Consider the following 286,555-nt stretch of genomic DNA (forward strand, 5'->3'; position numbering starts at 1 on the left):
CATTTCAAGACCCAAAAAAAGGGATTTCATGGCGCAAGATTATTTCTGTCATCTCTCAACCTCAGGGAGCAGCTACATTTTCTGAATGGTGCAATATGCCTCAAACCTTTGGATTTTTTCCAAGGATGAGGAGTGATCCATTTAATTTCATGGTAGTAAGTTAAGGCAACCATTTGTGGGAGAGCTTCAGATTGGGCTGCAGTAAAATCTGACAAGAGTAGCCTAAGTGGGGGAGGGTGGATTCCAAAATTCAAGATGCTTAAAAAAAAGGAACTGGGAATTTTTTTTATTTTGAATCAGCATCAATAATGTAAAAAGTTCTGTCTAAGTATTAGAACTGGAACTTTGCCCTGTCCTCATATGTAACACGTGTGCCACTGATTGTACAGTACAGATGTTGTTTGCAAGTTGGCTTGACCTTAGATGTAGGGGGCTATATACTGGTAAGTTGCAGCTGCTTTTGTCTTTTATTAAAGAAAAATGTCCTTGAAGCCTGTGCCCAGAATTGATAATGGGCATTTAAGAACCACTCATATATACACACAATGCATGCACCATGTTTTTGAAATAGGAGATATAAAAACATTCCCATCACACCAACCATCTATTTCAAAAATCCTTTTTAAAAAGTGTAATTTTTAGCAGTTAAGATTAAAATACGTGTAAAGAAATACTCCTTAAACCCATATGGTTGCATTAGCTTTCTTTTTTCCTCATCAATTGTTTTTGTTCTAATTCTTTTCTTTCTCCCAAGTGTTATTTCTGCTCAAAGCTGGAAGGGGGCGATAGGTTAGTCAATATAATGAATTAGGGCAGTAGATGTGTTGATTGGAACTGATGTGGGGTCTAAGGAGACAATTTAAGTAGGAGTGTTCCAGTCAAATACACTCAGGATCTAATCCAACGTGTCTAATTCAATTTATCAGAAAGCCACCAGGTTGTGTGTCTGGCATAATATTTCTATTCAAAGATGCATGCTTAGCTCTGTTTGGAAATTTTGCTAGGCTTTCCATATATTCTAATCTGCTGCTTGACCTGATCCAAGATAGTTTACAGATAAATATATTTATATTCTCAAACTCTTGGACACAAGGATAAGCTGGTGTAGAAGTTAGGCAACTATCAAGAAATGAGGGCTGGATGTCTTTAACTCTAGTGATCCAAAGATAGTTTAGGCATCTTCAGAAAATCAAGTTGATTTTTCTTTTTAGTTGAAGTCAATGCATTAATTTATCTTATGGCTGGTTCTGAATTTCAGAAAACAAACACCTGAAAATGCAAACCTTTTAGCTTTTAAGTCCAGAATGTTTCCCGTGTGGGAAGAACAATCTTATTTGATACCTCAAAAATAATACTTATGACATTCTTTGTTCATATGTCATCATTATATATTATATATTAAATGCACACTCTATGGAAGTAACATGCAATAGCTGTGATACTAATAGAACATATCAATTGAAAAAAAGTCAGCTCAGTTTTTATATCAACTACAAATCACAGACCATTTCTTCAGTAATCATTTATACTGTCCTTCAGTATAATTCAACCCTTATTCTGCCAATGTGAGAGGGGTACAGGCAGGTGTTATATTGTCTCAGTGATGATTAGGTGATGCTAGAATGTGCTATAAATGATTTATGGAAAACAAGCATACTATAACTTTAGTCCAGCCAATCATTCTAATTTCAGCTCTAACTCCACTTCCCTAGACAACATGAAGTTAAGATCAAAAGGTTTACATTTTGCAAATCAGCATTAGTGCGAGCACTAACTTTCTGCAGTGCTGTATAAAAACAATGTGGATTGTTATATGTAGCGAGCACTCAGTAGAGAACAGTGGCAACGTGTATCTTTCAAAGCTGTGTGCATACACTCAGAGCAGTACTTTGTATGCCAGGGGTTCCAGCAAAAGCTGAGAAAGCCCCCTGCTCAAAATGGGGAAGGGCTTCTGCAAATTCTGGTGTCAGGATCTGACAAAACGCTGCTTAGGAGGCGGCTTGCTTGTTACCCCTATCACAACCCACTTGCTATCTCCACCAGAAAGAGTAGCTCATTGTAAAAAACCTTGCCATGTCTGAAGCATTGCAGAAATGCAGGTGTGTGCCACATGTTAAACAAAGCAGATGGCATTTCAATGGCTTTGAAGTTCTTATTGGCACTTTTCTTCTTCCCGCCTGTCCTCATTCAAAAGCTCAACATTTTCTACTTGTGTAATGGCCAACACAACCGTTCCTTGAATAAGAAAAATAAACCACAGTCAACAGTAACATAGTAGCTCAGCCCCCAGATCTTAATTGCAGGGGGAAACTTTGGTTTGGAACCTCTGAGGGTCCTTCAAACATAATGGGGCTCCAAATTGAAGGAGCTGCATCACCAGAGCTCTTGCCGACTCAAGAACCTGCCAGTTAAACAACAACAGCCACAACTCCAAGAAGCTTTAGCCCAGGTAAAATGTTGGGGGCATGGGCTATTCTTTTCCAGAATGAAGCCCCCCAAGTGCTAGGGGAGTGAGAGTATCCTTCCCCAGAGTCATGCCCTTGTCCTGCAGAGTTGAGGCTCCTCTGCAGAGAACTTTCCCTTCCCTGGGACATGCAGACCTGCACACAAGCCAGGCGCCTATCTTGCAGCATCGCACCGAGTGCCTCTGCTGCAGGCTACACAACTGAGGGCATGTACCTCTAAACGCCACCTTGGCTATCCTGTCCGCTTTGCCTCTCAGGTTGGTGACCCTCTTCAAGCGCACGATCAAGGCCATGGTGGGCTGGTGACGGGGAGTGCCCTCCGCTGTTGTTGCTACAACCTGACAAGGAGAGGCAATGGGCACAACGTTTGGAGCAGAGGTGGGGAATCCAGCCGGGCTGCCTTCAGAGCTGTGTCACCCTCCTCTTCTCTTTGCCTGCTAAGCCTCGGTGCAGCTCTTCAGCTGGAGAGCGACCTCCTCTCATCCCGGTCCAGATCAGGAGCTGGTAAACCGGAGCTGCTGTGCCAATTGGGCTGCCTGGGGAGCAGCAAAGTGACTGCTGGCTCTCAATTATTCAGGAGCTGTCGCTGGAAAGTCCCGCTCGGCGCTCTCTACACCCTGCCCCGGGCTGGTGCCTTGTTCCAGGCAGGGCTCTCCCCATCCTTCCACCGAGGAGAAAGAGGACGCTAAACCTGGGATCGCTTCACGACGCCTCTCCTGCCCAAAGCAACGTGACTTTTGCCTGGTGGGGGGGCAGGAGAACGGAGGAGCATCCCTTCACCAGGCTGGCTCCGGGGCTGAAGCTACGGCTGGCGTGCCTTAACTGCTTCACTGCTGAGTCGTGTGCCCTCCCCCCCCCTCACAGGAGTGCGTGATCCTGGGTGGGACTGAAGGTAGATCGGTTGGGGAGAGGGTCTCAGCTTCCGTCCTCAGGCTGCCCCCCACCCCCCAGTCGATTTCTACATCGGAAGGGCAGGCGAGCAGTCCAAGCTCCTAAACCGAACCTCTTTCGCTATCGATCAGTCCACACGTTAAAATACTCAAACCGCGAAGATTCCCTTTGCACGCCCTGTGTGTGGAGAGCAAAGAGCTAGGTTAGTGGGGTTTTTTTTAATCGTGGGGGTCTTAGGACGACCGCCGTTCTGCTTTTGCGTTTGGGGTCCAACCCAGGACCTCCGGGGAAATTCACGAAGAGGGAGAAGAACTGCCCCCCCCTTACCTGTTCTCAGCATGCAAACTCAGAGAAAGACCAGAGAAAGTGTCCCTTAATTATCTCGATTAAATCTCGAAATCTAGAATAGAATAGAATAGAATAGAATAGAATAGAATAGAATACTGTATTGCCCACGTGTGATTGGACACACAAGGAATTTGTCTTTGGTGCATGTGCTCTCAGTGTACATAAAAAGACATAAAACCATTTAAATGTCGAGAGTTTCCCAAATAGCACATTACTACGTGGAAGAAAAGAATGGAAGAAACAAGGTGTAAGTTTGTCCATTCGTATCTCCTTCTATTTTACAACTGAGAGGCACTTGAGAGTGATGCCTAGTTTAAAGTAATAGCAATAGCAGTAGACTTATATACCGCTTCATAGGCCTTTCAGGCCTCTCTAAGCGGTTTACAGAGAGTCAGCATATTGCCCCCAACAATCTGGGTCCTCATTTTACCCACCTCAGAAGGATGGAAGGCTGAGTCAACCCTGAGCCGGTGAGATTTGAACCGCTGACCTGCTGATCTAGCAGTAGCCTGCAGTGCTGCATTTAACCACTGCGCCACCTTGGCTCTTAAAGTGTTAGTCTGGTGCTAGGGAAGGTCAGATTTCTCTCTTCTCTTGGCTAGGAGAGGTTAATTTTGGGCTAGCTATTCCTTCTTTCACAAGCTCTTTCTCTTCTCTCGTTCTCAGCATGACCCACCTTACAAGGTTGTTGGGGGGAAAGTTAGAGAAAAGAGCACTGTACAGTGCTATATGAATGCTTGTGGCAATATTTTTTGGCTATATTTGGAGACTTTTTAATGCAGGTTAGGATAATTTGTGGAGTGTGAACTTGAATGTCCCAGAACAAAGGCAGAGTATGGATCTGAAGTGTAATGTATAAATGATCAACATAATTAAACATTACAACTAAGTGATTAAAAAAACACAACTAGATGAATTTGTGTACTTTGATGAGATGAAGTGATTTTAGGAGATGGAAATACTGATAGAAAGATAGGTATATTTGATTGCCATAAGCAGTGAAAATGGCTTCTTGCCTGTCTATGGAGCTTCTCAGTCATCCAGGTCATGATTGTCTCAGAGGTGCTTTTCCAAAAGGCAACTAGACTTTGTATTTCTTCGAAGACGTTTCATTTCTCATCCAAGAAGCTTCTTCAGCTCTTCTTCCAAAACACCTTCAAAGAAAAACAAAGAAAGTCCAGTTGCTTTTTGGAAAAAAAAAAAAACAGCTTTGGCTTCTTCTGCCTGCTTTATTGTATTGGAACACCTTGAATCAATGGGAAGGGTAGACATATGAGTAGCAAGAGAAGAGATGGGATCTAAAAAGTTCAAGTTCTGAATAGACCTAGATTGAATACAAACCAAACCAGTAATTAATTCTAGCTTTTCCTACAAAAGAATATCACGGTAGAGGCAGAAACATTTTGGGAAAGTAGTGCAGAGTAAAAATGCGAAAGAATTACATTAAGGTGGTTTGGTTGTATATTATGTAGAATAAATGAAGATTTATTTATTTATGGATTTATAAAACAAGACTGAATAAGTCAAGTGGAAGGGAAAGACTGGGTAGTGGTGGCTGGGTGAAGTTAATGAGATACTCAAAAACTGACAGAGGTGGCATTAAAGTCTCCTGGTGTCACCTTGTATACATTTGTTTAATAAATAAATAAAATGCTAAGGCAGTGCATGGAAATGGCAGAACCAAATGCACTGACTGGAGAATTCTGGGAACTGAAGTCCAGGGGTGGGTTCCTGCCAGTTCTAACCACTTCAATAGAAGAGGTTCCACAAATCTACAGTGCCGTTTAGAACCGGTTCCAGCTCCCTCCCCCCGCCCGTCCACACATCATCAAGATGAAGAGCGAGAGGAGGAATTCTGGGAGTTGAAGTCCACAAGTCTTAAAGCTGTCAAGTTTGAACACCCCTGGGGTTTTTTTTCTAAAGGGTTAGGGGTGCAAGGCTCTTGTAACTTGACAGCTTTAAGACTTGCACACTTCAATGCCAGAGTTTCTGAGCCAACATTTTGGTTGCTAAGCAAGAGCGTTGTTAAGTGAGTTTCACCACATTTACAAGTTGGCCACGCCTACTCAGTCACATGGCTGGCAAGCTACTCCCATCCAATCACATGGTCAGCAAGCCACTCCCACCCGGTCACATGGCCGGCAAGCCACTCCCACACAGCAGGCCACACCTACAGAAGAGGTTCTAAATTTTTTTGAAACCCACGCCTGCTGAAGTCCAACTGAAGTTAAAGTTGCTAAGGTACAGAAACATTATCCTTGACTGGAGAAATTGTCTTTCTCAGAGCATCTGATTCCTACGGCTTCAAGTCCATGACATGCAACCATTTGTTTAGTGACCACTCCAAGTTATAATGGCACTGAAAAAAGTGACTTATGACCAGTTCTCACACTTAGCACCATTGCAGCATCCCCATGGTCATGCGGTCAAAATTCAAATGCTTGGCAATTGACATGTATTTATGTTGGTTGCACTGTCCCAAGGTTACGTGATCACATTTGCAGCCTTCTCAGCTGGCTTCTGACAAGCAAAGTCAATGTGGGATTTAATTAATGACCACATGATTCACTTAACAGCTGCTGTGATTCTCTCAACTCCGGTGGCGAAAAGGTCTAAAATAGGGTGTGACTCACTTAACTGTCTGGCTTATCAAGGGAAACGTTGAGCTCAATTGTGGCCATAAGTCAAGGACTACCTATTCTGAAAAAAAAAATGAACCGTATTTTTCGGACTATAAGATGCACTGGTGTATAAGATGCACCAAGATTTCGAAGAGGTAAGTATGGAAAAAAAAGTGTTTGCCTTCCCCCAGGCCCCAGGACCACTCTGCAGGCTTCAGCAGAGCTGAGGGAAGGCAAAAATGCTCCTGTTTTTGTGAAAAACGGGAAGAAAATGGGCCATTTTCCGCAAAAAACGGAGATGTTTTTGCCTTCCCCCAGCCCTGCTGAAGCCTGCAGAGTGCTTCTGGGGTCTGGAGGAAGGCAAAAACGCCTCAATTTTTGCGAAAAATGCCCCATTTTTGTCTGTTTTTCACAAAAATAGAATGCTGGGGCAGGGCTTCCGGAAGCCAAAAATGGCTGTATTTGGTTTATAAGATGCACCAACATTTCCATGCTCTTTTAGGGGGGGGGGGGAAGGTGCACCTTATACTCCAAAAAATATGGTAGTTTGCAGGGTACCACCAAACATCCATAGACAATTGCGTAGATAACCACCCCCACAACTCAGCTGTTCACTCCCCAATCCTCCCTGGGAAGAGCTTATCTGTTGCTGCTAAACTGTTCACAACTGTTGCACTGTTCTGCAGACATATGGAAGTGCAACACTGAAAAAGAGTGTTGATTATGTTCTTCCTTGCTTCTGGGCCCTCTCTTTTTAATTGTTTTGCATGTGCAGCCACATTCATTGTGAGAAGTTTAGCTAATGGTAGCACCGAGGCTTTGGAACTCTAAAGAGGTTGAATTATTTTTCTGCTGCTTATCACAAGTTGCTTTGAGCCAACAGATCTGTAAGAGTTGTTGCATACTTACAGAAGAGGTCCAGGGTCTTGTTCTTGGTGCGAACCCAGCCAGAATCAGTAAGTGATGAGAACAGCAACAACCAGGCTGAAAACCAGTTCCTAAGCTAACAGGGTGTTCCTGGCCCAGCAAAACTGATTCTGCAGATTCTGTTTTTTCTTGAATTGTGAATAAAAGGAAATGTTTTATAGTTGGGAGAAGCCAACTGGATATGCTCACAGACGTAGAAGCTCGTCTTTTCTTTTTAACCCCATCTGTCCAGCATCTTTAGCGAATACCCACAAGTTATTGTGCAAGGCAGTAAACTGTCCATAGGGTCTCCTGCTTGGGTGGGTGGGGGTGGACTAGATGACCTACAAGATGACACCAGGCTGGCAGGAATAGCCAACACTCCAGAAGATAGGCTAAAGATACACAAGGATCTTGACAAACTTGAACATTGGGCACTATCTAACAAAATGGAATTCAATGGTAAAAAAAGTAAGGTTCTACATTTAGGCAATAAAAGCAAAATGCACAATATAGGTGGTACCTTGCTCAATAGTAGTAACTGTGAGAGGGATCTTGGAGTCCTATGGACAACCATTTAAATATGAGCCAGCAGTGTGCAGCAGCTGCCAAAAAAGCCAACACAGTTCTAGGCTGCATTAACAGAGGGATAGAATCAAGATCACGTGAAGTGTTAATACCACTTTATAATGCCTTGGTAAGGCCACACTTGGAATACTGCATTCAGTTCTGGTCGCCACGATGTAGAAAAGATGTGGAGTCTCTAGAAAGAGTGCAGAGAAGAGCAACAAAGATGATTAGGGGACTGGAGACTAAAACATATGAGGAATGGTTGCAGGAACTGGGTATGTCTAGTGTAATGAAAATAAGGACTAGGGGAGACATGATAGCAGTGTTCCAATATCTCAGGGGTTGCCACAAGGAAGAGGGAGTCAAACTATTCTCCAGGGCACCTGAGGGTAGAACAAGAAGCAATGGGTGGAAACTAATCAAGGAAAGAAGCCACTTAGAACTGAGGAAAAATTTCCTGACAGTTAATCAGTGGAACAGCTTGCCTCCAGAAGTTGTGAATGCCCCAATACTGGAAGTCTTTAAGAATACGTTGGATAGCCATCTGTCTGAAATGGTATAGAGTTTCCTGCCTAGGCAGCGGGTTGGACTAGAGACCTCCAAGATCCTTTCCAACTCTGCTATTGTATTGCATTGCATTGTTAATCTGTTAATCTGTCCTTGATACACAATACACCCTTTCCCAGCCAGATGCCTCCAAGAGCACTTATCTTCACCCACATCACCTGAAAATTGTAATCCAACAGATTTGGAAGATGTCCAATGGGGAAAGACTTGTAAAGACACAATCGTTTCTGCACAGCGAGGGAAGAAATGACCATGGATGCTAATAAGTTTCTCATTCCATTTATGAAACAAGGAAAACCTGGATGATTAGGCTTCCAATACTTAGGAAAGAATTCCTTGGATGGGAAATTTTGGATGATTGCTAGTCATTTTTAGTTAATTTTCAGTACTTGTGAATAATCCTGGCTAGGTATTCTGCCACACATTATATTTTTCCTAGTTTATTTACAATAAGAAGAATACTTTATTGTCATTGTATGTATATACACAGTATACCCATACAACAAAATTCACATAACACCCAGAGACCAAGCCCAACACACATGACAATCCCTCCACATACACACACCAAAAATTCCCTGCCCCTAAACCACCCAAGCATCCACACAACAGATCAAGTAGTGCTGTTCCATAGCTCACTGATAATGGCCCTTTAGTTCATTGTTGAGTGCAATTATAGCTCTGGGATAAAAACTATTCAGAAGACGTGTGGTCCGAGTTTTAATTGTTCTGTATCTTCTGCCAGAAGGCAACAATCCAAAAAGATTGTAAGCCGGATGGGAGGAGTCTCTGAGAATGTTGTACAACTTCCTCAAACAGAGAGATGCGAAGATGTCATCCAGGCCTGATAGCTGGAGCCCAGTGATATTCTGGGGAGTTTTAATGATTCTCTGTAAAGCTTTTTTGTCTGCTGCAGAGATGCTCCCATACCATTCAAGAATGCCGTATGTCAGGACACTCTCAATGGTACTGAGCTAGTAGGACAGAAGTAGATGCTGAGATAGATTTATCTTCATGAGCATTCTCAGGAAGTACAGCCTCTTCTGTGCCTTCTTCGCAAGCATGTTAGAATTCATGGTCCATGAGAGGTCCTCTGAGATATAAATGCCCAGAAATTTAAAACTACCAACCCTCTCCACCGCCTTGCCATTTATGTACAATGGTAAATATAAATCTCTCTTCCTCCTGAAGTCAATTATAAATTATTTAGTTTTTTTGGTGTTAAGTATAAGATTATTTTCTTTACACCACAATGCCAGCCCTTGTACTTTTTCTTTTTTTTAAAAAAAAATAAATTTTTTATTTTCATTTTCATACACTCACATGTATACTGTACATAGCCAACACCATACAACATTAAACAATAATTGCATCAATTCCTCTTTTCAACAAGGCATTGGTGTTAAGTATAAGATTATTTTCTTTACACCACAATGCCAGCCCTTGTACTTCCTTTCTATAAGCAGATTCATTGCTCTTATTTAACAGCTTGGAGTGTCTAAGCAAAGGAAAGATGTTGCATTCACATTAATTCTCAAATGTTTCCCACCTCCACCAGACCGGCTGGTGAAGTTATACAAGGCATACCGTGTGCAAAGATAATTTAGAAAATAAAACATTAGCCATGGTTCCTGCAGTAGCTGATCTGGACATCACCTCCCCTGCATTTGGCTCCTGAAGGAGAGCTATTCTCATAAATCTGAACATAGCCAGTGTTCTCTGCAACTGCTTATAGAAGCTGTGTCTTCCTCTCCCCTTCTCTTTTAGCCGGTTTTCTACATTCAAAGTTGACTCAATATCTTTTGCTGTAAAGCAAACCACTTTCCATTTCAATTAGAATTCTATTGTCAGCCTGCAGCCCTTGGAGACCAAATCCTCCTTTGTAAAAAGGGCAACGATGTGCAGCATTTTCACAATCAAAATAAGGCTTTAGGAGGAGGCATTAATTCTTTCCAAACCCTAAAAGGGTTAATGGAACTTCCTGAAGGTCACTATATTATCATCACAACAAAGTAGTGGACATTAAGCCACACATGTCGGAGGATTAAATGTTAATTTGGGGCTGTTCCTCACAGGAACTGCTAACTGCAGTTTGTAGATGCCTCAGCAGCAGTATTGGGAGGACATGAATGGATGACATCATCTTCAAGTCACTCCTGAACTTCTAAGAGGGGTTTGTGAACTTTTCTTTCTCTAGTTTTAAAGCCCTGCAGTGTGGTCCATCTGTGGTGCCTAATATTGCAAATAGGTTAAGGGGCAGGTGCTTTTCTTGGTCACTTGCATTGCTGTGGATATGCTTGCCACTGCCCCCTGGTCTCCTGATATTCACCTCATGGTAGTGAGACAGTCAAGGCCCTCTCCCAGTGGGTCTAAAAGTCACCTCCTATCTCCGTGAATGCGAACCTGTGGGCACGCATGCCGGTGTCAGCTGCTCTTCTGGTTTCTGGCCAACTGGTCTTCAAGGGTGCTGGAGCACTAGAAAATGGCCTGGAAATAGCCTGAAAAACAGCCAAATAACAGGCCATTTGGGGGGCATTTTTGGGCTGTTTTCAAGCCATTTTCAGGCTACTTTAGGCTGTTTTTCAGGCCGTTTTCAGGCTGTTTTTCAGGCCGTTTTCAGGCTGTTTTTCAGACCGTTTTTCAGGCTGTTTTTCAGACCGTTTTTCAGGCTGTTTTTCAGACCGTTTTTCAGGCCGTTTTCAGGCTGTTTTTCAGGCTGTTTTTCAGGCCATTCTTCAGGCTGTTTTTCAGGCCGTTTTCAGGCTGTTTTTTCAGGCCGTTTTCAGGCTGTTTTTCAGGCCGTTTTTCAGGCTGTTTTTCAGGCTGTTTTCAGGCTGTTTTTCAGGCCGTTTTTCAGGCTGTTTTTCAGGCCATTTTCAGGCTGGTTTTCAGGCTGCTTTCAGGCTGTTTTTTGGTCCATTTGTGGAAAAATGGCCAAAAAACAGGCATGCATGTACCGGGCAGCTGGTCTTTGGGTTTCCGATGCTCCAGTGTGCACAAAGACCAGATGGCAGGCACACAGCTGCATGTGCCGGAAACCCAAAGACCAGCTGGCTGGTGCGCGCATGCACAACGGACAGCTGGTCTTCGGGTTTCCAGTGCTTCAGTGCGCGCGCACATGCACATGCACGCCTGTTCCGGTTTGGGCAGTCGATGCTGAAAAGTTTCGCCAACACTGTCCTATCTTCTCTGGCCAACTCTGACAGATCTGGCAGCAGATCCCCAAGTGAGAGGGGAGAGAATCATTCTTCAACAGGCAGTTTACTTATCTAGTAAACATATTTGTGTCGGGGGAAGGGAGGGCTAATCAGCAAGTAAAATGGGTGGAGTTTTGACATCTTCGATCATAGTGCATAATCTATGGATGGGGAATGTTGGCACAAACACAAAAAAATTCACTCTACCTGTGAATTAAGCACCATGATGTCTCATCTGATGAGGGTGGGAGGAGGGCAGCTTTGAAGGAAGCGAGAAAGCAGGAGAAGAAAATATTCTGTTGCCCATTGTTTGATCCCACACAAAAATTACCTGGTGAGATAGGAGAACTGGCAGCAGTTGAGTTGTTCTGACCCACGTTCTCTCCTCCTCTATTGACCGGGGGAGGGGGGAGGCAGGAGAGAGGGGAGATAAGGCTAATTGGGTCTTTTTGATAGCCACTGCATTGGTATTAAATGTTCACCCCCATGGAAGAGTGGGCTGCTACAGGTTCACCCCAGTTCAGGAGAACCTGTAGTTAATATTATGGTCAGTTCAGAGAACCTCCAAATCCCACCCCTATTTGGCCCTGCCCCTCCCCTCCCCTCCCAAAAGTCTCCACGTGGCCCATTTGGGATGTGAGATAAGTGCACTGTCCGCGTGAAGGCTCAGGGAGGGGGGAAAATGGCCCTCCTGAAAGTTCCAGAACCTCTGGAGCCCGAGGGAGGCTCGAAGAAAGCCTCCAGAGCCTGGGAAAAGCAAAAACGTCCCCCCCTACCCTGCCCTGGTGCAGGAGGCCAACTAGGCCATGCCCACCATGGCCATGCCCACCAATCAACCGGGCAGAGAACCTGCTACTGAAATTTTTGAAGCCCACCCCTGCCCATGGAGTGACTGAAGCTTCCTGCTGAGTGAGGGAAGCAGAAAAGCTGAGTCACTAACTAGCTTACTGCTGCTCCTATGTGTGTAGGGAACACACATTTAGGGAGGGGGGGTGGCTCAAGTGCTTTGCTCAAAGTCCCAATTTCCTCCCCCCCTTTTTTTCTCTTATCAGAATGGCCCTGTTAGAAGAAACATCCAGTTCCAGTTCCAAGCTGGGAATAAAATAAAGGCTGATTGGAAAGAAAGATTCTGTTTATTGGTGAACAGAATCGACCCACAAACAGTGGGCAGTTCTGGGACAGCTGAGCAACCGACTGGGTGAGTGGAAGGGTTCTTATATGGTTCTGTAACTCTGAACTTTGGGATTTGTGCAATATGAGATTTGTATTCTGAAAAGGTGTTGGGTAATTCTTATTGTAACTAATGGTTATGTCCTGTGTTAGATTTTTGGGTGAGGGGCTGCTAGCTCTAATCCTATCACTCTGCTTTTGTTAGCTGTTGAAATTCCTGTAAGGGTTTTCGAAATACTCTGTCTTGAATGGACTTCTGCTGGCAGCATTTGCTATGCTTATGAATGGGGCCATCTAAATAGTTAGCTTCCACTTGCAATAAGCTCATTATCTCCTTAAGTGCTGGCATCTGCAATGTTCGCTAATCAAGCAATGAATTAGCGAACACCTAGAAGCAAACAAAGTAATAGCCAAAAGCCAACATGGATTTGTCAAAAACAGATCATGCCAGACTAATCTTATTGCATTCTTTGATAATGTGACAAAATTAGTGGACCAGAGGAATGCCATCGATATAGTTTACCTGGACTTCAGTAAGGCATTTGATAAGGTAGACCATAACCTACTACTAGATAAAGTAGAAGAATGTAGGTTAGACAGCATCACCACCAGATGGATTCGTAACAGGCTGACCAACCACACTCAACGTGTAGTCCTCAATGGAACTGCATCTACATGGAGGGAAGTATGCAGTGGAGTATCCCAAGGTTCTGTTTTGGGGCCAGTACTCTTCAACATCTTCATCAATGATTTGGATGAGGGAACAAATGGGGAACTCATCAAATTTGCAGATGACACCCATTAGCCAACACTCCAGAAGATAGGCTAAAGATACAAAAGGATCTTGACAAACTTGAACATTGGGCACTATCTAATAAAATGAAATTCAATGGTGAAAAGAGTAAGGTTCTACATTTAGGCAACAAAAACGAAATGCACAGGTACATTATAGGTGGTACCTTGCTCAACAGTAGTAACTGTGAAAGGAATCTTGGAGCCCTAGTGAAATACCATTTAAATATGAGCCAGCAGTGTGCAGCAGCTGCCAAAAAAGCCAACACAGTTCTAGGCTGCACACTTGTAATATTGCATTCAGTTTTGGTCGCCACAATGTAGAAAAGATGTAGAGACTCTAGAAAGAGTGCAGAGAAGAGCAACAAAGATGATTAGGGGACTGGAGACTAAAACATATGAAGAACGGTTGCAGGAACTGAGTATATGTAGTTTAATAGAAAGAAGGACTAGGGGAGACATGATAGCAGTGTTCCAATATCTCAGAGGTTGCCACAAAGAAGAGAGAGTCAAACTATTTTTCAAGGCACCTGAGGGTAGAACAAGAAGCAATGGGTGGAAACTAATCAAGGAGAGAAGCAACTTAAAACTGAGGAGAAATTTCCTGACAGTTAGAACAATTAATCAGTGGAACAGCTTGCCTCCAGAAGTTGTGAATGCCCCAACACTGGAAGTTTTTAAGAAGATGTTGGATAGCCATTTGTCTGAAACGGTATAGGGTTTCCTGCATAGGCAGGGGGTTGGACTAGAAGACCTCCAAGGTCCCTTCCAACTCTGCTATTGTACAGTGTTGTACAGTATTGCAGGTTGACTCCACAATGGGGATCAGTATACTATATATGCCACATAGTTTCTGCTGGCTCCCAAAGCAGATGGCAGCACTTTCATATTGCCCGTGTGGAAAAGCCTTTAGTGGGACTAAAATTGGAACTATGTGCAAGGTAAAAAGTCATCCACGGAGTGATGGATTGCAGTTCCTAGGATCCCTCACCATTGGCCATGCTTAATAGGATTGCTGGGAGTTGCACTCTGTCATCATTTACATTCCAAAACTAGGGTGAAAGTATAAGAAATTCAAAATAACCATTGGTTGGAATTGATATTTCTTAGATTTTACTAAGCCAATTTTATCATAAACTAAAAGATCTAATTCTAAACACTGCAGTTTAATGCAGGCTTAAATATGAGCATTGAATATAAGCACGTTTCTCTGAAATCAGTAGGACATTCAAATGTGAACAGAGTCGGGATGTAATGCAAAATGGCAAAGGGCCAATGTTATAGCAGCAAGACAGAGGTGTAGTAGAGGCAGCAGCAAATCATGATGGGTTTTTGACAGTGAGGACAATCAACCAATGGAACAGCTTGCCTTGTGGGAGGCTCACTGGAGGCTTTCAAGAAGAAACTGGACTGCCATTTATCAGAAATACTTGGACGGTGGGGTTGGGCAAGATGACCTATAACAGTGATGGCGAACCTTTTGTGGCTCGCGTGCCAAAAGTGGGGGGGGGAGCGCAGGGGGGGCCGTGCACGGGGATGCCACACCCATAATGCTATGCGCATGACCACAGCATGCATGTGCGCACGACCAGTGCTCCCCCCCCCATTTTTGGTGTGCTTTTTTCGCCCTCCCCTTTATAGGAGCCTGGGGAAGGCGAAAACAGGCTCTACTGCCCCCCTGGAGGCCCTCCAGAGGTTTCAGGAGGTTTCCTAAAGCCTCCGGAGGGCGAAAAACGAGTCCTATGGGCAAAGCGGAAGTTCGGGAACAGACTTTCGGTTTGTCCATAGGCAGTTTTTCATCCTCCAGAGCCTTCATGGCCCTTCTGGAGTCTTCCCTGAAGGCTCCGGAGGGCGAAAAATGACTCTACGAGCAACCAGGATGTGACTTCCAGTTTGCTCGTAGGGTCGTTTTTGCCCTCCAGAGCCTTCAGGGAAGCTTCTTGAAGCCTCCGGAGGGTGAAAAATGGCCTCAAAGGAAGGCCAAAGTCATCTGGCCAATGCGCACATCCCAGGGCAATGCCTCATGTGGCATGCGTGCCGTAGGTTTGCCATCATGGACCTATAAGATCCCTTCCAACTCTGTTAATCTGTTAATCTGAATACCATTTAGGGCAGAGTGGTGATCAGAGTAACTCAGATCACCTTCTAGAAGGGCTTGTGATTTTGACACTGCAGTGGGCACACTGTCCTTCAAAGTTGAGATGTCTATGAATTAATTAATTACCAGCTCGCAGTGGAGCCTGGTGGAGCTATTTGATGTTGACTGACTCTTTTGTCCATTGAAGAGAGATGCGCTTGACTCTAAAGTACAAACTGCCACCCAGTAAATTGGGTAATGTTTAATCATGGTTTATTGAGAGTGTTAGGTAAGCTCCCAGTTGGGAGATCGTGTGCGTTCAGAGAAGCATTGTGAGAGTTGTGTTGGAGAACACACAAACCAGCACACAGAGACATTGCAGTTTAAATATTTTACTTTTGTGGAAATAGAGATATCAGAGTCTATCAAATAGTCCAGGTCATACAGGGATAAGACAGTCAGTCATCAATGTCTTTCAATTAAGAGATAATCCAAATAACATAGTCCATAATAATACAAACAGTCCAGTACTCAAAGTTTGCTAGCAGTTGCAAAACTTACAATAGCTCATGGCACTTTCTAACAGCCAGCTTCCAAAACACTCAGATCAGATCAGCCCAGCATCTAATAAACAGAGAGCTAACAGTCATTCTGGCTCCCCCTTATGGCCGATTGAGGAAAACAGCAACCTATCACATTTTACAGTATGATTTAAAGAAATAGGTACAGCATTTATATATTGCCAACCCAACCTTAGATTATACTCCTAACAGAGAGGCTGAGCCCTTTCCATACATAATGCTTAACTAGATCAGATCAAAACCTAGAGGCAGTGGGGAGCAGCACAGCATGCTTTTCTGCCACCTCTAGGACTGGGGGATAACATTTTAATATGGCTGCCTGAACCCTTTCATTTCTGTCAACCCATAAACAGTTTCATTTAATTTAACTTGTGTGCTTCATTAAACAGATGCTAGTTTGCTCCCTCGGCAGTTCTTCTATCATACTGTAAGTGAAATTTACAGGGAAGAAGTACTCAAGAGACTGATTTCATAATATGCTTTAATTTGTTTTCTGAATTAACCCGAGGTCTGGACGGGGCTAAAACAATTAATCAAATGGGCAGAACTTGCGGAAGTCTAAAATATTATGAAACCTGCATTCTAAAACATCATTAAATTGGGATCTAGAGAATGCCCATCAATTCTTGGGAAAAATGAGTCAGTGGAATATTTTCTACTCCACTGGCAATTCTGCCCTGATTCCTGGTTTAGATTAATAATCCAGATCATTTAGACATATATGACACCTAGTTGCTTTGGGAGACAGAGACTCTCTAAGGTCACACTTTACTTGCCAAATCCAGTCTCTTAGCAACAAGGATTTGCTGTGTGACTATAATTCCATAGCATTAATTTGAGCAAAATATCTCAAGCGAGGGTTGGAATGTGTAAATATTGATATTGATAAATGTATTATACTGGTATTACTCAATATTTTGTTGTTTTAACCTTAGATTTTTATTTTAGGTGTTTTGACCGCATTCTGACAAGACTTTAATTTTAATTTATGTTATCATGAGGATCTGTTGTCATGCAATGGATTTGCATTAAACCATATTAAGCCACCTTTTGCATATATAGGTAGTCCCCGACTTACGACAGTTCGTTTAGTGACCATTCAAATTTACAATGGCATTGAAAAATGTGACTTATGACCATTTTTCAGTTTGCTCCATGATCATGAGATCAAAATTCAGACGCTTGGCAACTGGTTCATATTTATGACCGTTGCTGTGTCCCAAGGTTTTGTGATCACCTTTTTCGCGACCTTCTGACAAGCAAAGTCAAGGGGGAAGCCAGTTTCACTTAACAATTGGTTACTAACTTATCAGCTGCAGTGATTCACTTAACAACCATGGCAGCAAATGTTGTAAAATGGGGCAAAACTCACTTAACAAACAAACTCACCTAACAAGAGAAATCTTGGACTCTATTGTGGTTGTAAATTGAGGACTACCAATAAAGTTCAGCTAGACAATAACTATGTTAGTATAATAAAGCAAGCTTTCAATCTAGACTACATCTTAAAAGAAACACTATTGATGTAGTCTAGATTGGAAACTTGCTTTACTGCATTCATGTGTCAAAGTCATGGAGTTCCAGAGCCCCGTCTTTGAAACTTTCTACTTGTAGAAAGTATCTCTTTTCTGATGCTAGAAGCAGCAATTCTGGCCCGGAAATGCTTCCTCTGCTCACATTTTAAACACTAGAAACACTAGAAAATGTCACATCTTGGAAAAAAGATAGCAGCTGACATGATGATGGGCTTATTTGATTGCCTAATCTGCTGCAGATTTTTGAGATGTGCAAAATACACACACACACACAATATCAGAGTTGGAAGGGACTTTGGAGGTCTTCTAGTCCAACCTCCTGCCTAAGCAGGAAACCCTATACCGTTTCAGACAAATGGCTATCCAACATATTCTTAAAGACTTCCAGTGTTGGGGCATTCACAACTTCTGGAGGCAAGCTGTTCCACTGATTAATTGTTCTAACTGTCAGGAAATTTCTCCTCAGTTCTAAACTGCTTCTCTCTTGATTAGTTTCCACCCATTGCTTCTTGTTCTACCCTCAGGTCTCTTGGAGAATAGTTTGACTCTCTCTTCTTTGTGGCAGCCCCTGAGATATTGGAACACTGCTATCATGCCTCCTCTAGTCCTTCTTTTCATTAAACTAGACATACCCAGTTCCTGCAACCGTTCTTCATATGTTTTAGTCTTCTGTCCTCTAATCATCTTTGTTGCTCTTCTCCACACTCTTTCTAGAGTCTCCACATCTTTTCTACATCGTGGTGACCAAAACTGAATGCAGTATTCCAAGTGTGGCCTTACCAAGGCCTTATAAAGTGGTATTAACACTTCACGTAATCTTGATTCTATCCTTGTTTATGTAGCCTAGAACTGTGTTGGCTTTTTTGGCAGCTGCTGCACACTGCTGGCTCATATTTAAATGGTTGTCCATTAGGACTCCAAGATCCTTCTCATAGTTACTGTTATTGAGCAAGGTACCACCTATACTGTACCTGTGTGTGTGTGTGTGTGTGTGTGTGTGTGTGTGTATGTATGTATGTATGTATGTATATGTGTATGTGTATGTGTATGTGTATGTGTATGTGTATGTGTATGTGTATGTGTATGTATATGTATATGCGGTGGCTCAATGGCTAAGACGCTGAGCTTATCGATCAGAAAAGTCGGCAGTTTGGTGGTTTGAAGTGAGTTCCCAGCTTCTGCCAACCTAGAAGTTTGAAAGCATCTAAAAATGCAAGTAGAAAAACAGGGACCACTTTTAGTGGGAAGGTAACAGTGTTTCTTGCCCCTTCGGCATTTAGTCATGCCGGCCACATGACCACAGAGACGTCTTTGGGCAGCGCTGGCTCTTTGGCTTTGGAACGGAGATGCGCACCGCCCCCTATTGTCAAGAACGACTAGCACATATGTGTGAGGGAAACCTTTACCTTTACACACACACACACACACACACACAAACACACACACACACACACACACAAATTTAAGATGAGAGAACTGGAATGGAAATCCAAAGGGGCTCCACTGGAAGAAGAGCCAGGTCTTAAAGCCCTTTTGAAACACCAGTAGGATGGGGGCTGTTCAGATCTCTTGGAACCTCATTCCAGAGGGCAGGCACTGTTACAGTGGAGACGAGCTTCCAGGGTTCAAATAGATGGCATTATTTAACTGAAGGAACCCAAAGCTCCAAATGTGCCACATCAAATCAGCCAAGCATATATTATGCAAGTTAGATAGGCCACTGAAGTAACTAGGTCCTATGCCATAGCTACTTAGGTAGGTAGATAGGCAGGCAGGCAGGCAGGCAAATATTTCCACACATTTATATATCTATTTGGATGCTTTATATTGCTTGCAAATAGAAATTTGATTACAGTAACTTGAACTGTAAAACCTAAAAGAATAACCAAATTCTTCTGGTATAAGTAGAAAGGTGGTATCCAATTCATCTAGAAAGCAACAAGTTGGGGAAGGCTATCATCTCTTCCAGCTATGACAAAAGTCAACTTTTAAAAACATTCAAACAAAATGAATTGGCTGATTCTGCTTGGAAAACCAATGCTAACTAGGAACTTTCTCACTTATGCCTAACATAGTATAATCGTGTTTTGGCAACATTTTCCCCCTGCTGTGTCCTCATGATGTTGCCTTTGCTTTCTACCCAATCTGTGAGTGAACTCATTTTCAGTTTGTCCTTAGATGTACTGATGTTAAAGTTGAGTTTTTATTTTTTGTTTAATTAACTTTCTCAATCACTGAAATAACTCTAGACAGGTTACACAATATTGATGTTAAAATAACAGCCTATAAATAATAAGAAAAGGACAACAACCATACAGCAATAATAAATGCAGTCTATTGTGGGGAAAAAACTCATCTGACCGCAACCATAGACCAAAATACACTATTGGGGAGTAGATAACCTCCTCCTAATCCAAACTTTATTGAAAGTGCTTTATTTTGAGTTTTGTGAACACATCATAAGATCAGGGCCATGTAGAACTCAAGAACAATATTATGATAGGTATAACCAAGAAAAGGCACACTTATTATTTTATTATTGTTTTTCTTTGAATTGATCATATTCCATCAGATGCATACATAAGTATCACCACAGTAGTCCCTTTTGAGATAAGCAATGCTGTGCAAAAAAAGTCCAATCAAGACATGTGAAAAGAATAAAGAAAAAAAATCAATCAAGCTAACCGTTACCAATTTAATGCAAGGCTCAACTACATAATAAGGGAATCAATGGACAATCCCTCATACCCCTTTACCTCCCGATGAATACATGACAAATCAGTATACAATATAAAAAAATCAGGAAAAGAGAAAATGCCATTTAAATAAGGACCAAAGTGCAGAGATAGATGCAGCCAATTACCTCCCTGCGACCAATAAGATCACATAGATTAGGCCTCCTCCGTATTCCATCGGCCAGCCAATGCCGGCTGGCAACTACAAGGAGGAGGGCCTTCTCAGTAGTAGCCCCGACCCTTTGGAACGAGCTCCCCGTGGAGATTCGTACCCTCTCCACCGTCCAGGCCTTCCGCACAGCCCTTAAGAACTGGCTAGCCCGTCAGGCCTGGGGACAAGGATAGCCGCCCCTCCCGAATGATGAATGTATGTTGTTTACTATTTTATTATATGTTCTATGTCAATGTCTGTATTCCCCCTCCCTGATTTTATGTGAGCCGCCCTGAGTCCCCTCAGGGAAAAGGGCGGCCTACAAATATTAATAAAATCTCAAAAAAAAAAAAAAATCTCAAAATAGCTTTTATCAGCATGCACATTGCCATTACAGAGATCATTAGGTCCCTTTTCAAAAGCATGTGAAAGGCGGCTGAATATTATGGGTTATAAATCCTCAGAAGTGTTATACAGGAATGATAAAGAAAGCAGTGTTAACAAGATGTATATATTTCTGATACATTTATACAACTTGGAACTAAGGAGAAATTTCCTGAAGAATTAATCAGTGGAACAACTTGCCTCCAGAAGTTGTAAATGCTCCAACACTGGGAGTTTTTAAGAAGAGATTGTGTAACCATTTGTCTGAAGTGGTGTAGGGTATCCTGCTTGAGCAGAGGGTTGGACTAGAAGACCTCCAAGGTCCCTTCCAACTCTGTTATTCTATTCTATTCTATTCTATTCTATTTCTTCTACTCTTTTTATTCTTACATCTTTTTTAGTATGTAGCAATTTTTAGTTGTAAAAATAATCTTTAATAAAATTACTATTTAAAAAAAGTTTCTGCCTGGGTATCAATCCATTCTTCAGTTTGATAATGTTCATCAGGCATTCTGTCTAGATGCAGGCTATCACAGCACCCAATTGGTTTGATTCCCCATGCTGATTCCTGCCATTCAGATTTGGAAAAGAAGCATCTCTTCTCACTTTCCTTTCCATGGGTGTCTTTGAGGACATATGAATGAAACTTTTTTATAAGAGTTCTCCACATATTCAGCACATCCACTGGTGGACCAGTTTTATGTCTTTTTTTTTTAAATGCCAAAAGAGAAACCTGTTAATTTCACATAGTTTTAAAAAATAGAAGAAAATCCAGTCTTTCTATAGCTCAATCAGTGAGGGAGGGAAAAGAAAAAAATCCAGAGCTATCATTAGCCTTATTGGTGTGTGTGTGTGTGTGTGTGTGTGTGTGTATTAAATTGATAGGCTCCTCCATCTTCGTTGGTTTTATTGAGTACACTGGTTTCACCTGGAGAGAAACTACAAAACCAGTTCTTCATGCCATCTAGAACAGAACCCACTTAATGCCTGACATCCAACTCACAAAACATGTGCGGTTCAAGACTTATGTGGGCTTGTTTTTATCAGTCAATGCAAACTTTCCAAAAATGGCCATTGAATGAACACAGGGAAGGGTTTGTGCTGGCAACTCTATACAGTACAGTATCCAAAAGGAATGTAGATGATGCCTGTATCAGAAAGTGAAGGGCAAACAAGAAAATATGATGGCAGGTCGTTGTCCTACCAGGACAAGGGGAAGCTGAGAGTAACATATTCCGTTCAAGACTTCTTTGTGCGATTGTGAAGCATCAGCTTGGTGAATGTCTTGAAGGCCTTCCCACCAAATTATCCAATCCTTATTTTAACTGCCTCCTTTTACTGAAATATTATATTTTATATGTTTTTAAATGCATACTGTCCAGATAATTTATGTATCTATAGCAAGAGCCCTGGTGGCACAGTGGTTAGAATACAATATTTCTGGCAAACTCTGCTCACAGCCTGGAGTTTGATCCCAACAGGGCTCAAGGTTGCCTCAGCTATTCATCTTTCCGAGATTGGCAAAACAAGGAGCCAAATTGTTGAGGGTAATATGCAAATAATATTGACATTGTAAACTGCCCAGAGAGTGATGTAAAGACCTACGGTATGATATAGAAGTCTAAATACTATTGCTATATGTATTTGTGTGCGTGTATGCATACACAGAGACAGAGACAGACACACATACATACATACATACATATACACCATATTTTTCGGAGTACAAGATGCACCTCCCCCCCCCCAAAAAAGAGGGTGAAAATCTGGGTGCGTCTTATACATTGAATACAGCATTTTTGGCCTCCCGAAACCCGCCTCCTTTGCAAAAATGGATGTGCAGTGGGTTTGTGAAGCCTGCAAAGTGCTCCTGGGGGCTGGGTAGGGCACAAATGAATGAAAAATGAGCTATTTTGCTCGTTTTTGCTCCCCTAGCTCCCAGGAGCACTCTACAAGCCTCCTAAAGGCTATGCATGCCTTTTTGGGGGGCAAAAAAATGGGCCCATTTTCGCAAAAACTTTGTTAAGTGAGCTGTGCCCCATTTCACCACTTTTCTTGCTACATTTATTAAGTCAATCACTGTTGTTGTTAAGTTAGTAATACAGTTGTTAAGTGAATCTGGCTTCCTCATTGACTTTGCTTGTCAAAGGGTTGCAAAAGGGAATCACAAGATCCCAGAACACTGCAGCTGTCATAAATATGATCAAATGTACATCACATGTACATCACAAAAGGGTTGCTGCAATGGTCATAAGTGTGAAAAATGGTCGTCACTTTTTTCAGTACCGTTGCAACTTTGTATGGTCACTAAACAAACTGATTTAACCTGTAATGTAAAAAGATTCCATTCTAACTAATCGTAGGCATTTTGATCATCCAACTTTCCTTCTCAAAGCAAAAATTTCCACCAATATCCATCCATGTAGCCATTTTTAACTGTGCAGAAGTAGAGTAGATAGGCTCTTTAAAGTGGATTAAATTTAAAAAAGATAATGCTCATTTGCCTAATTATATTAGTTTTATTTTGCCTATAGCAATAGCGCTTAGACTTATACACCACTGTATAGTGTTTTACAGCATTCTCTGAACAGTTCACAGAGTCAGTATATTGCCCCCAACAATCTAGGTCCTCATTTTACCAACCTCAGAAGGATGGGAGGCTGAGTCAACTTTGAACTCATCAGGTTTGAACTCCAGGCTGTGGGAGTTCTAACCACTGCGCCAGTACAGCTCCTGTACCACCATGGCTTATTTCCAAGGAAGGATTCTGTAAATCTGAGTATGACATAGTGCCTCAGTTAGTAATACTGAATCAGTTGCAAAGGCTGTAACCTTGAAACTGTTAACTGAATTGAATTAAGCTGTTATTGATCCACAAGATGTCCAATACAAAAAGAAATGTGTGTGTTATAAACGGCCATAAAATGCTTTGTTGCTTTCCCCCCACTTCAGCTACCTAAAGCTTCCAGATCACTTTTTTTTTAAAAAAAATGTCAATTTATTAAATGTATGAATCATCTTCTTACTCAGCAAAAAGATGTACAATAAAAACCTTTCATAGAACAAAGGAACATAGAAGCAAAACTCACACAATAAAATCTCTTTGAAGAAGGTACTACGCAACCTAATAATCTAAGACTTTATGAGTCTCAGGATGCCACAACGTGGGTGCATATGCTAAATGCCAACAGGAAAGTTAAAATACCAGTTGGGCCATACTGTATAATTTAAGCCACTATTTCCCAACTTTAGCAACTTTAAGATAAGTTGGATTGCAACTCTCAAAATTCTCCAGCCTGCCATGAAGTCCAGTACTTAAAATTGCTAAGGTTGAGAGGCACTGACCTAAACTTTGGGTTTCCCCAAAATACCTTTAAATAAGTAGGATTTTATCCACTATGCATAACATCGACCCCTTTTCAAGGACAGAGACCTCAGAGCGTATCCTATCAAATAACAAAGCCTTTGTTCTGGCCTGGCTTTGGGAATTAAGACCAGAACAGAATAACAGAGTTGGAAGGGACCTTGGAGGTCTTCTAGTCCAACCCTCTGCTCAAGCAGGAAACCATTTTAAACAACATTTGTAAGAGAGGGCGCTTCCAGGAATTAATTGTGTCTTCAATGAATCTGTTTTAAATTTTGCAAGGTACGCAATAATTCTAATGTAGGGATTTTTTTAAAAAAAAGGTCGAATAAAATGACCCGGGACATATTCTGGGTCTGGAGCAATTTCCTCCCGTTGCAATTCTTCGTTTAAGACACTCCATTGCTCCTTGCCGCCCCGTGGGAGCCACATTCCCGCTTTTTCCTGGTGAGAGGAGGAGCGCCGGGAGGAGGACGGGCACCGGGTGAAGGAGGCGAAGGGAGCGGCCTTGTGCCGGCAGAGCAGCGGAGCCGGGGCCTCTCGGCTGCCATGGCGACTGGTTTGTGACTGCTTTGGCCTTCAGTAGGTCGGCCCCCACCTTAAGGCCCTCAATCCCTCGGCTGCGCTAGTTGGCGGTGTCCGTCGCTGGATCCGTCCCTCGTCGCTGACAGGACCGTCGCTATGGCCTCGCGCAGCGCTGGGACCCTCCTGACTCAAAACAACGCGGTCTATGTGCCGCCGGCGCTCATGCCTGGGTGGGTGGCCCGCAAATGACTTTAGTTGAGGTGGGACGGCGGGGGATTTTAGCCGCCAGGTAGAGGTTGGGGCGCTGGGAACATATAAGAATTGGAAGGATGTGTGACCGAACTCTCCCGTCAGCAAAAAAGGCGGCGGCGTTCCATAATCTATACCTTTTCAGAAGACCTACGTTATTAAATGGGATTTTATTTGTAAAAAGCTGCTTTTTGTCCGGAAAAAAAAGTTATTGCAATGTGTTATAAAGCATTTAAACTAAAAGGGGATAAACTATAATAGAACTGTTGGTATACAGTAAAAAAAAAGAGAGAGCAAAATATTGATAATTCCCTATGATGATGCCTCACTTCTGATCCCCCTCCCCCATATAGTGCATATTTAACAGTAATCAGTAACAGAGTTGGAAGGGACCTTGGAGGTCATCTAGTCCAACCAACCTCCTCACTCAAGAGACCTGTACTAGAGATTCGGACTGCCAACCTTTCTGATCAACAAGCTTGGTGTCTTAGCCACTGAACCACCTAGTCATGATAATGTTTAGTTATCACTAGTTATAGTTATGATAATGCCCAGTCTGATAATTATATCCCCATCCTTTATTTATCTACACCTTTGTATATTACAAATGAATTTCCCAGTTCTTAATCTTGTTATTTTCAAATGTTTTTTGTGACACAATTTTAAAGTGTTCCTGTTTTATTGCTGAGGAACTCATTCTTCTAAGGAGAGCTTCTTGTGATGATTACCATCCAGGAAAATAGGAACTCAAAATAGCATTGATATGTCTTTCAAATGCAAATTGTATGCTGTATGATGCTGAGAAATCTTTATTTGAAAGAAGGAATATGACAAGTTTCAGGTAATTAGGAATACTGTAGAAGAGATTATGGTTATTCCCTTTATAACTCTTCTACCATCACTCACCTACTGTTTAAGTGATATAAGTGCTGATCTCATTATTATATTAATATAGTGATGGTTAGATGGTTCAAGAAGATGTTCTAAATCAGTAGTGGAGATCTTGCTTATATATAGCTTATAAAAAGAACGCTATAAATTTGAGCGTTATATCTATAATTCATTTCCTCTTTGAAAAATTGCTCAAAAAAATCACATAATTAACTTATTAAATGCACTGTTGAGTTGGAGGTAATTTTCTAGAAAGCATCAATATGAGAAAACATGCAAACTGGTCATTAATAATGTGTTGCATAGCAACAGCCATTTAGGAATAATGTTAAATTAGATTGTTTTCCCTTGTTTTCACAGGCTTCGTGAGGGTTGTGAATTGGGCAGAATAGCTTCCTTATATCTTTTTAATATGGAATTTATGAAGTGCTTGTTGAAAAACTCAGACACTGAATATTGAAAGGGGTGGGAAGAAGAAAGTTAGAAGGACTGGAATTTTAAAATACGTTTTGCATAATAATTTCTGATTAGGAATGTTTTACTTAAGCGATTAGAATTTAGTTTTTCAGTAGTGGTTCAAATAAAATATATGGGTTCCCAGGAAAAGGTCTACATAGAGGCATAGAAATAACATGTGACCCTAGTCTAAGCTAGCCAAGAAACCATCAGCTGCTTTCATTGCATCAAAATTGATGTAATAATAATTGTTTGTTTTTGTGAAGATTATAATGTTTGCAAAAATGCTGCAAATATTGAGTGTTATCAGGGTGAATAAATTAATGAGTGTAATTTGATTTTCTCTTTTTCTCTAGATACCGCGGCCATGTCCCTAATGTAGCTTTTTCCTTTGGTGACACCTATGGAAATACCACCATGAAATATTTTCAAGACTTCCGAAATGCTGCAATGGAAACCAGCCACAGTCCCTACAGCAAAGGGGGGCAATTCCCAACTCTTTTCTCCCGTGACCCATCTCTCGTGCTTGGGGAAAGGGAAAGAGGCTGGGATCGATGGCTACATACTCCTAATTACTCTCGGTACAATTTGGATATGAACCGCTCAGAAGAATTGCAAGAGTTCTACAAGGTAAAGCTGCTTTTCAAGACATATCCTCTCCCTCATGGTCAATTATGCATAATTTGAAATTGTCTGTGAATTCAAAATGTCATAATAGATAATATGTATTAAATTAATTAGGGATATTTCATTATTGTCTAAGAGTAAACACTTGGTTTAAGAGTGGGAAAGGAATGCTTGTTAAAACAATAGGATGTGTAATTCATGTATATGATGACATTTATGCTTTTTATGTGTGTGTATAAAATGATAAATGGTATCTTGCACACTTGTATGCATAGAAACATTCTTCAGATAATTTGTCAGTTACATCCAAAATCTGCAAAACTAAAGTCAGTTAAATGAAGGATTTACTAAACCAGTTTAGGCAATCGGCAGAACCAGGTACTAACTTTATTCTAGCTAGTATAATTTCTTTTTATTTGAGGTAGGTATCCTATGTATGAGCCCAGGCTAATATATTATTCATATATGAATGTTTTCCATTTTTAAAATACCGCCCCCACAAATTGGTGATACTTACTTATATTAATCCTAGATGTAACTTGAATGCTCTCAGTGTTTTAATAGTCTTTTACAGTTCAATCTATGCCTGTTCTTCTTCAACATTTTAACATTGATAGAAAAGGATCTACTAGGATAGAAATAGCCTTTAGGTTTTCCTTCTAGGACTGTTGGAATAAAGAAAGATTAGTTCCTTTATATTTTGAAAGTAGAAAATTAAATTCACATAATAAAAAATGGAATTGTCCAGCCCCCCCTCCCCCCCCCTTTGACAAGCAGATCTTTTTAAGAGGACAGTTTCAGTGAAAGAACATGGGCAAATGATATATTCTGCAGCTGGAGACATGCAGGCAGGGACAAATTGTACCACATGTTCATGTGGATTGTGTTCATTAGTCCTGGGACAATTAGCTAAAGGAAAACAAGGTTTAATAAGTGCAGAAGATAGGGTGAGTTGGGATAATAGAAGATATAGAAAAAATGATTCAGATGGATAGACAAGAGTGATTGTTTATTGCCTGATTTCTTACAGCAGGCTATTAGTTCAGAAGTTACCAAATGTTCTCCCTTCAGCCTTCTGCACTATCGAGGCTGCTACACACTGCTGCAGTCTGCCATGAGAACTCCTGTGCTATTTCAGCTATTTTTGGGACTGCGGTGGCTCAGTGGATAAGATGATGTGCTTGTTGATCAGAAAGTCGGCAGTTCAGCGGTTTGAATCCCTAGTGCCACATACTTGTCCCAGCTTTTGAAAACATGTTATAATGCAAATAGAAAAATAGGCACCACCTTTGGTGGGAAGGTAACAGTGTTCTGTGTGCCTTGGGCATTTAGTCATGCTGGCCACATGACAATGGAGATGTCTTCAGACAGCGCTGGCTCTTCGGTTTTGAAACGGAGATGAGCACCACCCCTTAGAATCGGGAACGACTAGCACATATGTGTGAGGGGAACCTTTACCTATGGAGCAAGAACCTGGTCTTTTGTATTCTCTTCTTCATCAATCACAAGAAAGCTTATATTTATTGAGAAAACTCAACAGAATCTTAGTCAACTTGCCAGCAATCAATGTTCTTAACAGTCTTCATCTGGGTCATCCCACTAGCTGAATCAATTGTTTGCCTGGCATTCTGTTTTTCAGATTGCTACTGAGCAGGACATTTCCATTCTAACTTTATGATCTTTTTATTATAAGACCGTGCCCTGTGATTCCAGTTTCCATTCTTTGTTATCTTTTTTAATATGCTTTATTAAGTTTCTCCAAAAAATAAAATATAAAAAAACCGAAAGAAATTTTTAAAAAAAGTTAAAAAGGGAAAAAATAAGATACCAATCTTGAGCACAGTTGTGAGTGCAAAGCTGTGTGGGAAAAGTAGAGGGGTTGCACATAAATAGCTTTGTCTGGTCATAGGTGTTGATAACTGCCTTTTTGAATACAGAAAGGTATGCTAATGTAGATTTATTTTATTATTTATAATCAAATTATATAGCCGTTCATTTCACAAAAAACAAGCAGCATACACAGATACTGCTACATTGAATTTAGTTCAATTTTTCTTCATAAGCCTGGAAATAATGGGGATTTCTTCTTAATATTGATAGCCTGTGAATCCACAGCAGTTAAACAATCTATAAATAATTAAGAGTGGGATTTCAAAATTAATGGGCTGAAAAGAAGCACTATTTGTTCAGATTTTTTTCTTTTATTTCTCATTGATTTTATAAAGTAATGATATTAAAACTTAAAATTTTTTAAAAGTCCTTTCTAGTTACATATTCTCCCCCCCTTCTCTCTCTCACACACACACACAAACACACACACACACACACACACACACGGAAAGGGGGAGGGAGAGAGAAGAAAAAGAAAAAAGTTGCTTCAGGTAAAAATGCAGGACTATTGTGAAAGTCATTGTTTATCCTACTCAATAATTTGAACCGCTCAGCTTTAGGAGCAAACTATAAATATTTTCGTTTTCATAACAAACAAATGGATCAGGTTACAGTGGCAATGGGTAATTTATAATTTAGCATATTATGGGCGTTTACTTTTATTATTTATTTATTTGTTTGTTTATTTGATTTGTGTGCTATCCATCTCATCTAGATGTTAGCATGTTGCATGAATGAGAGTGTTATGTTAAACCATAATCTGACTTGTTTGGCAGGTATGAACATGGCAATTGGTTTTTGTTAACTCAGATTTAGAATTCAGTATGCTGTTTGAACCTATCACTGCATGAAAATGGCAACAATGAACCATTGGATATTAGTAATAAAGAAAAACCTCTGGGATTTTGAGTGGAAAAATAACAAAATGGGGAGACGAAGCTCTTTCGCTGCAAGCCTTTCCTCCTTTTTCTTACAAATCATGGCTTCCAAACTTGCTGCTTTCCCTTGTGAGAACATTCACAGGAGTGGCAAATGGTGAAGTAGCATTGCACCAACCTGATGCAAACTCCACCCTTTTTCAATAATATGTACTGTGATGTTTTGGCAAAGAGGTGGATCCTGTGACTGCTTTTGTTTATTCGTATGAAAAGATACATTTGTAGAAAGTAGACATGACCAAAAAGGTCATTCATTTTCAGGTATTTTTAAGGTTAACAGAATTTTATAGATAATTTTTCTCTTATGTACATTTCTGCACATATCCTTTTCACATACAGACCACATTCTCAGATAATGCTAAGCCAGGATTTTTTAATGATTTCTTGATCTTCTGATTCACACATACTGCAAAACCATACAGAGGTATAGGGAGATAATTCGTACATTAAATTAAAATCAAATTAAAAAGTATGCATAAAGACATGCATATTGATGGAAAATTGGCATAAAATAATGTTATAAGGAAAAAAATATGGTAATGGAAAGTAGTGCATTGGGAAAAGTGCATAAGGAAGAACAGTTTGTACAGAAATGGGCAACTCTGGCAAATGCACATAGATTTTTGTGTGGATTTGGAGGGGGAAAACATCCATGAATGCGGACATTGTGCAAACAGAAACCAATGCAAATACATCTGGAAAAACGAGAAACTGAATTGACCACAATTAGCAGATTCACCCATCCTTGTTAAGTTTCAGCCTCACAGCAATCATGTAAAGAGAATAATTCAGTTCTTTATTAAAGTGATAGGCATCATGGATGAACAGAGTTTTAAACGTTGGATTCCCTAGTTCAGCACATGAACCCTTATATAACAGTAATGTGGATGATTTGGAAATCAAGTAAACACATGAAGTAAATATTCTCAGAAGAACTCAGGTCTAGATATTGATGCTCCTGACCCAATTTATTTTTAATTTGTAGCTTACTCAGATGCATCGTGAACATTACAGGGATAAGACAGGGACATTGCACCTGGTTCCATACTTTGTTCTGCCTACGAAGGAAAGAGACAAGTACCCTCATCCTCTTGATCTGTGAGTCTAGTGGGGGGGGAAAGTGGCGTGGGGGGAAATCAGGTAATATATTGAGACTATTTTATGAAAGTGTTATAGAAACTCATCAATGTCCTTATTATAGAAGATTTATGAAGAGATTGGACAACCACAACATGGTATGTAGGTTGGTCTGCTTGAGCAAGGCGTTGGACTAGACGCAGTGTTTTTCAACCTTGGCAGCTTGAAGATGTCTGGACTTCAACTCCCAGAATTCCCCAGCCAGCGAATGCTGGCTGGGGAATTCTGGGAGTTGAAGTCCAGACATCTTCAAGTTGCCAAGGTTGAAAAACACTGGACTAGAGGACCTCCAAGGTCCCTTCCAATACTGTTATTCTGTTACAGGCTTGCAGCACTCCACTTATGACTGCAGTTGGGACCAAATTTTCTTTTGCTAAGCACATTGATTGTTAAGTGAGCTATGGCATCAAAAATGCATGCCCATTGCCAAGCACCCAGATTATGATCACATGGCCGTGGGAATGCTGCGAAAGTTGTAAATATGAGGACTGATTGTAAACCATTTTTTTCAGTGCCATTGTAACTTCGAATGAATGGTTCTACATCAAAGACTGCCTGGAACAATTCTGAGTCTAAAATAATCTGAGGTGACATGGATCATGTCAGTAAATCCCTTCTAAGACCCTCATGGTCATCTAAAATCCATCTGAAGTTCTGAGATTCATTAACAAAAGCAACAGTTTCTTTGCATTTAGGCAGTGGGTTTATGCACAAAGTAAACAGCACTTTACATTTTTCCTGCTATTTTTGTTCTGCCACCCATCATGGAAAGAAACACATCAAAGAGTTAGTAGAGTACCTAAAGATGTTACTATCATTCCAACATTTTGGGTATTTTTTAGTCTTTGTTCAGACAAATTGTACATTTCTTTTTTCTTTATTATCCCATTCTTCTTAGTTCTTTAAAAAGAATGTATTAATTCAACCCTGTAAGTTTCTCTGTTTCCAGAAAAGATTCTCTTATCTCCTGTCCTGCTCTTCAGACTGTTTAGAAAAAGTCAGAAAATAGTGTACATCTTAATTGTAGTCTAAATCTCCCTGAAGGAGAAAAAGCTGTTATTGGCAATGATGCACAAAATTATTGTGACAGAAAACACTGCAGTCCTATCCCAAAGGTGCTTTTTCAGGAGGCAACTGCACTTGCTTGTTTTTTCTTTTGAAGACGTTTCCCTTCTCATCCAAGAAGCTTCTTCAGCTCTGACAGGGCAGTGGGGAATGGAAGGATTTATATTCCTATATTCCTATTATATTCCTGTAATTTGCAAATTACCAGCTGTCTGCAAGGAATACAAATCCTTCCATAGTTACTGTAGCTCTGATTGGCAATGTTCTCCAAAACCTAAAGGGGAGAAATATATTTTCCAGGTTTGTTATTTAAGTTCTGATTGAACCTGGGACCTTCATTATATAAAGCACATATTGAACTATGATTTTGACCTTAGTATCCATACATGTTAATTTTCTGCTTTTTATCATTTTGGCTCACTGACCTGTATTCTGTATTCCTAGTCACTGAAGAACCATAGTAATAAACAAGAGAACAGATGTTAGAGGAGGAAGGAAATCCAGCATTTTACCAGATATTAAAGAGATATTAGTAGAAATCTACCCATCTGATTTTGAAAACATTAGTCTCTTTTGCTTGGAAGAGAGCTTGTCAACTATTCCAAGTCAACTCAATAGACCATTTTATCCTTTGTTACTCCTATTATCATAAGTGGATCAGTCATATGATGGGAGGGGATTGAAGAGAGAAATTATCACAATTTGAGGATGCAAAACATTTACAGGGAAGAGCAGAAGAATTCAGAAACTTGCCCATCTGCTATTTTCCTTTGCAAATGTTACTTCCTTCTAACAACTAGGTGGCTTATTATCCTCATAATCTGTTGATTTGCCCTCAAATCTCAAGGAAGAGTTGGAGGGATGGGAGGGAATTGGCTGTCTATTGATATGCAGTGTATTATCTAATAAAAATAAGCTATAAAGCACCATAAAGATAGTCCTCAACTTTCAACCATTCGTTTAACGACTATTCAAAGTTACAACCCCACTGAAAAAAGTGACTCACAGACTGAGCCTCACACTTATGACTGTCACAGTATCCCCATGTCACATGATTAAAATTTGGGCGCATGGCAATGGGCATATATTTACAACTGGCAGCACCCCAGGGTCATGTGATCACCACTTGCAACCTTCCCAGATGCCTTCTGACAGCAAAATTAATGGAGGAAGAGCGATTTGTTTAATGACCATGTGATTCACTTAATCCCAGGGATTTCCTTAACAATCATGGCAAAAAAGATCACAAAAGTGGGCAAAACTCTACAACCATCTTGCTTAGCAACAGAAATTCTATTAAGTCGAGGGCCACCTGTACTTGCTTTGATCCCATACATATATTGGGAATATATTTTCTTCAATGAATGCCCTACTATACTCGCTTAAAGGCATTTATTGGATCTATTTTCTAGTATTTGCAAAATGCCCACCACCCACCTCTTAAAAACAAGTTTGTCTTAAAATATGCAATAACTATTGTTGGGAAATGCGATTACATATTGAACCCTGTACATATATGCATATGTATTGCTTGTAAATTCTGTATTTTAATTGGATTGTTTAAATTTACTGGGAATGTATCCTACTGATTTGTTCTGTTTACCTCTCTGCAATCTGTTTTGAGTGTTTGTTGGGGCTATGAGTACTAAGCTCAGATGAATAAAGATTTTTGGCCTGTGAGATGCACAGCATATTAACCGTATGTTTTATGGCATGAGTCCTGGGTGGTACCCAAGGAATTGCTTAACATTGATGGGACTAACCCTCCCACACCCCATTTCAGGGGAAAGGGTCTTGTTGGCCAAGGAACTTTGGCCTGCATGATCCAGATGAAGAGCCTTTTCTGCTGTGGCCCCTGCCCTCTGGAATATTCTTCCCTCAGACCTGACGTCAGCCTCTATACTCTTGTCCTTCCAGAAGAGCCTAAAAACCTGGCTCTGCTGCTTGGCCTGGGGCCCTGATAGGGACCTGTTGGAGGTAGAAGATTCTGCCCATCATCTTTGTTCTTTTAATATTTTGATTCCAATTTTGCTTCTTAGAAGTTTTTAACTTTTTATTATAGTGTAACCTGTTTTAGAAAGATGGGCAGCAGAGAAAATAAATAAATAAATAAAAATGAATAAATGCGGGAGAGGGGTTTTTAAAAAAATTGATAAGTAAACAAACATTTTTAATTAGAAAATTGTATTCTGACCATATCATAGTGTTCAAATGATTTTACAACTCTTCTAGTTCAGTTATGTTATAATTATAAGTAGTTCTCATATAGTGACCGCCTTATTGAGTGACCATTCACAGTTGTGAAAAAGTAATTTATGATGAATCCTCACATTTAAAACCTTTGCAAGTCAGGAAAGCTGAAGTATGATTATAAGCTTCTCACTTAATGACCTGCATATTCTGGGATTAAAATGTAACCTGGATTGTAGTCACATGAAATTATGCTTTATTACCACATTGCTTGATGACTAGCAAACTCCCAGTGCCAATTGTCACTGTAACCTAAGGACTACCTGTAATGAAATTATCTGTTTTTATAATTGAACATACAATACTGTGTAATTGATCTCCAAGTCTAAAAATATAAATATTCCTTGAGTTAATGTCCATGGTTTCCCAATCTGTATGGTATTAGGCTACACTGTGTTGCTTTAATTAAGGTCCTTAATCATAGCTGAATTCTTACTTTCATTTGTCAGTGTTGCTTTGTGACAAATTGTTTTATGATATTATGTTTTGAAAAATCATGTAACTAAAGTTGTATATAACCTGAAAACTGATTCATGTCATTTAAAAGAATTATAAAAGTGTTTGTAAATTATCTTTGTTCTCTTTCTATTGTTTGTTTCTTCAAATTACCTTGAATAAAATGTATCAAGCTTTATCTGTTACATCTCAATTTCCAATATATAATTTTCTAAGAAAGTTACCTGGAAATGTAGGTATGTATCACTTATGAGGTGTCCTATCTCCTGCATAAACGGCAAAGCCTTCTAAATTCAGTGTTCATCACCAGTGTTCCTCCCAAATAGTACCTACATTTGAAGGTTGAGTGAACATGTGTTAAATGGATAGTGTGTTAACCCTTGCCTTCCAACTATATATAGTAGAATATTATTTAATTTGACTTGATTTGATATGATGCCATTTATGCAATGTAAAGAATGAATTTCAAGAGCAGATTCTAGCGATGCATAATGCCACCTGAATATTACAAAAAATTCCTTAAGTTTTTAAAAGTAAACGTCTGCTGTGAACTCTAGTCTTCAACTTTATTTATCGTCTATTCTTTTTAATTGTCTTTGGGATTTTGTAAGCTACCCAGAGTCTAAGGGAACGAGTGGCTATAACAAATCTAATGAATTAAATTAATCAAATTAATACCTGTTCCCATAATCCACTTAACGGGTCAAAGAGGGGACTAATGTACTGCAGAAACATGAAATGAGTCAGTTGACCACTTTCATATATCTTGTCCTGGAAAGAAAAGTTCTGGAAAGAAAAAGCAAATCAATTACATTACAAAATTGTCAAGCACAAAATGACAGCACAAAATGTGTCTCCCAAACACTTGATTAGCTGCATGCCTACTGATGTCTGGCTGTCCAATAAGCGGTAATTGTAATCAGAAAGCCTTGCTAGGACTGCAGTATACACGACAGATCTTGGAGAGAGTTAGAATCATTATTAAGGTTGGTTAAGCGTGTCGTAGGTCATTTCTTATGTTCCAACTTCTTCATGTGTCTCAAGCATCTGCTGGGCTGTATTACTAAGTGCCTGATTTGCATTTGCTACAGTATTGAATTTTTTATATGTTAGGTGAAAAAAGGAGTACTCTGCTGAGAGATTAATTATTTATATAGGCTATAGATGGCAGCTAAGAGAGGAAGACAACATGAACATAAACTCTTTAATAGCAATACCGATAGCACCTAGACTTATATACCACTTCATAGTGCTTTACGGTACGCTTCAAACAGTTTACAAAGTCAGCATATTGCCCCCAACAATCTGGATCCTCATTTTACTAATCTTGGAAAGTTGGAAGGCTGAATCAACCTTGAGCCAGTCAGGATCAAACTCCTGGCAGAGGGCAGAGTCAACCTGCAATACTGTACAACACTGTACAATAGCAGAGTTGGAAGGGACCTTGGAGGTCTTCTAGTCCAACCCCCTGCCTAGGCAGGAAACCCTATACCGTTTCAGACAAATGGTTATCCAACATCTTAAAGGCTTGCAGTGTTGGGGCATTCACAACTTCTGGAGGCAAGCTGTTCCATTGATTAATTGTTGTAACTGTCAGGAAACTTCTCCTCAGTTCTAAGTTGCTTCTCTCCTTGATTAGTTTCCACCCATTGCTTCTTGTTCTACCCTCAGGTGCCTTGGAGAATAGTTTGACTCCCTCCTCTTTGTGGCAACCCCTGAGATATTGGAACACTGCTATCATGTCTCCCCTAATCCTTCTTTCTCTTAAACTAGACATACCCAGTTCCTGCAACCGTTCTTCATATGTTTTAGTCTCCAGTCCCTTAATCATCTTTGTTGCTCTTCTCTGCACTCTTTCCAGAGTCTCCACATCTTTTCTACATCATGGCGACCAAAACTGAATGCAGTATTACAAGTGTGGCCTTACCAAGGCATTATAAAGTGGTATTAACACTTCACGTGATCTTGATTCTATCCCTCTATTTATGCAGCCTAGAACTGTGTTGGCTTTTTTGGCAGCTGCTGCACACTCCTGGCTCATATTTAAATGGTTGTCCACTAAGACTCCAAGTTCCCTCTCACAGTTACTACTATTGAGCAAGGTACCACCGATACTGTACCTGTGCATTTCGCTTTTGTTGCCTAAATGTAGAACCTTACTCTTTTCACCATTGAATTTCATTTTATTAGATAGTGCCCAATGTTCAAGTTTGTCAAGATCCTTCTGTATCTTGAGCCTATCTTCTGGAATGTTGGCTATTCCTGTCAGCTTGGTGTCATCTGCAAATTTGATGAGTTCCCCATTTAGTCCTTCATCCAAATCATTGATGAAGATGTTGAAGAGTACTGGGCCCAAAACAGAGCCTTGGGCTACTCCACTGCATACTTCCCTCCATGTAGATGCAGTTCCATTGAGGACTACACGTTCAGTACGATTGGTCAGCCAGTTACGAATCCATCTGGTGATGAAGCTGTCTAACCCACATCCTTCTACTTTATCTAGTAGTAGGTCATGGTCTACCTTATCAAATGCCTTACTGAAGTCCAAATAAACTATATTGACGGCATTCCTCTGGTCGATTAATTTTGTCACATCATCAAAGAATGCAATAAGATTAGTCTTGCATGATCTGTTTTTGACAAACCCATGTTGGCTTTTGGCTATTACTTTGTTTTCTTCTAGGTGTTCGCTAATTCATTGCTTGATTATTTTTTCCAGAATCTTTCCTGGTATTGAGGTCAGGCTGATAGGTCTATAGTTTCCTGGATCTATTTTGTTTCCTTTTTTGAAGATGGGAACCACACCAGCTCTTTTCCAGTCCTCTGGCAGTTCCAAGGTGCTCCAGGATCTCTGACAGATATAGTTCAGTGGTTCTGAGATCTCGTCTGCCAGCTTCTTCAGAACCCTGGGGTGTAATCCGTCCAGTCCTGGTGATTTGAACTCGTCTAGGGTAGACAGGTGCTCACTTACCATTTTCTTCCCTATTTCAATTTGTGTTCCTAATCTGATTTTTGTGGTGCTGTTTTTGATAGGTTGGACTGTTTTATCCCTTTGTGGAAAGACAGATGCAAAACATGAGTTAAATAGTTCTGCTTTCTCCCTGTTGCTTGTCACCTTGCCACTTTCTCCCAGCAATGGACCCAACAATACTGCATTCTAACCACTGCTCCACTGCTCCTTTAATACATTCTAGTGGTCATCCAGAATTTTGAAGTCCAGATCTCATAGCCCTAAGGTCTCAGCTGGGTATTTGCAGTTTTATAATGGCAAGAGTATCTTAAACCGATAATACATATAAATAGGAAATTCAGCAAACTTAATATTTCTATAATTTTGTTGTGGCCCACCAGCAGCCAGCAGAGCTGGTAGCAGATTCGGATAGTGAGTGTCACGCCCCACTCCATTCCAGGAGGTTCGGGGGGAACATGGGCCAGTCCTGGAGTCTGGGGAAGGCTCTGATGAAGGCTCTGTGTCAGAGGCAGAGAGGGGGGGCAGAGTCGTATGTCAGTTATCAGCTGCCTTCAGAGGCAGACATTAGTGAGGCAGACAAACAGCTGGAGCCTGTTCCCAGTATGTGCATGCGCACAGTTGCCAAACGAAAGGAACAGCTAAAGAACGAGTCAACTTGGGAGTAAGACCACAGGTGGACGATGAATGACCCTTCTCAGAGGAAATAAAAGAGGAGCGAAAGGGAAGTGGAGTTTGCAGGAGACAATTATTCTGCCTTAATTTGGTGCGTAACTCTCTGAGACTCCTTGCCAAGTTCTGCAGATATCGGCTTGTCAGCTCTCCAAGCCAGATAAGGTCTGTGACTGTAAATCCTCCCTTGAAAGACTTTACTGGATGTGAATGAGCAGAATTCACAGTAAATTAAGAATAGGGTTTTTTGTTGGGACCAGGAGTTTGCTTCATGCTCTTGGGAAGCCTAGGTGAGAACAGATTTAATCTTAATGTTTTATCATACTGCTATAAAAATCAGAAACTTGCTGGAAAAAAAAACATTAGTGACTCTTCTCTGGATTTTCACTGCTGAAACAAGCATCATGGTGTGTGTATAGGAAAACTTCATCCACTTCAGCTGACCTATTTCTGCTTTTAATACACCTCCCTATCTTTCTAAATAATGAATCCAGCATAGCCTGTTGGGCTGTCATTCCAAAGCAATCTGTTTTGTTATTCCTCTCCAAGGCACACAAGCATTAATCAGGATTGATCAATCCCCTGGAGCACTTTTCTTGGGCATTGTTGCTCTGCCACAGATTGTCCTTACTTTTATGGCTTTGTGTATTGGCAGGAAATAAGATGTATTTTTGTCCCCCATGCTTTACAGAGGGTAGCATTTCTGTTCCTGCTGTAACTAATACTTGTTGTGGTGAGACTGTAGTTCTGGTGCTTTGGGGTGATAGGATGGTGAAACAAGATTGCAGACCAGATGTTGGAAACCTTCAGAAGCCCTACACAACAGGCGAGGATAATTCAGTTACTGAATTAAAGTAACTGGGTGGGTAGAAAAATAGAATTAAATTGTTTACCTTAAAATGTTGGATTGCTCAGTGCGATCTGTGAGTAGTAGGCAGAAAATTCATTAGTTCACTCCATTTTTAATACATGTATTTGCTGTTACAGAGTGTAATGGCTTGAATACTTTAACGAGGCAATAAACAAATTATGGTGAGGAGAAGGTTCTATTACAATTCTTCACCCTGATAACTTTAAGCCAGTAGTTACAGATCTGTGGTTTGTGATGCCTGAAGCAAGTAGCACAAGGTTTTTGGTACAAAATTTTCTTTTAAAGAATTGCTAAATTCTGCGAAAGTTGTAATAATCTTGTTGAAAATATCAGGGAATTTTGAGTTACCCGTGCCAATTTTATTTTTTATTTCATTTTGCTTACTTTTAGGATTTTATATGTGCCACCTGGGATAGGCACTTATGCTATGATACCAGCAGGTTCCACATTGTTATGTAGGAAGTCAGCACCCACCCCTCTCCTAGAAAAATGAAATATTTTAGGAAATATTAAAAGGGCAGAATCTTTCCCCTAAAGAGGAAGCCGAAACTCACCTATCCCCCACCTTTGTCAATGATGATTTAGCCTGAGACAGTCTATTCTACATAACAAAGATCTACCCCTTTCACCTCCAGGGTGATGGGATTAAGACATGACCCTCAGGACATGATAGGATTAGCCCTCTACCCATCTAGCAATAGATCTTATCAAATGGCACCTGAAGAGATTGTATCACTCCAGCCTGGGACACAGATAGCCTACAAAGTTAGCTAAGACACCCCCCCCTCCCTGTGCCGTGGGAATCTGACAGCCAATGGGATACATTTCTTGTACAGGAACAGGAAACTCTACAGTGGGGCCTTTTTTTCGTCAAGATCTTCAAGGCATGTGATCCCCCTTTCTCCCAGGACCTCAAACCATCTGGTCCTGTCCACCATTAAAAACCATCTTTCCAAACAGCCACCATGTTTCCAGTGCTTTTCCCCCCACTTGGAACTGAACCCAGATGAACATTTCTTCCAATGGGCCATCAAAATTTGCAATTAAGATGTAATGAAAAGGTTGAGTCTTCTGTTCTAGTCATCATCAAGTTTCAGACTTTACATGCTACACTGACCACCAATAAGTGAAGCATTGCCCCTGCTGCTTGGAAGTTTCTCCGAGTCCTCTTCGAAGGGCCACTGAAGAAAATAGATACCTTGCTGATTTAGTAAAACTTTTCTTATAAACCCAGGGACAATGAATGGAGTCAGAGCTGGTAGGATGTTGAATTTTGCACATGAGTCTAGAAAACAGATTTTACCCTGATTTGGACAATTTTGGCAGTTGTCCTTAAGGTGCTTTTTCAAGAGGCAGCTGGACTTTCTGGTTTTCCTTTGAAGGCGATTTCGCTTCTCATCCAAGAAGCTTCTTTACTCTGCAGAGCTGAAGAAGCTTCTTGGATGAGAAGTAAAGTGTCTTCAAAGAAAAAACAGAAAGTCCAGTTGCTTCTTGAAAAAAATATAAGCATCTTTGGGACAACCATAACCTAGATCTGTGGTCTCCAATCTTGGCAACTTTAAGACCTGTGGACTTCAACTCTCAGAGTTCCTCAGCCAGCTTTGCTGGCTGAGGAACTCTGGGAGTTGAAGTCCACAAGTCTTAAAGTTGCCAAGGTTGGAGACCACTGACCTAGATGAATGAGAATCTCCATAGACACAACTGGCAGTTATATACCTTATCTATTCATCTATGGAGATTCTCAAGGTATGATTGTCCCAAAGATGCTTTTCCAAAAGGCAATCAGACTTTCTTGATTTTTTTTCCTTGAAAATGTTTCGCTTCTGATCCGAGAAGCCTCTTCAGTTCTCAGTTCTTCAGTTCAGAACTGAAGAAGCTTCTTGGATGAGAAGTGAAACATTTTCAAGGAATAAACAAAGTACAGTTTTGGAAAAGCACTTTTGGGACCTTATCTATTCTTAACCCTGCTGGCTGACATCAGGCCACCTGAGAAAGGTGCTTTACCACTGAGATGTCTACCCCAAACCTTTCCTGAGCTGTTGCATGATCCCCCAGGTCTGCCCAGTTTAACTTTCCTTGATATTACTTGCAACTCACCAGTTTGCTCACCATTATCCAAGCTGGGACTCTCTTACTTTCCTTTTTCTTCTAGAGTGCTTTCTGAATTCATTTGTATAAATCTTCTACAGCTACTTGACTAGGCTTTTGCATAGAGGCATAACTGAGAATCATGCTGTTCTTCATTTTACATATTTATAATGTATTTTTTGATACACTTGAAGAAATAGAAAGTGAGCATAAATCAAACTGTTCACTTTCTCAAAGTTCACGAGTGCCCTCTGCTGGTACAATGTGGTAGTTTCTATTATCCAGCTGGAAAAACGAAATCTGATTGACCAGCTTTGAGGTAAGTGAAAAAAGACATCAATGCACACTAACATGTCCCTAATGGACTGGTATTCTGTATTAGAATGAATTGTAACCTAAGGGTAAGAAGCTTTGAGTTACATATATAGATGGCATATGGAATAAGCAAAGGATAAACAACTGTATCCTTAAGATTGTTAACATTTAGAAACATAATTAAGTGGTAGGCCATAAACTTTAATGACAGTGTTCTTAGTTTTATTCAGGTATATCCAATTAGTATTTATTAGTAGGTGATGGCAAGTGAGTATGCTCTCCAAATATGTGTCATAGTCGGTGTTGTCAAAATTTAAATAACTTTTACCAGAAGATAATTGGTAAGAACCATTTACTAGAAGGTTATGGCAAGGATGTTCCCTGCCATGCTTCATTTTCCTGGAAAATACTCTCCTACGCATTTAGTTTATCTTCCTCTTCTTCGTCTTCTTTTTTGCTCAGGAGTATACCTGATCTGGGCTATAACACATGTCATCTTTATTTTCTAAGAATACTGATGGAACCCAGTACAATTCCAGGAAATTAAAAATCATGCTGCAAGCTAGCATTTTATAGCAGGTTTATTAATTTTTTTAAATGAAACAATTCTCCATAGTCTGACCTTGTGTGATTCATGCACAGTTGGAGTCAGTTGGGGGAATTCAGGTAATTGAAAAATGAAAAGAAAGAACAACGCACCAAATTGCACTTCTAATTACATTTAAATGAAGTTACATTTAATGTGCTTTGACTACCTCTAATGCCAAAAATCGGAGGATTCATGTCTCTTTATATAAAGTATTGTTGGCACTTCTGTAAATCGTAAGATGTGATAGAGAAACTTGAAAATTTATGTTCACTTGCACTGAAATACATCATTAAACATGCACGTGATAGCAGAATAGAACCCAAACAAGTTTCCTAATGGTAATAAAAAAGTTTATCATGTATAATCAATGAAGAAATGTGATCTTTATATTTCTTATTAAGAACAACTACATTAATGCTAGTGGATTTCCTATCTCCAAAAATATTACTGAAGAATGGAATAAAGGTATCTTGCTAACTCTGTTTCATAGGCACCTATTCAGTTGATGATAGGAAGATATGATTGATAGATGGTTTAAAGTGTAACCCTCAGACGTATTTTAAAACATACTGTATCTTATCTTGTTATTTTGAGTATTTCATCCACTTAGAAATGTGATTGTGTTTCTTATTTTATAATTATTATAAAACTTAAATAAAATAATATATTTTTTTCTATTTTATATTCACAGTATCTAATTTAAAAACTTCAGACAGTTGTTTATATTTGTTGTTTTTCCTTTCACATATGCCTGCATCTTCTTCTTCATTTTCATTTTTTTTCCTTTTCATAATTTCTCTGTTAACCTGGGATATTCATATAGGGAACAGATGAGATACATTTGAAATTTTGAAAGGGAAAATGAGGAATGTGTATAATATAATTCTTTTTCCTTTCAAAATTTATCTCTGAATCATGATTACTCATCTCTGAAGTTAAGTTCATAAAAATGTATTTATGTCTCACATGATCAGTAGAATATCCTGTGAGAGTTTAATACAATCTAAAAGAAGGAATAGAAGCATTAGATGGGTGTAGGGGAATATAAAAGGTGGAAGTCTGTATCAAGTTACAAGGCATTCTAATATGACAGGCTGGATAGTCATTAAATCTAGTTTATAAAGTTGAGCCACAAGGTCAGATAATTAACTGATGAATTGTAAATACTGCTGAAGAATAGAATAGAATAGAATTCTTTATTGGCCAAGTGTGATTGGACACACAAAGAATTTGTTTTTGGTGCATATGCTCTCAGTGTACAGGGCGGGGCATAACCTTTTCCTAGGGGGTCACAGCAAGATCGACAGCAGTTTACAACTTCCGCGACACCTCATTTTAAAGCCCATAAAAAACTGAATTGAATGAGCTATTAAATGTTAAATTTGCTTTAAGAATGGCTGGAAAATTCGATTCGGACAAATCGTTCGCAATCCGACTTGCATCGGGATTTTCGTCATTTTCACAGCCAAGAAACTGCATTGGGTTTTGAAGGATAAAGGGGAATCCTGGGATGGCAGTTATTTCCGTGAGAAAATTTTATTGGAGAATGTCATTCCATTTCTCAGTGATCCAGACAATGTCTTGGTGGTGGTGAGGCTGTCTTTCTTCATGACAAAGCTCCTTGCATGCGTGCAAATGCGACTCAGCAATTGTTAAAGGAAAACAATGTCGAATTTTGGGGCAATGACGTCTGGCCGGGAAATTCGCCAGATCTCAATCCGGCAGAGAACATTGGGGCCATAATTAAGGATGAAGTGGAAGCTCTGATGATTCAGGAGCAAGGTCAAAATCGATATTCGGTTGAAACTTTGAGAATGAATTTGGAAACTGTGTTGAAAAATCTGGAAAATCGAACGGAACTGTTTGAAGATTTGTTGTGTTCTTATCCACCTCGTTTGAATGCTGTTCGAAGGGCTAATGGTGGTCATACTGACTATTAAATCGTGTCAATAAACTCAGTTTTTGATGGGCTTTCGAATGGTGTATGAATTATTTGTGTTGTTATTACAAGTGTTGCTGTGACCCCCTAGGAAAAGGTTATGCCCCGCCCTGTACATAAAAGAAAATATATATTCATCACGAATCATAAGGTACAACACTTAATGATAGTCATATGGTACAAATAAGCAGTCAAATCATATTAAGAAACAATCACTATAAATCATAAGGATATAAGCAACAAAGTTACAGTCATAAGAAGGAGGAGATGGGTGATAGGAACGATGAGAAGATTAATAATAATAGTAATGTGGCTGTGTCTTTAAGTATGAATGATTTGAAATAAAAGCATGTTCAAATAATTGTAGTCAAATGAAAATTGTGGTACATTGATAGTAAGATATACAAAGATTTTTGACTTAAAGTGTATAATCTAATATGAACTATAAGTAATGACTTTGGAAGAAATTCACAAAAGTTATCTGTAACCAATCGACATGCTTTCTACAAAATGTAATGAAGGATGATTCTTTTTTTGTGTTTTTGTTCAATTAAAATTAAAAAAATAGTAATAGTAATGCAAATAGTGTAACTTACTATAACTTACAATAGTGTAAGTTGTAGCAGGATTGGTATTTGAAAACAATAGGTTAGTCTAAAGTTGTCCTGTGTGCCCTGACCATTTATGTAGTAATGGTGAGATGGGGCTAGTACAACTTTCTTAGTAGTGCAGGCATTGGAGAAGCACATGCTCTGTTGTTTCTCTGTGTCCAGAGTCACAGGACATTGTCTCTCCAAGTAAGGAATCTTCTGGTATTGGCCTCCTAGGACAGCTGAGGGAAGGTCATCACATTGTGGCAGAATTTCTTTGTGTAGGTACTTTGACTATACTCCTGCAGTACACTGCTTCACCAGCAGAGAGGGAAGCGTGAAAGTAACAGGTTTTCATCAACTCTTGTGACCCATAAATAAATCCATTGAAAAATAATTAAATAAGTCAAACTGGACCAATTAAATGGATCAAATTGTTCCATCTTTTCTTCAGCCTAATAGACCAATTATAAATAACATGTTGACCACGTTCACCTTAGGGAATTGTTGTCTAGTAGAAACCCACATGCACAAAAAAGAGTTGACCAACCGCAGGAGATTAGTTCCAAAGAGGCTCAGCTTTGCAAAAATTAAAGTAATTTATCCAAACATGCATGTTGTAGTAACATCTAAACCAGGGCTGTCAAACTCGGGGCTCGCCAGCCAGATGCATCACACACTGGCCATGTCCAGGCCCGGTTTAACGAAGAGGGGGATAGGTCACAATATGTCATGTGATGCCGCTGTGGCAATCCAAGTTTGACATCCCGATCTAAACCAAAGCAATTGAACCATTTTGCACACCTAGTTATCTAAGAAAAACATCTGGAGAGAAAGCACTGCTGAAAATCTATGTTGTACCAAAGCCATTGTATGGAACACATTTCCTGACTACTGAACACCATGTGTATTTTATTGTTGATCAGTGTGGAAAGAGACATTTTGAAGATGATAGATAGATGGGTGGGTGAGTGGGTGGATGGATAATTATACACACAGAGAGAGAAAAATAGCAAAGTAGAAGGTGCAGAAAAAAAGGAAACCTTGCACTTTCCTTGCAAGGAACAGCTGTCTGGAACACTTATGGGTGATCTCAAGACCTCTTGACTGGAGAGAGATTATAGAAGTGCTCTGCTCACTGGTTCTCCTTCATTCTGCAATGGGTGTCAGCCCACTCTTTTGTGGAACCATCTTCAGTCTGCTATTTCTTCCTCCGGAAGTGTGGAAGAAACTATTTCTTGAGGCCTTGCCAATATACTTACGGTGTCAGAGTCTCACTAGATACTGATACTTCCTAGACTAAGGAGCTGGGGACTTTTTATTCACACACACAAGCAATATTTAACCAATTCAGATTATTATGTGTGCTGCTGGAATGCCTAGTGAGATTTGGGGTTAAGAGTGCTCTCAGAATAAATAAATATTTTCAGTTCAGGTGAACTCCAACCAGAATCCCCTTTCAGACGGGGAGCTTCATTTCCTCCAGGATTCCCCCCCACCCCCCCAAACAAACATCATCTAGGATTCTATTACATTCATGCTGCATTTTCTGAGGTCAGTAACTAGTGATATAACCATATCTCACTTGTGTGCTTGTTCTTCTCACCCCCTTTCCTTTAGCCCACCACTGAGTGCCAAAGCAATGTGGCACCTCCATCGCATCTCGCCAGAGAATCTACGGACATATCAGACTTTCCCCTCAGGAAAGAGAGTGAGTGCACAGGAGAGAGCAGTCCGAGACAGCTTTTTTGAGTTCAGAGCCTGAGTGAAGAAGGCTGCCGTTCCTGTATACCCTTTGAGAGGAAAGTCAGAGCTTGGGAGTAAAAAAAGTTTGAAGAATAGGAAATCATAAAGTTGATATTCTTGACCATGCATTGTTGCCTAGGAATACGTGTTATACAATCTTCTTTTATATATATAAAAATGGCTGTGTGTGTGTACGTTCCAGCATCACTCTGGAACGGCTTGAACAATTTCAACCAAACTTGGTACACAGATGACTTACTCTCTGGGGAACAAATAATGTGGGGGTAAGACACCCCTAACACCCCTCGGGGTGTGTGTTCTGTTAAGATACAGCCTGTTGTGCCTTAAAATGGATTCTACTGTACAGCACAGTGGAGTTGCCATGGTAATGGCTTCACAGTATTCCATAAAGGGGGGCTCTCTGGTAAAGGGGAAAATCCAACATTAGAAATCCTGTCTAATAAGGAATAGGATAAATAAATGCCTAGGGAACGCCGGGTTATCAGCTAGTATTCCATAAAAACTGACGTACTGGAGATGATCAGCTGTTAACCCCTATCACCTATCATTCATTCATGCTGGCTTCTATTTCATGCTTGTTTTTTCTGTATAAACAAGGTAAAACTAGCTTACACCTCCTTCCCTGAGATGAATTTTTGACACTTGGAAATAATGACTTTGTCAAAGTTAATAATCTAATATGAATCAATTTGGCGTAGGACACTGGGAGACCTTGAGTTCTAGTCTTGTCTTAGCCACAAATTAGCTGAGTGATCTCAGGCCAATCACTTTTACTCAGCCCTAGGATGGAGGCAATGGCAAAACTGCAGGGATGTGTCTAGGTAGTTGCCAGGAATCAAGATTAACTTGAAGGCCTGAAGGTACATACATACTCAAAAAACTCAAAAAAAATGAATAAGCAGATGGTATTCAGGGTGTGCTATCTCTGAACATAGAGTTTTCATTTTGCTATTGTGCCTATGTTCCATGTAACTGAAAATATCAAGCAGTGTTCCCAGCATTTTAGTAAATACTCACATTGATCAACAAACATAAAACTCATCATCCTGTATCTCAACTCTTTTAACGATAAGCAAATCCAGTACACAATGTCATTTCCAGTCAGATATCAGCAAATCCAGAAAGATTCCTAAAGTAACAAAAGATCCCATTTGATCCCTGATCAAATAAACCTTAATATTCCATCTTTTTATATAAAACAATCTTGTTTTTAATCTATCCGAATGATTATTCTGTCTTGAATTTCTTCAAATGTCAACAAACGTCTTTCATAAGTCCAGCAGGTAAAAAAAAAACACATATTACAGTGCACCCCCATCCTCTGGAGACCTTCCCCCCCCCTTATATTTCTTCATCTATAATAACAACTAAAAGATAATACAATATATTCCAATTGTGCCTTTACCCCCTCCAAAACAACGTTTATTCTGGAGTGGATTTATTCCCTTTGCCTTCCACCAACAGTGATTTCATAAAATTCACCCATATTTCATTATAATTATTTGCTTTAATCAGCCCTTTTTAAAATTTAATTTCTGTTGTTAATTTATCATTTTTGCCATACTCCAAATTTCATTATACCACTCATTTCTTTGAATATTCCAATTTTGTCCCCAATATTTAGCCATCACTAATCTAACTACCATTATCAAATTTACAATCAATTCCTTTTTTGTTTCATTTATATCCCATTTTTCCACCAGCAACAGTAATGCAATCCTCAGTGACATATCTAAATTTACATTCAACAGTGCTCTAATTTCTCTAAACACCATGTTCCATAGTTTTTGTGCACTATCACAATCTCACCACATATGTTTATATGTTCCAACCTCTTTCTTGCACTTCCAACAAATATTTGTATATTTACCATCTATTTGATTTAATTTACGTGGTGTTAGGTACCACCTCCATATCACTTTATATCCATTTTCCTTAACTCTAACTGACATATTCTTATATATTCTTCTATTTCAAGTATTTTTCCAATCATTATCATTCATTTCTCCCAAATCTGATTCCCAAATTAATTTTAAACCTCTTCTAATTCAGTTAATATTCTATATAGTTTCCCAGTTCTTCCTTTCCCTATATCATCTCACATTCCTTTATAATCATTTCAAATTTTATTACTTCAACTTTTCTCCTTGAATCTTTCTTCCACTTTTATCCATTTCTCTAATTGTATTAAATTCAACCAATTTAATTTAATATCTGCTAAAACGTTTTTCAGTTGTGTTGTAGTCTTTATCTTGTTCTTCCAGTCTTCCCATTTCACAACTTAAAACTGTGATGTTGTAACAGCTCCATTATAGTTACACAGCATGGACTACCCTAATTTCTCTGTCCTCTTGGTTATTTCATCTCTGCTTACTTAATTGTGCCTATTTATATTCAAAGTTTAAAGGGCACTTTTTCTTAACTGATACGGTATTTGCACTGAGAGCTTTTATGGTTAAGTATTGGTTAGAAAACCTCTAAATAAAGCAGTAATAAATGAATATTTTCTATTTAGTAAGGAGGAATCTTTTATAAAGAAAGTTAAGTGCATTGTATAGTCAAATGCTCCTTCTCGTACAAACATTGCTTATCACTGCTATGAAAGTGGCTAAGACGCAGAGCTTGTTGTTCAGAAAGGTCAGCAGTTCGGCAGTTTGAATCCCTAGGGCAGTGATAGGCAACCTTTTTGGCGCGGTGTGTCAAAAATCGGCAAAAAATCGAGCATCTCGCGTTGTGTGTCACTTCGACAAAAACATAATTTTGCGCAATTTATAGTTTAAACTACAAAAATGTATAATTGTAATATATAATTGTATTTAATAAACCAAAAACAAATTATTTAACATACCTGCTTAGTAACTTCTTTGTTCATCAGTCGATTTCGTATGTTGCCCTTGATATTATTGAACTTGTTTGGGGTGCCGTGAACCAGGGCTGTGGAGTCGCCTGCTTCCAGCTCCACGTCCTCATCAACATGCCGCTCCAGCCCGCCCCAAGAGAACTCAGATATTCTCTTAATAATTGCATGTTTATTCTGCATATCGTGAACTAGAACTGGCGCACATCTTAGGAGAGTTTCTTTAATAAATTCTCCCTCATTAAGCGCTTTTGCATGCTGAGCTATGGAGTGAGCAATGCTCAAACTTGCAGAGTTTAAATTTGTAGAGCCTTTCATAAATAAACAGCGCACTGTTCCCGCGCTCCTCTCCTGCGGGTCCTCCCTCACCGCGCTGATGACGTGTGTGCGCACGGCATGCACGCCTTACCAGCAGCCCCTGCGCTCAGAAAGGGGCGGCGGCGATACAGTAAGTGAGTGTGGGCGGGGGAGATCACACGTTCCCCCCCCCCGTTCCTCCAGCACAGATTCTTTCATCCTCGGTGGCCGTGCAGGAGCCGAGGATGAATTGCATGAAATCCTGTGCGTGTCACCCCAAATGGCTACGCGTGTCAGCACTGACATGCGTGTCATAGGTTCGCCATCACTGCCCTAGTGCCACGTAATGGAGTGAGCTCCCGTTACTTGTCCCAGCTTCTGCCAACCTAGCAGTTCGAAAGCACTTAAAAATGCAAGTAGAAAAATAGGAATCACATTTGGTGGGAAAATAACAGCATTCCGTGCGCCTTTGGCCTTTAGTCATGCCAGCCACATGACCACGGAGACATCTTCGGACAGCGCTGGCTCTTCAGTTTTGAAATGGAAGTGAGCACTGCACCCTAGAATTCGGAACAACTGGTACATATGTGCGAGAGACACCTTTACCTTTATAACTACTCTGGATGGAAGAAAAGACAAAATTAGATGAATGACTTTTTTTTCTTCCTGTTCTCAGAATCATTGTTTATTTGCATATTCTTTGCAAAAATACATGGACTGGTTTATTATCTGATCTTTCATGGCAGTCTTTAGTGTTACGTTTATTGTCTTGTGCAAGTCCAGTTACAAGGTCCTGAACCTCCCATGTTGTCACATTCTTGTCTCTCAGAAGTAGATCTTGAAGGATCTGGAAAGAACATTAATTAGTTTTCTGCACTAGGACTCACTTGACAAATTAGTTTTGTCTTCCTTAGTTTGTTCCTGGAAAGCTTACTAAACTCAAGTATAACCAGATCTACCTTGTATAGCAACGCTGCTTCCTGTACCCACAATTCCCCCCAGGAAATGCCTAACTTTTTGTTGACAGTTTGGAATGCAACAAAGCTTAAGGTCTAACCAAAGATAACACCAAATATATGGGTCAATTCTGGCGCATTACTGTATAATACATTTATGAGTATATTTTGAACAGTTACTCTGGAAATCCTGCCATTAAGGTATTCTCAATGGGATGCCACTGAGCTGACATTTTATCCAGTAAATCATTAAGAAATTCAAACAGTCACCTTCATTTACTGCAAAATCAGATTAGAGACAAATAGTTCATATTCTCTAAACATAATAGCAATAGCAATAGCTGTTCTGACTCAGGTTTCCTTAGAAAGCAAGTAGCAAAGTCTTGGTCCCTGCAAGAGCTCTTTTATTTACATGACTGTGCCTTTCATTCACAGTCAGCAAGGCTTTGTAAACAGTCTTTCAGAGGAATGTTTATCCACACGCACCTTATCTCATTTGGAACGCTGCCAGATAACTAGTTTCCAAACGCAGGGCAAGGCAAACTTGGCACAGAGTCTCTTAAAGTCACAACCTGAACTTTCCACTCTTGAACCAACCGAATGAACAAATTGTTTCCTGCAAAAGCCCCCTCCCCATTCGTTCCTCTTTTGTTTCCTATGGAAGGGACCAATCACCTGCAGGGTGTGGCTCAGTGGTGGGTTGTAGGCAGTACGCCCTGGTACGGAGCGTATTCGGAGCACCAGATACCGTTCCACTACGGTGATCCGGAGGGCACACCCGAGCTCCTTACCAGTCTTTTAAGTCTTCAGTGCTTCCGTACACGCGCACGGTGCGTTCAGCCGCTGGGCCCATTCCAACCATACCGGTTGGAACGGGATCTGGAACCCATCACTGGTGAGGCTTTACTCTTAAGTTGACCCTGCTTTCTTAGTTGTTCTTGTCTTCTGGAAGCTCTGTGCATGCACACACTGGGAACAGGCTCCAGCTATTCTTCTGCCTCACTGCTGTCTAACTCCCTCTCTGCCTCCAACGCAGAGCCCTTGTCTGAGCTTTCTTCAACCCCCAAGACTGGCCCATGTTCCTCCCCAATGTCCTCACTGTCCGACTCTGCTGCCAGCTCCACTGGCTGCTGGTGGGCCACAACAATAGCACTTACCCTTGTATACCACTCCATAGTGCTTTACAACAGAGGTTGCTTTAAATCACTCTGATTTACAAATGCCAGTATATTTCCTTCAGCAATCTGGGTCTTCATTTTACTGACCTCAGAAGAGGTTGACTCAACCTTGAGCGAATCAGGATCGAACTCCAGACTCTGGGCAGAGTTAGCTGCAATACTGCATTCTAACCACTGTGCCACCAGGGCTCCTATATTCAATATCAAGCAAACCATAAGCTAGTAAAACAAGCTGGGAGAACCAAAGAAGGGGCAAATTCTGAAGCCCCTTGTGGGTTTTCAGAAATATAGTGGAACCAAGGGAAATCCATTTAAGTCTCCAGAAAATAGAGGGGTAATAAAGAAATGGTGTCAAGAAAGTAGTTAATCTCAGGCTCCTGCTCCATTTCTGAAAAAGCCCAAGTATAAAAGACATCTGTGGTTGGGGAATGTAATGACAAGTCATTTTTCCTAAGGTCACAATTTGGTTGAGCTTTTTTGAGCCAATCTGAATTCCCAGGATTCATCACTTAAAAATACCTCAGTTCTTGCTGCAGTAAAGTTATGATTTAATCACATATAGGTGTAAATGCATCAATATGCTGATGTGAAGTTTGCCTTCTGATTGCTTTTAATCCTTCTGCATAGTCAGGAGAAGCCTGGATGAAACTTCTTCTAATTGTAATAATAATAATTGTTTTGGGAAGGGGTAGAAAATTTTCCAAGCTAGAAAAATGCTGAGCTTGAGTATGCAGAACAATGTAAATGGGATATTTAGTAGTCCCTTATTTGTTGAAGGTTCTAACATGGACAACATTTGAAACAAATCTAATTCCTTCTTCTTTTTATCTTTGGGATAAAAATGGGGTGGTCGTCCATTTTTACTATATATACCAGGAGTGCCAAACCCACGGCATCATGGCGGCATCATGTGACGTATCGCAACTTTCCCCCCTTCACTAAATCAGTTGTGCGCATGGCTAGTGCATGATGCATCGGACCTGATACATACACACACACACACACACACACAAATAAATAAAGGGAGACTAGTATAGATCTATTTCAAGCTATTTAGCTCTCATCAGCTAGCCATACCCTTACTGGGATTCGAACCTGGGCTGGGTATGGCTAGCTGATGAGAGCTAAATAGCTTGAAATAGATCTATACTAGTCTCCCTTTATTTATTTATCAGCACAAATACAACACAAATGTAACAAAGGCAACAGTAAAAATATTGGGTTTCTGTCTGGATGGTCTCTTGTGACGAGCCGATAGACAGAGAAAGGAAGCAGTAAGCTTCGTCCCATATTTGGGCATACCAGGGGTTGCGACACTAAATACATATACATACATACATACATATATGTATATGTATATGTATACGTATACGTATACGTATACGTATACATACATACATACATACATACATACACACACACGCACACACACAAACACACAGACCATCCAATTTACAGGGAAAAAATTCCATCTTGCAGCCTGACGTTTAGAGTAGTCTCCAGTATTATTATTATTTTTTCTTATATTCCCTTCCCCATGTTAGAAATCTGTCAAAATTGCTTTGGCCAGGCTTTCTGTAGCATTATATCTGATATAGCCTGGCAGATTTTGGGGGTAGGGGAAATTACATGAAATATTATAGAAGGAGAGATTTCAGAGATGGATTTGAATCATGTGAGCGCAAAGAAGCGCAACTACATTGTGGATGTGGGTGGGGATTGTTCTTACTGTAGGAAGTCTGGAGACTTTATCATAGCATATTCAAATTCTGCTTGAGAGAGCATTCTGTCATTATCCAAGTCAGCTTCCTCCAATATCTGTTTCAAACACAAAGTATATATTATAAAGAAATAATATTTCTGTTGTTTCATATGAGTCAACATTTTTGTGCTCCAAAATGGATTTCTTTTTCCAGTCTCATTCTCAGAATATGCTTGGACTACAACTCACAGATGTTCCAGGTAGCCATTGCCTTCCCAGCACAGCTGGAAAGTACTAGGTCAGTGATGGTAAACCTATGGCACGCATGCCAGAAGTGGCATGCAGAGCTATTTCTCCAGGCACACGAGCAATCTCCTGTTGCTCTTCCATGTTCCAGCATGCCAGCCAGCTAGGCTTCACATACGTGGGAGCGCTGGAAAGCAGAAGAACAGCCGCCTGGTGTTCATGCACGCTCTGGGCTGCTGCTCTTCCATTTTCCAGTGCATGGATGCACACCGAACAGCTGGTCTTTGTGCACGCATGCGCTCCAGAAACCAGAAGACCAAGTGACCAGTGCACATGGGCACCTCCAAAACCGGGAGATCATCTTCCCGGTATGTGCATGCAAACCAGGCAGCTGCTCTTCCGGTTTCTGGCACTTGCACTCACGTTTCGGCACCCGGTGCTGAAAAGATCCGCCAACATTGTACTAGGATGAAGATGGCCATTAGACGACAGAAGAGTTTTGTCTCATGCCCAGGTTCTACTGAAAAGATATTTAAACCATCTAAAACAATTTTATGCTAAGGCCTCCGCCAGGTGGTCTCAAGGTGGTAAAGGAAGGAATTACCTACATGGTTCGCCAGAGACACAATTTCTTCCTCGCTGAGGTTATTCTTACTGATTAATCTGCGGATGACATTTTGGAGATCTTCCTCATCAATAAAACCATCGTTGTTGAAATCTGGGAAATTAAAATATTGTGAAAAACAAAAATAAGGTGGTACTTGGAAGATTTACAGACTAATATGCAGTCTAGTGCTAAATGTTTAAGAATTACACAAAAAATAATGCTATTTTTACTCGTAAAACTGCCACAGAAAGTCAGTCCATCCAGCCCAGCAGTGTTTAATGATCAAACCTATAAGTTTTCTGTCTCCATCTGCCCGATTTCTTTGCAGCAGAATATGCCAAGAACTGACCTTGGGATGTGCTGTATAAGCAGTCCCAATTCTGACAATCTGATTCCTTTTATCCTTTTTTCCATTGACTTCCACACTGAACCTGAATATGGCCTGAAGCTGCTTTGGCATAACATGTACACAAGTTATGGAAAGAGCGTGCGATGGGGAGGCAGCATCATTACAGGAATCACCTATGTGCTGAACCACAGTTTAATCATGATTTGATGAGCAAGCCATTCACTAGAATTAATCCACCAAAAGAGTGGCAAGGGTAAAGGTAAAGGTTCCCCTCGCTCATATCTGCTAGTCGTTCCCGACTCTAGGGAGCAGTGCTCATCTCCGTTTCAAAGCCAAACAGCCAGCGCTGTCTGAAGACGTCTCCGTGGTCATGTGACTGGTATGACTAAACACCGAAGGCACACAGAACACTGTTACCTTCCCACCAAAGGTGGTCCCTATTTTTCTACTTGCATTTTTACGTGCTTTCGAACTGCTAGGTTGGCAGAAGCTGGGACAAGTAACAGAAACTCACTCCGTTATGCTGTGCTAGGGATTTGAACTGCCAAACTGCCAACCTTTCTGATCAACAAGCTCAGCGTCTTAAGCCACTGAGCCACTGCGTAGGGCTATTTATTTATTTATTCATCAGATTTCCAGGCCACCCAATTCCAAAACAATTCTTGGTGGCTTCATAAAGTTAAAAGACTGCAACATTATACACAAATTATTTCAGAGGTATACATAACAACAGGTATATGAGGAAATAACATGCAACACCATCACTCCCAACTAAAAGAAGCCACCCAAAACATCCTGAGCAAGGCTTGGAGTGGGGGGGGGGCAACATATTTTGTGATGTGTTTCTTTGACAGGAATGTATTCTAAAAAGTCGATGCAGTGACACAGAAGGTAATTTATTCAACATTGGGAATACCGCATTACTCTGGATTTATAGATATATGCTTTCTGTTTATAAATTGACAGTGCAATGGAATATCACTGCAATGAGAAAACTGATTCACATAATTTCATCTCATTTCAAGTTTTAACGAGTAAATTGAAAATTCAGCAGAATTTATTTTTTTGTATGTTGTGTGATTTTTTTAAAAAAAATTCTCTCTTTTCCCTTCCTCCCCCCCTCCCCATTTTTTAAAGTAAAAAACCAAATTGGTCATATTATGTCTTGAATCAAACAACTGTTTTTTCTTGGGCCAGGTCTGCAGGTAAGTTTCTATTCCCTCTTTGAAAAATAAAAGGTTTCCAATCTCACCTGGGCTTCCAATTCCTGATCTCATCCTCAAAGTGCCTCCAGACCTGAAGATCAATGGTGGGATTCATTTTTTTTTCACGACTGGTTCTGTGGGCATGGCTTGGTGGGCATGGCAGGGGAAGGATACTGCAAAAGGCCCATTCCCTCCTGATCAGCTGGGATTCAGGAGGCAGAGACTAGATGGAGGTGGGGCCAGTCAGAAGTGGGACCGTATTTTTTTGGAGTATAAGACGCACCAAGATTTTGAAAAGGTAATTTTTTAAAACAAGTTTTTGCACTTTGCAGGCCTCCCAAACCCTCTGCATGCCTCATTTTTTGTGAAAAAAATAAAAAAATAATAATAAACAACTACAAAACCAGAAAATGATTAAAAGATAGAAATACGAAATAGACTGTAGCAAATAAATAATAGGAAATTGATACAAAATGACTCAAATGTAATAAAGGTTGTTCTACATAGAATATATAGATAGTTATATATAGAATGAAGAAAAAAGATGTATGAATATAAATGCACACACACATACACACACACACACGCACACATATAAAGTTATAGTTATAAAAGACGTATATGTACAGATTTTACAACAGATTTATAAAAGAAGTGTAATGTGTTGCAAAGATGTGAAGTTTGCATAAGCAAAATAAAAAGTTTTTTTTTTAAAAAAAGAGAGAGAGGCTTGCAAAGTGCTCCTGCGGGGTGGGGGGGGTGGGGGGTGGGGGGCAAAAATGAGCAAAAAACGGCCAGCTTTTTTTGCAAAAAACAGGGCATGCATAGGCTTTAGGAGGCTTGTAGAGTGCCTCCTGGGGACTGGGGGGCAAAAATGAGTAAACAAAAAGCCCATTTTTCACTCATTTTTGCCCTCCCCAGCCCCCAGGAGCACTTTGCAGGCCTCCCAAAGATTCTGCACATCCATTTTTGCGAAGGGGGCGGTGTTTTTGGGGGTAAAAATGCTGTATTCAGTGTATAAAATGCAACCAGATTTTCTCCCTTTGGGGGGGGGGGAAGGTGCGTCTTATACTTCGAAAAATATGGTAGTTACCAGTTCTCCGAACTACTCAAAATTTCCGCTACTGATTCTCCAGAACTGGTTAGAAGCTGCTGAATACCACCTCTGCTGAGGATATTTGCTTTTTTCTTACACTGAAACTGTTATGGGGATATTACAGTGGGGAATAACATACCGTAAATCCGAAAAGCATATTCAATCTTAAGGGTGGGACATGCTAGGTAACTGAAGACAGATGCCATCCCAAGGATGTCCTCAAATGTAAAGTAGCCATCTGTGGAGAAGACCTTGCAGATCCTGTCCCTGAATGGATTCATCTGGGTGAAAACAGAAGAACTTGAGTATCATTAGCCACGTTATTCTTAGTAGAGCCTTTCCAGCATATGTAAGGGCAACTATATAAATTGAAATAATAATAATAATAATAATAATAATAATAATAATAATAATAATAATAATAATAATAATAATAATAATAATAATAATGGCACAAACCAGCAGTGGTAATTCCAGTGGTAATTGGCACACTGGGTGCTATTCCAAAAGCACTGGAATTACATTTAAAACAGTTAAAAATTGACAAAAAGCACCATCAGTCAAATGCAAAAAGCCGCACTGCTTGGATCTGCACGCATATTACAAAAATACATTATGACGTCCTAGGCCCCTGGGTGGGCCTAGTAGTAACCAATGCCAAATCTGGCGAAACAACTGGCCGCTGTGATACAATTCTGTTGTTGATAATAATAATAAATGTACACAATGTGGCTTTACAGAATCTTTATTTGATACTATATTGTATCTAAAACCATAAACAGACTGCACTGAAATACTTTCATGCTGTGAATATCCTCATACACAAGAAGAATATTCCTTTGATTAAATTGAAATAAAGATGTTTGCCCCCACCTCACATTTCCTGCCTTCCTGCTTCAAGCCATCTGCAATTTTTCTTGTTCACCACTAAGTGGCAGTAGATCATTACTTCAAAGAAAGCACTTGTCCACTCTATCTGCACCTGCCTCTTTACTCTAAGTAGCAGAATAGAGGAAATATCTACAGTTCCACTATCTGTAATAAAGCTCTGGAAGATGCAACCATACACAATGGCTGGATTATATGTACATGTAAAATGCTAAAGCTGTGTTACGATAACTGCATTCACGTAACATGTTATGCTCTGCAATGGGGGAGATTCAATTTTTTTTGAATCTTGAATTCAAAAATCTTGAAATTTGAGATTTGAAACCAGTTCTGTGAGCATGGCATGGCTTGGTGGGCATGGCAGGGGAAGGATACTGTAAAATCTCCATTCCCACTCTACTCCAGGAGAAAGTTACTGCAAAATCCCCATTCCCTCCCAATCAGCTGGGACTCGGGAGTCCGAGAATAGATGGGGGCAAGACCAATCAGAGGTAGTATTTACCGGTTCTCCGAACTACTCAAAATTTCTGCTACCGGTTCTTCAAAACTGATCAGAATCTGCTGAATACCACCTCTGATGCTCTGCCAATCATATTAGAGCTTAACCCTAGCTCATACAACTTCCTAAAACACTATAACTCAATCCAATTTTAGACTAATCTAGTACTTTGTATGACCCCCATCCAATATAGAATATCATCCACCATCATCTCCTCTACCATTAGATGACAGCCTTGCAAATCATCCAAGGTGTCACATAATGGTGATATACCGTATTTTTTGGAGTATAAGACGGACCTTTTCCCCTCAAAAAAGCGGCTGAAAATCTGGGTGTCAAAAAGATTGGTGATGTGCTAACGTTATTCCTATTTTTTTTAAAAGGTAAAGAATTTCAAGCTCCATGTCAAGAAATGTAGATTGTGCACTGAGGTAGCTCAGTTGCACCGTTGTAAGAAGAATCTGGATATGTCTATGGAGATTCTCAATCATTCAGGTCATGTTTGTCCCAAAGATGCTTTTTCAAGAGGAAACTGGACTTTCGGGGTGGGGGGGGTTGAAGACCCTTTCACTTCTCATCCAAGAAGCTTCTTCAGCTCTGACTGGATGGTTGAGAATGGAAGGGTTTATACTGCTTGCAGACAGCAGGTCATTTGCATTCTTTTAACAAGTTATTAAGGCTACCTGGAGGTTTATCTGTGTCATCAGGGCCACCAGAATAGTCGAAATGGCTGTGGAGCCTTTTTTAAACGGTTGAAAGGACTGTATTGTAAACTGGAGATAGATAATGCCATATCCCTCTCCCTTTGGATCTGGATATCTATGTACAGAATAGGACCTATGTATAGGATCTGGATATCTACCGTATTTTTCAGAGTATAAAACGGACCATGATTTTGAAGAGGGTAATTTAAAAAAAAAGTTTTTGCACTCTGCAGGACTCCCAAACCCTCTGCACACCTCGTTTATTGCAAAAAAAGGGGGGGGGCATGCAGAGCTTTGGGAGGCTTGTAGAGTGCTCCTGGGGGTTGGGGGGGGGAGAAATGAGCAAAAACGGCCCGGCAAAAGGCCCGTATTTTACTCCAAAAAATACGGTATGTAAACCACTGATTAAGCATGTGTTAGTTACATTCTGCAGCTACCAAAAGAGAGGAAATGAAGTCTTGATCTACATCAACAGAGGTGTAATTGTTCTGCACAGCATTGTACTGGTAAGACTGCTTTTAAAATACCGTATCCAGGTTTACGAAGGATGCCAAGGAATTGGAAAGATTACAAAGAAGAGCAACAAAGGTGTTGATGAGCTTGGACACGAAATCTATGAAAAATGGCTAAATTTAGTATATGTCACCCTAAATAAGAGAAGTCTAAGGGCAAATCAAATTGGTACTCTTCTAATAGTTGAACGATTGTCACAGAGAAGAGAGTGTGGATTTATTTTCCATAGTTCATAGTTCATGAGGTTAAGCAATGGGTTTAAAATTTACAAAGAGATCCAAACTCAAAACAAAAAATAATAATGTCCTGCTTGTCAAGATTGATGCTGTTCATGAGAGCTATTAAGTCATGGAATAATCTATCTTCTAGAGTTGTGGGTGCTTCATCACTGGAGATTTTCAAACAAAGATTGGACAGCCATTTTTCTGAGGATTTTTGCCCAGACATAAGTTTGGATTGAAGATATCTAGGGGCTCTTAATCCTATGCCAAAGATAGTGGTTGAAATTTGCACATCACACTAATCCCTAATGCAGTGTATTTGTTTGTTTTTATCTTAGTTTAGTATGTGGCCTGAGCCAGTTACAGTCTATTCAACAAATCATGAATAAACCATGGGATAGTGCAATAAACTCACCTGTCTGAAAACAAAATGTTCAAACGTGATTGATTATTAGCTATAGTGGACTTAAAATGAAATATTTTATAAAAAGCCATGAAGCAGAGAGACTGTATTATGGGTGCATAAAACATCCAGATTTAGGGGTGCTGATGAGATATCACTGTTACGAAGCAATACTGGAAAAGGTCAGAAGCATCTAGCGGATTATTTTGGAAATTTGAAATGATCTAGCAGAGATCTTGTTAAAGGTAAAGGTTCCCATCACACATATGCATTAGTCATCCCCAACTCTAGAGGGTGGTGCACATCTCCATTTCAAAACCGAAGAGCCAGCGCTGTCTGAAGATGTCTTCATGGTCATGTGGCCGACATGACTAAATGCCAAAGGGGCACAGAATGCTGTTACTTTCCCACCAAAGATGGTTCCTATTTTTCCACTTGCATTTTTACATGCTTTCAAACTGCTGGGTTGGTAGAAGTTGGGACAAGTAACGGGAGCTCACTCTGTTAGGGATTCGAACCACTGAACTGCTGACCTTCCTGATCGACAAGTTCAGTGTCTTAGTCACTGAGCCACTGTGTCCCTCGAGATCTGATTCTGTCCATCCATTTGTTAGTGTGCATATGCCCACAAATACCCACCCCTTTCTTTCTACAGTCCTAAATTTTGTGGCTTAGTTTCTCTACTAAATGTTCAAAGAATCCTTTCAATCCTTACATTGTTTTACTCATATGTCTAATTATACAGCTCGGCAAAACAAGTTCTTGGGTTCTTTCTGTTTTAAGATTAAGGTTCACAGACAACCCTGGTTGAAGGATTTGCAATTGGAGGCGGATATTTCTAGCCTTTTCTCTAAAATAGATTCTGTCTCACTCTTGGCCAGGAACACTAATGAAAAACAAATCAGAAAAGAGAGAGAGAGAGAAAGAAATCTTCATTCTCTATTGTTCCTTGTGAAAGGAAAATAAGTGCTTTCTGAAATAGTCTTGAAAATGTGCACCATGTATGTTGCTTTCTCCGAAAACTATTATTGTGCCCCAAATAAGGGAGATTTTTTTTCACCCTAATTTTTTTATTGAAACAAAGAGACTTAAGCTTCAATGGGAATCTGAGGTCATCCAGATCCTGTTAAAATCATCCTGCAGCTGATGCTGTGGATCTCATAGGCTCCTTCCCACAAATGTCTTTTTGTCCCACATCAAGACAAAACTAGGCTTCAATAGTGCTAGCAATAGCGCTTAGACTTATATACCACTTCACAGTGCTTTACAGCCATCTCTAAGCGGTTTACAGAGTCAGCATATTGCCTCCAACAATCTGGGTCCTCATTTTACCCACCTTGGAAGGATGGAAAGCCAAGTCAACCTTGAGCCTGGTGGGATTTGAACTGCCAAATTGCAGGCAGCTGGTAGTCATCAAAAGTAGCCTGCAGTACTGCACTCTAACCACTGTGCCACTGAGGCTCAAGCATATTGTTAGATGTTATGTTGCATTTTAAAACACAGATTTGCCCCATTAGAAAACCATGAGTGGAAAAGCTTTCATAGTTGTGTAACACCCATTTCTAAATTATCTTTGAAGGAAAACTTTATTCTCTTCCGAGGGATATTTTGGCAGAAACTTATAAGGACTATGTGCTTATAATTTTGTGTTTGTGGCTTAGCTACATGAATATGATTTATGGTGCTCATATTTTGATAACATTTGAAACTGTATGATACCCTTTGCATGGCATGATTTGAAACTTCCTAGTTTATGGTTCTTTTGTGAGAGGAAAATAGAGTGGGATGAATACATGACAACTCGAGAATAAGATTTCAAAAGTACTAAAAAAAATTATGTCAGGTTACTGAAGAACAATGATGGTTTAAACATGGTTGTTTGGGTTGTTTGGAACAGCCCAGATTCAATATGCCCGCACATGTGCGTACAGAAAGACAGACAGACAGAGTTTACTATGGGGACTTAGTCTGTTTATCATCTAAATATCTTGAACACCACAGAATCTATTGCAAATATAAAAATGCAGGTTATTCTGAGCTTAAAGAAAATGGGGATATAAATACTGTACAAAGAATGAAATTATATCTTTCTATCCACCTACTCATCATCCATCCATCCACCCATCCATCCATCCATCTGCCCATCCATTTCTCTAGCCAGCTTGCTCACATCTCTATCTACATTTTTGTGTATCTGTATGTATATGTGTGTGTGTATGTGTGTGTGTGTAGGTATATATGCATATATAACCATTGTTAAAATCTATTATCTAATTCAGTGGTTCCCAAACTTGGCAACTTTAAGACTTGTGGACTTCAACTCCCAGAATTCTCCAGTCAGCTCTGCAGAGCTGGCTGGAGAATTCTGGGAATTGAAGTCCACAAGTCTTAAAGTTGCCAAGTTTGGGAACCACTGATCTAATTGGATAGATAGTCCATAATTTAAAAACTATGGCCTGCACGTTCTTTAAAATGAAACAGGTTTTCTGCAGTCACAACATAAAGCCTAAGATTGAAAATCAGGCTTGTCAGATGCTACATCTTTTCCATCCTGCTCTGTGGTCTGGAGAGTTGGACTCTGACAGAAAGCCGCTTTAAGAGACTAGAAGCATTTGAAACGTGGATTTACAGGCGGCTGTTACGTATAAGTTGGGTTGACAAAATCAGAAAAGAGGAGGTGATAAGCTTCCTGGGAAAGCCAAGGGAAACAATCAAAACCATAAAAAAGAGAAAGTTAGAATATTTTGGAAATGTGATGCGACACCCAGAAAAATACGGCATACTTCACTTAATCTTCCAAGGAAAGATTGAAGGCAAATGAGGTCCAGGCAGAAGAAGAACATCATGGCTTCAAAACCTAAAGGACTGGTTTGGACAAATCTCAGCCACACTTTTTTGTGTGGCTGTTAATAAAAATAGGATTGCCAGCATGATTGCCAACGCCTGATGACAGATATGGCACAAGAAGAAGAACAAAGCCTAATGGATTGACTATACACAAAACAAATATGGGACTAACAAATTCCAGATAGCTTATGCTTAAGATTAGGAATAAGTTAAATTGCTTAAAGTTTGGGTAACAGCAAGAAGCTGAGTTCAACGTAGAGATCTTATTGACTCTCTTTTTTCCCCTTTAATCTCCTTTGTTTTAACAAATTTTAGACTGTGTTTGTTAAAAAGCTATACCGTGTACGGGCTCTGGGAAGTCGGGGGGAGGGAAGGGAAGTGGGGTCTTAGGGGGGAGGGGGGAGGGGGAAAATATAGTATGTGTTAGATTTTAAAGTAACACGATTGCACTTGTATACTGTTGCTCTTTAATTCTAGTGTAAAAATAGGACAAGCTGAATATATTGATAGATAGTAGAAATACACCGAAGGGAGGAGTAGAGGGAAAGAAGAAAGAGGGGTAGAGAGGGTGGGAGAGAGGATTGGAGGGAGGGTGAGAAGGAAGGGAGGGAGTGTATTGGGAGAGAGGAGTGATAGAGGGGGAGGGGAAGTAGGGTAGAGGGGAATGTTGGAGGGAAGAACGAAAGTTGGAGGGGGGCGAAAGAAAGGGTGTATGGTGGGTCGAAGTGGTATATTGGGTTTGTATTTTGGGAGGTATTGTTGACAAGAGGGAGGGCTGTGTTTATTGTTCAATGTTATATGCCCCGGTTATGCACAGTATATATGTGACTGTACGAAATGAAATGAAAATAAAACATATTTACACTAAAAGAAGAAGAAAGCCTGTACACAAAGAGGTGCAATGCGTTAGCTTCCCTGAAGATGGCGGAGGTCCATCACCGAAGAGTTTTTCTCTGCCCCCACAGACTGTACATCAAATCTTTAGAAAACAGAATTCAAAGAATCTAGATATGGCCCAGATCAAGGCCCAGTCTCCCCCTCACGATTTTCCATTTACTGAACACTCTTTTCCCCCTCCCACAGCTGTTATTTAAAATGAAGGGAGGGAGGAAGAAAGCAAACCCAGAGTACATTATGTCTCTGTCTGCATAAATGGAAAAAAAAGTTGGTCTTTTGAGTAGTTTGTAAACTGATACTGGATGCTGGCCAACATCCAGAAAACATCAAGCGTTAGAGCCACATAGATGGCACGGTAGTCCGTTATTTTCTTTTCCAATACCCCTCCCTCCCTAAAAAAAAAACCACTCTTCAGAGATTGGGGTAAGAGGCTACAGGAAAAGAAAAGGTCCGTTTCATGTTAAACCCTAAATTTAATGACACTTACTGGATCCTGGCCAGGAACCTTCATATATCATCAAACAACAGGGATCAGCAACTCAGTATCTAGCCAAGCCAATTGGCACCTGGCCCTGTCCACAAGCAATAAAACTTTTATTTTAGTAGCTATTCCTCCCATTTAAGTGCACATACAAATATCGTCCAAGTTGGGGGTTTTTTTTTGTCTCAACTGTAAGGGGTGGGGAGACGGGACAAATTTCTTGTGGAGTTTGCCTTGCATTATTTTATTTAAGTTAGAAAATCAGCACACCTGGACTGTGTTTCGTGCTAAGGGAATGAACTCTGTGCCTAACATTGGTTGGAAAATACTGCTGAAAGCTAAGTTGAGAGCAGAGGTGGGTATTCAGCAGGTTCTAACCAGTTCTGGAGAACCGGTAGTGGAAATTTTGAGTAGTTTGGAGAACCGGTAAATACCACCTCTGACTGGCCCCGCCCCCATCTATTCTCTGCCTCCCGAGTCTCAGCTGATTGGGAGGGAATGGGGATTTTACAGTATCTATCCCCTGCCACGCCCACCATGCCATACCCACCAAGCCACACCACACCCACAGAACTGGTAGTAATTTTTTTTTTAATCCCACCATTGTTTGACAGCCCTGGTTTATATAGAGTGCACCCTCAAATGAACCATGCTCAGGTGTGGGGAATTCATGAGCCAGCTTCCTACTGATCCATATCTCATTCTGTAATTCCCCTTATCCTGAGAGTCATTTCTTTAAGATCTGAAAACTTATGAGGCTTTAAGGCCCTGATTCTTCAGAGGGATCCAATGGATCAGAAGATAGCAATTAGACTTAGATACTGGTTTGCAGCATTCCACAGCCCTCTCTAATATGTTGTCCCATTGGAATATGTCACCAGAAAAATTGTCCAGAATGTAAATTGCATATTAATGTTGCCAATGTGAACGACATGTTTGGTGGTCATTTAAAAAAGGCTAGAAAATTTTGGATTCAAATACACACATCTACAGTAGATCTAGACTGCTGACTAGATTCAGCAGTCCATCTGCATTTAAAAGACAAGGGCCACTCTTTAGAAGGTTCACATTTTGGACAGAAAGGACCACTGGTTTGAAAGAGGGGTCAAAAAGGCCATCTGTGTTAAAATTGAGCATCCCTCTCTCAACAGAGAGGGAGGGATATGACATCATCTGTCTCCAGTCTACAACAAGTCAATTCAGCAATTCCAAGAAAGCTCCACACCCATTTGCACTATTTTGGTGATTCTGAGGAAACAGATAAATCTCCAGGTGGCCTCAATGACTTGCTAAAAGAATGCAAATAGCCAACTGTTCCGGAGAGTTTAAAGATTATTATGCAATTGAAATCAGATGTTTTTTTTTCTTTTGGGATAGTGGGATAAACAGTTGGGAGAATATCACGGAACTTCGTTTTTGTATACTGTAGCTGCAATATGCATAAAGATGGAAAGACTCAGCATTACCCACAATGGAAAAATGTTGGTGAAGACCATGGAACTTGCTGAGATGGCAAAATCTCCGATTTCTTTGATCAGAGAAAAGACAACATCTATGTTTATTATTGATTGGAAACCCCTAATAGATGTTTTGCATGAAATAGAAAACAATGAACTTTTGATTTATGGCTTTGGTTATTAGACAAGATAGATAATACAAACAAGAGAGTTATGCTGTAACAGGGTAAGAGGTAAATTTATTATTGTAGTTGTAATTGCTGTAAAGAAGTTGTTTTCTTATCTTCTTTCCTCTTTTTTACTTTCCCCCCTTTCTTGCACCTTTAGTTTTCACTTTTCTTTTTCTTAATCTGTATTGGTTTCCTTTTTGAAAAATCTTTGATAAAAATTAGAATCATATCATAGAGTTGGAAGGGGCATTTAAGATATTGAATTTAATCCTCTTTTTTATTATAAAGGATTCCATATTAAAACATTCATAATTGATATCTATTGTCCAAGTAAAGCATCCACAACTAATGTCTATCTTCCACTTGAACTTATCCAGTAAAAAGGGACCCAATGCTTCCGAGTAATGCTTCACTGTCATACTGCTATTACTCTTAGGATTTTTTTCTCTAACATTCAACTGTAATCTGCTTTCCTATGACTTACTTCTTAGATTTACTACATCTTACTTACTGATGTGGCGCAGTGGTAAGAGTGCAGTACTGCAGGCTACTTCAGCTGACTGCTAGCTGCAGTTCAGCAGTTCATATCTTATGGGCTCAAGGTTGACTCAGCCAGCCAACCTTCCGAGGTCTGTAAAATGAGGACCCAGATTGTTGTGGGCAATAGGCTGACTCTGTAAACCACTTAGAGAAGGCTGTGAAACCACTGTGAAGCTGTATATAAGTCTAAGTGCTATTGCTATTATTCCATGTCCATAAATGACTAATTACAACTCTTCATCTTCCTCTATATTACAGTATTTCAGGTGTTTGGAGAGAATTACCATTGATTAATATTAAAGGTACACATAAACCACCAATGCAAACACATCATGAAAATCTTTTACTTGTTTTGAATTAAATTAAGCAATACACGGATACCTTGAAAAAGAATAGCTTCCCTGTTCTGATAGCAAAAAAATGCAAATGATCTGCAAGCTCTTGTGATAAAAATGAAGAAGCACAGTGGAAAAAAAGGGGGACAAAATTAAATATAAAGAAGACCTAACTAATGGCAAGAGGTAGAATAATCAGCCTTAGAACTGACACTGAAGTGGGGGGGGGGGTAGATTTTGCCTTTTAGAATCAACCATCAACAGTAAAGGGATAAACAGTCAAAACAATAATAAATCACAGACTAGCACTTGGTATAGCAACCATGAAGGTCTTGCAAAAGATATTCAAGGGTTGCTATGTGTTTATACCTGCAACAGTCAGAATCATGCAAGACCATAAGCAAAAAAGAATTAAAGGTAAATTAACTAAGGTGAATAAAGATAGTAGGCCAGCTGATACGTATCAATAATGGAAGGCGAAATGATTATGCCGGATTACAAATAAGAAAAATATTAGTTGGGAAAGTTATCAGAAGGGGGGGGGGGAATGGAGGAAAAATGTGGAAATACATCTAATAATGTATAGTTAAAATTACAAGGTGAAATGAAATAGGAGCGCTTAATGATGCAAAAATATGTAACAGCACGATGAAGATAGCGGGAAGTTTGAATCCGTCTTGCACTGCGTCCAAAAAAGAGGTTGTTATGGGGGGTGGGAGGAGAGGAAACAATTGGAATTTGTATAAAGGTATACATTTAAAAGAAAATTAGCAATATGGAAAACATTTTGTCTCTTCTTTTGTTGGGAATATAATTATCAATTCCATTGATATTAAATGGGGTTTGCTAAAAAGTGGAAATACACCACATAAAATAGAGAATGGAAGGGAAATAAAGAGAGGGAAAGAGGGAGAAAGGAGGCAGGCGAGAGGGAAGTAGAAGGGAGGGAAAGAGCAGGAGAGAGGGAAGGTGTGGAAAGGGAGGAGAGGAGAGGGAGAGAGCAAGGGAAAGTAGAGAAGAGAGAGAGGGTAGAGGGAAGAAGAAGGTAGGGAGGAGGAGAGGAGGAGAGCTGAACATGAAAGAGGCTATAATATGGTGCATGGAAAGCCGAAGAGCAAATAAAAATTGAAGAGGCTTAATGGCAAAAAGAATTGATATACTATTGAATATTCAAAAAAATGTTTGTTAAGATCTATAGGTATGCTTTGGATTATATTATATGTATGTTAAAATAAAAAATAAAAGAACTTTTCTCAAAAAAAAAAAAAGAATCATGCAAGCCATGGTAATCACTGAGACATTTCAGAGTTGGACTCTGAAGAGGAACGACAGGAACAGTAATGATGCTTTTGAACTTTGGTGGTGGAGACGACTCTTGAGAATACTGTGGCAGCCAAGAAAGCAAACCAATGGATCATCCATCTGCTCAGAGTTTCCCTATGAGCACAAAGACCAAACTCAAACTTTCCTACTTCAGACACATTATGTGAACACCTAACTCTTTTAGGAAGGGGATGATCCTGGAAAGAGAAGAAGAAAACAGCCGGCAGCAGTGTAAATAGATTCAGACATAATAGTAAGGCATCCTTTCTATTTATCCATTGATTATCAAGAATCAAATCCATCTGGAATGAGCTCGAGGTTCGAGGTTCGAGGTTCATTTTATTTATATGCTGCCCTATTCCCAGCGGGACTCAGGGCGGCACACAAACCCAAAGGAGGGGAAGGGAAACACAAGAACTACAACAAAAAATACAGGGCATTTAAAACAACCAACAGCCACATGATTCGAGAGGGGAAGGGAACTCATCGGTATCTTGCAGCTCAAATCTGCAAGATACCGCCAGCCTCCACAAACCTTTAGTTGCCTGGGATACTATATATGTTGACTTGAGGGGATGAAAGGATAGATGGTGGACTTATTAAATTTGCTGTCAGGAATAGCCAACACTCCAGAAGATAGCCTTAAGATTCAGAAGGATCTTGACAGACTTGAACAATGGGCGCTAGCTAACAAGATGAAATTCAATGGTGAAAAAAGTAAAGTTCTAAATTTGCCAAACAATTTTGGGCTGCATTTACAGAGGGGTAGAATCAAAATCATGTGAAGGGTTAATATCATTTTATAATGCCTTGGTAAGGCCACGCTTGGAATACTGCATCTAGTTTTGGTCACCACGGTGTAAAAAAGATGTTGAGACTCTAGAAATTGTGCAGAGGAGCAACAAAGATGATTAGGGGACTGGAGACTAAAACATGAGGAACGGTTGCAGGAACTGGGTATGTCTAGTTTAATAGAAAGAAGAACTAGGAGAGACATGATAGCAGTGTTCCAATATCTCAGGGGTTGCCACAAAGCAGTGGGAGTCAACTCCAAAGTTGAAGACAAGACAAGAAACCAGGGGTGGAAACTAATCAAGGAGAGAAGCAACCTAGAACTAAGAAGAAATTTCCCGACAGTTAGAACAATTAACCAGTGGAACAAGTTGCCTCCAGAAGTTGTGAATTCTCCAGCACTGGAAGTCTTTAAGAAGAGATTGGATAACCATTTGTCTGAAATAGTATAGGGTTTCCTGCCTAAGCAGGGGGTTAGAATAGAAGACCTCCAAGGTCCCTTCCAACTCTGTTATTCTATTCTTAGATGACTTGGTGGCATAGCATCACAGGACTCTGGGCCTACTTTATTCTATTCCACAATTAGTTATTCATCAGATCTGATTTGATATCATCCTTCTAGACAATATTCAGCATAAAATAGCAGCAAGAGTTTTGGAGCAGCATTTTTTAAAATTCTTTGACTCCAAACTTGCTTTGCTAAGTGAGTTTTGATTGACATAAAGTTCTTAACAATCCTTGAAGTGAAATGCAAGCACAGAATCTTTTGATCAATCCGCTCATTTAAATTCTACTGGAAAATTACAGGAAATTCTTAGTTTTAATTTCAAAATCAAGGTCTTAGGTCTTAGCAATTTGTCAACTTCAGAGCAAGAGAGTTTAGGTGGGAGAGAGTGAGAACAGCAGAATCTTCTATTGTTTCTAAAGTAGTAGGAAAAAGGGAGTGCTGGAAAGGAAGAACATTGAAACCTTTCTGTTGTTAGGGAAGTTTTAAGAATTACCTTTTTAAAAGGATAAATACTTCCTATTCCTAATTCAATTGTCCCCGAGTTAAGCTTGAGACTTCTGAGTTCTCCATAGTGGTGGAGGTAGCATCCAGTTTGACATCATCTGCTCACTGATAGCATTGAGTCTGATGAAACTGTTAATCCATGCCCCTGTCGCTAGGCAGACCCAGCTTTCGGTGAAGGAATTCTGTCAGACTCAATGTGTCATCCTCCGAGATAGTTGTGTAGGTGTCCAGCATCCATGTCCGATGTAGTGCTCCTGATGGGAAACCCACTGTAGTGTCTAATGATAAAGTCAGTTAATAAGAGCAGTCATAAGTGTGAGGAACAGCCTTCCTTGAGAGGGGCTGGATGCTACCTCCACCCTATGAGAATAGGTATCTCAGGTAAGAACCAACACCCTTTTTGATATTCAAAGGTTGCAGACCCTGAGTCCAATCTCAGCAAAAATGGACATATAGGGGTATGAAAGTTCATTGTGTAAATACAGGATGCAGGGAGTTCATGGAAAGAAGATGGGACACAAGATTCCAAGCCAGAGGATTGCCTGAGTTATCAATCATTCACAAAATTGGCAGAACTTTGTTTGTTTGTTTGCCTCAGTTTGCACTGTCCTGGATAATTTGCTTTGCTAAAGTTAAAAGCCAGGAACAAATCTGTAATCCATTTTATTTCTCTTGCTTAGTAAGTTGATCGGTATGCTTTGAATGGATGGATACTATTTGGCCTAGAAAGCAAGACTCATGTTCTCAGTAACATAATCTTCAGCACTTTGGATAGTTCCTTGAGGAGACAGATGTTGCTTTAACACCAGCCATAATCCAAATAATTAGATTCAAATACATGCTTACTGTATTAACCTGTTTTCACTCAATATATTTAATTAAAAACAAATGAAATGAGTTTAGTTTTCATATGTTAAACTAGCAAAAGTAAAGCAACAAAATTAGAAGATTACAGAATTGTAACCACTAGATCATTCATTGCTTGGTTAAGCATATTATATTTCTAATTAGATGCACTGACCCCTGACCTATGACAAAAATTGCTAGTAATATAAGTGGGCAGAGGCCTGGGTTAGAGTTTTAGTTTATTTATTAGTGGGTAGCCTGTTTCTTCAGAGAAGGTGTTTGGGGAGCTCATAGTTTGACTGAGAAGCCACATGAGCCACAATTGAGTGTCATTCACTTTTCAAGATGGTTTATCAGGGGTGTCAAACAGGGGTGTTTATCACATTGTCACGGTGACATCATGGGACGTATCGGGACTATTTTCCCCTTTGCTAAACCGGGCATGGGCATGGCCAGCCGTGATGAATCCGGCCCGTGGGCCAGGAGTTTGACAGCAGAGGTGGTATTCAGCAGGTTCTGATCAGTTTTGGAGAACCGGTAGTGGAAATTTTGAGTAGTTCGGAGAACCAGTAAATACCACCTCTGACTGGCCTCACCCCCATCTATTCTTTGCCTCCCGAGTCCCAGCTGATCGGGAGGGAATGGGGATTTTACAGTATCCATCCCCTGCCATGCCCACCATGCCATACCCACCAAGCCACACCACGCCCACAGAACTGGTAGTAAAAAAATTTGAATTCCACCACTGTTTGACAGCCCTGGTTTATATAGAGTGCACCCTCAAATGAACCTTGCTCAGGTATGGGGAATTCATGAGTCAGCTTCCTACTGATCCATATCTCATTACTGTAATTCCCCTTATCCTGAGAGTCATATCTGTAAGATCTGAAAACTGGATCATATGTCAACTTGACATATGGTCTCTGGTAACTATTCTGAAATCATCAAAAGGCAAAACATAAAATGATTCGATCCCAATTTTATTTAGAATACTATTTTTTGCTACTGGTTAGAATACTATTTTTATTTAGACTACTGTTTAGAATACTATTTTTTCCTACTTCCTTCAATTCTAGGCTAATATTTTAAGGTAACATTTTAAAGCCAAATGCCACTCATGTATTTGTGTGTTCACATAGCTCATGAATGTCAAAAGGCAATTCTGAAGAGATCCCTCTTCAACAAGACAGGGTAATTAGAGAAGAAGCTATACAAAAGCAAGGAAGATGCTTTCTAAAAGTATGGTCTCTGTATTTTAATAAAGTTATTCATTTGTTCAGTTTTCACGAGAAAAATACTACTTTAACTTTCCCCAATTAATTGAGTGACTCCTTTTTTTGTCATTAAAAGGAGATTCCTTTAGACCTCCTATTTCCAAGTTCTGCATTTGCTGATTTTTAAAAAGAAAAATCAGGTCTGCAATGGTTTGATCATTGTTAAGAAACAGTCCTCTCTGTGAGAAAATTATGTTGCAACGAGATACTGAAGATGATTAATTTCATTCTACAAAAGTTGCCTTGTAAAGAACTCTGAGTATGCTCTCAGGGGGGATATTCAATATTACTCCATTTGGAAATGTACAACCTTGTCAAGAAACCTAAGTTGCGTTATCAGAAATGTTAGTGTGTTTGATCAGATGTACAGGTCTTCTGGGGGTTATTTAACAACTGTTAAATTTTATCCCTCTCATTATTGCCTTCATCACCTTAATGTTTATGACAATTTTCAATAGTATGTAGAGAAAACTAATTTGTTAGAGAAACTAATATATTAATGCCCTGATTTGGTGGCACAGCTCCTGTTTGCTTTGCTAAAAGTGTCATCCAGTGTTGCAACCTATTGCACAACCCAGTCCTGATTGCTGCTTCAGATGGCTGGCTGGCTGGCTGGCTGGCTGGCTGGCTGGCTGGCTGGCTGGCTGAATGGATAGAGTCTTGGACAACATCATCCTTATGCAGTCTGTCTTTGTGAACTGCTCCTGGGTTACACATTGTATCTCTGAGGAACTCTACAGATAGTCCTCACTTACCAATTGCTTTATTCAGAAACTTTTGAAATTATGATACTCAAAAAATGACTCTATGACCAACGTCCACATTTATAAATTTTGCAATGCCCTCAGTCATATGGTTGCCAGTTTTGGTCAGTATGTCTTGTCCTGTGCCTGACTTGTTGTTATGCTTTTCTTTCCTTTTTTGTCCACTTGCAGAATGGAGAGATCGGAGCGGAAGGGATTACAAGAGAGAAATCAGGCACACAACAGGAATACTCCTTCAAGGAATATGGTAAGACTGACAGCCTTGAATGTGCTAAACAAGCATCCTGGTGTATTTGCAACATGTGCCTGATTACTCTCTTGTAATCCCTTCCTCTCCAATGAATGTTAATATAAAGATTAATTCCCTTCTTGTTAATTATCTGAGTACTTGGGTAAAGATTTCAAATGTGGAGGAAGGAGAAAAGGAAAACACGGTCATTGTCATGCCATTTATCCTTTAGTGGCCAATGTCTATGGAGATTCTCAGTCATCCAGGTCATGGTTGCCCCAAAGGTGCTTTTTCAAAAAGCAACTACACTTTCTTTGTTTTACTTGAAAATGTTTCTCTTTCCATCCAAGAAGCTTCTTCAGTTCTGACTAAATGGTGGAGAATAGAAGGATTTCTATTCCTTGTAGTCATCTAGTTGTTAGCACTCTTTGTGAGTATCATTGAGGCTATTTCAAGGTTTATCTGTGCCAGTGGTGGGATTCAAATAATTTAACAACTGGTTCTCTGCCCTAATGACCAGCTGGGTAAGCGTGGACCAGTGGTCATGTGACCGTGTGGGCATAGCCAACTCAAAGTCACTCACATCAATGGGCGCTTTGCTTTAGCTGTTACAATGTAATAAGGGTTAACCAGAGAGGCAGTTTCTGTAAGCAGGGCAATAAAGATTAGGCTCGAAACAACACAAGAATGTTTCCTTCCTGCCTTCCTTACAGGATAAGCCCTGTAAAGTGAGAAAAACCAAAAGGGGATTTCTTCCAACAACCGGTTCTCCAAACTGCTTAGAAAGTTAACAACCGGTTCTCCTGAATAGATGCGAGCTGGCTGAATCCCACCACTGATCTGTGCCCTATTCAGGGTCACCTGAATAGTGCAAATGAATATAGAACCTTCTTGGAACTGCTAAAAGCGAGGGTGGGATTCAGCCGGTTCAGACCAGTTTGGGTGAATGGATGCTAATTTTATTTATTTTATCTGATTTACCGAACCGTTAGTTGCAAGGACTGGTTGGCCCCCGCCCACCCCGCCCCTCTCAGGAGTCTCCACGTGGCCGGTTTTGTACGCCATGTAAGTGCAGGGCCTGTGTGGAGGCCCCGGGAGGGTGAAAAATGGGCCTCCTGAAACTTCCGGAAGTCTGGAAATGGGCCCGTTTCTGGCCTCTGGAGCCCGGGGGAGGTTATTTTCACCCTCCTGGAGGCTCAAAAAAAGCCCCAGGAGCCTGGGTAGGGTGAAAACACCCCCCTTCACCATGGTGCAGGAGGCCGAGTAGGCCACGCACACCCAGCATCCAGTTGAATGGTTGAATCCCACCCCTGGCTAAAAGGACTGTATTGTAAACAGGACATAGATGGTGTCATATTCCTCCCACTCTTTTGAGAAAGGCTGTTCAGTTTTAAGGTAGGAGGCATCTTTCTCCCCTCTTGCAAACTTGTTGTGAGGTGGGGAGCAATATATATATATATATATGTGACTAATAAACAAACAAACTCGCAGTCTTTATATCATCAGTGCCAGTGGTGAAATTCAATTTTTTTAAAACTACCAGTTCTGTGGGCGTGGCTTGGTGGGTATGGCAGGGGAAGGATACTGCAAAATCTCCATTCCATCCCCACTCCAGGGGAAGAATACTACAAAATCTCCATTCCCACCCCACTCTGGGGCCAGCCAGAGGTGGCATTTGCCGGTTCTCTGAACTAGTCAAAATTTCCGCTACCAGTTCTCCAGAACCTGTCAGAACCTGATGGATTTCACCCCTGATCAGTGCCTATATTTACCTGTGGAACTATCAACTGTACAGACTTTTTGAAGACTTGACAGTTGGTGCCATTCCTGAATCTAGCAATAGCAATAGCAGTTAGATTTATATACCGCTTCATAGGGCTTTCAGCCCTCTCTAAGTGGTTTACAGAGTCAGCATATCGCCCTCACAGTCTGGGTCCTCATTTCACCGATCTCGGAAGGAGGGAAGGCTGAGTCAACCTTGAGCCGGTAAGATTAGAACCGCTGAACTGCAGATAACAGTCAGCTGAAGTTGCCTCCAGTACTGCACCCTAACCACTGCGCCACCTGGGCTCCTAAATTACAGGACACTCCAAAAGTGAGGGCCACCACTGAGAAAAGTGTCTCATTGGGCTCATCCACTCACTCTTGATTTCTTACAGGATAGGGAGTCACGACACACATTTTCTCAATGATCACATAGGGTAAAAAGGCTATCCTTCAGGTACCTAGGTGCTGAACGGTCTGAATTTAACTAATAAGGAAACTGGATGCAATACAAGAATAAGAGATACACTTTCTTGTAAGAAAGAAGGTCATAAATGTAATAAATAAAAATAAACCTAGGAATTAAAGAATGATAAGGATATCAAGCTATCCAGCTTTTTCTTGTAGTAAACTTGGATTTTGGGATTGGTAATGTAGAGTAATAGTTATTTTGAGGGAGGCAATGCCTCTTACCCTTTGAGTGGCTATTTTTTTGGCTCAAAATATTATATGTACAATTAAGGAAGCTCTTGTATAAGCAATGTTGAGCTGGACGGACCAAAAGTTTGATTTCATAGAAGTCAGCAATTTCAGTGACTTCATTTAATTATCAAGCTAGGTTTAATGCTCTTCCTAGGATGTATAAAGCCCTGAACAACTTGGGACCAGGGTCTTTTTCTATTTATACATCATATTACTTGCTGAGATTATCAGAAGTCTTGCTGTATGTGCCAAGAACCGCAGTGTGCCATCTTGCAGTTGTTCACTTTCTCAGTGGTGGTGTGAAGGCTCTGTTAATTGCAAGAAGGTTTCAGCTTTACTTGTGAGAATTGCCTAGATAGGAGGCCTGGAGTGCAGAGAATGTAGTCATGCAACCATCTCCAAAGATGGAACAAAGGGCAACAAGAAAAAGAAATCCAATTTAGAATAGAATAAATTAAGAGAGTTGGAAGGGACCTTGGAGGTCTTCTAGTCCAACCCTCTGCTTAGGCAGGAAACCCTATACCGTTTCAGACAAATGGCTATCCAACATCTTCTTAAAAACTTCCAGTGTTGGGGCATTCACAACTTCTGGAGGCAAGTTGTTCCACTGATTAATTGTTCTAACTGTCAGGAAATTTCTCCTCAGTTCTAAGTTGCTTCTCTCCTTGATTAGTTTCCACCCATTGCTTATTATTCTACCCTCAGGTGCCTTGGAGAATAGTTTGACTCCCTCTTTTTTGTGGCAACCCCTGAGATATTGGAACACTGCTATCAGGTCTCCCATAGTCCTTCTTTCTCTTAAACTAGACATACCCAGTTCCTGCAACTGTTCTTCATATGTTTTAGTCTCCAGTCCCCTAATCATCTTTGTTGCTCTTCTCTGCACTCTTTCTAGAGTCTCCACATCTTTTCTACATCGTGGTGACCAAAACTGGATGCAGTATTTCAAGTATGGTCTTACCAAGGCATTATAAAGTGGTATTAACACTTCATGTGATCTTGATTCAATCTTGAATTTATGCATCCTACAACTGTGTTGGCTTTTTTGGCAGCTGCTGCACACTGCTTTCTCTTCATAATGGGCAATATTTTTAAAGGATGCAAAGGTTCTGGGATGGGACTGCATATATATTTTGCAATATCTCTTCCACCTTTCCAGAGATTCTTGATGAAATGATATGCCTGTTGTGTCCTACATACAATAAACAAATATTCCCTACCTAAGTACCGTAGCCCTTGTCTCTGGAACAATTTTGACACTCTGCAATGCTCACCCCTGAAATTCATGGGTCAACTATCATTCTAGGCACCTGTTAAATCTGTATTTCTTCACATGTTTTCTCTACTAATGTGGGTGATTTTTCTTTCTTTCTGCTTTTCTTCTTTCCTATCTTTTTTCCTTTTTATTGAATTTGTCTTTAATATGAGAGAAGAGGAGAGAGAGAGAGAGAGAGAGAGAGAGAGAGAGAGAGAGAGAGAGAGAGAGAGAGAGAGAGAGAGAGGGAGGGAGGGAGGTTGTATTTCATACAATTTCCAGTTTCTGTTTTCCTCCTGCAATGAGTTGATCACATAAATGCCAAATGTTGGCCTACACATCATGTAAAAAATGTAAACATACTCACTGTAATCCAAACTGACAGTGTGGCTAACTATATTTATTCTTGGATTTTAATTAAACCCTGCAGTGGTTGAATCTTTAAATATGATTTGCACATGCTCATTCTATATTCTCACAGAAACAGCTTCTCCATCACTTCAATTAACGCTATCTGCTTCACTTGCATGCTGTACAACTAATTCTTCCATCGCAACAAGCAATATGGCATTAAACGAGATGGTGCCCTATCTAAATATTTTCAGACTATATGAATGACCTTGAGTCTAGAAATAGGCATCACCTTGATTTTTTATTTAGGAATTAAAGGCTTCTTTGTCAAACATAACTTTCCATATATTAAACTAGCTTCTAAATTCTGTACAAACTGAAGTCTTTAGCCTACATACAAAGGCAGCCTCATAAAGATTACAGTATTTCAATCTGGAACATATAAGTATATACTGTATATATCCTGTCATTGGTGCCTGCTAAGCAACTCTCATGTATTTTCTTTACATTCAGAACTATATCAAGCTTGTAGAAAGTCAGTGCCTACTCCTTCTAGAAGAATGAAATATTTTGGGAAATACTAAAAAAGGCAGAATATTACTGTCTTTTTCGGACTATAAGCTGCACCGGTGTATAAGACGCACCGAGATTTCAAACAGGTAAGTAAGAAAAAAAGTTTTTGCCTTCCCTGAGCCCCCAGCAACACTATAAAGGCTTCAGCAGGGCTGGTGCAAGACAAAAATGCCCCCATTTCAGCACTGCTGAAGCCTGCAGACTGCTGCTGGGTGCTCAGGGAAGTCTAAAAAGCCTCCATTTTTGTGAAAAACAGCCCATTTTTCACCCATTTTCCGCAAAAACAGGGGCATTTTTGCCTTACTCCAGCCCTGCTGAAGCCTGCCGAGGGCTGCTGGGGGCTGAGGGAAGGCAAAAAAGCCTCTGTTTTTGCAACAAAAAAAGGCCCATTTTTTGCAAAAATGGGATGCAGGAGCTTAGGGAAGCAAAAAATGGCTGTATTCGATGTATAAGATGCACCAACATTTCCACACTCTTTTTTTGGGGGGGGGAGAGGTGTGTCTTATACTCCGAAAAATACGGTATATTTTCCCAAAGGGAGAAATGGAGAAACATTTTTTTTGAGGCAGAAGCAGCCCCTCGCACTCAAGATCCAAAACAGAACGAAAGCCATTAAGCCACAATAGGAATTGCACAACACCGTTTCAGAACACAAGCCCCTTCATTGCATCGTCCCAGAGCTGTCCAAACTTCACCTGGGAGCTCAGAAAAACAATAAACCAGAGGTAAACCAGATTAGCTCAGAGAAGGATCTAGGATTCGCATTTCCTTTTTTGCCTATAGAGCCAATTATGACCCCTACATAACCGCTACATGACCCAATAGAAATCTGACAACAGCCAATAGAATACCTGTTCTTGCACAGGAACAGGAACCTCAAATGCAAAGCTCAAAGAAGGTATAAGACCTACCCCCCACTCTCAAATCCATTTTGGCAGCTGTTCAGGACCCCAAACCCGTGTGGTTCTGCTTCATCAATAAACCATAATTTCAATCAGCCTCCATGTTTCCAGTGTCCTTCTCCCATTTCTTCCCACAAGCTAGTGCAACTCTTCTAATAAATGCATCATACTAATTAAAAACAGCCATTTTCGGTTACATAAATTCTTTGGTGAAGTATTTGGCAAAAATCTTTTCAGGGCCCCATATCTCCATGCCTATTGCCCCCTTTTGCTGTTGCTTTTAGATCTCACAGATTGGGCCTCCTCCGAATTCCATCTGCCAGCCAGTGCCGGCTGGCAACTACAAGGAGGAGAGCCTTTTCAGTAGTAGCTCCGACCCTTTGGAACGATCTCCCCGTGGAGATTCGTACTCTCACCACCGTCCAGGCCTTCCGCATAGCCCTTAAGACCTGGCTAGCCCGTCAGGCCTGGGGACAAAGATAATTGCCCCTCCCGAATGATGAATGAATGTTGCTCACTATTTTATTTTATGTTTGTCTACGTTATTGTTTGTATTTCCCTCCCCTGATTTTATGTAAACCGCCCTGAGTCCCCTCAGGGAAAAGGGCGGCCTATAAATGTTAATAAACCTAAACCTAAACCTAAACCTTTTCTTCCTTTAGGCTGACCAGAATAACTTCTGCAGGAGAAGACAAGCTAGATGAAAATCATCACCTGCTCTCCACACTTTTCTCATTCTTGGCTACTGCTCTGGAAAGCATTAAAAAGAAAAAAGTGGAATATTGATGTAGCAGCAGGTTCAAAAAGACCACGGACTGATATTGAGTCTTGATGGAACTAGATTGTTAATATATTTAGATGAGATTGGATTAGATTAGATTAAATTACAGGTAGTCCTCAATTTACGATCACAATTGAGCCCTAAATTTCTGTTGTTAAGTGAGACATTTATTAATTGAGTTTTGCCCCATTTTCTGACCTTTCTTGCCTCAGTTGTTAAGTGAGTCACTGCAGTTGATAAATTAGTAACCCAGTTGTTAAGTGAATCTGGTTTCCCCATTAACGTTGCTTGTTAGAAGGTTGTAAAAGGTGATCAAATGACCTTGGGACACAGCAACGGTCATCTGTATGAACCGGTTCTCAAACTTCTGACTTTTGATCACATGATCATGGGAATGCTGCAAAGGTCATAACTGTGAAAAATGTTCACTTTTTTCAGTGCTCTTGTAACTTTGAACAGTCACTAAATGAAGTGTTGTAAATCAAGGACTACCTGTACCTATTTCTGAGTTTGATCCTGGGATTTTATTCAATGCTATGGCTGGGTTTGCATAGCATAGTCAATAAGACAACAACAGGAATGTGTTAGGTAAAGGTAAAGATTCCCCTCGCACATATGTGCTAGTTTTTCCCAACTCTAGGGGGTGGTGTTTAACTCTGTTCCAAAGCCGAAGAGCCAGTGCTGTCTGAAGACGTCTCTGTGGTCATGTGGCCTGCATGATTAAATGCCAAAGGCGCACGGAACCCTTCTACCTTCCCACCAAAGGTGGTTCCTATTTTTCTACTTGCATTTTTACATGCTTTCGAACTGCTAGGTTGGCAGAAGCTGGGACAAGTAATGGGAGCTCACTCCGTTACACGGTGCTAGGGATTCGGATTGCCGAACTGCTGACCTTTCTGATCCACAAGCTCAGCGCCTTAGCCACTGAGCCACCGCATCCCTCCAGGATTCTGTTATGTGTTATGAAAAACCCAACCATTGCTTTAGCATGTTTTATGAACCAGACCATCACACCATGATCTAAAAGGATCTATTACCACTTGAAAAAATTCTGCTGCTAAGGGCTATATACTTTTCTCCACCAAGTTTGTGTGCAATTTTCTGTAAATGAATTCTTCAGGGAAAGAAAGTTTTCCAATGTCTAATCAAGGGCAGAACTTGCATGGATCATAGCACTATAAATGCTCCTTGGGATGAATTTGCTTGGGAATAAACTGACATGTTCCACACCAAGGAGATTAAAAGTCACCATAGATAGGATTTTAAAATGAAAGACTGGTATTCAATGTTCCCTCTAATTTTTTTTCCGTGTGTGCGGAAAAGTATAGTGTTCGGGCAGCACATTTTCATGCCTGAGCACCTGAATTTTTTTTTAGCCATAATTGCCATCAGAGCAGATGTTGGGAGGGGGGCAAGAAGGAAAAGGGTCCCCTCCCTCTCCCTCAGACCCCCAGGAAGGAAGGGAGGGGAGTGGGAGGGAAAGGAAAGAAAATGGGAAACAAGAAAAGGAAAGGAAAAAGGAAAGGAAATAGAAAAGAAGGAAAGGAAAAAGGAAAGGAAATGGGAAAGAAGGAAAGGGAAAAGGAAAGGAAAAGAGAAAGGAAATAGAAAAGAAGGAAAGGAAAAAGGAAAGGAAATGGGAAAGAAGAAAGGAAAGGAAAAGAGAAAGGAAAAGAGAAAGGAAAGGAAATGGAAAAGAAGGAAAGGAAAAAGGAAAGGAAAGGAAAGGAGATGAAATAAATACATAGGCACCACAATTTCTCTGCAAGCAATGGCTGCTAAAGTAGAGGAAATGCGGCTTCCAGTTGAAGTAGAGTAAGCATCAAGATGAACTAAAACCTTACTTAGATTTCAGTCTGAAACAATTTACTAATGAATATTTGAACCTGCTTGTACAAATTTCTAGCCTGAGTTCCATCTACAGTAAATCATCTGGAATTTGAATCTTCCCCTGCCAGAAACTAGATCTGAGTTTGATGTGCTTCCCAGACCCTTTTCTGGATCCTGCTGGGAACTTCCATCTCATGGAGATCACCACTAGACCAAAACATCTTCCATTCAGCTGTCTTATGAATTGTATAACCAGAAAACCAGGGTATGCATTAAATAAATAGCAGTAGCACTTAGACTTAGATACCACTTAATAGTGCTTTGCAGCCCCCTCTAAGTGGTTTACAGAGTCAGCATATTGCCCCCAACAATCTTGGTCCTCATTTTACCCACCTCAGAAGGATGGAAGGATGACTCAACCTTGAGCTGGTCAGGATTGAACTCCTGGCAGCGGGCAGAGTCAGCCTGCAACATTGCATTCTAACCACTGCATCAAGATAGCAAGATAAATAAAACCCAATGACTTCTTAATAAATAAAATCCAACTACTGCTTGTAGACTATAGGAATGATCTCAACATAAAGTTCAAATTCATATTCACTCCTATTAGGATTTGGGGTAGCATTTCTTATGCAGTCTAATTTAGATCGCAATTTATGGAGAAATTGGAACGCTCATAAAAAAACAAATTCTCTCCCCACCATCCAAAGTGTCCTCTAGCAGTGTTCTATATATGAAGAAGGTAATTAAATAAACATTAAACTGCAGTCCTTTTTTTAAACTTATTTTTGTGTTTCTCCTAGATGGATGGTTGCTTTGAGTTAATTGAAAGTGATGAGTTTTCAGTAGAGAATGGCATGAATAAAACTTGAATAGGAGGCAATAAAAAAGACGTTTGAAGAACTATTATAGTTTCATAGGGGGTTATTAGGTTAAAAACCCAGATTTATTCTTTCCTCTTTTCATTTTTAGAGTTTCCAACATAAATTATTCCCAATGCACATTTTGAAATATTTGCCAAGATTTGAGCAGACATCAGGATTTGATTGTTGCACAATCTTAGTTTTCCTTTAAATATAGGAAAATAGATAATCCACTCACTATTTTCTTTTTGAATGTACATCAGAAGACCTGTAGCAAATAAAAGGGTAATAAACTGTAATTGAATTTATGTGGTTGCCTACTGTACATTGCCCTCTTCAACCTTCCTAGATATATTAGACAACAGTAGTTTTGCTTATTGATGATATTAGGAAACTATAACAACTCATTGGGACAGCTGGGTCTATGATTAGATTTCTGTTCAATCTGATTTAGCATTGGGACCAGATTTTACAGCCAAAGGTGGCAGTGGTAGTGGAATGATATCCAGAATGGGTAGGTTTTTCATTTTCATTCATTCATTCATTCATTCATTCATTCATTCATTCATTCATTCATCTTATGCCTGGAGGCAACCCTAAATGGCTCACAATCATTAAAAGCCAATAAAAACATTAAAATATACAAACAATAAGTAAACATGAAATGAGTTTAAAATTGAGAAAGATGGGGATGAAGAGAGCACAATGCACACCTCCACATATAGGGTCACACATGACTCTTAGCTATACATCCTAGTTAACTAACCACAATGATTGAATTCCCACAGCAAATGAAGTTGTAGTCAAACAAATAATTATTACAACTTAGTCTAACTCTAAAATTGTTCCATCAGTCAATTCAGCGGTCTCACTTACACGAGCACAAATTACCCAGCTCAAACTATCCTATTTAGAACATGATGTGAGAAGATCTAACTCCCTGGAGAAAGTTCTAACACTGGGAAAAGTAGAAAGAAAAACTGGACGACCAAAGGCAAAGTGGATGGAGTCATTTACAGCGGCAAAGAGAACTACAAGACCAGATTAGAAACAGATCGTCATGGAGAAAAGCTATGTGATTGCTAAAAATCAATAACAATTATATGACAATCAATCAATCAATCAATCAATCAATCAATGTTCCATTACAGCCTACTTTTTTGAAGCTGTTCTTATAGCCAGTAGAGCTTATAGGCTGTTAAAGATGCAAGTATCTGAGGAATGAGCCATCTCTCTCTAACACTTTACCAATGAAAGTATGACAAGCTTATAGTCTCATATTCAGTCTATCTCCAATATACATCTCCATTTGCACTGCTGAAGGTTTTTATCAGGGATTAGACAGCCATTTGTTAAGATTATCAAGCTTTAGATTTCCCCCATTAAATAGGCGGTATGATCCGAATCTGTATTTCAGTTGCGTTAGTTGCTGCTGTATTCCTTTGCTATGCAAGCTTTCTATCCGTGCTTTAAAAAGCCAACAAAATTAATGCTCTTTGGTGAAAAAAAAAATCTGCTGCAAAAATATAAATGTTCTACAATGTGTTATCAAGTTCAAAATATCCCTCAGCATCTGCGATGTGTGAAATGGCAAAGGTGTGAACAATGCATAGAACTTTTTGGTGTTCACATGGACTCATTAAGCTGTATGTGTGCACTGGTGACACAATGCAGTCACAAAGTAATCAGAAATGTAATTCCAAAAGCACCCCAAACAACTTTTCATTAAAAAAAAAATCCAGGACTGTCCCTGCTAAAATTGGAGTGCAAGCTGCAAAGGTTGAGATTGCAATATTGTCAGGAGGACACGGCATCAAATGACAAAACAATCTAGGTTTGGACTTTAGTTAAACCCATAATGGTGGAGGAAGTGTTGTATTAATGGGCCTTTTATCTGAAACATGGCACAAGATATTCTTCCTGCACATAGGTTTGTGGGGATGGAATATATGTAGTTTGGAACTTGGGGAAGTACCATTTTAATTTTTGCAGTTGTGTTGAAGGAAAAGGAGCAGATGTTCTGATAGGAACAAACTAGAGCTGAATGTAGTTTTGTAAATGGAATTAATATTCACATGCTTTGCCATGGGGAATTAAGTTCAGTATTGAACCACTATGGCCAGTTCATTCCTATAGCTGTATTTCAGATGAAGTTATCTATCATCTAAGGCAGGGGTCTCCAACCTTGGCAACTTTAAGACTTGTGGACTTCAACTCCCAGAGTTCCTCAGCCAGCTTTACTGGTCCAAAATTCATAAAGTTGCCAAGGTTGGAGACCCCTGTTCAAGAGGTTAATCAACTCTTCAGATGTAATATAAATTATACAGAGTATAATAGATAGTCTCCTCCTCCAGTTTTACATTCTCCTTACTTCGCCATCTCAATGATGCTTTCAATACACATTCTGCTTTGCTGGCTGAGGAATTCTAGGAGTTGAAGTCCACAAGTCTTAAAGTTGCCTGATCTAAGGAGTTCATAAAATGATAAAAAAAGAAGAGAGAAAGAAGAATCCCTTCCCAATCTGTGAATACAGCTAGCCCTTGATTTGACAACTGTTAACTCAGCAATTGCTGAACAAAAGGCGCTTATGACCCCTGCCAGAAGTTCTGACCTTTGCAATATTTCTGTGGTCATGTGATCAAAATTTGGGTGTTTGGTTGCACACCTACCTTAATAACTGTAGAAGCAGTTGCAACTCTTTCCCCACCCTAACATGGCCTTGTCCCTCCATTGCCTCCCCACCAATTCCAAGTGGTCTGAGCCTCCTCTGTGCCCCACTGCATCTAAGTCCATTTACTCTTCTCTTTCCCTGCAGTTGCTAACAGCACACTGGCTCCATGTGAGAGAGGATAAGATAGGATAGGATAAAATAGAATTCTTTATTGGCCAAGTGTGATTGGACACATAAGGAATTTGACTTTGGTGCATATGCTCTTAGTGTACATAAAAGAAAAGATACACTTGTCATGAATCATAAGGTACAACACTTAATGATAGCCATAGGGTACAAATAAGCTATCAAATCATACCAGGAAACAATCAATATAAATTGTAAGGATACAAGCAACAAAGTTACAGTCATAAGTGGGAGGAGATGGGTGATATGAATGATGAGAGGATTAATAGTAATAGTAATGCAGATTTAGTAAATAGTTTGACAGAACTGGAACTCTGCTGGATGACTTCCTTGTTCCTGAATAGCTTTGAGAAAGACTGTTTCTCTAGGCTTGAGGAAAATTGCCTTCAGTGGCTTCCTGGGCAGGAAAGAACATAGGCAATCTTCTTCAAGGCTACCTTCTCACTTGATGAACAAAACTTCCAACCAAAATTCTGGATTCAGTTGTGGTCATTAGTTACCAGTAGCATAAACTGGATTGCTGAATAGAGTGTCTTCGTTCTTCTTGTACTATAAATCTGATTGGTTAATTTTGATAGGTTAATTTTGGACTGCAAGTCCTATCATCTGTCATTACACAGCCCAGGCTTATTACAGTTAATAGATCATCAGGATGACCATGCACAGTGTCCTTCTGGATTATTGTGCGATATATAGTATATGCCTCCATAATGCTAAACTGGGCTTCTTTTCATTTTGCAGTGAAAAGGTATCCAAGGATAGCATGTACAGTAACAAATGCTAGCATGCAGGAAGAATATACAACGATGTTCCTCTTTCATAAATTGATTCCATGAACTGTACAGTTCAGTAAATTGCAAAAGCAATGGCATTATACTGCTTCATAGTGATTTACAGCATATCCTGAGAAGTTTACAGAATCAGCATATTGCTCCCCCAACAATCTGGGTCCTCATTTTACTGATTTCAGAAAGATGGAAAGTTGAGTCAATCTTTTGCTAGTCAGAATTGAACTTCTGGTTGTGGGTAGAATTTGCCTGCAATTCTGCATTCTAACCATTGCGCCACCACGGCTTGGTGGTGAAAGGAAATACTTCTGTTAGAAAAAGGGGGTTGACTGGCAGAAGTGATCTAGGCAACAGAAGGAAAAGAACAATTTAGCAAAACATCTGGTTGGTAGGACTCTACCTTCCTGGGCAGCAGGAAAAGTTCCCTATTATATCTCTCCTTCACCCTTTAGGTAAAGGTTCCCCTTGCACATATGTGCTAGTTGTTCCCAACTCTGGGGGGCGGTGATCATTTCCATTTCAAAGCCGAAAAGCCAGCGCTGTCTGAAGATGTCTTCTTGGTCATGTGGCCGGCATGACTAAACGCCGAAGGCACATGGACCACTGTTACCTTCCCACCAAAGGTGGTTCCTATTTTTCTACTTGCATTTTTACATGCTTTTGAACTGCTAAGTTGGCAGAAGCTGGAACAAGTAATGGGAGCTCACTCCGTTACACTGCGCTAGAGATTCGAACTGCTGAACTGCTAACCTTTCTGATCGACAAGCTCTGCGTCCTAACCACTGAGCCATCAAGTCCCTCCTTCGACCTACACTGAGAAACAATTAAACTTTTCATTCAGAGAATACTGTTCATAAACTCTTCTTTTTTTGCTAGCAAGTGTTCAGGCTTACCTTCAGCTGTGGCCAGCTACACACCTGCTCCGCTGTGAGTTTTTCTTTCCTGTAATCTTTTCCTTGGGGGCATGAACTACAAAAAGTTTCATGGATCCTGCAAATGGAAAAAAGCAATGGGTGGGCTGATACAGACCTTAGCTGTCAAGGCTGCCATAAACCCTATTTTGCATGTTGATTTTAAATTCTCAACTCCTTTCACAAGGCTTTATAAAGCCCACTCCCCCCCACTTAAGAAAACATCAAACTAAAACAGCAATTACATGAATATTTAACATATTAAAATTCACCACATTACCTAACAATTTGAAGCCATCAAAACTCAATAAAGCAACAGGACTAAATCAGAGTCAACCATCCAGACATTCATTCATGCCCATTATGTAATTCTTTTGACAGTAAACAGTTACACACAGGACGAAAAGAAGAAGAAGAAACTGTGAACCAAAGAAATTGAAGGTATGGCTTAAGTAAAGAAAATATTTTTCAAACCCCTACCTTCGCCTTCTAGTTGTGTTTGTGTGTACGTGCCATGTAATGCTTTGCCTCATTGTGTTTCTTTTCTGTATTTCATCTGATCTTTCTCATTAGGCTAGTTTGGTCTCAATGGTATTCAGTGAGCCTTCCTGGTTTGCTACCCTCAGTGCATCTTTTTCACTGTTCTTCAGATATTCTTCCAATGCCCTTTTTTCTTCTTTTAACTGGTTGGGATACTTGCAACATTCCACACCTATTATGTTCCTTGGTAAATAGAAACTGTCAGCATCACTGGCTGGATGAAGGGTATGATTCATTGCCATTAATTTTCTGGCCAAACTATCTAGGGTTTCCAATCCACTACTATATTATGATCCTCTGATAGGACCTGTCCAGTATGACTGAACCTTGGCATAGCGCTCATCCTGAAGCACACAGGTCCTCCATCACATCAAGGTAGTGCCTCACTGGGGATCTATTGTTTAATAACTGTATAGTCATCCAGGGATGCAGTGGCTAAGACTTAAGCTTGTTGATCAGAAAGGTCAGCAGTTCAGTGGTTCGAATCCCTAGCCCAGCATAACGGAGTGAGCTCCTGTTACTTGTCCCAGCTTCTGCCAACCTAGCAGTTCGAAAGCATGTAAAAAATGCAAGTAGAAAAATAGGAATCACCTTTGGTGGGAAGCAGTGGTGGGTTTCTAATTTTTTTCCTACTGGTTCGCTTCTGTATATGCTCGCACGCTCGTGGCAGTTGTGTGCATGTGCAGAAGCGTCGAGGCGGATGGGCAGAGCCTCCCGCTGCCGTTACTACCAATTCACCCAATCTGGGCTGAACCAGGAGCAACCCACCTTCAGTGTTTAATCATGCCGACTTCATGACTACAGATATGTCTTCAGACAGAGCTGGCTCTTTGGCTTTGAAACAGAGATGAGCACCACCACCCTCGAGTTGGGAATGACTAGCATATATGTGCGAGGGGAACCTTTACCTATAGTCATCCAAATATTTATACTAGATTTGGCCTTTTTATCCAATTACACAGTCTTTTCTAAGGAACTGGAATAGGCAGGTTTCATGGTGTTAAAGAAATCATTGCAGGATGTAAGTTGTTTCCAGTAAAGCTGCCTTTTGCAATTGACTGGTGATGATTTTATCTATGCTACTAGTGTTAATAAAGGGAAGTTCCAGATACTTTGGGGATTGCATCCAAGACGCCTATCACTATTGGTATTATTTTTATGTCCTATTTGCAGATCTTTGCATTTTGTGATTTCCCACCCCCCAAGTGATTTCTCTTCCATTCTGTTGTCTCCACATACTGCCATGTCCACTATACAAACATTTTTGTCTGTCTTATTGACAATTGTTAAGTCTGGGGTGTTATGTGGCAAAGTGCTTGTCCCAAAGCACTTCATTTTTTTTATTACTCTGTATATTTTGTATTCCCACCAATCCTTCTTTATAGGCAAGTGGTATTTCTTGTAGCTATTCCAATGCACTATTGTTATTACTTTGTCATGCTGTTGCTTGTAACCAGTGTGTGTGATCTTCTTACAACCGCTAACTAGGTAGGCCACTTCGGCTTCTTTGTGGAGATGACCTCTACTGTCTTCTAAATGCTATCTTTGTGTGCATTTGTTCTTGAGGTTTGGTCTTGTGCAACCACAGTTAGACCCTCTGTCTCTTTCTTCAACTTTCCTGCTCTTAACCATTGCCAGGACTTGTTATCTGCTTGCCTTCTATTAATGTGTTTGTGTCTACTGGCTATGTAGTACTTTGCCTTGTGATGCTTAACCGAAGTACTTATTGGATTCATGTGGCCATTTTTATATATGTCTGCTTAATGCTCCTTTTGAAAGAGCTCTACCCCTTTTTTTAAAAAAGGAAGGTTTTCTCCCTCTCTATTACCCCACCCGATAACATTAATTCTGGATGGGATAGGTTGTTGATACACATACACACACACGCACACATGCACAAAAATAAATAAGTTCTGCTAGCTGTGTGCTGCTGGTTCTGTCACTAATGAAGAATACTTTTTATGCTGCTTCTGCTAATAAGAGCATTGGTATACTGTTTTTATTAATGTGTAGCAACTAAATTTTGACTACTGCTACAACATTTTGCGTAATCCATTGATTACCTTCAGATCTAGAGAAGTGTGTTCCCTTCCTGGGGCACACATTCAAGATGTAATAGAAAAGCTCAAAGATTATTTAAGCCCTTTGACAAATATCTACACCTCCACCTGGGAACAAATAACATAAATGGTCACAGATTCAAAGATGCTGCAAGATACTATAAAGAACAAGCCAGGAGGTTGAAAGAGCTGGGAGAATAATTAGTGTTTTATTCACTTCTTTCTAGTGAAGGATCTGGGAAAAGCAGGAAGAATATCAAAAGCAAACAACTGATTGCAAAGATTGTTCTTACAAGTACTATTTTGATTCTGTAACAACCTTAACTTTAGCAAAGAATTTAATGAAGTCTCTTTTAAGATCCATGCAAAGAGGATCAGATAATGTGAGCTGGATTATTCTACCACTAAATATACAGAATTGGTTTAACAAACATACCCAGTGAGTGTTTATCAAGGACTCTGCATCAAGATAAAAGGAAGTGGCAAGTGACATACTGTGGGACTCCATTTTAGCACTTATAATGTTCACCTTATTTATCAGCCACTTGGATAAAGTGTTACAAAAACTGGCTATTAATTTATCAAACCTCTTAAACAACAATATCAAGAGTTAGAATGCTCTTGAACAGTAGTGGGTTTTGACTCCCGTTGCAACCGGTACGCTGCAACGGGAGCCGGGCGTGCACCACGGGAACACACGTTGCGCACCCACCACCTGCGATGCTTCAGCTGCTCGGCAGAGCATCGCGTGGGCACCTTACGCTGTGCATGCATGCGCAGATGGCCCGTTTCCTTCAAATACAGGTAAGGAATGAGGGTAGGCGGGCACTCCAAAGCACCATTCCCCTATTATCATATATGGTGGACCTGCCAAAAGGTTAAGGCATTCTGGATAAAAATATGGTGGATTATGCAAAATATCTTTAAAAGAAGGATAAAGTTTACTCCTCAGTTATTCTTACTAGGTATATGTACTGACTTTACAGTGGTAGAGACTAACTTGATTCTGCATCTAATAACGGCAGCAAGACTGTTGGTGGCGCAATACTGGAAGAAGGAAGACGTGCCTACAACTCAAGAATGGACATTGAAAGTTACAAATTTAGCCGAGATGGCTAAAATATTGGCATATCTTAAAGATCACTCAAATGAGAGATATAAACGAGACTGGAAAAAATGGATTGACTATATACAAAATAAATACGGGACCAAGAAATTCCAGCTAGCCTATGCTTAAGATCAGAAATGATTTAAATTGTTTAAAGATAGTTCAGCAAGAAGCAGCTAAGGTCAATGTAGAATGTCATTAATTTCTTTATTTCTTTTTTCTCAATAGATTTTAGACTGTGTTTGTTAAAAATCCATACCGTGTACGGGTTCTGGGAAGTCGGGGGGAAGGAGGAGGGGGTTGGGGGGGAGGGGGGAGGGAGGGGTATAGATTAGGCTAGACAAGAATTTGGTGGTAAACTAGAATTATTTTGACACACAAAAATTGTACTTCGATGTCTTACGGATTGAGGAATGATGAAATTTTTGTGTTAAAAGAAAAAGAAATAAAACTTTTGAACCAAAGCACCATTCCCGTACGGTGGCTGCTGCTTCCGGCAGGCACCAGTGTGTGCGTACCGGGACGTACTGCCTGCAACCCATCACTGATCTTGAACACTTAAAAGAATGGGCAAAGGCCAACAACAGGGATTTCAGAAGGACAAATACAAGTACCATCTTGTATTTAATTAGTAGGACTAATTAAAAGCATGAAATGAAGGAGACCAATGTGGGATAACAGCACATTTGTGAAAAGGATCTAAGTGTCTTGGTGAAACATGACGAAGTACAACCAATACCTGAAGCAAGACATGAAAAGTACCAAATCCTCTGAACTCAAATAAGTTTCTCTCACAGTTTGCTCAAGCATTTACTGACGCTAACTCATGAATATTTCAAAACATATTCAAAAAATATTTTCTCTTTTATATTTTTAGAAGGGAAAATAGGAAGTAAACAGTAACCAGAAAAGCTGGTTCTTGCAAACCTCCACTTTATTAACTGAATAATTTCATTGCAACCATAAAACTCAACACATGCCATCAAATTAACATATTTTGGGCCACGTGTTCTCTCAGTTTTAGGAAGAAGGCAATGGTGAATACTTTGTAAGTAGTACGCAAGAACATTGCTTGGAAAACTTAATAGATTTGTATATATTGTCACCAAGCATCCAAATTAATTCAAAGACAAATAGGCTCCCAATAAAATAAGAAACTCTGCTTTCATACTTTTAAGAAACAGTGTCTTCTAATATCACTGTTTTTCTCTGTAATAAGCCTGTCCTGACTTCATTTGATGAATTTCCATCAAGTGCTTTTTTGTTTTTGATAGACTTAATTCTGAACTCAGAAAAATTTGCCAAGGTCCTAATTTACTGGATCAGTCTACTTGTTATAAAGCTCTTTGCTGACACCATAACAGAGGTAGGGTGCTCCCGGATCGGCCCGGATCAGGCAGTGGTTGGAGGCTCTGCCCACCCGCCCGGACGCTTCTGTGCATGGTCAGAAGCATTGTGTGCGGGCACGCACGAGCGAACCGGTAGTAAAAAAATGGAAGCCCACCACTGCATCATAACCCTAACAGTGACGTGCAGTGAGGGATACCGTTGGTGAGGCAAGAGCGCAGTAGTGGCGAGAAGCAATGTCCCCGCCGCTGTGTCCGACAGGTGTCTCTCGTTTATGATGGACATAAACGCGAGATGCCTGTTGGACACAGCGGCAGGGGTGTTGCTTCTTGCCGCTGCCGCGCTCTGCCGCCTCGCCCCCTGCCTCCTCCGTCCCCGCTGACATTCTTGGGAGCAGGTCGGGTGGCTGGCTGGCTGGGAGGAGAAGAGCGGTGAGTCTTTGTGCCAGCTGGCCGGCCAGGCAGGGAGCAGGTCGGGTGGGGGTGAGTGGCTGGCTGGCTGGGAGAAGAGCGGTGAGTCCCTCCCCAGCCAGCCACAAGGGCTCACTGCTCTTCTCCTCCTCCTCCTCCTCCTCCTCCTCCTCCTCCTCCCTGCTCGGTGCTGGGCTGGCTGCAGAAGAAATGGCGGCTGGTGAAAGAAAAACCTCTCCAGAATCACCCTTGCACTTGTGCAGTCGCTCAAGTGCAAGACATGATTCGCTGCTCCCAGATCAGGAGGCGGGAGAATCAGTGCCTCTTTTGCATATTAAATCTTTTGCTTTTTAACTCCGCCTTAAAAGGCGAAAAATTCCTTAAGCAAAAGAGGCCCCGAGTTCTCTGGCCTCCTCCTAGTTAACACTGAGAGCAGACACCAAGCCACTGTGACTTGAAATCTGGTAGCAACTATCCTGGCTTTAATTCATTAAAAAAAATATTTAAAACTCTTTCCTTTCTCTCAGGAGACTGGGGAGGCTCCGCCTCCCTTGCCTCTAGTGCAGTGATGGGCAACCTTTTTGGCGTGGTGTGTCAAAAATCGGCAAAAAATCGAGCATAACTCGCGTTGTGTGTCACTTCGACAAAAACATAATTTTGCGCAATTTATAGTTTAAACTACAAAAATGTATAATTGCAATATATAATTGTATTTAATAAACCAAAAACAAATTATTTAACATACCTGCTTAGTAACTTCTTTCATCCTCACTTTTTTCCAAGAGCTGGGAATGATTAGTTTCAAAATGTCTATTTATATTCCACGTTCTGCTTACTACCGTTTCAGTACATAGAACGCAAAATGATCTGCCATTTTTTTCTATAATGCCATACATTTCGCTCCATGTCTCTTGAAAGGGTCGGCCACTGCCACTACCACTCCCTTTACTTAACCTTTGTTTTTTATTTTTTTGGTGCTCCATCAGTGGGCCAGTGACAGCAGATAGAATTATAGATAGCCAATTAGGGGTTAACTAGCCTAACAAGCTAACACAACCTCCCCCTCACTTATCTCAGTTATTGTGGGCAATTACAAGTCCATGGCACCCCAATAGTTGCTGCTAATGGCGCTCACAGTTCCCGTTGGCACTCCGCTGTTCCCTGCTGTGGTGCGGTCGTAACCGACAGTCCCAGGAGTAGACTCTCTGTGCCGGCCTGACTGGAGAGAGGCACGCACTGTTCCCGCGCTCCTCTCCTGCGGGTCCTCCCTCGCCGCGCTGATGACGTGTGCGCGCACGGCATGCACGCCTTACCAGCAGCCCCTGCACTCAGAAAGGGGCGGCGGCGATACAGTAAGTGAGTGTGGGCAGGGGAGATCACACGTCCCGCCCCCCCCGTTCCTCCAGCACAGATTCTTTCATCCTCGGCGGCCGTGCAGGAGCCGAGGATGAATCGCATGAAATCCTGTGCGTGTCACCCCAAATGGCTACGCGTGTCAGCACTGACACGCGTGTCATAGGTTCGCCATCACTGCTCTAGTGACTGCACGTCCCTGAACCCTAAAGTATATCACAGATTAATTCAAGCTGGGTGAATCCTCTGCCTGAGAACTAAACTTGTGTGCTAACTAGTATATGGCTTCAAATTGAGCTCCCTGCTTTCATCAATAGAACCTTTAAGAATGTAAATAACGCTTGGATGGTTAATGGATTAGTTCTTCACAGCTAACTATGAAAGGCAATTATAGCTCCAAAAATTCAAGCAACTTACACCATGCAAGAAGTATGATAGATGTATTTGCCTACCTCCTCACTCCCTCGGGATGTAGCCAAAATATCAATATTGTGTGTTTTCAGCACTTGAAGGTCAAAATTAATGACTAGTCTTGCAATGGTTTAAGGGATTGATTTCACACTTTGAAAGCCCACCTCAAAAGAAACCACAAAAGACCAAACATTTCACACACATAGTCCTCTAGTAATATCATTCCTAATTGGCTGCAATTTTTGCAACCCCTTGGCTAACCAGAAAAGCAAAGCATGATTCCAGCTCCTACTGTGAGAACAAGAGTTTCTTATTTCTCATTAAACCATATAACTTTACACATTGATGACTCAAATCACTAACCTGGGGCAAAACTGCTTTGACTTTAAATATGTCCTTAACATCTCTGACTTCCCCATTTTTAAAAAAACCCTAGGACAAAAACTGGTCATCCAATTTAGATTAGAATATTAATGTCAGCTTCTTGCGCCCACAACGGCTCTGATCTGGATTGGCCTTCTTTACTTATAGCAAAACTCAGACTATGTGAAATAAAATTAAAGATCAACTTACCGAAGTATTTCTCCTTTGGTGAGAAATGTCAACACCTGCAGGAAATGACAAAGATGTCATACTACAAAATGAGCCATCCTTATTTCTGTTTCCAGTGTGATGGGATAGAAGGATAGAGATAACTTATCTGCTTCTTTTAAAACACACACAGACAGAAAAAACAAATGTAAATGCAACCATACATTTGGCCTATCAAGTCAGCGTTGGCACAAATCGTCTGGTTTTCAACATAGGAATACATAAAATAAATGTGAGAAGCCTCCCTTTGCCTTTATTTGTGATATCCTAAGAAAGTTAAAATAATGTTTTTATAAAATGTGTGGAATTTATCAGAGAGGTAAGAGAACAGTCATGTGGCTTTAGGAGACTCTTACCTCTCGGTGTCAAGAGAAACAAAACAAGCATCCTGCTATGAAGATGCAGGGCCTGAACATGAGCTCTTGGTTCTGGATAGAGCCATCTCAACAGATTTAAGATGGATTAATAAAAAGCCTACCTATTGCAGCATCCAATTTCATTATCTGGGAATATCTGGGAAGCCCAGGAGCATAGCATTATAGCAATATTCTTCTTATCCTGTTGCTCCTCAGCTATTCATATTCAGAGTCATGTGATCTCCTTATAAAGCCCTTCATGGTATTGGACCTGGGTACTTGAGAGACCGCCTGCTGCCAATTACCTCCACTAGACCGATTAGATCCCACAGATTAGGCCTCCTCCGAATTCCATCCGCCGGCCAGTGTCGACTGGCGACCACTCGGAGGAGAGCCTGCTCTGTGGCTGCTCCGACCCTCTGGAACGAACTCCCCGTGGAGATTCGGACCCTCACCACCCTCCAGGCCTTCTGCACAGCCCTTAAAACCTGGCTGTTCCGACAGGCCTGGGGCTAAAGAGCTGTTGCCCCCGTCTTGAATGGTATGACTGTTGTGTGTTTTAAATTATGTATTGTTATGCTTTTTTTTAAAAAAAAAATTTTTTTTTTGTCTGTATTCCCCTTCCCTGGTTTGAGTTGTGAGCCGCCCTGAGTTCCCTTCAGGTGAAAAGGGCGGCATATAAATGTAATAAATTGAATTGAATTGAATTGAATTGAAAAGGAGGTATAGGATCCTCTTCAGCAGGCTGCATGAAAGATTTGTGTATCCCTAACTGAAGGAGTCACTGGAGAAGAGCCTAATGCTGGGAAAGACCGAGGCCAAAAGAAGAAGGGGATGACAGAGAATAAGATGGCTGGATGGAGTCACTGAAGCAGTGAGCCTAAATGGACTCCAGGTAATAGTAGAGGACAAAAAGGCCTGGAGGAATGTTGTCCAAGGGGTCGCGATGGGTCAGCCACCCCTTTGCAACTAACAACAACGGAAGGATGGGCAACTTGCAAACAATGGATTGCGTATGTTCTTTCATTGCCCAGTCTTTCCAGAAACTGGGCTGCTGAACTTATGGGGCAAACCAGTAAAAACAAAGATATATTTTCCTTGTGGTTGAAAATAAAGCATTTGATAAGGCCCAAAACATGATATTCTGTGACTTGTCTAGCTTGATGAATCTACTGAATCAATGGCCCTTTGACCTTCTGCTTTCCAAAACCTTGACGTGAGAAGAAAAAGGGAACATAGTTCTGGACCAACCCATTGTCCATCTCTGCCTTAATTTGTCTGGGCCTCATTTTTGTTTATTCTGGAGAAATCTTAATTCAATCAACCTATCTATATACTATAGTTGGACATACAAGGGAGGCAGCCATTTCAATCACATCATAGCTAGTTGTGGCTTCTTAACTGGTTGGATATGAAATGGGTTCTGGGTTTTTGTCAAGATGACATGATGCCACTTACCTGAATATGCTTTTGTATTCTACATCAAGGGTGCCCAACCCCTGGGCCTCAGACTGGTACCAGTCAATGGTCTGTCACGAACTGGATGGCACAAGCTAACAAAGCTTCATCTGTGCATATGCGGGATCTAAGTAGTGCATGAAACCATGCCTTCCTGGTCCATGGACGTTTTCCCCCCTGCAGAACTAGTCCTTGGTACCCAAACATTTGGAAGGTAACTGTTCTACATGCCTGCCTTTGACAAGGCATGAATAATGATGAGAACCAATGGATGCCTCTTACCTGGTATTCTTCCAACTCTCCTTTCTTCATGGAGTGACTTGTGCATTGGCCCATTCTCCTGCTTGGAATTTCAATGGCCAGAAGCCTCTTGTAGCCCTTGGCAACCAAATATACATCACTAATAAACACAGCTCCATCTCTTTCAAGTGTATGGGGGCACAATAACCTGTGACATGGGAGCACTGATGATGTTATCTAGTTTGGGTAACCAAACATCTGAAAGAAAACAACCAAGCTCAGAGAGCATCAAGGATCCCTCATTTCAACCCCAAGCTACAAATATTTTCCTTTATCAATACAATAACTTTTTCAATAGAGTTTCTTTAGATCAGGGACACAACATTGGACTTGGCCTTTGGCATCAGGCAGGTCAAATAGTCAAGATGTGAAAAAGAGGTAAGTCTTTTGTGTGGTGGGGCTTCCATTTTGATTACTTTGATCCCACTGCAGACACCCTGAGTGGAGAATGCAGGACAATGTGCTCTAAGAAGTGGAAATGTTAAGCCAAAAAAGTGGTGGAATATGAACAAAGATTACATTACATTTAAAAACAAACCTAATTGCAATTTAGAGGGATTAAGTACTGCAAAAAATGTGTCATTTTCCTATTGTTTTGCGTTAAAAATACAACCTGATGATACTTTTAGTCTCTTGAGTGTCAAGGATTTGGTGGAACCCACTTGGCTCTAGGGTTGCAGGTTAGGTTTCATCATTCTTTTTGCCTATAGCTGGATTGAATACACTCCATATTTTGGAGCCCAGCTTTGTTTTTTCAAAGTCCAGAAAGCAAAAAGTGGTATTAACATTTCATGTGATCTGGATTCCATCTCTCTGTTAATACAGTTTAGAACTGTATCGGTGTTTTTGGCAGCTGCAGCACACTGCTGGCTCATATTTAACTGATTGTCTACTGGGACTCCAGGATCACAGTTACTATTCTTGAGCCAGTTGTCTCCTGTACTACACCTGTGCATTTGGTTTTTCTTGCCTAAATGTAGAACCTTACATTTTTCACCACCGAGTTTCATTTTGTTACATAGTGCCCCGTAGTTCTTTCAAGTTGGAATTTACTTTTAGATAGATCTGACTCTGCTTAGCTTTCTAAGGTCAGCTAAGATCAGCTAAATGCTGCCATTAGAGGGATTGTGCTGTGCTTTAATAAATTAAGAATAGTGTATCTGGTGGAATTGAAATTGCTTCTCAGTTTGAGTTCAGAATGATTTTTAACTTAATTTGCATCAAACATAATTCACTTACTGAATGAATTCATTTTCTGGGTCCATATCATGCACTGAGTTATGAACTAATCAAACCTACCACCTTATTTTCTTTCATGTTTTTCTTCATTTCAGTAATTCAAGAAAAGAAAAGATGCAGAGATTTTGGATATCAGTAGTCTGTAACTAAATCCTCACCTCAGCCTTTTGTTTATATTGTGCTACTTTAAGCAAGCTATTTTTCCTACTTCATTGAATTCATTGGGTATAATTACCGTGACCTGAAAAAGGGGTAAAGCTGAAAGAGTTTCATAAGGATAGAAAATGTTTATGCTTACAACTTTGCTTTTAAAAGGAAAATTCAGGAGGAAAACTCGGAAGAACTTTACAGAACTGCATATTGTAATAAAATGTGTGAAATCTATCAGTATATGTAATTTTATTAAAAAAAGAAAATCCCATCTCCATTTTTTTTTCATATGAACATGAATGACTGCACACTAACTGGTGGCCTTTGTATGAATGAAGGACAAAAGTGTGTTTTTCTTACTGGGCATAAAAAAAAAACATATGCTCTAGAATAATGTGGAATAATGCTTCTCTAAATATTGTTACGATGTCCTGCCACCCCAGCTGGTATGGCTGTGACACAGTTGAACCATGCTGGATGTTGAAGTTCATTTAGATCTAGTGGGTCATATTCCTTGATTTCAATATGCTGTACCTTCTATAGTTATTTCTCCAATCTAATTGCAATTGGTACCCAAGCCTATCAAGTGGTTTGAATCATCACCAACTCTCTGAGATTGTGTAGGTGGTCTAATCTAAATCTATTCTGTGATGTACGAAAGAGGAGAAGAAGATAGGGAAGTCTCCACAGAATCAGCCTTCTGTTTCATTTTCTGTGTTTAATCACTTCACAGTTTTTATGGATTTATGATTTTTATTTATTTATTGGTTTTATTGTTTTGTGAGCCGCTCAGAGTTACTTAAAATGAACAGCCATGTAAATCTATTAAAATGAATGAATGAATGAATGAATGAATGAATGAATGAATGAATGAATTCCATTACTGTGAATTATGCTGAAGGCAGCGACTAACTCACAGACTGGGAAGCTCTCACCAGTTTTGTTAGTAAACCTTCTCCAGTCAATTTTTGACACCTCCAAACCTCATAACTGCTGATACCAGGTCTGTCTTCAGGGTATGGTTAAAAAAAGTCAAGATGGCTTCTGCGGCAGTGCAATTTAAGTGCTGTCCTTCACCTGGTCCGAGAACAAGAGAAAGCTCCAAGCACATTATTACAATCACCATTTGGATTTTTTAGAATCATATTCTGCAAAAAGCTCTGTTTGATATTAAGCTATGAAACAGAATTCCCAGACACCAAAACATTATTGGTAACATAATTTAATGTGAAGATCAACAAAGGGATATATAAATGTTGGACTCAATTCTTGGAACTGTTTGGTAGTTCATCTAGGTTGACCAGTGGTTAGTATAGGAAATGACCAGGCTGAGCCCAAGAATGGGGTCAAATGTATCATCTGTCTGGAGTCCCTATACACACACACCCAAAAAAGTCCTAAGACTAGTTCCCCTTGAAGTCCATTCTTATAGGGTGTCATTGTCTGTTTAACCATTAGTAGATCAGATTCTTGTGTATAGATTGCATGGAATAAACTCTCAGTGCTTTTGAATGCTATCCTGGCTCCTTGTTTCTTTTGTTTGATAGTGGGGTATTGTAGGACTGGAATTACTGGAACAATAATACCACATGCACTGATTGTACCACTTAGCATAGGTAAATATAGAAACTGTTTTTGGCTGGAGTTTTTAAAGTTTCCAAAAAGATGTTTGTTTTATAAACTATATACTTGATTGATGCCATATTGTACACTATTGTCACTTTAGCTTCAAAAGAGAGAAAGTGGTTAGAAGCAAGTTCAGAATGGGCTTAGAGTCATTGGATTTGCCACCTCCCCAATGTGCAAGAGCGGGAAGTGGGAGAATCTATTGAATCTATTTTGATTCCTATAGACTGACCATATGGACAAATGATCTGGATCTCTGTTGGTATCCAGTAATAACTCATAACTCTCCCAAGGACACAAAATCCTCTTTTGTTTCCACCTCTTCCACTTTTTTCCTTTCCATTCTATCTTTATCAATTTGTGAATGTGTAAATTGCCATGTATGATTGAATAATGCATTATTTATTTCTCTAGACTAAAAAAAACCCTCCTAATGAAAACTTTAAATTAAAAGGGCATTATATTGGAACAAATGAAGTTTTGTGAGAATTCCTGGCTTGAAGTCAGTCAGATATGCTGCAAAGGGCAAAGAATTGAAAGCAAATTTCTGCTTCTAAATATCTGAAAGTGAAGGATAATTCTATCCACTAGATGAACAGAGTTGGTCACCACAGATACCCACTCCAGATAGAAAGATAGATAGATAGATAGATAGATAGATAGATAGATAGATAGATAGATAGATAGATAGATAGATAGATAGATAGATAGATGATAGGTAGGTAGGTAGGCAGGCAGATCGATAGATACCTGTAGATGATAGATAGATAGATAGATAGATAGATAGATAGATAGATAGATAGATAGATAGATAGATAGATACAGAGATAGATACGGAGATAGATACAGAGATATAGATAGATAGATGATAGATTCATAGATAGATGATAGATTCATAGATAGATGATAGATTCAGATAGATAGATAGATAGATAGATAGATAGATAGATAGATAATTAGATAGATACCTGTAAGATAGATAGATAGATAGATAGATAGATAGATAGATAGATAGACAGACAGACAGATAAAGATAGATAGATAGATAGACAGACAGACAGACAGACAGATATAGATAGGCAGGCAGGCAGGCAGAAAGAAAGAAAGAAAGAAAGAAAGAAAAGGAAAGGAAAGAGAAAGAAAAAGAAAGAAAAAGAAAGAAAAAGAAAGAAAGAAACTGACAAACAAATAATGATTCTTATTCAAGATTTTTTTTCATAGCATAAAAGCAATAGAGATTTTAAGTAAAAGAAAAATGGAGAAAAGTAATAGAAGAGTGAAAAAGAAAAGTGATAGAAAAATGAAAACAAGAAAAAAGAAGCAATAAAGTGACTTTCCATCTTCTTAATAGCAATAAGTACATTTATATTTTACCCTCTCTCACTCTAAAGTTACATCAAAGTTTCTTTCTTTCCATAATCTCTTTCACTTGTACATCCTCTATTTCAAATTTCAGCAAAAGTTTCTACATTCTGGCATATGTTCAATATTTATACATACCGTAATTCAGCTTCAAATTCTGCTATTTCTTTCCTCTAAAATGCTTCTTGTGCTAGGAAGCATAAAGGCATTTGGGTGCATAATCTGAGTTTATTATTTGATATTTTCAATATGGTATTTTGTGTCAAAATGATTTTTAAAAACCTACATTAACCTTACCTTGATTGTATGATAGAAAATAATGTCATCCAAACCTCAGGTCGTACTCTTCTAATTTAAAAATCTTCTATTTCTCAGCAGCACCCACTCTTTCATCCCAAAGAAACAGCTGGCTGCAAAGTAGTTTGCAATCCCAATCCTCCTCATTTCTTAACTTCTTTGAATTCTTAGTCCCCCCACCCTGCTATACAAATCTAGTGACTCTATGTGCCACTGACAAAAGGGTGAATAAAGGATGCCAGCAACCCCTGGAGTCTCACCCACTTTCACTGCACATAGTAGGTTGTATGTCAGTCATCTTTCTTGTTGTCAGTCAAGCTGGGACCGCAATGAGGCAACTCACCACAGCCAATTTGCCAGGGCCAACTCACCACAGCAGGATAACTCGCCATGGCCAACACCAGTGGTGGGTCGCTAATTATTTTATTGCCAGTAGGGGTGCGCTCCCACGCATGTGTGACACTTTTGCTCATGCAGAGAAGCTTCCGGGCTGGTGGGCGAAGCCTGCCGCTGCTACTACCGGTTTGGCTGATTCAGGCTGAACCGTGAGCAACCCACCTCTGGCCAACACCCTATGGCCAACTCGCTGAGGGACAACTCACCACAGCCAACTTGCCACAGGACAATTTACTGCAAGACAAGAGTTACACTAATATCAAAGAAATGGTGGGAAAGAATAATTAAAGAATGGATGCCAGATGAGGGACAGAATGAAATGTGAATGATAAAAAAATATTTTAAAAAATATTTTAAATATTTAAATAGAATTGTTAAATTGTCCCGTCTCGAACGGTATAGGGTTTCCTGCCTAGGCAGAAGTGGTGGGATTCAAATAATTTAACAACCAGTTCTCTGCCTTAATGACCGGCTGGGTAGGCGGGCTCAGTGATCATGTGACTGGGTGGATGTGGCCAATTCATCATCACTTATGTCGATGGGCGCTTCGCCTTAGCTGTTACAATGTAATAAGTGTTAACCAGAGAAACAGTTTCTGTAAGCAGGACAATAAAGATTAGGCTAGAAACAACACCAGAATGTTTCCTTCCTGCCTTCCTTATAGGATTAGCCCTTTAAAGTGGAAAAAAACAAAGGGAAATTTCTTCCAACAACCAGTTCTCTGGACTGCTTAGAAAGTTAACAACCGGTTCTCCCGAATAGGTGCGAACTGGCTGAATCCCACCACTGCTAGGCAGGGTCTTGGACTACAAGATCTCCAAGGACCCTTCCAACTCTGCTATTGTATTGTATTGTATTGAATGGTTACTAAATGAATGGATGTAAGTCAAGGACTTACCTGTTGTCAGCCCTGGAGGCCATCTGTCTCTTTGGATCTTCAGGGCTGCCACATTTAGTGCATAGGCCTGCTGTGGGAAACTGGGAAGGGGTTGGATGGAGTGGGTAGATAGATAGCCCAAATAACATTATTTTCTCTGGGAGTCAAGGACGTTCAGCCTGCACCTGAAGAGACGTGACTGGGAAACATCTCCAGTTGGGACGGTGGATTGATTGGACCATGTGATGGATATGTGGGTGCAGGGGAAGAAACTTTGACTTTCCTTTGGGTGGGGAAAACTCAGGGTGCTTTCAGATTTGGGTTTTCCCAGATGTGCCAATATGATGTCTCTAATAAAATGGAACTTTGAGGAACTCCTGGTGTCTTATTCAGTTTGGGGGTGTTACTTGGAACCCCGACACCTGTATTTGTGACTTTGCAAAATGAAAAGCCCTGGTTTTTTCTTTAGCGATGCAAGGCTAACTATGTAAGCGGCATTTAGCTTAAGTAGATACACAGATTTCCTTCCCCTTTCTCCTGCAGTGATTATGCTACCTGAGACTTCTCAGGAAACAACAACTGGATGAAAAACTGCTGTTGATCTTCTACCGCTGCACCATAGAGAGTATTCTAAATTACTGCATCTGTGTATGATTTGCACAGTGGCAGATAGGACAGTATCCCAGAGGGTCAACGTCATTGCCCAGAGGATGATTGCAGTGGTGGGTTCCTACCTGTTCAGACTGGTTTGGCCGAACAGGTAGTGGTTTGGTGGCCTGTGTCCCTGGTCGTGCCTCCTCCACCACCATCTTGTTTTTCAGTTCTGTGCATGCACAGAACTATTCCACACATAAAGTGCATGTATGTGCAAAGCACACACACGAGTGAACCAGCAGTAGTGCTGCCCGGAACCCACCCCTGGATCATTGGTTGGCCTTTTCCCTCCTTGGAGGAGCTTTATAGCTCCCGCTGCCTTAAGAAAGTTCAAAACATTCTTAAAGATCCATCTCATCCTGGGCACCTTTTTTTTTTTTTGAACTATTACCATTTGGCAGGCGGTACAGGATACTAAAAACAAGGACAAAAAGGCTGAAAATCAGCTTCTATCCCAGGGCAGTAACCATACTGGATTCTATGGTATAGTGCAATATCGGGTTTTCAATTTCAATTATATAGAACGTAAAGGATGTATGTTTGTGTTTTTATTTTTATACTTACAATGTACACTGAAGATGGCATTTAATTTCATTGTACCATGTACAATAAACTAGCTAACTAACTGAACAGACATAACAAGGCTGGAATGCAGTAAAAAGCAATACATCGTTTTATGGTTTACCTTAATTGATTGACCATTTCCCTGCCTTCAAAGTAATTCTTCTTCTAAGATCAATGTGTTTGTTTTGGAATATAGCTAAATACATAACTACTGGTGAAGTCTCCCTCACCCCTTAATAATCAATTATTAATAACACAGCTGGAAATTTCTCTTTGCTAGAAATATGCTCATCACCTTTTTGAATCTTCTACAAAATTTTTTTCTTCCTATCTGGTTAGGTGGACACAGCATCCCAAAGCACAGTCCTTCTTTTTAACCTGATCTATTGAATGGCCTTCAGTCCATTCTGGAACATGTGATTTTTTTAGCAGCTGAGACTGCTTAAATCCAGTATGCTTTCCATCTTCTTCATCTCAGTCTCCCAAACATCAGCTCCAAGTCCCTCTCTGCCAGATCTCAGCACATTTCCACTGCCTCAGATCATGACAAAACAGTGAGCGTAAAATCCTTACCTATTTTAGTCCTGATATTTTTCCAGATAAACTCAAAATACAGCTTGCGTGTATGGGACATCATGCGACAGAGGGAGAGTGCTTAGCTGCTTTTTTCAGTCACAATCCTTATCCGTGGGTATTGTTTTAATCCAAATGTCTTGCCCTCTCCATGTTGATTGAACCTCTGAAGAAATAATCTTCTCCAGATTTGTATCGGTTTGACTCCTCTGTGTATATTTCCTGAATTCTTTATCTGCTTTTGGACATTTTTGCCCCGAGGTTGTTCCCTCCACGTTTGGGACATTTCTGCCATAGGCTGAACATTGTTTGTTAGCATGTTTCATACGGCATCAGCTGTATTGTTTGCATACACCTCACCCTGTTTCCAAGGCATTTTGCCTGCTCCTAATTCCCTTCTTAGGAATTCTTAGGCTTCTGGTGACACTGCTGGTTTGTTTCCTTTCCAGAAATGTTTATCACAGTTGATGGCCAAATTCAAAGTATAATTGTTGCAATGCCGCATAAGCCGAGGTGGCGCAGTGGGTAGAGTGCAGTACTGCAGGCCACTTCAGCTGACTGCTAGTTCAGCAGTTCAGCGGTTCAAATCTCACCGGCTCAAGGTTGACTCAGCCTTCCATCCTTCCGAGGTGGGTGAAATGAGGACCCAGACTGTGGGGGCAATATGCTGACTCTGTAAACCGCTTAGAGAGGGCTGAAAGCCCTATGAAGCGGTATATAAGTCTAAATGCTTTTGCTATTGCTAACTGCTATTTCAGTTGTGAGTGAGCAACTGCTGCTGCTTGGCATAGTTCAACAGTGCTTCCAAAGGACAAATAATGTCTCAGAATGTCCCTGCACTATTTTGTTTCTTATGTCCAGAACAAGTTGATCTTTGATCAAAGATTCTGTCAAACTACCAGTCACAAAACTCATTCTTTGGTTTCAGATCTGTTCTACGTTCAGTTCTCCAACCTTCTTTTGTAGGTATGATATACACCTATGATGGCAAACCTATGGCACACATCCACAGGTGGCACTTGGAGCCATATCTGTCTGCACATGAGCTGTGAGCTGATTTTCGGCATTCCAGAAGTCCGGGAGAGGCCATTTTCACCCTCCCCAGGCTTCAGGAAAGCCTCCAGAGCCTGGGGAGGCTGAAAACAGCATCCCCAGGGCTCCTGGAGGACCTCCGCAAGCCAGACATGGATTGTTTCTGAACTTCCAGTAGGCTGCTTTTTACCTTCCCCAGGATCCGGAGGCTTTCCTGGAGCCTGTGGAGGGTGAAAGCAGCCTCCCCCCATCCTCTGAAGGAAATACCAAGCTCATCTTGGAGGCAAGCAGTGTGGCGCGTGTGGGAGGGCAGCATGGGAAGGATTTTGTGCATGCATGCGCATGTGGGGGGCACGCTTTGCATTATTGGTGCCGGCACACATGCACGCTATTGTGCGCCCGCACTCACATTTTTGGCACCCAACAACAAAAAGGTTAGCCATCACTGATATATACTATATTTTTGGGGTATGCAAGAGGCTCACTTTTCTGCACTAAGACCTTAAAATTATTTATTTATCCAATAATGTAAAGGTGTTATACAAATCAGAGGCCTCTTCTCTGATATCTCTTAGGAAGTGTGATATTTCTTGCAGGATCTAACCTGGGCCAGTCACCGGGGCCAGAGATTTAGTCTTCTGAGCTATGGTACCAGGAGTAATATTCACTTACCTTCCCTACCATTTTGCAAATGTGAGCACACACATCTGTGCATGCACTCAGCCTTCAGCGCATGCACTTTGGCTAGAGAAAGTGCCTAAATGGAATGCCATAGAGCAGGGGTGGGTGTGTGGGGTCATCCGCGATTTCTGCTACCAATTGGGGGAACCAATTTTCATCCTGTCCCAATGTCACCCTGCTGTTCTACTGTGCTTGAATCTGTAGACCAGTGTTTTTCAGTCTCAATAATTTTAAGGTGTGTGGACTTCAATTCCCAGAATTTTGTGACTATGCTGGCTCCCAGGGGTGGGCTGCTGGGGATTCACAGAGGTTTGGGAGAACCTCTAGCTAAGATTCTCTGCAGTTTGGAGAACCCCCAAAATCCCACTCCTGGCTGGTTCCTCCCACCTCTCTTCTCCCCTCCCATCCCAAGAGTCCCCACCTGGCCTGTTTTGGATGTAAGTAAGTTCAGGGCGCATGTAGAGGCTTGGGGATAGTGAAAAATGGGCCTACCAGAGTTTCAGAACCTGTTTCCATCCTCCAGAGGGCCTCCAGAGCTTGGGGAGGCCGTTTTCACCATCCCGGAGGCTCGAGAAAAGCCTCTGGAGCTCGGGGAGGGCAAAAACGTTCTGGTGCAGGAAGCTGACTAGGCCATGCCCACCATGACCACACACACCCAGCAACTGGGCAGAGAACCCCTTGCTAAATGTTTTGAAGCCCACCCCTGTCCTCACCCATCTCACTTACTAAGTGGCACTGAGCTGTTTACAAGTAAAAAAAACACTCATAAAATTCATACAAAAATAAAACAAATAAAAAGACAGAGCAAGCACTTCAAGGCACCTGCCACTCCCAAGATTGCCTGCCATTCTTGAATCCCCATGCTAGTAGATAGAGCTGGGTCTTAATGCTCTTCTGGGATGCCAGAAGCATCAATCTTGCCTCAGGGGGCAAGATGCTGAAGTTGAACTAAAGTCTTCAGATCTTAAGCTGAAGTTGAGAAACATTATTGAAGAGGGAAAATAACAAACTAATGTTAGTGGTTTCCTTCATAAATATAGGCATCTTCTGAACATTGAGCATTGAGGATGTAGAAGGATTGGGACCAAGAGTTGCACTGGACAGCTACTTGATAGCTTCTTGTTCTATAATTCCCAGCTCTTTTAATGACCTGAAAAAAGCCATCCATCTCTTTGTAGCATGTAACTTTTTTTTCTTATGAATCAGCCTTACTGTCAGGGTTCCAAGTAACATACCCACAGCAAACAAAACTCTGAGCAAAGAATAGTTTTATTTGATATGTCATATTGGCAAAGGCCGATTGAAAACCGATTGAAAACTGACTTTGACGTTTCCTGTGGTTTTCACCTAATTAAGAGTAAAAGTTTTTCCCCTCCCCAAACAATCAATCACATGGTCTAATCAAGGCATTGCCTGGTTGCCTGGTGACATCACTCCTCCTTCCCCTGGCCAGGTGTGAGAATGTCCTTGGTTCTCAAGAGAAATTATTTTATTTTGGCTACAAAACCAGAACTATCTCTAATCCCCACCTCCCTATCCCTCAGCTTCAGTGTGGCAACAGTGAAGCTTCAATGTGACTTAAGTCAGGTTAGCTTCAGGGTAGACACTTACCTTCTATTATACTGACCTCATTATGATGCAGCATCAGTAGTGTAATCACTGTGTTGGAACACAAAACAGATGTCCCCTTGAATAGTGAGATATACAAACCTGGGAACTATCTCAAATATTTGCCATGGATAGCAAGTGAACCAGCATCTCTTACAAGAGGCTGCCTTATTGACCAAATGCTAACTGAGGTCAAGGAAATGGTGAAACACCCATTCCAACCTTTCTCCCAGGTCTACTTCCAGGGAATTTGAGAATAGGTAGGTTATTGGCACTCCTTTCTATAAAAAAAATCTGAATCACGCCAGTGAGGAATCTAATTAAACGAATAGCAATGTGCAAGAGCTTAGAAGCATCTCATCACAGGCCTAGTCAAGTGCATCCATTCACCTAGCATTTTATCCAAGCATGAACTCTGGAATCTGCTCTTGGTACCCACAGAACATGATATCTGCTGTTCCACAAAAGGAAAATGTCTCTTTTCGGATTCTCAAATATCTGGAAGATTACAGATCAACTTGGGAATAAGGGACTACTGCTGTATCTCTGAACAGGCATAATCTTCCTGGAGGTATTTCACTGACCGCTGTAAAAAAAAATGCTGGGATTTTTAGACAGGGAAAGAAAATGAGGAAGGATGAGGAATTGTTTTTTTTTTTTAAACTCTAATGGTATAGCTAAGAAAGCAAAATAAAAACAAAAACAGTGGAGTTATTTTTTTTTTACAAATTGGAATGAAATTGAAGGAGAAGAAACAACAATGTAGTTCTTAATATCATAAGTATTTCTTTATTGGCCAAATCTAATGAGAAAAGACATTTTTATAAATGTTCAAATCAAATATACCCATTTCTTTACCTTTTGCACTGAGTGACTTGTGGCACTATTTTGGATAGTGCCATTAGAGTTGGAGGACAGGAGGTTGGGGAATACCGATCCAAACTTAAATCGAAGTTGTTTTCTTAGCACCAGACCTTGGAAAAAGTTAATATTATAAATCTAACACACAAACAAACTTTTAGGCTTAGGGAGAGTCTTCATTTGGGACCCTGATCCATTTTATTTCCACTCCATCCTACAACATCTGACAAATTTTGTTCTTCCCGCCTGCATTTCTTCACTGAAATAAGTGTATTGCAAATGAGAATATGGGAGGAAACACCAAGAACAGAATACTTTGGAACACTTTAGATGGAAACATATGATATTTCAAAATGGGATTGTGATTTGGGTGTCAGGGTTCCAAATAACACCCCCAACGAAAGAAGACTCTGAGGCTTGAAGTTCCTCCAAGTTCCATTCTATTCGAGATGTCATATTGGCACATCTGAGAAAATCCGAATCTGAAAGCTCCCAGGTTTTGCTTACTCCAATGAAAGTCCAAGCCCCTGCCCAGCACCTACATGTCCGTCACATGGTCCAATCAGGCACCATCGAAAACTGGAGATACCTCCCAGTCACACCATCACAGCAGCAGGTCAGAATGTCCTTGACTCTCTGAGAAAGGAATGTTATTATGACTGTATATCTCCCATACTCCATATAACCCCCCCCATTTCCCCACAACATTAAATGTGGCAATGAAGGCCCAATGCAAAAGATTCCAGGCCTGACATTGGGTTTGACTCCCTTGAATAAAAGAGAATTGGTTTAGCTGATTATTTAATATTGTACCATATTTTGGATGAGGAGGAGGTCCCTCCATGTATGGAACCCAAGGCAATTGTGTCCCTCTCCCACTTAAAAAAAACCCCCTTACTTACCCACACATACACATTTGGTGTCAATCTACCTTACCTTTCAGTCAACCTCCTGTTCCAGCAGCTTCAATAAATAGATGACCGAAGACTGAAGTTTGCAGAATTGAGGAGAAGTAGAATGATACAGAAAGGCTTGCCTCTTTCCATGAGAATTGTTTGCCAGAGGGAGAGTGCAACATACTCTTCTCATTAGCAACTCTTCATATTTCACAAAAGGAAAAATAAATATAGTTACCAAATTCATCAGGGACTTGAAGCCATGGCACGAGAGAGTCCCAAAGGTTACAACCCAGCCCTGGCTTTTCTTTGTGATAACTCAGAGGTCTGCAGGCTTCCTTCTCTGTTCTCAGGACCTCTTGGCCTCCATCTCCCCACCCATCTCTTGGCCCCTCAGGAACCAGGCAAACTGCTTCAAACAAATTCCAGCAAGAAACTGTTCCCAGTTTCTCTGTTAAGGGAGGTTAATAAGTTGTAACCTCCAACATCCCATAATATGGAATTATTTCCAAGATAATCAACCATTGGTAGCACAGTCACAATTTTGGATTGATGAAAATATTAATAACTGCATCTACCGTCTTTCCCCCAAAATAAGACAGGGTCTTATTTTCTTTTGACCTCCGAAATTAGCCCGAAATTGGCCTTATTTTCATGGAGGTCTTATTATTTTTGAGGTGCAGGAGGTGGCGAGCGTGGTCACCTCATGGCTGCTGCTGTGTTCCAATGTTTTCAGATAGGGCTTATTTTAGCGCATGTGCTCAAAAGCCTGATTGAACTTATTATCCAGGGAGGTCTTATTTTGGGGGAAACAGGATAGTCCTCAAAATTCTAAACTTGTGTCCAATTTGCCACTTTTGTTCACAGAACAGAGAAAGACCCCATTATATTAAAGGCAGGGCCCAGTTAGGAGTGCAACTTGGTTTTCCTCAACCTTGTCTTCCATTTCACCTGCCTTTGTGCAACCTTCTTAGCTGAATAACAGAATTCCTATGAGGTGACATGACAGTCTGACATGACTGAACCATAACCTAAACCAAACATGAACCACTCTCAGAAACGAACAAACAAAAAAAAACCTAACCAAGATTAAAATTAATCTGACTTAATAAACTATGCTGATGCAGCTGTTAGGTCTTTGAGTAATTATGTTGTGTAAGACACATCTACAGCTGTAGTTAATGGGAAATTCCAAGAACGTGTTTTGTTATATCAAATATAAATGGAAGTTTGTGAAATCCTATACTGGTGTATTAAGTTATTTTAAATAGAAGAATTAAGGCTAAGCATAGTAGGATCATGGACACCACTATAATTAGGATTTTTAGACGTCATTATAAAAACTGGTTTGGAGCCAGAATGAAGTTCTCTGTAGGGAGCAAACCTTGAGTGAAATTTAAATTAGGACACTTCAGCCAACATGAGAAGGAAATGACCTTTGAAAAGGACCACCTTGTTCAACCCTCAGGACCATCATCTATACCAGGGGTCTCCAACCTTGGCAACTTTAAGACTTGTGGATTTCAACTCCCAGAGTTCCTCAGCCAGCTTTGTTCTATACAAAGCCCTGTTCCAGATAATTTCAGAGTCTCTCCAACCTCCCAGAGAAAATTTGGGGTGGAAGACCTATGAATAAATTGACATTCTTAAACCATCTTTAGAAAGGGATATTTTAGTTGGATAAGCTTTTGTTTAAAAGACAACAATTGAATCAGTTCTATAATTTAGCCCAAAGAATTTGAGTCCACTACAGAACAGTTTGCTCCATCAGAGCAAGGGAAAACTTGGATCCAAGCAATCTCTGGTTACTGGTGTAAGCATGTATGAGAAATATTATTCGTGGTATGGTAAATAGGACTATTGTTTCTCAGTGGTTTGGGGGCATGATTTAATTTTATCTTTTTAAATTAAATTGTGCACTGAGCATTTCTGATAACAAATAACACTTGCGAATACTGGTCCAAATATTGATGCCAAATTTCAGACATTTGCTAAAAAGTATTCGTTATGAGAAACAAATTCCCTTCAAAATTGGCATAGGAAACGCTTGACTGCCAATGGGATTTATGGAATGGTCTTCTGTTTCAAATACAACTTCAGAAACCAGCCACAAATGACAACTATGTCTTTCCAGAATGAATTTTTCAGCAATAATCCATTAAACCCAAATGACACTTCTGTATTATTTTTTTGTTTTCTTTCTTTGTTGTATTCAGTCCATAAAAGCAAAATAAAAATATGATAATGCTTAAAACTCTAAGTTAGTGTTTTCTGACTGGGGAGTTGAAGTCCACATATCTTAAAATTACCAGGTTTGAAAAAAAACACAGTTCTAAATGGTGTTACTTGTAAGATAACAACAGGGGTGGGCTGCTATGGGTTTGTCCAGGTTTCAGGAGAACCTGTAGCTAACATTATGGCTGGTTCAGAGAACCTCCAAATCCCACCCCTGGCTGATCCCGCCCACCTTGCCCCATCACTCCTGTCCCTCCCCTCCCCTCCCAGAAGTCTCCACATGGCCTGTTTGGGATGTGATGTAAGTGCAGTGCCCGCGTGGAGGCTCAGAGAGGGGGGGGGGGAAACGGGCTTCCCGGAAGTTTCAGAAGGGTGGAAATGGGTCTGTTTCGGGCCTCCAGATGGTCTCTGGGGCCTGGGGGAAGCAGTTTTCACCCTCTCAGAGGATTGAGGAAAGCCTCTGGAGCCTGGCCAAGGTGAAAACGCCCTCCGGTCGTGATGCAGTAGGCCTACTAGGCCACGCCCACCCAGCAACCAGGCAGAGAACCCGTTGCTGAAATTTTTGAAGCCCACCCCTGGATAACAATCAAAAGAGATAGAAGAAAGAAAGAGAATGAGAGGTTGAATCCAGACTTTATTTTGTTTCTAAAATGAAAATAAAAGAGCAGTACAAATATGCTTTGGCATGAGAAAGAGAAGACTTGTCTAGGAGTGTTTTATTCAATTCCCCCCTACTTCCTCCCCCATTTCTTATTTTTCTAAGAGTGAAAAAAAGCAACCACTCAACTAAGAATAAAATTCTCCCAAATCATTCAAAAGCAAGACATCCCCAATGCATTTTGCAAACAGTATGTCTATATTTATAAAGATATGGCGCATTATAGCATCATTTATATTAAATAGCTCTCCTTGAAAATCCCATATCTAACATTTATATACATGTCAAGTATTAGAAATAGATGTTTTTTAGAGTCACTGTTAAAAAATAGCAAAACACAAGTTCTGCTTTGTAACTTCCTAAGCAAAAGTACAATGTTGTTGGTTCCCCGCACCCACCCATTTTTTCCAGTGCCTATTTAATTCACTACAAATAAATAGAATAGATGGCTAGAAAATAAATAGGAAGAAAACACTGTCCATGGTACAAGGGTTCTTCATTCGCAGAGTTGCAGCAGCTACCCCTCCTGGCGTTCCAGATTGTGTTGCCTTTATTGCAAACTGTTGCACCTTACACTTTCGAGGAGAGAAAAAAACAAAACAGAAGACTTCTCTCCAGCAATGTTCTGCCTTTAGACTAAAGTTCAATGACAGAAAGAAGAAAAGCAGAGCAGCTCTTTGGCAAATGATAGGCAGAGTAAACAGGTGGTGCTGCAGGGTCCCAATCTGAGGCTGTGAGCCCGAAACTTAACCAGGGAAGCTTCCACTGGCTCAGATTTGCCCTCAGGGGAAATTTCAAAAGCCAAGATGGCGGCTGCAACTGCACAACAGATGCCTCTCCCCCTTTTTTTACATGCATTGTAATAGATATAGAAAGGGATGGGCCTTCCATTGCAAGGGTGAGGCTGCCATTTTGACTGTTGTTTTGATGCCCCTCCCTCCACAGATTCTCCCGCTTCTGTTTTTTTCCCCCCATCTATTAATTAACTTTGTTCCCTGCCCTGCAGCATCTTATTTATTCTGATGCAAAGCCAACAACTTTTGTGAGTTGTTTGTAATTTTTGGTTTTCGATTTACCACAAACCATCAATACAAACTGGTTTGCTCTTTGGGGTGTTCTGAAAACAGGTTTTCTATCAGAGCAACAGAGTCTTAATTTTTTTTTCTCTTTCTCTGAACCATTTTTCACCTCTTGTGACTTCAATTTGTCCCCTCATGTCCACCTCCAACAGTGTCCTAGCTGGAAAAACTATACAACTGTCATTATTAGGGGAGGGAAGTGTCAGAGAAGCATTTAATACAATTGACTTTGTATCGAGTACTCCAATTGTCACATACCACTGTTGTTCATATTTGGGGTACTTTATTTCATTTTTTTCCCACCCTGATTTTATCTTTGTCTTCCCTGACAGTAATGTCCTGAGAAAGTTCTTAGCAGGCAAGAGCAGAAACAAATACCCCCTCTTTCAAGATAGGAACAGAAATATTATAAAATGCTAAAATCATGTGAGTATTCTTATACATAAAAGGACTACCGTTTGTCATATTTATTACACAGAATCACTTGTGTTGAATGGTTGGTTGGGAAATGAATCCGGGCCCATTTACATAATCCTTCAGAGATATCACAATTTTGACTGCTTTCTAATTATTTGTTTGTCCGTAGGATTCATCCAAATGATTCATTGAATGTGTGAGAGAATCATTGATGGGTTTTGATTTAACAAAGTCACTGGATAACTAGTTCTTCTTTTGATTTTATTTCATCTTGTAGCATGGGACAAAAATATGTCTGTTATCTTTAAAATACAGAAGCTGGTGGAATTTAATATTCCCTGGACACAAGCTTCAACTTGAAAAAGACCCTGAATTATGCATAAAGAAGTATGTTGAAAATACCCTGATTCCTTACCACAGCATTATCTGATAAGAGCTGCCAGCAGAACATGCCTTGGAAACTCAAAATAAAACCCTAATTCATATCATTTTATTGTGTGAACGTACACCCTACCAATAATAACAGGATTTAAAAACAGCTGTCACCTATTACGTAGTTTGAACAAGACTTAGATGTGACTCTCTAGAATGGAGTTGATTGAAAAAGACATCATGAACTTCACTGAAAATAGCTTATATCATATTGTTTCCTTGCATGGATTTTGGCAGCATTCACAAGGACAGAAGGAAAACTTTCTGGACCATATCAGTCTGCAGAGGAACATATTCAATAGCCTTAGGACTGCAGATCCTTCTCAAATTGTTGTTGAACTGTAAATGTTAATGAAATGTGGAGGTAAGATTATTCGACATAAGGCTAGCAAACAACCACAAGAACTACATTAAATTGAATTGCATTAAAATAAAACCAAACAAATGTTAGATGTTGCATTGCTCCTCTTCCGATTCCACATACCTCATATAGAAATATCACATTAAGCTGCTGTAGCTAAAAAGATGTTTCCAGGAATCTGACATGGAGGCTGCACCTAAAGGTCAGCTGAATGGAGCTGACTGTTTACTGGCCGGATGCCCTTCCTGTCGCCAATGCGGAGTTCCTAGCAGATATATTCTCATTATGCCCAGAGAGATAAATATCTGCTTCTACCTATCATTGAATGCACAACCTCCTGATTGTGAGGCGAGAGCTCCCCCTCTAGGCCACTGCACCACTCAAACCAGCAAGGGGAATTGATTTAAATAAACCTTTAATGACAAGAAGGGCTGTGTTTAGAAGGGCTCCTTACAACGAGGCATGTGTGTCCCCTCTTTCCCGGTGTGGTGGGAAATATTGTGTGGTTGGAGACATAGCTTGCAGCAAAGGCACAAGATATGGGAGGGAATTATAGTAGTGGGATAATGCAGCCATAGATGGAACAACTACACTAGCAATGGAAAATACAGATAAATTTAATTTCCATTGTCGTGTACTTGTGACAAATCTTCCCAAGAAATGCTGGCCATGCCATAGTCAGTCTGCACACAATATAAGATGCTCAGATGCCACATGCTATCTGGAAAGCAGAGAAGAAGGTGGGGGGGGGAACATGGGCCTGTGATGAATGTTGTCTTGGATCTCCAGGTCTTAACTAGTGTTTTCCCAATAATTTGAAAGTCCTGCAATTTCCCGGCTGGGACAATAAGATTTGTAGATTCTCGAAACATTGCGGCACATTTCCATGCAATTAAATGGACTATACAAATTCATCTCTGGGGATATTTTAGTTTGTTTCTGTATTGATTTATTTATTTTGCAGAAAAGCAAAAGAAATAAAAAAAATAAGTCATGCAGCAATGGGGAAAAGGAAGAGGCATTTTCATAATCTGGAAATGGGATTTAGTACATGCAGGCACAGCAGGGAATACTGACAAGAATCTTTTCTGACAGGAATTTTCTCTCGGTCAGAACCTTTGGCATATTATGCAGTGTGTAGAGGAGATAAACTACTTGCTGTTCCCACTGCTGAGGGAGATCGTATCCTTCAGACAAAACAGCTGATGAAATTAAGTGAAAGATTCATATTCTAGAGTTTTTTTTGGACCAGCTTCTGGAGAACACAACCTGCTTCCTGTACTCTGACCAATGTTAAGGCAAAACCTGCCACATCGTTCCTATGCATTACTATATAGACTAATGAACAGAAGTCCCCTTCCTTACTGGTCACCTATCTTGTTCAGAAGTCTTACTGAAAATTCATTGTAAAACTCAGGTTCCAATAAAAGCTACTTTGCTAGCAGGTTCACATAGAACCTGGCTTTTCTTTGATGGATGTACGTGCATGATTCATATGTTTTACCGATATCTATAGAGAATATGCCATATTTCTGTATAATATTTAGGTGTACACCACAACATTAGTTTTGGAAAGTACCTTAAACGGTAATGTGTGCTACCAGCTTTATGATGGGTAGCAGACAGTCCCCTCCCTCCACAATGAGGGAGAACACCAGCATGGACTGAACTGAACACAACCTTTTTTGGCATGGAATAAATTAGGTTCTGTAAACAAAGAATGTGTCTCTAAAAGCAGCAGTCGGAAGAATGAAATATCAGATGTTCAAGAGTAATATATTGCTTACCAATAGTGAGTAGTAATGACTCCATCTTTGAGTTTGTTTGAGAAGAAATAGAAATAGCTAACAAGCTGCTAATGGGTACTTCTGTGCCTAGGTTGATCTCCCTTAGCATCCAATTTAATATTTTCTTAAAAGCTTAAGAAATATTAAACATTTCAATGTGAAAAGTAACATACTGTGAAGCCTCTGTTACTTCTCTTTATAAAATGTTGGGCATCATGTAGGCCCCATAAAATAAAATTTTCAAGTTAAGTTTCATCCCTGTGGATGCAGAGAGACCTCTAAATCATTTTCTCATAGAAGGGGTTTTCAGTTTCCTGTTTAACCTTCAATAGTGGGATGCTTCAGGGATTCTCCTATCCAAATACTAACCATGTCTGACTCTGCTTAATTTGTCTTAGCTCAACCAATGAATATGTGATAGAAATGTAAACATTTAAAAAAGGACAACTCTCTGAGATATGAATTGGCAAAACCCTTCTGTCTAGTATTTGAGATGAAAAAGAAGACACCTCAAGGGCTGAGAATTAAGCGATCGAGAAATTAATGATCAGAAATGTGGAGTCCTTGGTGCTTTCTGAGTTAGGTTGTTTGAAAATCTATATCATTACCCATCTAGGTAACAAATTGTTATCTAGTTGGACAATGAAATGTCTGCAAGCAAGCCATCCAGCTCAGAGAGCATCAAGGACTTTACAGCTCAAGCCTGAGCTACAGATATTCTCTTCTATTGTAACTTCAGAAATGATTCTTCTTCTTTTTAGAGATGTTAACCTCTCTTTCTTCTCAGCAGTCTACCATTGATGGCTAATTGGAGAATCATTGGTAGCAAACTATGATAGTGTGATCCCACACTTAAGCTTCATTTCATGTTTTCTATTCTGGTTTCATTTCGAAGCACTCTCAAGGTGCATGGGTCAGAGAGTTTTATTCAAAAAAACAAGAATATACTGAACCCAAATATATTAGTACATGTTCTCCTAGCTCAAGAACCTTCAGAACTTTTCCTAATCTTGAGTACCTCTTATACTCTTCTCAACCAGCCTCAACTCCTAAGGAGACACTCTGGAAGCCTCAACTGCCAGTCAGCCCTCCAGCCAGCTCTGGCTTCACACTTTTGTCAATGTGATGCTGTGCCAGTTGCTTCTAATACTAAAGTCACGTGAGCAGGAATGACAATAATAAAAAAGCTTTAGCCTAAGACCAGCTTAGCCTAATTTGCTCACTGATGCAAGTGCCCATTTGAGCCAGAAAGCCTAGTTGCTTTGTGAGCCTCTCGGCAGAATCTGTCCCAGGAAGGAAGAGAACGGAGACAGCACTGGGTGTGACTTTTAGCTGAAATCACACATCTTTGTTTATCTCTTGCTGATGCAGCCAAATGAACATAACTTAAGGGTTAATGTAGCTTTCCCTTTTTAACTGTCTGCTAAGAGAAGACAGGTTGTTGCATTCATGGATCAGATGCTAGATGTTTGCTTTTCATTCTGCCACCTTTACTAGAATCAAACTCGATCATATTTATATATTTTAAGGATGGTCCTGAATGTAAGAATTCCCCTCCAAAGAGGGAATAATAAATACAAAGATTTCCCAGGAAATCTAGAATTATGCTTCTATTTAAAGATAAATTATTTGGGGGTGGGGGTGGGAATGCCTTTAACTAACTTTATATCTCTCTCCTCCAAATTCTCTTTGCATGGGTCTCTTTAATATCCTACCTCATGCCTAGTTATTGTCATGCAGAATTTTAAATGATCAATGTTTAAAGATAAACAACATACTGTATATACATTATTATGGGGGCAGTATCCTTGCTTTGAGGATCCTATTATATATTCTTGCTCTGCTGGAAAGATTTCAATTAATACAAATATTTAGTTATGGCTCCCATTAGAGTATATTTTTGAGCCCACCTCCAATCACTGTAACCATCCTCAGAGCTGTTTTAGAGTGGAGAACCTAGCACTTGAAGAAATATGAGAGGAAACACAGAACGTGTCCCCTATCATAGAGAAAATAGCCAGCTCATGAGAGTAGCAAAATTCATTCACTAGTTTTGGATCTTGACATCTCTGCTTAAGCAATTTCCCCAGGTTATGAACTAACAATTGCATCAGGAGGCGAAAAGCATATTGGATTTCTTTAATGAATCCCACTAGCTTTCCTTATCCCGATGCCCTCAAGACACAAAGTAACAAACTGAGATGGGGACAAGGGGGGAACGAGGCTGGATTACGTGTTTCAATTGGCCATTGAAGTATTCTTCTAATGGGGTCAAACGCTAGAAAGAGAGCACTGGAGAAGAATCTAAACCTCATCTTTCCCACAATAATCTTACTCTGTGCATTGTTTCATTATGGATTCAAAGATGCAATTGCATGCTAGGCTGAAGAAGTCCAGTGAACAATTTCATCATATCATCATATGTTTTGCCTCGTACAATCAATGACAGAAATACTGGCCTAGCCTATGAGCAAACATGTGGATTATTCTTAAAGTCGTAAGGAATTATCCAAGGCTGAATGGTTGGTTTCCAATTAAATCAACTCTGCCGGGTTAGCTGTAAAACCTCCAGGTTAGCAAACTGGCTTTATCCCCCTTCGGTGCAGTGAGGCCCATGATACACACCCCTAATCTGACTTGTAGAAATGCAGTAACTTTTAGAGGACATTGCACATCCTAGGAGAATAGAGATTTGGGTTACAGAGAAATGATGAGATTTGAGTAGGCTCTGCCTTCACATCGCATCAGACTCTTGCTGCACCATAGCGTAAAGATGTCTAAGCCAAGACAGTGCTGGAGCTGCAACCTTGTCAAGAAGTTAAATATTTCACATACTCAAAGATGGTGGATTTGAGGGGGGAAGTATACTGTGGCGGCGTTCCTCTCTGGGAACCTATGAGAATGGGGGAAAGGTCTACAAAGGGGAAAATATAGAAGACATTTTTTGAAATCTATTCAATGGGATTTAGGGATAATAAGAAAAGGGAAGTTGGGCAAGGTTTTGAGAGTGGATTTGCACGTGTGAAAGCTTTGCAAAAGAGCATACGGGCTTTGTTGTGTACACATGAGCATGGAAATACACATGGGATACTGCTTTTGCACAGTGTTGTACTCTGGAGGGTGGTAGAGTCATAAATGTCACTTGTGGATGGGATGCAATGAATAAGAAGCTGCTTTTGCTGGTATTTGGCCCAAACCATGTAGCAAAAGCCACTGGGTGTACATACTCATGCCATTTGTAACTGATGTCTTTTGTGTATTAACTAATCAGGAACAGGTTCTTCATTCCTCTATAAGATTTCTAACTTCTCCTACCTAAAGGTTTTCCCCTTTAGGGATGGCCCTTCAATGGCAAGCAAGCAAGGAAACCCCTTCTTTCCCTTTGAAATGGATGGAATAAAATAAACAAGGGGGGGGGGAACCTGTACTTAACATCATTTCCTCTCCTTTCACCCCACTTTATTGGACTGGCCTGGGGGTGGGATTTAAGGTCGTTCCATCAGTCCTTGGCACAAATTAATTGTACGCTCCATCTGAGAGCCACCTGACCCTGTTCTACACACTTTTACAAGGGTGCAAAGCCTTATTTTTAAGTTTCACATTTTGTGTAGTTGCTGCAAAACACGTTTAAGATTTCCACCAGCAACAGGAGCGCTGAGCCTCCTTCTCGGGGGAGAAGAGACAACTTAGTGTTGCCAGACCTTTGGAAGGACAACTTGGATTTCTCCCTTCTTGATCATCAAAAGAACTTAACAGAATCCACTACTAGATCTTGATCAGTTCAGTTTCCCTAGGAGATTGCCCCTCATAACCAACCCGCTGCTTGATCCATCAATTTATTGTGCACTCCCTAAGGAGCATGCTCTTCCTCCCTTCTTATGGTTAAATTATTTTTTATAAATTCTAAGTTGTATCTCCACCTGGGTTTTCATGCCCGCTTCTTTTTTTTTCAGTAGTGAAGGAGAGTTTGTAAAAGGGCTCCTAGTCTTTACACAGAACTTCGCCGCTTCATAAGTCCTTGGAAGGCTGAGAGGCTATGAAGTCCTGTGGAAACAGAGCTGATGGCTGAACGCTGAGTGTTGCAGAAGCATCTGTTGGATGGAGTCTCTGGGTAATGCCCAGGGGAGGAGTGGCTCTGTTCCATGCAGGTATCAGAGGTGGAGAGGTCTCTGGGGATTATCATGGGGATAGAGTACTGCAGCTTCTCCCGACTCTTATACCAGAGGCAGGAGCACATGGACTGGAAGTGGAGAACTTCAGCATAAACATTTCGGAGTCCTCCTCTACCGCTGCTGCTTCCACCACCCCCTATGCCCCCTAACGCAGCAGCGGTCGAGGATGTAGTAGTGTCTGTAATATGTACACTGCTGGCCTGTCCATTACGGGTGAGTAGCGCCCGGTGTTCCGCATCCCGCTTTTCATCCTCAGCATTCATGGTCATGAACCGGAGCACCACCAAGTTGAGAAAGGCCCCAATGACTGTCAGCCCAGTTAAAATGTAGATAAAGCTGAAGGCCACATATTGGGGCTTGGTCTGGAGGGCATGTTCTTTCTGAAGGGCCACATAATCTCCAAAACCAATGGTGGTGAGGGTGATAAAGCAGTAGTAGTAGGCCTGGAAGAAGGTCCAATTCTCATAGTAGGAGAATGCGGCAGCCCCAATGCAAAGGGTGCTGATGCAGGAGAAGAATCCAATGGTGACCATATTGGCCATCGATACTTCTGGCCGTTTCATGCCAAGGCACTTCTTGATGCGGTGCAGGAGGTACCTCACAAAGGTGTTGATCCTCTCACCCAGACTCTGAAACATGACCAGGGTGAGTGGGATTCCCAGCAGCGCATAGAACATACAAAAGACTTTCCCACCATCAGTGCTAGGGGCTGCATGTCCATAGCCTGTGGAACAAAAAAAAAACAAAGCAAAGGCAAGCTGGTCAGTAGCTCCTCATAGATTTCGAAAACCATTTTCATGGGAGAACAGAGGAAGAGTTTTCATTCTGGCTTGATAGGTGATAGGTGTGCCACTTCCTCATTCAAAGTGTTGATTGAAACAAGGGAGGAATCGCAGCTGGATGGGGTGCTGCTCTGGCCTGCAAACTCAGTGGTGTAGCAATTTGTACCAAAGTCCTCCTCTTCTGGTCCATGTGCGCCTGCTTTTGGTTCAAGAGCCAGGAGAAGCTACAATAATCCATCACCGCATTGCACCCACAACCCTCTATCCTCACAACCTCAGCACACAAAGCCACACCACCAAAGTTTGCAGGCTGAAGCTGCCTCCATTCAAAGCAAGGTGCACACACACACACACACACACACACACACACACACACACACACCAGTGGTGGGTTCCGGGTGATATGCCCCGGTATGACATACCGGTGGCTTCTGGGAGCACCATACTAGAGCGGTGCTTTGGAGGCCCCACCTGCCCACCCTCATTCCTTACCTGTATTTAAGCCCAACCAGGCCATTTGTGCACGTGCGTGCAGTGTACAGCGCCTGTGCAATGCTCCGCCGAACAGTTGGAGCATCGCAGGGTGGTGGGTGAGCACGTGTGCACAGTGTGCATGCTCTTGGTAGACACCCGGCCCTGTCGCAGTGTACCGGTTGCGATGGGATCCGGAACCCAACACTGACACACACACTAAAGGGAAGGGTGGTGATAGTAAAAGGGTGGTACAGGGAAGAACAACGATTAAGGGATTTCAACCGAGTTAACCATACAAGGATCTGAGAGTTGATCAGAATGTGTATTGAAAGTATCATTGAGATGTCCAAGTAAGGAGAATGTAAAACTGGAGGAGGAAACTATTATACTCAGTATAATTTATCAACTGAAGAGTTGATTAACCTCTTGATAGGGGTCTCCAACCTTGGAAACTTTAAGAATTGTGGACTTCAACTCCCAGAATTCCTCAGCCAACTCTGGGAGTTGAAGTCCACAATTCTTAAAGTTTCCAAGGTTGGAGACCCCTGCTCATGGACACATTCAAATACCAAGTTGGACAACCAATGGCCCTGCAATGCGTTCAATGCCTTTTTTTTTTCATTCCTCAAAGGCTCCTTGAAATATGATTACCAAAATGTGACAACAGAATTTCAACCTTATGAGGAGGGAGGTTTCAACTTGGAAGTTAGAAAATAAGAATAAATGCAGTTATTATTCTTCACAGCTAGCGGATCAGCAAAAGAATAGCACTCACATGATCTTTACTATGTGGATGTCAACCAATGCAGAGAAATAGCTCACTATTATTTCCAAGAATAATAACAACAAGAACAACAACCCCAAGAGATTGCTGTGAGTTGGGTGACATATACATAAATACCACCACCACCACCACCACCACCACCACCACCATCATCATCATCATCATCATCATCATCATCATCATCATCATCATCATCATATCATCCAGACAAAATCTGTGGTTACAATAGATTAGTAGAATATGAATTAATACATTCTTGATCCAACCCAGATATAACTTGTTAGAGGTTCAAAACATTTCCCAAACACCTTGAAAATAGTTAATGTTTCCATTTATTTGACGAATTCAATACTAATTCAGACTTTTCTGGGCCAGTAGCTACCTGTTTTTTCGGGAAGGAGGGATCTTTATTTGTACAAGATCATAGGAAGAAATTATTCCCTCTCTTTCCAAATCTGAAACTATATCCTTTTAGCATTAAAAAAAATCACCCACGTCATAAGATAATAAAAAAAAAAGTTCCGTTTACCATACCTGCATTAAACAACCTATATTTGATAAATATACAAACATCAGGCCAACAGGTCTTAGTGTGATTGGATGGGGATTATAAGAACTGTAGCCCAACACATCAATTTCTTTCATAGCAGAATTGGTAAGTAATTAGCATTTTATTAGATAGACCAATAATGGACAAATCCTTAAAGGTATAGAAGCTGTTTTTCAGCTTCTATTCCTATAAGGATGCTTAGGAATAACAGCCAATCTTGCCAGAATACTACTATATTAGCAATGTTGTGATGGCAGTTATACAAAGCAGCATCTGGTTGAACAGAATGTAGTTTTCCTTGAGGACTGAGGACCAGAACTAGTTTTATGAAATATGTCTGTTCTGAGAAAACCTAGTCAAAATTTGACAGAAAAATAGATGGGAGCTCCCAGATGTGTTGGAAATTGCTAAGGAACCTGGCAGTGAATTTTGGTCTACTAGTAAAACTACAGTAAAACTTTGATTTTATGGAGATTTCAGGTGCACTAGGGGAAAAAATAAGTATGGACTTCACATAAACAGATAGGCTATTCTTTCTGAGACAGTCTGGACAATTAACATAATGCATGTCATTTGCCTCAGTTTAAAGTGTTTGCAGTTACATGATGATGCAAATTATGTAGGATATCAATTACATGATTCAAATTAAGTAGGATATTAATTATATAATGATGCAAAAAACATTAACGCAAGTAGCATCAATGATGGCAATTATCTAAATTTGGATTTAACAGACATTCAGCTTTAATGAAGGAAGATATCCCTTCTTTCACTAATCTAAAAAAATGGAGGCACTGCTTTCTGTTTCCCCCAAGGCTGCCTTTGGATAATATAGAGCACTGTTTTTCAAACGTGGAAACTTCCAGATGTTTGGACTTCAAATCCTCAAATTTCCCCAGATGCTGGCTGGAGAATTCTTGGAGTTGAAGTTGACACATCTTAAAGTTGGCATATTTGAAAAGCAAGGATATAGAGCAGGGGTATCAAACTCAAGGCCTGCAGGCCTAATGTGGCCCACAAGTTGCTTAGATCTGCCCTGGAAACAGCAAAGTACCAGCCCCTGATATAGAGGATTACCACACATGCAGCCTTTCCTTCCTCCCAGTTTGGTCCACCAGGGCTAAAGCTATTCTAGAGTAAAAGGATTCAAGAAAACATAAACTCTGGTGGTGTCAGCCTCTGTTTTTCGGCTGCCATTGAAACGGGGAGGCAGGGCATGGTATTTGGGTAAGGGAAATAATCTGTACAGGACTGTTAATTGGGAGTTGTTCTCACCATCGTTTGCGCATGTGGAACGGAGGGGAGTTTCCCACCAAGGCCAACTGTCCGGCATACCAACCTGATGATGATTTTTGAAGATGTCTCCCACCTGACAGCTGTGGAGATATTGGATTGGACTATGGACTGGGGTTACCAAGGGGAGGAGAATGGGTCATGTATGGATATCTAATGCTTTCGTGCGCTTTTGCTCAGTTCCAGCTTTGCTTAGCTTCTATTTACTTATAATCAGTAAAAGTACTCTTAATTCTGCAAAATGGAGTTGAGTGGTTTCTTTCTTGGTTATTAAATGAAGCAGCAATTGACAGGTGGATTCAAATGACTATTAAGGGGGCAACGAAGAATGAAAAAACATATCCCCAAGCCAAACTGCTTCTTTTTGGGTCAGGTCTGATTCTCACGGGAACCAGTTGCTGGTTAAGAGTGTAAGAAAAATGAATCTTTAAAATATGAGCAACATCCACTATAGAACTCTATTAAGCTCCTGCAATTTTTGTACTACAAAATGTCAACGCCTATTAGCAATGGTTTGGGAGAAGCAATATTTCAACAAATGAACAAAACCGTGGATATTAATAAGAAGTTAATAGTGCAAATCAAAACAGTCATGACTTCTCTGCTTTCAGAAGCCAGAACCTGCGTTATCTGCAGCAGTTTCATAAAATATAAAAATATAATTAGATTTGAATTATACCGAATTTGCTTGTTTAATGGAACAAAGCCTTTGAAGTAGAGGCTAACAGCATCTGTTTATTTAAATACTTAGTGGATTTTTTTTTAATGAAGCATGTTGACTCATATTCTCTAGTTCCTCCTTTCTCTAGTGCAGAGAGCAGAAAACCAGGTACGATGGAGTGAATTTATGGAAGAAAGTATTTCCATTGCCTGAAATGGTTTCTTATGTTTTGTCTTTGTTCTGATCCACATCACACCACACTACATAAGCAGATTGTAGGTCTTCTTTTCTGCATTATATGCGAAGGAAAGCCGCTTATTCAATTTTCTTATTTTTAAAAGATTGCTAATGTGCAAAATGAAGAGGACGCCAATGGGAGTTACCTTTCTGCAGAGTACTTTGTTCTTCAACATGCAAAAGTACTAAACGAAGTCAACAGGTGTAGATTTAAAATGTAACATACCAAGCATACCGAATGCAAGTTTTCTGAAGAAAGGAAATAAATATGAAAATAATTGAATTGGAATGCAACTGAATTCATAGATCACCACTGATCTCCTCATCCGTAGATATGAACGTGTGGACGTAGTGATTCTCTTCACTGTCCTCTTGGACAAATATATGGAATTCAGATGGAGATCAGAGTATTCAACTCCTTGTTTCTATAAATCTACTTATTCACATTCACAAATATGGGGGTTTTTTTGTTGCAAAACCTGCCTTCTGAAACACCTTGTTGCATCCCCTAGGATTAGATTGGTCTGGACCTTGCCAGCCTTTTATAAAGTATTGAAGAACTGGAAGTGCCCCAGAGTTTGGAGGCTGGGAAGTCAGATGGTCTGTTGAGAGGTTTTTGTTGATAGTGCTGTTGAGGTCTATCCTCAGTGCTCACTATAGCTTTTTACTCTTTCTTAATATTTTAAAATTGTTTTAATATGTTGTTGCCTACCCACAGTAGCATTTATGAGATGAGTGACCTTATAAATTGATTTAAATAATACCCTGTTTCCCTGAAAATAAGACCTCCCTGGATAATAAGCCCAATCAGGCTTTTGAACACACACACTAAAATAAGTCCTCCCCAAAAATATTGCGACACAGCAGCAGCCATGCTCACCACCTCCTTCACCTCAAAAATAATAAGACCTCCCCAAAAATGAGGCCAACTGCTTATTTTGAGGGTCAACGGAAAATAAGACCCTGTCTTATTTTCAGGGAAACACAGTAAATTTATTAGCAAAATCTATTTTCTTTAATTAACCCTGCAGGTTATTCATGCTCAGACCCTGAATAAAACTACCACACATTCTTTGGAATAAGGGAAGTTTTCTGATACCAAATGATATTATGGGTCCACTTAATCCAGGATCTCTACTCTGGTCTACTCAAATGGAGGTTCTTCCAGAGCCAAGGTGGCGCAGTGGTTAAATGCAGCACTGCAGGCTACTGCTAGATCAGCAGGTCAGCGGTTCAAATCTCACCGGCTCAGGGTTGACTCAGCCTTCCATCCTTCCGAGGTGGGTAAAATGAGGACCCAGATTGTTGGGGGCCATATGCTGACTCTATGTAAACCGCTTAGAGAGGCCTGAAAGGCCTATGAAGCGGTATATAAGTCTACTACTGCTATTGAATTTGGTTTCTTCTGCAAGCAAGAATGCAACTGCTGGTCCTCAGAAGTGATTTCTAGTACAGCAGTGCCCCACTACGAGATTGTTTCTTGACCTTCTTCTAGCTTCCTGATGGATGATTAGAAATATACTTATAGATGGGACTCAGGATCCATGAAAATGAAAACTGGGAAGTAAAATCAGCTTTAAAACTGCTCTGCAATTACAGGGTGTAATTACAGATAGATTAAACTCTAAGAGGATAATATGACCTCAGACAGAAGGGAGAGAGAGAATGCACAAAGGGAACGATGTGGGTGTGTGCCAATACGCACTTGTGTGTGTTTGTGTGTGTGTGTAGTGGCAGCATCTGCAGAACAAATGTGGTTTTTTTTTCAACAAAAGTAAAAATTATCTGTGAGAAAAAGTAGTCCTTGCATATTATAACAGATTGAAGAAGGTTGCTCTCAATCATATCACACTCTTTTATTTGCTCTCCATTATGTTTACAGTTATTCTTACCATTAATGGGAAGGGCAACTGGAAGCTATGCAAGTTTGCACTTGTATATTTTCTTCAGTTTGTGAGTTTGATATTTGTGGAACTGATCAAGATTAACTTGTCTTGAAATTCCTTCAATTTTACATGAGCAAAAGCCATACTTTTTTTTTTTTTTTTGGTTTGTGTTGATCTTTACAAATCAGGAACTTTAAATTGCTACTTCAGTTTCTCTCAGCTAAAATGTTTAATCTTTGCAAGACATGCTCCAATATGTCCTAAGGAAATTTTACTTATACTGATTCTAGGAAAGCCACACAATAAAAAATTCAAGAGTATTGAAATTTTCAATGCCAAATTGAATTGGATGAACTATTAGCATATTTATTAAGTGGTACATCAACATTTCTCCATTAGTTTTTAAGACACCAAGATCTCTTTGATGTTTTTAATTGCAACAGACAGTTATCCCTCTGGAAACTGTTTAACAGCAACCAACCACTAAAGTTACTTAAACCAATCTCACAAAGTTCAGAGAACAGAAAGAATTTGGGGTGAATTCTAGTTGTCAAATAACACAGATTTTCTTTCACCCATATCACAATTTTGTTGGCCCAGGGCCAAGCTGAACAAGCTTATGACCCATCTCAACCATGTAGAAGGGAGTGAGCAGGCAAAACAATTCTCATCCATTCCGTTTCTGATATTACCTTGTACCACGTATGCTTAATTCTCACTAAATTCAAGTGGTTAATTGTCAGTTAATTCGCTGCAAGAATTATCAGGTGCTCTATGGAAGCAGTTGAACGTGGCGTTATTGATTCCCCAATGAATGAGGCTGCTGGAGCAGTGACATTCTGCTGGATAGAAGAGCAGGTCATCAAAAGAGAATGGAAAGTTTAATTGTGCCATCAACTCGTTTCTTGCAAGAATTCAAATAAAACCATCTTTAGATTTGGCTGGCGGGGCCTCTCCTTGAATACATCCAGGAGTGTCTAAGCAGATATTACTACCTCTTTTGGTATTGCTGTCAAACCATTGAGATATTTTTTCCCTAATGGTTTGCTACAATCTGCTTTCTGGTCATCTAAGATCAGTGCTTGCATTGTGGGATGATAGAGAACAGCAGATGTTAAATTTCTTCTGGTATTTGAAAAGCATTATCACATCTTTTGTCATCTTTTCTCAAAACTAAATGAACCCAGTTCCTTCAGTTTCTCCTTGGAAGACTCAAAATACCAGTCCCCTGATCATCCTAGGGAAGAAAATCGTGAGCACCTGTCTATCCTAGATGAGTTCAAATCACTAGGACTGGATGGATTACACCCCAAGGTTCTGAAGGAATTGGCAGATGAGATCTCAGAACCACTGAACTACATCTTTCAAAGATCCTGGAGCACCAAGAAACTGCCAGAGGACTGGAAAAGAGCTGATGTAGTTCCCATCTTCAAAAAAGGAAAAATAGATTCAGAAAACCACAGACCTAACAGCCTGACCTCAATTCCAGGGAAGATTCTGGAAAAGAAAATCAAGCAACGAATCAGCGAACACCTAGAAGCAAACAAAGTAATAACCAAAAGCCAAAATGGGCTTGTCAAAAACAGATCATGCCAGACTAATCTTATTGCATTTTTTGACAAACTGACAAAATTAGTGGAGCAGAGGAATGCTGTTGATATAATTTACTTGGACTTCAGTAAGGCATTTGATAAAGTAGATCATAACCCACCACTAGATAAAATTCTTGGTTGCTCCTCTCTGAATCTATTCTAGCTTTTTTTTTTCAAATCCTCTTTAAAATAAAGCATCCAGAACTGGCCAGATTATACCAGCAGTAGTCTGACCAATGCAGAACTATTCCTTCCAGTGACAGTGAAACTATACTACAAGTATTCCTTGATTTATGACTATAATTGAGCTCAGAATTCCAGTCAGGTGCCAGTCATCATGTAATCAATCCATTTTTACAACTTTTTTTTTTTTTACAATGGTTGTTCAAACCATAGTTGTAAACTGAACCCATTGTCTGCAATGGACAATTTTGCTGGAAACTGGAAACAAACACCTAAAAAAAATCAAACTTTATAAATCACAGGCACATGAGTGTGGGATCCTGCAAATGGTCATAAATACAGACCAGTTGCCAAGCACCCAAAATGAAATAATGTTACTCTAGGGGGGGGACCCAGCCTTCAGAACTTTGAATACAAATCATAAGTACCTTTTTTCCCAGTATCTTTCTATCATAATTTTAAACAGTGGTCGTAAGTTGAGGACTTCCTGCATTAAATGATTGTGCTATATACAAGCACACACCTGGTACAATTGCACCACTTTTCTGAAAAGAGTGAATTAAATAATAAATTACAGGTAGTCCTCAATTTCTGACCACAAATGAGACAAACATTTCTATTGCTAAGTGAAACATTTGTTAAATGAATTTTGTCCCGTCTCACGACCTTTCTTGTCACAGTTGTTAAGTGAATCACTGCAATTGTTAGTTTAGTAACTTGGTTGTTCAGTAAATCTGGTTTCCTCATGGACTTTGCTAGTGAGTAGGTCCCAAAATGAGATCACATGACCCTGGGACACTGCAACCATCATAAATGTGAACCAGTTATCAAGTATCTGAATTTTGATCCTGTGACTACAGAAATGCGCCAATGTTGTAAGTGTGAAAAACAGTCCTAAGTCCCTTTTTCAGCACTGTTGTAACTTCCAACAGTCACTAACTGACCTGCTGTAAGTCTATGACTACCTGTATATTGATTTTACATACATTTATAAATAAACCCAGGAAGCTTCCATATATTGCGTCAAATCACTGGCTCAGTGGTCTGTTTCTATTTATTTTGTCTGATAGCAATAGCATTTAGATTTATATACCGTTTTACAGTGCTTGTACAGCCCCCTCTAAGTGGTTTACAGAGTCAGCATATTGCTCCCAACAATCTGGGTCCTCATTTTACCCACCTCGGAACGATGGAAGGCTGAGTCAACCTAGAGCCTGGTGAGATTCAATCTGCCAAATTTCAGGCAGCCGGCAATCAGCAGAAGTAGCCTGCAGTACTGCATTCTAACCACTGCACCACCGTGGCTCTCAATCAAAAGTTTCTTGTATAAGCTATGCAATTAACAGAAGAAACCTTGGAGTTCTTGTAGTTCAACCCCCTTCTCAAGCAGGAGACCCTATACTATTCTGGACAAATAGCTGTCCAGTCTCTTAAAAAACCTCCAGTGTTGGAGCACCTAAAACTTCTGGAGGCAAGCGGTTCCACTTGTTTATACTAAAATACTGGTCTCTAACCACTGCACCACCATGGGTAGCATTTTTTTAGGGTCCAAGCGATCAAAGGATCTTATTAGATCTAGGCCAAATTATTTATTGGGGCTTTTGGAGATATCCAAAGTATATTCCATGACTCAATTCTTCTCAGTGGATCCAGGATGGTTCCTACTAAAAGGGGAGAAGAGAGAAAAAAAAATCCCTTTCTTTTAAAAAAACAAAGGTTGGTACGATTTAAAGGGCAGTGAAGCTATAATATAACAGCATGTTGCTTTTTGTCGGTCCTATAAAATATCCTGGGAAGCAACATTCTTCCCCAAGTCCAGTACAAGAAAAGTATCTGCTCCCAGGAATTCTACAAAGAAGGGAAGAGTATCTTCAGTTTAGCACTAAATCTGTCTCATCTCTATTGCCTGAATTTATTTTTTTGTGCCTTCACGCAATAAATTTAATCCACCTATTGCATGAGTCCATTTTCCAGGTTTACACAAATTCTTGGAAACATCAATTAATCAAGCAGGCGTGTTAGCCCAGCATGTGCAAATACAGCTTGTTAGGTCAGTAACTGACATGTTGAAGATTATGGTATGAGTAAAACTTTTATCTGAAGGTGTAAAAAAATGGATGAGTTTGATGGGGCCATATGGTGATGAGGAGAGCAATATTACACCTGTGGCATACAGAGCACTTCATGGAATACTATGATCAGAAAACAGAAAGATTTCTACCTTTGCAAACAAATTTCTCCAGATGAGAAAACCAATAGAAACAGAAGAGTAAAGCAAATGCTGTTTTAACCATCCATAGAATTTCAGGGCAGCAGTGACTCAGCAGTTCAAGATGCTGAACTTGTCAGTTAGAGACCAAAGCAACAGCGTGAGCTCCTGTTCTTTGCCCCAGCTCAAAACCATGCAAATGCACACAAATAAATAGGTACCACTTTGGTGGGAAAGTAACACCATTTCATGCACCTTTGATGTATAGTCATGCTGGCCAAATGACCACATAAATTGTCTTCAGAAAATGCTGGCTCCCTTGGACTAGAAACAGAGATGAGCACCAGGCCCTAGAATCAGGCATGACTGACAAGGAAACTTTGACCTTTTAGAGTTTCCTACCATTTGCAATCAGATGGAGGAAGGTAGAAAAGTAGTTTGCAACACAAACCCTGAATTTACAACAGAGGATGACAATCTGGCGCCGTTGTGGCTGGAATTTGGGATGGATATGCAGAATCCAACCCAGCAAAATAACCAGGCCATTGTCATATACATGAGAATTTGAAGTTCTTCCTCCCTCACTAAGTCTGTTAAGCCCTAACCGTACCACTATTTACAGAGAATAATCTGCTGGTACAGAGAGGATTAACAGTTCTCCTTTACGGATCCCACCCACCCACCCTGCAAAAATGTATCTATTCAACTTACTCTGGTTTAGGAACAGTGCCTTCTCTGAAAGACATGGTGTTTTGCCTTGAAGTAGTAAATTAAGGAGATTTCCACTTTGAGCAACCTTAGGATTGCTGGTGATGGTTCATTCCCAAAACTATTTCAGACATTCAGAGCTACTTCCAGCCAGTGCTTTGTCCAGACTAACACCCCGTGGCTTTAGCAATGCAAACAGACAAAATGTCTACAATAGAAAGATCCATGCTTGCTGCTGGGAATGGCCATACCATGTGTTCAATTGTGCTAAAGGGGTTTATTCCTTATATTTCCACAGAATTAACTCCATCATGGTGATGGGCTTTACAGTGAGTTTATTGGACGCCTCCATCTCCATACCGAACTTGGAGACAAGAGAGTTCATTACAATGATGTGGAAGTAACCCTTTCCCACTTTGGGAGACCTTTCCTGCCATTTCCTCAGTTTCCTTTTTTTGCCAGCATCTCTGCCCAGTGTTATGGAGTTGCCCAGTGATGGGTTCCACATTTTTTTGCTACTGGTTCGGTGGGAATGGCTAGGGGGGTGGGGTTCCATGTGACTGAGTGGGCATAGCCAACTTGACATCACTCATGTCCATGTCCATTCAGTCACATGCCTCCCCACCTAGCCATGCCCACAGGAAAACATAGGAATTTTTTTTAGAATTTCTCCCTATCTACCTCCACCCTTCCTTCACCATTCACCTCCATTTCCTCTCTTCCTCCCCCTGCCTCTTTGGTTGCTTACCATCCACAGTGGCTGGTCCAGAGTCTGGAAGGCAAGCTGACTGGAGTTTTCGGCAGCCCCCAGCTAGCCACTGTTGCTGGGAAGCAGCTGGCAGGCAAAGAAGCCTCCCAGCTGTCACCTCTTTGAGAGCTGCTTTGCAAAGTGTCTCTCAAAGAGGAGGTGGCTGGCTGGCAGGCTGCTGAAAAGTCCTCCGGTCGGTGAAAAAGCTGCTGCTATGTTCTTCAGGCATGTGCATCCCATTGTCTTGCAAGTCTAAGGCAGCTTTTTTTGCCAACCACAGGACTTTTCAGCAGCCTGCAACCAGCCACCGCCTCTTTGAGAGCCAGTATGCAAAGTGTTGGGGTTAGTGAGTGGCGACTGGATGGACGGGGTGAGCAACCGGCAACAGGGGGACCAGTTCGGGGGCATGGCCAGCTAGCCATCATTATCGCTTGGCCTAATTGGGCAAAATTTCCCCCACGGTTTGGGCGAACTGGTGCAAACCAGCTGAATACCACCCCTGGAGTTGCCCTGCTAGCTAAGATCATCTATCCAAATCAGACTTCTACTTCCAAGAAACACCAAAGAGATCCAGAGTGAAGATTTAGAAACCTCTAAATCTGTGTTTAACTCTCTTCCAGTGTCTTAAATTCAGGTACAAGGGTGTTTTCAGAACATGATTTCATCCACCATTTACACACCACATTTATGCATCATTTAAGAGACAGTTACAAAAAACTAAGAGAAAACCAAAAGACTACAAGACATCCCCTCCAGCAGCTCACATGCAGATAAGCAAGGATCAGCACCAGACAAACTATAAGGTTAAAAACAATACTTTAATCAAGGAAACATCAAGAAGGAAATTACATACTCATCAAAACTGGAAAGGCAAGCTGCTACATAAAAATAGGCAGCAAACTCCACTCCTACTCACACTGATGATGTTACTTAGTTGGGTAATGAAACATCTACAAGAAAACAATCAAGATCAGAGACCACCCAAAACACAACAGTTCAACCCTCAGCTATATACAGTATATTGCCTTCTATTGGATCTTCATTGTTTTAAAATCTATTCCACTCTGATCTCCTTATCAGGTCTTGTCTGCTGAGGTGTGATACATCTTAAAACACAATAAATGCTTCTATTCATTCATGCACATGGATGTAAATGATAAGCTTCCTTTTGCCAGCCAAAGCTATTGCATTGCATTACCATACCCTCCCTTCATACACACATCTTTCGGGGTGGGTGGGAGTGTTTAAGAGAGTGAGAAAAATATTCCCTGAGGCAGAAGGAAATTGGCTGGGCTAAATTGGATTCTGGATTACTTTCTGATTTCTGAGAAGATCAAGAGAAAGAGAAGACTGTAATTTTGGGTTTCAGTTTGGAAAATGCATAGGTGATGCACTTAAATTGATCCTGAGATGGGGAGTAGGCCTAACATTTTCATAAAGCTCTGAAAAAACAGGGGAGAGAGAAAACTGCTGGGGATGAAGAAGAGTAATCTGTGTTTGATATTGTCCTAAATAATGGCTTATTTTTATTCAAAGATTATTATTCCTAATGAAGGCTAATAATAATTTGCACAAAATTGTTCCTGTGTAAAACAATTATTCTGTCACAGGGCATGTGAAACTCATAACTACGTTTCAGAAGGAATGCCCTGACAGATAAACTACAAATGGATTGGATACTCCGGAAGGGCTGAGTATAGGACTGGCTGATTGGCAGATGCTAACCATATTTCCTCTCAAAAATCTTACATTTCTTTTAAAAAGATTGGCAGGAAGAGAGAAATGGAGGAGGAGAGGAGGGAAAAATCTGCAAAACAAATGTCTTGATCTTGTAGAGGTGTTTGCAGGAAAGGGTTAAAAAAACTTAAGATAACAGCTGTGCAATCAAAGCTCTTGCCCCTTTTATATGGGACATGCAGGTGTAGGAAGTTAATACCCACCCCTCTACTAGAAGATAAAATATTTTGGGAAATATTAAAAGGGCAGAATATTCCCACTAAAAAGGAGGAAGAAACGTATCGCCCCCACCTTTGTCAATGGGCCATTAAGGCCTGAGGCAGCCTATTCTACATAACAAAGATCTACAGGCAGAGCCATAATAGGAATCCCAAAGCCCTTTCATTGCATCACCACCCAGAAAGTCTCAACCAAACTTGGACTCAAAGCGCAGCCTACAGAGTTGCTCCTGCATGGCCCCATGGGAGTCTTGACAGCCAATCAAAGTGCATTCCTTGCACAGACGTGGGAGTCCCCGGGCGGGGGCCAACAGAGGACATAAAACCCAGGGATTCTCAGCAAGTCAGCCTTTTTTCTTCTTCACACAACATCTTGAAGCATGTGATTCCCCCTTTTCACCCAGGAGCTCCAAGGCATGTGATCCCGTTCACCATTAAACCATCCTTCCAAGCAACTTCCATGAATCCAGTGTCTTTTTCCCTACATGGAAGTGAACCCAAAAGGACATTTCTTCCAACACAGGCACACCACATTAAAAGAAGCAGAACTTTGACTGCCCCCCCCCCTTTTTTGACACATCGATCTACAGATCTTAATATTAAAAAAGAAAAAAGAAATTTTTACAAGGTGATGCAGCGGCACCACTGTTTCTCATTGGGTGAGGAGGATGGGGAGAAGTGGAGACAAAGGCATCAGTGACAATTGGCCTGGCCATGATGGTTCCAGCAGCATTGGAACCAATGACTTTACTCTAAGGAAGGCAGATCCAGCTGTGCGGTTCCATGTACAGCTTTGCCCATCCACCTCCTTGCCTCCCACTTAAGCAGAGACAGATTATAAAAAATTTGACAACAGAGAGCAGAACTCTGTAGATGTGAGCATCTTGCCAAGAAACAAGCTAACAAAAGAGCCATTGCTGAGGTGTAAACTGAGGCTCAGGGTGGTTGATATATTTTTATACTCATCTCTAGCACCCTTTGCTGAGAGCAAAGTTTCAAGCCTCTGCTCTGTCCCATGGGTTAGATTTGAACTCAGGATTCTACCCCATTGGGTCTCCTGTCTCTCTGCTTGGATTTGTTGTTGATTATTAGATTCCTGCTCTTGATCTATGATTGACTTGCTCACATCTTAAATTAATAGTGAAAAGGGTCCCCCCCCCCCCGCAAAAAAACCTCTACTGCTTGAGCTCATAGATGATTGCACTGTAACAGCCAGTCAAGTTGGGACTCAACTGATGCCCAGACAACAATTATCCTAGGTGGGGATGGTCAAACATTAATATCAAAAACAGATTTTTCAGACCTTGCACCTATCTCATGATTAGACGAGGAAGAAATTGGCAGAAAGTAGGCAAAGCAGCACATGTGATGCAAAGTTATAGAATTCTTGTTAATTCTTATCATCTGCCACCAAAATGTTGGGCCCAGAATTTGCTTATGCCTAGATATAGTGGTGCTAAATCTGACTTTTAGATGGCCAGGTTTAGTTCTGTATTAAAATCTGTTCAGCAAAAACAAATGTGTGAGTCATTTGTAGGTCTGGGTTGAAATGTGAACGATGTAGGCATACATGAATGTGCTTGCTTACATGCACGAAGTACCCAGTGGCTTGGTTTCCAGGCAGACACGGCTTTTTCTACAACAAAGTTTATCTCTGTCCTAAATGACTCTTTTCCTGCCCTGTCTTGAACTGTAAGGGAATGGCTTGAGGGGAAGGAGATGCCAACAAAAGTGCATATAGTCAAGGCTATGGTTTTCCCAGTTGCAACGTATGGCTGTGAAAGTCGGGCCATAAGAAAGGCTGAGCGCCAAGAATTGAGGCCTTTGAACAAGTGGTGAAATTCATTTTTCTTTTTACTACTGGTTCTGTGGGCGTGACTTGGTGGGCATGGTGTAGCTTGGTGGGTGTGGCAGGGGAAGAATACTGCAAAATCCCCATTCCCCCTCCATTCTGGGGCCAGCCAGAGGTGGTATTTGCCAGTTCTCTGAACTATTTAAAATTTCTGCTCCCGGTTCTCCAGAACCTGTCAAAACCTGCTGGATTTCACCCCTGCTTTGAACTGTGGTGCCGGAGAAGACTCCTGCGAGTCCCTTGGACTGCAAGGAGATCAAACCAGTCAGTCCTAGAGGAGATCAACCCAGACTGCTCTTTAGAAGGCCAGATCCTGAAAATGAAACTCAAATACTTTGGCCACCTAATGAAAAGGAAGGACTCACTGGAGAAGTGCCTAATGCTGGGGATGATTGAGGGCAAAAGAAGAAGGAGATGACAGAGAATGAGGTGGCTGGATGGAATCAATAAAGCAATAGGCGTGAGCTTAAATGGACTCCAGAGGATGGAAGAGGACAGGAAGGTCTGGAGGAACGTTCTCCATGGGGTCGTGATGGGTCGGACACAACTTCGCAACTAACAACAACAAAATTGAATCTCCTTGAGGAAGCACACCGGCGTACAGCTCCCTAATGGGAATGGATTTTCTTCCTGGAACCCTTGGTTCTTGCCAAGGAGACCTCTGCCCCTTCCAAAGAAGAAAGAAAAAAAAAGGACAGCCTTCAATGCAGGATGGCAGAAAAGGCCCACAGGGAATGGCTGTAACGGGCCCCTGAGTTCTGCTGGCAGCCTGTCCTTATGAGACCGCTGTCTTCAGGGAGTGTCATCAAGCTGAAGTGCAATGATCTGAGACACTCCTCTCATTTGGCAAAGATTGTGCACACAGAGAAAGGGAGAAGAAGGCTATAAAAAGAAAAAGAGGCTGGATCATAAGTAATTTTGCTCATCTGCTCAGTCTGACTCAGCATCAGCCGTTTCCCTCCACCTCGCTGGAAAGGTTCCTATCCGGAGAAAGCGTGATCCCTAAAAATCCCCCCTCCCCCTGAGTGAAATCCAAATCTTGTTACTTCCAATTCAGCATTGAAGGAATGTTGAGCACAGAGCTCTGGTTCCAGGGCCCTGATTTTGCAGCTCTGAAAATGAGAAATGGTAATAAAAAGGAGTCTTGAAGAGATTATGCTGATAATTCTATGCAAAAGTTATTGCAAGGATGCCTGTACACACACACACACACACACACACACACACACACACACACACACACACACGGACACCAATTTGGAATGAAAGCCTTCACAAATCTGAACAACTGGCCCATTGACTCACTTCATACTACATGCTAAACTCAAACAATTCATGTTGTCGCTTAGCATTACAGCTTGGTTCAGACAACACAGTAAGACTATGGCTGGGTTCTAACAACTTCCTGAATACACAAGCCAATCATTAGCTCAGTCTACTATGGTGTATGCATCAGCCATCAGTACATCACAGGCTCTAAAATGTTAGTATAATACAGTTGTCTCCTCCTTAATGCCATCAATATTATTCACATTGATGAACCTAAAAAACAGGAAGGAAGAAAGAAAGGAAAGAAGGAAGGAAGGAAGGAAGGAAAGAAAGAAAGAATGAAAGAAGGAAGGAAAGAGAAAGAGGACAAGGGAAGAGGAACATTTATTTTATGCATAATGAATAGAAGTTAGGTTTTTTTTTTAGTGAGGAAGAACCTGAGATTAATGATAGAATGCTTTATTCACAAAACATAGCTTAGCTGATTATGAAATACCTCCTTTTCTGATATTATCAGAGGTGGTATTCAGCCGGTTCTCTCCGGTTTGGGTGAACTGGTAGTGGTGGCTGTGGGAGTCTCCGCCCACCTGTCCCGCCATAATGCCCAACCTTCTGCACATGTGCACGCTCACATTGGTGAATCGGTAGGGAAAGTAAGTGAATCCCACCACTGGATATTATCCATTGTATTTGACCTTACCCAGATCAATCAAATCTGTATCCCATAGCATGCTGAAGCACACGTTTTAACTGCCCAGGTTAAGGGTGTTGTGAGGGTACACATACTCTGTGTAAGAAAGGGAAGGATCTTCCTGAGGAAAATATGATTTATCTATTCTTAACCTACATAGCACACAGTGGGTTCCGGATCCCGTTCCAACTGGTATGGTTGGAACGAGCCTGGCAGTGTCCACATGGATGCACACAATGCGTGTGCACACACACGCAGCGCACACATGTATCTTACTGCCTCCACAATGCTCCAGCTGCTCAGCGGAGTGTCGCGCAGGTGCTGTACATGCCATGTGCATGCGCGGAAGCGCGGAATCCTTAAAAGACGGGTAAGGAGCTCAGGCGGGCAGATCGGCCCTCCAGTATCTGGTGCTCCGGGCAGGCTCCGGTATGCCCGTACTGGGGCGTACCACCTGCAACCCATCACTGATGGCACAGAAGCCTGAGCTTCCAGATACTGTATGTAACTTTCATTAAATTATCTAGTGGAGTCAAGGAGGCTGGGAATTTATATTCATCATTACCTTGGAACAAGGGTGGGTTCTGGCTATTGCTACTGCCAGTTTGCTCAGGGATGCGCTGCATGTGTGTGTGCTTGATGCACTACGCACACATGCAGAGTATTTAAAAATGCTTCTGCACATAAGCAAAAAACAAGATGGTGGATCCTATGGCACTGCCGAGAGAATCGGTTTGAGGGTGTGGCAGGCCGAGTTACTACCTACTGGGCTGAACCGGTCTGAACCGGTAGGGACTCACCTCTGCCTTGGAACTATAGATACCCCATCTCTGTGGAAGTGCCTATATGAGAGAAAGTGGTATGTTCATACCAAATAGATGGCTTATGCTGGCTTATTGTGAACAAGCAACAAATTACTAAGATTTAAACCTTGTTTTTGGACCAGAGGTGGTATTCAGCCAGTTCTGACAGGTTCTGGAAAACCGGTAGCAGAAATTTTGAGTAGTTCGGAGAGTCGGCATATAGGCTGGCCCCACCCACACTGCCTCCCAGATGATCTTCGTTTGTTGCCCTGGGAGCTGCAAAGCAGGTTAGTGGGGTGGGGAAGGAATGGTGGATTTTGTGGTATCCTTCCCCTGCCACGCCCACAAAGCCACACCCACAGAACCGATAGTAAAAAAAAATCTGAACCCCACCACTGTTTTGGACTATTCCCAAAGTGGACTATTGTTCATTCTCAGAAAACTGAACAAGCCAAAATTGGGGTCATCAAAATCAGCATTATTATACAAAAGCAAATGTACTGAAGAAATGAGCAAGGTACCCAGGTTTAAAGCAGAACGTGCCCTATATAACCCTCACTTTATCTTCAGTTAATATTTTAAATAAATCTTCATGTTTATTTACAGGCAACCATTGCAGGATAAAATTAAACTTAATGTAAACAGATGTTGATGCTGATCATTGTCATCCTAAATAAAAAAGTATCTCCCAAGTGCATAGGAATACATAGAAATGCCTCATTACCTCCCCTCCTTGCAGATTTAAGAACAAAATGTGGCAATGCGTATTTAAAAATGAAATAAATATTTGATCAACTTTATAGGCCTTCCACGGGTCATGCTGAAAAATGCACCTAAAATGTTATCCTATTTATGCTAGCATTTAAAGCAGGCATGTTATGGGCTGCTGATATCACATATGTCACCTTTATGTAATCATAGGCTACTGCTTGAGATGGCAGAAATACACACAATGGCTCTCTGTAAGACAATGGGTAAATTCAATCAGCTTGTTTGCCCTGATAAGAGAACAATCAACCAATCTTTTCCTGATCACATGTCCCCAAGCCTCCACTGATATCCCACTAGATATAGGTCTCTGAGCTAGTAGGCATCCCTAAGGATAATGGAGCCCTCTTCTGTCTATAGAATAGAATAACAGAGTTAGAAGGGACCTTGGAGGTCTTCTAGTCCAATACCCTGCTTAGGCAGAAAACCCTACACTACTTCAGACAAATGATTATCCAATCTCTCCTTGAAAACTTCCAGTGTTGGAGCATTCACAACTTCTGGAGGCAAGTTGTTCCACTGATTAATTGTTCTATTAGTTGATTAATTTCCACCCATTGCTTCTTGTCCTACCCCCGGGTGCTTTGAAGAATAGCCTGACTCCCTCTTCTTTGTGGCAGCCCCTGGGATATCGGAACACTGCTATCATGTCACCCTTAATCCTTCTCTTCATAAGACTAGACATACCCAATTCCAGCAACCGTTCTTTATATGTTTTAGCCTCCAGTCCCCTAATCTTCTGTGTTGCTCTTCTCTGTACTCTTTTCTACAGGCTCCACATTTTTTTACATCATGGTGACCAAAACTATATTCTATCTCCAAATTAAATGCAAATGATATTGAGAGGGAAAGAGATCATTCCAGGCTCATGATGTTCTGCAGAAGATTTTATTGAGAAAGGAAAAAAGCAGGCCATAGCCCACCTCCCAACTTTTTCTTGTGGTCATGTTACACACTGTCTACGTTTGGGGAGGAGGGCCTTGAAAAATGGCCTTGAAAATCTCCTTTAAACCAAAGGAGTTATCTCAAGGAGAACTGAAATAAGAATAACAATATATAAGAATATTAGCTTGAATTGCCTGTAGTTCTCCATAATAATTTGTGTGCAGTCACAGTATTGCTTATGTGTCTTGAACTGCACTTCTTTGGTAGTTTCTTTAAGTAAGGATTTTCTCACTGTGCCAATATGCTGTCAATGATTTAAATACCTATAGAATTTATGCCTTTAGCGGAGGCTGCAGATTCAAGGATACGTACCGCTGCTGTTTTATCTCTCTCCCTCCTTCTGCAGTAAAATGCAGGGTCAGCTTCTTAGAATAACAATTAGAGCCTTGGAACTTCCTATATTTCAAAGCTGCTGTGCTGCTTTTCAAATAAATTTGTCTGTAGTGTCGTCACACTGAATGTGATACCTGTGAATCCCTTTCCCTTGATGTCCTCATCAGATGTAAAGCCATTATACAGGGTTCTCTGGTAGTATATGGGCATGCTTAAACTATCTTGGATCAATCACCATTTATTTAGTTATAAAATGTGGTGGCCGCCCATCTTATCATAGGGTAACTCTGGGCAGCTTACAATTACATATACAGTTAAAACATAAAAAGTTAAAATCAGAAGGACACATGGGGAGGGCAGGAGTGTGTCTGTGGGGGGGTATTACTTGATCAACCTCCTCCATTGCACTTTTTCCTCACTGGGGCCCCAAGCCAACTGGAAGAGGCAGGGGTGGGCTGCTATAGGTTCGGTTCAGGAGAACCCCTTAGCCAACATTATGGCCAGTTTAGAGAACCTCCAAATCCCACCCCCGGCTGGCCCCGCCCACCCCTCCCTTCCCAGGAGTTTCCACACGGCCCGTTTTGGATGCGAGGTTCCTGCAGAGCCCTCATGGAGGCTTGGGGTAGGGTAAAAATGGGCCTCCTGGAAGTTCCAGAAACAGGTCTGGGGGGGGGGGCTCCAGAGGTCTGGCGAGGCAGTTTTCACCCTCCCAGAGGCTCGAAGAAAGCCTCTGGGGCCAGGGGAGGATGAAAATGCCCCTCTCATCATGGTGCAGGAGGCCAACTAGGCCATACCCACCATGGCCACGCCCACCCAGCAACTAGGCAGGGAACCCATTGCTTAAATTTTTGAAGCCCACTCCTGGAAGAGCCACATCTTTAGGCCCTTGTGAAAAGATAGGAGAGTTGGGGCCAACGTCACATGGTGTGGGGGAGATGTCCCAGAGGGCAGGAGCAACGGCGGAGAAGAGCCTCCTCCTGGATCTCCTCCTGGACCCCCACCAGCCAAAACAATCAGGGCCCACAGCATGACTCCTTTGCCAGCACAAGTGGGATGGGCCAATCCCAATGGGGTGAAATGGTCCCTCAAGTAACCTAGACCCATGCCATGGAGGGCTTTATAGGTGAGGTGTAGGAGAGCAGTGACTCACTCCAACTTCTTGCTTTAGAATATAAACGATCATTGACTCACTTCCAATTGTTGGCATTTATTTGGGTGAATTTTCTACTAACCTTATAAAATCAGACCAAGGTTTGGGAAAACGAGTTAAGAATCCTAGCGTAACCCCTTCAGGTGATCAATGGAGCATCACTGTGCTGTCAGCAGACAAATTCTAATTACCACCTGCAACATATTGCTTCTAGTCTCAACAAGATTGTCCTCCCCTGCTACAGAATGTCAGTGCCTCCAGCATCCCTTTCTATTGTTAGCAGGCCCACGCAGGATCTCCTCAGTCCTAGCCTTGCTGGCAGCTTTTGCTTCTCATAACAAATATTTCAGCTTTGGACAATCACATCATCTTCCCTTAAACACAAAAACAGAAGGAAACAAAAGCTATTTCTCCCTCTGAACCTATACTGATCACACCTTCCCAGAGGCAAACCCAATTCAGTTTAGAATTTTACTTTAAAGTAAGTGAATTGCTTACTTTAGTATAAACAAGTGGAACTGCTTGCCTCCAGAAGTTGTAAGTGCTCCAACACTGAAGGTTTTTTTTTAGAAGAGACTGGACAGCCATTTGTCCAGAATAGTATAGGGTCTCCTGCTTGAGCAGGGGATTGGACTACAAGACCTCCAAGGTTTCTTCCAACTCTGTTATTCTACTAATTGCATAGCCTATACAAAAAACTTTTGATTGAGCGCCACAGTGGTGCAGTGGTTAGAATGCAGTACTGCAGGCTACTTCTGCTGACTGCCGGCTGACTGTAATTTGGCAGATTGAATCTCACCAGGCTCAAGGTTGACTCAGCTTTCCATCCTTCTGTGGTGGGTAAAATGGGGACCCAGATTGTTGGGGGCAATATGCTGACTCTGTAAACTGCTTAGAGAGGACTGTAAAGGACTGTGAAGTGATATATAAGTTTAAATGCTATTGCTATTGGGAAGCAAGGTTTGCTTTTGCTGATGTAGGAAGATTGCAGCCTCGGTATCCATTATGAACTCTCCGATTCAAATCTCTGGTTCTGTCTAAACTCCTCCACATCACCACCTCCTATTGTTCTTAACCAGTTCAGTTTTCTTTATTCCTTTATTCATTTTTTTTTTCTTAATATCAAATAAAAATAAAGGCAATGGGAACAAAGGTAAAGGAAAAGGGAAAGGGGGTTAGAGTGAAAGGAAAGAAACAAAAAAAGTGATGCCCATCTTTTGTTGGTGCAGTAAATTATATAACGATTATAAACTCATATAAAGCTTGTACGAGTTAGCCATTTCTATAACAATAATCTATTTAATCATCAAAACCCAAACCCAAAATTTAATTTTTAATTTAATTTCTTTCTCATTTGAGCAGAAAGTGGTTTCCAAGTAGAAAAAAAATAGTTATGTTCTTTCCACTAATTAATATGGTTAACTTTGCCATCTCTGCCAAGTCCATCCATTCTTCCATTGTGGGAGTTAGCACTTCTTTCCCTTTTTGAGCTTATAAAATTCTCCCTGCATCATCAAAATTCCCAAAAATTCCCCTATATCTTACACAATAACCACCAGTTCAGTCTTCAAATAATCTGGTTATGGTGGTGTGGATGGACACAGCAACTGGTCTATTTTGGGGGGAGGGGGAAACATCTTGATAGGAGAGTGGGGAGTGGGGAGAAAGCAGTTTATCCAAACTTGTCTGAGGGGGCCTGCAGAATATCAGGAGATAAACTTGTCTTAGATGCAAGACGCTAGTAAGTACAATGATAACAATCTTGTCTGATTATCCCCTTTACTTAATTAGCAAATTAATCTCCCAGCCTTACGAGCCGAGGTGGCGCAGTGATTAAATGAAGCACTGCAGGCTACTTCAGCTGACTGCAGTTCTGCAGTTCGGCTGTTCAAATCTCACTGGCTCAGGGTTGACTCAGCCTTCCATCCTTCCGAGGTGGGTAAAATGAGGACCCGGATTGTTGTTGGGGGCAATATGCTGACTCTGTAAACCGCTTAGAGAGGGCTGAAAGCCCTATGAAGCGGTATATAAGTCTAACTGCTATTGCTATTGCTATAGCCTGTTAATGCAAATAATTCCTATATGATCACTACATCTACTTCTGTTGTTGATCAATATATAAAAGTGCCTTCAGTGAAGCTAAGTCAAAGCTAGGATACAACTGTCTTCCCCAACCTCATTCCCTCCAGATGTTTTGAGATTGTAACTCCTGGAATTTCCAGGATGGCCTTTCCAACATTTATCGAGGGCATGATTCTGTGGAAGGATAGCTTGGACTCTGAAATGAAAGTTTGACTCTGCATGCAACAAAGTCAATTGATGTTGTATTATTGGACAAAGTGGCATTTGGCCAATACTGTAAGCTTGATAACAAAAACCAATTAAAAATATTGCAAATGGTTCTTAAAGCCATTTGGACCAGATGCTTTGTTTTGATATTCATGAGTCACATCAGTTCTTTTCTTTTGGGTCCAAAATGTCCAGTTCAACTTGTGTCCAGTTAATAATTCCAGCGGAGTATCATATCACAGTATGGCCTATGTGTTAATGGCTTTGAAGGTTCCATTTTATCTTTAACAACTTGTCTCACTCTTCGGATGTATTCTTTACTAATCACATTTTTAACTTGCCTATGTTTGATGTTATTCAACTGTAAAATGCCCAGATATTTGTAGGATTCGTTTTGATGGCTCTCAATTGATTTGACCATTGAGTGGAAGATACTAGATTGTGGAGTCAACATGGTTATTGATGTTCTGAGGAGACCAAGAAAGTATTTGTCAAATCTTCAGATGTACATAATTGATGGAACAGATAATAACTCAGAATATAGAAATAAAACACAGAATGATCTTCCTATATTGTACCAGGGGTTTCAAATCATTGGTTAGCACCCCTCAGGTGAGGAGGGTGTCACACATATTGTCAAATATGGTCAATCTTGGACAGAAAAATAGCACCAGAGTTTGGACTTCCTTTGAGTTTTAGTCCTCATCTTGCCTCCACAAATTTCAGCGAGCAATAATAACAAAATCCTGTAATTTAATCTGTATATTTAATTATGGAAATCAAACAATATATTTATTGCTTGCCCAAATTTAACCCCAATGAAATTATTAGTTTTTCTCATGGGAGGTCACCCAAATTCATTTAGGAGTAGCATTTCTGCAAAGTTTGAGAAGTACTGGCTGAGAAAATTTGGCTGAATACAGCAGAATGATATTTAACAGAGACACACACAAAGTGTTTCACTTAAGGAAAAAGAACTCAAATGCCTAGATATAAAATGAGTGTATTTGGTTTGGCTGCAGTCCTTGTGAGAAAGAATCTGGAAGAGCAATTGATTACTAACTAGACAGGGGTTTAGCAGTGTTACATGACTGAAATTTTCAGCTGTATCGGTAGAAATGTATTTTCTAAATCATGGGAAATAATCATCCCACTTTATTTTGTGTCGATCATAGTCCATTTTGAGTATTGTATCTACTCAGATCTGTGAGAGGCCCTGCACTTAGTTCTGAACTTCTGAGATGCTTCAGATCTATCATCAAGAGAAAGCAGACTGAATTTCCCTTGGGCCATAAGCTAGAAAGCCCAACAAAAGCCTATCAGGCAACTGATGAAGGGTCTCTGCTACACAGCAGTGAGGCCAGTACAGTAGTTTCAGCTTGTTCTCTAGCGTCCAATTGTTGGAATGGAAGAGAGCTGGAGGGCCGAACTTTGAAGTCTTTTTCACACTCATTTCAGATCCACCAATTTATTGCACCTTTGGAGCAGTGGTGGGATTCAAAACCTTTTGCTACCAGTTCTGTGGGTGTGGCTTGGTAGGTGTGGCATGGCTTGGTGGGTGTGGCAGGGTAAAGATATTGTAAAATCTCCATTCCCTCTCCCACTCCAGGGGAAGGTTACTGCAAAATCCCCATTCCCTCCTGATCAGCTGGGATTCTGGAGACAGAGGATAGGGGCGGGGCCAGCCAGAGGTGGTATTTATCAGTTTTCCGAACTACTCAAAATTTCCGCTACCGGTTCTCCAGAATTGGTCTGAACCTGCTGAATATCACCTCTATTTTGGAGTAACCATGACCCATCTACCCCAAAATTCCAGGATTTGGAGGATTGTCTCTAGAGGCTTGGTCACAACAGCTGCAAAGTTTGAGAAGAAGGCTTTCCCCAAATTTGGGGAAATCAATAACCTGCTAATCAATCGAATATATAAAGAAACCCTACTGTCTGTTTGTGGACTGACTCCTAATCTTCTGTTAAGCAGCTTTTAAGAAAAGCTATTCTCTCAATAATCCTATAAGATAAATTACTTTTAAAAATATAGATGTGTCAAGCACAGGAAAATCAGGAAGTCCAGGCAGTTCAAATGAATACAAAGATTTATTTCACATTTATGCTTTTCACATGCTGTCATGTGGCTGAGTGAATGTGGCCAACTTGACGTGAGTGATTCCCACTCAGTCACATGACCCCCACCACCAAGCCACACCAACCAAGCCACGCCCAAGCAGAAAAGATAGCTCCTGAAGCCTGTCCCTTTATGGTCCCCCTCTCCTCACCGCCTCAAAGTACCTGAAAGAGACATTGCAGTCTGGCTGCCTTCTGAGCAACTCCGCTGCGATGCTGTCCCCTCTGACACAGCAGGAGTGAGTGGTGAGCAGATGGGTAGGGAGAGTGGGCGAGTAGGAAGAGTGGCAGCGAGCAGCGAGTGGGTGAGCGGGCCTGGGCAGGGCCATCCAGAGGTGGTATTTGGCAGTTCAGTGAACCAGATAAAATTTCCGCTACTGGTTTGTCAGAACCTATCCGAACCGGCTGAATACCATCTCTGGAGTGAAGGGACTGGAGAATAATGATGCATTTGAGCCCTTCCTCGAGTTCAGCCTGGTCATCTCCTACAAGATGTGCTCAATAACACTTAGAAAAACAGTAGCCATAGCTGTGGCAGGATTTGCATTTGGTCTTCCATGTTTCAGCATTACATTCTTCCTGCCACCCCAATTTGTTCTAGTTTGGTATCAAAATGGACCTTTCTGGTTATCTCTCTATGCCCATGTCTTGTCTGGACAAGTAAGTGTACAAGTCAACAAAAACCAAGCCAGCAAGACATACTTACTCAAAAAAAAAAAAAAGTGAAATACACCACGGCCTTTGAACTACAACATTATATAACAATGGTTACGATATTTATACCAGCAATAAAAACATGCTAATTTATTCTGTATGCCTTGTTCCTTCAAATGATGGAACATGATAATGCAACCACATTTCTATTGGACAGTTTATTTCTATATTCTATTTATATCACATGCTTTTACAACCCTTGTATTTACTCTATACGAGTTTCTAGCTGTTTTATTTTCAGAAAATAACTACGGTTATTAATAATTTGATTTGCACATTCAGTGAATCCAACTGTATTAGTTGGCAACCAAATGGGTAACAGAGGATGATCCAAATGATACAGCTGTGTAGAATCACTTTGTTTTGCCATAATTTATAGACTTTATGGTTCTTCACTGGTCAACCGCAGACTTAGATTGCTATGATATATTGGTAGTCTAGCACTTTTCCATAATTTTTGATGATGATCTATCTAAATCAAGTTATTATTTTGTGTTGAAACAGAAAACAGCCTACTTAACCTTATGACATTGAAAATTAGGACTATCAACATAATGTATAACCAGGGTACACACCGTCTCTCTCTCTCTCTCCCTCCCTCCCTCTCTCTCTCTCTCTCTTTTGTCCTCTGTACACTCCAGCATTGGTATTTCCTTTAACAATTCAGTGCTAATAACTCATTTTTCCTTGATCTTATTTTTGGAAGAGGAAAATGTTGGCTAGCCAACAACCATGGAATAGTATGGTTTGTGATGGTGTAGGGGTTGCAATTTCATCCAGGAATTTGGGAGTAAAACCAAATCATAGAAAGCAGCTGTGTCCAGCTGTCTAGGAACCTGATCTGCCTCCAACTGACAACGGCTGTTATTCTTTGAACTAAGGGGCTTTGGAAGGAGGAGACCAAAGATGACTACTTGGAAGTGATTAAGAATGCGACAAAGTTTCTTAGCTGGCCAAGAAAAGCATAGCCTCCATCTTCCCCTTTGTTCACCCCTCTCCCCCAAATCTTGTAAATAAATAAGTTTTAGCTGGAACAGAAACTTCCTTCTTTCTAAAGTGCCTCACACTCATCAAAACCAGGCATGTTAGCCATTGAAGTTCACCCAGGGCTTCTTGCTTTATCATGGGTACTGTCAACTCTAGAAATGAAGGTTTCCTTTCTGTTAGCTTGTCTGTGGATATGTAGTACTGCACTGCAGTTCCTTTGGCCATAAAAAGGTTTGGTTTCTCACAACCCCCCTCCCTTCCCAGTATTTTATGTCTCATCTCAGCACCCACTCTTTAAAGTTCAATACCCAAGAATGGAAAAAAGCCATTTTATTGGATTACACCGAGAGCCAGCCAGCCTGCCTTCCTTCCTTCTTTCCTTCCTTCCTTCCTTCCTTCCTTCCTTCCTTCCTTCCTTCCTTCCTTCCTTCCTTCCTTCCCATCACTAACACTATATCAGGGAGTTTATAGCCCAACCTATAACATATGGGATTGGGAAGGAGAAACAATGGCCATGGAAGTAAGAATGAGTTCCAAGGAAAAGCAAGATGTTGCCTCCAACAATCTGGGTCCTCATTTTACTGACCTCGGAAATCTGGAAGGCTGAGTCAGCCTTGAGCCTGGTAAGATACGATCTGCCAAACTGCTGGCATCCAGTGATCAGCAGAATTAGCCTGCAGTACTGCTCTCTAACCACTGCACCGCTGCAGCAGTAAGGATACTAATTTTTTTTAGAGATGAAATCAAGCTGGAAACCAACATCATTTTACTTCAACAATGGTTTGTTGACAAGGAAAATATATAGTAGATATACCAACTAAAGCTACCTATCAGAGTTTTTTGAATCCCAAGGATAGATGTGCTGAAAGGAGAGAGAACTAATTTCGCATCGTAATTCAAAAACTGCCCTTAAATGCAGAGCTAGAAAGTACACAGACAATAATTTGGGCATCATCACAACCAAAGAACAAACAGCTGAGAAAAAGCAGCTGTTACCAGCATGCCAGTCCACCTCCTGGGCTCTTGCCACTGAAAGAAGGAGATCATTCATTATTCATTCATTCATTCATTCATTCATTCATTCATTCATTATTCATTCATTCATTCATTCATTCATTCATTTATTATTTTTTATTTATTTATATGACAACAAACCTATGCAAAATATGTTCTAAATATAAAATTGAATTGAGATTTACAGAGGAACCCCTCTAGAATTACCTGAGGTCAAATCTTATTCTTTCTGGTTTTGAGGCATTTAAAAATCTCAGCTGGAAAAGAATGTATTGCGTTGGTTATTGATTGGGCATACTAATTCAAAGAGCCTGTCTTTAATGGTTTTAATAAAGGCAAGCCTTCATTGTGTCAACTTTCTTGCACGTTAAAATCAGGAACAAATGACTTTTTCTGTTGTGCACTTTTGTAGGCAAACAATTTGGTTAAACATAAAAGGGACATTTTCCATAGTGGTCCCGTGGTTAAATGGTAACTTGCTATCTGTGGTTGATCAATTTTTTTCCCCAAAGTACCCTCTAAATACAGTAGCATACTATTATTGAGATAATCAATAATAAAATATTAATAAAATAAACATGTTTAAACATTGTCTTCCTCTCTCTAATCATTCCCAATTTCTGAGCAACAAAGCCCATTTAAGGGAAGTTTTGAATGAATGAATGAATGAATGAATGAATGAATGAATATTTTTAAAAACTCCAAAAGGCTTACTCATTAAATTCATTCATTCAAAACTTCCCTTAATTGGGATTTGTTGCTCAGAAATTGGGAGTGATTGATGACAGGAAGACAACAGTTTATTTTAATATTAATTAAATAAAATTAAAATTTAATAATATCAATTTTATTACTAATTATTAAGTATTCCAATAATAGCATGCTACTTTATTTTTAGAGGGTATATTGGAAAAGTTAAAGTTACCGTAGGTAATAGAAAATGGGCAATAAAGGTCATTCTTTTCCATTTGTTTGTTGGAAGTAGCAACATAATCTTACTACTATGGTATGTAATATATTCCAAGGGAACTTCTAGATGACCAGCCTTCCTGTCCCCAAACCTGTATGGTTCTGACTGAAGCTGGCTTCATATTGTTCCAGCTTTTTCTGACCTTTTGAAAGCTTTCTAGAAATAGAACTGATAAAACAGCATGGCATATTTACCTGTGGAGAACCCACCAATTCATCACCGTTAGTCATTTTTATCCAATAACCAAGCACACAATCATGCCAGCCAGGCATTGCTCATCTGTCATCCAAATACTGATTGCACTGTCCTATTTCTGCTTCTGACCATCAAGGTCTTTTCATCTCTTCACACAAATTATAGAAAACTAAATAAACAAACCACTCCTTTGTGTTTTCATCTGTGTCCCTTCAAAGCCATTGATACAAGGACACCAAGATCATGTGGGCTGAAGTTCATCCTATCAAGAGAGCATTCGGCTACAACAGGGAGTAGGAAAATGACAGAAATTGAGCAGGGACTCTCCTCTACTAAGAGCACAAATGCTGCTTCTCAGCAAGGAAGTGAGACCCAAACTTTTGAGTAGTGGTACAGTCCTATTATTAAGGCTGTCCTTAAAAAGGACAGGAAACAGAAAAACACAGGAAAGGATGCCAATCATCAGATGTGGCATATTCTGATTGGTGGAGGTTATTTATCCACCTATCAGATGATATTATCCAGATCTATGCCTCTGACCAAAATCTGACCAGGGAATGAAGTTGCATCTGCTTGCCAACTGCCCATTTAATTGCACCCCCTTCTCAATCAGGGACTTTCTCATTTCACATTGGAAGACTGGTGCAGGCAAAGTCATCCATTTTGAAATCTCTTAGGGATTAACTGATAGATCGATGGAGCATTTAGTTCTTTTTCCCCTCTAAGATGTAGTTTTATTGCAGCAGTGAATTCCATTAGCTGATTGCCTATTGTTTAAACAACTCCTTCCTCCTGCTTAACATTGATTTTGTCTCATATTATTAGCAAGAACCAATCAGGGAAGTTCCTTCCATTGCTTCAGGCCCAACAGAGGGATGAAGAAAAATTGAGGGACCAAAAAAATACAAATTTGGCACCTTTGTGATTTGCCAGTGGCAAATACTATGCAAAAGATAGGCAACTAAGACCAAGAATAGATATGGCCAAGAAAATTACTAAGTGTGATATGATATCCTCCAATTTCTAAAGCACCTTTCTTTGAGCCAAACGCTCAAGAAATTACTCAACTGCTGGATTTCTCAGAATGGCTGCTATGAAATATTCACTCCCATGGCATGTTTGTGACAGTTGACCATGTCTGCTTGCAAGATAAAAAAGTTGCTGTCACATATCAACAATCCCCAAATACAAAGAAACCAGCCAGCTGTCTTTTAGATGCCCATTGGCCACCCTTAACTTAGCTGCTTCCATTTTTACAGAAGAGAACACCGGCCACTAAGACATATTGATTTTCATGGCCAGAAGCCCATCCCAATGCAGCTATTAACATCTACCAATGTTTGCCCAAGCAGAAAACCAGCATGACTGCAGGCTACTTCTCTGTGCTGAATCCTCTGTAGCTGGAATCTGCCTGGTTGGGTGCCTTTTAACTCATAACCCCTGTCCTCCACTAATTCCTCATTAATACCAGATGCTCTATTTTGTTTTCTCTGCATTGTGTGATTTTTCAGTGCCACTTTCAGAGCACGCAGCTCATTTCAAAAAATGTTAATGAAGGGTGACAGTTGGAGACTGGAACCAGTGGAAAATAAACGTGGTGGTACTGCTTTTTTTTGGGGGGGGGATGTTAAAAATGTAAGGCCAGTGGATTCTCAAACATCATTCAGCATGACGCCATCAGCTGATCCCACTCCAACATCAGCTACAAAATATATCTCTTTTGGATTAAGGAGACATGGAGAAAACTAAAAACAAGCTGTTGTGCCAAAAGCACTACAGAATGCCAAGCTGGTATTTGGGGAGGGGAGGGGGAGCAGCTTCTACAAAGGACCAGGAATTCAAGGGGTGCATTTCATGTGAGTAGGGGTTCAGTTATCTGGCTGCAAAAGGCGTTTCAGAGACTAAGAAGAATCTCTGTTCACACAACACACTTAACACTTAACACACTTAACACAACACAAAACACACTTAATGCCATCACTCTGCTAAACAACTAATCCCCACAACACTGTCAAATTATCTACTAAGACTGTATTACTATTCTTCTTCTCTCCCTTCCTAGTTCCTATCTCTTTCCACTTGTGACTATAACCATGTTGATTGTATCTTTACAATATATATTGTTTTATTTGTTTCCTAGTATAATTTGATTGCTTATTAGTAACCTATGACTATCACTAAGTGTTGTATCTTATGATTCTTGATGAATGTATTCCATTTTATTTTTCTTAATGTACACTGAGAGAGCATATGCACCAAAGACAAATTCCTTGTGTGTCTAATCACACTTGGCCAATAAAGAATTCTCTTCTCTTCTCTTCTCTTCTCTTCTCTTCTCTTCTCTTCTCTTCTATTCTATTCTATTCTATTCTATTCATCTGATCCATGAATTAACCTGCATTGCACCCTCAGCTATAAGACAATCAAAACCACAAGAAAATTAAGGTGAATACCAACCCAATTTATCATGTTGGGTACACGCAGTTGACTGACCTGGTATTGAGGGAGCACAGATGCTGTGTTTCTAATTCCAAATTAATCAAGGATTCTGCCATGGGGAATGCAAACATTTTCTTCATAAGGGGCTCCACAAGATAGCAGATGTATGGGAAATACTCGGTTCTTCCCAAATGTAGCTACTGCCTTGCTTGTGTCTTCCATTCTCTCCCACCCCTAAAATCCCCAGGACGTTCTCTATTTGGTTTCCCTTTTTTTTCTGTAAAAGTAAGCATATTTCAAAAAGCAGTTCATCATATTCATTTTTATTCCAGAATGCCAGTGGGGCTTAAGAGCTAAGAGAAGAGAGATTCCTGGAATTAAAAAAAAACCTCTGAAGATGGGGGCTTTGCTTTGAAGCATGCCAACTTTTGATTTTTTCAGGAATAAAAGAACTAATAGGCAGAAGATAGTGGAGAGTCCATGGGGATGTTTGTTCCCACAAGCCTCTATAAACTCACCAATGTCTGAAAAGCACAGCTTCTCTCAGCTCTGGAAAGGGAATTGAGGGGAACCAGAACTTGGCAGAAACATTCTTGTTGTTTAGTCCCTCCCCAGCGATTGGAATTAAGGGGTACACTATCTTGGGACATCTAGATTAATTGTTGATAGTAAGGCTATGCATATTTCGAAAGTCATGCAAAATAACATCTTTTTTGGACTTCATGTGAAGCACAGAACCTCTCGGCTAGCCATTAAATCATCCTGTCTCTTTTTCAGGCTGGAAAAAAAAATGCTGCTGATTTAAGAGTTACATTAACTCTTTAACCGTAACTGTTCACAGTTATAATTTTCAAATCTCCCTCTGTCCTCTTCCGTCTTCTTGAAATTATTCTTAACATGGCTTTGATAAGCTATCTATCTTGGTGTTTTTTAACCTGAAGATGTGGCTGGGGAATTCTGCGAGTTGAAGTCCACACATCTTCAAGAAGACAAGATTGAAGAACAGTGAGGTGGCTTGTATTTCTGCTCATGATTGTCCTATCCATAAATTAAGACCAGGATCCAGTGGTGGGATTCAAATAATTTAACAACCGGTTTTCTGGCCTAATGATTTCTTCCAACAACCAGTTCACCAAACTGCTCAGAAAGTTAGCAATCGGTTCTCCTGAAGTGGTGCGAACTGGCTGAATCCCACGTGGATCTTAAGTCCTTCTTGTTACAATACAATACAATAGCAGAGTTGGAAGGGACCTTGGAGGTCTTCTAGTCCAACCCCCTGCCTAGGCAGGGAACCTTATACCATTTCAGACAAATGGCTATCCAACATCTTCTTAAAGACTTCCAGTGTTGGGGCTTTCACAACTTCTGGAGACAAGCTGTTCCACTGATTAATTGTTCTAACTGTCAGAAAATTTCTCCTCAGTTCTAAGTTGTTTCTCTCCTTGATTAGTTTCCACCCATTGCTTCTTGTTCTACCCTCAGGTGCCTTGGAGAATAGTTTGACTCCCTCTTCTTTATGGCAACCCCTGAAATATTGGAACACTGCTATCATGTCTCCCCTAGTCCTTCTTTTCATTAAACTAGACATACCCAGTTCCTGCAACCGTTCTTCATATGTTTTAGTCTCCAGTCCCCTAATCAACTTTGTTGCTCTTCTCTACACTTTTTCTAGAGTCTCCACATCTTTTCTATATCGTGGCAACCAAAACTGAATGCAGTATTCCAAGTGTGGCCTTACCAAGGCATTATAAAGTGGTATTAACACTTTACGTGACCTTGATTCTATCCCTCTATTTATGCAGCCTAGAACTGTGTTGGCTTTTTTGGCAGCTGCTGCACACTGCTGGCTCATATTTAAATGGTTGTCCACTTGGATTCCAAGATCCCTCTCACAGTTACTACTATTGAGGAAGGTACCACCTGTACTGTACCTGTGCATTTTGTTTTTCTTGCCTAAATGTAGAACCTTACTCTTGTCACCATTGAATTTCATTTTATTAGATATTGCCTAATGTTCAAGTTTGTCAAGATCCTTATGTATATTAAGCCTGCCTTCTAGAGTGTTGGCTATTCCTGCCAGCTTGGTGTTGTCTGCAAATTTGATGAGTTCCCCATTTATCCCCTCATCCAGATCATTGATGAAGATGTTGAAGAGCCTTCATGACGTTGGGCTTAAAACAGAGCCTTGGGGTTCTCCACTGCATACTTCCCTCCATGTAGATGCAGTTCCATTGAGGACTACACGTTGAGTGTGGTTGGTCAGCCAGTTACAAATCCATCCTGTGGTGATGCTGTCTAGTTAAGTTAAGTTAAGTTTATTTTATTTATATGCCGCCCTTTTCCCCCGAAGGGGGACTCTAACCCACATTTTTCTACTTTATCTAGTAGTAGGTTATGGTCTATCTTATTGCTGAGACCTGATCAATGGCAGAAAGAAGACACTCCAGTGATCCCAGATATCTGGATCACAGTACTGAGAGAGATTAATTAAATCCTATCTATGCAGGTCTTGAAAGATCTCCGAAACAGTTGATTCAAGAACCACTCTAGGTTTTATAGACATACAGATAGTTCTTGTATTACAACCATTTGTTTAATGACCTTTCAAAGTTACAATGGCACTGAAAAAAGTGACTTATGACCAGTTCTCCCACTTACGACCATTGCAGCATTCCACAGTCACACACTCAAGCTTGCTTCACAACTGGCATGTATTTACAAAGATTGTAGCATCCTATCCTATGTAACCTTCCTAGGGAGCTTCTGATAAGCAAAGTCAATAGGAAAAGCCAGATTTGCTTAACGACTACATGATTCACTTAACCACCATGGCAAAAAAAGTTGTAAAACAGTTACAGCTCTCATAACAACTTCCTTGCTTAGCAATGGAAATGTTGAGCTCAATTTCAGTTGTAAATTGAAGTCAACCTGTACATTCAGCCATATATATATATATATCTGTTTTAGAAGAATTCAGGGGCACTCCAGGGAGGCAGAGAAAAGTGAAAATAGCTGCCATAATTGAGCTGCCATTGTGGCTTCAGTCAGAAATTTTTGGCTATCATCTTCCCATTTTGTTTATTTATTACAAAAAATTAAATAAGCAGAAGTACACCCAAAAAACATAACAGTGCTAATAGAATCAGAAAGGCGTATACAGAATAACAATTAAATGAGTGTCATTTGTAGAAACTAAAAATGTATCCATAAAGAATTAATACAGAAGTAAGCTCGATCTTTAACATACTATTAAATCTAGCCACAAGACCATCTATTGTCCAAAGGTGCTTTTCCAAGGTACCAGAAAGTCCATTTGCCTATTGAAAGTCCAGTTGCCTCTTGAAAAAGCACTTTTGGGACAACCATAATCTGGATGACTGAGAATCTCTACAGACGTTTTAGTTGTACAATTTGGGATGAACACCCTTTGAATGATGTGGGAGTAGGAATGGATTTACAGAGAAGAAAATATATGTACAGGAACCAAGAGCACTGCTCAGGTGACCCTAAGGACACAGATAAACCTCCAATTGTTTAACGACCCTCTAAAAGGATGCAAATGACCAGCTATCTGAAAAGAATATAAATCCTTCCATTCCCCACTATCCTGACAGAGCTGAAGTAGCTTCTTGGATGAGAAGTGAAACGTTTTCAAAGAAAAAACAAGAAAGTCCAGTTGCCACCTGAAAAAGCACCTTGGGACAAAAAAAAAGGCAGGGATTTTCTATCAATATTTACAGATTTGGATGATTATAATTAATCAGCTTTTCTTCAAAAATGTAAATGTAATATTGGAAATGATTTTTTAACACCTCCCTATGGCTGCCCATGGAAATGTTCAGGAGATTTAAGGCATTCAAGTGGTGTTTTAAACTTCTACAAAACTTTAAGCACCCACCCTCCACCTCCCCAAAAATAAAAACAGTATCTCACCTTTTTATTTCTATCCATTGAGGCTTGGGGAAAACCATAAAGAGGATCCTGGTGAGTTGCCTGTAACCATGATTTATATTTTGGCGAGCTTCGTCCAAAAACCTTGCTTATTTTTGTGATCTTCTTCTGTATTATTTGTTAGGGGACAGCAATAGCTTCTCATTTTTAATATAATGTACAGATTGTACAGTTTAGGGAACTGAATTTGTAATTAGTACAAATTTTACTCAAGTCTTAAAATAAAAACCTAACATCAAAAACGTCATCAAAAAGCACAACAAATAATCTTCTTTAGGCACCAACTCAGAAAGTCCAAACTACCCAAAGAGCTGCTGATTCAGTTCTACAAAGGAATTATTGAGTCTGTCATCTGTACCTCTATAACTGTCTGATTTGGCTCTGCAATCCAACAACACAGACACAGATTTCAATGGATATTTAGAACTGCAGAAAAAAACAATTGCTACCAGCCTGCCTTCCATTGAGGACCTGTATACTGCATGAATCAAAAAGAGTGCTGTGAAAATATCTACAGACCCCTCACATCTTGGACATAAATTGTTTCAATTTCTACCCTCAAAATGACAGCATTGCATACCAGAACAACTAGACACAACAACAGTTTTTCCCCACAAGCCATCACTCTGCTAAACAACTAATTCCCACAACGCTATCAAACTATTTACTAAGACTGTATTACTATTATTCTTGTCATCCTTCCTATTACTTATCTCATCCTACTTATGACTATAACCTTGTTGCTTGCATCTTTACGATTTACTGTATATTGTTTTATTTAGTTTCCTGCTATGATTTGCTTGCTTATTTAGTATCCTACAACTATCACTGTTGTATCTTATGATTCTTGATGAATGCATTTTTTATGTACACTGAGAGCTTATGCACCGAAGACAAATTCCTTTTGTGTCCAATCACACTTGCCAATAAAGAATTCTGTCCTATTCTATTCTCTTTTAACTGAGAGGAGCAGCATATGAAACAAAGGTTCTGATCTCAGGCCCACAGACACCATCTGAATACTCCTGTGACCTTCCTGGAACTCAATTGTCAAAAATTAAAAACAAAAGGGTTTTTGTAAACATTGTAGTATAAGCCCTTATATATTTATTTAACAAATTTCTATAGCCACCCAATTCACACCTCTGGATCAGAGGTGGTATTCAGCCAGTTCTGACAGGTTCTGGAGAATTGATAGCGGAAATTTTGAGTAGTTTGGAGAACCGGCAAATAGGCTGGCCCCGCCCCCGCTGCCTCCCAGCTGATCTTCTTTTGTTGGCCTGAACAGGATAATGGAGCTGGAAAGCAGGTTAGAGGGGTCAGGAGGGAATGGGGATTTTGCAGTAATCTTTTCCTAGGAGTGGGGAGGGAATAGGGATTTTGCAGTATCCTTCCCCTGCCACGCCCACAAAGCCATACCACGCCCCACAAAGCCATGCCCACAGAACTGACAGTATTTTTTTTAATCCCCCCCACTGCTCTGGGTGGCATACGACATTAAAAACCCAAAGTTAAAACCCACAACTTAAAACCATCCCACACTCCAAGGAAAATCCTCACTCGCCCATTTGACATAATCTCAGTGAAGTTTTACATCCTTGCCCAGCCAGAGGATATTAAATGTATCCTCTTTACCAGAATTCTGCAGAACAGTGTTTTTTCAACCTGACAGCTTTTATATGTGTGGACTTCAACTCCCAGAATTCCTCAGTCAAAATTCTGGTTACAGAATTCTGGAAATGGAAGCTCACACATCTTAAAACCTTGACTGCAGCTCTGGAACAGGCCGCGTCAACGTTTCTGAACTCAAGTCCATTTGCGTATCTTATGAAACGGGTCATTTGCTACATGTGAGGGGATGAGAGTCAGGGATATCCTTCCAAAATATCAATATAGTGATCACAATGGTGTGACTGAAACACTGCCTCTTTTTTACACGTACTACACTGCTGTGGCTTTTTGGTCCACGCATAAGGACAACACTGGGGAGAGATAAAATGTGTGTGATCACATCAAGATATAATACAATAGCAGAGTTGGAAGGGACCTTGGAGGTCTTCTAGTCCAACCTCCTGCCTAGGCAGGAAACCCTATACCGTTTCAAACAAATGGTTATCCAACATCTTCTTAAAGACTTCCAATGTTGGGGCATTCACAACTTCTGGAGGCAAGCTGTTCCACTGATTAATTGTTCTAACTGTCACGAAATTTCTCCTCAGTTCTAAGTTCCTTCTCTCCTTGATTAGTTTCCACCCATTGCTTCTTGTTCTACCCTCAGGTGCCCTGGAGAATAGTTTGACTCCCTCTTCTTTGTGGCAACCCCTGAGATATTGGAACACTGCTATCATTTCTCCCCTAGTCCTTCTTTCTATTAAACTAGACATACCCAGTTCCTGCAACGTTCTTCATAGCAATAGCAGTTAGACTTATATTCCGCTTCATAGGGCTTTCAGCCCTCTCTAAGCGGTTTACAGAGTCAGCATATTGCCCCCAACAATCCGGGTCCTCATTTTACCCACCTCGGAACGATGGAAGGCTAAGTCAACCCTGAGCCGGTGAGATTTGAACAGCCGAACTGCAGAACTGCAGTCAGCTGAAGTATCCTGCAGTGCTGCATTTAACCACTGCGCCAACTCGGCTCATATGTTTTAGATGTGCGTGAAACCATTGTAAAATGGTTCATATATTGATTTCTACCACCCTCTTGCATTTAATTCCATTTTGGAACTACATAAACTTACATAATGAAAATTAGCAGAAAAGAAGATGAGCTGAGAAGGCCAAAAGGTTTAGTGGCAGGACCCCATGTTGTCTTAAGTCACAGACTTGTATTCATAGATGATGTTTGCCCAACATGTTAGTTAAGGTGAAATGAGGTGAGGGTTTTGCGGGGAGGGGGTTAATGTATTGTCAGGAGGCCTGGAGGCAGCTATTCCCCTCTGGGCCCCCTATCCTGATGGTGCTCAGATTCCAGATGGTGGATCAGCACATTAATTTTCAGAGAAAATGAACATCTACTGCCAGCTTTCTGTCTCTCTAATACAAACATCATCCTTTGCAAGACTCAAGGCACTAATCTAAAGCTTGGTGAGATCCTTGAGATTGAAGGAAGATGATTTCTGTGAACTGTGCAATGGTCACTCAGCTGCCAAAAAAGATCAAATGGTGGGGTTTTTTTTAAATTTAGACTCTAGGGAAATGATGTCCAGACAAGGGCCTCTTTGTTTTCTAATTATCTTTCGCAAAACAAAAAGTGCCATAGAAACTTCCTAGAATAAGAACAACTTCAAGGTGATATTTAAGTTACACGTATGCAGTGTTTAAAAACAATTAGTTTAGCATTGTCCGCAAATGGCCAGAAACCTTCTTCTGCCTCTTCTCTTGGCCTAGCAAAAATCCAGTAGCAAGTTTATTCTATGTTCCTTTCTAGGAAACCCTATAAAACCCAGTTAATTTGCCGAAGACTTGACATTGCCAAGCCCTGAAGTGAAGGATCAATGATTTTCACACATTGTACCTTAAACCGCCTTTTGCTTAAACACAATTTAATAAACCAGAATTAGCAAAGTTCCCCTACTTTCTAAGTCATAAATAAAAATTTTCAATGGAACCCATAATATATAAACCATGATTGGTGAACTGCCCAAAATTTGGCAGCATGTACATTTAATATATTATTATTATTATTATTATTATTATTATTATTATTATTATTATTATTATTATTATTATTATTATTATTATTATGGTTGGTTGCGCAATCAGCCAGTTGTTTAGAGTAGATTTGCCATCTTTGTCCACCTATTGAATCCTTTCCAGGCACTGGGAGATAGGCAAATGTTGTTTAATAATATACTATATTTAATATAGTATATTATAATTAATAATATACTATATTAAATAGTATATTTAATTTATTTATTTTAAATTATAATTTATTATATTAAATTATAATATTTAATATAGTATATTATAATTAAAAATAATTATAATATACTATATTAAATATAGGATATAAACTGTTCCAAATTAAGTTGCCTTTAGAAATTGACTGATTTTGCGGATGCTGAGGGTGTTTGAGATGTTTTGGCATTTCACTCAAGATGCCTATTAGTATTGTTTTTGTCTTCTTTTGCTACAGTTGTGCTATTTGTGGGTCTTTATATTTTGTGACTTCTCTCAATTTCTTTCTCTTCTGTTCTGCGGTCTCCTGGTATTACAATATTCACTTTTTTCTTATCAATAATTGTTAAGTCTGGGGTTTTACATGGCAAATGCTAGTTCACTATGGTTAATGATAGACATTGATAAGATCTGGTTGATGCTCCCTGATTATGTTGCATTACTTAAGAACTATAGGAGTAGAAAAACTTATTTGCTTTTTTGTTTGTTTGTTCCGAAGGGCTCCAAGGAATTTGGTAACACAATGATATTATCAAAGGCAAAGCAGTTTCTTTTTTTGACTGGGCTGAGGTCATCTTAAAAGGCAAGAATAATTTGGTCTTTTCTTTTGAGCAAAGAAGTGCACTGCTGTATTTCTGCTGTCAAATTTCAGCAGTATTACTTGGTGTGATAGGAACACAAATGAAATAGAAATCTGGAACAACATCCAACAGATGGCCCATGGTTTTATTTTTTGTACCCTAGGTGATCTGTAGCATCATATTGGTAACCCTCATGGGGACAACAGTGAATCTGGGGTTGGCAGAAGCTGGGACAAGTAACAGGAGCTCACTCAATTATGCAGCCCTAGGAATTCAAACCGCTGAACTGCCGATCTTTCTGATCAACAAGATCAGCATCTTAGCCACTGAGCCACCGCATCCCTAATAGCCGATGCATAGCTGCGAGAATTATAGGACAGATCTCAAAGTTTCCCACATCTGCAGGCAAAGCAGTGGAGCATCTTCACAAGTGGCTTTTGCTCCTGTATCTCTCTGTTGATTGACCTTCCTGATTCCATGTTTCTAATCAGTCAAGGCAAACTGTTTTTTTTTTTTTAACTGAATCAGGGCATTTGTGCATCCAGTAGAGGTTAGCCTGCTCTTTCTGGAGGCTCTAAGTGAAACAGGCTCTAACCTGCTTCAAGGTATAATCCTGGAATGAAGATACTTGGTATTTACCCGGGGACCTTTGGCACCCCAGAGCAGGTTCTCAGCGGAAGAGTCATTGAAACGTTGCCTCTTGCACTCTGCCTCTCTCCTTTTATGCCCTGGCTCCCCCCACCCCCAGATGCATCTACAAAGGCAAAGCAGCTTCTCCATCTGAACATTCAGACTTGTCAGGTCAAATCTGTCATCCTTGCTTTTTCCACCCCTCACCCACTGTGTGCAGACGGGAGGGCCTGCGCCCTCCGCCAGAGCGGATGGTGTCATGGAAAATGTTGCAGCCGGCCAAAAGGAGCATTTGTGCTGACAGAATCAGGCATTTTCTCCTATTTTTTTGCAATGGCTCCCAGCCAGACCTATCCCAGAGTCATAGCCCTTGGCAGCAGAGGATCGTGGCAAGCCATTTCTTTGCACCCCTACACACACACACACACACACACACACACACACACACACACAAAAGCACACACAGCCTTTGCTAAGAGGAAAATGCTGCCCCAATGCTACCCTCACTCCGGCTTCCACCTCATTCCTCCTTTTCTCAGCAGCTTGCTTTTGTCAGCCAGAGGCAGATAAGGAAGGAAGGAAGGAAGGAAGGAAGGAAGGAAGGAAGGAAGGAAGGAAGGAAAGAAAGAGAAAGAAAGAAAGAAAGAAAAAGAAAGAAAGAAAGAAAGAAAGAAAGAAAGAAAGAAAGAAAGAAAGAAAGAAAGAAAGAAAGAAAGAGGAAACCTACAAAGACAAAAAAGAAAGAGCCAGAGAGGAATTCAGCATCCTGAATCTGGCCAGCTGCAAAGAAATCCAAACTTCTGTGGATATCTTTGATCAGAAATTTGATACTGCTTGTTGCAGAAAACACTCTTCAGGTCCATTAAGAAGACTTTAAAAAAAACAATTAGGAGAGAGATAGCATCCCATTTTTTATATTACATGCCACTTGATACACAAATCCTCTGGGAAGCTTGCACCCTACCTAAATGAATCCAGTTCTAATTACAATTAACAATATAATTTAAGAATATTGAATGGGATGTTTCTGTGCTACATCAGACAGGTGGTTTTATTCCTTGTGTTAGGCCATTGGAAAAAAAAACAATGGGATTTGTACAAAACCTAAACCCCAAAGTAAGGTTTACAATCCATGATGACTAAGTTACTACAGCCCAAACAACAGTATGAATCCATCTATTAGAGACAGGACAATGCCAAAATCTTTCTTTTAATTTCCTGCAAACATAACAACAGTGGTTCCAAGACAGTCCCCTTGGGTCAATGCAAAAGGAAAAATAAAATAAAAGCAGCATGGGACCTATGTCAATTCAGACAGATGGTGGGTGGGGGGAGGGACTACTAATTTCTAACCCATTTTTGTTAATGTTTTCTCTCCATCCCCCCCCACTGGAGCCTCTGGTGGGGAGTGAAAGCCATTTCAGCCAGAAATTTATCTACCTCAGCTACGATAAGCATAAATTAACCCCATGGAGAGTGGTCAGTGGGAAACGTTAGTTGAACTCTATGCAAACTTTGTATACTATTCAATTGATCAGATCAGATTGACTAATGCAGATGACTTCTGAAGTTGGTTACCGACAAGTGCAGAGTATAGAGGGGTGTTTTTCAAACTTGCCAGTTTCAAGATGTATTGATTTCCACTCATTCTGGCTGGGCAATTCTGGGAGTTGAAGTCAACACATCTTAAAGTTGCCACGTCTGAAAAACATTGGTGCAGACTTTAGGAATATTTTATGATCTTGGTAAGGTTAAAAAAAAAAAAAAGTATGCTATGACTAGAGTGGGAAATGGTGTTTAACTTGAGTTTGAAAGATTATACTCTCTCTTTGGGGGGGAGTTTTCAAGTTGGTGAACTAGATCTGAATAGAGTAGAGTAGAATAGAGTGGAGTGGAATGGAGTGGAGTGGAATGGAATAACGGAGTTGGAAGGGACCTTGAATGTCTTCTAGTCCAACCCCCTCCTTAGGCAGGAAATCCTACACCATTTCAGACAAATGTTTATCCTTGCTGGAGATTTAGTTGGCTTTTGGCATCAACCAGGTTGGTTCACCATCAGTAGTCTAGGCAGAGGTATCCAAATTATAATGATCCGTATTTTGGATTACTGCAATGAGTGATATGAGGATTGTCCTTGCAGCTCTTCCTTTTGAATTGTTAAATAAGCATTGACTAAATTGCCACAAAAGTATGTCGGCGGGAGTGGGGGGAGGCAGAATATTGAAGGATCTTGGGAGATCACCTTTTACTCCAATAGTTATTCATTGAGTCTACATGTTTCCTTTTCATTTGAAGGAAGCTAACCAACGATGTGTGCTATGCAAGGAAGCTAACAAACGATGTAAAGGCAGGGTGGGAAATTTAAAACATGAAAAAAATCTGCCTATTTCCAGTATAGAGACTAAATCTGCTTCCTTTTAAAAAAAAAAGCCAAATCCAGAGTAAATTCTTTCTCTTTCCTTCCATTGGGAGCCCACCCTAACATTAAATTAGTTATTAAAAACTGATTATTTGAGAAGTGTTGGGTTATCACCTTCTGTCCCAATGTTGAATGGTCACAATGTGGGTGTTGGCCATGCTGATTGTAAGGTAATAGAAATCATCCAATATATTTGATCAGGGAAGGCTGACCACTGTAATTGTTGCTATCCATGCCCCTCCTGAAACATTTTTACTGGTGTAAATGGAGATCCTGAATGCTCTCAATTCTTAACTTGCTTTGGATCTCACTTCACGGTAAAGGAATGGATGAATTGTTGTTAACTGGTTCTTTGTTTGGATGACAAGCTGTTTGAGAGATCTATTCATGGTTAATTCTGTACTACAAGCAATAATTATCCAAATATAGTGCAAGACTTATCCATCAGGGAGGCATGCCAAGGGCATTGACCCATTGATTTCAAAACAGTTCCTTAAATTGGTTTGTAGGGAAGCGAGCTGCTTAGTTGCATAGTGAAATTTGGCCTGTTTAAACCAGTTTAAGTAGGATGTCTTTTGAAGCCTTTTAAAAATGCCTGCCTTGATTTCCATTGATATCATTCTGCAACCTGAAGAACATAATATGTATTGAACTTCAATGTCCACAACTCCCAGTGTGGCTGAAACACAATACCTCTGAGAATATCAAGAGCCCTGGTGGTGCAGTGGTTAGAATGCAGCATGAGTTCCATCCTGATGGGCTCGAGGTTGACTCAGCCTTCCATCCTTCCAAGTTCTGGAAAATGAGCACCCAGATAATTGAGGATAATATGCTGACATTTTAAACTGCTCAGAGAATGCTGTAAAGCACTATGGAGCTGTATATAAGTGCTGTTGCTATCAAAAACTAAATGAATAAATATCTGAATCAGACCTTTTTCTTGCACACATTTAAATGTTGTATTTTAAGAAATGTATGAAATGTGAAAGCTGGACCATACGAAAGGCTGAGTGCCAAAGAATTGAGGTCTTTGAACTATGGTGCTGGAGAAGACTCCTGCGAGTCCCTTGGACTGCAAGGCGACCAAACTGGTCAGTCCTAGAGGAGATCAACCCTGACTGCTTTTTAGAAGGCCAGATCCTGAAGATGAAACTCAGATATTTTGGCCACCTAATGAGAAGGAAGGACTCACTGGAGAAGAGCCTAATGCTGGGGAAGATTGAGGGCAAAAGAAGAACGGGATGACAGAGAATTAGGTGGCTGAATGGAGTCACCGAAGCTGTAGGCATGAGCTTAAATGGATTCCAGATGATGGTAAAGGACAGGAAGGCCTGGAGGAATGTTGTCCATGGGGTCATGATGGGTCGAACACAATTTCACAACTAACAACAAAAAAATTGAATCTCCTTGAGGAAGCACACCGGCCTACAGCTCCCTAATGGGAATGGATTTTCTTCCTAGAACCCTTGGTTCTTGCCAAGGAGACCTCTGCCCCTTCCATTCGGTGTAAAAGAAATTTAAGTAACCTGCATTAATTTGAGCATTTTAAATGTTGAATATTTTGTCATGTCCATTGATATATTCTTCTACAACTCCTTTAAATTGACTAATTTCTAATCTCTTCTTTATTTCATTTTTTAAATTACATGAATCAGCCTAAAGTGCCCTTATTACATTGTGCTGATTTTTTAAAAATGTTTAAATACAATTATGAAAAAAGTATAGTGTTGTTTTTAAAGGATCTTATATTAGTAACACTAGTCAAATATTATAATAAAGGGAATGAGAAAGTACATATAATTTTTTTTAAAAAACCTATTGTATTTTAAGTACAACGTGGACTCTGATGTCCAGAAGTGATGGAAGACAAGCATCTATCCTGAATCATTAGGAGCTGAAAGGGGAATTTAACAAGAAGTATAGTGCTATTTTTTTATGAAAGGATAAGGAAAACTGGCTCCTGAATTCAAAACTCCTGAGTTTTGCTGCAGGGATGTTAGACATTGAGCATTTCTTCTAAGCAGTAGCAACTCTAGGTTCTCAGATGGAAGGAAGTTCTTCCTATCTTCTGTTCCTCTTCATATCATTATTGGTTTGGAACTGATCAACTTTTTGGACATTTTAAAAATCAGATTTCTATGAACTGAGCAATCAGGATAGCTGCCATGGATTCATAGTATCTGAACAGAAACAGTGACAATTAAAATGTTCAGGAAGAATTAAGAAAGCATGGGTGACAGGCAGAGATAGCCTTTCTTCCCTCTACAATTAATCAAAGGCAGGAATGGATGATCTCCCTCTCTCTATAATCTGTGCTAGAAATAAAGCCCACAAAGCAGCAAATGAGTCTGGAGCTTCATCCTGCTTGTAATCCCCACCAACTGGAATAGAAACACTTCCCGTTCTGAATCTACCATCTCATCTCTCAGAGCCTAAGCAGTAGCCCTTGATAACCTCTTTTTCCAGGAATTGCCTGATCATTCTTAGGTGTAAGGTAAAGGTTCCCGTCGCACATACTGTATGTGCTGGTTGTTCCCGACTCTATGGGGCAGTGCTCATCTCCGTTTCAAAGCCGAAGAGCCAGCGCTGTCCGAAGACGTCTCCATGGTCATGTGGCCGGCATGACTAAATGCCAAAGGCGCACAGAACGCTGTTACCTTCCCACCAAAGTGGTCCCTATTTCTCTACTTGCATTTTTACGTGCTTTTGAACTGCTAGGTTGGCAGAAGCTGAAACAAGTAATGGGAGCTCACTCCGTTACACGGCGCTAGGGATTCGAACCGCCTAACTGCCAACCTTTCTGACTGACAAGCTCAGTGTCTTAGCCACTGAGCTATAATACTTCTTTTAAAAAAAAAACCTCAAGCATGAAACAGCCCCTCCATATACTAAGAAAAAAGTAACTTCTGTACAGATATCAAACATTGGAAACAATCCTACAGACAAAAAGGCATGGTTTTCCTGACTCAAAAGAAACTTTCATCCATCTTTTACAACTATTTGCAACTATCTCCTTGCCTTCAGAGAAACCCATGGTAGGTAGTTCTCATCTTTCCACTTTCCATATGCTAGCTTCTCAAATGGTACAATCCCATTATGTCTACTCACAAATGCTTGTAAAATATGATACTGTATCCGGTAAAGAACTATACAATCTTAGGACAGAAAGCGACCTTGATGGTCTTCTACTCCAACCTTCTACCCAAGGCAGGAGTCTTCATTCCATCCTAGACAAATATTTATCCAACCTTTTATTGAAAACCTCCAGCAATGGAACACCCCCAACTCTCAGAGGTAAGCTACTTCATTGATTACTGTCACTGTCAGGAAATTCCTCCTTATTTCCAGGTTGGATCTTCCCAGTGGTGAAATTCATTTTTTTTTTACTACCGGTTCTGTGGATGTGGCTTGGTGGGCATGGCAGGGGAAGGATACTCCAAAATCTCCATTGCCACCCCACTCTGGGGGCAGCCAGAGATGGTATTTGCCGGTTCTCTGAACAACTCAAAATTTCCGCTACCGGTTCTCCAGAACCTGTCAGAACCTGCTGAATTTCAACCTTCCTCTAACAAGCTTCCTCCCATTGCTTCTCATCCTATTGTCAGGTGCTTTGGAGAACAAATTGCCCCCCTCTTCCCTGTCACAGCCTTTCAAGTAATGGAAGAGAGTTATTGTGTCATCCCTAAGCCTTCTCTTTGTTAGGTTAAACATACCAAGCTAAACATTCTTAATGTACATTTTTGTTGTACCTTGGTGACCAGAATTGGATCCAGTATTTCAAGTATGGCCTCATCAGTGCAATATAGCGCACTACTATCGCTTTTTGTGATCTTGATGCTATCCTTCTGTTGACGCAGCATAGGACTGCATTGGCTTTTTGGGCAACTGGAAAACAACATACCATATTTTTGGAGTATAAGACACACCTCCCCCCCGAAAAAAGAGGGTGAAAATCTGGGTGCACCTTATACTCTGAATGCAGCATTTTTGGCCTCCTGAAACCCCGCCCCGTTCACAAAAATGGACGTGCAGAGGGTTTTGGAGGCCTGCAAAGTGCTCCTGGGGGCTGGGAGGGCAAAAATGAGTGAAAAACAGACAATTTTTTGCTCATTTGTAAACCTGCCCCGAGCCCCCAGGAGCACTCTACAAGTCTCCCAAAGTCTATGCATGCCCTGTTTTTTTGCAAAAAATGGCTCATTTTTGGAATTGGAATTGGAATTGATTTTATTTGTAGGCCGCCCTTTTCCCTGAGGGGACTCAGGGCGGCTCACAGAAACCAGGGAGAGGGGAATACAATACAATACAGTACTAAGACGACAACACATAATAAAATAATACGCAACATGCATACAACATTCGGGCGGGGTAATGGTCCTTATCCCCAGGCCTGACGGGCGAGCCAGTTCTTCAAGGCTGTGCGGAAGGCCTGGACGGTGGTGAGGGTACGGATCTCTACGGGGAGTTCGTTCCAAAGGGTCGGGGCCGCTACTGAGAAGGCCCTCCTCCTTGTGGTTGCCAGCCGACATTGGCTGGCCGATGGGATGCGGAGGAGGCCCAACCTATGAGATCTTATAGGCCGTAGGGAGGTAATTGGCAGAAGGCGGTCTCTCAAGTATCCAGATCCACTGCCATGTAGGGCTTTATGGGTGGTCAATAGCACCTTGAAGCGCATCCGGAGATCGACAGGTAGCCAGCGCAGCTCGCGGAGGATAGGTGTAATGCGGGTGAATCGGGGTGCACCCGCGATCACTCGCGCGGCTGCGTTCTGTACTAGCTGAAGTCGCCGGATGTTCCTCAAGGGCAGCCCCATGTAGAGCACATTGCAGTATTCCAGCCTAGAGATCACGAGGGCCCGAGTGACTGTTGTGAGAGCCTCCCGGTTCAGGTAGGGTCGCAACTGGCGCACCAGGCGTACCTGGGCGAATGCCCCCCTGGTCACAGCTGCTATATGATGGTCGAATGACAGCTGTGGATCCAGGAGGACTCCCAAGTTGCGAACCCTCTCTGAGGGGTGTAGAATTTGACCCCCCAGCCTGAGTGTTGGATTAATGGCCGAATTTTTGGGAGGAAAACACAACAGCCACTCGGTCTTTTCTGGGTTGAGCACAAGCTTGTTAATCCTCATCCAGTCCATGACGGCTTCGAGTCCCCGGTCCATTACGTCAACCGCTTCATTGATTTGGCACGGGGCGGACAGATACAATTGAGTATCGTCCGCATATTGATGGTATCTAATCCCGTGCCTACGGATGATCTCTCCCAGCGGTTTCATGTAAATGTTAAATAGTAGGGGGGATAAGACCGAACCCTGCGGCACCCCATATTTTAGGGGCCTTGGGGACGATCTCTGCCCTCCTACTAACACCGACTGCGACCTGTCCGAGAGGTAGGAGGAGAACCACCGTAACACGGTGCCTCCCACTCCCACCTCCCGCAGTCTTCGCAGAAGGATACCATGGTCGATGGTATCGAAAGCCGCTGAGAGGTCAAGGAGGACCAGGATGGAGGGATGTCCTTCATCTCTGGCTCTCCAGAGATCATCCATCAATGCGACCAAGGCGGTTTCAGTGCTGTAACCGGGTCTGAAGCCTGACTGGAAGGGGTCTAGATAGTCTGCTTCCTCCAAGGACCGTTGGAGCTGGAAGGCCACCACCTTCTCAACAACCTTCCCCAGAAAGGGGAGGTTGGAGACCGGGCGGTAGTTATTAAGGACAGCTGGATCAAGGGATGACTTCTTCAGGAGGGGTCTCACCACCGCCGCCTTCAGTGCGGCGGGGAAGTTCCCCTCCCGAAGGGAGGCGGTTACTACCGCCTGGATCCAGCCTCGTGTCACCTCACTGCAGTTAGAAACCAGCCATGAGGGACACGGATCCAAAGCACAGGTGGAGGAACTCACAGCTCTCATGGCCTTGTCCACATCCCCGGGGGTAACCTCCTGAAACTCAACCCAGAGCTGTTGAACTTGGTCCCTCTGAGTCTCGGCTGGAACTGCAGGTGTGGAGTCCAAGTCCGTCCGAAACCGAGCAATTTTGTCCGCTAAGAATTGGGCATATTCTTCAGCTCTGCCCTGCAAGGGTTCCCCCGCCTCCCTTTTGTTCAACAGGGAGCGGGTTATCCTAAACAGGGCGGCTGGACGGGACTCAGCGGACGCAACCAGGGAGGCTATATGTGATCTTTTAGCTGCCCTAAGTGCCCTAGTATATTCCCTGGTGCAGGTGGTTACCATTGCTCGGTTCGATGCGGACTTATCGGACCTCCAACGGTGCTCTAGGCCCTCCCCAGCCCACAGGAGCACTTTGCAGGCCTCTTAAACTCTCTGCATGCCCTGTTTTTCACAAAAACTGAGGCGTGCAGAGGGTTTGGGAAGCCTGCAGAGTGCAAAAACCTTTTTTTTAATTTTCCTCTTCAAAATCTTGGTGCGTCTTATACTCTGGTGCATCTTATAGTCCGAAAAATATGGTACTTAAGCAATGGTCCACCAGGGTACCTAGATCCTTGTTGCAGGTAATACTGTTGAACCAGGTAATGGCTATTTCATACTTGTGCCATTTGTTCGTGAAAATGAGAAGAACAAAAAGTTCTTTCTGTTACCAAAAGAAATTGCCTCTTTCTTAGACTAAGCCATAATGGGGTGGTTGAAACTCTGCAGCACACATAAAAAGGAGGCAGAACTTCAATTGCACCATAGTGGATATTATCTTGGCTCTTTGGAACACTCTTTGCCGACACCTCTGAGTAGGAGACATGTATGCTGAAATGTGAACTAATTTCGCTTTCACAGAAACAAGACCAGAAAAAAAAAGAGAATTAGAAAATCTGAAAGAAGGACTTCCACATATTCATCTCTTCTTTGTACGGCTCATATTAGCCAGATACAGTGTCCTATGATTATGAAGGAACGCAAGCTGGTAGCAGCTTAATAAACTGCTAGGGAATTCTGACAGTTAGATCCACAGATCTTAGAGTTGCAAAACAGTGTTACATGGAACACCAGTTTATTTTTCTTTCTTTCCCTGCCTTTCCTCAACCTACCTGAGCTAATCAAACAGGTGCATTGAAAGACATGTGAACATGCACATAAATACTTGTTGGCACTGAGCCGAGGTGGCGCAGTGGTTAAATGCAGCTGACTGCAGTTCTGCAGTTCGGCTGTTCAAATCTCACCGGCTCAGGGTTGACTCAGCCTTCCATCCTTCCAAGGTGGGTAAAATGAGGACCTGGATTGTTGTTGGGGGCAATATGCTGACTCTGTAAACCGCTTAGAGAGGCCTGAAAGCCCTATGAAGCAGTATATAAGTTTAACTGCTATTGCTATTGCTATAATTCCTTTAACCAAGCACAACTTTTCCCAGGATCATGCTACTGTCATGGAGGACACCTGCCTGGTCCAGAGAAAAAGCACAATTTCTGAGAAGTTGCCAACAGGTGATACATGAGTCAAAGTACATTTTCCCCTTCATAACTATCACAGGTTGTTGTTTTTTTAAACTGTACCCAAATGGACCGAGACCCAAAAGAGCCACAAAGTCACAGGACTCTAGATTAAGGTGACCAGACGTCCCGCTTTTGGCGGGACACCCCCGCCTTTTAATGCATTTTCCCGCGTCCCGCCCGCTTTTTTAAAAAGCACGCTTTTTTTGGCGCTCGCAGCTCCCGCCCATCAGCTGCTAGCTTGCTGGGCTGGCTCATCGTTCTGTTCTCTATCCTACCTACCTACAAATTTAAGCCAGCCCAGCCTGCCGCCCACTGATTGGATTGGCCTGGACTCCAGCCAATCAGTGAGCTGGCTGGGATGGGAAATTTTTAGCACGCCACGTGCTGAAAATTTTCCATCCCAACCAGCTCACTGATTGGCTGGACTCCGCTTAGCTGAGCACGCCTGCGCAAGTTTCCATTTCCTTTCCTCTTTTGGGGTTGCAGCTGAGCTTACTCACTGGTGAGTAATCTAATCTATTCTATCTAATAATCAGAGAATTTTCCGCTCGCCGCGGCAGGAGAAGAGGGTAGAGGCAGCTGCAGCTGCCCGCAGAGAAGTTCCTCTCGCTTCCGGGGCTCCCGCTGCCTGGCAGAAGCCCCTGAAGCGCGGGCGGCTGCCCCCTCCCTCTCCTCCTGCCGCGGAGTCCGTTCGTGCAGAGAATTTTCCGCCTGCCCCAGCTGAGTGAATGAATTAAATTTGGGATCGCCGCGGCAGGAGAGGGAGGGGGCAGCCACCCGCAGAGAAGTTCCTCTCGCTTCCGGGGCTCTGAACCGCATGGAGTTTCTCTGCGGGCGGCTGCCGCTGCCCCCCCCTCTCCTCCTGCCGTGGAGTCCGTTCGTGATTGTGCGCCTCTGCTCTGCAGCGAAAATGCCACCGCCACCCCCTCTGGCTCTTCCCACCCAGACACCTGCCGCCCAGGAGCTGCCCGAAAACCTTCCTGCCCACCACCGGCTGCACCGCAGCTGACTCGCCCTGAGTGGGCTGGAAGGCTTTGGGCATCCAAAGAAGAGGCGCGAGCGGATGGCAGTGGGGTCGCCGCACGGGAGCCGCCAGAAGCCTTCCCCCCCCCCTTTCCTTCCCTCGGCTGCGAAAAGGATGAGTGGAGGGCGGAGCCGCGGAGGGTCTGGACCGAGACGGGCCACGCTGAGGTGGGGAGACGGATAAGGCAGAGCTCCGAGCGAGTCGTGAGTTTCCTTCTTTGGAAAATCTCTGAAAACAGAGCGCTAGCTGGGGGAGCCGCCGCAGCAGCAGGAGCCCTTCAAGGGAGCCCCTGAGCTGCGAGGGGAGGGAAAGATGCCCCGACTTGGGAGCCGTGTAGTTTGAAAGAGAAGCAGCAGCTGCGCATTTCCAAAAAGCTCTCCCAGAGCCAGCGTGTGGACTGAGGAGCGTCGGGTGTGTGTAGGATTTGCTGGAGAGGAGGAGGACTTGGTGCTGGGTAGGCTCGGAAGGGCTGTAGAGAGCTTTGCGGGGCAGGGGGAGGGAGCGATGGGATGATGCACCAAAGGTACGGGGAGGGGCAGCCTTCGTGGCGTAGGTTAGCTCAGGATCAGTCCCCAGCCCCACCGCTTTTAGGGGCTGGAGGAGCGGGCAGTGATTGGGATGAAGTTGAAGAGTGCTGGCGGAGAGCCTGAGGAAGGGGTTACTTGGGGGGGGGGCTTAAAAGGAGACGGCCGGGTGGGAAGAGGGTGAGCGCTTTGGAAAATCTCTGAAAACGGAGCGCTAGCTGGGGGAGCCGCCGCAGCAGCAGGAGCGAGGGGAGGGAGAGATGCCCCGACTTGGGAGCTGTGTAGTTTGAAAGAGAAGCAGCAGCTGCGCGTTTCCAAAAAGCTTTCCCGGAGCCGGCAAGGGACGTGTGCACTGAGGAGCGTCGGGTGTGTGTAGGATTTGCTGGAGAGGAGGAGGACTTGGTGCTGGGTAGGCTCGGAAGGGCTGTAGAGAGCTTTGCGGGGCAGGGGGAGGGAGCGATGGGATGATGCACCAAAGGTACCGGGGAGGGGCAGCCTTCGTGGCGTAGGTTAGCTCAGGATCGGTCCCCAGCCCCACCGCTTTTAGGGGCTGGAGGAGCGGGCAGTGATTGGGATGAAGTTGAAGAGTGCTGGCGGAGAGCCTGAGGAAGGGGTTACTTGGGGGGGGGGCTTAAAAGGAGACGGCCAGGTGGGAAGAGGGTGAGCGCTTTGGAAAATCTCTGAAAACGGAGCGCTAGCTGGGGGAGCCGCCGCAGCAGCAGGAGCGAGGGGAGGGAGAGATGCCCCGACTTGGGAGCTGTGTAGTTTGAAAGAGAAGCAGCAGCTGCGCCTTTCCAAAAAGCTCTCCCGGAGCCGGCAAGCAAGGGACATGTGCACTGAGGAGTGTCGGGTGCATGTAGGATTTGCTGGAGAGGAGGACGTGGTGCTGGGTAGGCTTGGAAGGGCTGTAGAGAGCTTTGCGCGGCGGGGGGAGGGAGCGGCGGGGAAATACAGTCTTCGGGGTGGGGAGAAGAAGCAGTTAGTCTCTCGACGGGTCACTCAGAAACTGGGTTTGGGGCTGTGAAGTTCCGCTGTTGGGACGCGATGCATCTGTAGCGGAGGAGCGGGATCCTGAGGGAGGCTGTTGCAGAAGGGCGAAATCTGAGATTTCTTCGCTTCTGCGGCAGGATAACGTTTGTTCTTTAGAGGAAGTGGGGGAGAGACCACTACAGTTGCATTTCTTTTCTTGCTGGGGATTTAGAAGTCTTATGTTTACTTTTATTCCTGGGGAAAAAAACAAACCCGAGCCTCCGCCGTTGTCCAACCCTCGCGTTTCCTGGCAAGAAATCCATCCCCCATTATGACGAGGTACGCCGGCTTTCGATTGGTTAAGGCATCCTCGGCATCCCCCAGGTGATCTCCGGGCCCCCGGCTTCCCCATCTCCTCTCCTATGGGGAGACGTGCATCATAATGTTGTAAGCTGCCCGGAGTTACCTGTGTGTGAGGTGGGCTGCCCTATGCATTTTATGTTTGTGTGCTGGAGAGAAAGTGAAAAAGAGAGGGAGAATTATATTAATTAGAAGCGGCGGTGGCGGACGTCGGCAGCGACTGTAACGACTGCTCGGGCGAGGTGCGGAGGAAGAACGGAAGGTCCCTCCCGCCCGTGACGACGGCTCCAGCCATGGATGAGCAGGCGGGCCCCAACAACAGCAACGCACTGCTCTTGCCGCCACCTCCGGATGGGAAGCAACCACGCCTGTGCGGCCCCTGTGCTGCGGTGGGAAGCGAGTCGGCAAGGCGTGGTTGCTTCCCACCCGGAGGTGGCGGCAAGAGCAGCGCGTTGTTGTTGTTGTTGAAGAAGACGTCGGAGCCAGCCTGCTCGTCCATGGCTGGAGCCGTCGTCGCGGGCGGGAGGGACCTTCCGTTCTTCCTCCGCACCTCGCCTGCACGGTCATTACAGTCGCTGCTGACGTCCGCCACCGCCGCTTCCCTCGTCTGTCTCGATTGCTGGAAGCAGTAACAAACGGCGCGTCTGCTCCGCTGTCAGCGCCTTGACAGCCACCCCAGCCGGCGGCTACCGGGCCTCGCTGGAGTCAATTGCAAAACCGCATTCAGCACTTTGAGGACCTGAGGCATCTTGGGAAATGCAGTTCCCTATCGGAAAGAATGGAGTAGCTGCGAATTTGTAACAACAACAGAAGATAATAACTTGGTGCTTCGCAGGTTACGAAAATCTCAAGTTTGATTTGCACACTGTTTTTTAAAAGTTAGATAAAGAAATTATGCTGTGAAAGCGACTAGAAAGCCTCCCCTCCCCTTCCTGTGTGCGAGAAAGGGAAGGAGAGGAAGGAAGGAGGGAGGGGGGAAGGAAAAGAAGAAGGGAGGGGGGAGAAGATGGAAGGAGAAAAGATGGATGGAAGGAGAAAGAATGGAAGGAGAAGGAGGAAGATGGAAGAAAAAAAGAAGAAAAAGAAGAAGGGAGGGAGAAAAGAGGGAAGGAGGTAGGAAGAAAAGGGGAAGAGAGGGAAAGAGCAGAAAGACAAAGAGGATGAAGTTGATAGGCAAGAGGAAAGAGGAAGGAAGGAAAAAAGAAAAAGGGAGGGAGAGAGGAAAGAAGAAAAGATGGAACTAGAAAGGAAAGAAGGGAGGGAGGGAGGAAAGGGGAAGACAAGGAGAGAGCAGAAAAACAGAGAAGGTGAAGGTAGATAGGCAGAAGGAAGGAAGAAGGAAGAAATAGGAAAGGAGGGAAGGAGGAAGGAACAGAAGCGAAGAGGAAGAGAGAAATGGAAAGAGCAGAAAGACAGAGAAGGTAGATAGGCAAAAGAAATGAAGCTGAAAGAATGGAAGGAGGAAGGAAGAGAAAAAAGGAGGAAGGGAGTGAGTGAGGAAAGGAGATGATGGAAGGAGAAAGGAAGGAAGAGAGGGAAAGAGCAGAAGATGGATATGTTGGCATGAAAGGGATCCGGGCACAATCTCACCTGTTCCAAGTAAAGTTGCCTTTTGCAATTGGCTACCGGTAATCCTCGACTTACGACCAGGATTGATCCCCCAATTTCTGTTGCTAAGGGAGACGTTTGTTAAATGATTTTTGCCTCATTTTGCGACCTTTTATTGCCACGTTAAGTGAATCATGGTGGTTGTTAAGTCAGGAACATGGCTGTTTAGTGACCAAAATTACAATGGCATTGAAAAAAGTGACTGATGACCATTTTTCACACTTAGCGACCATTTTCACACTTAGCGACCGTTGTGGCATCCTCATGGTTACGCGATCAAAATGTTGATGTTTGGCAACAGATTCGTATTTCTGATGATAGTTTGAAATGGTGACAGTATAAATTATTGCTGGTGTAATACTTAACAATGGTTTTTAAGGATTTCTTTTATTTATAGAATACCTTTTTTATTATTTTGGGGGGATTTTTACTTTTAAATTGTTTATAAAATGTATTTACTACAATAAATGTTCCTTTTTGCAAATGTGATCTTTGCAAATCTTTGTGATGCAATATGTTCAGACCAGGTTTATGTGTCTTAAAGTGGCTGCTATTCTATGGGCAGGCCAGGTTGGTGCAAGGCAGCTTTGTCAGATTTTGTGTGTTTCACCCTCATTGAATTTTATATCGTATAAAGAATGGAAGGAGGAAGGAAGAGAAAAAAGGAGGAAGGGAGTGAGTGAGGAAAGAAGAGGATGGAAGGAGGGAGGAAGGAAGGAAGAGAGGGAAAGAGCAGAAGACAGATAAGGTGAAGGTAGATAAGCAAGAGGAATGAAGGAAGAAGTGAGGAGTCTCGAGGAGGGGGAAAACATTTAGTGACCAAAGTTACAATGGCATTGAAAAAAGTGACTGATGACCATTTTTCACACTTAGCGACCGTTGCGACCATTTTTCACACTTAGCGACCGTTGCAACCATTTTTCACACTTAGCGACCGTTGCAGCATCCTCATGGTCACGTGATCAAAATTTTGTTTGGCAACAGATTCGTATTTATTCTGGTTTCAGTGTCCTGGGGTGACCTTTTGACAAAAAAAAATTTTTTAATCAAGCCCCCCCCCCCCCCCCCCGCCCCCCGGTCAAGGGTGTCCCTCTTTTCCAAACTGAAAATCTGGTCACCTTACTCTAGATAGGTTTCTTTTTAAATATTTCCCCATAGTCAACTGATGAAAATTGAAGTGCTTGGCAAATTGGTATATATTTATGATGGTTGCAATGTCTCAGGATCACATGATCACCATTTCATCATCACCATGAGCCGTGGTGGCACAGTGCTTAGAGTGCAGCACTGCAGGCTACTTCTGCTGACTGCCAGCTGCCCAGAGATTTGGCAGTTCGAGTGTCACCGGCTCAAGGTTGACTCAACCTTTCATCCTTCCGAGGTGGGTAAAATGAGGACCCAGATTGTGGGGGGAAACATGCTGACTTTATAAGCCACTTAGAGAGGGTTGTAAAGCACTGGGAAGCAGCATTTAAGTCTAAATGCTAGTGCTATTTCTATTTCTGTCCATTGCTGCCAGCCAGCTTCTGATAAGCAAAGTCAATGGGGGGGAATCAGATTCATTTAATGAATGTGTGATTCAAAGATTTTAAACTTACAAGTCTGTATGTATTGCCTATTGCTTCTAGTCTATGTCCTATATCCTAGCCTATTGCAATTATTATTATTACAATGCTACATTCTATGTTTTCTTAATTCCTCTTTCTGGATTTTTTTCCTGCATTTTTCTTCTCTGTTACTGGCCAACGTGCACAATACTTGCGATATTCTACATTGTGCTTTTAATACTTGTACTTTTCCTTGCTGTGCCTTTATAGCACTTTTCTTCTCCATTTTCTCGGAAGGAAAAATACCATCTTTGTATTCTGCTGCTTTAGTCTGCTTGCTGGTATCTGCAAAGCTCCCCAAATGCACATCTCCTCCTCCTACATATTTCAAGGTTGCATCTTTATTAGCAACTCTGCTCTGCTGATGTTGGGGGACAAATGAAACGGGTAAGGAAAGGGAGGGGAAAGGGAGGGAGGTGCCTGATTTATTTATATATATATAGTATATATATATATTTAAAGTCACAACCCCCGGTATGCCCAAATATGGGAGGAAGATGACTACTTTGCATATTTGGGCAACCTGCTCTTCTACACTTAACAAAGTCCTTCATAGGCTAACTAGGTACAGAATGTTTGTTTAAGACAACAATTGAGACTGGCAACTTGGTTGCTAAGTGAAGCTGTCACTAAGTAAAATTGCATTGGAGCTTATCTTATTTGAGCTTTACTTTACATACTTGCAATGGTTGTAAATGCAAGTATCAGAACATTACTTCTTCTGTTTCAATTGTGAATAGTCAGTATATGAGGCAGTTGCTAAACAAGAACTCCCTGTATCTCTCTTCCTTACCCTTGTCTTATTTTGCTCTCTCACACAAGACACTACTGCCAGATGCATTTATTTTGTAAACATATAAGGAGAGATTCTTCATATACCCATATAAATTTAGGGGGGAGGTTGGCAACAGGGAATGTTTCAATGCCCAAGCATTGCATGCTGGTACCTGATAACTTGTTAATTTTTTTAGAAATAAAACCTTACAAGATAGTGAAATCTTGCAAGTTCCCTGAGCTCACACTACATATCATGAGATTTTTTTGTGGCCAACAACATTACACAAAATTATGTGGTATCATCTGCTGCCCATAATGACTGCAGTTCTCTAACTTGAGGAAGTCAGTACTCCTACAGCAGTTCTGAAAGTAACAGAAATGAGATAAATGACAAAGAAGGGAGAATTTATTCAACAGCTATTAACCCTGATCCCTATGGAAGAACCTCCGGATATGGAGGCCATTTACATCCAGAATATGAGAAACTGTTTCCTTCTGGATCTGCTTTTCTCACGTGATTGAGAAGTAACTCTAAAGTTCTCAATCCATTTCTAATTATAGCTCTTCTACCCCTTAATATCCATCCTCGTTTCTCATCTTTGTGCACCATACAATTTTATTTATCCTTCCTGAATTTAATTCTGTGATTCTGGAACTAACTTGTTTAAATCAGTATAAAGCCCTTAATCTCCCCTTCTAGAGAAGATCATCCCAGCTTTCCCATCCTATGGCATCAAGTCATTAACACATCCTACTGCGCAGCTTGTGCAAATCCTATGCCATTCCCAGCATTGCAAGTTGCCTGTGTTTGTGCAGTGTGTGTGTGTGTCTGTGTGTCCTCATGTGTGTGTGTGTCCGCATGCCACAGAGAGAACTCAAAGCCAGACCTAAATATTAATAGCCTACTCGACATCATCAAAGCTTTAGTAAATTAACATTTGAAAATTCAGAAGATTATCAATTCAGGCACTTGTTTGATAGTATTTGGAGGTAATATATCTCAGCACATGCTTGACCTCAGAGGAGCACTAGGTAAATTTAGATTTTATGATCTTATTTTTTTACCCACCCTCTAGAGACCAAATGCATTATTATTTCTTTTTTTAAAATATATTTTTAGCATTTTTACATTTAAAACAATGCAGTACTGCGAAGTCAAAGTGACCATACATTCACATTATATACAGCTAGTCTCAACCATTAACAATTAGCCTACTTAATACATTGTCTGTCCTACTATCCAATCACAATATATACAGTTTGTTCCAGTCTTGTCACCTTGTCTTATACCAATCATAAAATCTGTTCCAGACTTCAAAATATTCTGATTCCCCTTTATTTTTAAGTTCAAGAGTGAACCTATCTGCTTCCGCACAGGCCAACACTTTTCTGATTATATCTAACTCTGATGGTGTATTTTCTTTTTCCCAATATTGTGCATAAGTTATGCGTGCCACAGTTAGTACATGTATAATTAGATAAAGTGTATCTTTCTTAAACCCCTCCGGTATTATACCTAAGAGAAAAAATGTCTGGTTTAAACAAGATTTGGTCTCCCACCATTTGTTCTAACCATGATTGAATCAATTTCCAATATTTTTGCCTCATTGCACGTCCACCACATATGATAAAAAGTGCCTGGTGTTTTTTTACACTTCCAACAATTTGGGGCCAGATTTTTAAACATTTTGGAGAGCAAATGCATTATTATTTCCATTGTGATGGACAGAAAGATGATGGTGTGACGGCACCAGGCCTCTTTTCCATTATTCTTTCTCTGCATAGTGAACTGCCTTTTAACTGTAGACTGTTAGACTACCCCCAAAACTCAACCTTGGGTATATTACTATCTGTTGGTAACCTCTGATCTTCAGGTTTTGCCACTGTGTGCTCTGTTGACCAAAATGCTGGCACCGTCTCTCAGGTATGAAATGTCACATTTCTTGCTTAACCTTAAACCAGGGATGAAATTCAGCAGGTTCTGGAGAACCGGTAGTGGAAATTTTGAGTAGTTCAGAGAATTGGCAAATACTACCTCTGGCTGGCCCAAGGAGTGGGGAGGGAATGGGGATTTTTCAGTATCCTTCCCCTCCATACCCACCAAGCCACCCCCACAGAACCGGTGGTAAAAAAAATTGAATTTCACCACTGCCTTAAACCCTCCTCATCAAGATGGCATTCTCTTTGGGTGATAATCCCTATACAAAAGAGAGGCTTCAATTCTTGATTCATTAATTTCATCACCTGCCACTCCTCCATAAGCTCAAGGTATCATACACAGTACTCCCTTTTCCTATTTTTTCCCAAAAGAACAAGTATGTGATGTATTTTGGACTGAGAAAGAGCAACTAACCCCAACTTACTTAGTGAACCACCTTGACTGACCAAAGCCCTGACCAATGGTAAAATTCAAAATGTTTTACTACCATTTCTGTGGACATGGCTTGGTCGGCGTGTCAGTGGAAGGCTACTGCAAAATCTCCATTCCTTCCCCACTCCTGGGGAAAGGATACTGCAAAATCTCCATTCCCACCCCACTCTGGGGCCAGCCTTAGGTGGTATTTGCCAGTTCTCCGAACTACTACTCAAAATTTCCACTACCGCTTCTCTATAACCTGTCAGAACCTGCTGAATTTTACCCCCTGCCTGAGTCTCATCATCTCAACATCTAATTACATGTAGTCCTCAATTTACAATCATTTGTTGAGCCACCATTCTAACTTACAACTGCACTGAAAAAAAGTGACTTATAACTGATATAACTGTTGCATCCCACAACTACTGCAGCATCCCCATAGTCAACCAATCAAAGTTCAGGTGCTTGGCAAATGGCATATATTTACGATGGTTGCAGTGTCCCAGGATCACATGATCACCATGAGCCATGGTAGCGTAGTGGTTAGAGTGCAGTACTGCAGGCTGCTTTTGCTGACTGCCGGCTGCCAGAACTTCGACAATCCGAGTCTCACCAGCTCAAGGTTGACTCAGCCTTCCATCCTTCCGAGGTCAGTAACATGAGAACTGAGATTGTTCGGGGCAATATGCTGACTCTGTAAACTGCTTAGAGAGGGCTGGAAAGCACAGTGAAGCTGTATATAAGTCTAAGTGCTATTAATATTTCTGGCCGTTGCCACCAGCCAGCTTCTGATCAGCAAAATCAAATGGGGGAAACTGGACTTGCTTAATGACTGTGTAATTCACTTAACAACTGCAGTGCTTAATACATGTGGCAAACAAGATTTTAAAATTGGACATGAATCACTTATCTTAGCAATGATAATTTTGGTCCCAATTATGGCTGTAAGTTGAGGAATACTTGTATTATAATATCCTGACTTTGTAACTGTGCCTGAAAAAGGACCATGGACATCAACAAGAATAACAGGGCTGGGCTCACTTGCTTTATCTCCAACTGTGACATGAGCATCAATTACATTGTTAACAGTTCCAACTTCTCCATGTCGAAAGACGAAATCTGTCAGCAGCTTCTAAGTCTATTCATGGGAGCGTGAATAGAACCTTTTTACATAATTGGAAATCCAGACAAATGACTCTAGCCATTATCATTAGCAGTGTTTTTTATGTTTTTATAGCTATATTTTCTAAGTTATTATTCTGTTATTTATCAGGCATGTGATGCAAAAATGACAGGAGATCAATTGTTAAAATACAATGGACTGGAACAAGGCAATTTAATTAAACAAGGAAGCCACCCTGAATTGGAAAAAAAGCGCTAAATGCCAAAATATTTTTGGATCCCATTGCTCCCTCTAGCAATTCCTTTGGCTCTAAAACAACTAAGCTGGTATTTGAAGAAAAAAAGCTGAGAAGTCAAGAGTCACTGTTTGCCCCTCCAATTTCTGAGAGTTAGAAATATTCCTGAACATGGAGGTTTAATTTATATATTTAAATCCTAGCTAACAGCCATTGAAATCTTAGATAGATTCAGATTAACAGAGTTGGAAGAGACCTTGTAGGTCATCTAGTCCAACCCACCCATCCAATCAGGACACCCTACAACAGTGATGGCTAAACTTTTTGCCATCGTGTGCCAAAAGTAGGGGGAGCGCAGGGGAGTGATGCGCGGGTGTGGCCATACCATAATTCTATGCACATGACCCCCTGTACATGTACACATGATCATCCCCATGCATGTGCACGCCATCCCCCTAAGCATGTGCATGCAACCCCTGCTTTTGGCATGTGATGGATCCATTTTTGCCCTCCGCAGGCTCCAGAGGCTTTCTAGGAGCCTGGGGAGGGCGAAAATCATCTCCCCCTCAGAGCCCCCCTCCCCCAGAAACTTCAGGAGGCTTCAATGGCCCTAAGGGAAATCCAGAAATCTGTTTCCAAACTTCCGGTATACCCGTTGGGTTATTTTTCTCCCTCTGAAGACTCCGTGGGCCGAAAAATGGCCCTACAGGCAATCCGGAAGTTTGGGAATGGACTTCTAGGTTGCCCATAGGGCCATTTTTCTCCCTCCAGAGGGCAAAAGTTGGCCTTACATGCAACCCGGAAGTTGGTTCCCAGTGATGAAGCTTCCACATCTTCTCAAGGTAACTTCTGTTCCATGGGTTGATTGTTCCCACTGTCAGAAAGTTTCTCCTTATTTCCAGGTTGAATCTCTCCTTGATCAGTTTCCATCCATTATTCCTTGTGTGGCCATTGGAAAATAAATTGATCCCCTCCTCTCTGTGTCAGCCCCTCAAATATTGGAACACTGCTATTATATCTCCCCCTGGTCCTTCTCTTCACTAGATTAGCCATGTCCACTTCCTGTAACCGTTCTTCATATTAACAGATTAACAGATTTGGAAGGGACCTTGTAGGTCATCTAGTCCAATGTGTACCTCCATTTTTCTACCGAGGCCATTTAAGCCTATGTTCCTGCTTCTTGTTGTTACTTTGAGTGAAGGATTAAAACAATTTTCTTTTCCAGGTTTCAGTTTTCATTGCACCAAATGTATTGGAGACAGATCCCATTATCTCCAGACATAACAGGAGATGTGTGTGTGTGTGTGTGTGTGTGTGTGTGTGTGTGTGTGTAAAAGTCAAGATGATTCTACCACCATATGATCAAAGAGGTTTAGAGGTTTAGAGGTTTATTAACATTTATAGGCCGCCCTTTTCCCTGAGGGGACTCAGGGCGGCTTACATAAAATCAAGGGAGGGATATACAAACAATAACACAGACAAACATAGAATAAAATAATGAGCAACATTCATTCATCATTCGGGAGGGGCAATTATCTTTGTCCCCAGGCCTGACGGACTAGCCAGTTCTTAAGGGCTATGCGGAAGGCCTGGACGGTGGTGAGAGTACGAATCTCCACGGGGAGATCGTTCCAAAGGGAATGTTCCAAAGCCTATCTCTTCATTACATGCCTCATGACACATGTTCAAAAGTGGTGGGACTTCAAGGGCGTGGTTAAGGCTGTCATCTTGACTTTTTTTAAATCTAACCCAACCCATCCCAACACCCTTGGGAATTGGACTTACATTCCAGTTCGGCTGGAAGGTCCTAATAGGCTACATGAATTTTTCTCTTCATTTACAGCCATCTATTTTTTGAAATAGCCTTCAGGTTTAACTTTAGCGTTAGAATTTTTTTCAGCAAATTTTTTTGAAGGAAGTAGAATTGAGGGGCAGAGTTTAGACATTGTCAGCTAATCTGATGTTTGATTTTTTTTCCAACTCGCCTTAATGTAATTTAATAGAGTTCTTTAAAAAAACCTGAGGCTGATACAATAAAGGTGCTGATACAATAAAGATGCTTTGCCGCCATTCTAAATAAATCATAATTGATAGGATTCATACATCATGCTGATTAGGAACCACCTTTGGTGGGAAGGTAACAGTGTTCTGTGTGCCTTCAGTATTTAGTCAGGCTGGCCACATGACCACGGAGACGTCTTCGGACAGCGCTGGCTCTTTGGCTTTGAAACGGAGATGAGCACTGCCCCTTAAAGTCAGGAATAACTAGCATATATGTTCGAGGGGAGCCTTTACCTTACATCATGCTAAGCCATGCATCCTAGTTTACAAATCACACTGAGTTTAGATGACCGATTACATCAAAATGCAAAGAAACCATGTTACAGCCAAGAATGCTGTGTGAGCCCTGCCTTAGATATCATGAGCCTATCTAATTCAGTATCGCTAGCACTGGCTTACAGCCACACTCTGGACTCCCAGCACAAACTTTTCCAGTCAATCAGCACATGCCAGAAACTACATGTTTATCTGACATGGAAAAATTGCTCTATCCTCTGTCCTTGGATTAGAAGGTGTGAAGTCTTGTGTCCTTGCTCTTTCCTGAATCTTGCATGGAATGGAAGTGCTCTATCCTCCTGTACCACCAGCACATTAGCAGACAAAATAAATGGGCATCAATCTAATACGGAGGGTATTTTCCAGTCTATTGCTCCCAGGACTACAACTTCCGTAGCCCACAGCTCAATGGGAATTGTGAGAGAGGTCACTGGAATGCATGAAAGTTCAGTCTGCAGGAGAAGACTACTGTGTTTTGGCTATTTCCATTTGTTTTATCACTTGTCGATGTGTGTGGGTGGGGATAATCCTACTGCATTGAAGCAGATGCTAATGCCAAGGTCATTCTCAGTGAAGAGAGTCTAGGTTTAAATCTGGACAACTTTTGTCTCCTTCTCTTTTTCTCTGGGTTTCACTTTACATTCCCAAAAACAGAGATGGCATATTGATAGCCTCATGCTGCTGACTATTCCTGTCATCTGGCAGGGCAAAAGGATAATAAACACCATAAGCAGAAGCACATGGGTATTACCAAGGTGATCCTGGAGCAGGATTCAATGTTTTTTCCTGCTGGGAATAACAAGTAAGCATGAAACCCCCCACCCCCACCCCAGTAGACACACACACTACAGTTCCCCAACCAGTTTTTCCCTAAAAGTAAAAAAAAAAGTTTTAATGTTCCCAATACAGTGTTCTACTCCTTTTTCTTTTTAGATGAAAATATAAGTAGTTTCCCACACCGTACTAAGTCATGTTTAGTTTAACCGTGGCTTACCAAATTGGCCATAATTGATGAGATTATAGAAAGTGCTAAACAATAAACCAGGGTTCACACGTCTGCCGTGGCTAAGTTTGAACAAGCCACTAAGCTTGTAGCACCCACACATATGGCTTCCTGGGGTCATGCACCATTGCTCCCATTCCTGTACCAAGAGGCTCTACACATGTCATTCATACGTTGGTCTTCTCCTGAGTTAATTAAGGCAATGTGCTATACATGGTCCTACCCTTGACAAACATTGGAAGCATCAATTGATCCAGAATTCAGGCTAGTAGAGGTGTCCATTGTTATGTTCATGTTATACACCTTTCCCCTGACAACTGCACTAGTTCCCCACTTGCCTTCAAGTGCAATTCAAGGTGCTGGTTATTATTTATAAATCCCTATATTGTACAGACCACAGTATTTGAAAGACCATATTCTATCCTTCCCACTAGGTAGGTGTAGTATGTTCCAGGTCCCATCCAAGTGTCTGAATTATCAATTATCATTTAGAACACCAACCTTTCAGATCTCATGGACCACTAAATTCATAATTTTAAATCCTGCAGACCACTAATATGATCTGCCTAATGCCTGACTGGGTGGGCGTGGCAAGGTGGTCATGTGACTGGGTGGGCATGGCCAACTCAATGTCACTCACGTCAAGGGGTGCCTTGCCAGCCTCTACTCATCACTCCTTGCCTGCCTGCCTGAGCTCATTAGGGCCCCAACAGGAAGCAGTTGCTGGAGCTAAGCAGCCATCGTGAGAAAGAGTTGGCAAAACAACTAGCTCAGTTCAAATTGGATCTGACCGAGAAGAAGCACCTCACTGAGGACTACGCGCATAGGCTTTCCAAGCAGAGAAAAGACCTGTGGGAGTGCAAGGCCAGGTGCCAATGCCTGGAGGCTCAGAGAGCTGAGATGGTCAGCCAGTTTCAGACATGATGCAGTCCCACTGGAACAAGGCCCTCTGGCTCTTCACCACCAGTGGTGCTTCCCTCCAGCCTTTGCCCAAAGCCCTGTACCAGGAGGCTGAAGCAGACCCCAAGTTGGAATTTCTGCCCCCCTCTGATCCCTACAAAAAGACCCCAAAGGGGGAGACTCTCTGCAGCAACACAAACATTCATTGCATGTATCTGGCCCTGGGGCCGTAGTTTGAGGACCCCTGATTTAGTGCAATATAAAAATTGCTAATAATTTTTCTGTAGACCACCAAAATTTTCTCATAGACCACCAGAAGTCCACAGACCACGGGTTGGTGATCGATGATTTAGAGGGACTCACAAAACAGGCTTTTTCCGTAGCTGCACCTGCCTTCTGAACATCACCTTGACCAAGGTTCAGCTGGCCCTGACTCTGCTTATCTTTCAGAAAGCCTTGAAGAACTGGGTGTTTTCCCAGACAGTGAGGCCAGCAAAGTAATTGTAGTCTCATTACTGGTCAATGGTACATCAGGAACCATTTTGTCTTAGTGGGCTTGGAAATTATATACATATGCATTTTTATATGCAAAATTATATACACATGCAATTATATACATATGCATTTTTTATTCTTGTCAGTCACCCAAAGATGCACTTGTGAGATGGGCAGCTATATAAATCAAAATGAATCCATAAAGCCATCCTTTCACGCCAACCAATATTTGAAAATACATAGAAATCATTTATAGAGAGAGAAGCCCAGTGGAGCCAAAGAGACAGAAATATTTCTAAATAAACACAAAGAAGATGACCCTGTCAGTACCCTTGGGAGTGTCTACTTGAAGTCAGTGTGCTTTACATGTGGATACAACTGTCTTTTATTCTACTTGACCATGACCTAAGGTGATTTTCTATCCAACATCTACATCCTGCTTAGGTTTTTTTCATTGGGTTTTTAAACTTATTTTGGGAATCAAAGAAAAGTCTTAGTGGTTTGGTTTCACAGACCTAAGCAGCAGTGGGATTCTACCGGTTCGGAACGATTCGGGGAAACCGGTCGCTCCGACTATCAGCCAGGAGAGAACCGGTTCGTTCGGACTTTGAAGTGGGCCTGCCTGCCCGCCCCTGCGCTATGCTCACCTATATTTTCTTTTCTGAAGCCCAGCTGATCGGCACGGCAAAGTGGATTGCCACACCTCAGCTATTTTCCTCACGCGGAAAGTGAGTTTTCTGTAAACTGTGCATGTGTGTGCAGTGTGTGTCAGGCGAAGTGCACGCTCAATGAACCAGCTGTTGAACCGGTAGGATCCCACCTCTGGATCTAAGCACATGCCAAAAGCAAAACAATAGAAATACCCAAACTATTAAATGTTTTGTGTAGTTCTGTTAGGTCATTTGAATCCAAGCTGTCACTCATGTTAAATAAATGTTGCATTAATTAAAGGGCAGCTAAGTTCTTGATCTAACTTCTGTATTTGCTTGGATTTAGCAGATTCTTTTAATTGGTTTGAAAAAGGAGCCAAAATCATGTAAAGAGCACGAGTCTAAGCCCCCTCGTACAACCACTTGGTTGTATCTCTTTACAAAAGGACTAGAGCTCTACATAAGCTAATTAAAAGAAGAAGAAGCTGAATGGCTAGGTGCTTTATCTAAGCTAATTAAATGAAGAAGCCGAACTGCTGCATAGGTTTAATTGGCATGCAAACAAACTAAATTGTCTTGCAAAAGTGTTCTGCCTTGATCTAACCAGCATCTCATTTCTACAAAACAGTTGGTCTTAGCAGCCCAAAAACGCTACCCAAGAAGCACTTAAGATAAACATAAGGGACAAAAAGATCAGATTCTGCACCGGAAAAAGACAGGAGATCAGTTTTCTAATCCAATTTCTTCTCTCAACCTTGATTTCGCTCCAGCTAGGTTCAAACATGAGTCAGAACACCAAAACAGTCAGATGAAACCACTGAGAGATTTCATAACCTTGATTATTTTGAGCATTGTGGATATTAGGGGAAAGGGGGTTGCTTATATGTCCCCAAAGCTAGGTTAAAGGAAAAGCTTCCAAGTCACCAAAAGTTGCTCATTTGCAGAACCGATGGAAGGACTACGGCGTTTTAAATGAGAAACATAGCAGAACATTGTTGTGTTTATAAGGCAAAAGAAAAGAGGGAGAATTGGCATGAAAGAAAAAACAAAAACATTTGTCTGCTCAGATCTTATCCAAAGCGGTATTCTTTTTAAGAACTTATGAGTTGCCTGAACAGTTTCAGATTTCCTGAATAAACACATACAATTATACAAGTCACACTTGTACTATTATCTGTGAAATTCTGCTCCTGGAATTTCTTAGCTTTAGTTGTTCTTTTGCTACTCTGCCACTTTTTTAAAAAAATTTACCCAATACATCATGGTTCTCATATTTGTAGTTTAGCATGTATGAACCTAGCTCTTTGCAGTTTGCAAACAGTAGTTTATGGTTTAAAATGACACATTAATCCATCCTACTGTGGCTGATTCAACTACAGAGAGTCCTTGTTGTGACCAGCAATTCAGATATTAGCAAAGCAGTTACTAAGTGAAGCAATGACTGGGCTTATGATCTTGCTATACAGGTAGTCCTCAACTTACAATCACAATTTCTGTTGTTAGTGACACATTTGTTAAATGAATTTTGCCCCATTTTACAACTTTTCTTGCCTCAGTTGTTAAATGAATCACTGCTGTTAGCAACCCGGTTGTTAAATGAACCTGGCTTTCTCATTGACTTTGCTTGTGAAAAGATCACAAAAGATCCCAAGATCCCATGACCTTGGGACACAGAAATGGTCATAAATATGAACCCAGTTGCCAAGCAACTGAATTTTGATCACATGATCATGGGGATGCTGCAAAGGCTGTAACTGTAAAAAACGGTCATAAATCACATTGTTCAGTGCCGTTGTAACTTTGAACGTTTACTAAACAAAGTTGTTGTAAGTCAAGTATCGCCTGTACTTCAGCTCTTCTTTGCTTTAGGTAAAGGTAACTCGCACATGTGCTAGTTGTTCCTGACTCTAGGGGGCGGTGCTCATCTCCATTTCAAAACCGAAGAGCCAGCACTGTCCAAAGATGTCTCCTTGGTCATGTGGCTGGCATGACTAAACACCAAAGGTACACGGAATGCTGTTACCTTCCCACCAAAGGTGGTCCCTATTTTTCTACTTGCATTTTTACATGCTTTTGAACTGTTAGGTTGGCAGAAGTTGGGACAAGTAGCGGGAGCTGACTCCATTATGCGGCGTTAGGGATTAGAACCGCCGACCTTTCTGATCGACAAGCTCAGCATCTTAGCCCCTGAGCCACCACATCCCTTCACCTTCTTTGCTTTACAGACCTGCAAAGGTTATATATGTGAGGATTGGTTGCAAACTTACTTATTTTTTATCACAGTTGTAATTGCAAATGATCACTAAATAAGGTAACAGGTAAATGTTACATGTCATTTAGGCAAATCATGTTCTATGGATCAGCATCTCCCTGGAAAACCTAAAGATACAGATGGCCTTAACTGACTCTGCTTGCCTTTCCCAAGGCACTAAGGATCTCTCAAGCATTTAGGCCAGGAGGCTATGTGAGATATGCCAGTTAATTGGTTCTATTGTGTGTATATATTTTAAGTTAGGTTTTATTTTTCATGACCTTGAGTATTTGTTACTTGGATTGTTGGCCTGTTGTTTTAAATTTTGGACCTTGTTTTAATTCTTGCCATAAGATGAGCAGAGAGAGAGATATCTTTCCTGGTAGTAGGTTCTACTTTATTATATTGTGCTGACACCCCCCCCCCCGATAATCACTAAATGGAAAGTTAGCATTATACATATCTCTGTGCTGTTATCTAATATTGGTGTGGAATTTCACAGCCCAGATCTGGTTCCTCATGTTTACATTAATATTTCCCAACCTAATTCCCTTAGTTACAGTGGCCTTGATGGGTAAGATATGGAGATGATCAGGATGGAGAAAAAGTACTCTAGCTAGTGTTTATAAATGGAAGTAGCAGTGTGTTGCTCATTTGCTCCTTTTAATTTATAACATGCTTACATGATTTTTTTTTAAATAGACTAGCTGTACTAGTTATGGTGATCTGCAAAAATTTCCTCTTTGAATTTCTGTTGCAAATAGTTTGCAACTAGTTCTTCATCTTGAAGATGCTTTCATCTTCTTCCTACTGTGCTTGGGTCCTCTACTTCCTTAGTGTTTCTCTCTTTAGATCTCTTCTTGCCAGCACTGAGAAAGACACACAGAAACATTATTGCTACAACATTTGCAGCCAGAGATGCTCATCCATTACTATTTTTGTCCATATATAGAATATTTGCTTTGAAACAAGCAAATATCCATGCCAATCTGTTATGTCCCCCCTCCATCCAGTAATGAACGCAGACACAGGCTTAGCTGTTTGCCGCTCTTTATTCACAGCAATTATAATCCTGTTGGCTGAAAGCCCAGACACGATTCACTGGCAAGACGATGGTAGCAACCCAGACTCCAACAGACATGGGAACACAAGGCAGATCAGACAAGGAGTTCTCCAGATTATTACAAATGGTTGTGTCCTGAAAAAGGACTCCTCCCAAAGTCTCTTCTTATATACTCTCTTGGGAAGGGCCAAGCCACAACCACCTGGACTTGATTATCTCTTATGAGTCTGTCTCCGTAACTGCTGCATCCGTTTCTCCGCCCTCTGTTGCCTGGCGTCAGGGACAAACTCCTGTGATCTTCCCCACTGCTCCATGCCTCAGGTGCCTCCTGGTGGCCAACCAGCCTCTCTGGTCCCTGCTCTGAGTCTGAACCCTGGCCAGGGTCCTTCACATCTTCCATAGCAGACTCATAGGGTTCTTCGCTATCGGAGTCCATCGGCAGCTCCAACGGCTCCTGCTGGGCCATAACACAATTTGACACCACATTCTCTCTCTCCCCCCCTCCCTCCCCCTCTCCCTCTCTCTCATTTTCTCTCTTCTTGAGTTCATGTATCACACAAGAATGTAAGATAATTGGGGCTTTGTGGATAGTGGATGGATGAAGTTTATTATTTCTTCTTTCTTCAAACACTTTGTGATTATTAGTTTAAATCAGCACAAAACTTCACAGGCTTATTCATGCATGCAACAGTGTGAATGTATTTTTGTAAGCAATTTCCCTCAAATATATATATTTGAGCAAAGACTTTCTTCTAACATAACCCCATTCTCTATTTAATATTGTTTACTAGTTTTGACCAAAAATATGAAAAATTTAAAGGGTATTTGGCAGAGGTGAAATTCAGCAGGTTCTGGAGAATCAGTAGCAGAAATTTTGAGTAGTTCAGAGAACCAGCAAATACCCCTTCTGGTTGGCCCCAAAGTGGGGTGGGAATGGAGATTTTGCAGTACCTTCCCATGCCATGCCCACCAAACCACGCCCACAGAACCAGTAATAAAAAAATTGAATTTCACCATTGGTATTTAATTTCCACCCCAGTCTCCCCATTGCTCAGTTTCTACTGAATATCTTTAGGAAAAGGTCATAAATTCCACTCTCATTTCAAATGAGTCAAATTTAACCGTAAATTTATTAGCTCTTATCAATTATGACCACTGCACATTTGAATAATAATGTGTCCTTGGATTATTTAATATCAAGGAAATCTATTCAGTCCAATCTTATCCAGCACTATTGGTTTTCTTGAAAACTGGTATAGTAATAGTAATAGCACTTAGACTTATATAGCGCTTCACAGTGCTTTACAACCCTCTCTAAGCTGTTAACAAAGTCAGCATATTACCCCCACCAATCTGAGTCCTTATTTTACCCACCTTGGAAGGATGGAAGGCTGAGTCAACCTTGAGCCTGGTGAGATTCGATCTGCCAAATTGCAGGCAGATGGCAGTCAGCAGAAGTAGCCTACAGTACGGCTCTCTAACCTCTGCGCCACCATGAATCTCATTGATTCAACCTCATTGATATTCACAGTGTGTGGTCAAAATGGCATCCCATAATTAAAACCCAGCATTGGGGCACAGAATTCTTTTTAGCTAGATATCAGGAATTGATCATGAAAGCCATCTCCACTTAAAATATTAACTATGAATGCATTTCTCTTTAAAATCAAATCTTTGTGTATGAATGCATATCTGATTTTCTTCTTTTTTAAAAAAAATTGGTTATTTCATTTCTTAATCCCCTGATGTTTGGTTTGCACAATAAAAAGGTAACAGAGGTTTGAAGTTTCACTCAAATAAATATGTATAACCCTTCTTTCAACATAGCCATTATAGGAAGAAATGTCCATCTGGGTTCAGTTCTGAGTGGGGAGAAAGACACTGGAACATGGAGGCTGTTTGGAAAGCTGGTTTAATGGAGCAGAACCATTAAGCACATGGTCCTGGTCCAGCTGAACACATGGAGTGGAAAGTGAGATACATTTATACTAGGCGTGGCTTTCAGCTGGCATTACTGCCGGTTCGGTGCACAGGTGTGCACGGTTGCCTGTAAATAGGTCTGTGCACGCGCAGAACATTACAAATGTAAAAAAAACATGCCGCGGCGACTGTTGAACCAATGCGGAGGCACGGTGAGCCTGCCATCCCTACCAGTTCGAGGACCTAGTTGCAATTTCCACTACCGGTTTGCCCGAATTGGTGCGAACCAGTAGCAACCCACGTCTGATTTATACCCTCTCTTGGGCTTCAGCTTCCTGTTCCTGTGGTAAGGGTAGGTATTCTATTGGCTGTCAGACATCCAGGGAGCTATGTGTGGGTCACTTTTAACCTTGTAGGTTGTCTGTGTCGCAAGCTTGGTTGAATCTTGCTGGGTGATGATGTAATGAAGAGGCTTGTGTTCTGAAAGGGTGTTGGGCAATTCCTATTATGGCTTGATGGCTTTGTCCTAATTTGGATCTTGAGTGAGGGCTAATCCTATCACCCTGGAGCTGAAGGCCTTTTGTCTTGTAGATAGGATGGCCCAGTCTTTCTGGGGCTATTAACAAAGGGGGTGTGTGCTTTTCAAAAGCATGTTTCTCCTTTTTTTCATCCAGGGAAATATAATATTCTTCCTTTTCATTATTTCCTAGAATATTTAATTCTTCTAAGACGGGTGGATGCTAACTTTCTTCACCATCTTCTGAGATATTTTCCCCTTCAATTAAAATGTCAGGAAAACACTCCCTAGCTGTGCTCCCTTCTTCATTCAGGTTTTGTGCTGTTCCTTCTGAAGCCAGAGAGGGCCTTTCATTCAACCATTTTTGAAATGCCATCGTTGCTATACAGAATTAGTAAGCCCATCAGCTCCTAAGCACATTTCCTTTCAGACAGTGTATTTAGCAAACATTAATCATCATATCCCTCCAGGGAGGTCAATTGGCAAATATTTTCTCTCTCGTGTGCAGATAATTAATCAAATAAAAATATGACTGGGCACTTAAGCAAGAGCTTAGCAACTGCTAGCCTGTAATTTTGTGGGCAAACACGCATATAAAATCTAGACTATAGCAAAGGGCCATACATAATATACGGTGCTTTGATGACTTCTTCCAAAAATAGAAAAGCATGCTATAGTAAAAACTTTAAGTGAAATAAAAGCATGCAGGATAAAACCCCAAGGGTGAATTATTTGAATCCCAAGAAAAAGCTTGTGCTAAATTACAGAATCAGAATTACAGCAAGGGCCCCTGAATTCCCCAGCAAAGCTGGCTGGGGAATTGTGGGAATTGAATTTCACACATCTTTAAAGTTGCCATAATTAAGATTGCACTACATTCGAGCTTTGATAGGTTAAAAACGTACTCTCGAATACTTTTCAGAATCTTTTGAGACAAGGATAGCCTGACAGCTAAACATGAAAGCTATGATCGTAAAGCTTCCTAGGGATCAGATATGGCTTGGCTATGAACCCATGAAGTGTCAGCTGTTTGATAAACCAGGAAGGGAGAGGATCAGTGGTGGGTTTCAATTGTTTTTAGAACCTCTTCTGTAGGTGTGGCCTGCTTTGTGGGAGTGGCTTGCCAGCCATGTGACCGGGTGGGAGTGGCTTGGCAGTCATGTGACTGGATGGGCGTGCCCAACTTGTAAAATGTGATGAAACTCACTTAACAACGCTCTTGCTTAGCAACCAAAATGTTGACTCAGAAACTCTGGCATTTGAAGCACGCAAGTCTTAAAGCTGTGAAGTTACAAGACCCTCGGACCCCTAACCCTTTAGAAAAAAAAAACACCAGGGTTGTTCAAACTTGACAGCTTCAAGACTTGTGGACTTCAACTCCCAGAATTCCTCCTCTCGCTTTTCATCTTGATGATGTGCAAATGGGCAGGGGGAGGGACCTGGAACTGGTTCTAAACGGCATGGTAGATTTGTGGAACCTTTTCTATAGAAGAAGTTAGAACTGGCAGGAACCCACCCCTGCCAACAACCCATTATGAGTGCAGCTCTTTCCATCTAGGGGATTCTCTCTTGGCTACAGATAGCCCATGTCTTGCTGCTTGCGGTGATAAATCCTGCTTGAGATTGTTGATAGCAAGGATTGGAGCTCTTGGGGCTGTACAAAATATGTGGAAGATCTTATAGACATATCTATATATTATATATATATATATATATATATATATATATATATATAGATAGATAGATAGATAGATAGATAGATAGAGAGAGAGAGAGAGAGAGAGAGAGAGAGAGAGAGAGAGAGAGAGAGAGAGAGAGAGAGAAGACATAGACATAGACATAGACATAGATATAGATATAGATATATAGAGAGATAGATGTAGATGTAGATGTAGATGTAGATATAGATATAGATATCCTACAAGATATGTGAAGATCTTATAACAGCAAAATAATCTTGATATTTAAAATTTAAACATTTAAGAAAGATAACTTTTAAATGCTGGTATAGGAGTGTGGTTGGTCTATTTTCTTATGCAAATCCCTCCCTCCCTCCCATTCCTTTTTGACTTGATTCCAGCAAGTCATTGCTGGGTGTGCATAATGCACCTAATCACTTTATTGAATTAATTCATTTCTAGGTTTGCAGGAAAACATGAAACATTAATGAATCAGACTTAATTTCCACACTATTCTGAGACCTACAGATGCAAGCACAAAACCTTAACCATGTTAAATTTCATATGGTGTGAGAGGGTAGACACTTGATCTTAATTAAACATTGCTCCATATTATTCTAAATCCAGGGGGAAAAGTACAATGTGCAGTCGTACGTTTGAAAAAGATTGCCCACCCCAGATACTGTATTAAAAAAACCTTCACCTCTTCTGAATCTCAGAAGACATAGAAAAGTAAGGCAAAGCAAACATGGTAGCTGTGTGTGTGAGAGAGAGGGGGGAGGGAGGGAGAGGGGGGGAGAGGGAGGGAGGGAGGGAGGGAGGGAGGGAGAGAGAGAGAGAGAGAGAGAGAGAGAGAGAGAGAGAGAGAGAGAGAGAGCGCTAGCTGACTCTGAGATAAGAGATAAGCTTTAGGTCCATGTCCTTCACAAAAAGGACCATGTCTAGTATTCTTCAGTTGCTCGCCTTCTGCTCCCTTCATTTCCCATTGGCAAAATGTCACTTCCTACTCCACTGGTCCCATGAAAGATTCATCAGCAGAGCCAACACCTTTCTAAAACACTTAATTGGCTTTATCCATCAAACATCAAAGCCCCACAAGACTCCACTTGCCATTTAGACTTGAATGGAGAGGCAAGGAGGTGGCACGTTTGATCATAATAAGCAGGAGCAGTGATTCTCCCCACCTCCCAAATAGCCTAAATTGACTGTAGCTTTGTTGTTTTCTTTTGGGAAGCGGAAGGACAGTTAGTGTGGTATAATAGCAATAGCAAAAGCAGTTAGACATATACCGCTTCATAGGGCTTTCAGCCCTCTCTAAGCGGTTTACAGAGTCAGCATATTGCCCCCAACAACAATCCGGGTCCTCATTTTACCCACCTCGGAAGGATGGAAGGCTGAGTCAACCCTGAGCCGGTGAGATTTGAACAGCCGAACTGCAGAACTGCAGTCAGCTGAAGTAGCCTGCAGTGCTGCATTTAACCACTGCGCCACCTCGGCTCCTCGGCTAATCTAGGAACGCTCATCTGGGCCTGGGAATTTCCAGGTACTGTATAATCCTTCCATCAGTCATGAAGTCCACTGGTGATTATGTTTTGACCCAATTGCTCCTTCCCAGCATTATGTACAATACCTCACAAGATTTTTGTGTTCTTTGTTACTCCATTTTAACTCCACAATACAAACAAATAAAATGAGTGCAGTCTTAGGCACGATTACTTGGAAGTAAAAAACCCTCCCGCATAAAAGGAAGAGGGCCTTGCAGTGGTGAGAATGCAGTATTGCAGGTTAACTCTGCCAATTGCCCGCAGTTCAATCCTGACCGGCTCAAAGTTGTTGATTCTGCCTTCCATCCTTCCGAGGTAAAATGAGGCCCCAAATTGTTAGGAGACTATGCTGACTCTGTAAATTGCTTAGAGAGGGCTGTAAAGCACTACGAAGCGGTATATAAGTCTAATTGCTATTGCTTGCAGACCAATGGACTTTCCCTCTTTCCATTATGTTACTGGATACAAGCATGACCAGTTCCTGACTTGGTGCACTACCCAGGGTCTATTTGTCATCACATTGTAATAACAAGGCCTCATTTGAGCAGCTCCCTGCCAGGACTGAGAAGAAAAATTAGATTATTTTTTTTCTGGAGAAAAACACTGCAATGGAATGCATTCCCACTAGATCTGGTAGTGGCTGCCAGTATTGGCAGAGAACAGTATAAGAATGGCTATGATAATGGTTCAGAAGCAGTATGCATGAGAGAAATGAGAGAAAGCCCACCTCCATGATTTGCTTCATGAACCCTCTGTAAACAGGGGAATAATTGGCATGGCATTGGCATCCTCCTTCAGTCTCAAATAAAGAATTGTGAACTAATGGCCAATTAGGTATCCTTTGCAATTGAATTCACAAGTAAGTTTATGCATTTTGCAAACTCCTACTGGTCTTCCTTCTTCTACTCCACCCCTTCTTTCTTGGAGAAATCCTACGATGTTCTTCATTCCAATGTTTTTTAAATATGGCCATTCCTTGTCATCCTTACCTTCATTTAATGCTAGGGTGTCACAGGATCATCATAAAATCCCATGATTACAGTATTCAAAAATACAGTTGCTGGAGTGGAAAATATATCCTTTGCGATGAGAAGGATGCCACCCACGATGTTGGGGAAGTCAGAGCTGTCTGCTAATTATATACTCAGAAGCTGAAAGGGTGATCAGCCGGACTGACTCCATCAGCATTTGCAATCCACTTGCTGATTTATATAAAAGATCTTCGCCCGCAGTTGCTTATCTTTTTTTAAAAAAAAATGCAGCAAAGGAATTTGGCAAATAGCATTCATCCCTGCCTTTTATATACTCTAGGAACTGGCATTCTTTTGGGGCCCTAAGGTCATTGCATGCTCTTGTCGAAATTGCCCAACATCTCGTGGGATTTTAGCATTCTTATCCTGAAAACTTGGGAGACTTCATGCAATAAGTTTGAAACTTCACAAACTTTCCCACGAAGCTTTAGCAATGCTATAATATCCCAATGGTTGACAGCATAGCGAGGAAACTTGGAAATTTGATAGTATCTCAGCTAGTAAAAACTTTAAAATTAATGTTGCTTGGCTAGGTGAGAAATTCTAGGAGTTGAAGTCCACACATGTTCAAGTGGCCAAGATTGAGAAATAATGATCTAAAACAGGAGTGTCCAACCTTTTGGACCTCAGGGATTCATAGTTTTAAATCCCACAGACCACTAATATGACCTGCCGAATGACCAGTTGGGTGGGCATGGCTAGGTGACCATGTGACTGAGTGGGCGTGGCCAACTCAATGTCACTCACATCGAGGGGCGTCTTGCCAACCTCTTCTCAGCCCTCCCCTACCAGCCACTCCTCCTTCCTGACCAGGCTCTTTAGGGCCCCAACAGGAACCAGTTGTTGGTGCTAAGCAGCCACCATGAGAAAGAGTTGGCAAAACAGCTCAGTTCAAATTGGAACTGACTGAGAAGGGGCTTAGTAGAAGCACCTCACTGAAGACTACAAGCATAGACTTTCCAAGCAGAGAGAGGACCTACGGGAGAGCAAGGCCAGGTACCAGCGCCTGGAGGCTCGGTGGGCTGAGATGGTTTGCTAGTTCCAGGCCATGGAAGTCCCACTGGAACAAGCCCTCCGGCTCTTCACCACCAGTGGCACTTCCCTCCAGCCTTTACCCAAAGCCCCACACCAGGAGGCCAAAACAGACACCAAGTCTTAATTTCTTCCCCCCTCTGACCCACACAAAATGATCCTGAAGGGGGAGACTCACTGCAGCAACACAAGTATTCATTGCACATATCCAGCCCAGGGGCCATAGTTTGAAGACCCCTGATTTAGTGCAATATTAAAAAATGCAAATAATTTTTCTGTGGACCACCAAACTTTTCTCGCGGAGCACCAATGATCCACAGACCCCCAGTTGGTGACCACTGATCTAAAAGGCATCATGCTTACAGCCTTCTTTGCTGGATATGATCACACATGCATGTTTTGCTCACGATCGTGAAGCAACCATGGTTTGACATGAAAGCCTAAGTGAAGGCAATAAACTTTCATCCGTAACAATAGCTTTTGCTAATGCTGTCAAGTAAATACTTTTGCCAGTGGGATGTTTTCATTTGCATTGAAAAGCAAAGGGTTTCCATGACCAACCTGGGTACATACCAGGGGTGAAATTCAACAGGTTCTGGAGAACCAGTAGCGGAAAGTTTGAGTAGTTCGGAGAACCGGCAAATGCCACCTCTGGCTGGCCCCAGACTGGGGCGGGAAAGGAGATTCTGCAGTATCCTTCCCCTGCCACACCCACCAAGCCACACCCACAGAACCGATAATAATAAAAAAATGCATTTCACCATTGGTACATGGGCAAGGATGGCAGAGGGGAGGTATTTAGTTGTGCTCCGAAGGGGCTCTGAAAGCCACCTGAGGAGCAAAAAGTCAGTGGAGGAAGCCCTTTGTTGGAATGGTGTGGAAAGGAGACGCAGTTGCAGTCCTTCAACTGTTGCACATTTATCATGTGAAGTCCCAGGCCGCATCTGCTGCGGTGATGGAGAGAAGTGGGAAACACTGCAGCTGTTTAGCTGTTCCATGTGGCCCTGGGTGTTGAAAGTACAGAAGTCTGGCTAGAACGATAGACAAAAATGTTCTTCCCTAAAGGGAGGATGACAGAGTTTGGGAGGGGTGTTTCTCTTGCAGCTGTTCCATTTGGCCCTTGCTAGGCAGTTGGGGAGAAGGTCACCAGCAGATAATTTTCCACTGGGGGGGGGGGAGAAGAGAATGTGTCATACATTCACACACACACACAGAGAGAGAGAGAGAGAGAGAGAGAGAGAGAGAGAGAGAGAGAGAGAGTTCTGAATATCCTCAACCTTTTTCCTCTGTCCTCCATCCATCAAATCCAAAGCCAATCCCACCCACTCTTAAATTACTGTTAATATGGTAATAAACATTCCCAGCATAACAATATGATCTCTTTCGTTCTTTTTTCTTTTTGCCTTTCAGCCTGATTCTTTCTAACACTGTCTTTCCTCTCTTGCTGTGTCTTCCCTCCTAAGCTCATTCAACAGGTCTAACTTTACGTCACCCAAAAATACATACTTTCTCACATTTATATATATGCACACATGCTAGTAAAAGCTTCTGTTTTACAAATAATAGAGTCACATTCCTGGCTGATGTCAGGCGGGGCTGATTTAACATGGAAGAAAAGTTATAGAGGCTCAATAGGGGCTGGGCTTCTAGTTAGCAATATGAACTCTTCCTTGTAGCCTTTCTGATAGAATGGAAATTGTTGAAACATAAAACCTAGAATAATAGAGTCTGGGGGGGGGGGGGTCTTGGAGGTCTTGTAGCCCAACCCACTGCTCAAGCAGGAGACCCTGTATCATTTCAGACAAAAGGTTGTCCAATCTCTTTTTGAAAGTTTTCAATGATGGAGCACCCACAACTTCTGAAGGCAAACTATTCCATTGGTTAATGGCTCTCACCGTTAGGAAATTTCTCCTTAGTTCTAGGTGGCTTCCCTCCTTGATTAGTTTCCAACCATTGTTTCTTGTCTTGCCTTTTGGTGCTTTGGAAAATAGTTTGACCCAGAGGTAGGCTTCAAAAATTGCAACAACGGGTTCACTGCCCCATTACTGGGTGGGCGTGGCCACGGTGGGCATGGCATGGCCTAGTCAGTCTCCTGCACAACAACTGGGCGGGCGTTTTTCAGCCTCCCCAGGCTCCGGAGGCTCCGGGAGGGTGAAAACTGCTTCCTCTGGGCTCTAGAGGCCCTCTGGAGGCTGGAAACAGACCCATTTCCAGACTTCCGGAACCTCCAGTGGGCTCATTTCCCCCCTCTCCCTGAGCCCCTGCACGGACCCTGCACTTACCTGGCATGATGAACGGGCTGCATGGAGACTCCTGGACTAGATGGGGTGGGGTGGGAGGAGCAAGGCGGGGCAGATTGGGTGTTGCCAGCCAGGGGTGGCATTTGGGGTTCACCAAACTGGGCAGAATCCTAGCTAAGAGGATTGCTCAAACCTGTGCGACCCCCCCCAGCAGCCCACCCCTGGTTTTACCCCCCCTCATCTTTGTAGGAGCCTCTCCAATATTGGAACAGTACTACCTAATTCCTGTAACTGTTCTTCATACATTTTAGCCTCCAGGCCGCTAATCATTTGTGTTGCTCTTCTCCGCACTCTTTGCAGAGTGTTCTTTTTTCTTTCAACTGCCCCATCCATAAGATTCCTAAGATTTTCTGGTTGTGTCAGATATAATATCCCCTGGCCGTACTTAGGTTTTGGGGAAACAGCCAGGAGAGAGTAAATCTGCCTTCTGACTTGGCATGTAAAGAGAGAAAACATTTTCCATTGTGCATATCCACTTTACATTGTGCGAAAAAATATGCCCTGCAAACCTGATGTCAACGGTGAACAACCCAACAGCCCCATGGGCCCTGTGCTCACCAGAGACAAGGGTGCTGAATATTAGTAGTCGAGTTTCCAAACATTGGGGGCAGAAAGTATCCAAAACCAGGAACAAACCTGGGTGTCTTTTGGAGGACAAATGTATCAAAATCAGCCCCCAGAATTCCTCAACCAAAATAGCCATTACTGGAAACTCATTTCCTTCCTTCCTCCCTCCCTCCCCTCCTTTCTCTGGCAGATTTACAGGCTGAAGACATCCGCTAAAAAGGGAGGTCATAAATTGACCCAATATTTTTTAAACCAACTTCAAAACCCTATTTTCCCCACAAACCACAGGGGTGAGTAGAAAATACTAGCCTAACTCTCTCTCTCTCTCTCTCTCTCTCTCTTTCTCTCTCTCTCTCTCTCTCTCTCTCTCTCTCTCTCTCTCTCTCTCTCTCTCCCTCCCTCCCTCCCTCCCTCCCTCCCTCTCTCTCTCTCTCTTTCTCTCTTGAACTTGTCCCTGAAGATTTCTTGGCAACGTTTTCAGATATATTATTGCTATCTTTTTAGATCTGAGAGAGAAAGATTAGCCCAAAGTCTCCCTTCTGAATTCATCCCTAAGGCAGAACTACAATTCACAATTTTTCCATTTTTAGCTTCATGCCTCAAACCACTGCAGCAAATTGGATCGCATGCAAAAAATGGACCTCCCTGATCTGCATCCTCACTTCTACAGGGTCTTGTATTTCCCAGCCACAATTTCCCCACTCTTAATTTAGTCCAACATCTAAAGGAAATACTAATGAAATTTGCCAGCCTCAGGGCCAGAAGGAAAATCTGGGGAGTCCGTAACGTTGTGCTCAAAGGAGAGTCACAACTACCAACACACTAACATGCTAAACCTATAATGTTGTGCAAGGGAACCTGCTAAGATTGCTACTAAGATGTTTAAAGTGTTGTGTGAACAGAGTTGCTATGAGTGTGGTCATTATTAATCTTATCACTCTTACAGAAATGCAGTTCTGAATGATCTTGAGGTTGGAGAAACGAGCTGAAAATAGCAGAATGAAATTGAATACACAAAGTAATTGACTTAGGAAAAAGAAATCAAAGGCAAAGGCATAGCTGGTTTGCAACAGTACTTTTTTTTTTAAAGGAAAAAAATCTTAGAATGGTAGTTGATTACAAACTGAATACGCGTTAGCAGTTGATATCCAAAGAAAGGCAAATATGGTTTTTAGACTGTATCAGCAGAACTCTATTTTCTAAATCACAGGAAATAATCATTCTATTTATTCTGCACTGACTAAACCCCAGCTTGAATATTACATTCATTTCTGGGCAACCCACTTCAGGAAGATTTCAGTGGATGAAGAACAGGTTCATGAAAGAATAAGACAGATGATCAGGAAACCAGAAACTAAATTACACGAAGAAAGGGCTAAACAGGAAATTTCATTTATTTACTTCCCCATTGGTTCAATTTAGGCGCAGCATGACTCCGAACTGATTTGGGGCAGTTCATCATGCAAGCAATATAAAAATACAATCTAGTCTTTGCTTGGCCAATTAAAACATACTTTAAGGGCTTTCCTGCATTGCTGAACTGCTGCACATAAACTAAATGGACACCAAGACTGCTGAAGAAATGTCTTTCGAGATCACGGATATTCCTTTGCTCTGCTTATGGCGATGGCTAGGGTACGTAGGGTGGCTCAGGGGCTAAGACGCTGAGCTTCGGAAAGGTCAGCAGTTGCGCGGTTCGAATCCCTAGTGTCGTGTAACGGAGTGAGCTCCTGTTACTTGTCCCAGCTTCTGCCAACCTAGCCGTTCAAAAAGAATGTAAAAATGCAAGTAGAAAAATAGGGACCACCTTTGGTGGGAAGGTAACAGTATTCTGTGTGCCTTCTGTGTTTAGTCAGGCTGGCCACATGACCATGGGGACGTCTTCGGACAGCGCTGGCTCTTCAGCTTTGAAACGGAGATGAGCACTGCTCCCTAGAATCAGGAACGACTAGCACATATGTGCGAGGGGAACATTTACCTTTACCTTTTATTGTACTCTGGCCTGTACTTATCATTGTCCCTGTTTTGTCAATTCTTCCACTGCTTTACTCCCCTTCTCCAAGCGAGAAAAACAAGCACCAGTCCCTCTTCTTCTGCATGGGTGAGCCTTTGAGGGTGTGTGGTTTTTACCAATAGACCATTTGCATGAGCCCCCTTCTCTTCATACCTGACATCTTCCTGTCTGATGTCTCTGGATATTCTCCGTCACCCAGATCAATAGTTGTCCTAAAGGTGCTTTTTCCAAAAGGCAACTGGACTTTCTTGGGAGGGGGGGGGGGGTTGTTGAAAACCTTTTGCTTCTCTTTCAAGAAGTCTCTTCTGTTCCGAAGTTCTGAATGGAACTGAAGAAGCTTCTTGGAGGAGAAGTGAAACTTTTGTAGAAAAAGCCAAAAATATCCAGTTGCTTTTTGAAAAAAGCACCTTTAGAACTTCCTGTCCGGTGCACCATCATCAACACAAGGTTTGTAACAACAATAATTCTCATAACCATGTTGCTTCATCTTTCAATTTATATTGTTTTATTTGTTTGCTAGTACGATTTGACAGCTTATTAGTAACGTTGACTATCACTAAGTGTTGTATTTTTTATTCTTGAGGAATGTATTTTATTCTCCTTATGTACACTGAGAGCATATGCACCAAAGACAAATTCCTTTTTCCCCAATCTCACTTGGCCAATAAAGAATTCTATTCTATTCTATTCTATTCTATTCTACTCTACTCTACTCTACTCTACTCTACTCTACTCTACTCTACTCTACCCTACCCTACCCTACCCTACCCTACCCTACTCTACTCCATTCCATTCCATAGAAAAAGCAAGTGTGCACCAATGTCCCCATTTAAACCAATTTTGTAACTCTAATCAATATTTTGGATTGCCAAAATAGTGTGTGGAGGGGCATTCATCTATTCTATTCTATTCTATTCTATTCTATTCTATTCTATTCTATACTATACTATACTATACTATACTATATGAACTACAGTAGAAGAAGAAACTGACAAATATCTTTCAGGAAGGGAAGATCAGTTTTCTTGTTAGTATAAAAAAAATGACAGAATTCTTTTCAATTTTCACTGATTAAACAAAAAAAAATGAAGATTAATCACATCCTCATTCCAGCAATATACCTGTTTAAAAGACAAAAATCCAACCTTTCATTTTATCCATGATAACCTTTTTAAAGTCCAGTAGCACTGTATGGAGATTTCTTTCTCCAAAGTAGAGCAAACAATGTATTAGTGTCAAGAATTATTACAGCTTAATTAATAACCACCAATGACAGAAACCAGCAGATTTTCTCTTGTTGACACCTTCAGAAACCTTCATTTGGTCTTCCTCATATTTCCATCTCACACACCAAAAAGAACAAGGCAGCTATGGATCAGGGGTGGGTTGCTGCCGGCATTACTACCGGTTCGCAACCTGCATGCAACGTGTGTGTGCTGCACGCATGTGCGCTGTTCAATGTAAATTGTTCTGTGCACATGCACAGAACAATTTACAGTGAACTGCGCAGGTACAGTCACTAAAATTCAAAATGGCATCACCCAAGCGGCAGTGAAGGAACCGGTTTGGGGGAAATGGGTCGCTGCCGGTTCTGAGACCCAGGACTGAATTCCACTATCGGTTCAGCCAAACTAGGGCCGAACTGGCAGCAACTCACTACTGCTATGGATGCAAGGTGTCTAGAGCCAAAATGAGACACAGGGCAGAACAACCAGACAGGAGAAACAGTCGCAAGGCAGGTGGCAAACCATGTGGGGCTAGTAAATCCAGGAAACAAAAGCCTCTGGGGTTATTGGGAAGATGTTTATTGCTCATAAAATAATGTAGCCTGCCAAAGGTCCTGCTCAACTTATACATAGCACAATTAAGTTGGGATTGCTCTCTTTCTAGCGACTTCTTCTTCCTCTGGGCCAAGGTGTTTCTTTTAGAATGGTCCTTTTTTTTCCTCCCCTGCTTTCCCAAAGTCTCTTAACCATTCCATCACACAAGCCAAGTGGAGCACAGTAATTGGTAATCTCCAGAGTCTTCTCTTCCAGATGACCTTCAGTGTCTGCAAGGGAGGACTTGTGATGCAGAATCAGAAAAGCACTATTTTCATGACAACTGGAGCAATCTGGTGATGAGATGGAAGCCATGTCACGGGCAAAGGACTCAGCAAATAATTAGTGAGCTGTCTCTGTGTGAGCCTGTATTATTGTTGATGAAAGACATACCCATCTCCGTTTCCACAGACATAAAAAATGAGGGGAGAAGGGGTATATGGGTTGGGGAGGATGGGAAATTGTCATCTTTGGCTGTGTAAGAATCCCCCCTTTCCATAAAAGCCTGGCTGAGATAAACCCTTCTGCTGGTATCTTGGCAATATCCTATTTTTTATTTTTTTTAGTGTTCCAAAGGGTTTTATTTCTTTTAAAAAACACAAATATTTCATCATTCGTCAATCATTAAAACATTGAAGGACAATTTTTTTGTATGCCCCTCCCTCCCTCCCCCCCAACCCCCCTCTCCCCCCCCCCCGACTTCCCAGAACCCGTACACGGTATGGATTTTTAACTAACACAGTCTAAAATCTATTGAGAAAAAAGAAATAAAGAAATTAATGACATTCTACATTGACCTTAGCTTCTTCTTGCTGAACTAACTTTAAACAATTTAAATCATTTCTGATCTTAAGCATAGGCTAACTGGAATTTCTTGGTCCCATATTTATTTTGTATATAGTCAATCCATTTTTTCCAGTCTCGTTTATATCTCTCATTTGAATGATGGCAATATCCTATTCATGGGAGACAAATTCTTACCTGAATTTATTGTTTACAGTAGGACCTGAACAAACTTGATACTCTCTTTAATTGTACTGAAGCATGCTTGCTCCTATAGAGTGCCCTGAAATAGCTCTTGGGCAGAAGGTCTTAACAGATTAACAGAGTTGGAAGGAACCTTATAGGTCATCTAGTCCAACCTCCACCCCACTCAAGCAGGAGACCCTACACCATTTCTGACAAATGGCTGTCCAGTCTCCTCTCGAAAGTCTCAAGTGATGAAGCTCCCACAACCTCTGAAGGCAAGCAGCTCCACTGGTTGATTGTTCTCCCTGTTAGAAAGTTATTCCTTATTTCTAGGTTGAATCTTTATGACTAAGAATTCTGGGGATTATAGCCTCAACACATCTGAGAGGCACCCAAATTGGGGATAATAAGGGAAGTGGAGAAAGAAAAGTCTGACTTTGAGCTGGACTTAGACTACATGGATGAAGAACTAAAGGAAGATCATCCCATGATTAGTTGTTTAGTCCAATTGTTTCTCTATCTTGACAAATTTAAGATGGGTGGACTTTAATTCCCAGAATTCCCCAGCCAGCCTGATCTCTCTGGCTGAGGAATTCTGGAGGTTGACTCTACAAATCTTAAAAGTTGCCAGGTTTAAGAAACACTCATTTAGACCAGAATTCAGTTTGGTCGTTAGCACTGCAGATATAACTCCATGCAGCATTCATGCTTTAAAGATGGAAGAAACTGAACAATTCAGAATGATGTAAATTTGAAAACATTTGCCTAGAAGACCTGAGTTTAAAAGATGATTATCTGAGCATGCATTAATATCTTATGCCACCAGGCTTGGACAACCTAGAACTACACCGATTAAGGTCTGACCTAAGCGTAGTACACAAAATTGTCTGCTACAACGTCCTACCTGTCAATGACTACTTCAGCTTCAACCGCAATAATACACGAGCAAACAATAGATACAAACTCAAGGTAAGCTGCTCCAAACTCGAATGATGAAAATATGATTTCAGCAACAGAGTGGTCAATGCCTGGAATAATCAACCTGACTCCGTTGTTACCTTCCTCTAACCCCCATAACTTCAACCTTAAACTGTCTACCATGGACCTCACCCCATTCCTAAGAGGTCTGTAGGGGACATGCATAAGCGCACTAGCGTGCGTACCGTCCCTGTCCTAGTGTCCCCATTTATTCGTACGCATTTCCTGTGTTCATGTCCATGTTTATACTTCTACCTGTTATCTCATACCTGTTCGGCAAACTAGCTAACTAAATAAATAAAAGCAAAGCGATCCATGAATGAAGATTCTTTGACTCCGTTTCATTCTTCAAAAACCCACCTCGTGTTCCTTCAATTAACAGCTACCCAAATAGACAGCCTTTAACATAGCTGTGAGTCAGGAGAGGCAAACACATTAAACGGTGGGGTAGGGAAGTGAAATCTCCTTTCCTATAAGACCTAAACACACTCCTGAAGCTAGAGGAGAGTTAACACCCATCTGGCTTAATACGGGAGTAGCCAATCTCTCCTAAAAGTGCTTCAGGCCAAAATCCCCGCTGATGTCAGCAGCATTAAGAGCAATATCCAAGGAGAAAATCTGCTTAGGGACAGACAAAACATTCCCCGCAAGTACAGGCCTAATGAAAAGTGAATGTGAGCAAAAACCCAGGCAGTGTGCTTACTAGAAAATGCTGGGTCAGGAATATATCGTTGGGATGAAAATTCACATTTAAAAACCCCCTCTCCCAAATATTCCCAATTCAAGAACACTTTCCTGTCACTGGTAAATAAATAAATAAACTTAAAAACTTAAACAATAAGAAAACAGGTATTTTATTATGAGGCGTCTATGCCACCCATCTCGTGGAAGGGACTAATATTAATGCTATTTCTATCTTGCAACAAGAATAGCCTCAAATATATCACAGCATTAGTTAGCATGTAAGCAGGCAAAAGCTGCCTGCCTTGGATCATTTATCTTTTTCTGTCAGATTTATGACCCACCTTCTAAGCAAAAGCTTTACTTATTTATAAATAAATAAGGATTTGAAAGAACAGCAAGACACTAATAATCCTAAGGAAAAGCACCAATAAAAAGCAATTATTTCAAAATTATTTTTAAAATGTAGGCCATACAAAGTCTGCAAAAAAAAGGTGATTTAGGATCTGAAAGGGCATGGTTTGGTTTGATCATCAAAACAGCTGCATCGTTTCCCAGATGTGCATGGGTACTCTAGAGCAGCGTTTTTCAAACATGGCCACTTTAAGATGTATGGATTTCAATGCTCCAAATTCCCAGCCAGCATGCTAGTTGGAGTATTCTGGGAGTTGAGGTACACACATCTTCAAACTTTCTCAAGTTTGAAAAACGCTGCTTTCTTGTTACTTTGCTGGGTTTTTTTTTTTTTTGTTTTTTTTTTGCTGTACTTTGCTTGTTACTTTGCTGATTTGCATGTATACTGAGATGCACTGGAGACAAATTTCTTGTGTGTCTATCACACTTGGCCAAAAAGGTGTTCTGTTCTATTTTACCCTACCCTAACTGTTCTTACCCCCCCCTCCGTCCAGTGAGTAATGCTGACACAAGCTTACTGTTAGCCACACTTTATTCACAGTAATTACCCACAGACAAGACGTTGGCAGCAACCCAGACTCCCACAGATAAGAGATACACTACACACAAGAGCTTCTCCAGCTTGGTATAAACGGTTGTGTCCTGCAAAAGGTCTCCTCCCAAAGCTCTTCTTATATACTCTCTTGGGAGGAGCCAAACCACAACCACCTGGGCCTGGTTATGTCCTATGAGTCTGTCTTCATTTCTCTGCCCTCCTCCGGCAGGCATCAGGGACAAACTCCCTTTGATCTTCACCACTGCTCCATGCCTCAGGTGCCTCCTGGTGGCCAACCAGCCTCTCTGGTCCCTGCTCAGAGTCTGAACCCTGCCCAGGGTCCTCCACATCTTCCAGAGCCGACTCATAGGGTCCCTCGCTAAACGGCAGTTTCAATGGCTCCTGCTGGGCCACAACACCTATCCTACTATCTATTCTATTCTATTCTATTCTATTCTATTCTATTCTATTCTATTCTATTCTATTCTATTCTATTCTATTCTATTCTACTCTACTCTACTCTACTCCACTCCACTCCACTCCACTCCACTCCACTCCACTCTCCACTCCACTCCACTCCACTCCACTCCATAGAAAAAGCAAGTGTGCACCAATATCCCCCTTTAAAACAGTTTTGTAACTGTAATCAATATTTTGGATTGCTAAAATAGTGTGTGGAGGGGTATTCATCTGGCACCAAAACTATATTAAAAAATACCATGGACAAGCTTTTTTTTGGGGGGGGGAATCCTACAATCTGGGCTTCTCTAATTGGAAGATTTTAGATAACATTTAGAAGATATTGCGCTTTTTTAAAAAAATAAGTGTGGTTGTCTTTATTAATTACCAGCAAAGACTGTTGGCTGGCGAGGATTAGAAGACAGGCATTTTCTGTCATGGCCCCTGCTCTATGAAACATCCTCCCTTCAGAGATTAGAATGCTCCCAACCCTGTTCACCTTTTGTAGGGCACTAAAAAGTCAGTTATGTTCCTCAGCCTGGGATGCTGAACAATGTTAAGGACCCCCATTTCCTGATTTGGATGAGGGAATAAATGGAGAACTCATTAAATTTGCAGATGACACCAAGCTGGCAGGAATAGCCAACACCTCAGAAGATAGGCTAAAGAAACAGAAGGATCTTGACAAACGTGAACATTGGGCACTATCTAATAAAATGACATTCAATGGTGAGAAAAGTAAAGTTCCACATTTAGGCAAGAAAAACAAAATGCACAGGTACAGTATATGTGATACCTTGCTCAATAGTAGTAACTGTGACAGGGATCTTGGAATCCTAGTGGACAATGATTTAAATATGAACCAGCCGTGTGCAGCAGCTGCCAAAAAAGCCAACATAGTTCTAGGCTACATAAACAGAGGGATAGAATCAAGATCATGTGAAGCGTTAATACCACTTTCATAATGCCTTGGTAAGGCCACACTTGGAATAGTGCATTCAGTTTTAGTCACCACGATGTAGAAAAGATGTGGAGACTCTAGAAAGAGTGCAGAGAAGAGCAACAAAGATGATTAGGGGACTGGAGACTAAAACATATGAAGAACGGTTGCAGGAACTGGGTATGTCTAGTTTAATGAAAAGAAGGACTAGGGGAGACATGATAGCAGTGTTCCAATATCTCAGGGGTTGCCACAAAGAAGAGGGAGTCAAACTATTCTCCAAGGCACCTGAGGGTAGAACAAAGAGCAGTGGGTGGAAACTAATGAAGGAGAGAAGCAACTTAGAACTGAGGAGAAATTTCCTGACAGTTAGAACAATTAATCAGTGAAACAGCTTGCCTCCAGAGGTTGTGAATGCCCCAACACTGGAAATCTTTAAGAAGATGTTAGATAGCCATTTGTCTGAAGTGGTATAGGGTTTCCTGCCTAGGCAGGGGGTTAGACTAGAAGACCTCTAAGGTCCCTTCCAACTCTGCTATTGTATTGTATTGAATTGTATTGCTAACTGCCCCTATTGTCAATACCTCTTGGCTTACGCCAGTTATGTTTGATTTTGACATAGCGATCTGACTGATGACAGATGAACTTCTTGGTCCTCTTTTTGACAATATTAGGTTTGATGAGAGGCCTCAGAGCTGGCATTGTTGTAACTTGGTGGCACAGAAGGAAAGAGAGAAAGAGAGAGAGGGAGACAGGAGCCGGAAGCCGCAAGGGTTGATGGGACGCTCGGGCGAGAGTGGAGTCTCCTCCGAACTGGTTCTATGGTTGGCGCCTCTATGTGCATGCGTAGAACAATCTTCATTGCAAATTTTTCCCCTTTTCTAACGTTGTCCGCATACTTTTTAGGTACGCCAAAATTTTTGCACACTGAAACAGCAGTAATGCTGGCAGCAACCCATCCTTGGCACACACACTCCCATTTGTGAACCTGTACGGAAGTAAGTGAATACCACCCCTAGAGCAAACTAAAACTTCCATGGCCCTAATCAACATCTTAATCAAAGCTTTCATTAACCCTCATTTCCATATTCAGATTTGGCTGAATTGAATCCTGGCCAGTCTATTTGGGATGAACTTTCAAGACACGCTGTGTTTGTTTCATGTACGAAACACGTCTTCTGTTCTCTGCACACAGCCTCAGTGCTATCAACATTCTTCAGTTTCCAACTGGACTTCACTCAAGTTGATGAAACAGCAATTGCATCTGAAATGTCTTTAAAAGGAGAAGAGTTTTGACGCTCATTAATAGCCTACAAGGTTCTTGGGCTAATCTAGCCATGTGGTGGCTCACAGAGTTGTGAGTAAACATCCTGTCTTTCACTGCACTGTCATTTTCTCCCAGGGTTTTCATTATTTCCATTAAAAGAGGGAATTCTCCTGCGGAGGAAATTGGCAATCTAATTATAGGCAACCAGGAAGCCTTAGAAACAGCCACCAGCTCCTACAATAAAGCAATCAAACATACTAAGAGAAGTTTGAAATAAATTCTCAAGCACCCTGGGAGTTAATAAAAAATAATTTTGAATTTTGAGAAAGTGTAAGGCAAGTTTTGCAATTGTATTAGGAAAATGGAACTGATGAGACAGATGGGGGGGAAAAACTAGAAGCAGAAGAAAGAGCTTCCACAGAAGAGACAGGAAACCCAGGCTAAAGAGAATTGAAATTGTTAGTGTCCAGAGAGTCAGGGAAGGTGAAAGGAGAATGAAGAAGCTAATTATGTTTTAGAAAGAATGGAAGAAGACGGTATGAGAAGGAAATGGCTCACAATTAAATGTTCCATTCAATGTGGTCTGGTAAACCTGAGTTGAATTGAGCAGAAGAAAATTAAGGTATCAGGTATAAGATATAAGGAGAGGAGGAGAGGAAGAGGAGAGGAGAGAAGAGAAGCTTTATTGTTATTTTTTTACTGTGAGCACACTGGCACACATTGGGAACAATCCAGTGGTGGGAGTCAAAGATTTTTACTACCGGTTCTGTGGGCGTGGCTTGGTGGCCATGGCAGGGGAAGAATACTGTAAAATCTCCATTCCCTCCCCACTCCAAGGGAAATTTACTGAAAAATCCCCATTCCCTCCCAATCAGCTGGGACTCGGGAGGCAGAAATAGATGGGGGCGAGGCCAGTCAGAGGTGGTATTTACCAGTTCTCTGAATTACTCAAAATTTCCGCTACTGGTTCTCCAGAACTGGTCAGAACCTGCTGAATGCCACATCTGGAGTAATCCAAAGACAGGAAGAAGATGAAGGGAAAATAACAACACAGAGGACATGGGGGAGGGGGAGAAGGAAGAGGGGCAGAAGGCGAAGAGGTAAAATAAGATCAAAGGTTTTATCAACTACAGCAGCGTTTCTCAACTTTAGCAACTTTAAGATATCTTTCAACCCTCAGAATTCCCCAGCCAGCAGGGGGGCTGAAGTCTAGACATCTTAAAATTGATGACGTTGGAAACACTGCACTAGAGAAAATCCAGCTGTATGGAAAAGGGGAAAAAATACAATATATGGAGAAACTGCAAAAAAAAAAAAGAGTAATTCATTCATTCTTTTACATATGGTTTGTTCTAATGCTGCACATATTGCTTATCTTGGCTGCAAGCTGCCCAGAGTTGGTTTTAAGGCGGGTGACTATACAAATGGTTTAAGTAAAACAAACGAGCTCTTTCAAATTCTAACAGAAACCACGGAATGATTTTCTGAGGAGAAAAATCCACAAGCGTAGAGATCAGAAAAGAGAAAGGTATAATGAAGCTGTACTGTGAAAGATGTCATGGCATAAAGACTATTATACAGCTGGCTTGGCTGCATAAATGATTTAAGCAGCTCTGTAGCTCCCTTGATTTACCTACAGTACCTCGAGGCAGACAACGGGTGAAGAGCAGGAATGCTCCAATTGAAAAAGAAACACTAGAAAGACACAAAATGCTTAGAACAGCTGCTTGGTCCAGGGCTTCTCATTCCTGTCAACCATGCAACATGACAATCCCAAGCATTTCTGGTTTAAAACTAATTCACATGGGCATTGTCTTTGCATCACATGCTGTCTTCATTTACCTAAGTTAAGCAACTTGTCAACTACAAGGAGCCTGGCGGCATTTGATAGACTTATCAACTTTTATTTAAAGATACGAGCTTCTGCATCAAACTCACGAAGTTGAAGCTCACATGAACTCCCAAAGCTGGATGAATTCATTCAAATCATCAGTTTTCACCTTCTGCTCCAAATTAAGCCTTCCCACTCAGAGATTTACCTGGACTCAGCTTGAACACTTCCAATGAAAGGAAGCTCACCTGTTCTCTGATAATTGGTTCCACTGTCAAACGGTTCTTACTGTTCTTTTTTCTAACATTCAACCAGAACATGCCTCCCTTAGCTTATATGTGTAATTCTGTGTCCTAAACTCTGAAATAACATTTTTTTAAAAAACAGGTCCTAATGTCCTTCTGCGTGACATCCTTCAAGGACTGGAAAAGGTGTTATGGTATCCTTTTGCAAGGCTGAACATACGTATGCTTTTAATCTCTTTTGGGGGTCAGTTTTAATGCCAGGATCATCTTCATGGTCCTTCTCTGAACCTATCACAATGTCACAGCCACAGATGAAAACAATATTTTCTCTTCTGAAAAGCAATCTCAATAAATAGGGTAAAGCAAGAAGTGGATGGGATTCAAAGCCAAAGTAGAAAGAGAAATATGTTTTCCTTTTAGTGGTTCTTCTTTTTGTTCTTTCTAACACCACTCTTCCTTTCTCTCTTCTTCCCCTGTTCCTTCTGCCATTCTCTTCTCTCTCATCCAAACAGCAGCTACTGGGAAGGAGCGTTAGCTCTTAATAGGGATTGAACTAGTCTAACAGTATAACACTACCAGTATAACAAAGTTGGAAGGGATCTTGGAGATGTTCTAGTCCAACCCACTATTCAAGCATGAGATCCTATAGCTCTATATAGGCTCTATATAGGGTCTATCGGTGCTATAGGGCACTGCACACCACAACAATTAGACACAAGGAAAACTTTTTCCTGAATGCCATCATTCTGCTAAACAACTAATTCCCACAACATTGTCAAATTATTTACTAAGACTATATTGCTATTATTCTTCTCATCCTTTCTAGTACCTATCTCTTCCCACTTATGACTATAACCATGTTGCTTGTATCTTTAAAATTTATATTGTTTTATTTATTTCCCAGTATGATTTGATTGCTCATTAGTAACCTATGACTATCACTATGTGTTGTATCTTATGATTCTTGATGAAAGTATTTTATTTTTCTTTTATGTACACATATTTCTTTATGTACACTGAGAGCATATGCACCAAAAACAAACACCTTGGGTGTCCAACCAAACTTGGCCAATAAAGAATTCAATCCAATTCTGTTCTATTCTATTCTATTTCCGAGGAAGTGGCTGTCCAATCTCTCCTTAAAAACTTCCAGTGATGGAGCACCCGCAATTTGTGGAGGTAAGCTGTTCCACTGATTAATTGTTCTCACTGTCAGGAAATTTCTCCTTACTTCTACGTTGGATCTCTCTTGAATAAATTTCCATCTGTTACTTCTTGTTCTGCCTCTGGTGCTTTGGAGAATAGGTTGACCTCCTCCTCTCTGCGGCAGCGTAGATCAGTTTTAAAATTAGAACAAAGGTTGGATGAAAGTTGACCGCGGGTCGCACGGGGCCAGAGGCAAATTGCCCTCTTCTAAATAAATCAGTAGCATTCAGTAATAGCAGGGGTGCCCAAAGCTATGCCCAAAGCTATACTGGCTGGAGTATTCTGGGAGTTGAAGTCCACAAGTCTGAAAGTTGCCAAGTTTGGGCACCCCTGAATAATAGGATACCCTCAGTCAGAAGAAAAAACCCATAGCAAACCTGCTCCATGATGGGATTGGAGGAGAGCAGGGTGAGCACACAGACCAATGGAGCCCCATTGTGTGTGGCAAAGCACCTACTTTACACAGGTAAAACCCTAGATTCAATCCTTAATCGTTCCAGGTATCTTACGAAACTTGGAATCCATTGTGTTATTCTGAGGGGGCTTCCAAATTCCAACCCTATAGAAGAAAGTTTCCTCATTGCCTCTTCAGAGGTTTCAAGCCACATACTTAGGACTGAAAAGGGACTCACTGAAAAGTTTTGGCCTAAGGTCAGGCTACACAGTCCCCACTGGACTCCTTCAGTGGCTTTAATTCTTGGCTTTTGTTAATAGTCCTGGAGATCATGACAGCTTGAAATCATTTGGTGTAATTCGGCAAAGAGGATAGGATTTGAATGCCACTAAAGCCCCAAGATCCGGCCTTTGACGGACAGCAGCATCTGTCATCTGGTTCATGCCAGCTGAGCTAATGACACCAGCCGGATGTTCCTTTCTGTGCTGCAGTTGAAGGTAGAGCTAAAATTAAACCCAGCGGGCATACCACTTGGCACAATGCTCTGCAGCTGTGAGCAATGAACACGGCCCACCATCAGACATACAGCCCTCACCTTGGAGCTCAGATTTTCAACAAAGGTGATGTCCAAAGCTCAAAAAAGTTTTTAAGCGGTCATCTCTCCGAAACCTGAGAGCTCTACTTCCTAAATGATGACAAAAGAACTAGGATACATCTAATGTTCCAAAAGCAGGTTTTGGAATGAAGTCTTTGCGTCAATCCTATTTAAGATGTTGCAGAGCTCCATGACAAAATGTTCATCTGAACTCCTCACCCTGTGTGGCCATTATTACTTCTCTCTGCATCCTATTTCTTTTTCCTCCATGGCTGATGGTTGAGTCAGTCCGATATAGGAAAGTGTGAGGAACACACAATACTAAAATAAATCCTTGGGTTGCATTTCATGAGTGTCCAATTCATGTGAGATAATAGGATAGTTTCTCTCTGAAAAAAAAATCTTAGTTTGAGATTTATCTATTTTCCTAGAAGCTTCAGCACCAATCCTAGGCACTTATTACTCAAAGGCCATTCTTTTGCTAATATCTAAGGCTCATCCAGAGGTAGCATTCAGCCAGTTCTGACAGGTATGGAAAATGCATAGTAGAATAATAGAAAGTATAGCAGTCCAAAGATCCAAAATCAAAGATAGCAATAGCAATAGCAATAGCAGTTAGACTTATATACCGCTTCATAGGGCTTTCAGCCCTCTCTAAGCGTTTACAGAGTCAGCATATCGTCCCCACAGTCTGGGTCCTCATTTCACCCACCTCGGAAGGATAGAAGGCTGAGTCAACCTTGAGCCGGTGAGATTAGAACCGCTGAACTGCAGATAACAGTCAGCTGAAGTGGCCTGCAGTACTGCACCCTAACCACTGCACCACCTCCTGTGCAGGCCTGACACAAGCTCTCTCAGAACTGACTTCAGGGAACAAACACCACAATTAGGATCTTTATGGACCCCCCCCATCCTTGATAGCATTTTGGGGCCCATATATAAATATGACATACAGCTGGAAAGCAGCTATGACATCAAGGTAACCAATCCTTGTGTTTGTTAGTTTACTCAGGGTTATGTATAGATCATGTCAAGGCCTGCACAGGATGACCTGGTCAGGAAATGGTGGGTCTTTGGTATTTGTGATATATGAAGTTAATGTAAGCTGTTTGCATTGGGATCATTTAAGCCACATTACAATGGAAACAATTTCTTGCTCTGACTCTTAGTTCTGTCCCATGAAGATACAGGGAACCTGTGAGAGAATACTTAGATAGCTGATGTCAAGAGCTAGTAAATCAATCTTAATAAAGGCTATAAAGCCAAAGGATTTCTCAAACCCATCGGCAGGCCCGAATCCAAGAAATATGGTAAGAGACTCAACGTAGGTCGAGCTACAATGGTGATCCAGATGAAGGTCGAGATATCCACGGAAACTATTTATAGTCAAATGTCCTGAATGTTCAAATGAGCTAAACTGAATGTTATCTTCAGCAACAGCCTTAGCCTTATAAAATTGTCAGTAACTGGCGTTGCTTAGTACTCACCATGGTTCTTACTCCATAGAAGTCTCTCTTTCCCAGAAACCCAACCCAGTTGTGATGTTCAATCTTCCATTTCTTCATTTGGCAATTGTGACACAGTGTTTGGATCAGAGCTGCATTTGGGAGATGTTTCAGGGACTAGTTCCTCCTTTTTTAACTTCTTAATCTGAGCCCATGATCCAAACAGGTAATTCAATTTTCTCATTCCTACATCTCCTCCTCCTCTAAGGTGGGAGGGGACTTTACTCTTCCAAAGAAAAAATCACTTTTGATTTATGCACATCATCTTGCAGGTAACTTCGTTGGCATCAGCTCTGATAATCAATTTAAAAGCAAATGGGAAGCCAACTCCAGTGATTTGATATCAGAGGTAGTATTGAGCAAGTTCTGACCAGTTCTGGAGAACCGGAAGCGGAAATTTTGAGTAGTTCGGAGAACTGGTAAATACTACCTCTGACTGGCCCCGCCCCCATCTATTCTCTGCCTCCCGAGTCCCAGCTGATATGGAGGGAATGGGAATTTTGCAGTGACCTTCCCCTAGAGTGGACAGGGAATATAGAGTTTACAGTATCCTTCCCCTGCCATGTCCACCAAGCCACGCCCACCAAGCCACACTACGCCCACCAAGCCATGCCCCCAGTAGTAAAAAAATTCTAATCTCACCACTGCTCGATATGTCTGTGTTACAGCAATAAATGTGTATGTTTTGTTGCTAGTTCTAGTCTTTGCTTCCAAAAAAAGGGCATTAGTGATTGTGATGAAATGAGAATGGACAAGTTATGCATTGCCCATTTTAGCAAAAGTATTCCTCGCTGAACATTGACAGATTTCACCAAAATGGAGGCAATGTGTAGGTCGTAGGAACCCAACATCGCCCACAAAGGTTGCAGTTTGTAGTTATCAGATCATCTATTGCAGAAACTTGTACCCAAGTCTTTTTTCCCCATTATTAAAGGGGTTTTGGGTATATTTGCAAAGATTTTATTTCTACAGCTACTGCTATAACTGGAACCTGAAAAACCTTTGCCCTATAGCTAGCAATAGCAACAGCACTTGGGCTTATATACCATTTTACAGTGCTTGCACCTAGGGCTAAGAACTTTGCTTTGAGTATGCAGGCAATTTTATTTCTCAGCATTGGGATTTATACAGTCCCAACTTCATAATGCTTTTAAAAAATTCTGTACAATGTGACCAAAAAACAGTTTATCCCTCCTGGTTCATTATCAGAAAGTTGCCACACTGGAGCAGCTCAAAAATAGGATTTCTCCTAGGCACGTAACAATTTGTAAACACAGCCATGACCCTGTTAGTCTTCTTTGCAAGGTCCGCATAGATATTGAGGAGATTGTTATAGATTTCTAGAACAATGCAGAAGTACTATAATTTTGTATTCCTCATTTTTATAGTGTGTAGATGTCATTGTAATCCTTGTTCCCATTTTCTCCCCTTTTCTGAATCCTCAACAAGATTTAATTCAGAAGGAGCTGCAAAATGATCTACCCTTTCCTAAGGTAAAGGTAGAGGTTCCCCTCGCACATATATGCTAGTTGTTCCCAATTCTAGGGGGCAGTGCTCATCTCTGTTTCAAAGCCGAAGAGCCAGCACTCTCTGAAGATGTCTCACTGGTAATGTGGCCAGCATGACTAAATGCCGAAGATGCGTGGAACCCTTTCCTACACCACATAATTTGTACAAGGGAAAATCCATCTCTTGGTAGCTACTGCTTACTATCCACAAACTGATTTTAAGAATAAAGATGGCAGCTTTGATAGTGCCACATCTTGAATGTTTGGTCCCCACATTCCCTGCAAATACCGTGAACTCCTTCTGTTTGCCTCCCCAGCTAGCACACTCCAAATAGCAATAGCACTTAGTGGCAGGCCAAAGATTCTTAAAGAAACCACTGCATGATTTAATTCTGATTTAATTCTGCATGATATTTGGAACGCTGACACTTAGACTTATATACCACTTCACAGTGCTTTACAGCTCTCTCTAAGCAGTTTACCATCAGCCTATTGCCCCCAACAATCTAGGCCTTCATTTTACCAACCTCGGAAGGATGGAAGGCTGAGTCAACCTTGAACCTGGTGAGAATCGAACTGTCGAACTGCAGCCAGCAGTCAGCAGAAGTAGCTTGTAATACTGCATTTTAACTATTGCACCACCTTGGCTCATTTGGATCCAGGCAGTTTCACAATGTGGTTTATTAGTAGTACAAACTCCATGAGCTTATGCAATACTGCCTGGGGTCCCAGGCAGATAAGGAAAAAATGAAGAGGTCCCAATCCAAACTCAGGAAAAACAAGAAACCTCAACTAATTGGAGGCTTTCCCAAATCTGTACAGGTATACCTCAACTTACTTCCACAATTGAGTGCAAAATTCATGTTAAGTGAGACATTTGTTAAGTGAGTTTTGCTCTATTGTACAACCTTTCTTGTCCCAGCTGTTAAGTGAATCACTGCAGTTTATAAGTTAGAAACCTGGCTGTTAAGTGAATCTGGCTCCCCCATTGACTTTGCTTCTCAGAAGGTCACAAAAGTGGATCACATGACCTTGGGACACGACAATGGTCGTAAGAGTGAAAAATAAGTCACTTCGTTTCAATGCCGTTGTAACTTCAAATGGTCACTAAATGAACTGTTGCAAGTCAAGGACTTCCTGCATATGAATACACGTTTGGTGACAATTCAGTCATGTGTTGTAAGACAAGCTGTAGCTCCTGGGAACAGATAATAATAAAAGCATAAATACCAAGTCAGCATTTTTTTTCATAGGGCTTTGTAAGAGAGCTAGGCAAAACAGCACTGAAAATATTTAACTGGAGTGTTAATACTACTTTATAAGCTTTCATATGACATTCCTTGGAATAGTGCATCCAGTATTGGTCACCACCATATTAAAAAATATGTGGAGACTCTAGAAAGAGTGCAGAGAAGAGCAACAAAGCTGATTAGGGGACTGGAGGCTAAAACATATGAAGAGCAGTTCTGTCTAGTTTAATGAAAATAAGGACTAGGGGAGGCATGATAGCAGTTTTCCAATATCTCAGGGGTTGCCACAAAGAAGAGGGAGTTAGTCAAGCTATTCTCCAAAGCACCTAACGGCAGGACAAGAAGCAAAGGGTGGAAACTAATCAAGGAGAGAAGCAACCTAGAACTAAGGAGAGATTTCCTGACAGTTACAACAATTAACCAGTAGAACAACTTGCCTCCAGAAGTTGTGGGTATTCCAACACTGGAAGTTTTAAAGAAGAGATTGGACAACCATTTGTCTGAAATGGTATCGGGCTCCTGCTTGATATGGGGGTTGGACTGGAAAACCTCCAAGGTCCCTTCCAACTCTGTTATTCTATTATAATTGAAAGCTGCCTTTAGATATCGCTGAGTGAGCAGGAGGAGAGAGTTTCTGTTCTTTAACATGCATTCTAAACTCTGCACCATTAGTAACCACCATCTAAAACACTCAACATAGACCAAGATCGTTAGGGAATGATGGAGTCCTTTTTATTTAACTCATGGGCCCAAGAGAAAATGTTGAAGCACTCAGTTTCTTCTCCTTGGTCTAGCACAGTGGTTCCCAAACTTGGCAACTTTAAGACTTGTGGACTTCAACTCCCAGCTCTGCTGGCTGGAGAATTCTGGGAGTTGAAGTCCACAAGTCTTAAAGTTGTCAAGTTTGGGAACCACTGGTCTAGCACAACCATTTCTGCTGCTGAACCCTCTTCTACACTAGAGCTTTAATCATTGACTCTGGTTATGCTATTGAAAACACATTAAACATCCCCAAATGGTGACATTCCACCCAAGACACATTTCCTCCTAAACACAGTTTAACATAATTCCTGAGTTCAAATTACAGCGTTGTGCTCTCCACACAGACACAGACACACAGACACAGACACACAACTTTCCACACAATAAACTCACCCGATGATGAGTTGTCCACCATTTTGGATCCCCTATACTTACAGCCTCAGCCGATGCCACAGTCAGTGCTTATCTGGCCACCTCCTGGATCCTCAGAAGCGATCTAGGATTTTCAGGCTCCTCTACTATTGTGCTCGCTAGGCTGCCCAAAACAGCGAGCTTCGGAGCTGCCGCACAAGGCAAGCTTCCCCGGCTCTTTCTGGCACACAAAATGACCACTGGAACACATGCGACCTTCCCGGAGTGCCCCGATTATGTGTCTTAGCTTGATGAAATAAAATAATGGCTGTGTTCCTTACACTGAACAAATGACACATTTCCATTTTAAGCAAGTTGTGTTGTGCAAACTCATCAACTCATTCTGTCATTTATTTCCAGAATTCACAGCATTTTAATATTATTTATCTGCCAGGTGAGAAATTATAAGAAATACAATAGAAATGAAATGAGAAATCAGCAGAAACACCCAAGAACAGCATGTTTATGGAGATTCTCAATCATCCAATGCATGGTTGTCACAGAGGTGTTTTTCTAAAAGGCAACTGGACTTTCTTGGTTTTTTCCTTGGATACAATCAGAACTGAAGAAGCTTCTTGGACGAGAAGCAAAACATTTTCAAGGAAAAACCAAGAAAGTCAGGTTGCCTTTTGGAAAAGCACCTTTGGGACATTAAGAACAGCAGAGTAACAGAGCATTAAGCCAATAAGGAATAAGTAGCAACCAATAAGAGATAATGAGAAAAAGAAAAGGAGGTAAATGTTTTTTTTGGGGGGGGGATTTCAATTTCCATTAGATGTTTCTTCCACATTGGGGAGGCTCTACTACTGCACTAGAGATACATATTAGAAGGCTGCTATATCCATACCAGAGTATGAAAATCATGTAGGTTTACAGAGTCAAGGTGGCGCAGTGGTTAGAGTGCAGTATTGCAGGCTACTTCAGTTGATTGCTAGCTGCAATTTGGCAGTTCAAATCTCACTGGCTCAAGGTTGATTCAGCTTTCTATCCTTCCGAGGTGGGTAAAATGAGGACCCAGATTGTTGGGGGTAATATGCTGACTGTGTAAACTGCTTGGAGAGGGCTGTAAAAGCACTGTGAAGCAGTATATAAATCTACTATTGGTATTATAAAAATGTAGGCAGTTCCCAAAATAATCTGATGTTGAAAAATTTGGGGCTTTATAAACCAACAATAACTTGGCATTGGTTCATAGCAATTATCAGCCAGGGCAGATTTTCTAGCACAGCTTCTGCACGAGTCCCCAAACTGTTCTCAAGGGGAGCCCCAAAAATCCTTTTTAGTCTTATGTATGTATGGGCTACCACAGCAAAAACAGTGTAGTAGAGAAGCTGTAGTCATTGGAACAACCAAAGCTGTTAAGAAGTGCTTTTTACCCAAGAGGTTATTTGATAAAGAGAGAATCTTTGTTTTTTTGGAAAGTGAACACTTACATTCCAGATAACATGTGCCCCTTAATTGCAGAAGCAAAAGTCAGTTGCCTTCCTGATCACAGTTATATAAGACAACAAGAAAACTTGGGGGGAGTGGTGGGGATCAAGTGGTTCGGCATGCCTGCATTACAAGCTTCTGTGACCTATGGACCTCTGCAGGGACATGTCATAGGTGATTGATGAGGCCTGGGTGCCTGGTCCTGACCATTGTTGAAAACACATTTGGAATGTGGCCTTGCAGTTTGATGAGAAAGGAATTCCCATTGTTATTGCCATTCCTTTGAATATTTTTTGAAGGTTTTGAAAGGCCAGATCTTCCCGTTTGGGCCCAGCAATGTTCTGAGCTATATATTCCAGCCAATCTCACTACTAATAGATAGGGGTGTCAGATGTCCACACAGAGAGAGGAAATTCTATTGTCTAGGGAAGGGAAGGACTTATTTGCCTTCTATTTTTTGCCTCTAAAAAATAAGCTGCTTGACCTGTCCACCTGCCAACTCCTACTGTTTGGGCAACCCATCCGATTCCCGGTGGCCATCCATCACTGAATTGAGCATTATTCCTGTTCTGTGATTTGGCAGCCCACAGCAAGCTCATCCCTGTTTATTTATATCGAGCAATTCTCATTTTTTAGAGAACAGAACATTATCAAAAGCCCCCCACAATCAAAAGAGCTGAAATGCCTTCTAAAACAATAAATCCAACGACCATTAATAACATTAAAAACCTAGAAAAGACAGCTCCTGAATCAGCAAAGAGCAACAGTACCACTAAAGCAAAAGAGCTATATATTGATTACCAGCTGAATAGACAGCATGCGACAGCCTCTTATAAATAATTTGAGATTGCTAAAGAGTTCTTGAGCAACTTATTAGTAAAGTAGCCAGTTAATACCACACCCACTCATGTTACTTCATTATGAGGCCGATTAAGTTTCTTCTTTCTCCAGAGATCATTGCTTGCCCAATTCATCTTGATAATATATCCACTCCAAGATAAGTTTATTTCCAATTATGGACATTCAGACAGAACTGGGGTGTTGGTCTTCCCACGAAAGTCAATTGTGAAGAACAGCTTTTGACCAGCAAACTAGAGGACAATGATCAGTTTGTTGTTAGGAAAATATTCTTGTTCCAGTTAGGTCCATCTTGCCATATGAAGCAATCAGAGATGAGCATCACCTAATGTTACAAATGGTTCACCCAGAACTGAAAATGTTGTGCACCTTTTGTGCATGCATGCAGCTTCAAACACATGACGATTATATAGGACGGGACAGTGCCAGGGCCAACCACTGGTCGGAACTACCAGTTTTCCCAAACTGATCTGAACTGGCAACAGCCCACATCTGGAAGCAATGCTTATATTTGGTATCCCTATAAGAATACTAAAAGTTAGGGGATGTAGCAACTGCATTAACCAGGAATCATACAGAAATTAGAACATTATTCTTGTAAGGCAGGGGTGTCAAACTCACGTCAACATGTCAGTGTCACGTGGCATATCAGAACTTTCCCCCCTTCACTAAACCAGATGTGGGCATAGCCAGCACATGATGCATCCGGCCCACAGGCTGGGAACTTGACAGCCCAGCAAATTAACAATGTATAGGTAACCCTTGTGATATTTTGAATATTTGTGTAGAATGGAAGCACCATCACAGAAAAAGATTCTCACCTCAAAATTGGCTCACCGATGAAGCAGGATAATATCTTTGCCTAAGGCAGCAGTGATGGCTTAGGTAGGACATCAGAATGGTGGAGTTAGTAAATGTTGAATGTTGAATGTTGAATGTTGATTTTATTTAAATCCTATTCGAGCTCCAGTACTTGTATAGTACAAGGCCAGTACTCAGCTGACATGTTTTGAACTTGAGACTAATTGTATGTTTACTATGTTTGGACTCAGAATAACTTTATTGTCATTTTAAATGTACACTATTTGGCATACATTAAAATGAAATTTCATTGCATACAGCTCTCAAAGGGTCACCACCTCCAATGTACATTACATAAACTAGGTAAGGTAAAGGTAAAGGTCCCCCTCGCACATATGTGCTAGTCATTCCCAGCTCTAGGAGGCAGTGCTCATCTCCATTTCAAAGCTGAAGAGCCAGCACTGTCTGAAGACATCTCTGTGGTCATGTGGTCAGCATGCTGTTACCTTCCCACCAAGGTGGTCTCTATTTTTCTACTTTTTTTTTTTTTTTTACTATTTTTACATGCTTTCGAACTGCTAGGTTGGCAGAAGCTGGGACAAGTAACAGGAGCTCCCTCTGTTACGCTAACCTTTCTAATTGACAAGCTCAGTGACTTAGCCACTGTCCCTCCTACATAAACTACATAAACACAAATACTTCTCCAATGTACCTCTACTCAGCTTGGCATATCTCTTCCAGAGAGAATAATGCAGGATTCCGTTCTACCATAAATGTGGCTTATTGCTACAGGCCCATCATTTCATGGGAGACCAGTCTGACTCTAGCATTAGAGGAAGGCTAGAATAAAGCATTCAGGGGCTTTTTAAAAGGAAAAGGGAAAAGGTATAAGGTGGTGTTTCTCAAGCTTAGCAATTTTAAACAGTGTGGACTTCATCTCCCAGACTTCCCCAGCCAGTGTAGGAGTTGAAGTCCACACTTTTTAAAGTTGCCAAGCTGAAGAAAAGCTGGGCTAAAAACTCCTTGGACATTCTCCTCTGTAGCTTCCAGGTTTTCAGAGGTTGGATGTTTGCAATCTGAAGCTTCCGATATGAGAATGAGAAAAAAAGTTGTGGCTCTGAAGATCCTTTTCTTCTCTCAGGCTAACAGGCATCCCCACTTTGGGAATCTAAAGGTTTTGTGGATTACAAAGTAGGCATTTGATTTATCTATATGTTAAATCACACCACCCTTATAGCCTCCTGGACCATTTTCCTGAATTAAAGTTACCATGGTGTGAATGCTCTGCCCCTCTTTACAACCTCTGCTTTGAAACCTCTACTGAAAATGATGGCATGTGTTACGAGGCTTTGTGATATTTTTAAAACATGTTTATGATGTGCTAAATGCCATCAATACAGTGTCGACACTACATATTTCTCCTTGTCAGTACTTGAACTTGCTTATGGACAGGAGCAGTTCAATAAACAGAATCTAAAACCTGATCAAAGGGACAACATGAGTCTCCATTGGGAAGAGGAACTACATTTAGTGTGGAACTACATTCTCTTTGAAAGACTAGGATGGAAATGTGACCCAGTTTTATGATATAAGCTACAAATGACCACTGTAATACAGGATCCTGTAAAATTTCCATTCCCACCCCATTCCGGGGAAAGGTTACTGCAAAATCCCCATTTCCTCCCAATCAGCTGGTACTCAGGAGGCAGAGACTAGATGGGGTCAGTCAGAGGTGGTATTTACCGGTTCTTTGAACTACTCAAAATTTCCAGAACTGGGCAGAACCAGCTGAACCTCTGTTGCAATATAACAGATTGTTTACCAGGTGGGTATGGCAGCAAAGATCTTTCATGTACTGATACAGTATAGAACCTCTGGTCACAAATGATTTTGGCCATGACCAATTCAGGTTCCAACCCCCCCCCCCCCAAAAAAAAACCTTTTTTTCACAGCCAATTTCCCCCTCTACACCATTTTTTTCTTGTAAGGGCGAAATTTCCAAAATGAGGTTCAGGTCACGACCAAATCGGTTCGCGACCAAACTTATGGAACGAATTATGGTCGTGGCCAGAGGTTCTATATACGTTTTGATAAAATTTCAGTCTGTTAATTATATCATGTGTGACGTCTTCCCTTGAAATCAACTGTTTCCAAATGTGAAGTGTGGGATTTAGGTTTGGAAATGTTATTTTCGAGTATGTCTTTTCAGTTTAGAAAGACCGATCCTGTTTTGTTTCAAAACCTAACTCAAGCTACTGTTTTTGACCTTTAAACCACACCATAGCCGAGAATCCAAGAACTTTGAGATCTGCTTCCTTTCATACTAACCGGTATTGACAATGAAGTACATCCAGTGACGCTTGTGTGGAATGGAAGCACCATCACAGAAAAAGATTCCCACCTCAAGATTGGCTCACCCATGAAGCAGGATGATATCCTTTGCCTTAGGCAGCAGTGGTGGCTTAGGTAGGACATCAGAATGGTGGTTTATGTAGGACAGGAGAAAGGTGCCTCATAGAGCCTGATCAGTTGTTTCTCAATGGTGGTAATTGTAATAGAAAGAAATTTGTCTCAAGTGATAATCTAGTTCAAAAACTATACTTTGAGAGTCCCTTCCTAACAGTTCACCCAACATACTTAATATGCCGGGTAAGCGTCCGATACATAGAGCTGCCTTAAATGGAGTCAAATCTCGAATGAAATTTATGGTGTAAGCTGTCCAGAGTTGTTGAATACAAGATGGGTGGCAAATAAAGGAAAGGAAGGAAGGAAGGAAGGAAGGAAGGAAGGAAGGAAGAAGGGAAGGAGGGAGGGAGGGAGGGAGGGAGGGAAGGAGAAGGAAGGAAGAAAGGAAGGAGGGAAGGAAAGGGGAGAGAGGGGTAAAGGGAAAAGAAAGGGAAGGGAAGGAAAGGAAGGAAGGGAAAGGAAAAGAAAAGAAAAGAAAGGGAAGGAAGGGAAAGGAAAATATAGCATTGTATATCTTATTTGGAATCTCAAAAAGCTGCCACATCATAGATGTAAAGCATTTATTTTGGATCTATTAAATCTTGTGCTTTAATAATGATTATTCACAGAGCTGGGATTTGGACTTATAAAAAGTTCTGCTTCGTATTCTTCCTCTTTCCTTGGGTCTCCTCCCTATCTAGCAATCAGTCATCTGTGTTTTGTCTGATGAAGCAATATTTTAATTATTAGACAAAAGTAGAGAAATCCTAACCTTACATGGTAAATAAGCAAGGAAATGTATGAATGCAAGGTGATCATAATGGTCACTTTGGGGCGAAGCATCATTTGGCAAAATGAGCTAAAGAAGAGAACCCTCAATTTGTGTGAAAGAAATTACAAGGACTTGCTTGGACAATAAATGTTTGCTCCATGGTCTGGCAGATGGAATGACATTTCTATATCATTGTATGACATTGGCAGATTCAGATCCAAAATCAGGATAAAATAATGTATTCCACAATAAAGTGTACCTCACAATACACTTCACTGACTTGGTGAGGAAGAGGAGTTAAGTTGTTAAACACTATCAAGGAGTCAAACGATGGAGTCAATTTGCTGCCAGGAGGTTAACTTTACTCCTAAAATTGGCTCAATCTTTCTTAGAGTGAATTTAACCCTGATCAGTTAGGCAAGATAAGCAAGAATTGCAGGGATTCCAATAAGATATCTTTCATTCTTGTCTGAAAGCAAATACAGAATCTTGGCAATGGCAAGAGAAAATTCCAAATCTCATTTTAACAGATTAACAGAGTTGGAAGAGATCTTGTAGGTCATCTAGCCCAACCTCTTGCTCAAGCAGGAGACCCTACACCATTTCGGACAAATGGCAGTCCAATCTCTTCTTGAAAGCCTCCAGTGATGAAGCTCCCACAACTTCCAAAGGCAACTTCTGTTCCATTGTTTGATTGTTTTCTCTGTCAGAAATTTTCTCTTTATTTCTAGGTTGAATCTCTCCTTGGTCAGTTTCCATCCAGTATTCCTTGTCTGGCCTTCGGGTCTCTTGGAAAATAGCTTGACCCCTTCCTCTCAGCCCCTCAAATATTGAAACACTGCTATCATGTCTCCCCTGCTCCTTCTCTACACTAGACTAGTCATGTCTAGTTCATGTAACCATTCTTCGTATGTTTTATAGGAGATGATTTATAGGAGATGATTAAAGCAGACTCACTTTGAATGGCTTGAAACTTTTTCCAGGTTTCGCGACATCTGGGCTGACTTATTTAGATGATAATCTGCCAATGGATTCCGGGTCTTGTTGATGTCCAGTCTCCCTTCCAGTCTTTTCCCAGCCTCCCCGCAATCTCTCATAACCCCTACACCAAGGGTCAGCAAACTGTGGCTCTGGAGCCACATGTGGCTCTTTCCTCCCACTGCTGCGGCTCCGTCATTGGTCGGTGCCACAATTTTGAGAGGAGCTTCCAGTGTGGAGGGGAGAGAAGCACAGTACACCAGGATAAGACTTTATGGCAAGGGGAGGGTTTTCCAGTTGTCTCCACAATTGATAGGGCTTTCGGTTATGACAGGTAGAAGAAAAAGTATGCCGTGCTAGGAGGAGACTCTATCGTGGATGAACTGAACTTCCGTTCAGCTCCAGAATTGAACAGAGGGCTTCCGGTTAGGACTTTTGTGGCTCCCAGTGTTTTATTTTCTGTGGGAAACAGGTCCAAATGGCTCTTTGAGTGTTTAAGTTTGCCGATCTGTGGCCTACACTGAATCAGTCCTCTGGTCCTTTGAGAGACCAGAACTTTAATTCCAGGAAATTCCAGAAAAAGGCAGTTGTCTTAAGGAGTTGCAGGCAGGGGCTACATTTGTGCCACCACTTGCTCCGAAGAAATCAAATCTGAAGCACTGCACAGTTCTGTGACATGTGGCACTTCTTCTGGCTCTCTGATTGAATGCTCAGATACATGGAATGGCACATGACTTTTCTATTGCCAACTGCTGGAGCAGCCTGGTCTTTCTATTCGTTTCTGATCTGCAGTTGCAGATTTAATTATTGAAATTTTAGTTTAAGGTTTACAATCGGTGCAATTGAGACAGCATTTGCAGGTGAAATGTGGTGGGTTGTTAGGGGGCACTGGAGCATGAATAATATCCCCAAATACGAGAAAGTCATGCTGGCTACAGAACAGATTTTTTTCCCCATCTGAAAATTGTAGATTTTTGCTCACATGCTTTGCAACACCGAGAAAGCTTTTAAGAGAAAACCCCCATCCAAAATCTGTGCAGGCTTAACATGAAAACAACTACCAATCAAGATTCACCAGAGTGAGCACAGTGGGAATCTGTGTGAGCATCTCTTATGGATGACAAAGTTTTTGACAAGCTGAATTCTAGTTTGGGGTCAAAGAATAGCCACAGAGACTTAGCTAGAGAGTCATCCTTCCACCAAAGATTACCTTGACCATCTGAAAATCAATTCAGGAAATGACTGGGGAGATAAGCAGGGCCACATGAGTGAAGCCAAGGGTAATTTTGAACAGGCGGTGGAGCGGTGTTGATCAGTCAAGGCCAGGGCAGGAATGCCACAGATAGCGTACATTCTGTCCTGGGGAGGGGGATAAAAGCAGAGAATTTGGACAGGCTACCCTGCTCCCAGGGGCTCTTCCACCATGTCACTCTTCAGAGGCCAGGCGGGGGTCTCCCTGTCATTCTTATTATTTGGGATTCCTTTTTGCCAACATTTGCATGCAAGGTAGGAGTACTCATCAAGGGGCACAAGCAGTCCAAAGAATTCCTGGATTTGGCACATACAGGGTAGTCCTCAACGTACAACTACACTTGGGCTCAAAATTTATATTGCTAAGTGAGACATTTGTTAAGTGAGTTTTGCCCCAATCATGGTGGTGCAGTGGTTAGAATGCAGTACTGCAGGCTATCTCTGCTGACTGCCGGCTACCTGCAGTTTGGCAGTTCGAGTCTCACCGGCTCAAAGTTGACTCAGTTTTCCATCCTCCTGAGGTCGGTAAAATGAGGATCCAGATTATTGAGGGCAATATGCTGACTCTGTAAACCACTTAGAAAGTGCTAGAAAGTATATAAGTCTGAGTGCTATTGCTATTTTACGACCTTTCTTGCCACAATTGTTAAGTGAATTATTGCAGTTGTTCAGCTAGCAACACAGTTGTTAAAGGACTCTGGATTCCGCATTGACTTTGCTTGTTCAGAAGCTGATCGTGTGACTTTGGGACACCGCAACCATCATAAATATGAGCCAGTTGCCAAGGATCTGAATTTTGATCACATGACCAAGGGGATGCTGCAACAGTCGTTAAGTATTTAAAAAACTGTCATGTCACTTTTTTCAGTGCTGTTGTAACCTTGAACAGTCACTAAATCAGAGGTGGGTTCCTACCAGTTCGCACCTATTCGGTAGAACCAGTTCGTCAAATCTACCGAACCGGTTAGAAGAGGTTCCACCAGTGGACCCGGAAAGCAGGCCATATCTACAGAAAAGGTTCCAATTTTTTTTTCTTTTTTTCTTTTTCTTTTTTTTAAAATTCAAAAGTTTTATTTCTTTTAAAACACAAATATTTCATCATTCCTCAATCAGTAAAACATCGAAGTACAATTTTTTTGTATGCCCCTCCCTCCCTTCACCCCCCAACCCCCCTCCTCCTTCCCCCCCCCCCGACTTCCCCGAACCCGTACACGGTATGGATTTTTAACAAACACAGTCTAAAATCTATTGAAAAAAAGAAATAAAGAAATTAATGACATTCTACATTGACCTTAGCTTCTTCTTGCTGCCCAATGTACAGTGACAGAGATGCAAAGGTGGGTTCCTACCAGTCCGCACCTATTCGGTAGAACCGGTTCGTCAAATCTACCAAACCGGTTAGAAGAGTTTCCACCAGTGGACCCAGAAAGCAGGCCACACCTACAGAAGAGGTTCCAAAATTTTTTGAAACCCACCACTGGTCCTTGGATATGATTATTCTACACTATCATGCTCATATTTATAAAACTCAGTGCCTCTGTGAAAGGTAAGGATGACTACTGCATTTGTGGTGCAATCAGAACATTGCGTGTGTTGAAGTTGCCTTTTAAAAGGCAAAGATGCCTTTTAAAAAACAAGTTTACATCATATTCTTATGCATGCCAGTGCTGTGTGTGAGGTAATTTAAGGTGGTTCTGACAAGTGTCGGCGGCATCTTCATATCCGGTCACATGGGTGGCAAGCCACTCCCATCCGGTCACATGGGTGGCAAGCCACTCCCACAAAGGAGGCCACACCCACAGAGTAGGTTTGAACAATTTTTGAAACCCACCACTGCACTAAATGAACTGTTGTAAGTTGAGGACTACCTGTTTTTCTGGAGCTTCCTGAAAATGGAGATTAGGCTAACGTCTGCCATTCTCCCAAGCAGGCAAACTCATTTTTAACCCGACAGACTTTGTTTAAGCACAGTCTATGTTGATGAAAGATGAGTGTTTGCCTGTTGGTGGGCACTCCTCTTGATTGCAAATGATGTTTTTCTAAATGTTATTGTATCGTAATGTATTACTGGCCCCCTTGAGCATCATTTCATCTGGAAACGTAGCCTACAAATGACATTTAATAATAAATGAGGACAGGCAGAGGGGAAGTTTCTTGAGACCCCAATGAAGAGGTTTTGTTGAATCAGAGTGCAGTCTACCGATGGTACTGAGGAATTGTACTTTTTAAGGTCACCGAGGGGATAAATTATTAAATGCACAGACTCTAATTGCATGAGCTGTATTTATTTAAACTTTACATGTGTAAGGTATTTTCTTGAACCCCCTTATCTTTCTGCCAGCCTATCTCTCTCAAAGGTCAAGGCGAGGTCCCTGAATGTGAGGAAGACTGCTCTGCCCGATATAAATATGCCACTCAAAATTAATGGACTGGACTGCGTTGACATACTTTTGTTCTTGAGTTTAAAAGTTAAAGGTGAAACTCTATTGGAAATCAGTTTCAGGTTCTCTCTCTTGAAAAGAGAAGATTTGCTTTTATTCCCTCTGCAAGTTCTCTGTTTCTCTGTTTGGTTGCTGTCCTTCAACATTCTCTTTGCTAATGATCTGCATAGGTAGAAGTAAAGGTTCCCCTTGCATATATGTGCTAGTCGTTCCCGACTCTAGGGGGTGGTGCTCATCTTTGTTTCAAAGCTAAAGAGCCAGCGCTGTCCGAAGGTGCACAGAACGCTGTTATCTTCCCACCAAAGGTGGTTCCTATTTTCTACTTGCATTTTTACATGCTTTTGAACTGCTAGGTTGGCAGAAGCAGGGACAAGTAATGGGAGCTCACTCGGTTACACGGCACTAGGAATTTGAACTGCCCAACTGCTGACCTTTCTGATTGACAATCAGACAATTCTGTCTTAGCCACTGAGCCACTGTGTCCCTAATGATCTCCATATCTCTAGCTTTATTCAGGGAGTCCCTGGTGCTCTCTAAGCTTGGTTGTTTTCTTGCAGACGTTTCATTACCCAACTAGGTAATATCACTGGTGATGTTATACCAAGTTGGGTAATGAAACATCTACAAGAAAACAACCAAGCTCAGAGAGCACCAGGAAACCATGGTTCAACCCTGGATTATAAATATTCTCTTCTATTGTTATTTTTTCCCCCACCCCAACCCCATTTTATTTCAAACGAGGATAAGTCTATATTTTTTAGAATTTGGATTTGGGTAAATGACCAACAAGCTTTTTTGAAACCTGGGCTGGAACCAGAGGTGGGATTCACTTACCTTCCCTAACGTTTTGCAAACATGAGTGCACACACTTCATCTGCACATGCACACCGCCTCCTGCGCATGCGCAGTGCTCGTGCATTAGGTCAGAGTGAGTGGGCAGAGCCTCCCGCAGCTGCCACTACCAGTTGGCCCAAACCGGAGAGAACCGACTGAATCTCACCTCCTTTACTGGAACCCAGTAAAGAAGAAAGAAAAGACAAGTTTCTGCAAAAGGAGGCCCAGTTGCCTGGAACAAAACAGTTAGCTGCTAAAAGATTTAGTGATTAAGTGTTTAGCTTACACTTCCTTCTACTCCAATTCTCTTTGCTACAGTGACTCTCCTATGCCTGCAAAGCTAAGATATAAGCAGAGTTCTTAGATGGCCCAGGCACGCCTCCACTTTATTAAGGAAATTATAAGCAAAAGACTCTTAATAACCTGAGCTATCAATAACTTGAAAATATGAAATGTCTTTTGACATAGGAAGCCACGTGGAAATCAGTTGAATAAACATATGCCTAAATGAGACTTTTTGTTGAAATTGTGTCTCTACTCTTCCTCCACCTGCATACATGCCAAAAAGGTTACAGAATACCACCGATCATCTTATAGAGGGAATTAAATTTGCGCCCCCTAGAATTGATTATTGTTCAGATATATTTATTTATTAAATAGATGTATATGGCCACTAACTCACACACAGTGACTTTGAGAAATATGAAATATGCATAACACCCTTTTCTGCTTGGTCTGAATAGAAATCCTAAGTAAATGTTGATCTTGCCAGGATTCTATATGATCTTCGTTTTTAGGCACTAACACTCTAGCAGGGCTGGCTGGGGAATTCTGAAAATTGAAGTCCACGCATCTTAAATTTGCCAAGTTTTGGAAATTACAGTGGGTGAAAAGAAACAATGTATATGCACAAATTCCTGGAAGGATGCCCATAAATTACTTTTAAAAGTTAAAAAAAAAAGAGTAGAGAATCTGTGGGAAAGCCCGTCCCTCCCTCCATCCCTTCCTTCCTTCCTTCCTTCCTTCCTTCCTTCCTTTCCTTTCCTTTCCTTCCTTCCTTCCTTCCTTTTCTCTCTACTTGGATTACCCTTAATTCTCTCTGTACAAGATGAAGATCAATCAATCTTAGCCATTTGCACTCTCATCACGTTGCTTCTCAAATTCTTTAACATTCCCTTTCTTTTCAAAAAGTGCATTTATGCATAATGTATAGCTAGCTTCAACCTGAACATGTTTATCTAAAAGCATTTCTCAGTGGAGTTCACTTTCTTATAAAAATCATACTTTAAACAGAAGCATATTCCACCAGGAGCCAAGCTCAACACAGTCACAGCAACTTGAGAATTTTTCCAGAATTATTCTTAGCTCTGCCATCAAAGGCAGATCCTTTGGAAGTGCTGAAAGTTAGTCGTAGAGGTAGAAGCTGTAATATTGTTGTTGCGATTGCTATCCTTAGATTTGGATCTTGATTCCTTATCAAATATCTAGGAGCAATTGGGGCAACACCATACAATGAATCATTAATGCATCAATAATGCCATTAGCATCAATGAATAAACTTTACTGAAGAGACACAAACGTTTATAGAAACAACCTCTGCCCCCACCACTGCCACCCCTGATCTAGCATCCTCCAGATGTGCTGGATGGTTCCTATCACTCCAGTTGACAGCTGTGATCCCAGCATATCCCGGAAAGGGCAGGTTAGCAGAGGAATGAAACTGGCACTTTAAAGTAGAAGCTGTGTCATTGAGTCAGGACTGCCCATTCCCAATTGGGGCCTTCTCTTTAGATTGTACCAGGGGTGGGCTGCTACGGGTTTGTCCGGTTTTGGGAGAACCCACAGCTAACGTTATGGCCAGTTTGAAGAACCTCCAAATTCCACCCCTGGCTGGCCCCGCCCACCCCAACCCTCTCAGAAGTCTCCACACGGCACATTTTGGATGGGAGGTAAGTGCAGGGCCTACACAGAAACTCGGGGAGGGGGAAAATGAGCCTCCCAGAAGGCCTCCGGAGCCCGGGAGAGGCAGCTTTTACCCTCCCAGAGGCTCAAGAAAAGCCTCCAGAGCTTGGGGAAAGCAAAAATGCCCCCCCCCTGCTGTGGTGCAGCAGGCCAACTAGGCCATGCCCACCATGGCCACACCCACCCAGCAACCAGGCAGAGAACCCGTTGCTGAAATTTTTGAAGCTCACCTCACCTACATTGTATGAATGTAGTTGTAAACTGATTCAAACCAAGGCTAATTTCTGCCTCAAGTCGAGAGCCTGAATTATCTGCATATAGCTACACCCTTCACTGTAGCATAGAGGATTTGCAAAAAAAATGGAAGAGTTGCTAGATTCACACAACATGCTAAATCTTAAAGCTGAATAAGCAAGGATTATGGGCTATTCTGAAGAAACCATAATACGGTTTAAGGGCCTGATTCACATGCAATATACTAAGAGTGTAATTGGATTCCCACAAAATGCTGAACCACCCTGCCTTGGAGGGGCAATCTCACTTCAGTCTACCTGTAGCCTCTCCACAATGTTTTCCTACTGGTGGAAAGAAATACAGTGGTAACCGACTAACTAATCGGAACTGTTTCATCTCCTTTTCTGCATGCTGCATTCTCCACCCCAGCATCTGTAACAAGTTTTGTACCTAAGACCCACTTCCTCTTCTGATTGATCCACTTGCAGAAAGTCAGTTCTTCTGTATCCCATTTTTAAAGGGTGGGCAAGTGGAACCTTCCAGCAAAGCCCCTGAGATTGTGAAATTCTCTGATTCAGATTATTAGTTTCGTGTCCTTCCTACTTTCAGATGCCAAGTGATTCCTGTTATTGCAGCTGGATTTTTTTCCCTTTTGGCTTGGCTTGTGTGTTAATTTTGCCAGCCAGCTAAACTTTTTTTTGGGGGGGGGGGGTTGCTTTTTAATTATTTTTTATTTTAATCAGACTTTATCTTTAATGAAGCTAAAAAAATGGAGAGATTTTGACTTAATTGCTACCATTTTTAATAGCTAATATATACTTTAAAGCAGTGGTGGGTTTCAGCCAGTTCGCACCACTTCGGGAAAACCGGTTGTTAACTTTCTCAGTAACTTAGTGAACTGGCTGTTGGAAAAAATCATTAGGGCAGAGAACTGGTTGTTAAATTATTTGAATCCCACCACTGCTTTAAAGTGGCAAAAATTACTTTATATAAAATCTTCCCCCTTTCTGTCATTGCCTCCAAAATAATTTCACATAACTCCTCGGTAATTTCACTGACTTTGCAAAAGTTCCTAGAATAATCTTCTTTCACCAACAGCTGCTTGGTTAATATTGGCTTTGAAATCTGCCCTGGAAGTTTGCAGAACAATAAACTGATTAAAATGGAAAAAGGAGTTGCTAGTGGTTCAGCATAACATATGACCTAAGCCACTATTTTAAGTTTCTAATATGGTTTCTTTGAATATAGCACCTTATATATTACTTTTGTTAGCTCAAGTTTCAGGTGAAGTACGTGATATTATTTCAACCATTATGACTTTCCTGCTCATATATTTTTCCTTACTTGGTAATAACAAAAACACAGCAATGTAGAGATATAGCAATAGCAATAGCAGTTAGACATATACCGCTTCATAGGGCTTTCAGCCCTCTCTAAGCGGTTTACAGAGTCAGCATATTACCCCCACAGTCTGAGTCCTCATGTCACCTACCTCGGAAGGATGGAAGGCTGAGTTAACCTTGAGCCGGTGAGATTAGAACCGCTGAACTGCAGATAACAGTCAGCTCTAGTGGCCTTCAGTACTGCACCCTAACCACTGCGCCACCTCGGCTCCCATTGTGGAGATATATGGGCATGGAGGAAGAGAGAAAAAGGCAAATATATTGTGTGCATCATGATGTCATTCATGCAAATCATATAATTTGCATAAGGGTTATTGTCATGATGCATATGGAATCGTCACTTATACCAGACGTCCTTGTTATCTCAGACATAAGCTTCACAAAGTCTTCGCCCGGGTACACATTTATTGCTAAACCAATAGGTGCTTTGTCTCTTTCAAGGTCAACAGTACTAAACTTAATTACTGTAATTAGCAAATCATACCTTGCTTGCATTACACATGAAGCCAGCCATGCTTTGTTGACAAATTCAGTTTTATCAAATTCAAGCACATGCCTACGAAGGGGAATTGCTTTTAGCAGAAGGTACATTGACAACTTCAAAGCATGCGGAATTCCAGCAAGGCCTAAGAACATACACTGAAAGGGCAGGGAGAACCTAAACTCAGTTAGGCATCAACTGATCCATACTTTTGCATCTTTGAAGAGAGAATGCTATCCTAAATAGTCCTTAAAAGTGACTTCGACACATCACTTAGCAGAGGCATAAGCATCTAAGCCAAGGTGGTCAAAGGTGGATGTGTCATACCCTGGCCATGCCCCCGCCTGGTTTAGCAAAAGGCGGGAAAGTCCCGATGCATCACGTGACGCAGCTGTGAGTTTGACACTACTGATCTAAGCCCTTATGATGGCAAGTGAACAGTGTCATCATGACATTCCCCTTACCCCATGGAAAGTTATAGCAGTACAATAATCATCTATTGCTAAAGTCCAGATTCCAGGGATTCATTTGGCTAAATTTGGGGACATTCCACTAGTTATTGTGTTTCCCCCAAAATATGACATGTCCTGAAAATAAGGCCATGCCAGATTTTTGGGGTGGGCAAAAATATATGCCCTCCCCCCAAAATAAGCCCAGTGAACAACACCCCCCCCCCTCTGGCCAGGCAGAGTGCCATTCACTGACCCAGCAGTATTCCGAAGGGGCCAAGCTGTGGGAGGGGTGACCGGTGCTCACACAGCTTGGTGCCTTTGGGATACCGCTGAATCAGTGAATGGTACTTTACCTGGCCAGAGGGGGGGTTGTATGAGCACCTGTTCACACACACCCCTGCTCGCGCACCTCCCAGTCCTCACCACAACCTGGGCCAGCTCTCCCTGCAGGGCCAGGGCTGCTGCCGCCACTGCTGCAGCCATCCCAGCACTGAGGATGGCTTCTTCTGCAGCTTCCAAATCCCAGCTGGAAACTGCTGGAAGTGGAGAAGAGGCCGGTCAGGCCAGCCACCTGCTGCTGAGTCTTTCAGGAGCCAGGGCAGAGAGTCATCCAGCCGCCATGCCACAACCATAGAGTGCACTCCCAGAGCAGCCACTGCTAGAAAAGTAGCGCTCTGCCCAGCTGGAGAGGGGGGTTGCCGGGCGACTGCTCTCTTGCGAGCAGGCTCCCGAAGAGGACCCAGGCATAGCCTCAGGGGCGAATAGCTGACAAGCAGCCATGAAATGACCATACTCGCTGCCTCCTGCACCTCAAAAATAATAAGTCCTCTCCCCCGATAATAAGGCCAAGGCCATATTTTGGAGGTCAAAAGAAAATAAGACCCTATCTTACTTTTAGGCAAACATGGTATCGATTCATTTTGAAGGACAGTTTCAGAACCTTTGTAATGACCCTCCAACCCTTCCTAGTCTGGCATCTCCTAATTTTAGAGATATCTTTACTCTACATTAATCCAACAGACGTTTTTCTTCCTGAAAGTAGGAGCTGCTTGCGATGCCTGTGCCATATAAGGATCTGTGGACCAAGCCACAAGACCTTCTTCTGGTTGTCTTAAGTTTGCAGATGTTGCTCATGTGTATGATCTGCAGCTGCTCTACTTTTTCAGAGAAGATGCAAAACCAACCCTTTTTTGTTGTTGTTAGAAGGTTGTTTAATGGATATTTCAGCTTTTGGTTATTGGCGACAGTGATTGCATTTATTAGTTAAAGGTAAAGTAAAGGTAAAGATTCTCCCATATGCATGCTAGTCGTTTCTGGCTCTAAGGGTGGTGCTCATCTCCGTTTCAAAGCCGAAGAGCCAGTGCTGTCTAAAGACGTCTCCGTGGTCATGTAGCTGGCATGACTAAATGCCAAAGGCGCACAGAGGGCTGTTATCTTCCCACCAAAGTGGTCCTTATTTTTCTGCTTGCTAGGTTGGCAGAACCTGGGACAAGTAATGGGCGCTTTACTCCATTATGTGGCGCTAGGGATTCAAACCACTGAACTGCTGACCTTTCTGATCAACAAGCTCAGCTTCTTAGCCACTGAGCCACTATATCCCTCCATTTATCAGTTAGTGGGCTTTAATTATTTGATGGCTGTTTCTGTAGTGCTGCCTCATTCTTTTGAGCGAAGAGTGAACTTTACTTATATGAGGCAGGACAAGAGATGGTCCCTCTTAAAGAGTTTTGTGAACCTGAAGACAAGGACAATATATAAAGATTTGCATTTTTAAAAGAAATAATCCAAAGCAAAGAGAATGTTCTAAAAATAAGACAACAATGATTGAGAGCAGGAAAAGCTGTCTTAGAAGGACAGGGGGTAGAGAAATGCTTCAAGAGCCAGAGATTCAAAAAATAATTTGGACTCATTGAAAGCTGTTTCAAGGCTGTCTGGTCTCTGTGAGGCTTTGGCCAGAATTCCACTCTGTTATGTAGCAGCAACATAAATCAGGAATTAATCTGATTGCAAGCAAGAATTAGGAGCTTAAACTGATCTCTTCCTCTACATGTCACACTGTACCCAGTTGCATTTGTTTGTCCTTAAAAATGATCTATCTGAGCATTTAGGCTTAGTATGTTGCAAAATGTATAACGTTTTGTTTTTAAAGCATCAAGAAATGGCTTTTGTCCTGTTAAAGAACAGAAATGTTGGAACCAAAATAAAAAGAACATAGTGTTCGCTTCACAGATGACACCAGTATATGTTTACTGAATAGTAAATTTTACTGAGTTCAACAGAAGTCACTTTAAAGTAAATATGGATACCATTGTTTAGATGCAAGAATAACATTTACTGTGAAATCGAACTGACTTGCAAATAGAGTGGAAAAATGAAATTTTGTGAAGCAGTTTGAAAATTCATCTGTTATTTTTAGTGCTGCCTCTTATCCATTCCCCACAAAGAGCCTGTTTTACTAACGTTTTCCCCACTAACTTCTCATCCCCAAGCTAAGACTGCATGGATTCTTACATAAGATCAGTTATCAGCAAATAAAGAAAAACGTTGCCATTATCCAAACATGGCATAATTCTGCATTGAAGTGACTGAGTTTTCTAAGTTCCCCACCAATGGGCTCTTTCCCCTTCTCAATTCTCACCTATAAAGTAGAAACAACTTGCTATAACGGATCCCTTTATTGCACCAAAAATAATTCCCTGCCTGATCAGGTGGGTAAGGTCTATGAGTGAAATCATGCTTACTCAGCAATATGCACCATTCCACACACTGAAACTTGCTGTCCTGTAAAGGATTAGAAGATTGCTGGTCTTAATATAAGATATTTTTCTAAGATCTAAGAATGTTTGAGCTTGCTGTGTGGCAGGGTGGAAACAAGATTCCTGATTCTCTTCCCGTCAAGGGAAAACCCCTCCATTCCCATCGGGATGATAGGCAAAAGATTGGGAATGTATGCATTGCAGGCAGAGCCCAAAGATGCTCTTGCTTTATTCATAGTGTTCATTTTGAACAATTCAGACATTGTTCAAAAGTCAAGATGAGTTCCCTCCCGAAACCACCCATATGCTTTCAGGACAACAGAGAACCAGGAAGCAAATCTCTTCTCCCCTTTTTTTTTAAAAAAAGGGGGGGGGATATGTAGACATCTAAATAATTCTAAGGGATCTGTATGAAAAGGAGGGAGAGGGGTAATGGGTTGGTTGGTAAGCAAGAGGAGGGAAGGGAAAAGTTGTTGGACAGGGAAAGAATGAAACTATTCTACAACTCTTAGGGCTGTAGTCCTGACAGACTCACATAGGAGGGAAATCTATTAATTACAGTGGAGTACTTTTCAAGTAAGTGTGTTTATTCAAAGAGGCAAAGAATGTTCCAATTTCTCAAGCACATGTTCCAGAATAGATATTTTAGCAGCTCACTTCTGCACATATTTACTCTGAAGAATTTCACTGGGCCTAGTTTAGGGATGTGGTTGAAATGCAGTGATTTTTCTTATCTCTTTAGCCCAAATAATTGCCCAAGAAGGGGCTTTTGGGGGGCGGCGGGGGAGCTGAGCTCTGCTCCTTACTTGGAACCCTTTAGATAATCCCCCCCCCACACACACACAGGTACTCTCCTTCTCCTCCTCCTCCCCCACGCCCCACAACTGGCAGCTGCTACAACGGATTATACGGCGAGTGCGATTGGAAACCCGCAACACGCCTTCAGATATGGCGCAACACGCTCTCGGGCTAAACAAATTCGGGGTGGGGGAAAGAAGAGAGAAAGGCTCTGCTTTGGGTGGAAAATCTTTTGTCTCCATTGTTCCCCCTGCTTTAGCATGCACTGCAGGCTTCACACACGCGCACACTCTTCCACAGCCAGGCTGGGGAGCCTCGAGAAGAGAGGGTGGGGGGAGCCCCAAGGCCATTAACGACTTGATTTGAAGAGCGTGGGAGCGAGAATCTCAGATACCCAGGAACGGGATGCCTTCCAGAGTGAGCCTCTCCGACTGCTCCTCCCGGGCGGGGGGGGGGGAGCGCAAAAGCAACGGAAAAAAACCAGGGGCGAGGATGAGGGGTAGAGCGGGAAAGGAGGCACAGGATATAATCAGGCGCTTAAGAGCTACCTAGAGAAAACTATTCACTGGGACCAAAACGACCATCGCACCCAGGGAGTAAAAGAGCGGCTGTGCTGGGTTGATGGGACAGTAGTAAGCCAGCTTTGGGAAGGCTAGAAGAAAGCAAGATATAATCGCCTCTCCCCCCCCCCCCCCATCCAAGTAGTGACCTATCTGAGGACGGGGGGGGGCGCTCTCAATTTTTGGACCATCTCTTTCCCCAGAATAAAGTTGCCGAACTCTTCTCCTGGACCGATCCGATCCCGCCTGCTCGCGAGAAGAGGAAGGAACTCCTAAAACAGCCAAAAAATCCAGCACACACACACACAAAAGCAGGAGACAAACTGCAAACGGGGAGGCGGAAGATGCGGGTGCCTGATGGGCTGGGGAGGAGGGGGCGGAATTTAAACCGGGGATTACCCCGGCCGGGCGGAAAGCTCTCCGATGCCGCAGCGAGAGGTGCAGCCGGAGCCCGGGTGTCCCCCGCCTTACCTATGGTGGTGATGACGGTGATGGCGAAGTAAAAGGAGCCGGCGAACTTCCACTGGACGCCGGCCTTGTGGGGCTTCAGCTTCAGCACCACTCCTTCCAGCTCGCAGTAGTTGGCCTCGGAGAGGTTGTACTTGCTCTTGAGCTCCAGCTGCTTCTGCTCCAGCTTAGTCCGGTCGGCCGTCTCCGCCTCGGACTCCAGGGCGTCGAAGACGGCGGCGCCCACAAGCAGGTAGGTGAAGGTGCAAATGATCAGGGCCAGAGTCCGGACGTTTTGCCGCTTCATGGTCCCGCCGAGCTGGGAGAGACACGGGCGGCGGCGGCGGCGGACGGCTGCTGGGGAGCCCCGCGGGAGGCGGGAGCGGACGCGGCGGCTACTTCTGCTGCTGAAAGAGAGGCGGTGGTTGCCTGGCTCATGGCTGCTGCTCCGGCTCCTGCTGCCGCTGCTGAGGCTCCCGCCGCGGCTGTGCTGGGCAAGGCGGTGCGTTCTGCAGGCAGCACCCGCCGCTCAGCTCCAAAGGGGGAGGGAGAAGGGGAGGGACGGGAGCTGTCCTTTCAGCACCACCTCCATCGCAACCCTGCACCTCCGTCGTCGCTGCTGCTGCTGCTGCTGCTGCCGCCGCCGCTGCCGCCTTCCCTTATAAGGACTACTGGGCTGGCCGGGGGGGGGGGGGACCTGAGGCTGGATGGTGGGCTCCTACAGATTCGCCTTTGAACTTCCAGCACCCCACTAGGCTCTTGTTTGAGGTTTCTTTCTCGCTTCTCAGATATCCCAGAATATACCAGTGGTACCATCTAAGCAGGTCCTGGCCAAGATGCCTTCTAAGTCCCTTTACCCCGTTACTCTGTCTCCTATTCTAACACAGTTGCCCCCCCCTTTTTTTTGCTTTCTTGCTGCTACCTGTCTGTCTCTGTTTGCTCAAGGCTGCTGCTACTACAACTTGCCTGCCTCACTCCATCTCACCTGTCTTGTACGCCAGTGCCTGTAGTGTGATTGCTCTCCCTAATCAACCTCTAATTCCTGCTTCCTTAAACTATTCTTATTCTCACTTACTACGCTCTGATTGAAACTGTGTTCCAAAAATCCTTCAGAAGAACACTTTCCTTGTTTCTCTCAGGACTGTGAAAGTATCTTGAGTTGAACACATTAGCATATTGCATATACCTCCTAGTAAGGGACAATGTGTTGGCACCAAACTAGAAATCCTAGACTGCATAAAACAGTATGAGTGTGCTTCAGCTAAAATTAGACTTTGGAGGAAGATATGGCCCACTGGCAATAATGTCAAAGTGACTGGTAGTACTGCATGTGGCACAAGTACTGTATGACTGAAATTCCTAACTTGGTCTACAACTCTGCCTTACTAAAAATTATAAAATTGATATTGATTGATCAAAGTCAATCTTAGTGGGCCCACATAGTAGCATCTATCTTATAAGGAAGAGTGCAGCTTGAGACATAAGAAGACTCTACGCACCTAAAGTTATTTTGGAATAAAGTGTCAACAAAATCCAATAAATAAATGAATTGAAATTTAAAACCAAACATAATCGATTAATGAATGAAAGGAAAGGGGAAAAATATGTTCTGTGTCTGTGAAACTAAGAAAAAGAGCCAGGTAGTTCTAAATGAAGATAGTCACATAGATTGTGTGAAATAAAGATAATACTTGCAGGAAAATGAAGGGTTGGCTTTAACAAAGGGCTAGACCATAGGTAAGAAAATATAAATTGCTGACATCTACGTTGTTCAGGGTGTTGATGAAAGTAAGAATCCATAGCCTGGTTACAAGTACACTTTACCTGTTAGACTTCAGTGAATGGTAACACTGGAATAATGAGAGGTGAGTTAGGAGAAAAAAACCTGCAAAATTCTGAATGAACACAATTAGGGCTGATCAGCTAGTTAACATGAATAGGTGAGTGGAAACAGCAGAAAAATACAAAAAAGGGGAGCATTCAAAAAATCCCAAATGAATGAGAATCATGGTTGATGAGTGTACACATTAAATACATAAGTAAAATTTAAATCTAATATGCACATATGGCAAAGGGATGAGTGTAAATATAAAAACATGCTTTTTTATGAGAAAAGGTTGAGAGAAATAGAGAGATTTTGAACATGGGATAGACCATATTTTGGTAGTGTCAAGAGGGGACATAGGAAAAGGGGGGAGGGTGGAATGAAAGTAATATGCCAGCAAAAAGAGAAAGATGAGTCATATATGAAAAAGTATTAGATGATAAGTTAATCTCCCAACAGAATGAATGAAAAATAGACATAGAGGAAAATAGGTGGAAACTACTTAGAACTGAAAAGAATTCTGTTACAGAGTGCTACAGGAATGATGAAATATGAGAAATATAAAAAAGAATATTTTGTGGAATAATAAAGTCAAAGGGGCAGTGGCTGAAGGAAAAAATACCTATAACAGGATGATTGCAGTAAAAATATGAAGGTGAGAGAAAGGTATTATTTAATGTCTAGAGAGGGAGAAATCTATTTGCAAAAAGAAATTACAAGAAAGGGTTAGGATTAAAAGAGACCAAGAAAACGCATCATAATTTTGATGAAAAGAAACATTTATTTGGAAGAGGGCAAAACAAAAAGCTTTTAGCAAAGCTAATTGAATTAAAAATAAAAGTGATTAAATTATTTGGGAAGAAACTGAAGCAAGGAAATGATGGAAGGAGTATTTTAGACATGCATATGAGAAATACAGTTATATGTTGATGAATGGAGCTGAAATGAATGCTGTAAATGTTGCTGTCCAAGAAAATTGATGAAAAGGGAATAATGCATGCTGTGAAAATGTGGAAGTATTATAAGGTTGCCCCTGTAGATGGTGTTACTAGAGAAATATTAAAATAACAAAGTGGTGTGCTTACAGAAGGTGTGTGTACTTAAAATGTTAAATCAAGAGATTGAATATGTGATTAATATGAATTGACTAAAACACCAAGCATCCAGTATTTTAAAAAGTATGTTTATTTGCTTATCTTTTTATTCTATTTGCCACATTTTATTAAAATAAAATAAAATTATATTGAGATGGTTTGGGCATGTGGACAGAATGGATGAAAATTGAATTGCAAAACAAATAATGACTGAATGAATGGATTGAAAGGAAAAATAAAATAAAAATACTGGATACAGTTAATGAGATGATTAAAAATACATTTTATATTAGTGATGAATACACTATTGGAAGACCTGAAAGACCAGATTAGAGACAGATGGTCCTAGGGAAAATCAATATGGTTGCTAAGAGCTAGCAATGACTTAAAGGTTCATAATTGATCAATTGTTCAAAATAGATTTAGAAAACAAGAGTGTGTAAAGCAGTGATAGGACGTATGCAAAGACAGAAAAGTATGGAGAGAGATAATGATGTATGCGTGGGATCAAGATGATTCGGATCTCAAGACGGGTGCCTGTAGATCAATTCCATTTGGTTTTCATTCCAATTAAATGAATGAATGGATTTAGAAAATGTTTTACTATTAAAATGCTTTTCATTGCAGAAAAGTCACCTTCCAATTTGCAATCAACATTTTTATCCCATTCTAATTTTTCTACAGTTGATTTTAATCTTCTAAACTCTGGTTTATTTTCTTTAACCTTATAGTATCTTCTCCTTTACTATTCTTCCCAACCTGACTTTTATTTTCCATGCTAGATTCAGCTCTGTCATGAGGCCCCAGTTCTACACACTGCCAAGTGCTTCTCCCTTGGCTACTTAGCACTCCTAAGGGTAGGGGATGTAGGAGCTGTGATGGGATAGTGGTTAGAATGCAGTATTGCAGGCTAACTCTGCCCACTGCCAGGAGTTTGATTCTGACTGGCTCAAGGTTGACTCAACCTTCCATTCTTCCAAGGTCGGTAAAATGAGAATCCAGATTGTTGGCAGCAATATGCTGACTCTGTAAAACACTTAGAGATTGCAGTAAAGCATCGTGAAGTGGTATATACTGTAAGTCTAAATGCTATTGCTATGCTAACTACTTTCTCTGTCTTTCTTCTTCTAGGCTGGTGGATTCTTTAGGACAGGCTGTGGCTGGTCACTACTATATTTATTTTTGCCTTATGACTTCTGGGGAACTTCCACCACCAGGATGTTCCCTGACATCACTCACCACCTCTTCTTCTCCCAGTTTTGGTTGGGTATCCCACAGTTGGAATCTCCATTCTTGACTGTCAAGGTTGGTCTTTCCTCCCAGCCATTTCAGCCCCATCTTCCTTCCTTTCTTTATATGTGGAATTCTAGAATTGTAGCCTTTGACAATAAGATTCCATTCATCCTTGGTTAAAATATTTGATGATTTGCATTTTAGAAGTTTTGTGTATTTTTCCTGTCTTTATCCTCCTCCCCCTTATTCATAGCTTAACAGAGGGATTCTTTTCTTTCTCCTTTTCCCCCTATAAAAAAGTATTTTATCTTTTATATAATCATGTGTGTTATTTAGTTTATCATATCATTATGATATGTGGTGGCACAGTGGTTAGAAAGCTGTACTGCAGGCTACTTCTGCTGACTGCTGGCTGCCTAAAATTTGGCAGTTCAAATCTCACCAGGCTCGAGGTTGACTCAGCCTTCCATCCTTCTGAGGTGGGTAAAATGAGGACCCAGATTGTTGGGGGCAATACGCTGACTCTGTAAACCACTTAGAGGGGTCTGTAAAGTACTGTGAAGCAGTAAATAAGTCTATTGCTATTACATATAATGTTTTTTTAATATTAACTGTAATCTATTTTTAAATCTTAATAAACTTTTGAAAACTCGCACCATAATAAATAGATTAGGTTTTAAAGTGCCAAAGATGCTTTTGTGTCTCTAGAGTTTTTATTTGTGGAACTGAGATTGTAAATTTCTCAAGATTCCGCTTGCACCTGATCACACAGCAGCTAGAGTCACATAGTTAATGCCTAACCAGATCACTGAAAGAGCTAATCACTGAATAAGCACCCAGAGCTTATTAACTTTAGCCTTGATTATTTAATGGTAGTTATTGTATTGTACCAAATTATTGTACCACTATTGTCATTGTACAATACTACCAAGTAGCATTGTACCAAATCATTAGCACTAAATTGTAGATTTTCTATCTAGCCAGAGAAATAGCTCAGAGATCTCAAACTGCCTTACTCAAATACCAGTAGGACCAGTAGAAGACTGGTGGGAAAATCACCTCAACTCTTAATACAGGGAGTGTGTCATAGCATCAGTCACACACGATTCTCATCTATCCTGTCACATACCCAGATAGACACAGGGCTTTTTTAAGCTGATAGCAGACCCTGAAAGTAGAAGAGACAGCATATTTCAATAGGAACAGAGAAGTATTGTTGTGTTTGAAAGGAGAAAGAGGAAGGTGGGAATTGAAAGGGAAGACTTTGTGGAAGAAGTAGGAGGGTGGTAATGACTGGTAAAGCAAAATGGATTCTAGAAAGCATTGGCTGTTGAAGAATTCTTCCTGGTTACAGGACAGCCTGGAGGAAGCCTCTTGAAGTGGAGGTGAGCGGGTGTCCTGGAAAAGACTTCAGTGAAGGAGGAATACGTGCAGCCATGGATTATTCTGCTTGCTGCAGATGACATGCCAGGAAAGCTGAATAAGCCAAAGGGAAGATATCATATTCAGTCAACCAGAGGGAGAAAATACCACCCAAGAAAGAGAGAAAGCAGCCAAAACAATTCTCCCTTACTTAAAATAATATCTAACTGTGGCCTACTGAGATCCATACATATATTTGAGGTGACAATGTAGCACACACACATACACACACATTTCAATATGTCTAAATAAACATAAATCAAGTCTGCTTGTTGCTTTTTCCAGAATTTTATTATAGTGCCTAAGGTATGTTCCATATCTGAAAGCAGCAAATGCTTAACATTTCTTCTTGTTCTCATAGAGAAATAACTTGTGTTCTCTGAGTTGTAAATCTAAAGAGCCTTTACAGCATAGACATCAAAATTGTATAGAAGAATTTGAAAGGATGGTGAATAGATGTCTCATTTCATATTTATAGATCTGCAGACTTTAGTTTTTGTATGTTTGGCAACAATAATTACAGTGTCCAATTCCTATAGTCTTGGGAATTATGAGAATTGTTGTTTACCATTCCTGGTGGATACTACATTAAGAAAAGTTATTGTCGATATCTGTGATCTGCAGAAAAATTTCATGAGCTGATTTTGCCTTCCTTTTTATATACAAATTTGACAAAAATGCTATTCCATTGTAAGACAACTATATCTGGTCTGTAAAAATCCAGATGTAAAGTTAGATTTTTATTTATGTTTTTGCTGAAATCTAGTCACCATCTATATTCTTATACAGTAGCCCTCTGCAACAGGGCTAACAGGGAGAAAATATAAGAGAAGAATGTGATGTCAATACATGTGATGTACCCGTGGTTCGCTCATGAGGCCAATGTTGAGAAAAGACACGGACACGAGATTTCTCGGGATGAGGCGACCCAGATTGGGGTCTGGAAGCCCCTTTTATTGAGATAGGACAAAGGCAGGAGGAGCAATCAGCATGTGATTTAAGACATCCTGTCAAACTACAATTGCTAATCTACTGCTCAGGGAAGTTCTGTCTATATATGGTCAAATCCTGGGCGTCGTTGGGTAAGGCACATCTAGAGTGAACTCTCAGGATGTTATGTTATGAACTATCAGGATGTTATGGAGTTTGTTTTTTCCTGTGTGGTTCAGCGTGGCTGCGCATGCCCTGTTAAGCACTGGGCCATGGGTGACTGCCACACCTACACAAGGAGTTATATGACAACAAATACATTATTTTATTTATTATTGATCTAGTTGCAATATATTATTACAACATTTTTTAAGTTTCTATTCCTTCTCTAAGTTTTACATTTCTTCTTTCACAGAGTTTTAATTTTATTCTGATTTAATAAATCAATGAAAAAAGATATATAATTCCTCAAGGTAGAGTATTATGCTTGAATCTCTCAGAACATTTGATGCAGGAAACGCTACCGCCTTACAATGGGGCCTTGCTTGTTTTTTTATTAGGAATTCAAGGTCAAGGGTCAGCATCCCAGGCTCATCAACAATGAAAATAGAAACATATGATGCCTCCAAGAACTCTCTCCAACTTTTACAATGAGCAATAGAAGATCAATGTATCTGTAACAAATTAGTAGGGTTGGCTCCTATGAGATATGTTTCTCTGAAGAATTAGAACAATCTAATCAACAATTCCACTTGAAGAATGCTACCGATTTATATTGTCTTCTTGTCTAATGTCAGTTGAGTATTGTGTCACTGCAAGTCACCTTGATTATCTTGAATTCTGCATAAAATGAAATCAGATAGGCTTCTGTCATGTAGTATATGGGCAAGATAGCAGAAGATGCCAACAGTCAGTGGAGTAAAATAGGGTGATAGGACTTTAGTTCTAATAAGAAGGATCAGGCAGAAAATACAGTAATAGTTCAGGACCCAGGACAGTTCAAATAAAATGGGTGAAGTCCAGATTGGTTAGTCTTGTATTGATCAGTGATCATGAATAAAAGTTTCTATCTATTTAAGCATTGACTTTTATTCCAGCACAATATCTGAAAATGGACACTAAGGCAGTATTTAATATCAGACTTGTTTCCATTTCCAAAAACATCAATAGTTGTCATCAGGATTGTGATGTCATTATTATGGCATTGTGTCAATATCTGCTTATTGTAACATTGGTGAGAATTGTCAACTACATTAGTGGATTAGATATCCACAATCCTATTTCCATGATTGATTGATTAGATATATGTGTGTACTCATTTTGTAAAACATAATTCTGGACAGCTCACAACAATAATAAAACCAGAACAAGGGGGAAAGGCAAGAAAATTAAAAAAAAACAACCTGACCCACATGTCCATCAATGTTTTAATAAAGGGGGGGTGAAGTTCAGGTGGAGAGAGTTAATATTTTATCTTTTGTTTTCTGATCTTAAAAAAAGCATCTGGGTTCCATGTTTAAAAAAACCCACATATTTGCAATCTATAGAACCCAGGTGTAGTTGGGTGGAGATGGGCAACAACCTTGTTTGAAATCCACAGCACTATCTTTGGCTGTGTCCATTTATTTGGCAAGCCCAGCTTCACAATATGTTGCACCATAAATTAACAAAATAGGTTGCCAATGAGCTAAACCAATGCCACCATACTATAGGAAAGTCACTTATGTAAATAATATTGGACCAGATGGAACCATAATCAGATCTTGAATAAGAATGCTTGTTATGCTCTATTCATCCTAAAAGGGAAAACAAGAAAATACTCACTGGATGACTTCACAAAATAGTTAGTACAATGGAGAACTTGGAAAAGAGAGACATTATCTATACAAACCATCATCAAGTTGGAGTCTTTCCAGACATGTGAACATCTATCTCAAGATTAACAATAGCCATTATTAAAATTCAGGAGGTTGAGATCCAGCTGGACATGTAGAGGGTGTCGAAGTTCTGAAATGTTGGTCTATACTCATGAAGGGGCCATCAAATAAGAGTTGCAGTAGAAATACATGTCCTGAAGCCAAATTTTGTTTATGCTCAGGGTTTTCTTTAGATGATGCAGATTTGGGATAAATTGAAATTTCACTTTAGTGCTAAAGAAACTGAGACTGAAATGGGATTGGAAATCAATGGAGGAGAAACAAAAGAATGTATTATAAATCAATAAAATGTTAAAATGTATGTTTCATCAGACATCATGATACAAGTACATAATGGTGGCATTTGCATAATGTCACCACACATGTTGCCATTTTGGTGTTGTTGTGGTTGGCTACAGATGTTATGTACGGTCTGATTCTTATTCTGTATTGATTATACTTATTATTCCCTTGTCCTGTCACATACTCTTCCATTTCTTTGGACACATCCCCACATAGCTACCTCACTAAAGGTCCTACTTGGTTTTATAGCAAAACCCACACAGGACATGAAACGTGTACTATCCAATATCCATCTAATACAGGCTCAAGTGATAGAACGCATGTATAGGGAACTTTACATTCCTTAATGGCTTGCATTTATCACTTACACACTGGACAGAGGCAGTCTAAAGTACTGAATAATTATGGAATCACTGAATCATATTTGGAATTACTTCAGAAGTCATCTAGTCCAATCCTGCTCAGTGCCAGGTTTCCTAACGCCTTTTTGATGGCTGGTTATCCAGCTTCTGTTTGGCGATGTTCAGTGAAGGGGAAAATGCTACTTTGCCAAAGAAACTATTTCACCGAATGACAGTTTCACCCTCAGGAAATTCTTCCTAAAGTTCAACCTCAATCTACTTGCTTTGCTTTTGGTCTCCACTCCAGGGCAACATTGGACATGTTATCCATCTCCTATATAACAAGCCTTTCATTTCATTTCATTTATTTGCCATCCAATCTAGGAGTGCTATCATATTTCCTCTTTTTCCCCCAAAGCTAGTTAGTTCATTTAATTGTTCCTCATAATACTTGGTTTCCAGTCCTAGCAGTTTTCCTCTAAACTTGCTTCAATTTGTCAATGTTCTTTTTAGGAATTACTGGACACAGTAGTGGAGCCTAATCTAGATCAATGCTTCCCACGTTCTGGATTCTATGCTCAGTTTCAGATAGCCCAAAATAGCACTTGCCTTTTAGCCTCTGCTTCACACTGTTGACTCATGTTCTGCATGTGATTGACTATAGTAGCCAAGTTCACATAAACTACTGCCAAGCTAGGTCTCCCCTCTCCTTTCAAAATTGCTCTCCTGAGGATTATGGGTTATGAAATCCATCAAGACTAGAGGACTCTTGTTGGGAAATTAATTAATAGGACAATTCACTGCTGATTATCTATGTACCTGAAGCAGATGGTTGCTCTTGGTTATCAAAGTCCATTAGGGTGCATTCTATTTTCTACATAATACATGCCATCCACTTCTGGTCTTTTCATATTCACATGGTTTACTTTTTAATTTAATTTCCATTGGGGCACTTCCCAACACCAGCTGACTCACAACATAATACCACAAAAGCCAATGCAAACCCAAACAAGATAGTTCTGGGAACAATAAACAGACATAAACAAAAAATAACTGCTGCTCCCGAATTACCTTTACTGAATGATGCTCATTTGGGTCTAGTCCAAAGTTCATTTCAACAAGCCAAGTTAGTACATATTACAGTCCCGTTGACAAGTATCACTGTTGATTAAATATTGTTTGCTGCTGCCAGTGTTTCTAAGCATCCTAACTGGCTCTTCACTAAAGGGTCCATTTGTTTGCAATCTGATCTCTAGTCAGCTGCATCTGTTGGCTAAATGTTTTAGTCCTGAAGATAGGCAAGGCCTAAAATATAGCTGCTGATGACAGAAAAGATTCATATTCTAATCAGATGTGAGTTTCAGATTGCCTGGGATGTAGGTACATGTTTGGCAACAATGGCTTGGGTAGGGCCACCGTTATCTAGGTTGCAATGATCCAGATACCATTATATGATAACAGGCAGAATGCTTGTTCATCTTTGCTGCCATCAGATGGCTCTCCATAATTTTGCTGCTGGCCATGAATGGCAGGCCTACTTGAATGAGTCCATTGTTTCCAATAAATCCGGCTCCCTCTTTTCTGTCCTGGCTTCAAGTTTTAAAAATAACAGAAGCCAAATCAAAACAAAAATTGGTTTTCAGTGAAATTACTGAACTATTGCGCCCGAGTATGTTTTAATTTGTCCCATTCCTGAGAAATAAAAGCACAGATATGTAAGTAGTGATAAAATGTCATGAAAGTTTTTAATAGTTTTATGATAAACTAGAAAATGTCAAAATTAAACTTTGTTGTATACTTTCATGTTATTTGCTGGTAAATCCCAAGAACTGTGCACTCCTGCAAACAACACAGAAGTTCACTCACTGTGATTTTGGAAAACATAAGTCATGTTTTCAGTAATTCTAAAACATTTCCTGGAAAACTTATCCAAGAGATGACAGAATAGATGGTGATGGTGGATGATTATTATGTTCTCTGCCCATTATTCCTTTTCTCTGACTCCTGAATCATTATTTGGCACTAAAACTAGGGGTATTTTTATATGACGTTCTCAGTCAATCAGAGATCATGTACTATGTTTTTGTAGGCAATCCAGTTTTACAAGGAGTTATTTCATTGACAGCTAATGTAAAGCAGAAGGATTGCTTCCTTTGATAACCACATGAGTAATTTCTGTCTGTAAGGAAATCCAATAGAATATCTTCATTTGACTTGATATGATAATACAGATAGTCCTCATTTAGCAACCATAATTGCAACAATTTAGTTATTAAGTGGAGCATTCTCTAAGTGAAACCATGAGTTATGCTGAGGGTCTTACCTCAGCTTCCCTTAGGTTTACAGACTTGCAAAAGTCATAAATGTGAAGACTGGTCACAAAGTTGTTTTTTTTTTCATTATTATGGTAATTGCAAATAATCACTGAATGAGTCAGTCACTAAACAAGGACAACTTGTAACAGTATTCTGCAATTGCATCTTCTTGTATCTGAGTCATAATTCTCAAGAATGTTTTGCTTATGAGGTCTATGGAGATTCTCAGTCATCTAGGTCATAGCTGTCTCAAAAGTGCCTTTTTCAAACTGAACTGTTTTTGAGGAAGAAGATGGAAGTACCTTTCCTTCCATCCCTCCACCACCATTCCAGGCCCAATTGAAGAAGCCTTTTGGATGAGAATTGAAATGTCTTCTTCCTCAAAAACAGTCTAGTTGTTGTTTGAGGGGGAGGAAGCACTTTTGCTTATGAGGGTTTTCGGTGAGGTGAGGCAAGCTGGTGCCCACATCTTCTCTATTCCACCTGGATTGAAGGGTCCCTTTTTTGGCTAAAAAGGCAAAATCTGGATATGAGATCCAGATTGTCAAATTCTCTCTGGAAGAAAAGAGATCTGGAGATTGCCCACAGGTACTTCTGACTTGTCTTGATTTTGCTGATTTTCATGAGCAGGCATCAGAAACTCAATTTTGCAGCTACCTGCAATCAGCTGGGAATGGCTGGTTCCATAATGCTCTGAGCTGTAAAACTGGACTCAGTTCTTATCGAAATCTCATCTTTTTAATCACTTTGGTTTCTTTTGTTCTACTGCTTAAGATTGAAAAAAAAATACCCTTGGAACTATAAGCTACTAAGATTCCCTTTCATCCGAAGAAAGGAAACTACATTTTTTTCAGCTTTGTAAGATCTTCTATTTTATTTTATTTTTGTATTTTTCTTTTTAACTTTATCTTTTGGATGGAATTTTTCCCCACGTTTTGAGATATATTTTTTGTATTAGGGTTCTTTTTTAAGTTTTATCTGATTAAAATAACACTTAATGAAATTATGAGCCTCGGTGGCGCAGTGGTTAAAATGCAGTACTGCAGGCCACTTCTGCTGACTACCGACTGTCTGCACTTTGGCAATTCCCAAGGGAGTGGGTGGCATACAAATGTCAATAAATTCAAATTCAATTCAAATCTCACCAGCTCAAAGGTTGATTCTTCCTTCCATCCTTACAAGGTGGATGAAATTGTTGGGGCCAATATGCTGACTCTGTAAACTGCTTAGAGATGGCTGTGAAGAACTATAAAGATTGTGAGATATTAAAACCCAATTCTTATACTCACAATTTGAAAGACAAGTCTGGTTCAAAATTCAAAGGTTTATTGCAAAGAAATGAAATAGTGGTTGAAAGCATGGCCTCCCAAACTCTTCCCAATGGCTTGACTAAAGGAGTGCAAAAAAACAGTTTTCAAGCCATACAATTTATACTTTTCTAATCATTATGCGTGATGCCTAAGAAAAAGCCCTCCCCACCTCCAAAATCATTCTTTGAAGTTAATTCAAAGTGCTATTGCTAGGGGGGGTTGCTTAAGAAAACCCTACAGAAATTCACAGGGTGAGCCCTCTTCTGCCTTTGGAAAGTTTTTTCTCCTTTCACAGAGGACAGATGAGAGAATGATGTATCCGGGATAGTTAGAAGCTTTCAAACTGAGAACTCCATGCAACTCTCTCACTCCAAGGCATCTGTTGCTACCTCTTGCAGCAGCTCCTACAATCCAGACCTTAATTTGTAATACAGTTTAAAACAGCAAGATGAGGATTTCATTAAAGTAACATCTGGTGCTGGTTTGCTTAAATGCTCAAGAGTCATTTATCACCTTGTAGCCTGTTGCTTCAATCCCACTGAGACATGGGGACAAAAGGTTCTTGGCTATTGCTCTCAGAAGAATTGTTACTCAGTTCAGAACAGATGAATTCAATTTCCAGGCAGTTAGCTAAAATCTAGCTAACTATGCCTCCGCCTGGTCATTTTTAATAGGCCAAGATAATTATCAAGGAGCAGAGCATTTTTTTAAATCTACAAATAAAATTCAAAATATTGTTCCAAGTGTTTGTTTTAAAAAGCTTTTGTTCCTTTCGTTGTACACCAAAAAGGGTTTGCTTGCCAATGAGTTTCACACGCCAATTGCATTTGCTTATGCTGGGTGTCTTGCCTTTCCCCCCCCTGCCAAACTTGCTTTAAGTTAGTGTTGGATTTGATAGTGGATAGTTAACACTGCAAATTTAACTATCACAAAGCACAACAAGGACATCACAGTAATTGCTTATGCTTATTTTCTTCAGTGAAGAGAGATTTTAATATTAGTGATGAACTAAAAAGGAACAAGAGATAAACATTTCTTCTTTTTAGAATCTTTCCACTTCCTATTAGGGGCAGAAATATTGGTATTCAGCTATAGAAAGTCTTGTAAAAACCCTGAAAATCAACTTGGTTATTTTTTAAAAAGGTAAAGGTTTCCCTTTCCAAGTTGTGACCAACTCAAGAGGATGCTCATCTCTGTTTCCTAACCAAGACTATTAGTGTTGTCCGAAGATGCTTCCGTGGTCATTTGGCCAGCATGACTATACACCAAAGTGCATGGAGTGTTGTTACTTTCCCACTGAAGTGGTACCTATTAATCTACTTGCATTTGCATGCTTTTGAACAGCTAGGTGGGCAGGAGTTGGGACAAGAAACAGGGAGCTCATCCGGTCATGTGATACTTGGGTCTCATACTACCAAACTTCCAGTCAACAAGTCCAATGTTTTAACTGCTACACCACCACCTCCATAAATTGGTTGTTAGATAAGCCCAATTTTCTGGTGCTATATGCCACATTAAATCATACATTAATCAAGTGGTTTATTTTACACAATACACCCAAAACCTTTAACCAAGATCAATACTAACTAAGCTTAGAATATTGCTCAAATGCAATCAGTTGGCAATTAAATGACTTATCTAGCAAATGATTCCAGACCACATCAGTCATATATTTCATCTGTGTTAAAAATTGTAAGGTTGAGGGTTTTTGTTTTGTTTTGTTTTGTTTGGCTGGGTTCATCACATGGATAGAAAGCTCTGGTTTTAATCCCCTGATTGTCAATTCGTATTGATGGAGTTCATTCATATTTTCTGTGCCTCTGTGGTTTGCATAATCAGGCAGCAGCCAAACTACACTGCCATCGCATCTCAGATCCTAAGGAAGTGACAAATATTTGTTCATATTTGTAATTTATATTGTTGTGTCGGCCCTATGGAATAGACTAGACCAGAGGTCTTCAAACTTGGCAACTTTAAGACTTGTGGACTTCAACTCCTTCTTCTTTGTGGCAGCCCCTCTAATATTGGAACATTGCTATCATGTCACCCGGCTTCCCCATTCCTCATTTGGTATTCATACCAAAGCTTAACCACACCAAATACAGTGCCTGAAATAGGTGGCTGCTATGATCAAGGCACTGTCACTTCTGTCAATGAGGAAGGGGGCAATGCAATGTGATGCAATAAAGTCTTGCCAGTATTCCCCTGATGGAAAGAGTTATATGGCGATAGCACCCCATTGGCTGGATTGAACATTTTATGTGAACAAGATCAGGGAATGGATATGGATGTATTCCGTTTACGCAGCCTATTTTGGACCTTACAAGGGCAAAGGGATCTGGCCATGATAATAAGTCTCACATGGACTTATCCATGCATTAATAGCCTGAATAGTCAGCTTTGTTTACTCCCTATGCCACTCTCTGAAGGAAGAAAAGGGACTATTTGCTGCAAAGCCTTCTCCATGGCAGCATCAAATCTGCAGAATTTTCTTCCTATAGAACCTCGCGTCTTTTCTATCAATTTTCAGAGATTTGGCTGCATCAACTTCTTACAAAAAGCTTTTAAATTGCTCTGATTCCTTTGTTCGTATTTCTGCGGCTCTTCTCAGGTTTCAGATAATGAACTTTTTGAGTGTTTTGTGAGACCCTGATATGTTTCGTACAATCCAATATCATTATCGAATCCCTCTTAATGTGACATAAAACACCATTGGCTTAGCTTTGAAAAGTTGTAGCTTTGAGGCTATTCCAATAGCAATACTCTGCTCTAAACAGTTCATTGAGTAGGGAATGTTGGGTGGTTGGCTGATCCAACTAGCCAATGATAGTTGTTGCTATCCTATAAATTAACCAATTAACATTGCTCCTTGCCCAAGAAGTTCCCCTCATGGCATGTGAGAATGGAAGTAACTAATAACTTTCTCTCTCCAATAACATAAAAGTCTTACCAGCAGTTTCCAGACCCCTTGAGGCTTAGGGTCAGAAGACAAGCCTTGACTAATCATAAAAGTTCTAAAAGTGTGTGTGGGGGGGGGTTTATGATCAAATGAAAGTCCAATGACTTGGACACAAACATGATGACTGTACTTTCACTCTCGGCAGGGGAAAGCATCATAAAACAATCAGACATTTCAGGGATACCAGGATCAGAGCAGTTTCTAAAGGCAATTCAGATTTTTTTTCCAATTCTGAAACTACAATACACAATAGATTAGGCTAAATACTGGGGGGGGGGGATATTGACACCCTCAGCATAAACATTCATTTGTTTTTTTAGACAAGGTGTTTTGCCTGCCACTGCTTTCAAACTCAGACATATGCTAGAGTTTGAAAGCCATGAATTTCAGTTTGGCAATTACGTTCTATGGTAAAAGAATTTCATTGCATTTCCCCTGTAATGGTATTTAACTATTATGTATTAGTCCTCAACCATTAACTATCATATGTATTTGATATAAAGTACAGTAATGATAATAGATGGCCCTTGGTGCTCATAAACTTTTATTTAGAGATGCAATTTATTTATTTAATAAAAGTCTAGTTCAGAACTAAAATATTAAAAGCAGGATGTGCCAAAAAAATAAAACTACCAAACTCTATATAGTTCAAATCCAAAGGAAAGACTAGTAGAGTCAACTACATACCCCTTCAGAGGAAAATCCAGGATAGTAGAGGCCGCTAATGAGCAGACTATAAGCAGTTAATTTATCAGACAGATGCACCATAAATGCATTACAGTAACCTGAGTGAGATGTAACTGATGCAGGAATAATTTATTTCCTTTGGCATATGAATCCACTTTTTATTACTGAATAAATCTCTACTTTGCTTCATTTATTTGCCATGCAAAGTATTTTGGCTGGCTAGGAAACTATAGAACCAGTTGATTAGGGCAGCTGCTATCTAGTCCAGGGGTCTCCAACCTTGGCAACTTTAAGTCTGGTGGACTTCAACTCCCAGAATTCCCCAGCCAGCAAAACTTAAAGTTGCCAAGGTTGGAGACCCCTGATCTAGTCCATTGCCCTGTACTAAAGTCAACGTACAGCAGGTTGTTTTCTGCCTCAAGGCTAAACTTACATGCCGTTTCTTATACAAAACTCGTCCCTGCCTGAAAATATTGAGAAGCTAGATTCTTGTAATCCTCCACTGTTTGCTTCATGTCCTTTTGCCTCTGTAGTGTGAAGAACATGGAGAGCATCCTCTATGATTCTAAGAAGCCTACTTAAGTTTCATTGCCTATGGCTTGGACCTTCAATTTATAGGCAGCCATGGAAAAAGTCAACTGTTGCATAATCCTCTTAACATTTTTTGGGGGGGGGAGCTCCATGAAATAAGGGTGACATATGTGGTGGCCTGCCTGTTGTTGCTTACAACAACATCAGAGAAATAGCCCAATAGATTGGCTTCTGCATGCTTTATAAAATTACAAATTTTAAAGAAATATGAAGTGTCTGTAATGGAGGTTTCCCTAAACTACTCAGTCATAACTGATCCTGTTAAATGAAATGTGCAAACACCTATACAAATGACTCCCTAATGTAGCAATGGAAATCATGACCGTTTTAGAACAGAATGGCTGTAATCCTAAATGGCACCACTCCACAGATCAACTTACAACATTCAAATAAACAATTGTTTTTAAATATTTTGTCTTGTCCCCTTCGCACATCAATAAGTTTACTCTAGTTTCATCCTAAATACTCCCTGAATTTAGCAGATGAGTTTCTTAGTGCCCATCGGGGGAAGTGACATGTTGCCTTCCAGAGATGTTGGAGTATAACATATATCTCTAACAAATATAATATGGCATTTCCTGTTGCCTGATGATGCCTGAAGAACCCTAAGTTGGATAAGAAGTGGATATTTTTATTTATTATGCACTTATAACAGGGCTGTCAAACTCGTGGGCCGTGGGCCGGATGCGTCACGTACTGGCCCCGCCCCTTCCCAGTTTAGCAAAGGGGGAGAAATCCTGATGTGTCACGTGACACCACAGTGATGATGCGAGTTCGACACCCCTGACTTATAACAAAATATAGCGCAGTCACAGAATGAAATACCCATTGAAACAATAATACATTGCAATTAATTGTAATACCATACTATAAAGATCTTTTATCATAAAACATATATAGCATACAGTATAATAATAACTTTTTTTAGATTCAGACAGTTAAGAATTTATTTTTAAATCACTTTTTGGAGGTCCTGAACAGGAAACACATTGGTGCTTTTTTAAAATCCTGAGTAATTTGATTCCAAGTAAGTTTGATATAAATCTATTGTACTTAACAGCAATAACACTTAAACTTCTATACTGCTCCATAGTGCTTTATAGCATTCTCTGAGCGGTTTACAAATGTTAGCATATTTCCCCCAACAATTTGGGTCCTCATTTTACCAACCTTGGAAGGCTGGAAGGCTGTGTCAACCATGAGCCCATCAGAATCGAACTCCTGGCTGTGGGCAGAGTAGTTCACATTCTAACTACTATGCCACCAAGGGCTCAGACCCAGTTGAAAAAAGCCTCTTACTCATGATTTAAATATTCTACTACACAGCAGAACATATTGACAATAACTGGTTCCTGCGTAGAGGAACATGAGTCACCAGCACATCTGTCTAATAACTGGATGTCCCCTTATGAAGAGAGTCTCCCCACTGCCATGTGAAGATCTGAGGAAAACTTATCAATTTAGAGTTGTGAGTCAGGAGTCTTCTAATTAAAGAGCATTTCTCTACTACAGTACTCAGAATTCCTCCGAGCAATTGGTATACAATTTCTCTATCAATAATAGGAAAGAAAATGTTCTATTTTCAACAAAATCCAGTGGGTTCTTTTACATAAGGACCCAATACTTACAGTATCTGTAGAATATCTAGCTTATTCTTATTACCTATATTTCTTTTCCATCCTGCTTAATGTAGCAGTTTCTAGAACAATGATTTGGTGTTGGCCGTGGTTTTTTTGGTAGAGGACAATATTTTAGTTCACATCTTCCAAAACTCGCTGCTCAGTTACATTTAATCAGACCTTCAGAACTTGCACTTGGAGCGCTGTGGACAAGAAGAAATTTTCTATTGCAGGAAGAAATACGGTTTTCCTCCCTTTAATTCAAAATACAAACTGCAATATTCAGCATGTAAGACAAATGCTTCTGCAATGTGAAATGTGGCACCTCCATGAATGAAAAAAAGTATCTGAGGAAGCAAGGGATAGCAGAATATACAGATTGCTTTAAAAGAGTTGTTGAATGATCAGATTGAATGGAACAACACAATATAAAGCTGTCAATATTTACTAGAACGTCCGGCTATTTCTTGTTCTGCTGCATTAGAATGCATGGACCAAAAAGATTGACTTTCCTGACCTTAAAAAATGTAGCTCTTTCAGGTCAACAAAATCCCACAGTTTGGAAGCCTAAGAATTATTCAGTTTCTCATTCCAATGAAGCAGTTTTCTTTATATCATTGCCTTGATTCTGTAGAACAACTTACCTCCAGAAATATTGAGTGCTCCATCACTGGAGAGTTTTAAGAAGAGACTGAAAGCGTGACCCGTCAAAACCGCGCTCGACTAAACCGCGCCCGATTAAATCGCGTTGCTGACATCATCAACAGGGCGACAACAGCCAGTGTGGAGAAAGAAGGGCTCTTTAAATAGCGCTTTGAAAGCAAGCCGATTCAACTTAAGGTAAGGGTTAGGTTTAGGGTTAGCTTTAGGGTTAGCTTTAGGGTTAGGTTAAGGGTTAGTGTTAGGTTTAGGGTTAGGGTTAGGGTTAGGGTTAGGTTAAGGGTTAGGGTTAGGGTTAGGTTTAGGGTTAGGTTAAGGGTTAGGATTAGGTTTAGGGTTAGGTTTAGGGTTAGGTTTAGGGTTAGGTTTAGGGTTAGGTTTAGGGTTAGGTTTAGGGTTAGGTTTAGGGTTAGGTTTAGGGGGATTAGGTTTAGGTTTAGGGGTTAATTTTGGGTTTAGGGTTTACAGCGTGCTTCTGTCTCCACACTGTTGTCGCCCTGTTGATGACATCAGCGACGCGGTTTAGTCAGGCGCGGTTTCATCGAGCGCGGTTTTGTGGGTGAACCGACTGGAAGAGCATAGGGTCTCCTGCTTGAGCAGAGGGTTAGACTAGAAGACTCCATAATTCCTTCGAATCTTATTATTCTATGTTCTTCAGGTCTTGGGAAGGTGACAAACTTCTGTAGGTGATCTAAAGCAAAAGTAAATTGAAATCAGGGAATAACAGAATTGGGCCAAGGTTTTTTTTTAGAAACATAGAAGTTGTCTTAGACCATGTCAGACCAATGGATCAACCCTATTAGTGATTACTAACCATGATGGATAAATAATACCTTTAGGGATCAGAAAGTCCTTCCAACTCCATGATTCTATGATGGTCAGACCAAAGAGGAAGTAGAATTTTCTCATTGCCCCAGAGGACAAGCCCAGAATAGAAACTGCAAGGAAGGAGTTGTAACCTAGAAATCTAGAGGAATTTCCTTACTGTACAAGCTGTCAGCTGTCAAATGGAGAGTTATCATTCACTAGACGTCTTCAGACAGAATCAAATCAGATTTAGATTTACATTCCTTTTTTTTCTTTAGCATCTTAAAGCAGAAAAAGATCTCTTTACATTATTAAAATGGTCATAGCAATTAGTTATGTTTTACTGGAGAAGAGAAGACTATAGAGAGCTATGCAGAACTGTCATGCAAGAGAGAACCGAACTCTTAGTCTTGTCTCAGAAAAGAAACAGGGGAAGTACCAGGAAGTAGATTTCAGTTGGGCATCAGAAAAAAAAATGTAATGGTCAGCTTGAAACCATGGAAGAGACTATTTCAAGAGAATGAATACTCCTTCTTTGGAGGTCTTCCTTTCAATGCTTAAACTCTATGATTCAGTATTTATTTTATTTATTTATTTATTAGACTTATATACCACTTCATAGGACTTTCAGCCCTCTCTAAGCGGTTTACAGATTTTTAGCAAATTGAGTCAGCAAATTGCCCCCACAGTCTGGGTCCTCATTTCACCCACCTCGGAAGGATGGAAGGCTGAGTCAACCTTGAGCCGGTGAGATTTGAACCGCTGAACTGCAGATAACAGTCGGCTGAAGTGGCCTGCAGTACTGCACTCTAACCACTGCGCCACCTCGGCTCATCATCAAGTATCCCCACAAACATCCCTGTCTGAGGGTGGATTTGAGCCTGGGCTTTCTCAGTCCTTAACCGTTAGTCCACACTGGTTCCTCTCCAGAGGTGGGTTCCTACCGGTTCGGCCCAATTCAACTGAACTGGTAATGGCATGCTGGCCTGGGTCGCAGAACCAGCAGCGATCCAGGCTGGCCATGCCCCTGAACTAGTACCCCAATCGCCGCCGTCATTTTTTTTAGTTCTGCACATGTGCAGAACAATTTTCATTGAATTGCACATGTGCTTGCAGTACGGACACGAGCGAACCAGCAGTAACGCCGGCTGAAACCCACCTGTTCCTCCCTCCCTCCTTCTCTCTCCCTCTCTCTCTCCCCATGTACATATACCTACATAAATTACATTCCTTACATGAGGTCTTCCAACAGGCTAATGAGACTCTTTCCCTTAGGCCTTCAATCCTCTTTTATCCTTCTTGAGCCAGAAGTAATAATTTAAAAGAGTCTCTATTAAATAATCTGAGAAAAAATGATTGAAGTAAGTCTCACCTTATCCTGAAGATTTCTGTCAGAAAACTGAAAGCTGAAATAGTTAGGTAGATAAATAGGTAGAAAGGTGAAGATACACTAGATAGACAGACAGGCAGGCAGAGCTCTCTCTATAGATAGAGCCAGAAATAGATTTCTCATAACATGGAAAGAAACTCTTAGGATACCCCTACTCTTTCACTCTCGAAATAAATAGAAAATTTATTCAGAAGGCAGAAATTGTCCACCATCTTGGCACAGAATGAGGTTCCACGATTGATCCATCCTCAGGTGGTTATTTGATATTTGCACCAACCTGAATGCAAACCGTATTTTCCCTACATTAGAGTCCTCCCTAGCATTGTGTGGCAGAGGCAATATGGTTTCCCTTAGGGGGTAGATTTCTACCTCCCCAAACAGCCTTTGTGTTGTTTCTGCATTTGCCACCTGTGAAATGTCTAAATATAGACCCCGGCTGGCAATTATTGCTTTTTATTGGCAGGCTCTGACCTGCCCAGCTCAGATTTCCTCTGGAAAACGGGGACGCAAACAGGCTGAGAATTGTCTATCGCTTGCCAGCAGCTTCCTGGCCAAAAGAAGAGCAGCTGGCTAGGGTGGAGAGGAGCAAAAATATCTGCCACTCGAACTTTGGGCTTTCTGCATTTTGGCTATCTCCCAAAAGTTCAGTGAAACAAGCCTAGGCTGCCTCCAGGCAGGAATGGTAACTGGAAAAGAGCACCTGTCACAAAAATAAGCACTTTTGTTCCTGTGGCTGTTGTTAAGAGTTGTGCTTTTGGGAGGGGGGGCAGAGGCTGTGAGTTTATTGGACCCTGGTTTGCAATAGCACCACTTCTGGATGCCAAGGCCAGTGTGAGATATTTCAGTGCTGCCCAGTGAAGAAGCTTAACACAGCTACCTCCTTCTAGATCTATCTAGATTTCAACTTCTATACAAATCTAGAGATATGGTATGATGATCTATGATTAAATCTACTATCTCTCGATGTGAAAGTCCCAGAATGGTCTACAAACCAAATAGGAAGTGGGACAAGATAGTTGTTATTGCCTCTTTGGGGCATTGAGTCCTTTTTCTATTATTAGTATCGTCATATGTTGTGATGCCTGTCACAAATGTTTGGGTGGGCATGTTTTAGTTGTATCTAAAATCTGGGAGGGACCACTTTTCCCAAGAAAGAAATTTCAAAACCGGAATACAGGTAGTCCTTGACGTACAACCACAATGGAGCCTGAAATTTCCTCTTTTTTTTGTTTAAAAAAAAGTTTTTATTTTTAAACAGACATAGGCAAACAAAACATAAAACATAAAGCCATCTTCAAGTACATACAGCGTGTCGATTGGTTACAAGGTTTTTGTGCATCCTTTCCATAATCATCACTTACAATTTATATGAAATCACATATTGTCAAATCAAATATATTTGCTTACATTGTTATCATTGTACCCCATTTATTTGACTATTATTGGACAGATTTAAAATGATGTGATGAATGGTTATAATATCAATGAATCCAATACCTAGAATATCTCGTTTAAAATGAAGGAATAATAGTGATAGTCAAATGGAGCCTGAAACTTCTGTTGCTCAGTGAGAGATTTAAGTGAATTGGATCTGGTTTTGCGACCTTTCTTGCCACAGTTGTTAAGGGAATCACTGCAGTTGTTTAGTTAGCAACACGGTTGTTAAAGCAATCTGATTTTCCTATTGACTTGGCTTTCAGCTTTCCCCATTGAAGTCGCAAAAGGGGCTGACATGATCCCAGCCTGAGCAGTCTACCCAGTGGTGGGTTTCAAAAATTGTTGGAACCTACTCTGTGGGTGTTGCCTCCTTTGTGGGAGTGGCTTGCCACCCATGTGACCGGATAAGAGTGGCTTGCCGCCCATGTGACCGGATAAGAGTGACTTGCTGCCCATGTGACCGGATATGAAATTATGAATTAGTACTTAGGTTGGTCCAAGTAGCTATTCAGAAACTCTGGCATTGAAGCATGCAAGTCTTAAAGCTGTCAAGTTACAAGATGCTTGCCAGTGGTGGGTTTCCAAAAAAATTTGGAACCTCTTCTGTAGGTGTGGCCTGCTTTCCGGGTCCACTGGTGGAACCTCTTCTAACCGGTTCGGTAGATTTTGACAAACCGGTTCTACCGAATAGGTGCGAACTGGTAGGAACCCACCTCTGAGTCTACCCCACTCTTGAGCATTGCCATTAGAAAGTTACTCCTAATGTTTATCCTAAATCGACTTCTTTGTAGTTTCTCACACAAAGCTGCCCAATGTACAGTGACAGAGATGCAGAGGTGGGTTCCCACCAGTTCGCACCTATTCGGTAGAACCGGTTTGTCAAATCTACCGAACCGGTTAGAAGAGGTTCCACCAGTGGACCCGGAAAGCAGGCCACACCTACAGAAGAGGTTCCAAAAATTTTTGTAACCCACCACTGGTCCTTGGATATGATTATTCTACACTATCATGCTCATGTTTATAAAACTCAGTGCCTCTGTGAAAGGTAAGGATGACTACTGCATTTGTGGTGCAATCAGAACATTGCGTGTGTTGAAGTTGTTTTAACGCAAACCAAAGATGCCTTTTAAAAAAGAAGTTTACATCATATACTTATGCATGCCAGTGTTGTGTGTGAGGCAATTTAAGGTGGTTCTGACAAGTGTCGTCGGCATCTTCATATCCGGTCACATGGGTGGCAAGCCACTCCCATCCGGTCACATGGGTGGCAAGCCACTCCCACAAAGGAGGCCACACCCACAGAGTAGGTTCGAAATTTTTTTGAAACCCACCACTGAGTGAATTGTACCCAGTTTTTACGACCTTTCTTGCCACAGTTGTTAAGGGAATCACTGCAGTTGTTATGTTAGCAACACGGTTGTTAAAGGAATCTGATTTTCCCATTGACTTGGCTTTCAGCTTTCCCCATTGAAGTCGCAAAAGGGGCTGACATGATCCCAGCCTGAGCAGTCTACCCCACTCTTGAGCATTGCCATTAGAAAGTTACTCCTAATGTTTACCCTAAATCTACCTCTTTGTAGTTTCCCACACAAAGCTGCCCAATGAGTGCAGTGACAGAGATGTATTTATTTTTCGAAAACTCACATTTGTCCCTTCACTTGGTTATGTATCACGGCACGGCAAAATGAAGGTCTTTTGAAAGTAACACAGATTGTTAAGTGAATCTGGCTTCCCCATTGACTTTGCTGGCCAGAAGGTTGCAAAATGTGATCATGTGACCACTGGCCATTGATGACCACGTGAACACTGCAACCATCATAAATACAAATCAGTTGCCAAGCGTGTGAAATTTCATCTTCATCTCCTGGGGATGTCCCAATGGTCATAAGTGTGAAAAAGGGGTCACGAGTCACTTTTTTCATTGCCATCATGACTTTGAACAGTCACTACATGGCCTGTTGCAAGTCGAAAACTACCGTATTTTTCGGAGTAAAAGAGGGTAAAAATCTTGGTGCATCTTATACACGGAATACAGCATTTTTTTGGCCTCCTGAAACCCCGCCCCCTCCACAAAAATGGACGTGCAGAGAGTTTGGGAGGCCTGCATAGTGTTCCTGGCTGCTTGGGAGGGCAAAAATGAGCATTTTCTGCTCATTTTTGGCCCCAGCCCCAGGAGTACTCCACAAGCCTCCTAAAGGCTAAGTGTGCCTGTTTTTTGTGAAAAATGGGCTATTTTTTTTTTGGCTCGTTTTTGTGTCTCCCCCCAGCCTCCAGGAGCACTTTGCAGGCCTCTCAAACACTCTGCATGCCCCATTTTTCACAAAAAATGAGGCATGCAGAGGGTTTGGGAGGTCTGCAGAGTGCAAAAACTTTTTTAAAAAATTTACCTCTTCGTCTTATACTCCGATATGTCTTATACTCCAAAAATTACAATACTTGTTTCACCAAAATTGAGAAGACTTACCTAAGTTTTTTCCCTTTACTGTCTGCCCCATACTAGCAGCATCTTGGCCACAAGAGAAGCATTTGACTAGGGTGGAGAGGGAGAAAATATTTGCCTTTGAGTTTTGTGGGCAAGGAAACCCCAAGCAAGAATTTCTCTGACAATCTCAATACACAAGCCTTTTAATTCTTTCATTCCCAAATTGTTTATGGCAAAGAACAAGAGATTCACTACATTTGAAATCTGATGTTGAAGCCAGACTCCCCTTTAAATATTCATTAATTCTCTTCCGTATACACACAGAAAGACCATATCTTCTTTATTATTAATTCATACTATCAGGAATTGAATGTTGCCACTAAAATCATTGCTGAGCGTTTTCTTTTTAATGACTTCCAATCTCTCACTCACATTCGGTCCATGAATCAACTATATCAAGGGGGAGGAACCCTCAATACCCAACATGTTATTTACCGTAATGCAAAAGAGCAGGAAGAGCAAGGGACTGGTTTAGCATCTGAAGCTCAAGGAAGTAGAAACTTAATTAAAAACCACTGAGTCCCCTAGTAAATTATGCCATCTGCTTTCCAGAAAATATGGGCCTCATTCAGTATTTTATGAGGTCTGTGAGAACAGCTAAGCCAGGTATTAAGTTTTCTTTAGACCAAATTCTGCACAGACCTTTGAACAGTGTGATGAGGGAGAGAGACTGAAAAAATAACACTGGAAAACCATATAAAAGGACATTAAAACTCCAGTGAGTGGCAATGAAAACCAAATCAAATTTATTGAAGATTTCATTACCGTTAATGCATTTCACAAAGTTCACTTGGTTAGCATCGACCTTGATTACACCTTTGTGCCCAAGTGCTTTTATGTCTGAATCCTAGGTTAGATTGTGTTTCAAGACATTGTGACAAACTTGGAAAATAGATTAAATCACCAAAGGCCTTTCCTCACCTGCATTTCATTTTGGCACAAACCTGACTTGGCATCATCTTTTTTTCCCCCCGCCAAGATCCACATGATATTTTCATCTCATCCCAAACCTTTGATTTTAGACAGGCGTTTTCATCCTTAACTGTACCAACATTAAACTTAGGTTCTTTTCCCTCCCTCTATTATTTCAAGAGTTTCTAAGGGTAGCCCTTCAAGTATATAAAGTGTTGTGGCCCAGCAGGAGCCGTTGGAGCTGCCACCAGACTCCGACAGCGAGGGGCCCTATGAGTCAGCTCTGGAGGATGTGGAGGACCCTGGACTGGGTTCTGACTCTGAGCAGGGCGCAGAGAGACTGGTTGGCCACCAGGTGGCACCTGAGCCTTGGACCAGTGGGGAGGAGACAAGGGAGAGTGATCCAGAAGCCAGCACACCAGCCCACTGCCTATGCAGCCCAGTTCCTCTCTCCCCCCTCAGCTGGACTGCCAAGGCACAGATGCTGGGGACTACTGGCATAGGGTCTCCTGCCTGAGCAGGGGGTTGGACTAGAAGACCTTCAAGGTCCCTTCCAACTCTATTATTCTGTAATTCTGTAGCCATACCCAGCAGGCAGCAATGTCATATAGTCCAATTCCCCAGAGATTGACAAAATATACTCCAGATTACAATGTCCTTCCTGCAGAAAGTAATTACTTTTCCCAGGTAGGTTAGAAATCATTTGCTGGCTTTGTTTTCTAACAAAGACTTTACCATTTAGTCGCGGGAGAGACTGAACAGACTTTAAGAGCCCCTTATCTTTGGGGTAAAATTTCAGATGCTTTTGTATATCTCCCAGCTGTCTTAGACTCCACATCCTTCCTGGTGTCCCATTAGAAACCCTAAGGCAGATCCAGCCTGCCCTCTTCAGATCACCATATGTGCACAGGACTTGCACAGAGAGGTCCCTGAAGCTGTGAAGAGAAATGTGTAAGATTATGCCTGGCAAAAACATATCACCATTATTTTGTTCATTTCAAAAATGCTGTCCATTTATAGTCCCCATGTTACTAAAACTCTCATTTAGCTGGGCAAGACAGTGCATCATTTTGAACCAAGGTACTTCAAAATGGGCTAAATTGCCAAATGCATCCAAAGTCTCAGATCTGTGACCCCTGAAGGAATAAAATTTGAGGACATTATGGCTGTTTCCGGGCATCTGGGCTTTGTTGTGATTATGTGATCTTCACTTTCAATGCTCCACAACAGTTTCCTAGCCACTTTCACAATAACTGTCTCTCTCCCCACTCAGCAGCAGTCTCTTACCTGTTGGAAGGGGAAGGGAAATAAGGGAAGGGAAGGGAGATTTCCAATGCTCCCTGCCAGCTTCCCATAAGAAAACTCAGTGGGAAAGCCGGTTGGAAGTAGGAAGTCACTCCCATTTCAGTGCTTCTTATGCTCACTGATTGTCATTCTGTTTCTTGGTTTAGGTAAGGACATTTAATTATGGTAATAAACAAACAAACAGAAAAATTTAAGGTTTTGTTGTGTGCAAATGTCAGCTTGAAATGTCAGATAAACCTTTGGCCAACTGAAATCAATGATATCTGTTATAATCTCCCCTGACCTACCATTGAAGTATTCAATCAGGAACTTCAAGAGTTGGAGGACTCTTCCCAAATCTGGAATGTGTCTCCTAGAGAGGCTACAAAAGCTCAAAAAGGGAATGGGACTATGACTTTGCTGCCTGCTGGGTATGGTTACAGAATTACAGAATAATAGAGTTGGAAGCAGTGGTGGGTTTCAAAAATTGTTCGAACCTACTCTGTGGGTGTGGCCTCCTTTGTGGGAGTGGCTTGCCGCCCATGTGACCGGATGGGAGTGGCTTGCCGCCCATGTGACCGGATATGAAGATGCCGACGACACTTGTCAGAACCACCTTAAATTACCTCACACACAGCACTGGCATGCATAAGAATATGATGTAAACTTGTTTTTTAAAAGGCATCTTTGGTTTGCGTTAAAACAACTTCAACACACGCAATGTTCTGATTGCACCACAAACGCAGTAGTCATCCTTATCTTTCACAGAGGCACTGAGTTTTATGAATATGAGCATGATAGTGTAGAATAATCATATCCAAGGACCAGTGGTGGGTTTCAAAAAAATTTGGAACCTCTTCTGTAGATGTGGCCTGCTTTCCAGGTCCATTGGTGGAACCTCTTCTAACCGGTTCGGTAGATTTGACGAACCGGTTCTACCAAATAAGTGCGAACTGGTAGGAACCCACCTCTGGTTAGAAGGGACCTTGAAGGTCTTGTAGTCCAATCCCCTTCTCAGTGGCTGCTGAACTATATTTTTAACCTGATAGAATGAAAAATAATAATTATCATCATTATCAGTATTGGAGCATTAATCTTACATAATTTAAGTCAAATGCAGTTCTGTCTTTTTTAAGAACAAAGATAAAAATAGGAGAAAATGGGATTTTCTCATTTTTACAAAGAGGAAGATATTATTCATTTTGTGCCACTAAATATGACTAGGAATGCTTCTGTGAGTGGGTGGATGGAGGAAGAAGAATAACAATGATAATTTTTTGTAATTGATCATTCTATTTAGAAAGATAAATGTTTCTTTTGGGAATGTTTCCACCTCTTCCAGGACTCAGAAAGAATATTCCCCTACCACTAAAGTGACAATTGAGTGACAACTTGAAGGCCATTATTTTATTTTATGATATGCACACCACGCATTTAGTTTTCTTACTGTAATCAATGGGAACTACATTAGACTTATATGACTGAATAGACCTATATTTAAGTATGCACTCAGGCATCTAAAACTTACTGACTTTTGATCATACCCTTCTCAGCTCCACTATCTTTATAGAGTTTTTGTTATGAGAATAACAAAAGTTGACTAAGCTTTTGAAGCAGTGGTGGGATTCAATTTTTTTTACTACTCGTTCTGTGGGCGTGGCTTGGTGGGTGTGGTGTGGTGGGCGTGACGTGTCATGGTGTGGCTTGGTGGGTGTGACAGGAAGGCTACTGTAAAATCTCCATTTCCTTCCCACTCCAGGGGAAGGTTACTGTAAAATCCCCATTTCCTCCAGATAAGCTGGGACTCAGGAGGCAGAGAATAGATGAGGGAGGGGCCAGTCAGAGATGGTATTGACCGGTTCTCCGAACTACTCAAAATTTCTGCTACCGGTTCTCCAGAACTGGTCAGAACCTGCTGAATACCACCTTTGTTTTGAAGTAAAAGCTAAATAGGAAACTAATGAATAATTAAATAAAACCAGTCCTCTCCAATGACCAATGAAATATCTTGAAATATCTTGGCTTCTACTAAGATACATCACTTGAACATTATGAGTTATCCACAGTTTTTGAAAAATTGGATTTGCCAATCATAGAGATCGCAGGATACGGATTTTATGACAGAGTTATGATTATTACCGAAGTAAATCTTACATCAAGTTAGATTCTCAAGGAGATTAGTTTGTTAGTCTACAATTAGCCAGGAGTAGACAGTTACATGACTAAATACTCTGAACCTTCTAACCATTCCGGTTATTGTTCTGTTGCGCTTCAGCTATCCTGAGCTCTTTTAATTATTTGAAAATGATCGTAATCCACTCTACCAAAGTAGGGGAAGCAATTAAAAAGAAATATCTAAGTGCTTTTAGCTAGTAGAGGAAATGTTTTTAAGAAATTGAGGTTACACAGAACTTTAAAGCAAAATCTGTCATAGCAAGAAAAATCTTTATTAGAACTACCTGAAAATTAGTCAGATCTCCAAAACAGAAATGACAAGTCACTGCAAATGATAGAACAGCATTATTTATGCTGCAATGATTTGCTTGGAAAAGATGTGAGGAGGGACAGTTTTCTCCAATCTCATCACAGAAAAGTTGCCACCCAACTTTTTTTGGAACAACATGCTTTCTGTTTCAGCCAAATAGGACACATTTGGAGAAAAATGGGTGAAGTATTAACTGTTTAACTGTTTAACTGTTTATTTCATTTGTATGCCGCCCTTTTCCCCCGAGGGGGACTCAGGGCGGCTCACAGCTCAAAACAAGGGAAGGGGGGATACAAACAATTTGACAACAACACAAAACAATACATAATTTAAAAGCGCAACAATCATACCATTCGAGATAGGGGCACGGTTCTTTAGCCCCAAGCCTGTCGGAACAGCCAGGTTTTAAGGGCTTTGCGGAAGGCCTGGAAGGTGGTGAGGGTGCAAATCTCCACGGGGAGTTCGTTCCAGAGGGTCGGAGCAGCCACAGAGAAGGCTCTCCTCCGGGTAGTCGCCAGTATTGGGGGCAGGGGGGATACCTCACCATCTATTATGCCTAAAGGTGACTGGTATACTTCAGGGAGGTGTAGCAGACAATGGCACAGACAGTATTGTGCAAATGGGTAGGAGAGTGAGTTTAACAAAATATCAATATATCCTAGAAGCTAATGTCCTGCAGTGAAGCTGAAAAAAAGGTCAGCTATTTCAGCAGGACAATGTTTCCCAAAATGTCTCCAAATCAATTACCAAGTAATTATAGGAAAGAAAAGACAAGTAGTCCTCAACTTACAACAGTTCATTTAGTGACTGTTCAAAGTTACACCAGCACTAAAAAAGGGACTTATGAACTTTTTTCACACCTACCACCATTGAAGCATCCCCATGGTCACATGACCAAATTTCAGTTGCTTGGCAACTGACTCATATTTATGATGTTTGCAGTGTTCCAAGGTCATGTGATCACCTTTTGTGACCTTCTGATAAGCAAAGACAATGGGGAAGCCAGATTCACTTACCAACCTAACAACTGCAGTGAGTCACTTAACAACTGTAGTAAGAAATGGGGCAAAACTCACTTAATGTCTCACTTAGCAATGTAAATGTTGATCTCAATTCTGGTCATAAATCAAGGATTTCCTGATTTTGGATTGACATTCTTGAAGTTTGAGGTTTATTGGATTTATATGCTGTGCTTCTCCCAAGGACTCGGGGCAGCATACAAGATAAAAGAAAACACATATTACAAAAATCAAAAGGGACATTAAATAAAGTATCCAAAAAAACCCAATTGATATCTACAATAAAAATTTAAAAACTAAATGAAAATTAACAACCAAATTAATCCTATATTTTATTCTATTCAGGACAGGCCAGCTTGCTGGAAAAGCCAACTTTTTAGGGCGCGTCGGAAGGACCAAAGGTCGGGGATTATGCGAAGCTCCAGGGGCAGCTCATTCCAGAGGGAAGACGCTCCCACAGAGAAGGCTCTCCCCCTGGGGGTCGCTAGCCGACAATGTCTGGCCAACAGCACCGTGAGAAGACCAACTCTGTGGGATCGCACTGGATGGTGGGAGGTTACTGGTGGCAGTAGGTGGTTTCGCAGGTACCCTGGGCCTAAGGCCTTCTTCTTCTTCTTGTGCCATATCCGTCATCGGATGTTGGCAATCATTGTAGGCAAGTCTTCCTTCTTCCAGTATTGCGCCACCAACTGTCTTGCTGCCATTATTAAGTGCAGAATCAAGTTAATCTCTACTGTTGTACAGTCAGTAATTATACCTAAAAAAAATAACTGAGGAGTAAACTTTATCCTTTTTTAAAGAACATTTTGCATAATCCACCATATTTTTATCCAAAATGCCTTAACCTTTTGGCAAGTCCACCATATGTGGAAATATGTAGCATCGAGAGAACCACATCTCCAACATTTGGGTTGTAAATTCGGATACATAGAAGCCAACTTTTTAGGATCTAAATGCCATCTATAGAACATCTTGTGTTGGCAATCATGTTGATGATCCTATTTTTATCAACAGCTGCATGAAAAAGTGCTGCCGAGTTTTGTCCAAACCAAATCCTTAGATTTTGAAGCCATGATGTTCTTCTGCTGCCTGGACCTCATTTGCCTTCAGTCTTTCCTTGGAGGATTAAGTGAAAGATGCCATATCTTTCCGGGTGTCGCATCTCATGTCCAAAATCTAACTTTCAGTTTTTATGGTTTGGATGATTTCCCTTGGCTTTCCCAGGCGGCTGATCACCTCCTCATTTTTTTATTTTGTCAACCCAACTTATATATGACTGTGATTAACATTCACAGTTTTCAATCTTGAATATTACTAAAAAATCTATGAGGAGATTTCAACCAGGGGTGGGTTCCGGCAGGAACTCCTGCCGGTTTGCTTGTGGGTGCGCGTGCACACTTGATGTGTGCTAAAATTGTTCTACACATGCGCAGAAGCAAAAAAAAAATGGTGGCCAGAGAATTGGTTTGGGGGTGTGGCAGGGCTGGGTTGCCAAACCAGTCAGAACCGGTAGGAACCCACCACTGATCTCAACCCAGTTCATGCAAGAAGACTTAAGAATATTTCTGAGCAAAAAAAAAAGTTATGTAAGAAAGAGTGGGGAAAAATTCCAAAATCAAGAACAGGAAGATCTTTAAGTGGCTGCAGAAAACATAATTTTTGCCAAAGGAAGCGTTATCAAGAACTGTCTGAAAGAATAGCTGAATCTCTGCCCGTGCTACATTTGCTGCTTATCTATAAATAATTACATATAAATAGTAAATATGCATTCAGATTTGCATAAAGATGTCTTTAATTGGTGCTATGAAGAGGCATCCATTGAAAATGTAGCCTGATTCAGGATATTTAAGCTTTGCTGTGCTGCTTCAATTAAACAAGTTTAACATGTTATTCAAAGGCAGCCATTAGATCTTTATCTGGCTTGGCTAACTAAACACATAACCCAGCCAAATGTTCCTGCTACAAGCAACAATAATGAATTGCTAAAATGTTACTCAAAATTTATCGTTTCTTTAAAGGTAGACTCACACAGGACAAGGCTTATGAAAGAAAACTGGCAATAAATTCCACCATCCTGCTTTTCCTTCTGCTGTTGAGAAAGGATAGCTTTTCCTCATCTTGAACATAGAGTCAGATCTTACAGTGTTTTCCTGCCACCCTGAGCTGGAAACACACTCCTGAATTTCTCCTGATTGATTTGAGGTTGTGCCAGTATCACCTTTGAGCTATAAAAAATGCAAAGAAATGCACGTGAAAAGTCACACACTACCCACATAAAAGGTATTCCCAGAGTCATCTCCTGTTCACAGTTTCTCCTCCTGCTTGCTCAGAAGGATGTTTCATTTGAAGCTTCAACACAGAGAGTGGGGGGGAGGAGAGAGAAAGAGAGAAAGAAAGAGAGAGAGAGGGTGCACTGTTTTGAAGCCACCTGATTTTGGACATTTTGCTGTCTCAAAGCAATTTACAGCACAAAAATCACATCACACAGTTCTCACAACTTTACCCACAAGCTGAAACCCAATTTGCAAATATCAGCATTTCCAAAAAGGTGGACAGCATGAAATGCAGTTCCAAATGGTCAGATTGCACCAAATTTAACCACACCGTTCCTTATAATCATTTCAGTTCAAAACCAGTGGGAACCAGCTGTCTTTACATGCTTGCTTGTTGGCTTGTTTTCTTTAAAGCCCAATCTTAATGGAAAGAGTCATTTGAGGGCTTGGAAACAACCAAAATGTTTCGCGCATTCTTTCAGATAGCCTGGTCCAGAACTAACCAACTAACCAATCCAAGATTTTCCCAGACTAGCAAAGATTTCAAAAAGCATATTTCTTCTGCAACAACAATACCTTTAAATGACCCTACATTGTGTGTAAACAATACAAATATATATGGTGTAAACTGACCCAGGTGCCTTACTTTATTTTTATTTTTCTCTCTGAAAGAAAGTTGCTGCATGTGTGGTTGGATCTACAGAAACCAAGGAAGGAAATTTCAGAAATTATCAACCAACAAGATGAATATCTGCTGCAGTGAGGCAGTTACACTGAGCAATCTTTTTTACTCCCTTCCAGATACAAGAAGGAATATCGATGCTTTTTACAAGTGCAGCTTCTATGACATGCCATATCTATTATTATCTATGAAAAGATTCTTGGAGCCCTTTTTGAACCAACAGCTTAAAAATGCTTTGAATAAATAATATATAGTACACTGATACTTCCGTTCTCAATTGGTTCCGGGTTGTGCGATGAGTATCAAAAACAATGATTACAAAACCATTTTCCCCATAAGGAATAATATAGTGAGTCACAAGGCAGCTGACATCAACAAGTTTTAACTTGTGCATTGAGTATCAAAGAAACAAATATCAGGACAAAAATGCATTGAGTACCAAATTCAATGACTTTCAAAGCAGTTGAGTACCGAGGTACCACTGTACTACCAAACTACATGTTGTTTCAGGCAATATAAACTGAAATGCTGTTAGATTTTTCCTAGCTTACAACTCATGAGAACACTAGCAACAGGGAAAACTGAAGTTATCCTGAACAGCGCTGCTTTTGGATGATGATTGATGACTGACAGCATGACAGCCATGAGTCAAACTTTTGGCACATTCTTGGATGCCTAGAAAATGATGGTAGTTGCACAGAGTTCTTCCCATTGGATGCTGCTGCTTTGCCCAGTGGCACAGTAGTGGGATTCAAAAATTTTTACTACCGGTTCTGTGGGTGTGGCCTGGTGGGTGTGGTTTGGCTTGGTGGGAATGGCTGGAGGAACAATATTGCAAAATCTCCATTCCTTGCGCGCTCCTGGGGGAAGGATACTGTAAAATCCCCATTCCCTCCCCAACTACTGAAGGCTACTTCAGCTGACTGCAGTTCTGCAGTTTGGCTGTTCAAATCTCACCGGCTCAGGGTTGACTCAGCCTTCTGTCCTTCCGAGGTGGGTAAAATGAGGACCCGGATTGTTGTTGGGGGCAATATGCTGACTCTGTAAACCGCTTAGAGAGGGTGAAAGCCCTATGAAGCAGTATATAAGTCTTACTGCTATTGCTATTGCTAACCCACTAACCTGCTTTCCAGCTCTGTTCTGTGCAGGGCAACAAAAGAAGACCCAGCCGATTAGCTGGAGCTTCAATCAGCTGGGACTCGGGAGGCAGCAAATAGAGGGGGGTGGGGCCAGTCAGATATAGATGGTATTTGCCAGTTCTCCGAGCTACTCAAAATTTCCACTACCGGTTCTCCAGAACAAGATGAATACCACTTCTACAATGGCACCCTCATCTAACATCCATTCCTGACACTTTTGTTAAGCTTGAAAAGGACCCCAATGCATGCACTAACCTATATGTGTCAAGTTTCCTGGTGCACAGGGATCCTCTCTGGGCCAAGATTTTTCTTCCCCTGTGTGGTGGGACATCATGCGAACACAGGGTCCTTTATCAGAGCCTGTGGGGTGTGACAAATATCACAGGGGGAAAAGATTTGGACTGCTGGGAACAATTTCACCTCTCCTAATTCCTGTTAATCCTATCAAAACCCATCCCAACAAATCTGTCTCTACCCTCTGTTTGGAAATATTCAGTGAGTGACAGCCACAGTCTTTCTAGGTAATTTGTTCCAATTATCATTAAAAGAGTGTTAAACGGAATTCTATTTAATCTGGTAGCATGGTTTGAACTAATTTCTGAATCACCTGGATTTTCCACTCTGAATTGACCATTCATTTTAGATTGAATCTACAATTCAACAGACAATACTACCTGAATTGGATTAATTCACACACATACACAATATGCATTCCTGTAGTTTAAGACAATTATTTTGTATCCTGCCTACTGGCGTCTCATTTCCTTTTTTGTATGACATTCTTTGGGGCATTCTTTATTTAATAAATTTGCTTGCTGCCCATCATGCCAGGAAAAGCTCTTCTCCTAGACTCCACTGGCCAGAATTTCTTGACCGATGAGATTCACAGCATGCCTCCTCTGCCAGCATGGGTGGGGCTGACCTGTCCCATAAGGGTGAGATGCAGAGGTGGCATTCAGCAGGTTCTGACCAGTTCTGGAGAACCGGTAGCGGAAATTTTGAGTAGTTCAGAGAACCGGTAAATACCACCTCTGACTGGCCCCGCCCCCATCTATTCTCTGCTTCCTGAATCCCAGCTGATGGGGAGGGAATGGGGATTTTACAGTAACCTTCCACTGCCATGCCCACCAAGCCACGCCCACCAACCCATGTCATGCCCATCAAGCCATGCCCAAAGAACCGGTAGTAAAAAAAAATTGAATCCCACCACTGGTGGGAAGGTTTCTCAGATAACTTTGACCCATGACTTGCAGCGCTTTAAAAATAATAAATATTGAATTCAGTGATGGGTTCTGGATCCCAATGCAACCAGTACGGTTGCAACGGGGCCCGGTGTCATCCACATGAACGCGTGTGATGCACGCACACACACGCACAGCACACGCATGCATCATGCCTTCCAGTGATGCCTCTGCAAGCCTCTGCAATGTTCCAGCTGCTCAGCAGAGTGTCGTGCAGGATTTAAAGGACAGGTAAGGAGCTCAGATGGGCAGGTGGGCCCTCCAGAGCACCGTACCAGAATGGTACCTGGTGCTCCAGGCAGGCTCCGGTACACCTGTACCAGGGCTTCCTGCAACCCACCACTGATTGAATTGTTCCAGGAAGCAAACTGACAGCCAATGTAGCTTGTAGAACAGCAAGTGTAAGATGGGCCACTCTAGGTACTCCAAAAACTGCCCATCCCACCATACTATGCACAGTTGGAGTTTCTGAACACTCAAGTGTGGTCTACTGTATGTAGAGCACATTGCAGTCATCCAAGCATGAGGACTTGAAAGACTGAGTGCAGGGACTTCTTATCCTGAAGGGGACACATTCATTCATTCATTTCATTTATTAAATTTATAGGCTGCCCAATCCCGTAGGATTCCAGGTGGCTTACAACAAAAGAAGAAAAAAAGAAAAGCAAAATAAGTAAAGAAATAGTTTAAAATTCACAACACACATACGTTCTAATCGGGGCTGGACTTTAACACTAAGGTCAACAACCCCAGGCCTGCCGGAACAGCCAGGTTTTAACAACTTTCCTGAAGGCCATGAGAGTGGGTAAGGTCCGGACCTCTGGGGGTAGCTGATTCCACAGGGTCGGAGCAGCCACAGAAAAGGCTCTCCTCCAGGGGCCCGCCAGCCAACACTGTCCGAAGGAGGCCCACCCTATGGGATCTTATTGGCCGTTGGGAGGTGTATGACAGTAGGCGGTCTCACAGATAGGCTGGTCCTAAGCCATGTAGGGCTTTAAAGATAATAACCTGCCACACAACCCAAAGTTGTACAAAGGCTCTCCTAATTGCAACTGCCACTTGGTCTTTGAGTCCAAGAGAACCCCCAAGTTGAGAACCAGGTCTGTCTAAGGTAGTGCCAGAACTATCCAGAACTAAAATGGCAATGCAAAAGTGGTGTGTGCGTGTGTCACAATTTTCAAACACACATATGCACGTGCAAACACATACACAATCACACACACACACATTCTATGTAGTCTTTTACTTATGACCACAATTGAGCCCATTTCTGTTGCTAAGCAAGACAGTTGTTGAGTTTTGCCTCTTTTCACAACCTTTCCTGCCACAGTTATTAAGTAACATTTAAAAAGCCACAAAAGGTGATCACATGACCCTGGGACCCTGCAACCATTACATGCCAGTTGCCAAGCGACCAAATTTAGACCATGTGACGGTTTGAGGTTTGAGGTTTGAGGTTTTATTCAACTTGTATGCCGCCCTATTCCCGAGAGACTCAGGGTGGCTAACAAAACCGAAGGGAAGGGGGGGGGGGACAATACAAAAGGGAAGGCAACAAAAACCAACAACAATACAAAACCAATTTAAAAGGTCTCAACAAGCACACCAGTTCGAGTGGGGATGGAACTCAACAGCCCCAGGCCTGCTGGAACAGCCAGGTCTTAACGGCTTTACGGAAAGCCTGAAGGGTGGTGGGGGTCCGAATCTCCACGGGGAGCTCGTTCCAGAGGGCTGGAGCAGCCACAGAGAAGGCCCTCCTCTGGGTAGTTGACAGCTGGCATTGGCCGGCAGATGGAATTCGGAGGAGGCCTAGTCTGTGGGATCTAATGGGTCTTTGGCAGGAGGCGGTCTCTCAAGTACCCAGGTCCAATACCATGTAGGGCAACCATGCAATATTAGTGCGTAAATGGGTCATAAGTTACATTTTTCAGTGCTATTGCAACTTCAAATAGTTACTAAATAAATAGTTGCAAGTTGAGGTGCGTGTGTGTGTGTGTGTGTGTGTGTGTGTGTGTTTGAAAATGTCAATCACAATTGTACAAGCAAATACAAATTAAACTCTAAGAGAAAAAGAGAGATAAAATAAAAGATGCAAAGAAAGAAAAGAGAAAAAAAGAGAAAAAGTATTTAAAGAAATGACTTTTGATACTCATCAGAACAAGTATAAATAATAACCTTCACCTCCTATAGGGCTATAAAGAAATATATCTTCTTCCTATAATCCATCACTTATCCATAGGCAAATCTATAAATCATTAAGAAGCCCAGTTTTCATTGCAATATAAAGCAATGAAAATCCATGAGGCAGTCAGAGAATTTTTGCTCTATCTTTATCTCATTACCTCCCACTTAGGTTAAAGCAATTAAACTTTTTAAGGCCATACAGTACTAAGATGCTTCCAGACTTCCTGATCAGCTTAACACCTGAGAGATGTGCTAGGGTGTCCTGTATCCTGGTAGACAAGGATAAACTTCAGGCTCTGATTTATATCCTGTTTCTTCACAGACACTAGTTGTGTCTGGAATAACTGCTGCCACATGGCTAGTTGGCCTTGGAAAGCTTTAAACCTGGACTGATTAGTTTGACACAAAATAAACCCAGCCCCCACCCACATCTATTTCCATTGCTTTAACTGCCTCCTTCTTGTTTTTAAATGGCACTTTTGCCATATATAGATAGAAATAAGAGTTATTAGTAATCACTGGGGGCAATTTTCCATCTTCAGAAGTCTTGCTAGGAGAGACCAGAGCAGAAGGGGGATTTTGCTTGACTGAGGATCTTAAATGCATTTACATTGTGCCCCTGGAGGGATCTATTTATATGATCTGTTGAAATCACAGTTAACTTGCATGTGTATACACACACACAAACGCGCGCGCGCGCACACACACACACACACACACACATACACAACTTGAAGGCATCAGCTTTATCATCTCTGCTCAGCTCTCTGGTTGTGTTACTGCAAGACTGACATTTCATTATGGAAAAAGTTGTCCTCTTTATTTGTTCATGTGAGAAATTCCTGGGGTGCTGCTCTGAAGTGGGAAATGAATGAGAGAATGGAAACAGTTACTTCAGAATTTCCATTTCTTGAAGAATATTGAACTGGAGAATATCTGAAAGAACAAGCAGAGTCGTGAATCCCTCAGGATGGCTGTTACTCCTGCTTTGAATTTCTAAAAAGTATAGCTGTTGTTTAGCTGCCTAAACCATTAGGCACCTTCTGTTTGCTATGTGAAGTCCAAAAATCTATTACTCTTTTAAACACTTATTTTGTACTAGATAAATTGCTTATATGTAGTTTATATATAGGGATAGATGGGGAGCTCATCAAATTTGCAGACAACACCGAGCTGGCAGGACTCCAGAAGATAGGCTTAAGATATAGAAAGATCTTGACAGACTTGAACATTGGATGCTATCTAATAAAATGAAATTCAATGATGAAAAAAGTAAGGTTCTACATTTAGGCAAGAAAAACTAAATGTGCAGTACAGTATAGGTGGTACCTTGCTCAATAGTAACTGTGAGAGGGATCTTGGAGTTCTAGTGGACAACTATTTAAATATGAGCCAGCAGTGTGCAGCAGCTACCAAAAAAGCCAACACAGTTCTAGGCTACATAAACAGAGGGATAGAATCAAGATCACATGAAGTGTTAATACCACTTTATAATGCCTTGGTAAGGCCACACTTGGAATTCATTGGTTGCCACAATGTAAAAAAAGATGTGGAGACTCTAGAAGAGAAGAACAACAAAGATGATTAGGGGACTGGAGACTAAAACATATGAAGAATGGTTGCAAGAACTGGGTATGTCTAGTTTAATGAAAAGAAGGACTAGGGGAGACATGATAGCAGTGTTCCAATATCTCAGGGGCTGCCACAAAGAAGAGGGAGTCAAACTATTCTCCAAGGCACCTGAGGGCAGAACAAGAAGCAATGGATGGAAACTAATCAAGGAGAGAAGCAACTTAGAACTAAGGAGAATTTTCTGGCCATCAGATAGCTGTGCAGTCAATCAAATTTAAGTGATTGCCAAAGCACTGTCCCATATCTATTTTTTGAAAAATATTCCGAGATATCAGGTCTATCAGACTTGACATGCTGTGTAGTTTTCATCATAAGTTAAACTTCTCTTCTAAACTAGCATTTGTATAATATCTTTTTAAAGCCTATCATTGTATCTTTGGTAAATCTAGTAAGCCAGAACTCAGATTCATGATTGGGAGAGAAAAACTTCAGTTTCTCCAATTTTGCTTCATTTGATAAACCTGGCCTTGCAATTAGGTCTCTTCTCTCTTTTTCCTTCCTCTGATTAAAGACCCAAAATACAAATAGTCCCCGACCTACGACTACAATTGAGCCCAACATTTCTGTTGTTAAGTGAGTGTCAGGGTAATGACGATTTAATAGCTGACCAGCTGCTGTAAGGCTGTAAACCGAGATGATGACACGTGGATGAGTCAGCAGGGTCACTGCCACTTTAAGAAGCTGTATATATAAGGGAGGCCATGTGAGGGCATCTCTCTCTCTCTCTCTCCTCGTATTCTATCTCCATTGTGGTTCCCAGTGTAGAGCTGAAGATTGATTGATTGCCTGGCATTTGCCTAACATGTGTATGTATGTATTTACAGGTCTTGTATATAAACCACTGTTTGAAAGACAAAACCTCTGTACTGTATTTTTGCTCCTGGGTTGTCTCAAAATAGTAATCGCGCTGTGTGCACTCTGACAGTGAGACATTTGTTAAGTGAGCTTTGCCCCATTTTGCCACGGATGTTAAGTGAATCACTGCAGTTGATAAGTCAATAACCTGGGTTGTTAAGTAACTTTGTCTTCCCCCTTGGCTTTGCTTGTCGAAAGGTCGCAAAAGGGGATCACATGACCTTGGGACACAGCAATGGTCATAAAGTATGAATCAGTTGCCAAGTGTCTGGATTTTGATCACAGGGATCATGGGGATGCTTCAAAGGTCATGATGGAGAAACAAGGTCATAACTCACTTTTTTCAGTGCCTGAACGATCATCGAACAAACTGTTGTAATTTGAGGAGTACTTGTATCAATGTAGCCTTTTCTCCAAGATTCTTTTAGCTACCAAATTTGCCTTCTCTATTTTTTATCCCAAAACCAGGGGCGGGCTGCTGGTGCTTTGTAGGGGATCGGGCAGAGGTGGGTTCCTACCAGTTTGGACCGGTTCGGCCGAGTAGGTAGTAACTTGGTTGCCCACACCTCTGAACCAGTTCTATTGGTGGTATAATAGGCGCCACTACCTTGTTTTTTGCTTCTGCACATGCACAGAAGCTATTTTTTCACTACTGCGCATGCACACGTAGCGCACATCAAGCGTGTGCATCCCTGAAGTGCATCCCTGAGTGAACCGGCAGTAAAAGAATTTGGAACCCACCCCTGGGTTCGGGAGAACCTCTAGCTAGGATTCTGTGCAATTCAGAGAACCCGCAAATCCGACTCCTAGCTGGCCCTATTCACCCAGTCCCTCCCCTCCCAGGATTCACCACACAGCCTGTTTTGGATGCAGGTAAGTGCAGGGCATGCAAGGAGGCTCGGAGAGGATGAAAAACAGGCCTACCGGAAGTTCGAGGGCCTCCGGAGCCTGGCGAGGCCATTTTCGTCCTCCCAGAGTCTCAAAGAAAGCCTCCAAATGCCCCCCTCACTGTGTTGCAAGAGGCCAACTAGGCTACACCCACCATGGCCACGCCCACCCAGCAACTGGGCAGAGAACCCCTTGCTAAACTTTTTGAAGCCCACCACTGCCCAAAGTTCATTCTGAATATATCTTGCTCAACTTGTTTTGCAGCTCTATATTTCTTGTGACCCAGGGCTGACAGAGAAGCAGTCATTCTTTGATTATTGATCAAAGGACCATGAATGAAACAAGGCAGTGTGTGTTCTTGGGAAGGAACAGCTGAGGAGCGGATTGCATTGTGTTCCTCTGGTTTGATTTCCTAGCTTTAATAGAAGAAATCAGATTTCATTATCCACAGCAGCAGCCCTGATCCAAGGTTGTGCCCAGCTATAATTCAGTATATAGGGGAGGTAGAGAGAGAGGTGATTTAATTAGGCCATCTGGGAAGCAAAAGAGTTCAGACTTTTCAAGGATATCAAACCGTTGGTGTTGAAGGGCAGGAGAGGAACAGGATATGCCCGATCAAGGATTATTATTATTTTTACAACAAAATAACATTCTGAAAGAAGAGGCGGAAGAGTGTATATACCTCTGCCAGACCAATAGTACCAGCAATGTATTGCTATAAGACTAGGAAGGAGAAGATTAATGGTTTCTAAATTATTGAGAGAGAAACTGTTTTTCAATTTCTGTTCCTTTAGAGCAGGGGTCTCCAACCTTGGCAACTTTAAGCTTGGCGGACTTCAACTCCCAGAATTCTTACCAAATTCTCAGCAACTCCCAGCAAAGCTGGCTGGGGAATTCTGGGAGTTGAAGTCCTCCAGGCTTAAAGTTGCCAAGGTTGGAGGAGACCCCTGCTTTAGAGGAGCTAGCTAATAGCCCTCTTATAGGAGCTATTGTCACGAGGTAGAAATTGTGAATGATCTGAGAGGTGGTTACTTTTCATCCACCCACCTCTGCCACAATCCTAGCTGGAGATGATATAATAAGAAGAGAGAAGCACAATCAGAATTGAATCAGAGGCTAGAAAAGGCCCAAAGGCAAATAGTTAAAATTGGGCTCAGTTAGCATCTAACTCAAGGGGGTCAAACTCACATCGTCATGGCGGTGTCACATGACGTATGAGGACCTTTTCCCCCTTTGCTAAACCCGGTGGGGGCAGGGCCAGCACGAGACACATCTGGCCCGCATGCTGCAAGTTTGACACCCCTGATCTAAATGATTGTCTATAGAGATTCTCAGTCATCCAAGTCATGATTATTCCAAAGATGCTTTTTTCAAGAAGTAACTGGACTTTCTTGTTTTTTCTTTGAAGATGTTTCGCTTCTCATCCAAGAAGCTTCTTCAGCTCTGACTGGATAAATCCTTCCATTCCCCACCATCCAGTCAGAGCTGAAGGAGCTTCTTGGATGAGAAGCAAAACATCTTCAAATAAATAAAAAAAAACAGAAAGTCCAGTTGCTCCTTGCAAAAAGCATCTTTGGGATGATTTAAAATGATTGTGTTCCTAAATATTCTAATATTAAAAAAAATTGCTAGCCTGTTGAAACTGATGAAGGTGAACCTTAATTTGTTTTTTATGGCTTAGTGCACTGCATAAATCCAGTTCATTTGTTTACTTTGTGACACAATGCGTTGTGCAAACCCATAAAAATGGGTTAATTTAAGAATCAG

General features: G+C 41.3%; 5 protein-coding genes across 9 annotated transcripts in view; 1 reads left to right on the plus strand and 4 right to left on the minus strand.

Moving 5' to 3' along the window:
• The window catches only part of OTOF (otoferlin), a 182,055-nt gene extending 178,904 nt beyond the window's left edge, over positions 1-3,151 (minus strand). For 2 of the 5 annotated variants that reach the window (XM_087717423.1, XM_087717420.1), the window contains exon 1: positions 2,680-3,148. In XM_087717423.1, the coding sequence (XP_087573549.1) occupies positions 2,680-2,758 (79 nt within the window). In that variant the 5' untranslated portion in view covers positions 2,759-3,148. Of the gene's footprint in view, positions 1-2,679 lie in introns of all 5 variants that reach the window. The other 3 variants (XM_087717421.1, XM_087717419.1, XM_087717422.1) reach the window with 2 other exon arrangements.
• Positions 3,152-24,885: 21,734 nt separating this feature from the next.
• CIMIP2C (ciliary microtubule inner protein 2C) lies at positions 24,886-47,932 on the plus strand. The gene is made up of 4 exons (XM_087719099.1): positions 24,886-25,109; positions 26,832-27,105; positions 30,916-31,028; positions 46,491-47,932. Exons 1-4 carry the CDS (start codon positions 25,036-25,038, stop codon positions 46,633-46,635), a joined length of 606 nt encoding a protein of 201 aa, XP_087575225.1. The 5' UTR covers positions 24,886-25,035; the 3' UTR covers positions 46,636-47,932.
• Positions 47,933-50,472: 2,540 nt separating this feature from the next.
• On the minus strand, positions 50,473-98,657 carry CIB4 (calcium and integrin binding family member 4). Its single transcript, XM_087719100.1, has 7 exons — positions 96,819-98,657; positions 94,705-94,739; positions 86,885-86,981; positions 57,270-57,411; positions 54,482-54,591; positions 53,655-53,743; positions 50,473-50,638 (listed from the first exon to the last, which is right to left on the minus strand). The coding sequence occupies exons 1-7, from the start codon at positions 96,870-96,872 to the stop codon at positions 50,617-50,619; spliced, it is 549 nt and encodes a 182-aa protein (XP_087575226.1). The 5' UTR covers positions 96,873-98,657; the 3' UTR covers positions 50,473-50,616.
• Positions 98,658-109,695: 11,038 nt separating this feature from the next.
• Positions 109,696-243,382, minus strand: LOC148044906 (potassium channel subfamily K member 3-like). Its single transcript, XM_087717424.1, has 2 exons — positions 242,898-243,382; positions 109,696-109,853 (listed from the first exon to the last, which is right to left on the minus strand). The coding sequence occupies exons 1-2, from the start codon at positions 243,178-243,180 to the stop codon at positions 109,696-109,698; spliced, it is 441 nt and encodes a 146-aa protein (XP_087573550.1). The 5' UTR covers positions 243,181-243,382.
• On the minus strand, positions 118,557-121,518 carry LOC106543648 (potassium channel subfamily K member 3). Its single transcript, XM_087717426.1, has one exon. It carries the CDS (start codon positions 121,468-121,470, stop codon positions 120,610-120,612), a length of 861 nt encoding a protein of 286 aa, XP_087573552.1. The 5' UTR covers positions 121,471-121,518; the 3' UTR covers positions 118,557-120,609.
• Positions 243,383-286,555: the final 43,173 nt, after the last annotated feature.

The sequence above is a fragment of the Thamnophis sirtalis genome, unplaced genomic scaffold, assembly GCF_051295495.1.
Source record: "Thamnophis sirtalis isolate CommonGarterSnake01/CBP01778 unplaced genomic scaffold, rThaSir2_p1.2 scaffold_6, whole genome shotgun sequence".
In the NCBI taxonomy this organism is placed as follows: Eukaryota; Metazoa; Chordata; class Lepidosauria; order Squamata; family Natricidae; genus Thamnophis; species Thamnophis sirtalis.

What these genes read in the sequence shown, in the direction of transcription:
- CIMIP2C (XM_087719099.1), top strand. Translation starts at nt 25,036, where the DNA reads ATGGCCTCGCGCAGCGCTGGGACCCTCCTGACTCAAAACAACGCGGTC. An exon ending in CCGCCGGCGCTCATGCCTGG is followed by an intron (nt 25,110 to 26,831) that starts GTGGGTGGCCCG and finishes CTTTTTCTCTAG; the next exon opens with ATACCGCGGCCATGTCCCTA. An exon ending in AATTGCAAGAGTTCTACAAG is followed by an intron (nt 27,106 to 30,915) that starts GTAAAGCTGCTT and finishes TTTAATTTGTAG; the next exon opens with CTTACTCAGATGCATCGTGA.
- CIB4 (XM_087719100.1), bottom strand. Translation starts at nt 96,872, where the DNA reads ATGGGCCAATGCACAAGTCACTCCATGAAGAAAGGAGAGTTGGAAGAA. An exon ending in ACCAAAGGAGAAATACTTCG is followed by an intron (nt 86,982 to 94,704) that starts GTAAGTTGATCT and finishes TTCCATTTGCAG; the next exon opens with GATCCATGAAACTTTTTGTA. An exon ending in AAGTCTCCAGACTTCCTACA is followed by an intron (nt 50,639 to 53,654) that starts GTAAGAACAATC and finishes TGTTCTTTCCAG; the next exon opens with ATCCTTCAAGATCTACTTCT.
- LOC106543648 (XM_087717426.1), bottom strand. Translation starts at nt 121,470, where the DNA reads ATGTTCTATGCGCTGCTGGGAATCCCACTCACCCTGGTCATGTTTCAG.
- LOC148044906 (XM_087717424.1), bottom strand. Translation starts at nt 243,180, where the DNA reads ATGAAGCGGCAAAACGTCCGGACTCTGGCCCTGATCATTTGCACCTTC. An exon ending in CACCGTCATCACCACCATAG is followed by an intron (nt 109,854 to 242,897) that starts GTAAGGCGGGGG and finishes TGAAATATGAAG; the next exon opens with AGTTGCTAATGAGAAGAGTA.